Source organism: Melozone crissalis, unplaced genomic scaffold (assembly GCF_028551555.1).
Source record: "Melozone crissalis strain CALT ecotype California unplaced genomic scaffold, PUWL_Pcris_2 ptg000081l_1, whole genome shotgun sequence".
Lineage (NCBI taxonomy): Eukaryota > Metazoa > Chordata > Aves > Passeriformes > Passerellidae > Melozone > Melozone crissalis.
This window is the reverse complement of record NW_026535858.1, coordinates 18153240-18441597: the sequence shown is the minus strand read 5'-3', so window position 1 is coordinate 18441597 and position 288358 is coordinate 18153240. Positions and strand designations below refer to the sequence as shown.

The following is a 288358-nucleotide window of genomic DNA, read 5'->3' as shown; positions in this document are numbered from 1 at the left end:
TGTGATGTATTGGGAACTTGGTTGGTGAGAGGAGGAATGTTTAGAAGGTTTTCATCCTGAGTTTTGTGTGTTTCTTTTATATATTGTAAGTTAATCAAGTTTTTTTCTTTCTATTCCTAAGCTGGAGCCTATTTTGCTCTATTCCCAATCCCATCTCACAGTAGACACGAGGGAAAAGGTATTTTCATGGGGGCGCTGGCATGGTGCCAGCCTCAAACTGTGACACCTACTGACAAAACAATTTGTGTAACTGATGTGCCTGGTACCTATAGGGCTGAAAAAAAACCAAATCAAGACCCACATGTAGCATTGCATGTTTTTAATTGTAATACATTTCCAGCAGTCAGTTTTGTAATCTTTTTTATTTTGTGCTGTTATAGCATATTTTATTATTGATTGATTGTTCCTTTCCCCTCTGTGTTGTTTTGCCCCAGCTGTCCATCTCTCCAAAGATCGGCTCCTCTGTTCCCTCTTCCTCCTCCTATTGAATGTCAATCCCTCCCCAAGCCTGCCTCTTTCTCTAGAAACTTCCCTATCAATCTTGTGTCCTTTGAAACCCCATTGGTTTGTTCAAATTATTCTCCTCCCCTGCACTCCTCTATTGGTTTAAACATTGTATTCCCCGCCTTGTGTTCCACCCCCAATTTCTCCCAATCGGTCAAAGACTATCCTTCCCTGGGACCTCCTCTCCCTTATGATCTGATGTATGCGCCTGAATTTGCCCTTTCTGTCACTGAACCTCTGGGAATAAACTTCTTTGGAAACCATACAGAGGGTTTGGTTTCTCCCTGATCCTTTTCCCTACCCTCGGCACAGTCTGCAGTCCACCTGAGCCGTAGAGCTGCCTACCCTACAGCTGCACCCCAGATTGGACATCTTTCTGGGGGCAGCCCACCTGCGCTCTCGGTGTCGGGGGCTGGCTGGGCGGACAAAATCCGGCACTGTGGCACCCACACACATATACCAACTCCCTAAAAAACACATACACACCCACTCACACATGCACCCTCCTCCACTCTCACTCCCCCCCAAAAAACCCACAAAACCCAAAACTCAAAAATCCTGACAAAGGAAATAACTCGCATGGATGACCAGCTGAAAATTTTCCTTCAGATACAAAGATGTTTTGTGTGCTCAGTATCCCCGATATCTTCAAAAGAGTGAAATCTTCCCATGTAGGAAAGAAAAGATCAAGAGCATTGATTTAATACAGAATAACAGAAGTGGTCTTTAACCTTGTGCTGGTACTAAAGTAGCTTTTAAGGATTTTGGGTGTCAGGAAACTATGGAAGTTCTTGCTTTTAATCTTCCCCTGTTTCGGCCTCACACTGAGGAGATTAGGCTGAAACACTGGACACTGAGGACAAAAGTTTCTAACATAGTTTTCATATTGTCCTGGGAACAGCTGGCTTCCTGAGCTAGCAAGACAGGGAAGCAGAATTACTCCTCTGTTATTCCTTTATCTGGGAGTAATCAATTAGTGACCTGCCGAGGTACTTAGATGCAAGTCTATGGGACCAGAGGGAATCCATCCTAGGATGTTGAAGGAGCTGGTGGAAGAGCTTGATGAGCCACTGTCCTTCATTTATCATGAGTCCTCACTAGCTGGGGAGCTCCCAGATGACTGAAGAGGCCAAAGAAGGATCTGGGAAACTCCAGGCTTGTCCGCCTGACCTAGTGCCCAGCAAGGTTATGGAATAGATCATATTGAGTGTGGTCACATGGCACCTAAAGGACAGATGAGGAATTGGACCCAGCCAGCATGGATTTGGGAGGGGCAGGTCCTGCCTGGCCAGCCTGATCTCCTTTTATGACCAGGGGATGACCATACTTGTAGATGTTGTCTACCTGAATTTCAGCAAAGTCTTTGACACCATCTCCCATGTCACAGTCCTGGAAAAGGTGGCAGCCCACGGCTTGGACAGATGCAAACTCTTGGTTTGAGAACTGCCTGTATGGCCACGTCCAGAGAGTGGTGGTGAATGGTGTTGCATCAAGTTGGTGACCAATCACCAGTGGTGTCTCCCAGAAATCTGTGTTGAGCTCAGTCCTGCTTAATTATCCTTATTTATGATCTGGATGAGGTGATTGAGTCTACCAGATAACACCGAGTTGGGGGCCAGTGTCAATCTGCTGGAGGCTAGGAGGGCTCTGTAGAGCAACCTGGACAGGGTGGATAGATGGGCTGAATCCAACAATATGATGTTTAACAAGACCAGGCACTGGGTCCTGCACTTTGGCCACCACAGTCCCCTATAGCACTACAGGTTGTGGGTAGAATGGCTGAACAGCAGCCAGGCAGAATGGAACCTGGGGGTACAGATTGACGGCAGAATGAACATTAGCTAGCAGTGTCCTCATGTGGCCAAAAAAGCCAATGGCATCCTGGCCTGTATCAAGAATAGTGTGGTCAGCAGGACCAGGGAAGTCAATATTCTTAACTTGGCACTGGTTGGGCCACAACTTAACTACTGTGCCCAGTCCTGGACACCCCAATTTGGGAAGGATGTTGAGATGCTGCAGCATGTCCAGAGAAGGGTCAAGAAAGCTGATGAAGGGTCTAGAACACAAGAGTCTAGAACATGAAGAGAGGTCATGTTCCTGTGAGGAGCAGCTAAGGGAGCTAGAGAAAAGGAGGCTTATGTAGAACTCATCACTCACTACAATTCCTTGAAAGGAGGGTCTAGCCAGGTGGGGGTTGATCTTTTCCCCCGGGCAACCAGCGACAGGACAAGAGGACCCAGTCTTAGTCTGTGCCAGGGGTGATTTAGGACATTAGGAAGATGTTCTTCACAGGAAGAGTGACTGGTCACTGGAATGGGTTGCTCAGGGGGGTGGTGGAGTCCCCATGCCTAGAGGTGCTTAAGAAAAGACTGGATGTGATTTTTAGTGCCATGATCTTCTTGACAAGGTGGTGTTAGGTTACAGGTTGGACTTGATGATCTCAAAGTTTTTTTTCCAGCCTAGTTGATTCTCTGATTCTGGGATTTGAGATGAGTATTTTTAGATACTTTGTGAAGCAAAAGGGCCTTCCTGTGAACAAACCAGAAGGGACAGGAAACTGGAGAGCAAATATTTTCAATGAAATTCACTTAGTCTTATATTTGCCTTCATACTAGAACATGGACAGCTGATAGTGCTTTTTGTGGTCTTGTGCAGATTCTCTATCATGTCATGTCCTACCATGAAGCTGGGGTATGAATCCTAATTTTCCATAAGGTTTTGGGTGGTAGCTTGGGAGATCTCAGACTAAACAAAGGCGTTGAAATTCTGAAGCATAATTACCATGTAGCAGAAATTTTCATTGTCTGTTTTCTGTAAATTAAAAGGACTATAAATTGACAGTATTGTACCCTTAAAGAATAGATGAATTAGAATTACATTATTTCTTAAAGACCAGGGAAATGCTGGGCATTTCTCTGATGTACATTCATGATGCTTCTTATAGAAGTAAAAAAATTAATTATCCTCAAAAGCTGTACAGATGCTTCTTAAATGGGAGTTCTGGTATGTTTAAAGAGCAGTTTTTCAGCATTCTGAAGATTTGAAGAACTGTAAAAATATCAGTGTCGTAGCCTGTGTTTGTTGTAACTTTAAACCTAAGAGTGTCTGCCTTGCTAAAACTTCATTACACTGTCTGCATAGGTTAGGAAGTCCAAGAGAAACCCATCCATTTATTTCAGCCAAAGTGCCACCTTGGTGCTTTGTTTAGCACTCTGAATATACTCTGGTCAAAGGATTGGATTGATGTTCCTGGGGAGTTTGACTGACCAAGTAAACTGGTGATGTTTCTCAAGAGTGAGTATTTTACAGAGTTAATCTTACTTTTAAACACTGTGTTTACAGATTCAGTCTTGTTTTGGATTTTTGAAGCCATTAATAGTGTATAGCTCTGGCTGGGGGAAAAACCAATTCAGTGTTGCTGCTTTAGTCTTTCAATGCTTTAAATTTCTTTCTCTGATTATATTTTTACTTTCAAAAAAACTGTCTCCTCCTTGAAGATTTTATCTTGTGCTTTCCTTTTTCACTGCAACTTCATTGAGACAAATGGGCACAAGGCAAAGATATCTTTTGGATGTTATCAAATTATCCTTTGGGGAGATGAGTCTAAATCCATAACGCTGGAATTCTGTAGATGTAGATTTTCTCACACAAGCTTGAAGGTAGGCTGAAATTCAAAGGTTTATTGAGAGTGCTTTGTTCTCGTCTTATTGAATTTTTGGCAACGTGAGCTTTTAACAAGAGCTAGAAGGCCTTGTCTTTACTACTCTGAGTGATGCCATCCTTGGTAAAACTGCTTTTAAGTTTAACCTTGAACGGGTGTTATGAAAAAATTTCCCTGAAACCTTAATTTCTGTAAAAGTAGTTAACCAGAAGCGTGTATTTTTTTTTCAGGCGCAGATTGTTGTGTGCACAGTAGTAAACTGCAGAAATAATAAAAATATTATTTAGTCATGATTACAGGGACACTTTGAAAAAGTTATCATGATATTTAGTGCATTGGACTGGAAAGTCTGATCTTAAGTTTCAGTACCAGCAGTTTCTGGCTTGCTGCCATGAGCAGCAGGCTCTGAGGAGGGTGCAGCCAGCTTTTAAGGAGCTTATTTTTGTTTTCTTGGCAACAAATTTTGTATTTTAACAGTACTAGGAATTATTCAAATTGAGATCTCAGATGTGGACTATATAAGAAGAAATGATGAGTGAGAATCTGGTTAAATATCAAATCAGTATCATAGAGAGCTGAGAATAAAAGAAAAAATTAACCCCATGCGTGTTTCTACACATGGCCACCTGTAAAAGGGTTCTGGAACAGGAAAAGAAGAGGAAGTTCCGTAGAACATTGTGTCATTGTTGTGTCAAACTGCATTAACTGTAGTTCCCTGGAGGAGTATGGGGACATGTAGGTTAATACAGCAATGAAGAAATAGCAGGATGTTTCATGGCAGCTTTTCTTAATTTAGATTAATTTTTAGTAGATGGAGGTGTTCCTGACTTTTCTCCCATATACTGTGTAAGTCAACATTGTATTTAGGTATTGCAAACGGTTAAAATCTTTTTCTAGTGTCCTGGCTTTTACATCTTCTTTTACCTAGTGCATGTAGTCTGAGCTGGTCTGAGCTGGATATTATATTTAGTTGTCTGGAGTTCTGCTAAACCTCACTTGATGCCCCAAGTGCTCTGAATAGGGAGGCAGTGCTACAGGGAATTGGAAATCTCAGTGAACATTTTAAGAGTTGGAGGTTTTTTTCTGTAAGTGGAGAGCGCTCCTCTGCACCACTTCGGTAATTGTACTGTGATTAAAAGTATCAAGAAGGAGAAATTGGTAAGGAAATGAAGCTTAAAAACAAAACAAAACAAAACAAACACCCCCCCTCCAAAAAACCCCCCTATAGGGTTTCCCTAGTAACAGTGATTGTCTTGTAGACCAAGACTGCTTTTTGAGAATTTGCCCAAACCTCAGAATCAATGCACTGCTTTCCTCTTGAGGACATGGGGAAAATAAGTAAAAGATTATGCTAACCGTGGGTATGATGAGAAATGAAAGGCCCAAATAAATGCTGTCTAGGGATCATTTACTTCAGACTTCAAATTTTGAATCTTCAAGCAACCCTCTAGAAAGTGTAAGAATTCATTTTGTTTTCCATGCTGAAAATGAGAAGAAAATATGTAAGTTGTATATAACTTTGTTTCTGTGTGTTAATTTTGATTTCCAATTTCCAACAACCTATTCCGTTATTTTAGGATATTTCACTTTTATCATCTTTCATGGCTAAGGGTTCTCTAGTTTGTGGCTGTCTCCATTGAGTAATGTTTTTCCTTGATCTTCCTTCAATGGTGCAGTGAACAATCTATAAACAGTAGGTAACTGGAAATACTGAACTCGAACAAATGCCTTCTCAGTGCTGTAGTTAGTTGTAGGCACTGAGCTCATCTTTTCACACAGCTCCTGTTACAACAGTCTTGAAAATATATGACAGCTGAAGTCATCTTACAGAAGTGGCAGATAAATAAAATATTCCTTAGTATTTGCAGGATTTGGATTTCTGGTTCCCAGGATAGTTTTATACTTCTGAGATTAATTTTTACGGCATAATCTACAAATATAGTTGGATCTCCAGCCTAAAAATCATCTGCTTTCCTTGAGGAGTAGAATAAGACATCTAGGTTTTCAGGAGCATAATTTGACAGTTTGCATTTGGTTGTTTCTTTAGGTGCCTAGAGAAGGTTCTGTGCTCTTCCAGTTGTACATCCATGGAAGTCCTTGGCATCCCTATGAGGCTCATCCATATCCTTCCATTACAAATGGCAGCATGATTACAAGAGTTAAGGGGAAAAAAGTAATAAAGAGTTTAAATTGGGAGGTATAATTAGAGTTTTTCCATCCCTGTGGCATTGCAAAACCACCACCATTACATAAGTTGTCTTGGTACATAGTGTGCACATCTCCCTGTGCTCTAGACATGAGAGGCAGTTGGTGACTGCACTTTGTTAGCTGGTAGCTCTGAATACTGACCTAAATTAAAACTTCATATGCATGCGGACAGTGCCATGCTCAGCTTTGGTTTGTGTGATGATGTAGGATAACAAGTTGCTATGGTAAAAACTGTGGTGACGACAAGCTGCATGATGGCAAGCTAATATATGGTGCTTTTAGTAAAATGAAGAAAATACACAGAGAGAAATATTAGGCAGATATTTTGGTGAATAATGCTCTTTATAGTTAATGAAAAGAAATACTATTCTACCTGCATTCCCTTTGGATACTGAATCCAAACCAGATGGGGCTCATTTAAATCTCTGGCCATTCATTCTGATCAGTGTGCTCAGCAAACAGAATCTAATTGATGGAGGAGCAACATAATTTCATTTTGTGCAGGCAGTTTATACATTTCCTAGGATTAAGCTGAAACACAGATGCTTCTGTGAGTGGAAGAATGCTGTATTTAGAGAAAAACACAAGTATGTCCAGGGAGATATCCCCATTTTTGTTATTCAACTTTCCTAAATTGCTCCTCTTTTGAGGAGTATGCAGTAGAATGTCTCACAGTTCCCAAGATTTATAGAAGTATAGTGATGTCTAGTGGATTCAAACTAGGTATTAATCTATAAAGGAGAGGCATACAGAGCCTATATCTGTTGTTCAAATGAGCTAAGATAAGCCTTATATTTCTTGGTGCCTGATTGTTCATGTAGTAGAATTTTTTTTAACGTGTCCTAGTCTAAATAAGTAATCTTCCCACTCCTTGCTTCATCATGTTTACAAGTTAAGGTTTTCTGACTATTTTTTGGCCACTTTGTCTTTTTCAATACAGTTGTAAATAAATGGTGAGAGAGTGCAGGATATGAAAGTAATTATTATTTTAGTTCTGAGGAACAAATATACTGGAAGATGTTGTCATCAAATAATCAAGTCACAACAAAAAACTGCTTAGAAATACACTGAGTAATTAGTAAAGCTGAGAGGACACCATGACACTTGCATGAGGTTTTTGTATTTGAGTTTGACTTTAGGTTTTGCTTGCAATTATAAAGCCATTTTCTATAAAGGGGATGCTAAGTTGTTCATGCTCTAGCAATGGTAAATTTACAAAAGAATACCAGCCAAGAAATGGATGTCAGGGCTGCAAAGTGGGAGCACTACTAGTTGTCCAAAGTTCTCAGTAGAAAATGTGTGCAAAACCTGCTAGATTCTGTTAGAATAGGAGAAGCTTATTGGTGTGGATAAAATGGTGAAAGGGCAATGTAACATTTAAAGGGCAATATAACATTTAAACATAATAGTTGTTCACCTGTTAACCCCTTTTTTTTCTGAAGATAGCTACATATAAGCTCAAAGCATGATGTCCTTTTTAAGAATTTTCTTTCTAAAAGGATGAAAAAACATTACACTTTACAGTTTTTTTACTGTATCAGTAAAAAAAAATCAGTCTAAGCTGATTTTTTCTCTTGTGAACTCTTAGGTGGGTTGAAAGAAATTGCTGCAGGTTTTCTTTAACATTTGACTTTTTGTCCTTTCACACATCGCATTTAATTGTTGATGTAATTTTGATCCAGAAAAAGTTATTTCCAAAGCTTCCTTTCAGATGTTTTTCCATCTGGTTTCTGAAGTTTTTTTTTCCAAATGGATTTTTCCCAGCTCTGCTGCATGCTGGTTGAGGAACAAAGCTTTAAAATCCATAACAAGTAGATGGCTGCTGTATTGTCTCGTCTCAAAACAATACTGAAGCTGGTGAAACAGAGATTTAATGACTGCTGGGAACATTTCGTTAAGGTGTCCCTGTGCTTACTCTTTCTCTGGTGTGATATTTGCCCTCCTCTGGGTCTCTGGATCCTAAGGTTGGCTCAGGCAGGGGTGAAGATTTTACACTGGGTTGTGAGTCTCAAATCATCATCACCGGGAAGAACATTTTGAAACATTTTCTAAGAAGTGTTCTTACCTTGCTTTTTCTTGTCTGCCTTGCATTTTCACATTACATCTAAATTAGTTACATATATGATGAGTATTTAATTTATTGGTTAACTATTTGTTTATTGCCTCTAAAATGGTTAATACCTATTTTACCCAGTTCTTGGCTTTTTTTATTTTATATCTGCCTCTTGTTGAGTTCTTTGTATCCTCGGGCTCTCCAGTGTTATCCATATCACTTTGTGCCTGTATGCCTTTCACCAGGGGATGTTCAAATGGGTAGTTTTGTTTAGTTGGTTTTTCTTCATTTTTGGTTTGGTTTTTAAAGGAAGAGCAGTTTGTTCTGAGATATTTAATATGTCTTCAGCTGAAGGTGATGTGTAGCCTTTGCAGAGAAGCTGCTGGGATGAACCAGCCTAACTTCTAGTGCTTGAACTTCCCAACCCTGACCCCAAATGTTCCCAGTAGATACCTGGAGACCCTTCTGGGTCATTCCATGCAGGAGAGATCCTATATCCCTTGAGGAAATCCTGTGGCAACTACTCGCACAATGGAGATAGTGAAGATCAGCTAGTATCATTGAAGGAGGCCATAGTTAAAAAGTCTCTTTGGTGACTACCAAACCCTTTATGGATTATAACAGACCAGAGCCCTGCATTTTTACTATCTTGATGGGAGGAACAAAGAAATCTGAGTAGCTTACTAGGAAAACTGTGGAGCAGTGCAGGCTAAGGCAAAAAATGTACTAATCTACTAATGCTACAGTGATTTAAAAAAGGTTATATATGACTTCTTCCCATGGCTGAAAAAAATCTATCCTCCCTCTCCCTGCAAAACCATCCCTCTCTCTACCAGCTGCAATACCAAAAATACCATCAGTAAAATTTTAAGACAGAAGTTAACAGGATTGAATTAAGGGAGAATTAGGCTATCAAACAAACTGACAGATGGCTTTTCTTCCACAAAAACAAACAAACAAACAAACAAAACCAACCAAAAAAAAAAAAAAAAAAAAACAAAGGCAAAAAAGCAGATATTGTGCCAGTCAATTACTATTGAAATATCAAGGATGGGATTTCTCTCACTTTTCTTTCTCTGCTTTCTGTTTTTCCACCCAGGCTGCCGGGTTAATTTCCTGGATGCTGCATACATCTTGGGTTGCTGCCTTTGAAGCCTAACAAGCTACTTGGTGCCAGCCATGGTTCTCTGCCCAGACGTGTGGGAATGAGGCTGGGTTTTTTGGTGCATGGCCTGGTGGAAGTTTCGGAACTGCTTTAGTAGCTTGGGCTGTGGGAATTTCTCCCTCTGCCAGCTCTCTACTGCACAGTCCTAGGCAGTGTTTAAAACAGGCCAGCACTCAGTGCACCTCCCTGTTCTTTTCCATGGGTTTTCTGCTGTCAGTCTCCCCCTGCTCAACCTTCCTTGTTCGCCACTTTCTGCTATCAGCTGCTCTTTTCCTGTGTCTTGTATTCACTTTCTTATTCTCAGCTTACTCCAGTCGAGTGATATTGCTTATAATACTGAGAAGAGATGAGAATGAGGGCCCAATGTTGTCATCTTGCAAGGTATTTTGATGGCTAATTGGAAACTGGAGAAATCGAGTGAATTACCTGTATTATGCATGCTTTCCATACCATCCACCTTGCTCCACTGTGCTGAGATGAGCCAGTGGGAAAAAACACAGGCTCTTTCTGTGTTCTAAAACCTCTCAGTGATGAACAGTTTCTCTTAAGGAAGCTTGGAAGTCAAGGTTCTTTTTGGTCTACCTATTTATTTCTAATCTTCTTGATGCCTATGTGGAACAGAGATGTAGACTTTTGAAATGGTGGGTGCTTTATCAAATAAAAACAACCAAAATTCAGTCTCTTTTGGAGGAGGAAAATAAATGGATTTCTCTATTTAACCAGCATCATGTTGCATTTTGAGATTTTAATAAACAGCATTGTCTGCCAAGTTTCATGTCTTAAAATTGTCAAAAACTTGAGTAGTGCTCTTAGGAGTCAAATATGTGGTTTACACATGTGCATCACCCAAGTGTTTTATGGGCAGCTGTACATTCTTGTTTGTAGGCTGTGATGTTCTAAATTTTGTTTCCCAATTTTATTTGAAAGTTATTTAAGCATTTAGTCAAGTCCAAAAGCATTTCCTTATCACTGCTGTGCTTCATGTAAGCTTCCAAGACAGAATACATCCTTAGCTTTTCTAGTAAGAAATGTGACATGTTGTTCACATTTTCCGAGACGGAAACCCCTGGTTTTTAGCACCTTCCCTTAGAATCCAATCAAATGGGCCCCTTCAGCAGCAGTATGAAGGTAATTTCAGGCAAGTGGCTGTAATGGCAAGTATGAGCTCATGTCTGTCTTTACTATTAAAAGAAAACAAAGGAGAGAAAATGAGAGCTGCCAAGGTGTGACCTTTTGTTTACAGAACCCCTGGTAATCACAGTATTTCAAAGCACATTGTCACAGCCAGACCATTCTTGTTGCTTCGAAGAAAAGACATGAAGGAGACACCCTGCAAAGAACACAGTTTTATTTGCTGGGTTGAGGAAAGAGGTAAATGGCCCAGGGATCTTATGAGTCAGTACCTTAGATGTAGAGAATAGCTGGTTTAAGAGGCTATTTGTTTTCTGTACCAAAGTCTTCTTTCCCCCATAACCTGACATGAAACTGGATGTCAGCAGTCAAAATGCTATGAACAATTATGTATCTCATCTAAATACAAAGATACCATACATTTCTTTTTCCTCTGCCCAGGGCCAAAAATCTAGTTCTAGATTCTACTTATTTTAGTAAGACTTCTTCAATATTTTTTTCTTCTCTGATGTAAAAATAAACTATTTTCAGTAAAGGAAACAAACTATGGAAAACTTAGATGATTTGGTAATTTATCAAGTGTTGGCTACCAGGAGATGGGACTTAAGAAATTTTTTTCAGGTGCTTTGAAAAATTTGAGTTTGCATTCATAATAGAACTGGAGTGTAGGTAAGTGCATAAGGTAGGGATGTAGCTCTCTCTTTACATTAAAAACATTCCTAAGAAAACATGCTGATACGCACACAATCATAATTAGTAATTGTGGCAATTTCTGAAAGAGGTGAAGATCAAATTTATCTGAAAGGAGTGTGCAGTTCCTCCCACCTCTCTGGAGAAAGACATAAGCCAGTAAGAAAGCTTGAGAGAGAACTACAGGCAAAAGATTTTGTTCAACATCCAAAGTTGCTTCCAGTTTTAGCTTTAAAAGTGTTAGACCTTGGTCCATTCCTAATAAAATCAGTTCACCTTCTGTCCTGACCTTCTCTATGAACCGTGTCAAATTTTTACCACAGAAGAATCTAACATAATATAAAAAGCTTCTGTTATAATTGCATTAGGAGCTCTTGTACCAGTCATCAAATTTAATTTAGCAAAATGCAATGCAAATTTGTGACACAGAGGTGATTGAGGACCCTGTAAATTTGTTATTCAAGCTATTGCAGAACATAAAGTTATTTTCTAAAAATGCAAGTTCTCTGACTGAAAGTTGACTTGTGATGGTATGTTCAGCTCTGGGAAGGTTTGTGCTGGGTATTGGTAGAACAGTCCTCAAGTATAAAATGAAGAGGTTTACACAATGTACTCTTTTTGAGCCTATCCGGATTATTATTGCTGTTCTTGCTGCTGTTTCTCCCCTGTAATTCATATCCTACCATATGTGAAGCTTTTATCCTGCAAACAGTAGTTTATGGTTAAACCCTATATAAAGTATCTCTCTTTTATGCTGCAGAGAAGACATTGAAGGCAGACAAGTGTCTTTGAGTCTTTCCTCAATGTAGCATTTTAAGATTTTGCTCTCTTCCCTACATACTTGCTGTCATGCCAGGAGAAGTTTTGCAGTGAGGAGCATACTCTCCCTCCATTCCTGTGCAATTCAGTTGATGCTCCTTTATGAAGTGTATTCCTCAGTGCCAAAAAGCAGCTCTTTTTCTACAAACTACTCCAAGCTTGCATGTTTATGGGATATACAGGGTTTTGGGTTTTTGGCTGGGAAACTTGTTTGTGAATGGGAGAGGATACTGTAGATTTTGTTGCAGCATAGATGTTGCTTAGAAAAATTTCTTCCTGTTAAATAAAACCATTTAATTTCTCTAGTAGATATCTTCAGAGGAATTTTAAATCTCAAAATGTAGTAATAAGGATAGATGGTGTTATATATGAAAACTGGGTTTTGGTCCATTTTTCATTTCTGTTTTCATGTGGAGAGCAAAACCTTTGAAAAGCAAAAGGTTGGTCTCAGGTGTCAAAAATATTTAAAGCTTTTCAGCAAAAGTTTGCTTCTGCTTCCTTTTACTTTTTTAGTTCAGCATGGATATTGATCATGCATTCTGTTCCTCTAGTCCTTAATTGAGGCCTCTTAGACTTAGTAATGGAGCAAATATTCCTTTTACTTGAAAGCAAATTATTGTCAAGGTTCATATTTTTGAGCATTTAAATTGCTATTTTTGGTTGTTATTTTGCAAGTTTTAATGTCAGGTCACTATGGCACAATATGCAAATACTGTATTATCCTTATTAAAGTGGAGGAGAAATGAAATGTTTTTGACATTTTCCAGAATAACTGCAGTTTTGCTGTCTGAAAGAACAAATCTGTATGGAAGCTGCAGTGCCATAAGATGAGTAGGAAGAAGTAAAATTGGAGAGATTTTAGATTGTGGGGTTTTAATTATTTATAGGATCTGACATCTTATGTGCTGTTTTGGGAGTAGATACCTGTTTTTTCAGTTCCAATCACCACTGTTATAGCTGATTGTGAAGTGACTCAGCATTATCTCTTGGTATCGATTATTATAAACCAAAATCTGGCACCCTAGCTTTATGCCACCCCAGGTACAACTTGCGCTTGCAAAATGTGTTGCTTTTATTTTGGAAGACAAGTTCTTGAGACAAAGGAATCCTTCAGTAACCTTTCTAGAGGTTTCAACATCCACTAGAGTAAATATTCTGTGCTGTGGGAAGTGAGGTTTCCCTTTTGTTTTTATTCATTTTCTCTGCGCTGAATTCATAAAAGGAACCAGCTAACTGATTTGCTATCTTAATAACTAGTATATTAACATTTGCTTACAGCTGTGATTTACTGTTGGTTATTTTGTTAGATTACTGTTTTCTGTCTCAAGAAAATATTCTGTCTCAAGAAATTTATTACCACGTGTTTGTTCATGCACACTGGATGGTCCTTTCCCCTTCTTTCTCACACACAACAGCATCAGTATTCAGAGCTTGACGCTGCAAGGCTAGAAATTCAGAGCTGAAAGTGCATTCTGTGAACATGCCCCTTTCATGGATGTTCCTGCATAATGAGTGAGCTTTGAGGTGGCTTCACCACCTGGTTGGAACTGTTGGCATCCCCAGCAGAGCAGTGAGTGGTGTCAGTGGCAGATGCCTCTGTATGGTGCTGCTGATTTAGATCAGATCTGGATGCTGTGAGATATGGCCCTGTGCTGTGTAAAGAGTCACTGAAACAGATTACTGGAGTATTATTGCATTTTCAGTCTGCAGTCCAGCATCCACACACCAAAGCACTTTGCTTTCTTTAAAAATACTGTAGAAATGTCCCAGGTATTCATCACGTAACTAGAAATAAAAGGCAAGAGATCTAAGAGCTGGAGAGGGAACAGACCAAGAGATATTTCTAATAGAAGAAAGGCGAGGCATTACATAAGGAGAGCTACAGGAGGAAAGGGGTCTCTGACATGAACTTCACTTGCCTGGAAATAGGTAGCAGCAAAAAAAAAAAGGACCTTAAAGTTTTCTTTAAAAGAGACTACAGATTCAGCAAAATGTGATAGGTTTGGATACCATGAATAAGACATTAATTCCTAGTTAGGGTTCACATATTCGTTATGTGAAAGGGAATAAATGCTTCAGGTTGCAGACATGTGGAAGATATGAACTTTATATCATGTAGAAAGATTTTCTTCTGTAAGTCTCCATGTACTTTACAGAGGAGAGATAGACCATAATTTTTCATACATACACATCTGGTGTTTGTAAACAGTCATGGTAGTGTATCAGTAACTTGCAAAAAGTGTAATGACAGGAGCTGCACTGTGCATGTTGGAATCCCAGAGCAGGATTCTGTCTTGTTCCTGTCTGCACAGATCTACATGTAGAAATATGCACTATGTATGACAGCTTCAGATAACCAGGCACTGGAGGGTTTTTCTATTTTTCTTTCATGTGGCTAGAACTGTCTGCTAATGCAGGAAAAGAGGAATGAGAATATGGGCACTAGTATGAGTGAAGAAATGGCATGTGGAACTCCACCTTCAGGTTTTAAAAGCATCTTGTTTTATCTTGCTTTGAGTTTGTTGCATCTTGCTTTGAGTTTGTTGTATCAGTAGAATCTTAGCCTGGGTATTAAAATTATTATGTTTTTGTATCCTAATATGGAACCCAAAGATGGAACTGCTCACAGTTAAAATATACCTATACTCTCAAGCCTACAGTGGCTTTCATCTAATTGTTCATTGTGCGTGAAAACATCACGCATGTCCCCAAGGGCTTCTCTGCCCTCCCAGGGACCCATGGGAACCCTGCAAGCAGAAGATCCATCATGTTGATGCACTCCATTTGTGAGCTTGCTGATAAGCTCAGGGAGAGTTGTATTTCTGGGATACAGGGCAAGAGGGGAGCAGGATGGATGAACTGAGAGCTCTATTTAGATGAACATTACCATAGAAACCACTGCCGTTCCTCTGTGTTTGCAGATAACGTTGGACACTTACCTCTTGTGAAGTCAAGCTCATATATCAAATTTGTGAAGCAGAAGTGCCTCGGAGATCCCTGGGCTGTGCCCGAAGGAAGTAAGCACTACTTAAATAGGGCTGATCAACCTCCACAGTTTGGTGGGCTAATTAATGTCTGCCTCAGTTCTTCAAGGTTTGTGGTGAGAGGGAACAAGTGTGGTGCCTTGTCAAGCCTGCTGTGAATTTATAAACTGCTGTGATCCCTGGTGAGGAAGAAATCCTGGCCAAGCTATATGGGACAGGCAATCTGTGCCTTGTTCTCAGCTCTGGATTTGAGTTCTGTTTTGTGCCTTCATCTGTCCAGCTATAAAATAGCATGGATATTTTGTTGGGTTTTTTTTTTTCACAAGTGAAAAACATTTTGTCACCAACAGTTATGGTAAGATCCCCTCCAGAAAGCTCTCTACATTAATGGAAGAATGAGCACAACACTTGAAGTTGTTACATATGCTGAAGAAGAGGCATTGAGCCCCTCTGTCCCTGCAATCAATGAGGGTTTGGATGACAGTATTTTCACTCGTAATCCACTTGCTAGCTTATTTGCCAAAGAAATCTTAAAATTTCCACCCATTCTATGCAATTTTTTGTTGTTCTTGTTGTCCTTCATCTCTGGGACATAAGACAGAAGACGTGTTTGTGTAATAAGATACTGGAAGCCTCCGGGTGGATTGCCAGTCGCAGACATCCCTCTTCTGGCCTTGCAGCAGAGCAAGTCAGTGTGGCAAAGAGCTGCACAGAGAGAACCTGTCCTCAGAGGGACAGGGAAGACACAGACTATCACTCTTTGGTCAGATTTTCTGCTCTTGTTTTGTTCATTTTGTAGATGCTAGGAGGAGATTTGAATTTATAAGCTGAAATCTGTTGGGTTCAGGCTTGTAAATGTACCTGAGAAATCTCAGTTATTCTGGGATTTGTTATATAGTGTTATATAGTATCTTTTTATTTTGTTTTCCTGAATCTGCCTGTGGATCTTTATAAATAATTGATAATTTTTTTCATGTTGAGGTTTAAGCCTGTTCTTCTTATGTTAAAGAAAATGACAAAGAGACCAAATTGATGTTCCTGTTTCCAAAGCTGGAATAGCACTTCTAGTTTTCTACTGTTGTGTCATGTACCTCCTTGATGCAGGTTGAAAAACATTAGACTGAAAATATGATTTAACATTGTGACTATATTTTACTTTCTATATTTACTGAGATTTGTATTCCCTGTCTTAAATATTTTTATTCTATAGAGAAAATGAAAGCTGAGATTCTGAGTGAAGGATTGGATTCCACAAGCTGGAATTCCAGGATAAACTTTTCTTCTTGGTACCAGCTCTACAAATCTTCAAAATTTTTACAGAGAATCACTTCTTTTGGCATGTATTTCTTGGTCTCTGCTCCCCGTGTTTACAAAATGGAGCTATTCTCTTTGCTTTCATCACGTTAGAGGCAGTCAGCCTCTTGGCAGAGTAAGGAAAAGTTGTTTCCAATTACAAGTTTTTTTCAGGCTAATGCTGCTTTCAAATATTGCTAATGATCCTGTGATTATTTAGAACCATTCTTTTAGTTCCCTGTGACCTTGTGTGCTCCCTTATTTCTTGTTGCAGTTAGTTTTTTGCATTTGAAGATATAGGGAAAACAAGAGACCAGGATCCATTGATTTTGAAAGACTTGCACAGCTCTGGAAGCAAAGCTGAGCAGTTTAGTGACTGACATTTACAATAAGCCCTAATATACACATCTTGAATTCTGCCAGATGAGAGTAGGTGTGAATTAAGGAGGTGTGACTATTGTGAGATGATTTAGTCTGTTGACACCTTTTTGTGACCTACACCAAATCTTCTAGTTGGATTCATGTTAAAAAGTGGGGACATGGAGGTAAATCTGGAGAGTCCCTGTGCAAAAGTTTAGCACCTATTGTATTCCTTAAGTAAGAATTGTATTATTTATGGGCTGCCCTCGGGAAGACTCTGGAAGAGAGTAGTAACTGTTCACTGTTTCTCTGTAATAAGGGATGGTTAACTTCCCTTACACACTGTAGAATATTTTGTAGAATATTTTTCAGAAAGCCAGTATTTTAGATGGAGTCATGAGGGTACAAAACCATAATAAGGATGCATGACTTAATTGTTCTGGATTTTGATGGGGTTCTGTTGGGAACTTCAGTCACTGCTGCATGAAACAAGGGTGGAAAATTGCTCTGGAAAAACATAAATCTTGCAAGATTGGGTATTTAACAGCAAGAGTTTCTATGTCTGGGGATATATACAATTATTACATAAAAATGAGTCTGCCAAAGAGAATAAAGCACCTAGTGTGCAGCCTTTGTGAAGTGCAGTGATAATTTTAAGCACAAAACTAGTTTTTATCAGGTTGGAGGATGCTGAGAGCTGTGGACAATGGCAGAGAGAGTTTTATTGTGTTTCAGCTTAATGATGCAGTTCAGGAAAGTCAGTGTTGAATCAGAGCTGCTCTGAAATCATTTATCAGGGTCAGGAGAAGGGTGTTCTCTACGGATGGAACAGGCTGTTCCTGAGATCCAGGGGCGATGTTGCTGGCCAGTATACGCATGTTCTTCCAGGATAATGTTGCATAAGAAACAGGAACAAGGGATAAACAATTTGCTGTCCTTAGACTTGGATTCCTGCTGAAGAGAATTTGAATGAGACCTTTCCATCGCACAAATGTCTATCTTTCAAGTACAATTTGTTTACTTTAGCATATTGGCAAATACATGCATGGCAAATTCCAAGGAATCCCAGACAGTGCGAAGGAAGCACCTCGGTGCTCAATAAACTTTCAATTAGAAAAGTATTGGAATTCTAGACAGACAAAACCACTTAGGATCTGGTGGTTTTTACACCTATCCTACCACAGGCCCTTGGTGATATTTGACATCACTAAGAAAAAAAAAAGGAATAAAAGTTCTGTAAGTTCAAGTGCTGTAGCAGTAACTAAGAAAACTGTACTGGGATAAATTTTACATGGAAGGAAAACAGAAGGCAAAAAATTAGTGTACTTTTAGAAGTGACAAAGAGAAACACTGAAGCTGGGACTTCAATATGCTTGGAGAAGGAGAAGCCATGCTGGTTATATAATAGCAAGAGCAATTACTATAGCAACACACAGTTCTGGGACCTTGAGTGAGTCTCAGTGAGCACAAAAAAATTGCAATGACAGTTGGATCATTCAGATTTTCAAAGAGATAGGATGGTTATACCTACCCTTAGAAATTCTTAGTGATCTCTCACTAAGGGAAGAAGAGGATTTAGTACTCCTGTATTTTGAGGAAATGTAACTAGTAAAATAATGCTAAAGCATAATGGAGAGTGACTAGATTCACCTAGTAAATGACATGGGAAATTAAGAAGTTAATGATTTGCTGCCATTTATAGGAGAAAACATTCAGGAATTGTTTTCGCTTTGGTAAAATTTCTTTCAAGTGGGGCAAGTGGTTTTTTATTTTCTTAAATTTTTCTTCTTTTTCTCTGTGGAGCAAAGTACTTGGACCTATTATCGAACTGAAGGCTATGATCTGAAGGTTTTTGCTCAGGGTGAGCTGAATACAGTGAAGGACCATGGTGTTCTGTGGCATTGCCCTTGCTTGTTGTGCAGAGAGAAAGATTCCTTGAATTATCTGTTCCTGTAAATGAACCTGTGTACCACGATTTTGGTACTGCTGTACTCATTGTCTGTTACTCAAGCTGTAGGTCTGGCCATTTGATCTTGAGACCCGAACTGGTATGAACTGGTATTCTAGGGGAGGAAAGGTGGTCACAGAGAATATTTCTTTGAAGTGAGGGACCACAATATAAACCCTCCTAGAAAAGGTCCTGTGGTCCCCCCTCTACCCGTAAAACCTTGTAGAGTGACACATTGGCAAAGAGATGGGAGACATGGGGTCAAAACTCCCGAGGAGCAGGAATTTAACTCTGCACATGGCTCTGATGGGAAGAAGGAACGTGAACAGAAAAGCATCTGAGGACTACGTGTCATGGCACTCACCAATACTTCTCTCTACTGGCATCTGTAAAGAAGTCAAACAGTAGTGTTATAGGTAAAAAGGCACCATTAACCACAGATTTTGCTAGTTGACAGTGTCCTATTCCCCATCTGTGCTTGCAACAGAAATGTTTGATGGAGTTTCCTTAAACACTCTCTGGGAGCTGGTTTCATGACCACAAGACAGATGTGCAGAAAATAAAACTTCTATGGTCATTAAGAATATTCAACAGAAGCCTAGTGAATAACTTGCTAAAATCCTTGTGACATCCTAAGTATATTTGAGGGAAGAAGACTGATAAAAGTCATAGCTAAAAATCAGCCTTCCATGCAACATGTAAAACTTTATAAATCAATTCTAGAGACTTTATTAGAATTTATCCTATATCAGAAACCTGCTAGGAAGCAAGTTAAAGGGCTCTCAGTCAGATGTGCCCAAGGAATAATAACAGCATTTAGGAACTCCAGGGAAATAAAGAACTGTGGTAACTCAGCCCTTAGAGGAATACTCTAAAGGGAGGGAAAGGAAGGAAAGAAAAACTGCATTAGCTAGTAGCTTGGCAGTTTTTGGCCTGAGGGGTAATTCTTCCACGCAGCGTCATGCAGATGATAAATTTGTTTTATTGTTTTAGAGACCATTTTTCCTTTAAAGAGAGATACCATTCCAGACATTTTCTTCTCTGTAAGTACAGTTTGTGCAAGTGAGGAAAGCTCTGTTTTAAACAGGAACCTGGGGAGCCTGTTTTGTAATTGGAACAAACAGTGGAGGAATCCCTAATGTTCACTACACCAGTTATTCTGCACAGAGCTTTCTCTGTTACCAAAATATCCATGTCTCACCTTTTTCTGAAAGGTGAGGAAGAGGTTGAGCATCTGTTAAGCACTGGTGGAAAGACAAATCAGAAGGTGAGGTAACACATGGGTATGTCAGTCAGGAATACAATCCTGATTCTGTGGAGGGCTTCTAATATGATCTGAGGCAGTTTAATTTGAGGCACTGCTCTCTGACTTACCCTAATGGGAAGCAGCAGTGTTAAAGCCCTTGCCTCACAAGGTACTATAATGGCTAACATTTTCTGAAATATTTAGATGTAAAAGGTGATGGTAGCAAAGAAAAATAGATATTTTGGGCTTTGAAGTTTACTGCATAAAATCTGTGCTTACTTACCTGTGATAAATGAGCTCTAGCATGTAATGAGGAGATCTGAAACAAGATATTTTTAGTTATTAAAGTTACGTGTTTCTGGCCCTTGCCCCCATCCTTCTGATATACTGTTGTTATAGAAACAGTGATTCTGTCAATAGATTCATAGGAACTATTAAACCTTCCTTGCACTTTTACCTGTTTTGTCGCAGTCAATCTTATGTTTACATTTTTTTAACCGGAACAAGTGTAATCATAATTTTGAGCAGTACTTCACTTGCTCAAAGAGGGCTGTGACAAAATTATCCTATTGCCTTGAACATACCAATTCCTTTCTGTAAAAATGTCTAGAAAGCTTCTCTTGACCAAATATGACAAGAAAAACATGGTTAAAACTTGACACATCATCAGAATGCTCCATATTGAGTTGTGTCTTTAACTTTCTTTTGTTTGTTTGGGAAATATCCCTCAAGACAGATTTAATCTGAAATGTTTCAATCAGAAGGCTGTGACTTGGAACCCCAAATCTATTAAATAATTGTTGACTATTCACAGGTCTTGGGCAGTTCCCCCTTTTATAATATGAAAAACGTAAACTATAGCCTGATGTTCAAGAAATAGATTTAATTTTATTATATTAGTCTTAGAATAAATCTTAGTGAAAGAATGATCTTGGGACTTAGTAATTTTGCATTTAGTGATTATTTGTTATTTTTTTCCTGTTAATAAACTGGGGGTTTTTTTTCACTTTGCTCATACTAATTTTCTCCTTATTGTTGGAAAGGGATTGGCTGAAAATAAGGGAAGGTAACTCATTTTAGAATGAGTTAGATTGTTCTTAAAGAAAGACAGCAGCCATCATTGCACATTACTTGGAACACAGTTTGCAGTTGAAGTGTTCTAGTTGTGCTGAAATACTCGTGTGTTTTGGGGTTTGGAGAGCAAGTGAGGCCACATTGAGAGTTGAGTTAATTTAAAATTAAAAAAAAAAAAAAGTGCTACTGTTGTGAACAAATGCATCTGAAGATATTTACCTGCTCATCGTTTCATGAACTATATAACTTTTGGTCTCTACATGAGCTTTAGCAGTTAGTGAGTTCTTACTAGTACTGGTCTCAATAACCAGCTTTTAAGACTTTTATGTATAATTTCAACATACAAGAAGCAGTTTGAGGACTTACTTTGTTTGCCTTTTGCTTTTAGGCTATATCTATGTATACTAGTAATTTGGTGCACTAGCAGTGAACCAAACAGTAGATCAAAAACTTGCTGATGAGGCATCTCCATTGAGTGTTGCCTGTCAGGTTTCTGTGGGACTAGATTTAGACTGGCCTTCTGAACTGAGTGCTGGCATCAAATGGGCTTGGAAGCTGCTGAGAGGTTCAGTCATTGATTGAATCTTCTGTGTCATTGAGGCTTGGGTATGCAGTCACTGAATATTTCTAGAGGTGATGTTTTAATTTCCTCCATGCCCTGTAGGTAGAAACAAGCTGCAACAAAGTGTATTGTGTTTTTCCCAGCCTCTACATGCTTTTCACTACATTTCCCAAGTTCCTTTCTTTGATGGTTAAGCTAATCCTTGTGTATATGAGGAAATGGAAAGATCAAAACCTACTCTGATGGATTTGTGCACTGGATGCTTTATCAGTAGCACAGTGACTTTAGAAAATCTTTATAATGTACAATTACCACTTACTGAAAAAAATTAATAATTCTTTTAAAATCAATTAATTAGAGTTCTGTCATTAGTGGTATTCATCATTCATTGGCATTCACTAGCTGCCCCAGATGGTTTGCATTGCAAATTAATCTATTTTTTCATGGATGGCTATAAATGTGTATGAGCTATGTTATTCATATGTAAATATCCTTTTGATTAAATCCATCTTCACTTGCTAATGCCCTAAAATGCTTTGATGTTCAATATTCTTCAGGCTTGTAGGCCAGGATTTTAGCCATGCTGCATTTTTCAGTAGTTTATGTCTGCTCCCACAAAGTCTTTCATTTCTCCTCAACGGAAGGGAGAAGGCCCTATAGCAACACTTCCTTGTATCTAATATATGTATCTATATATCTAACATTGGTTTCCTACATATTAGATTTTATTGTATGCTTGATTCAAAATGCTGTTTTGATGGATTTCTTTTAATTACTTGGAACGCTTTCAAAAACAGGGGTTTTTTTCTAGGTTAAAATTGAGATGATGATGATGATGATAACTTCTGAATTCTGGCAAGAGAGCTTTTCCACATTCTTACATGCTGTTCTCAAGCCACTTGCAGGCCAGGCCCGGCCCAGTGGGCCACAGATGCAGCTGCTGGTGCTCCCCTGGGTGTTCAGAGCAGGTTTCAAGAGGTCCAAAGGGAAAAAAACCAAAAGTCCAGGGAACTTCTCTGCCTCAGCTAGCTAAACTAACTAAAAGCAAAGGAGAGCTCTGTCCCGCTGTCTGCCCATCCGCAGACAACACAGTCAGGAGCAGGAATGTGGAGGAGTGAGTGCAGTGTCTGAAAACAAACTGCTGCTTCTTCTTCCTCCCCTTCACTCTCTGGAACGCTCTTAAAGGTGCAAAACTTATTATTCAACATAAACAGAATGAGACAATTGGGGATAAAAGCATCATATAGTCAACCCAGGACACACCTCAAACATGGATAAACATCAGATCCTGTGAAACAGGCCTCTCCTGCTAAGTGTTTGTAACTTTAGTTGACACAAATTTACATGAGGAATTTGAATGCCTGCTAATATTATCTGTCTTGCCTATATTAACATGTTGTCAGATGTGTATCAATAAATCTTTCATTGCAGATGAAAAAGGAAAAATGTTATTATGACTGATGTGGAAGTTTTCATTACTAGGACTGTTAATTTCTTAGATTATTAACTGAGTTTCTTAGTTATAGCCTGAGCCATAGGATTTCAGGGCAAATACATAATTTTAAGAGCAATTGATGGTGTGTCATCTTACAAGTACCAAAAAGGAACTTATCTCAGGATGACAGGGAATCCTTCAAATTCAATATCTTTTTCAAAGATGCAATCCACTGAGCATGCAGGAAGATGGTCTTTGTCATTCCTTTCCCATCTTTCAGAAGTATGTATTTCAAACAACATCAGAGAAAGCCCACCCTGGCAGGTCTGTAAGTGTGGTAGAGTCCATGCATGGTATCTCAAGGATGTATGAATGATGCCTGAGTCTCCCTTCCAGGAGCTTAGCCAGACAGAGCTGGTTTCCCTGTGTTATACCAGTGACAGTGATTCTGCTTCTGGATTATGTTCTGAGCCAGACCCATTGTATCAGGGGCAATGGCATCTCCAATCCCAGCTCTGGCACTCTGTCACCATAGTGATTGTTATGGTTCCTTTTTATGTCCTTCACTGTTGGAGGAATAGCTACATGACAAAAGCCACATAAACATACTCTAAATGACTAACCAAGAATTGAAAAAGTACTGGACCCAGCTATCAGCTGCAAGGACACTGTGTCCTTGAGCATAGCTGTGGTCCAATAACTAGATGCTGTAATTGAGAGAGAAAGACGTGAGAAAAGGGAGATATAAGTCCTAAGGAATGAGGAAGAGCTGATATTGTAGTATAACCAATAGACTGCTTGGCTTACAGAATATGTATGAGCTTATTACTTGTTGTGCATAAATGTCTGATGCTCTAATCAATAAACGAAGCTTGCTGATTCTCATATTGAGCTTCTCTCACCTCGACACTTCACATCACAGGGGGTTCTTTTTGTTCCACTTGCGGTTTGTCCACATTTTAACTACTTGAAATTCTTACACTGTTTCCCATCTCAAGAAGCTTGATCTTGAAATTGAGCAGCAAGTATTGCAAGATATCCCCAGTGGACCCTTCAGAACCTGCAGTGGCAAGTGAGCAGCTTTTTATATGTACTTTCATATTTAGATCAGCTTTATGTCGATTACAACTACCATAACCCCTAATTGACATAATAATTTTTTTCCTTCCATTTTAACACAAGCTCAAAGTTCACACAGAACCAGTTTTCTATGCTTAAACTCTATTCAATACTGGAGCTAGACATAGATTCATACATTTTAGTAAGTAGGGCTTTCCAGCTTCATTAACTGATGTACCATGACAAGTCTGGCCCCCATGATGAGTTTCTCCAGTGTTGCTAAATTCAGATCTGATCAGCTAATGGGTAGTGTCATACACTCAGTGATGCAGAAGATTTTTTATTATTGAAGTCAAGCCAAACTAGAGTTGAATGCATTATTCAACAGATTTTGCTAGTTAATCAGTCTTCAAATGGATGGCCTGGAGTCACTTCACTGTCCCAGGAGACAGATCATCTAAGAGCTTTTCTTCTCTCTTATACTCTATCTCAAGTAATAACTGATGGTTGCAAGCTCTGCCCATATGTGCTGTTCTCACACTCCTACCGCAGAAGCCATGGATGTGTGAAGTGCCCAAAACTCGTTAACACACTATTGCTCGTCATTCTTTTCCTGCCACTAGGAGGCTGCCTTGTGAAGATGATGTATAGCTCCTGTGAGATGCACTGCTCAAAACCTTCCCCTTCTCACTGAGCAGCCAGGCCAGAAAAGGCTTTTGATCACTATCACTTTGACTTTGTTTAAAATTTGAAAGGCTCTGTTCTCTCTTGATTGATTTGTATAATAGCAGCAGGGATGAAATAAGGACTAGCTTTTCAATTTTCCTTTCTCACAGCTTCTTGCACCTCAGCAGGGCTTCATGGGCTTCATACCTGCTCTCCATCCAGGTCCTCCCTGGAGTAGTATTGTAGGGAATGCTCTTTGCAGAGTGTCCAAGCTGCTGCCATCCCTGATGGCAGCAAGTCCCAGACATACTCTGCAAATGATGATTTTATACAGTCAAAGCTGATCTAAAGAGCTGTTGAGGAAAACATTTTCTTGGTCCAGCAAACCCATAGGACTCCGTCTCTGAAAGCCACTTCCTACTGGTTGCTTACTCACTTGCTCCTGCTGACACAGCACTCCCCCCAAACATTTTCAAAGGCAATGAACAGTCCCTGCAACAACTCAAGTAGACAGCAGTAGCATTTTTCTCCTCTAACACCTAAAAAATCAACACATGGAAAAAAAGCTACTAATCCAGCTACTAATCTGCCAGAATCGGAGGTCAAACATAGATTTCTTCTTTTTTTGAGATCAGGCAAATGTCTAGTAATGGATTGCATGAACTTGTTCATATTCTTTCTAGCTTGCATTATTGAGACGTAATGAATTAATAGGAATATTCCTACAAAGCAGTTTGTTTTTCTTGAGATTTTAAATAGAGATATTGCTGTCAGTAAAATATTTTTTTTAATTATTTTTTTTTTAACTTGATTTCAAGTGGCTTCACCAGTCCCCACAATTTTGAGACAACCTGCACTTGGCTGTTGCAGAACAGGACTTCCATCTGAGATCTAATATGATGCTCATGCTTTGCTTACAAGCTAATTAGAACTGCAGCAGACAATGCTTAAAATGACATTTTGTGTTGGTTTTGATGAGGACCAAAGAAGCCAGCCACAAAAGTGATTTTCTGTGAGGAGCTGCTAAAAGCTTCCTTTGTGCCTGGCAAAACCAATCGCTGTCTGGCTCTGAGAATAGGCACACTGCTAAGCCAATTAGAAAAGCTGGTATCATTATCACTCTAGAGATGGACACACAACATACACATACACTTGTCCAGTGACAACAATGGCTTCTTCTTTATTACAAGTTGTTCTCAGGTACCCCTAACAAAGTGTGATCTTAAGTCATTTGTTTCATCAAAACAGCTCATTATATTCACTGGATAAAGAAACAGCTTATTGTATTTTATTGGTACAAGGCAATTAACGTCAATAATTAATTGGCAAGAGTTTAGAACAAATTATTTTTAAGGCATGTATGCTGCTCACTAAGGCACGTATCCTCTAACTGCAAGTATCCCTTATGTGTCTATTTTATCGGTTTCCATGCTAACGGTCTTGCTTTTCTTCCTTGCTATGGATAAACTTGTATTTTATCAATTTCTTCTGCTAACTCAGTTGTTTGGCCTGCAGGCCAGCTGCGAAGCCCGTCCATGTAATGTCTCTATGATAACATGTTTAAGAAAGGAAAAAAACACGGGAATCCTCTTTCTTCCTGCCCTCCAAAGGGTGGTGAGGAGGCTCCTTCCCAGCGTGTCCAGGGGGCCTTTCTAGCTCAGCCACTGGGGCCATGCCGTGGCTCGCATGGTGCCAGCAGGGACCACATACTCAGCAGTGAGAGGCATGGTGAACAATTCTGCAATGTGGAGCACAGACAGGATCAACCTTTCAGCCTTCCAGAACTCTACAAAAACTTTTTAATTGATAGAACTTGTAAACAAACAAACTTAGAGACACCAATTCTCTCTTGAATCAGAGAAGAGGGAAAGGTGAAGACACATGAAAAGAACAACATGGCAACAACTAAGGTCAGTGCAATAGAGGGAGGGGGAGGAGGAGGTGCTCCATGCATCTGAGTTGAGGTACTTCTGCAAGTCATGGTGGGGACTATAATTTAACAAACTATTTCCCTATAATTCATGAAGTGAATGGGGAGGGGACACAAAATTCAACTGCAGCCCGTGAGAAAAAGGTGGTTGTGTTGGAATGTGTGGATGCTGAAAAGCTGTGATCTGGTGAGAGACTTGAACAGACAGAGAACCCTTGCTTCTAGAGACAGACGAAGAGGATCCTTGCGTTCATACTAAACCAGCTAATCCTTAAAAACTACCCTCCATGAACCAAATGGCCCACAAAAAAGAGTTGTGGGAAGACTGCTTCGCCCGTGGGAGGGACTCACATTGCAGCAGGTTGGGTGGAACTGCTACTCATGAAAATTTAACCACATTAAAAAAGTTCACAGAGAACTGTCTCCCGTGAGAAAGACCCCATGGCATAGCAAAAGAGACTTCTCTCCCTAAGCAAACCAAAGAAAAATTTTTGGAAGTGACAAACTGACTAAAACCTCCATGTTTTATCTCCCTGTGCTGTCCAGTGAGAAGGAAAGAACAGCTGCGGGGGGAGGGGGGGGGTGGTATTCTAAAGGTTTATTTTAGTTCTCAAAATGCTTCTTCTTTAAATTCTGTCTATAAATTTTTCTTTATATCTTTTAAGTTTTGATCCTGTTTTGCCTTTGGAGTTTTTTCTCCTAATAATTATCTCACCCCACAAGCCTTTTAATTGTTTTAATTGTTCTTTCCCCCTCCTCTGTCCAACTATAGCAAAGGAGAATGAGTGAATAATTTTTCTCATGGGTACCTGGTTTCTAGCCAGTGTCGACCCCCTGACACATTTATCATGACGTTTTGCTAAACAGCAGGTTTTCACTTGGGCATGTAAATGTCAAGAAGTAGAGCTCCTAGCAACCAGTTTGCAAAGATATTTTCAACCTGAAAAGAAGGTTCATGGTGTGTTGGCAGATATATGTTTATTAGTGATCAGTATCTGACCCAGTAGCAGCCTTGGGTAGGTAAAATCTTCCTTACCTCTTCTTTTAGTTATTACCTTACGAAAATAATACTTGGCATGATAGGCATGCTCCAATCAGATGTTTTCTAGTTAGCTCAGATCTCTCAAACCAATCCAGAGACCTTTTATGCAGGAAGGATGGTGGACAGACAACCTTTCAAGATTAAATCCTTGTATCATAAGATGAGAGGAGCCCTGATAGTCATCCAGTCTGTTTTTCTCTGTAAAGGCAGCATTTGTGACATGTCCTGACAGGAGGGGTTTTTTTGAAAAAATTTCCTTAGATAGAAATCCTGCCTTTCCTTAGAACATTCAGTTAGAAGAATAATTGTCCTTTTTGATAGAGAGACCTTTGGTTCTGCTTTTCTTTAGAGGTAACCTGATTTTTCATTGGTGTAGATTTAAGCCTCACCATTTTGTCTTTGCTCACTATGGGTGTGGAGAACATATAGGATTGCGAGAAATGTTCTTGTTGTCTAACTCTGCAGCCTACCTCCAGCACAAACACAGCCAGAGGCCTGAGGAAGAGTTACTAAGTTCTCAATTTGATTCTTCCTCTCCTTGTGGCAATTTTGTTTTGTTTTGTTTTGAATGCTTTCCCATCCCATTTTTTTTTTCAGACAATTCCTCTTTAGACTGCACAATCATTGTATACTCTCCCAGTCTTGTCTTCTAGACTTCTGACCATTGCCCTGTTCTGTGCCTTTCTGTTCTGGTTTGAAGGCAAATCATTGGGAGGATTTAACTCCACACAAATATCTTCTGAAACATTCCAAATGGGAACTACAATTTAATAGGAAAATTACAGTAAAGTCAATAGCACAGAAACACCGGTTTAAACTGACAAAGTCACAATACGACCTGACACCCTGTTGGTCAGGTTGATGGCAGCAGTCCGATTAAATGGTAGCTACAGTCTCGTTGGTATGATGAGTGTTGTTCTGTCCAAGTGGTGATCCTGTAAAAAAAGGTATGGTCCTTCTCTGGAGATCCAGTAGTGGTTATCGAAATTTTGTGCTCTGGGAATCCAATGGTAGGGCTGCTCTGGTGTCCTAAACTTCACATTATACACAGGTAGGGATGTCTGGTTCCTCCCCCAGGATGGGGCACCTCACAATGGGATGATGTAATTCTGTGAATCCCTCTAACAGACCTTGATGGCCTTTTAGTGGATCTGGGCCCCTCAGGGTGGCTGCTGCTTCCCTGGAGGGAGCTATCAGGGCTGAGTTGTGGAGAAGATAAAGAACACTGCCCCACCATTTTTAACAGCTCATGTAGATGGTAGTAGAATACTTTTGGTTACACCTTCCATTGTAACCTAAGACACTTTCTTAAACCATACTTACTATACTGATCATATTACATCAGTCCAACCTTCAGCCATGCTGATTATGTATGATTATGTACCTTCTTTATGTCCCATTTATATCTCATTGATCTCCTTAATGCTCTGTGTTTTCTGGGAAGTGTGTTCTGTTACAGATAGCATAAACAGGATTTTTGGCTAAAATACATGATATAAAGAAGATCTGTGACTTGCTTTTGAAGATGCTTCCATTCTGTTTGAACTAAATGGGGACAAAGTCACTTCTTCTTCAGATGACTATATTTGAAACTTGTAACAATGGAGAATATTTATACATCTCCCTCTGCATCTGAGACCGGCTCTTTCATTGTTACTGAGGCTATTGCTATTGAGTCCTGAAAAAGCTTGTAGTTGTCTTAACTTGTGCTGAAAATGGCCTATTCCTTTGGACCAGGCAAAAGGATTTCTTTAGCAACAAATTGCAGTCCATCTCTGCAAATTTGGAAGCGGTACTCTTCTTGCATGTAAAAAAAAGAGCTCGTGCTTCTCCATCCTGTTATCAATTAAGTGGGTGTGTTCCCCCACACAAGTGTCTCTATATGACAGTGCAGAGCAATGCATTTAATATGGTAGCAAAAATAGGAGAAGGTAATCTATAAAAAGCCCACATTCTCTCGACATTTTCATATACTTTGTTGTGGGAAACAATGCAGTATCGTGAGTCCCTAGATGAGAAAATGATAGACTGGATATATCTCTATATCTATCTGTCTGTCTATCTATCTATCTATCTATCTATCTATCTATCCTTAAATGCTCAACCCTTGAATTTCCACAGTTTCATTGAGTATGTACTTGCTAGACTTCTGTGTCATAATAAATCATAATAAATAGAACCTTGAAAGTGTGTTTTAGATACACTACAAGCAATTGAGGGCTATTGCTGAAAGTTACACTTGCTTGTAGACACTGACCAAATAGATGTTTGAAGGTGATATTCAAATGACTTCAAGATTCAAAGGAATATAAGTCTTGCTGAGTCTAAGGGAGTTTAAGTACATGTGTGGAACATTTCCCTTTTCTCCAGAGGAGCTCTGCTGGTCTTCGCAGGCATACTGAGAGGCAACACAAGAAGTGTGTGCCCCCAATGGTGCAGTGATGGAAGGATCAAGAGAGGTAGATAACAGACAAAAATGGGCTCAGCTGTGGATGTAGTGCTGTGCTCTGTCTTCATCATTGAGACTATGACATGTGAATGAGTCACTGAATGTTATTCAGGATTGGGACAGTGTTTGGCATCTCAAAGGACTGGTATCTCCCTGAATATCTGTGTGACTGAGAAAGCTTTGCCTCAGAGAGGACTCTAATGATGTGAAATAAGTTTTTAGTGGTTTGCTGTGCATGTGCTGATTTAAAGTGGTATTTTTGTTTAGAGCAATGTACAGGTTGTCCAGTCATATATTATCTTGGAGTGTTTTTAAGAGACTACATTTATGGAAAACCAAAACCAAACAAAACCCACAAATGTTGCTTGTTTTTCCATCTCCTCTCCCCTCTTGCCCAACTGAAATCCATGGTCAGGAAATTGCTATTTATTTGGGTCCTAGTCCTCGGCAAGTACTCTATCCTGGCTTTTAAATCTGTCCCAGTAGCTGAGAGTTTGTCCCAGACATTATAAACTCTATGAACATGCCTTTCATTTCAAATCTTATTAGCTTTTATTTGCAGAGAGGTTGCCCTAACATGGCAAAGATCATGAGCTGCTTTTCAGATGCTGTTACTGCATAGCAGCTGAGTTGGCCAATAGATCTTGAATTTCCTTTTGGCATCTAGCCCAAGGGAACATACAATGAGCAATTTCCTCAAACATAGCATCGGTGGGAAATTCATCTTTTTCTTAGCTAGCCTAGCTACTGGATATAAGCAGGGGGCAGTATGATTTTTGGCTTTGATATTCTGAAACAGACATTACAATAGAAAATCTTCCTCAGTATTGCGCTGTCTGTACTTCCACGGGGGCATTTCAAATGATACAACTGCTTTCTTATCCTATCATTTTCTTAGAAGTTTCTTTACTGTAGCTATCAGTAGGCTCTTTACTAAGTAATGTGTAGTCCACCAATCCTGTGCAAATATTTTATTCCTGGTAAGGAGAGAGAATTTAACAATCAAAATGAAACCACACAGGTAGGAATTATATTTTGAGTCTTCAGAATTAGCTTTTCTATTATTAACTCTTTAGTGTCTAATTCTGATCTTGATATAATCAAACCTCCAATGCTTATTTCACCAGTCACTAAATTTCAGTGTTTTTGATTTTCAAGAATTTGTCATTCTTTTCTTTACCTATCTTTGCAGTTGCTAGATTGTTCAAATTATCTGTCACTTCAAAACCGTTTCTCACACTTTTTTCTTTCAATTGATGATTTTTTAAGTGATGAAAAGCTGTATATGCATTACTTGTGATGCCTTGGATAGATTTTCAAAATTTCTCCTGAGCTAAAGATTTCTATATATCCTCTCACTCCATCTACATAATTGTATTTCATAGTTCCCATGGAAATTTTTGTGGTCTGTTGCCTGTTATTGTTGTGTTGCCACACTCTGTGAGTTCAAATAGACAGCTTGCTTTACTGTAAGGGCTTTGCAACAGAACTGCTACTGCTACTTAGCTGTGGTTTTCATTCATGTCCTTCATTCATTTCTTTCCCTTCAGTTTGGATCTTTGGGGCTAAGATTATTGACCAGATGAAACCTTCAACCTGTTTTGTATCAGGGACAGAAATTCAGGTCACTAGACAAAAAGTTAATTCCCACTTTGGTTTGTCTGATTTTTGTTTTCACAATTGACATGCGCTCCATACATCAGGCCTCAGTCCCTTTCAGTTGGTGTATTTTGCCTGTCCATAATGTACAGGACTTTTGGAATAAAGACACTTCAGTGTAGTCAACTGTCCTCCTCCACCTCTCATCATTCTTCTTCCCTGGTAGATTCCCCTCTCTGGGCTCAGTTGTCTAGGGTCTTTTGGCCTCTTTGCTTGATCACCCATCCAGCTCTGAGTTAGGACAAATTCCATTATCTTTGCTTGGTTTGCATAAATGCCCTTTGCTTTTCTTGACAGTCAGTTTTGATCATTAAAGTCTCCCTCCTTGATGACTGCCTTTACTCTGCTCTTGTCATATATCTTAGTCCATGTAGAACATTTTAACTTTCTGAATGGATTGTTGCTTTGCTGCCCTTTCTGCTAGATTAATTTTCGTCAACTTCAGCAAGAAGCTTCTGGGGCTTTTTTTGTTTGGTTGGATTTTAGGGGTTTTTTTTCCTTCCCCTGGCCTGGAGGCTTTTCACCAGCAAATTTTTTCAGCAAATTTTTTTTCAGCAATTTTTTCAGCAAAATTTTCTTGAAAGAGAGACTTAGGAAGCGCTTTGCTGCTTCCTTCATCTTAGCTCATAAGTGCCTGGCTTAGAGGTCTTTCTATCCTTGGAGAAAATTTAAACATTTTGATGATGTCTACTAATCTTACTTTGACAAAGCCTTAATACAGAGAAAGGTGAGCTTAGAAATTATCCCTTAGTCACCTTTAATTTGCGTTCAGTGTCATTGTCACCATGCTAGAATCAATGTCTGACAAATGTAAGGATGAACACTAACTTGTTCAGCTTCACTGTACTGTCCCCTGCCTGTACTGGATGTTTCACATGGATTTTGATGTAAAATTGCATGTTCATGTGATGCACTGACACATGACTCTTCAACTAATTAAAGTTGAAAAGAAGGGTGTTTATTGGTGTGCACTAGACACATGTGGAATAATTTCCAATACAAGTGCAAGGAGTGACAGACTCTAGAGAGAAGGTTTTACATATCCAAGCAGTTTCTAAGGACGCATAATATATAATCATTACCTGTCCACTTCATATTATAATCAGTTGAATATCCATTACGGCTGCGCAATTGTACTCCCTTAATTGGGTTGGTGTGATTTTGAAATATGGGAGTGGGTGTATGGGAGGAAGAAAACTGTCTGCCTCATGGTGAACTCTTCACCCATGGCCAGTTGACAGGACTTTTTGATCTGCTGGTCACAGTCCAAGCCTCTCCTAACTGTTTGATTATTCTTAAGGCAAGGTATTTCTATGATCTCTGCTCCTTCACAATTGCTGCATCTATCCCTGTCACTCCTAGCTTCTCATTCCTAATGTATTTGTTACTCTTTAACTAAGGTACTTGATTCTTGCCCCCTATATTACTAGCTTAGTTTCTTAACTAATTTTAAAATCTTAACTAAAATATGCAATCTTCTACTAGCTCAATTATATTCCCACCTGGCCCCTCAACTCGTCTACAGTTTTCAATGATCCTAAATATATTTGCAGCTGACCCCTTGACTCACATGTGTATATTTTTAACCTCAGGCTGCTAACAGTTGACTTGGTCTTTTTCTTCCAGAAGCTGTATATGCAAATCTTCTTGTTCATGGTAATTCCTGGTCCTCTGTTGAATTAAATAACTTTTTGAGTAATTTTATAGTGACTTGTAAAATTAGGTATCATCAAGCTTTATATCAATATACCTGTACTTGTAGCAACTCTAAATGGGTTGTCTCAACTTTTCAACAGTGTATTTCTTCTTAGGGAGGTATGGTTTTTGTTACTTTTTCCTTCTTCCTTCAGAGCAATTGACTTGATTCCTTGATATGTTTATGTTATAAATGGTGTACATTTACCAGTCCAGAGCTAAACTCACTTCTCTCTTTTATACTTCTTTGTAAATTTTTTGTGAGATTCTAGTTATTTTCATTATGGACTCTGGATGTTTTATATATTTTTTCAGAAGGGATGCCTAAGCTAACCAAGAACCAAAAGTGGGGCACACAATTGACTTGGATTCATTTCCTTCTTCCCATCATAATAGTCTGAGGTTTTATATCTTGCTTCACATGTGCCTCTGTACTTGTCAGTTTCATTCAAGTAGTTTGGTTGTCTTGCTTTGTTTTGTTCTTTTATTATTTTGGGAATGGCTCCAGCTGTTTTAGAAGTTGTTAATGAATTCATATTCTCTTTCAAAAGAGAATATGAATTCAGAAAATAAGCCCAAAAAATCAAGCCCTTGTCTTTGGGTTAGTTATCTTAGTAGCTGTGGCGTACCTTTAGGACAGGGAATACTACCTCCCAGCAGGATCCTCATCACAAAGGAATGGGGAGCAATAAGAGGTTTTGTGCTGTTTACAGTTTCCTTTAAATTCAGCTATTATTTCAGCCAAAAATATAGAGTATTTGAAGTACTCCGCTGGTACTAATTCTCTGACCACTGAAGTAATTGTCTTTTTAAGCTCTTGTAACGCAAGTTAGCAAACTTACAGAGTTTGCTTTTATCACCAAACAGGACTACCACATTGCACATAATTCTTTTACTTATGATCTACAGAATTCTCTTGTCAAGAGCAGGATGTAGGTCTTTCAAGATTTATGCTATTAATATCATGCCAAGTCGAGTCTTTTATATTTCTCTCCCAGAATTTCTGGGGTTTACTTGGTGCTAGAAGACATAAGCCACAAAAATTTTCAGGAGTAGAAAATATGAGGCTTGGGAAGCTTTCAATCATTTCTCCAATGGCCCAAACTTTGGATGCTTAGCTCAGTTTTTGCACATCTGCTTGAACTTACCCATCATCTTTGGATGTTATCACAACAAACAAAGAATACATTTACGGAAAATTTTCTAAAGGGGTATTGAAAAATTAGAGGATTCCATTAAGATACTGATCAGTATTAAATCAATGACTAATGATTAAACTTTGTTATAAAACTAGGCAACAAGCAATAATTGCTCATTATTTTGAATATGATATAGATTCTGTTAATGTGTAGCCTCCAGTGCTGGAGGGTACTGTTAACTCGAGATCAAAGCTGTCCTGAGGTAGCTGGAAATATGTCACCTTGCTAAGTATCTGTGGACAGGGTGAGCATTTTGTTTACATCCTCATATCTCTTAATTATACAAATTTTAGGTGAAATGGTTAAGAGATTAGGAGGGGAGAGTGTGTCTCTTTCAACACATCACTGAGTCAAAACCTACCCTTTCTGAGGTTTGGTGTTTTTCATTGAAAGATTTTCAAATCTTATTTGTTAGTACTATTATTTGTTAGTACTGCAAATGATTTTCATCTATTTGCTGCTTCATGCGCTTAAGGAAGAGGAGGCATATGAGAAGACGGGAAGAAGAGACAGCTTCTAAATATGGTGTTTTTTCATGGTATCCAAGAACTTTGGTCCAAGCTAGTACAAAACAGAAAGGTAGGGTAGAGGAGAAATAATAATAAGGAAACACCAATATCTCTCACTAAGGTGGGTTAGTATGTTTGATGGCAGTAATAGCTTAAGCTAAACAGTCAGGAATCTCATACGGATACTTATGAGCACAAAAAATTAGGTGAATAAATGTTTAGAGTGTATTCTTATGGTGCTAATTACTTTATTTTACACAAGCTAAATGCTCTACCTGGCACAAGATGTGTAAGTCTGTGGTAAGACTATTACTGTCTTGGTTTGGATTGCTTAATGCAATATTAAAAAATTCTTGGGCTTTGTCTTAGTTTTATCTGATATTTCAAGCAGAAGTGCCAAAATGTATTGAGCATAAATACTAGGGTTGTAAATAGGCCATATAAAGCCTAGAAAAAGTGTTTTTTAGGGAGATGCCTGTGTGATGAGCTCTTTTCTAATTCAATGTCATAAGTTACAATTGCAAGATGTAACCAAATGTATGTATCACCATCTGTTAAAACCAAGTGGGGCAGTATTCTTCATCTCTTTCATGACACATCCCTAAGTTCCCAAACTAAGGCAAGTCTAAGTTGGGTGATATTGAAGGATCTTATCTACTATATGCATGCTGTAACACTTTTTTATTGCTCATATATATGATGCAAATTTGCAAATCAAACAATCACCCTATACGATCTCTGTCTGCATGAGTTAGTTTAGTTCACCACTGCCTGCTTCGTATCTTGAGGAGTGTAATAATATTCATTATAGGAGTAAATTATGTTTCTTATGAACTTTTGTTATGGCTTTCATTACAACCTATGACCTGCAACTTTTTTTGAGTTTCTTCCTTCCTCATTGGTGTGCAATTTATTTAACACTTTTTTTTTGTACTCCTTTAATTTCACATTGTAAATATTGTTGTTCTTCACCTACTTCATTAGCTGCATTCTGTTCAGCAGAATTATTTCCAATAAGTTTTTCTTATCTTATTTCTTGCTGTTTCACGAAGAGTTGCAGATAAGCTTGAGCTCCAAGGGGTGTTCATTCTCCTCCTCCTTCCTGATGCGTGTCTCCACTTCATTAAACCCACTTAGTAGTTGCCTTGAATATCATTACTTGCATTGATGTTTTTATAGTATTTGTCTTCTCTGTTCTTGGTGTATGCCCATGAACTATTTTTAGTAATGTTTTTCATAAGTCTGTGCTCTTCCTGTTTTTCTCCTACATGTGTATCTTGTTTGCTGAATTGGAAAACCTTGCCAGAGTACAAAGATCTGTGCTTTATGCACAGCGGTAGAAAAAACAGGTAATATCTGCTAGGAAAAAATAGTGTAACAAAAGAAAGTGAGCTTTGAAAAAAAGTTCTTTTGACTTTTCAGACAAATTTCAGTTTCCTGAAATCAACTGCTGAAAAAGGCAAAGTGAGTTCTTTTTAAATGGATAGTTGTCATTCTTTTTGTCAAAAGCTTTGCTTTTCTGGGACATAAAGGAAGTATTTACCATGTAAGGTACTTATGGGCATTGGTTTCTCCCAACATGGGGCCCTGTCTATAGGTGAATGGACAGGACACTTCATACTTTCAAGAAAGATTTGAAGTTTTGTGTAGTCTACCTGGGTGAAAAGAAGAGCATGGAGCTGTATTTTATAATCTGAGGTGAAGTGTTAACAGCTGCTGTCCTATCATACACTTGATATGTCCTTTCAGGTCTCTCCTTTCTGCCTGTTTCTATTGTTTCCTAGGACAGGGATCGAAGCCAAGGTCCCATTCAAGGCTGTGGGTAAGATCCTGGACTGATGAAACTGAGTGCATGGCAATGGAGACAACATCTCTATCTGACTTGAGGACAGAGATTAGGGGATTTGTCAGTGTTTGCCATTGAAACAGAATTGTAAGATACATTAAACCCATGGTCTCTCATGTTTAACGCTGGAGATGGGTGATGATGCTGTAGTACACAGCCTAATTAAAAAGCAATTTGAGATTTTTTCCTCCTTTGCTATTTGATGACACTTTCAGAAGTTTACTATGACATTAACAAAAGGAAAGATTTTTCCTACAACCATAGCTCCTTAGTTGCAATTAAGATCCTACAATGATTAGGGTTGGAAGGGAACCTAATCAGAGATGATCAAATTCCAATTTCCGGGTCCTCAATGAGACCTGATGGACGCTGTGACAACTTAAACCGATTGTTACTGTGGAAATGCTGTACTACTGGAGGACTGTCGTTTTCAAATGAGCAATTCAAAAAATTGATGGTAAATAGGGCTTTGCAAATCTTTTGTTGGGGTGCCACCCATGCTGCTGAAGTGCCCTGCCTAGCCAGGACTTGTTTGAGCGTATGGTGGGCATGCTCGATCACAGCTTGACCTGTGAGGGAGTGGGGAGTGCCGGTCTTATGCTCCACCCCCACTGCTGGACAAACTCAACGAACTCCTTGGAGGCATACGCTGGGCCATTGTCAGTCTTAATCTCCCAAAGAATCTCCAACACTGAAAAGGCTTGAACCAGGTGTTGTTTGGCATGCACAGCCCTTTCCCCTGCATGGGCAGAAGCATAAACCGCACCTGAGTATGTGTCTATGCGGACATGCACATATTTCAGGCGACCAAAACTGGGAATGTGCGTGATGTCAGTCTGCCACACTTCGCGGCTCCCAAGGCCTCGGGGGTTAACCCCAACACTCACTGATGGCACGACCTGGAGCTGGCAATTGGGACAGGTGACCACAATGGCTTGAGCCTGACTCCGTGTTAGTTGGAACTGATGGATCAGACCTGGCACATTTTGATGGTATTGCTGATGACTTAGCTTTGCTTGTTGGAAGACATCTGGAAGGCATGCCATTTCTGCTGGGGCAGCAAGGGAGTCTGCTTTGTGATTACCTTCTGCGATCTCGCCTGGCAAATCAGTATGTGACCTCACGTGCATGACATAGAACGGATGCTCCCGCTGTGAAACTAAATAACTTAGTTTTGAGAGCAACCTGAAGAGATGCTCATTCTTGATGTCTTTGAGAACTGCCTGCTCTGCCCTGGACACTACTCCTGCCACGTAGGCTGAATTGGTAACCATATTAATTGGCTGCGAGAACTTCTCAAAGGTCTCACTACTGCAGGCTGTTCGGCAACTTGGGGCGACCCCTCTACAAACTCAACATCAACTTCCCAATGCTGAGTCTGATGATTTCTCCAAGTCATCACCGACTTGTGGGATGCCGTCAGTGAACACTGTAAGTGCCTTGTGTAACCTCAGACTTCTTTTCTCAGGAGCAATGAGGTGGAATTCCTCGTTAAACAGCTTGTGTGATGGGGCTGGACTGATACCTGTCCACTGTAGCTGTCCAGAGATAGCTGGAGACTGGCATTGCTCCGGAGCATGTGCTCTTAACGTCTCTTTGGTCAACCTCTCCAGAGAGTTCCTTCCGTCCTTAGAAAGTTTGACCAGGAGGTCAATACACTGAAAGCCACAACCAGCCAGCTCACGCAATCCTACCCTGGCCTTCTGGATCAGCTGAGCTATCAGCTCCTGTGGCTGTGTGATGGCTTTGGATCGCTGGTGGGAGAGGAAAACCCACTCTATGATTAAGAGTGAATCCTTCTGCCCTTTGATCCACTGGAATATCAACCCGTGTAAGTGTGGTAACTTTTCCAAAACAATGAATTTGAAAGGCAGCTCGGGCTGATAACGATGAGCCTGCCTCTTGGCCAAGGCCTTCTGCACTTTTTGGATGGTGGTTTTTGTGTCTGGGGTCAGTTCCCTGGGAGAAGCTAGCTCTCTCTCCCCTTTCAATAAATTGAGAAGGGGAGCTAGGTCCTTGTTGGAGAGGCCTAGCCAAGGCCTGATGACCCAGTTCAAAGACCCACACAGGGAATGGAGACCTGCTAGGGTTTTGGGGTCTCTCTTGATTTCAAATTTCTGTGGCACAACGGTCCACACAGTGATCTCCAAGTCCAGGTATTTCCAAGGTGGCATCCTCTGAACCTTGTCTTCCTGCAGTTGGAATCCAGCAGATGTTAAAACTTTAACCACTAGGTCAAGTGTGTCTTGGAGTATTATGTCATCAGGGGCACACACAAGCACATCATCCGTGTAGTGTAGGGTGATTGCCTTCTTTTTCTGGGCATGCACTAGGGAAAGCAATGAAGCCACTGGCAGATGGAAAGACAGCATTTAAGGCCTTGAGGCAATACTCTCCAGTGGTAGCACTTCACTGGGGCTTCTGATTGATGGTTGGAACTGAGAAGGTAAACAGTGGCGCATCTTCCAGGTGTAGGGGAATACGGAAGAAATGGTCCTTGATGTTCAGGGCAGCCAATTGCCAATTTTGGGGAAGCATCATTGGGGAAGGCATCCCTGGTTGAAGTGACCCCATGTCGTCAATTACCTTGTTTATTTCTCTTAAACCATGGAGGAGCCATCACTTGTCCTTCCCTGGCTTTTTTATTACAAAGACTGGGGAATTCCAAGGGCTAGTTGTCTCTTCAATGCGTCCTTTAGCCAATTTAGCTCCTTGACAAGCTCCTCAAGTGCCTTCAGCTTTTCCTTACTGAGTGGCCACTGATTTACCCAGACTGGTATATCATCCAGCCATGTTAACTTGTGAGCAGGGCACTCCACAGTGGCTGCTTCTGAAAATCCTGGGGTGTCTAAGGGATGATGAATTTGACCCCCCACTGGGACATGGGAGTTTCTCCCCCACAAGGGAGCTTTGTAATCAGTGACAAATGGACGGACACTGGCCAATTTTCCATCGGGTCCTTTAATTTGCACAACGCTTTTTGATATCTTTGCCAATGTGACTCCTCCTACACCTTGGATTTTACCAGCCATGGGTTGCAAACCCCAAAGTGACAGCCACAACCTTTCAGGTATGATTGTCACATCTGCCCCTGTGTCAAGCAACCCTTCCACATGGACATGGTCTGCTTCACACATTAGGTTGCATCCCATAATGGGTTTGTCCTCACCAACCACTTCTGCCCAGTAGACACAGGTGCCTTGTCATCTACTGAGATTTCTGATGGAACAGGAGTGGTCAATGGGCGATGATTTGCCCCTTGGCCAAAAAGAAGGGTGGCTGTGGACAGTGCGCCAGGGGAATGAAGTATGAAGGTAAATGACATAAGGACATGTGCTGGGTTTTTGGTGTTTTTTTGTAATGGCAGTTTTCCTGTGAAAATAGCAGCACACTGACACTCAGATTCATAAATGTATGCTTTATGCTATAGAATCCGCTGTAAAGAAAAAATAACAAACCAAACCAGGCAAAGATTTCCTCAAGTACATGTAATAATACCAATTTCAAATAGATGCTACTGAAAAATGCATGGTGCGTGACTAACAGCCATTTCCAAATGTCATAGAATTCTTTGTCCCGAGAGGGACAGCACAACTTATATCAGATTAGCTCTAAATTCAATATGTTCTGCTCTGGTGATATATCCAGGGTTCGAGTTGAGAGAGAGAATGTATTGTGAGTCTGTAATTCAGTTTTCTACTCACAATCTTGCAAGATTGTTAATGATCTGGATAAAGTTTTTAATGAACTTTTTCATACTTTTCAACCCATATTTTTAGTAGGTCTTATTTTTGTTTGTAGATTAATTTACTTCAATAATGTGGGCACTAAATTTCATCTAAAATGTATTGACTTACCATTTTGTGGCATGTCAAGAAATGAGCCAGATCTAAAAAAAGAAGTGTGTAGCAGTTTGTTTGGGGGATTCATGGGGAGTCCCCAGGGGGCCCCCTAAACTGTATGTTGGCTGGCAGCAGCAGGCAGGCAAGGAGACTCCACTTGGCTTCTGAGGGTGCTAATTAGATGAGGGTTTATTGGGGGGTCCCACCACTGGGAGCAGCACAGTTTCTGAGGGAGAAGGGATAAATGAGGAGGGAGGGGGAGAGAGGGAGAGCCTAGGGAGAAAAGGAGCCAAGAACTTCTCATCTCCCTTGCACAGCTTAACAGGGAGATTCAAAGTGGGTGTTAATTAAGACTTGGGCCCATGAGATTACACACACATGATACTTCAGGAGAGGATCACAGGTTTGGAATAAACTGTACATTTTTGAGGGGTGATTTTGCTGTCGGCAATTTCTTTACAACTGTGAACAGGATGGGACACCGGAACTAGTGCTGTGATCTGTTTATTTCAAACATCAGTTTCAGTAGATTGTTATGACAATGGCGACAAGAGATGTGAACATCTCGCTGATTTAAATAGAATGCTAAGGAAACGAAATGTTACAGCATAGCATAAAGCTATCTCAGTCTAAGTTTCAGCTAATCACACATAGAGCAAAAACATATTGACAACAATTCTATCTAATCATATGAAGAACACGTAACTGTAGTTAACACAATAGAGACTTATTCTTTAACACAATGGCTTGTTTATGAGAGACAAAGCACAGAGACTCATTCATATTAACCTTCTAAATGTATACTTCAAATATACTTTTTGCAACTTAGAAGGAGCAAATCACATAGGCTTATTCTATTTCTCACGTCTGCGCTACAGCTTAGAAAACTTTTTCTGCTGCCTTAGCAATGTTCTGTCTGAGGCCTGTCTTTTTTACCATTTTTTCCAAATCTTCTAATTTTATGGATCCTAACAATTTCCCCTCTCTGTTGACTCAAAAAGAAACTTTCATATTCATGTCATTTACTACTTGCGTTTCATAGTTCTACTAAAAATTTTTTGCTTACTATTTGTTGGAGGTCTATTCTTGCTGACTCTAAGCATTGCTATGTTACAGCACAGCAACTTAATGCTGTGAAGGCTTAGTCAGTGAAAGACATATGAATTACGTCTGACAATAGTTATGTCATTGTTCAAAAAACTTTTGTCGGTTTTAGGGTCTTAACTCAAAACTGTCTTTTATTTCTACATCTTTGTCTACTATTTTCTTTTTCTGCTGCCTTAACAATGTTCACAAATCTGCTATCTGAAGCCTTTTTTACCATTTTCTCAAAATCTTCTAATTTATAGATCCTAACAGGGTGAGACTTAGCATACCTTTTAAATAAAATGGAACACCACAGTTCACCCTTTTTTCATTAGAAAGAAAAGATGAAGAGAAATATGACAATTAACAATTTAAAAAATGAAGCAGTAATTACATAGTTTTGCAGCATAAAAATAAACACAACTGCAGTGAGGATTATGTTTTAAACAGTCCATTTGACCTATTTGTTTTTGTGGTAGGCAGCAAAGATAAAATGAGCATTTAATTGTAATAAACGGGTTATGTGGGTCCATATTGCAGATTTTAAACAAATTTAAAGCATGGGCGAGTGCTTAAAGGGCTTCAGCCTTTGGCATTAAGCTCATATGAGAGTTTTGGAATTGCCCTTTTCAGTGTGACTGGTCCAATGGTGTCTAACTTTTTCCAAATGGCTTTTTGGACCACAACAGCCCCCAGTTTTAGGCTGAGGTGTGTGAAATACAAGCTGTGGTTCTTGTCAGGTACATACAGGCAATGTGTGGATTTGTGATTGTGATATGTGTGGAGACTGACAACAGGACTGTTGCGAATTCTAATAAAAACTGAGCAAAGTAAAGCATGGAAGAACACCTTTGAACCTATCTTTTGTTTGCAATTAACCTTAGTTGATTTAGGAGCATTAGAATTAAAGCATTAAGGATGTTGTTTTTTGCTTGTAGTTAATCCTTAAAGAGTTTTGCAATAATAACCTTTTTAGAATATTGCTTGTATCCTTGAAACTATAGCTTTGGAATATATATAAAGGAAATATGCTTATCTCCTGCCTTAATAAAGCAGAGAAAAACAGCTTAAGAAAGGAAGATGAGCATCAACTCAAGGATTTATAGTTTCAACCAAGGGAAGCTGGACATCACTGTTATGAGATTTATAGTCTTTGCAATTAAAAGGTGAACCCACATCTGGGGAGCTGGACTTCACCAGATGGGATTTGTCTTTCTTCTTTCGGAAACCGGACCACCACCATCTGGGGATATTCCTTTTGGGATACATCCTGAGAAAAACTAAATCACAATAGTGTATAGAATTGTGACGTAAAAATTTGGAATAGAAACTGCTGATGAGTAAAAATTCTAATAGAAACTGCCAAGAAAGCTTATGAGTACCCCTATAAATACCTGTAACCCTCAACTATCGTTGTGCAGTTGGAGGGAAAACTTCCCCCACTGTACCCAGCGCTGTATTGCTCATACTTTGCCATATTAATTAATAAATTAGGCTTGAATATTGGCCTAGTCAAGCTTCTTATTTATAACAGGTGTGAACTTCTGCTCCCCCTCTCAGGGACAGGAAACCACCTGGAGCCCCCTGGACTCCAGGTAGGTTTGTGGCCTCAGATTCTCACCCTTGGATCTGAGTTTTACCGCTGCTTTCACCTTCCAACCGGTTTAACCCAGAAGACCCCCAGTTTTAGGTCATTAAAAGAAAAACAAAAAGATGAAAAGGAAATTTGGCTTCAGCTACTACCTAAACTCCGGGAGCATTCACCACAAAAACCATCAAAATACTTTCCCAGACACCATTTTAGGTTATCAGTCACCCTCAGAAGCTACTGAGGACAGCATAAATCCAACAGCGATTATGATTCAGCAGTCTGATGCTATCTGAACACTCGCTATTAAAGAAACAATTGAAAACTGCTTCTCATTGGATCTACCCTTGATACCAGACAGATCCCTGCTTTCTAAAAACTGAAAACAGGACAATCTGTGATACAAACACACATTTAAACTAGAAAAGCATAATTGGAAAAACTACTTCATGGGGATGGGAGGGAAATGGAGAGAGGACAGGATAAGAATGATAAAAAAGTTAGAGGGTTTCAGGATAAAAGTTCTAGCTGACAAGCTCTTTTCAGCTAGAACAAGTGGGTAGGGATTGGGAATTGGGGAGGTTTAGAGGGAGCCAGGGACTCTGTGAAAGAAAAACCTTTTCAGGATACCCTGTGCCTTCGAGTGGCTTGTTCCTGGTGGATTAACCAAAATAAGGAAAAAAGGGGTATGGATTGCAGAGAAGGATATTATCCTGCTCTTGGAATAACAGGAGAAGCAGATCATAAAGTAGAATTTTCAATTCAACGAAATATACAAGGCTGTTAAAACTGGTATTACAAAATTACTTCAGCTTTGGGTTTTTGTTTCTTAGATTCTTCTCTGATTCTAGCTCTACCTTGTGTGATTTGGAAGGCGGAAGGTGGGACCTAGGAGTTGGAGGGGGGATTGGTTCATGAGACAGGGAAGGGGCGGAGCATGGGGGCGAAAAAGTGGGAAGAAAGGGATTTTGGGGACGAGAAGTAGAAGATGGTGCCGTGTTATGTGGCTGGAGTAATCTTGGCTGACACGTGGTGGCGGCTATGTTGGATCTCTAGGCTGTCATAAACGAATTTACCAAATTTAAGAATTGTATAATTATCTTTATTATTATGCAAGCAAGAATAAGCAAGGTTCAGTGCTGGGCAGCCAGGAGTCCCCGCTCCTCTTAGGCGCGCGCCTTTCCCCCTTTAAAGTTTGCTTTTTATTGTCTCTTTCTTCCAGATTCCTGGATGACGTGGTCTGTCTTCTGCGCTTGCTCCTCCGGTTGCTAGGGGGTCTTTCTCTGCCTTCTGGTGGTCGTGGGATGAAGGCCCCAAGTCTTCCTCTTTGGCCGCTTTCCTTATAAGGCATATCTCTAAGTCTAAATTCTACAAGCTAAGCAATTCTTGCAAGGTTAATAATTGTTACCAGATGTGGCGGTATTTAGTTACAGAGGGTCTACTATACCTATGGGGTGGCGTTTGCAATACAAGCAATTCTAGCGAAGTTAATAATTGTTACCAGATGTAGCTGTATCTAGTTACAGAGGGTCTCCTATACCTATGAGGGGGTTTGTAAACAAAGCAATTCCTACGAAGTTAAAGGTTTTACCATATGTGACTGCACATAGGTATACATTATATCCTGCTAGACAAGAGCTGTTTAGCTATTGTTTTATAATTTAAATTATCTAGCTATTAATGAACAAACGTATTGCTACTTATTACATAGGCTATGTAGCCACAGCACACACAGCGGTACCCATGTTCAGCCTTAGCCGTGTGGCTGCTGTGCCGGGCTCAGCAGGACGGAGTGGACTCCCGGCGGTTTGATAAGAGGAAGGCGGGACAGGGACGGAGTTAGGGAGAAGGAGCAGCGAGGGGCGGAGAGAGAAAGACCGAGGAAGGAGGCCACAGAACTGACGAAAGCAGTTTTGGGGAAGTGCAGGGCTCGGGCAAAGCTGAAAACTGCTTCTTGCTCGTCTGGTGGCTCCCCCGCAGAAACTGGTGGGCCTTGGTTCCTTCTTTCGCCACTGCTGTGCCCCAGGGCATCGGCTGCTCGGGCTCTGCGACCCGCACTGCCCGCCTGCTCGGAGGGGCCCCCCCCCCGCCGCCTCCGGGCAGGGTGGGGCGAGCTTTGCTCTGCCGCCACTTGCCAGGAGCCGCTGCCGCGACCGGCAGACCGACGAGCCGGCGGGCGGCTCCGAGTAGCCATGTGGGAGCCACGTGGCATGGGGGAGCCGGCAGCTGCGGGCGGAGATCTTAAAAGCCCCGTCGGGCTGGCGGTGGCGGGCTGGCGGTGGCGGGCTGGGTCTCGCCGGGCCTCTGCGCGGTGGTGCCAGGAATGGCTTTTATTGTGAAGCATGGCATGAATGACTTCTCTGACCCAATGTGAAGTGGCCTCCCAAAACAAATATAATTTTGATAATATGCTTATTTATAGCATGCTGCATTTTCTAGACTTATTCATGAACAGGGTGCCAATTTGCAAGCACACAAAGCATTTTTGTTTAAGTGGATAGAGCAGACAAGAGAGAAATAAGGAAACAGGAAAATGTCTTTTTTTTTTTCTCCATGGACCAGGATAGGAATAAAATCCCATTGCCATTGTGAAAAACGCCAATCGCTTGTTTTTAAAATTTTAAAAGTTTAATAGTAATAAAATGGTTATAAAACTAGTAATACAATTAGAGTAATAATAATTTGGACAATTTGAATAAGGACAGTATGAGACAATAGAGACAAAGAGTTACGGACGTCCAGGTACCTTTTTTTGGGCAGCACGAGCCCGAAAAAGGACCCCTGTTAACAAAGGATTAACCCTTAAAAACAATAGCCTGTTGCATATTCATACACTTCATACATGATGCATAAATTCCATTCAAACACAGGATTCTGTCTGGTCATTGTCAACTTCTTCCTCTGAATCCTAACAGCGCCTTCAAGGCAGGAAAAAGTTAGTTTCTTTTTATAAGAGGGCAATAAGTTCTTTTTCTCTGAAAGATTTAGGTGTCCTGTGGCTGCTATTTCGCTGCAAGTCCTTTCTTTAAAAAAAGTATCTTACATAGCAGAGTTTCTATTTTAACATTTTTTAATAACCAAAGCTATATTTAACACACTACTTAAGAGAATTAATACAGCATTACTTTCTAACACAACACATATAATATTAATTTTAACATTTGCAAACAGCCAATCATAAAATCCGCATTTTTCACAGTCATGATTCTCAGCCTTGTGTTTTGCCTCAAAACTTGCTCTGCTCAAATTGGCTCCCTTGACAAACCTCAGATGCCATAAATTTTAGGTATGATAAACTTTCTGCTTATCTCTTCCTTCTTTTCTTGAGCTGGCCAAGGCACAGAGGCTGCAGGTTAATTGCTTTATATCCCTTACTGAAAAAGACACAAGAGTCCCAAGTGGAAGCAGTCTAAGCTGCTCCCCAGATGTCTTTCTGCACAACATCAATGTCATGGACTCTAGGGCTTTTTTTGCTCAATCTCTCTTTCTCTTAAATCATATGAGGCAGTGTGAGCTGGCATTGAGCTTTTTGATCTTTTGTTAGCCTTTCTTGCTTGGCTTCAATATTTTCATGTTGTTCAGAGACATCAAATATTTTGATGACTCAGAGTAAGACACGCAATTAAGTGTAATAAACCCATTCCTGTGATTAAGGACCTTTTCGTTTAGAGGCCCAGCCAGAAGCTATAACTGAAGCAGCAGAACAAATTAATATTTCATTGATGGCTTCTCTGGTCTGGGGGTATATTAACTAAAAGTTGTGCACAACAGGAAAACAAATGCATTTTCATCAAACAGCAGAGAGCATGCAGAGTTGATGACAGAGGTCAATAACTGAAACATAAACACTGAAGTACAGTCATGCATTCCTGGGAGAAGTGTATGGGAAAAGGGAAACTCAAGAAACTTTAATGTAAGGACATTTTAGATGAGATTGGGAAACGACAGTAGAGTGCTGCAGGAAGGATGTGGAAATCATACTGCTCAGCACCCTCCCTGTGGCAGGAACAGGGCACAAGAAAAATATTGGTATTATATTGTTCCCAAGTAAGGGGAGACATACACCTATATTTGACAAGATTTGGTAAATATACAACTGACAAGTGTTGACATGTGTGAATTCTCCATCTTGGGATGGCTCAGTAACTGCAGTGCTGTGGGGTTAAAAGAGGATGTTCAGATGCTTTCCAGTTATTCAAGACAGAATAGCTCTTTCAGCCTCTCCTATTTCAGGAAAAAAACCTGACAGTTCTGGAAGATATTTGTGCCCAGTTTGTGGTTCAAAATGTTTGGATGGTTTCTGGTTGTGGAAAATTCAGTGGTGTCAGTATTGATAACTGGCTATTAGAGAGTGAGGACTCAAGGAGCAGAACTTTTTGGGATCCTTCTTGGTGTTTCCTGTAGTTCCTCAGTATGCTTTCCAGTTTTCCTTTCTGTTTCATAGAACGTTGCCATGTAGAAGTGGAACATTTCCACCTCCTAACCCCAAACTTCTTTCATCTTTCAATTTTGTGAGGAATTTTTAAAATTTAAATATTTCTGGCCAGTTTTAATCAAAACTAGTTCAATTTCTCCCTTATTAGACTCTCTGTTTTCATGACTTGAGGATTTTGATTTTCAATCCAAAGTAAATGCTTCTCTCAAGCAAGTAAAAACATTTAGTTGATCACAGGTTCCAGGCAACTGTTTTGTGAGCGGGCAAGGCAAAAGCAAGGATGACTTCTAACATACTGTCAGTCACTAAGGGCTGACAATTTTGCTACCATTTGGCCCTTGAAAAAGCGTTGCCTTCTGTCTCTTAATACTGTTTGACCAAAAATGTAAGAAATCAGGAGTGCAAGCACATTGACATTCTACCCCACTGGATTAAGTCTATAGGTCTGGCTGGTTTGCTATCTTCGGCTATTTTCAAAGTCCAATCTAGTATTTTAAAATCTGGCCTAACTAACAGTACAGCCCTGTACAATGAACCAAAAATATGGGTGTTTTTTTTTTTTTGTGATGTTTTTTGTTCTGCTTTTTTTTTTTGTTTATCCTCTTCCAGAAGCATTTGGTTTTCTTTGGGCACAAATAGTCTTAATTTTTTACTTTGATAATTGAGTTATGCTTTATTTAATGTTAATAATGTTTATTGAGTTCTCTCTGAGATGGTTATGTATCCCTGCTTAAAAATAGATGTTTATAAAAGAGCTAAAATTATTTTCTGGCTGGCTGATTGGATCATTGCAATTTTGTTAGACCCACTGTGTACAGAGAGGTAAGTCTCATGTTTGCTGGATGCTCTTTTAAATGCATCAGCCATGAGCATCCCTGACAACATTTATTATTACCAGGATAGCTTCAGAGAGCTATAGCTGACAGTTGAGTTACTTAGCCGATTTCCTGTACTGCCATCCATTAGCCCAGCCTTAGCAGTGAATGACAATAGTATTAATATTCCTAAGATAAGACTTTGGTAACATTTTGAATATAGATTGAGAAGCAGAGAAATGAGAAAAGCAGTCAGGGTCAGATCTTCAGACATCATAAATTTGTCCCAGTGGGCAATGGGGGTGTGCTGCATTTTGACATTGTTCTTTTGAGTACTTCCCACTGGAGAAAACTTCTTTAATTTTCTCCAACTATAGACTATAGAAAAAATGTTAAAACCACCATAGAGCAGTGTTCCCTCTCCTTACTTTTAGGCCAGAGGCCTGGGAAGTTGTGCTGGATTTGACTGGGGTAGAGTTAGCTTTTGTCGCAGTGGTTGGTGTACGGCTGAGTCTTGGATTTTTGCTGAACATGGGGCTGAAAATATAGAAATAGTTTAGATATTGCTGAGTAGGGCTTACACAGAGCCAAAAGAGATTTTCCATGCTGAATGGCATCATGCTCAGTATATAAAGTGGAGGAAAGAAGGAATAAGAGTGGGATGTTTGGAGAGATGATGTTTGTCTGCCCAAGAACTGTTACATGTGATGAACACCTGCCTGTCCATAAGAAACACTGAATTAATGCCTTGTTTTGCTTTGCTTGCATATGCAGCAAATTTTGCTTTCCCTATTAAACTATGTCTTCATCTCAACCCACAAGTTTCCAGCTTTTACCTTTCGCTTCTCTCCCTCATCTTGCTTGTGGGGCAGAGAGTTGCTTAACTGCTGGCTGAGGTGAAACCATGACAGAAGTTAAGCTGGTTGCTGCTGCTCCAATGTGCAAAACTGCTGTTTGGGGTAGAAGACAGGTGTGACTGTGCCTCACCTTTGTGATTCCCTTTGAAGCAGCCCACTAAGGCTCCAGGGCTCTGTCCCAGTCCTTCCTCTTTTCTCTTGCTCTTCAATTTCTGTGACAAAAATAGCCCAGAATAGCATGGCCTCTGTGGCAATTCACCAAAGAATGAGAGGAAATCTAGCTCCAAAGTTGGCTGCTTACAGGAGGAATAGCTTTGGAGACACTGCAGAAATGCAGCAGGCCCAGCTGAGACCGGTCTCTACACCCATCATGATCCCCCATACACCATGACAGCTCCCCCACATTCTTGGCTCCATTGCTTTCCTTTTACAACAGATGAATTTTCAATTATCTCTGTATCAATAACATGAACTCAAAAGATAGTATGAATGAGAGACAGCTGCTTCAAAATATTTTTTCCTTAACTAGGCAGTTGTGAAATTTTCTTTGGTTGTGGACAGAGCAGAAGAGATATCAAAGGTTTTTAGCATTCAGGCCATCAATTATGCCTCATAGGGATTAGCACTGTCCTAATAAGGCAGAAAGTGAACAAAACCTGCTCTGCTTGTTGCCTGAACCTAACCTCAACAGAAACTGCTCTATGCTCTATGGCGCCATTGATATAAGGCTATGCCAAGATTAAACTTTATAAAGAAAAATATAATTCTTGTAAATATTAATCCATTTTATTCAGTGGCAAGAACCTTTGGTGTTGCAGACAACTTTTATGAAATATCCTTTCCTTAGGATTTTTACTCCTGAGAAGCTGAGAGGCCTCAGGAACAAAACGCAAACATTGATTATCTGCTGCTGTGGAATGCAACAGGTGGGTCTGTGATTGGTCCATGTTGGATGTTTGTAATTAATGGCCAATCACAGCCCAGCTGGCTCAGACACAGAGCCCAAGCCACAAACCTTTGTTATCATTCCTTCTTATTCTATTCTTAGCTAGCCTTCTGATGAAACCTTTTCTTCTATTCTTTTAGTATAGTTTTAATGTAATATATATCATAAAATAATAAATCAAGCCTTCTGAAACATGGAGTCAGATCTTCATCTCTTCCCCAATCCAAGAACCCCTGTGAACACCATCACACCTTTGGTGCTTTCTAATAATAATTTAATTAATTTCTAATAATAATTTAAAATCTTATGGTGCAGGCTAAACAGGTAACCAATTTCCAAGCAGACCTGAGCAGTGAATGAGGCACCTATTTTCCTGCTTTTAATTTAGGGGTTGAGTAACTAGAAGAAAGGCAAAAAACTTGATATATTTTCCCTTCAATTTTTATTCTTTGTTATTAAAATACACCTGGCTCTAGCAAATGTTTCCACTACTGCCAAGTAGCCAAAATTAGGATTTTCAGAACTGATTAGATGGACAGGGCATGTTGAAAGGCACCTGTGAAAATTTTACTGAGAGAAAAGTATTTGCTGAACTCTTTCTGAAAATCAAAAGGAGCAAGGCTTTTTTTTCTATTTTGCAAAAGAAAATCCTTCTTAATAATGTATTCAGTCCTCAGGTTGTTGACACAGATCTGTGTGGGGTTTCTCCTTATATATTGTGGTTTTAAATCTAATTTTTTTTTTTCTAAAGGAAGACTCATGGATTAAAAAAGGGATACACATTACTTGAGACTGTGTTCAGCAAGGGACTTGGGTATGAGAAGTTTTCCTGGTAGCCTTCTGACAGGCTAAGACAGACCCCATGTCCTTTAAAGGGTGTGGGGAGAACTTTGTGCTTGAGAAGGAACTTTGATCCAAACCAGATAATAAGATTTAAGATGAGTATGAATTATGAATCTACTCCAGGTTAAAAAGAAAAGATAAAAGCTCTCTGATGGTACCCTTTCTCAGTGGCTACTTGTATTCAAAATATGGCTGAATGCTTTTTTCCTGCTACCTCACTTAGTTGTGAACATTTTGCTTTTATTGACAAACCTGCAATTTAGGATGAAAACAGTTTGCAGCTGATTAAGGATGGTGTGCCTGGCAATTTCTTGCTAATCTCTCTTATTATGCCTTCATAAAAATGGTAGTCATGGTATAAATCCTAGTTTAAATCAATAACTGGAAGTGCTAATCTCTGAAGAGAAAAATGTCAAATACCTCCTGCTGTGTGCAAAGTCTCAAATTCTATGGCATAAACATTAAAGGCTACTGAAATGATTCGGCTTTTTTTTCCTTTACACAAAGTTTTGCACTTCCTTTTCTAGCATTTCAGATGTCATTAGCCTTTCTTATATAAACTTCACCTTGGTGGTGGGTGCATGATATGTCTGACAGTGACACATGGTCACTGTTCACCCTGTGGAGGAGTGACTACTGGTCCCAGCTCTCCCCCAGGTATTATCTTTGACTGTGCCTTGAGTTATGGAGTCAACTTCCTTCCTTAGTCATGGGATCTCTTCTGAGAAAAGTTTCTGAAAGCCCTAGGTGTTAGTTGCACATGTAAGTGCAATGTAGCACTTAAATGATCAGTTAAGAATCCTGCAGCCAAAATAAGTGGTAAATTCAATCTGTTTTGGGACCTTAAACTCAGATTTGAATACTTACTGTCAGTATCCTATCCCATCCCCATGATGCTTTCCTTGCTATTAACATTGGGACACACAGTGTTTTTAAAACCCTGCTCTTGGCTCTGCAGTGCCAGAGGGGAAAAGGCAAGTAGGTGAACTGTAAGACTGGAAGATGACTTAGAAATGAGGTCATAGTGTGTTTCAAGGTAAAACGACTTTACCTGCCCACTGTTTCTGCTCCATCTCTGCAGAAGTATGTGCTCTGGTTTCTAAATTAAAATTGTTCTCATAAAAATATTTCAGAACTTAGAGAGTATTTTTGCTGCCACTGATATCCTTGGTTCTCTGCAAAGACAAACTGCTTGAGCACCATAGTGCATTAGGGAACCTAATTCTGTAAAGCACTTTTTGTAGATTTTTCATGATTGAGATTAACAAACCGAGAAGGACAGAAATGATCTATATAAGTTTTTAAATTTTAGAAATTTTATTTTTATAAATTTTTTATAAGCTACATATATGTACCTTATAAGGTACATATATGTTTGTTTTTATAAGGTACATGTATGAATTTTGTTATTAATTGTATTAGTTTTGTTGCAAAAATAGAAGCCAAAATTCAAAAAATCTTTAATTTCCTTTCATTATGCCCATGGATAAAGACATCACTGATTCCATCTCAGCCCCAGGAAGAGCCAAGGAATACTGTGCCATTAGTATCTGCAGATATGTCTTAATGCTCTCTTTGTTTTAGACAGCTGTTTCTGAAATATGTTTTAGTAGCCCTTCAAATACAAGCAGCAGAGCGTGTATCAGGCAGAGATAGTTGGGACTGGGGGGTCCCTGTAACCCTTAGTAACAAATTAACAAAGCATTAACAGATTAGTGGCTAAAGCTGCACTAGATTAAAGGTTTTCAAGGAAGAGACACCTGAGTTTGGGTGGTGTTCTCATAGCGATGGAATAGCATGAGAGAGGGATGACTGCTAGAAGAGAATCACAGTGTGTGCAAATGGGTGGTTGCAGATACCCCAAGAATGATTTGGTCTCAATGGACCTTTAAGAAGTGTTTTTTGAGATAGGGACAGCTTCTCTTATAAAAGAAGCTCTCTTCTCCTAAGGATTTTTGTGTGTTTCAAAAAAAACCCAGCCTGTTTTCAGCTACCATCTTTAACGAAGTGACCTTGAATTACACATACTCACAGTGATTTTCTCCTGTAAAAATACTGTCAGAAAGAATATGTCTAACACAATTCTCTTTTTACAGCTCTGCAGCTGGAAGGACCGCTACTATTCTCCATTTCACAAAAGAAGGTATAGTTTCTCTCTGGTTTTTGGCAACTTTTGGAAGCCAGAAACAAATAAGTGTTGAAAGCTTATGAGTAGAAAATTTGCAGATTTATACCTAAGACAGCTGCTGACAGATTCTGTTCACATAAGCAGTCCTGCTGTAGAATCAGCAGGACTGTGTACAAGCAGACTTGGGCACAGTCTGCTTGTCTGAGATGACTACTACAGTGCAGAATTGCACTGTTCTGCCTCCATTGTTTCAGACAATTCTGTTGACATCACCAGAAGTTGTATTATCTGATGGAGTTGAAGCAGCACCTTTCCTTTTCCGGGAATGAAGTAATTTAGTTTTATTGTAAGGGATGGAGGCATTTCACACCTCAACATTTCCATATTCCAGCAACGACTAAATGCAATTCAAGTGACCTCTCACGAATTTGTGTGGTGAATCTAGTAAGCTGATTAAATCTTACTGTGGCTCTAGGGAAATGTGTGATAAATTAATAACTATTCACCAGCTGGATTTGTTTGCAGAGTCTTAAGGGCATACTGTGATGATGCTGTGCTGAAAAGGTGCTGCATTCCAGCCCTTACTGATGTACAGAGACTGCATTAGCTGATTATTTAGAGCTGGTGTTAGTTGCTTTGCAAGATACGATGTCAGATATTAAAATCAATACCTATGGAGATGAACACTGGGCAGCTGTACCAGAAATGGAAACTGTTGCAGGGAAGCTGCCTGGAAGGAGGCAAACAGGAGGCTTCTTCTTTTCTGTGACAGAAATATGCATCTTGTTCACATATTTGATCAGTTTTTAAATCTCCCATAGCAATTTCTCACAGTGGCTTTCTCACATGGGCTTTGCACGTCTTTTGTCCCTATCGCTTCCCTATGTGTCTCTTTCCAAACATTTTTCTTTTCTCAATTTTCATTGATTTATCAATCTTTCACTTTTTTGCCTCCTTGATTTGTTTCTGCATTCCCATTGCCTTCTCTCCTTGCTTTTCCTTTCCCTCAGTCTCATACATTCTTTCTTCAAGCATCTTGCCACTTTTTCCTCATTAATTCCATTTCCTACATTTTCCTGGGCAGTATGCAGGGGCCAACTGGTAGGGTGTAATTACCCTTGCCACACCTAAATGGGAGCAGGCCTGAAGCTTCTTGAGCTCTTAAAACCATTGCATCTTCCAGACACCCCTGGGCTTTGAAAAAGGAGAAGACCAGCACATGGATCCTGACTGATCACAGGCAGTTCAAAAGGGGAGCTGCAGCTCAGTTTCTTCTTTAGGGAGGCTCTGAGACTTCCACCCTTTCCAAAGAGACCCCCAAGGTACAACTAGAACCTGAGTTGTTATGTTGGATCAAGGTATCCTCTGCTGTTTTGTAGAGAACGTCAGGTCAAGATATTCTTGCCATATATTTTTGGATTTTTGCCCTCAGTTGTCCTTGGTTTAATGTAGTCACAACTGGTAGAGTTAAGTACAAAAGGTACAGGTGGTATCCTGCCAGAAGTATATGTTTTTACGACAATAATGTGCCTGGTCTTAAATCCCCCTTCTTTGTCAGTGCTTTCCTTTAGATGTGTGATTCTGTGATCATGTTTTTAAGAGCAGCCCTATCCCTTCTCTTCTGTTTTGGTTGATTGAAAAAACCCAGCTGGACTTTGCAATGTTTGGGCTGACTCTTGGTTTCCATGACTGTCTTAAGTGGGTTTTTTTTAATACCTGCAGCAATCTCAGTCTTTCTTGAATCTGAGTGTCCAGAATTATTTATGTTATTCCAAATATTCCCAGCATAAGTAATTAAATTCTTGACTACAGAGAAAGCCTGCTTTTGTCAGAAATATTAGGTAACTAACAATTACCAATGACTATCAGCAGAAAAATACCTAATAAGTCCTTCAATTTCAGATGCTATTTAACCTTGCAACAAACACTGATTTTAAGATAAAATTTCCTTTAGACATGTGTGAGTAGTTTGTATGATTTTTAGTAGTTTGTAGTTTGTATCACTTTTCCTGAAGTCAATCTCAGTCCTAGCATTTGTTTGACTTCTCTTCATACATTCAATAAAATAAATTCAGATCTGACATCTTAGCCAAATCCTTGGAGGTCAAGAAAGCTGCCATAAGCCTATTGCAGCTTTGTGGCTTGTAGCCACAAAGATATCCTTCTGCCGCTGTTGTGAGTGCCAGCTCACAGCCCGCTCCTGCTTTGATTTGCTGATGACCTTTCCTTTCAGTGCTCAGCCCTGTTGAGACTCTCATGAGGGATGCTACAGAAACGAACAGAATCACTTCCTGAGAAGAGAAATGCCAGACAATAAACAGGCAGCTGAAGAAGAGAAGAATAAATACAAATACTCGGTTCTTGAGAAGGAAAATATTGTTTCTCTTCCAAAAAATTAGAATCCTTGTAGACTCCAGTCAGTTGCTTCTGGAGAGAACCAATGTAGCACTTGTGTTTCTTTACAACATTTAATGCAAGTGTTTCAATACTGGGTACCTGATTAAATTAGATATCACTAATTTATATATATGTTCCCATTATGTAGGTGAATGTCACACTGGAATGGAGGGAATTCAGTCTCTGAATTCTTGTGTTTAACCACTCCCCTTTAAGGGTGTGCAATCACTACATAGGTTTTATTTTTTAAATCTTTTTGTGAGGACCATCATTTATCATGGATTTGCGGGTACTTTTATTAAGATGATTAATATATTACTAGCAATCACTGTTCAGTTTTGAGATTATTAACAGACTGCTGAATTGTCCCCCAATGGCATAATGGGTACATTAACCCATGTCTGTAGAGCAGCACCAAGCTGTGATAGTCACCTCTTAAACAGGGTGATTCAAGATGTGATTTTCAAAGTATGAACAAATGAATGATACTGGTCCATCTGCACTGGGCCAGTTCAGGAAGAAATGGTACTTGCAAGGTAACAGGAGTGGAAATGGGATGTCATTTATGTGATTGGATGGAAGTGAAAATTGAAGAACAAAAGAACCATCCCCAAACAAATAAAACCCTTTACCCTTCATAAAGGAGGAGCTGTTTCCCAGCAGTACCTATCAAGGGATTTGTTTCAGTAAAGAAGGGAGAGAAGGAGGATTATTGTACCAGGACATCAGTGGTGTCTTTTAGGCAAGGAGCACACTGGCATGTGCCATGTATCTTGAGCTGAGAGCACAGCACACAATTCTTTCTGCTTCTTCTAAAGGGTTCAGAAACTGATACATTTTCATGACAGCCAGAATAACGGAAGTTCACTCATTTTTATATAACTGATTCAGTTATAGAGCTGAAACATTTATTCTTTTTTTAAATTTTCTATACGTATTCAAGGCCTTTGTAGGATAAAGACAATAATTAACATTAGTGCTAAGCTGTTTTTATCCCTAGAGCTCAAGTGCTTTGGAAGGATGAGAGTTACCAATCTGATTGAATGGTTCCATCTACCCAGTTAAAAAGACTTCAGGCAATTTTTGGAGAACCTGGTGAATGAAGCCCAGGCTGTATGGGATTGGACAGTGGGGAAAGACTCCTTGACCCCCTTCTGTGGGGCTGTATCTTGTTCCTCAGAGCTGGAGTTGTTTGTGTGCATGCTTGTTGGTGTGAGAAGGCACATAAGGTAGAATGTAAAGGAGATAAAGGTTGTTTTATATAAATTCTTTCACTTTCGGAAGTTAACTTTGTGGAGTATTGAAAGTGAAAATAGCTACTTTTTTTGACTGTCTTGTTTTCTTCTACTAAAGAGCGCTCTGTCTTTGCCCTGAAATGGTTTAAAAGAAGCTGGAATGTATTTCTGCTAAAACTCGGTGATGCTCAGTGTTACAAATCACCTCATTCCCAGGATAAAATCTGTTGAACAGAAGCTTCACTGGTCGCTGCTCTGACTTCTTGGTGTAGCTCAGGAAAATGGGAAGGGTCATTGCTGCTGATTTTATTACATGATTTGTTGAAACAGAGGCAAATACAAATCACCCTGTCAAATCAGTAAAGCAGACAGTCACCTGGGCCTCAAAGTACATTTTATTAAAGGGTTTGTCTTGAAAGGAAGAGAAAAATCTAGCAATAGATCTGAAGATGAGGCAGTTAAGATAGAAAACATGTCTGAATTTCTTATATGAGGAGCTGAATGTCCTCACTGTCCCCTTGAAAAGGTAAAACTGGACAAGTCATGATTTATCTGGTGCCTGCGGTTTTCAGCTAAGAGTGAGGAGTTCTAGGCTCTAACCACTTTTCCAAGATCTGACTTTATTTTTTATCCAGTGGCTCCTGAATGTGAAGTGCGTGAACAGTCTTTTTACCCAGTCTAAGCTTTAGGTGGTTACAGCCTGTGGGATTTCAGCATTGCGTTTCTGGACTTGGTTAAATTTTATCTCCTTAAAGCTTTAAACCCTCCTTGGTGTGGGAGGAGGGGACAGAGAGGATGGGGTTGGGACACCATGGGACGATTCAATCAATCATCTGTAACCAACTCCCTTTCTTCCAGAAAGTTCCCTGCTCCCCACTTTTTCATTGGATCCCTCCCTAAGAGCACCGTCTCTCCGTTTTTCTATTGGCGTACCCCAAATCACCTCACCCTGAGCCCTCCTCTGTACCCCTTCCCGCCTACCCTTCCTCCTTAAAAACCCTGGTCTCGCAGAGGATCGGGGCTCGAGCACCCCGGTTTCGGTCTTCTTCCGTTGGGGCTGTACCCCGCTTTTCTTCCCCGCCTGCACCCTCGGACTTCCCCATATTAAAGTCTGTTGGAACAGCACCTGAGCCCTCGAGACCTCCTTTTATTTGGCCGCTCCGTCATTTCGTCATCCGAGACTGTGTGCTAGCGGCGGAGACGCTCCCCCAGCGGGACACGCCCAGGAGGTCTGCCCGCACCCACCCAGAATCGGGGCTCCCGGCAGCAGCCAGGACCCTGAAAACCCGCACCTAGGGATATGATGCTGGCGTCCATTGGGTCATAATCCCCAAACACAGTACCTAAGACTTGGTTGGTTAAGTCAGAATGAGATTTTAGGAGTTTTCAAAATTCAATTTGGGACATTTTGCTAAGGTTGTTTGAAAATGGAAGCTTGAGGGCTTGTCTAAGTTCCATGCTCTTGAAAACTTTTTTCGTATTTAGAAATCCATCCTTTTTACTCTTCTCATGCTGCTAGACTTTTCTTTAATAACTTTCACATACAATTCAATAGTTCTCGTAAAAAAAGAAAAAACTTTAAAAAGTACTTTTCAAATTGTACAGGCCAATGAGTCAACCCAGTAGTGCAGTGAATTGATAAATAGCCCTGGTCTTACAGCTGTCATGTAATGCATGAAGATGAGCTGTAATCCACTGTATTGTCCCTGGCAGAAAGATTTTTGAGGGTGACTGTGAAGGGGAGGGACACCAGAGTGAACTTGCATTGTTTCATACAAGCTTTGAGTTAGGCTGAGTCTTTCAGCTGGAGAAACTGAACCTCTGGTTATTGACTTTGTCTGTTCTTACAGTGGTAAACAGCAGAGTTGAAACCAAAGTCAGAACAAAATCTCTTATTGTCTAGATTGCCTGCCGCATTGAGCACATTTTGAGCTGTGTGGCTGGTGCCACCTCAGTGAAGCCTGTGTATTTCACCAGCTGTTAAAAGTATTACTCATGTAGTGAAGAGCTCAGGAGAGAGGCAGTGAAAGATTTAGAGCAATGCCACCTAGTGCTAAAATTAAATCTCCTGAAACAAATAAATTTTAATTTTTGCAGGCTGTAGGTCATCTATTTTTTACTTTTTCAGCAGTTCCACTTGTTAGCATTAAACTTGGGTGTCAAAGAACCGCCTTGAGGCACAGTTAGAGGATTTGCTCAGCACCAGCTTGGAGTTGCAATCATGGCTCATGTCTTGCCGAGAGCAGCAGGGAGAGCTGACCAGGAGGGGTCTTCTTGCCTCACTCTCCTGTCTTATATCAGTTAGTGGCTGGCTACTGATACCACTACTTAGCAGTGGGTGTGCATCTGAATTTGACCATTTTTAGCCTTTGATGCCTGATTGTGAAGAATTTTCGCCCCGCAACACTGTTTGAATAAGGTGACCATCTGTTCCTTTAAAAAAAAAAAAAAAAAAAAAAATCCTTTTTTCAGTGTTCAGCTTATATCAGTTCAATATAAGGACGTATTTTTTCCCATATTTTGGCACTGATCACACAGAGGAGTCTATACAATAATTTCATAAGATCCATGACTGTTCCATTGGAAATAGAACATTGCAGGCTTTCTTTTACCAGTGCTCATTTTTCTGGTTGTTTCCTTTTTTTTTTTTTTTCCAAATTTCTTTTCATTTTTGTATTTTCTGGTCATACAAACAGATATTCAATATCTGCAATGCATTACTGTGATCCCTTAACAATGAAAAATTAGTAGGACTGCACATTATGCACTTCCATAAGAAAACAGAATATCTTTCCCACTGAGACTATTTTTTCTCATGATGCCCTTCATTATGTTGGTGATCCTTCTGCCTAATTTCTTCATGGAGGCTGTCACCATTTTTCAAAGAGATGGCTCCTGAGAGTGACCTGAACTAAAAGAACTTGGCAAAACAAGCCTTTGGGCAAAACAGCAACACATATTTGGAGAGCCAGATGCTTTCTTTCATTTTTTAAAGATAGTGACCCACCCCCTTTTTAAAGCACCCCCCCCCCCCCCCCCTTGAAACCACCATGGTAATGGAAAATAGGGTTTCACTTTCTGAAATCTGTGGTGATGGAAAATAGGTTGTCACTTTTTGAAATTTGATCATGTAGCAAAGTAAAAACAAAACCAAAATGACATCCAAACCAAATGACACAATAAAATAAATTTCAGTTTTCCCTTACTAAGGTGTATATTGAAGACTTGCATTCTCATCAGCTCCTTGAGATTTCTTTATTTTCTACAAGTGAAATAAGGATTTAACCAAACACCAGGTTCTGACAGTAGTTTTGAAATGAACTCTTGAGCACAGCCTGCACATGCTTTTGTTGTGTTCATTATAGTTCTCTCGCAGAAGAAGTAGTAACAGGTAATACATTTCTTTGTGAACAGAATGATGATGAAACACCTCAGGAGAGGTGTTTGGGGCCCAAGTCATGTTTTTTTCCTAGTGATTTACTTGTTGGGGGTTTTTTTTGGTTGTTTTTTTCTTACTGAAAATTTGCTTTTTAAATTCTGAACATGTAGTAGCTATTTGGTGAATTGTCTAGTAAGCCATGATACTGCTTAGCGTGACAATACGCATACACTTAATGATTTGGAAAAGGACAATACTACAGAAACAAAGGTAGAGAAATAGAGATGTTTGTTTGCATACTAAAAATCCAGACAAAATTATTTCTGCCAGAGGAGGATTTCAAAAAATAGACAGCTTTATTATTCATCTCCCACTGAATTTCAGTGAACTTTGTATGGCCTGGCTTTTAGAAAATCCTCCATTTTTCTTTTCAGAAGGTTGTTTATTGCTGTTGTCTACAGCACAAGCACTTTGGAACCTCTGAGTAGAATTACGTTTCTTTGTCCAAACAGTCTCAGTAATCATTACACCAGATATGAGTTGAAGGGGAAAAGCAGAGTTTTCATTTCTCCCTTTGCCTTTCCCATTGCTAACCTCTAGCAAACAGCTTTTTGTAGCACAGCTGGTGACAGAGGGGCTAGGGTGTTGGCTGGTGGCAGCCTAACCTCAGTCTTACCATGTTGGGACATGGCACACTGACTCTCCTAATTCCCAAGTCAGTATCTCTATTAGTCTGTCTGCAGCATCCTCTGCACTTCTTTTCACAATTTTTAGGTTGTGCCTGCATTCCAGCTTCAGTGCCTACCTACCAGGAGTGTAAAAACACCACTGGTTTCTAGGAAAAAGTTTTTAGGCAGAGGCTAGGAATGAGGCTCCCAAACATGACAAAACGAGAGTAGCTATGCAGAGATCCTGAAGGAAATGAATTTCAACAGGGTAAACATCTCTTAACTTAAAACTGGTATTTTGGTGTGATGCTTTAAGCCATTTTGTGGATTTTCTTTTAATTCCTGCTGACATGAGAGGAAAGCTGCTGCTCTGTAGGCTTTTCCAGGGTGGGAGGTGAACTGCGGGTGTGTGAAATTGGTACAAGGAAGATCACAGACTAATTCACCTCAGTCATCAACCAAGCACCTTAACTCTGGTAGTACTTGGCAGCTGAATTGTGAGAAAGTTGATCAAAGCTGCCCAGCACAGAGGATGGCAATCATTTACTTGTATTTGTCTGTACTTTTTGATGCCCTGCAAGGCTTTAATTTACAATAGAAAATGCAGATACTTTGTAAGTTCCAGCAAAAGGATATTTATACAAAGAAGTTGTGATATGTTTATTTTCATATGAACAAGTAGAACAAAGTTATTAGTGGAAGAGTTTAGTTTGCCTTTTAGAAAGTTAAAATTTCAAAGACAAACTTGAAAGAAACCTATATTCATCTGGATATATGGTGCCACATCTCTGATTTATGAATGCAAAATTAAGTCTGTTCATAGAGAGCTTTTAGCTCAGATGAAGACAGCTTCTTGTTTTATTTTCATTCTTGCCTGTATAAGTTACTTTTTTGTGATCATTTCTCTTGGTTTTTCTTTAAAATCAAATGCTAAGAAATGGATTATGGATTTTCTTCTGAGTTGTTATTTTTGGTTGGAAGCAAAGCCTGAGATTTTAATGCATGGAATAAAAAAAATTCTGTAAACATATCATGTTTCATATAGGTGATTGTTAACTGCTAAGATAAAAATTATCAAACCTTCTGTGGGAAGCATAACATGTTTGAATGAATGAAGTCTAAAATACAAGATTTTTCAATTTTTTTTTATTAGTAATCAAACACCCCCAAAAATTGTCATGGAACTGTCAACACCACATGTGAGTTATGATTGCAATAAATTGTATTTTGAGCAAATGTTCACTATTAATGTTCTACCAAAGCTGAAGAGCTCCACCTGTATGTTGTCACCCATTCCTCTCTGTCAAGGGCTCAGAAAGTTGAACAAACTGTAATTATTGCATTCTATTTCTCAGCCTTTCTGTAATGAATTTGAGACACAGTTGGGAATTTCCCAAAGCAAAGTTAGATTAGTTAGTAATTGAAGAAACTTTCATCACCTCTGTGGGTGGACTTCTTGGAGACCAACTTTCTGGATCTTTTGATGTTTTGTTTTGAATTCCACTATCAATGTATTTTTTATGAAGCATGATCTCTGTCCCTAACTCCACATATCCAGTCATTTTCCTTCACCCACTCATTCATATGGTCAACAGACATCTTTTTACCTCATATTTGTTGTACCCTTTCCCCTAAGTCTGTTGTTGGCTTTTAGTTTGTTTTGGCTTTTTAAAATGCTAATATTTCCAGGTCTTGCTTAGAAGCTTTCTCTCACCCATTGTTGTCTTCTGAAATGTCACTGAGACCATCTGCTCCAAACTGACTCTGCTGAGCAATTCTAGTTCTCTAAGATCATTTGCACAGACATTATTTTTCCAGACAGATTGTCTTCAGAAAAGACTCAGTAGCAGACAAAGCATACAAGTCTGGCAAAGGTAGCAGTCATATCCTCTTAAAATAAATGAAGCACATATTTTCATGAATTTTAGTACCTCTTTGCCATAGCTGCCTAAGCTGAACATTTGTCTACGTGGATATTAAGCAGTGGCGAAGAGTTGGATTCAAGGAACAACTTCTGTTCATGGATAATCATATTCCTATTTAGAAAACAGACGTACATGCCATAGTCTCTTGACACTTTCAGAACAGGCCTAGCCTCAAACCCTTTTTTAAAGGGCTTAATTTTTCTTTTTTGTAGATGTGTATTTTACCTGTAAGCTATTTCTCTCTGTTGGTTTTGGATTGTGCCCTCATTAAGGAAGTGTCGGAGATTATGCTCAGTGGTTATCTCAATAGTTTTCACTTCCCTGTCACGTACCATGTTGCTTAATAGCCCCTCTGGTCCTTATGTCTGGGAACATAAATAAAAAAAACCCAAATTGCTTGAAGAGGTAATTATACCTTCCCTTTCCCATGCTCATTGCCTGCAGCCCTGCTGGCCTGCAGGCAATGGATGCTGAAAACTACACTCTTTACTATCTGCATTATCATGTCACTAAATTAGTATATGTTCACTCTGACACTTGCATAGATAAAAGTGTATTGGAAAGATTCTGATTGCAACTTAAAGTTTATATAACTAGAAGCTGTGGAATAGGCTCTCTGATTCCAAGTGTCTTTTAACTTTAAAAGGCCCATGCAGTTTCACATGGTGATGGCACAAAATATTTTATCCTTGGTCATAATTCCTGTGCCTGGTAACTGCTAAGCTTCCTGGGCCCACATATCTTAGATATAGATGGAGTCCCTGCTGTAGCCATCTCTCTCCAGTAACATCATTCAACATAACATGCAACAGATCATGTGCCTATAAATAATTCTTCCATTGTTAATATATTTGTAACAGTAATAATATTTTGATAGTATAAAACAATGAAAATGGTCAGAGAAGTATTTTTAAGTAGGGAAAATTATTTTGAAGTCATCTAAGATAGATGTATGCCAAGCTCTTTAATCTAGAACCCCCACACAGAAATACTGCTGTTGCTTGGCTTCATCATGCTTGGCTTCGGTGTGGTAACTCATCCATCCATCATTGTACTAAAATGGCCTAGATATGTTTTATGAAAATCCTCTTTGAGATAGTCATGGCTGATTACCAAATCAGCCTAAAGTGTATGGTAGCTGTACTCTCTGAACTCATTTACTGTGGTTTCTGCTTTGCTCATACCTATGCTGCTCATTATCAAAACAAACCCATTAAATTTTGCTTTTATACACTGTCATAAGATGATCCACAGCAATGATAGTGGAGAGACACACTGTTAGAGAGCTTCTAGAATCCTGAAGTGACTGAGCCTGTAGCTGTAGTGGGCCAACTCAGCATGGGATTTTTCAGCTCAACTTCTATGGCATTTCCTCATAGCATTTCACTCTATTATTTTCATTCTGTACATTCAGTTACGCATGTTGTCCTGTGTTCTGGATACACAGACAATATACGCTTTATATTCCTCTATATTCTCTAGTTCTTGCTTTTATTCATATAGGTCTGTCCTAAACAAAATTGTCAAATGATACTGTTTCCCTTTCTTTCAATTGTGGCCTTTTAAACTAGGCATCCAATTCCTTTCCTTGGAAATCTCAAGCCTTTTTAATCCTATTTCTGTTCCTCTAAATGTAGGTATTAGCCTGCTTCAGAGTCCACTTAAAGCATATATGCTTACTTCACAGCTTCAGAAAGATAGGCTTAAGGAAGACTCAGAGTTGTGCCAAAAGATGCTTATGTGTTTTGTTCTCTGATAATGTGCAATTCAATTATTGCAATGCTCTGTTTCCAGCTCTTCAGAACACTACTGCTCATGCATTTGCTAGGATGAATTATTAAAAGCAATGTACATCTTATACTTAGGATTCTGTTACTTCCACAGCAAGGAAATGAGTTCTTGCAACTTCCTCTGACATACTGGTCTCTTGGCATGTGTGAGAGTCAGTCCGAAATACCCCTCATCTGCCTCACGATCGTCATTAGGGAGACCACCGAAGAAACAAGACCCCTCCTGTATGCTGATCTTGTAGGGGAAAGTCATATGCCTGAGACCTGAGTGTTAGTTAGTTACTGTTTTCGCAGGTGTTGTTTGCCATATGCTATGTTGACCCCAAAGAAGGGGGCACCATGCCCTTTTTGCAACAATAGCCTTGGAAGCTGTCCCACCTCTCAGCCTGGGTGGACTTCTCCTGAGTTTCAGGAGGTCTTCCACAGAAGACCCTCACCTGTTTTACAACCACTGTATCAGACAAACTGAGATGTAAGAAGCCTCTCCATCAAATACTGAGTCATGAAACCCCTATGTGAAAAGGCCTCTCTCCTCCTTCCAAGGACAGGGACTGAAACCCCTAACCCGGGGGAGGTGTGTGGGGGAGGCAGGCTGACCAAAGTGAGATGTTTGCCTGCAGGTGTGACCCCTGCAGGTGGGACCAAGAAGACAATGGCTCTTGCTTACTGCTGAGAACATGGACTACCTGTTACATCTATTCTTTATTGTATCTGTTTCCTCCCCCCCACCCCCCCGCAATTTTCAATAGCATTATCATAATAAAAACCTCTGAGTTAGCTAGAGATTTTGAGATCTCCCCAGTGTAACAGGCAGATCCTCAACTGGACTGGACCAAAGGACTTAATCTTCACATATGGTAGCTATATCCCCCTCTCTCTCTTTCTTTTCTCTCTCTTTCACTATCTTTTTCTCTCCCTTAATCCCTCTATCGCATTTTGCTGTGGTCATTTAATAAAAGAATATTTGTTTTGATTATTACTGTAAATCCCCGTGTCGGTTTTTTTCACCCTGAGATCAATCCACGAACCATCATGAAACCCGTTCGTAAGGACTGATCGTGACATTTGAATTGGCGTCACGGACAAGATTCTGGTAGGCAGAGGGGTTTTGCAGGTGTTAAAGGCAATACCCCATACTCAACTGAGGGTTCTGTATCCGGAATTTCACAAAAAGATCTCTTGGTGCAAAAGGGGGAATCTGTTCTGTTGTGTTTGTGTATATCTGCACTGCCTGGGAAGGAAGGGGCAACTTGACGCAACTAAGCAGGGCTTCCAGGCAGATTAGTCCCTTCACCTACCCAGGGAAGTAAGGGAAAACAGAGCAAGAGCTGTGTGGTTGTTTAACTTAAATCAGTATTTCCCTGTTGTAGTTTTTTGTTCCCTCACAAAATAACTGTTTTGTGTGTGTGAGTGTGTATCTGGACTGTCTGGGAAGGAAGAGACACTCCTGAAGTAACCAAATAGGGCCTCCCAGGCAGATTCTGTCTCTTCAACTACCCAGGGAAGCAAAGGGGGACACAGGAAAGGCTGTGTGATTGTGTAACTTAAGTTTACAATTAACTCCCTGGTGTAGCTTTAGTCCTTTCACAAAATGACTAAAAACTTCAGTGCAAAAGGTAAAGCTGAATTTTATGCTCTGCTTGCTAAATACAATGCCACACCTTCTTCAGGAGGAGAAGAATGGGCAAACTGCAATTGGTTTTACCTTAGAAAATGGTATTGATAGAATATGTTCTTTGCAACATGAAACAAAATTCAAACTGGTCAACAATAAAACCGTCCTCTGCTCAGTCTTGGGAGCTTGCCTCACAGCAGCTATAGAAACTCGCTTTAAGTGAAAAAGTGAGGAAAATGCTATAACAGACTCCCTCCAAAACCTAGTTGAAGTTTTGCAAAAACAATTAGATGAAGAAAGAAATGCAAATAACTTATTATGAGCTGCCTTGAGAGAGGAACATGTTAAAAATTCACATAACACTGATTCCTCAAAAGAGGTAGAGGAGAAGGAAACTCCTCACATCAATCAAAATTGCCCTCAAAAAGAATTAGCCCTGATGAAAAATTGTGGGGAACACTGCTGTAATAGCATAAAACCTCTAATTAAAACAGAATGAACTATATCAATAATGAAGATCTTGACCCGCATATAACCACTAAAGAAATCCCATACACTGCTACTGAATTAACAAAACTTGCAAAGCAGTATGGACTTCTCCCCTACAAATCTGAATCACATATGTCAAGTGTCTCTCACCAGGGGAGATCAGATTCATTTCTCAGAACAAGAAGCCGGTGGGTGCTGGGGACATGGGGTGTTCTTAACAATGGGAGACAGATGCATCCCATGGTCCCTAACTCAGGACACAGATAATTGGGCAGAGGGGCTGAACCCCTTGGAAAGGAGAGACCCTTTGGCTGGTACCCCCGACCAACTCCAGGAAAACATTCACAAAGCCAGCTGCCTGCAAATGATTAATGAAAAGAAATTAATTCCTGGTTTTGAGTCACCAATGCAATCACTTGTAAAGCCTGAAATTACGACCTCTAATTCAAGGGCTTCCAGGAACACTTAAAAGCTACAGCAATTCTCCTTCAGAAAACCATAGTAGCTATATCCCCGCCCCCTTTTCTCTATCTTTTTCTCTCCCTTAATCCCTCATCACATTTTGCTGTGGTCATTCAATAAAGGTATATTTGTTTTGATTATTACTGCAAATCCCCTGTGCCATGTTGGTTTGTTGCACCCTGAGATCAATCCACGAATCATCATGAAACCCGTTCCTAAGGATGGATTGTGACAGCATGGCACCATGCCATGCAGCCCTCAGGGAAAGAAACATCTCCTTTAAAGTTAGTACTTCATTGAGCTCATAGTGAAAGCCAATTACAAGTTGGCTTTCACTATGTAGTAATTGTAGTAATTTAATGGTTGTTTAAAAATTGTAGTAATTTAATGGTTGTTTAAAAATGTAGTCAGAAATCCATTTGGAATTGGGATTTTTAAACTAATTTTATATCAATATTTTTAAGCACTGTTGTAGTTTTCACTGGTAAAGCTAGTATTGTTGTTTATTTGCCTTGTGTTAGACAAGCCAGAATTTATGGGGGAATCTTAGTCTCTTTTATTGGACTACCTGATGAAATTGAAAAATTGTAGTTTTTTTGATCCATTGTATCTATGACATTGCTTGTGTCTGGGAGACACTTAATACTGTGTGACATATCAGTAAATAAATAATTAAATAAATTAAATAAATAAATAAAAAAATTAAAACAGCCTTTCTGACACAGACTAAAAACTGATTAAATGCTAGGTTCTTAAGTATAATTACAAACTGGGAATCATTGCTAGAGTTGATTTGATTCTGCAGAGGTTCCAAAGGACTGGGGCCAAGAAATTATCTCTGTAAAATCTTGCTAATCCAGTACATCAATATAAACTCATTACTAATAAAGTGAGTAGGTTAAAGAAGAAAGCCATAAAGTATAAAAGAGATTAGTGCCAAGTGATTGATTGGAAAGCTCCATGCACGTAAATTATGTGTATTTTGACCAAGTAGAGTCATAAATATCTAGGTACAAAGATTGTTGGCCATGCAGGATACAATGACCTGTCCTGAAGAGCGCTCAGGGAAGGATGAGAGATCTGAGAGTCAGCATCAGCATTGCTGCACATCAGGAAGACTCGGCAGCATGTAGGCTGAATGAAATCCTCAGCTGGTGAAAGACTGGGTACCCAGTAAGAACAGAATTGTGATGTAACATCCATTTAACACTGGCCTGACCTCTGCTGAAAAAATATCTGATGCAGCTGCAGTTCACAATTCAAGAAGTAAAAAGATTTATGTGAATGGTTGAAGGGATGGAAAATATGCCTTACAGGAAGATATTCAACATAGTGTTAACTCTATGTCTTTATCATCACAATCTTAAAAGTCATCTGGAGAAAATAACAGTTCAGCAGTTCCATGAAAAAATTCATATTAAGAGCAAAACCTAGAAGTCAGTGTAGGATTGATCAGCATTTTAAAGAAAGGCACAGATATAACTTTTTACAAATGACTGTAAGCAGTCATTGGAACATTTCCCCAATGGCTGTAATAAATCAGTCTTGATTGTTAATTCAACGTTTGTATGTTAAGGAAAAAAAGGACTACAGGCCAGATGCAAGAATTAATGCCAATAAGCCCTACAGTTAATATAAAGTACTACATTAGAAATCCCAGTGGTCCTGTCTAGTCTTAAACTTTTGTAGTCATCAACATAATGACTTTTTATTTAAATTGCTGCTTTTGCTGGAGTTTTCTCGTCTTGGTGTTTAGATTTTACTTTTTAAATCGGCCTTTCCTAAACTAATCCTTCAAAAAAAAGCCTTATTTTTTAACATCACACAGACAAAGCCATCAAAGCTTGTCATTATAAGGTTTACAAGCTATAGACAGTGGGTGCTCGCTTGTTGACAATGTCCCTTTAATGGCACCAGCTTGCAGAGCAGTACTGACAGGTGGCAGTTGGGGCTGTCAGAATATGCACAGAGAATGATTCAGTCACACCCCTCACCCAGACCTGTGCTATGATCTTCATTTCTGAATGTATGCAGGATCTTGCCTTGCTGGTAAGAGGGAGCGAGGAGGGCTGCTCCATTGCCTTTGTTATTGGTGTTCCTCTTTCTATGAACTGGCACCAAAATAAAAAGAGGTGTGTCAACCCAGGGAAGACCTCTGGGAAAAGAAAAACCTATATACAGGAATTCAAATCAGACAAAATGCCTTTCTCCTACTTTTATTTTCCTTTTGTTTCTGATACCAAGGAACAGCTGTGGATGGAAACCAGCAGGGCCTCCGCTAGCTGTCAAGTGAGCACCAATAGGTATAACTGATCCAGGAGCTTAAAGGCCCCAAGTTACCTGGAAATGCTTTAATACTGTTATGAATAAGAAGCTTGACTAGGCCAATATTCAAGCAGCAATCAATTTCTTATTTGATATGGTAAAGTATGAGCAATACAGCGCTGCGTACAGTGGGGGAAGTTTTCCCTCCAACTGCACACCGATAATTGATGGTTACAGGTATTTATAGGGGTACTCATCAGTTTTTTTTTCAGCAGTTTCTATTTCCAATCTTTTACTCATCAGCAATTTTTATTCCAAATTATTACATCACAATTCTATACACTATTGTGATTTTAATTTCTCAGGATGTATCTCAAAGGAGTATCCCCAGATGGTGACGATCCAGTTTCCGAAAGAAGAAAGACGACTCTCATCTGGTGGGGTCCAGCTCCCCAGATGTGTGTCCACCTTTTAATTGCAGAGACTATAAATCTCATAACAGTGATGTCCAGCTTCCCTTTGGTCAAAACCATAAACCCTTGAGGTGATGTTCATCTTCCTTTCTCAAGCTGTTTTTCTCTGCTTCAATAAGGCGTGAGATAAGCATATTTCCTTTATATATATTCCAAAGCAATAGTTTCAAGGATACAAGTAATATTCTAAAATTATTCTTCAAAAGGTTATTATTGCAGAACTCTTTAAGGATTAAATGCAGGCAAAAAGCAACATCTTTAACACTTTAATTCCAATGCTCCTAAATCAACTAGGGTTAATTTGCACACAACAGATAGGTTCAAAGGCCTTTTTCCATGCTTTATTCTCCTCAGTTATTATTAGAATTCACAGCTCTCCCATTGTTGGTATCCACACATTTCGCATTCACAACTACACACATCGCCTGTTTGTACCTGACACGAAACACAACTTTGTATTTCACAATACTGGAAACATATTGTAAGGAGAGGCATTGCTGACTATTAAGGAAAACAAACAACTTGGTTTAAAGAAATAATATATAAAGTTGTTCTTAGTAACTGCCTCTTCTTTGATCAAGCATCTAAAAGATGAATTCTACCAACACTAATACTAATCTCTTTATGAGACTGCAAAGTTGTTTTCCTTCTCGACTGTGCCATTTCTCATGGTTTACCTTTCCTTCATGTTTGATTTTTTTTCAACATCAGTCATTCATTTACAACACTTCTGTTTATGTAACTGGGCTTTGGATTAGGCTTCAAGTTGTCATTTCCTTTCTGTTTGAATAGGGATTTCTTTTATCCAGAGGAAGGAAATCAGTAATTTGTCATGACAAACCAATTCTCATTTGGATTCACAATGATGCAGTCAGCTCTTCTGTTGTTTTGTAAAGCATTTTAGGATAATGGAAGAAGAGCGTTGTTTCTGATTTTTGATGTTTTCCTTTGTTTTCCTTGATTTATTTAACATCTGTACTCCAATTGACCATTTGCAGGACAGATTACAGTAAAGCTATAATTTTGTTTGTTTTAAAGAAGATTGTGCTTTCTGTGTCCCAAGTATTTCCCAGGGGATCATTCAGGGACCCATCCATCAAAGGATTGACCTTTGGTATGACAAATTAACAGATGTATCTGCGGGAAAAAGCTAAACTATACTTTGCCATAAACTTGCATAATCTGTACTTTTCCTTTCCAATCATAGCAGATGGCAGATTACTTACAGAACTGAGCTCCCATTCTTTTTAGGTGCTGCTACCTCTGCAATCCCACCCGTGCACGGAACATTCTCAATGCTTGTCTGTCTCAGCACAGGAAAGGTCCAGGTACTTTCCTGCCAGTCATCGCCTGAAAAATGTTTGGGGATTGCTCAGGGAGCCTGGACACCTTTGTGTTCTTGAGCATCCTGGCAGTATAGACTGGGAGTCAGTGAGAAGTCCTCAGCCTGGGCCTAAGGTTTTCCCCTGGCATTGCACTATCACTGCTTAACTACCTCCCTGTCCCTTTGCTTTTGTAAAAAAAGGGCTACAGGACAGGTTGCAGAGGGCCCTGTGAGCAGCTGGTGCAGGGTTCTGGCTAGAATGGTAGGTCTGGGGTAACTCCAGATATTTTGTGTTCCTGGGTCGAAGAGAGAAGCTGGGCGCCAGTCCCGGCGGGTGAGGGTCTTGCCAAAGTCTTTCGTTCTCCAGTCCCTACAGCCACGCGCGTATAGGCTCCAGGTTCGGAGCCTCCCCTCGGCGACCTTCCCGCTCAGCAGGAACAGCTGGTGAAGTCCAGGCTCGGCTGGAGCTAGGAGGGGGCTAGCGTGCGCCGCGCGGGTGCAGTCGAGGGGCGCGGCTTTGCAGGGGCAGGACTGTGGAAGGTGGGAGTGAAGCGTGGGTGGGGTGCTGGGAAGGCGTGCCGAGCGTTCCGGGAGCCGTGAGCTGGGAGGGAAGGGGGGCCGAGGCGATCCTCCCCTCCATGATTGGCAGCGCGGCTGATGCTGCCCCTCGGCCGCCGTGGATCACGCATCCACACCACCCGACCGGCTCTCTTCGGGCTGCTCTCCTCTTGCCTCTGCTGCGCTCATTTGTTTTAATTTTTTTTTCGTCCTCCTCCCCTCCCATCTTTTGGGCGCTTCCTCTCTCGCCCGCCCGCCCGGCGGGCTACCTCCGCGGGCGCGCAGCGCGGGGCCATGCCTCCGGGGCCGCCGCTGCTTCGGGGCTCCCTCCTCCTCCTCTTTCTCCTGCACTTCCTCGGCCCTCCGGCCAGTGGTGCCGTCTACAGCAACCATTTCTTGGTGGAGCTGCACGACGGGGGCCAGGCGGAGGCCGAGCGGGTAGCGGCGGAGCACGGCTTCGGTGGGGTGCGGAAGGTAAGCCCCCTGCGCAGGGTCGGAGCTCTTGTGGTGCCCTTCACGTTGGGCTCAGGGCATGCAGTGTCGTGCCGTGGGCATGCCGGCTGCGCAGGGGTGGCCCTGGCGCGGTTCTGGCCGCCCCTCACCTGCGGGAAGGGATTCCTGCTTATCGAGAGGCTTTGAGGAATAGCGGTGCCAAGAGCAATTGCAAGTGCTCTTCGACATTGGCCCAGCAGGGTGATTATCTTGGAGGGAGAGCGGAGTTTCCCACATGGTGACTCCGTGCCTTTTGACTTACTTCGTAAGCATCCTGCCATGGAGAAGCTCCCATCCTGCGGGGCTGGGGCTGCCACCTGGGGCTTCCCGAGCGCCCCTGGAAGGGCTCGGAGCACCTACGGGAAAAGGAAAGACTCATCTCCATGGAGAAGCCTGCACACAATTTGAATAGAAGATTTCATAGGGGTTTTGACGCTCAGTTTTTGATGCTGGTGGGCTTCTTTATACTACTGTTATTCTCCTAGAGAAATAGGATGACCCCATGATAAGTGTGAATGTTTTTCACTAAAAATGTAAGTTGGGAAACTTCAGTTGCCATTGGACGTTGTTTTTGCTCATGAGGTTCTAGGAAATCAAGTGTAGCCAGAATGACAGGCCCCCTTCTTGCTCCTAGAGCATCCACCTCTGCTAGAAATCTCTTCCATTCAAGTAATAATTAGACCTCTAAATATTTTAGGGTACAGTAAGACCTTGTGTGAAAACAGGGAGAGGCTGGTAGAGTGCCCTGGTCGTTATAATTCTTGGCACACTTGCTTAGAGGGATGCGAAAGGAAAGCGTGCTGTGAGTATTGCTGCTGCTTGTTTGGTTTTTTTATTTTCCTGGCAGTTACACAATGACAGACTGGTCCTACGTCCAAGGAAATGAATGATAATACCACCCTGAACTTGAATGAGTGAAATAGCTTTAAGCCTTGATTTAAAAATTAAAATTAAAAAAACATACCAAGTGAGACTCCCTCCCTCAGGTTGCCTCGTTTCAATTCCAGTGGGAGCTTGTTAGAGAAATGAGGACAAGATTATTGTTGCTGTGACCACAGCTAATTCCTGCTCTGAAAAGATGCTTTTGTTTTAGGCACACAGACTTGTGATAGTGACAGCTGCTGATCCATTTGGGAAAGGATTCATTGTGTGCATTAGGTTTTGTTATGTGAGATTAAGATAGCTTTTTGGTTAACAGTTTTCCTTTTCTAGTCTCTTCTTGATTATGCTCCCTTCATCCTCTCCTGGGGTTATCTGACTGATAAGGCCCTATGAGGGTATTTATTAGCCCATAGAAGGGTATGTTCCTGCCTAGATCAATTTGTTATGACTTTTGCTCGATGTTTTCAAATGATCCTGTGGTCCAAGTGGGGAAGAGACAGGAAGAGAAAGAGGATTTTGTAGGATGGAGAAATGCAGCTTCTGGACTGTTCGAATCCTCTCCCCTCTACCATGCTTGTCCCCAGGATACCTCAGCCCCATTAGGAGACATACAGCTTCTACATGGAATTGAGCCTTGTAGCTCACGTGAGCTGGAGGGAAGTCCCTTGAGTGTGCAAGAGGAGAGAGAGAGTACCTGTTTTCCAGGACTCACTATGGGGACGCTGTGGACACGGGTGTCTCTAGGAATGAAGCCCAGCAAAGCCATAGTGTGGTGTGTGTGTGTGCTCATGGCGTGGGGCAGCAGGTGATTGCAGTGGGTCCTGTACTCAGCACATACTATCTGAAGTTTTCTGGTTATACTATGCCAATCCCTGAAAAACCAGTGAGCTTACCACCCCTCCTCCCCAGCTGTAAGAGGAAATAGCACTCTGCTTTATGCAAGGCAGTAATTTTAGGGAGGGGGAAAAGTTGGTAGGGTTTGGGTGTGTTGGAGGATAATCCGTGAGAGGTTGATAGCAATCTCTATTCTTAACAGGGTTTGGGTGGTGATAATTGGCTGCCAGTAGAAGCATGTATCATTTATGCCAGTGGCTCTTCAGTTCTCTTCAGCTGAGGAATCTCCTCTCTGCTTTGCTATTGTCAGGCTTGTCTAGCAGTCTACAGTCTGCAGACAGCTTTCATGGTGATATTGACAGTGCAGGAAGTTGAACGTGGCCACGTAGAGAAGTGCAGAGCTGTTAGTGGGAAGCTCTCGAGGGAAACTACTATGTGTAGATATGCTGTCTAATGAAATTTTCAAAAAATACCAGCACACCCCCCCACTCCCAAATTACATCACAAAGAAAAGTGGTCTTTTAGCCACTTCAATGACACATGCTGTTAGGATGATATATTGAGTTACTTACTTAAAACAAATCCAGTTAACTTTGCCCATATTGGAGAGGAGCCATGGTCTGAAAATAATCACCTTTGTTTCAGTGCAGTGTAGGAACACAAGAGCAGATTCTTCTTTTTTAATGTATGTGAATTTAAGTTGCATGTGAGAAAGATTCCTTTTGTGCCTTTAGGGTATCACAGATCTCTTTTAACATGATTTTATGGGAGCTGGTTTTTAAATTATGTATTTTTAGTGCATTTTTTCCCCCAATAACAAGGAATCTCTGAGCAAGTGCATACTACGTTTACTTAACAGCAGATTTCTGTAGAAATACATGAGAAAGCATTGCCTTTACGATTAATATTATGGACTGCATGATGCGCTTTCTAATTGATTCTTTGGCCATGCTCCCTACCATCATTTTGAAACCCCTACAAGATGTCAGGTAGGCTAAATGTGCTTTAAATTCATGCTTGGTAAGTTGATTGAGAAGGGCTTGGTACTTAGATAAACAGGTGCTTTTGTTTAGGTCTAGGGTCCTAACGTGTTAAAAAGAGTAGTCAGTTTTTCTTTAATCTTCCCTGAATTAATCCTGAATACAGATGTCTTTCTAATGCTGGTTGCGCTCTTTGATTCTTATTTTAATATTGGCAATTTTTCAGTCCATTTTTACCTGCTAAAATTGATTCTGTGTATTTCTGGTGAAACAGATACTGTGATAAAACATACTCTTTCTTAAAATGGTTAGTCTTACCATCTCTGAGCATTCAGGAATTGTGAGAATGCCCCCCTAATATTGTAAGAACTGCAAAAAGAACAAGTTTTTGGTTTTGATTGATTCCCCCCCATTTGATATATTTGCCTGTTGGCGTGGTTGTCACCAGAATACGTTTCTTAATGCAGGCTGAAAAAAGCTGCTTTCTGATCTTGGCTTGCAATTTTCAATTAATTTCTAGCAAGGAGAGGTGGAAGATGCATTTAGAAAGGTCTTCTCTTTGGAGATCAGAGTTTAGGCATCTCTTTCCATTTCATCAACAACAGCGAGACTGAGAGAGTCCACAAAATGCCAACATAACTAAAAGGCTAAATATTTTACATTGGCGTTTTAACAGGGTTTTAAACAGCTAGTGGCCCCAGATTTTAAAATAAGAACCAAACATGGATTTGAAAACGTGGAGAATTTTATGTTTATGTTGCCTAAAGCTGTTCTATTTTTACCTTGTATCACCTGATTCCTTATCCCTCTAAATCTTGCAAAACTCAGTCTTACCTGTCACAGCTGTGACTGCTTTGCTTGCTGTTTTTTGCTTAGGAGGCTGCTGGTTGAGGACCAGGCTTTGTGGAACCAACCAGTAATTTCTTGATTAAACGCTGCGAGCGTTCAGGTTTTCTTGTTTTGCTTTTTTTTCTCTTTTTTCTTTACCTTGCATAAATACAGACTTATCAAAAGCAAAACTTAACAGATAAAGAAGCTCTATTTCTTACTGCAGCACAACCCACTTCCCTGCATTTAGGCAGGGAGCCTGTGAGGTGGGAGTTGATGTGGTGTAGAAGGCAGACCAAGAGGCAGAATAATGAGTTAACAGCCTTGAGAGCACTTTGCTGGGATTTCTGTCCGAGATCCTGAACATTTCATCCTGGGATGCACATACTAAAACCTTAAAATGTCCTCCTGTGCAGATCAACCTCTAAATGTGGAAAATAGATATTTGCTTCTTATTTTTTTTTTTTAATACTTTAATATTTTGTGTTTTGCCTTCAATGCGTAACCAGCTCCAGGAGCAACCACTAGCTAACCTGGAACAAACAAAAAAAAATTCCTGTTACTTAAATGTAATCAATTATGCGCATGAAAGCTGTAAATTATCACGAAGATCTGTAAATCACAGACTCAAGCACATCCCTAACCCAGTTTCTGTAAAGCTCCTTCTCTACCAGAGACTCAGACTGTTTGCTGGTGGTGAGTGTTCTCTTTGAACTATGAAATAACTATCTTGTCAGATTTTACACTTGTTTGAGTGTAAAACAATAGGGTTAGTCTCCCCTACTGTAGATCCCCACTGTAACTGCTTCATTACTGTTTTGAATATGTGCTGTAGTTTTTTCTTAGCAAAACGTGCAGATTAAACCTTACCTTTACAGATTTTTGGGTTTTTTTTCCTGAACTACAGCTCAATAAACAGAGTTATGGAATTCTCTCAGTTTATAAAGCTGCCTGCATTTTTAATTTTATTTATTCCATATTGTTTGGACCCATTTGCAAAACAGAACATGTGGTAGAGACCCAGGAACTGCATCACAAGTGCAGTTCTTTTTACACTTTTTTTTGATGCTGCAGCCCAGTGGGGCAATGTGCAATTATTGGTTTTCATTTACAATATATTTAGTTTTGCCAGTGTCAAGGAAAAAACCTGTAGGAAGTGGACAGCATTCCCTGAATGCTGTGATCCCAGCATACCGGAACATGTTGTGTACTAATCGATCTCCTGCCATCTAGCCCAGAGTGCTGGGCATGCTTGGCATTTGTTTATTAGCAGGCAAATGGTCCCAGAGACTGGGTCTGCTGCTTGTCTCCTTCAGAAAAGGACAGAGGTGTTTGAATTTTTGTTATCTTTTTGGAAATCCAACTGTTGTGTGAAGGTGAAAGATAGCCTTCTATCTTCTTCACATAACATGCCAGATGACAAGATATAAGTGTTGGGGAGGATGAAACAAGAAAGCCTTTTAAATATGACTGCCTGGCAAAAGATTTTGAGAATATAGAAACTATAAGCGAGATTGAAATGAAAGCAACCTTTGAGATACCTTAGTTGTGACCAGTTGAATGTAATCCCCCCTGGAGGAAACAATTCCCTTTGCAAGCAGGCAGGCCTAAGAGTCAGAGCAGGCCTTGCAGCTTGGCAGATGGGGCCCAAAGAATAAGATTTAGGGTTTAACACGTAAACATAGTATGGTAATGTAGTGATTCTTATAAGTTGTGTGGAAATGTTATAAGATATGCATGCTGTAGTAGATTGGTTAATGAGAATCTGCATATTCAGCACTAAAGATGATTTATTGTGTTGTAACAGGAGCTTCGCTCTTTTTTCGCTCTTTTTTGGTGCTTTCTTATCTCTCTTCTCCCTTATCTCTTTGCTCGATCTCGCGCTCCTCTTCGCGCCCTTTTCTTTCTTTGTCTCTTTGTCTTCCCTCTGCACTTCTTCACCCCCTCCTTTCTACAAGCTCTCCGCTCTTAAACCTTTGCCGTTGACTCTCTTACACTTTAAGCCTCTCTTCTCTCGGCCCTGCTCCGGCCCTGCACCCACGCTCTTTGTAAGTTATACGACTTAGCTTCAAAGAGATCTCATCTCCGTCCGTCCCTACCGTGCGTGCCCCCCGTCACACCTACAATAAGACCCTGCCAACTTCTACTGCTGTAACTATACTGATGTGGTTAAAGTGGGGAAACAAAGCCAATTGCACTGCTGTTGCTATCAGTGTAGGAGAACAATATTAGCAGAAATTTAATTTCCACTGGAGCTTTTAACAAGAAAACCGTGTTGATTTCAAACAAACAAACAAACAAAGAAAACTAAGCAAAAGCAACATCAACAGAAGAGCTTCTTGACTCCCTGGAATATCTATGCTGGTAATAGTTACTACTTAGTGCAGCTAAATAGAAGTTTGCATATGACCCTTAACCTCATCCATCAATGGAGTTGTTAAATTAAAATTGAGTTTTAAAATTGAAACTCAAGTTTCAAAGGCTTGTAATCAAGCAGTTGCAAAGTAGTTGCCAAAGCCAAAGTAGGTAGAGTTTATCTGGTAGATAGTTTCCATTAGTAAGTTCTGAGAAATGTCCATGCTCACAGAATATTCTGTGAACTGGAAATCAAGCCAAATTGTTAAAATTAATGATAAATTATGCCAGTTCTTACTAAAATATTATAGCTGAGAAACCCTTTTGTGCAGGTCCAGTCCACAGAATGGGTGGGTAGTTTCTGTGTGAGCGGTAGTAGCAAATTCAGTGCTGTTAATAGATGTAAAATTTACCTTTGTCCTGCAATGTTATTCCAGTCATCAGAAACCCTGTTCTTCTTTTTTTTTCTTTCAACTTTTTCAGATAATTAAATGGGTCAGGTCTCTACAGGATGCTGCTGCATGGCGGCTATAAATATTGCAGTGAGCAGCTCAACACTTCCATCCATCCATAGCCTCTGGTGGGAGGAAGCTGAACTGCTAGAGTATTTGTCAAAGTCTAGTGTATTGCTCTTGTAAACCAAGGCAAACTCTGCATTTAACTCTCAGGAGTTCATTGAAAAGGCAAACCCTGTGCTACTGAAATGGAGATTTAATTTCAGCTCAGCAGGCTCAGGCCGTGTTTTGTGACAGAAAGCAGCATCCCAGAGAGAGCTGCATTTGGTGTGTACTGCATGAAGTTCTGAGTGGCCATGATGCAGAGTTTATCAAGCAGTGTGAAATACAATTTGGTCATAGATTTATGACAGTAGCTCAGCAGTGTAACTCAGCTGCGCTGGCTCTGTTCGGCAAGTAGCAGGAGCTTGGACTTAAAAAAGAAATTACGAGCTTGGCCACTCTCTCCATTTATACACTGTGATATAAATAAATAAATTGGGTAGTAATAGCTCTTTCACAAGGAGTGAACTGGGACATTGTCCTATATTACCTACCTTCTTAAACAAGACTTCTGTGGAAATGTTACATTCTTAACTACTTTGTCCACAGAAAGCAAATGGTAATATTGACCTCAGTGTTTACATCAAACCAGTTGGCACATGTATCCCAGATACTCATGACTGAACTACATTATTTGCTTACGAGATGAATAAGATGGCAATATGTCAGAGCAGTTTTATCCAAAGAATCAACCTATGAAAACCTGAAACACAGCAAATATATATTTAAATATTATTATTATTATTATGTAGAGAAATTTGCTGTTTCAGATGATTGTTGGATACAAAACTAGAGCCAAAGAGGTAAGTCTTCCTTGTATGCATAGTAAAAGAGGTGGAATACAGCCTTCCCTTTCCTGATGACAAAGGATCCTTCTTTCTACCTACTCATTTTTTATGAAAAGCCAGTGAAAGGGAGGAGTGTGATTCTGAAATTTGCTCTGTGGGTGAGTACTGCCTCTGTCACCTACTGTGCAACACCAAGGGCAGCAAAAGCTTCTTTTTAAGGCTTTTAGCTGCAGCCAAATATGGTGAATTAGCTATAACCATGACAGTTGGATTCCCATCAGTCCCATAGGGACTTTATGCTTCCCTGTATCAATTAATTTTAGAACGGTATTTCAGTTGAACTTAGCTGTTTAGATGTTACTTAGAGCCATTTGTAAAGTGGAACTGGCAGTTCAGAATTTGAGTGAAGTATTCAAAATCAGAACTGGAACACATTTACACATTTGGAAGAATTGGCTGCTAACATTGATGGAATGGTGGTTGTAGATGATGACATCATCATCTTGACAGCATTTCCACCTTTTAATTTTTATATTGCCATTTAAACCCCTAAACTTCACAGGCAAATGTACTTTTCATCTCTTAACTGTAAAACCATTCAATTTCTCCTACAATTAAGATATAGTTCAGAATAGAACCATGTCACGAAAGCTAGTGGATATTTTCCTTTCTTTTGATGAAGATTAAAATAGTGTGATTCTGTAAAATCCCTTTCCCCCCTTCTATCTGAACGGTTATTATTCATGTAAAATATATTATACCTTGCTAGAGAAACCAGTTTTTCAAGCTCTAAGGATGAAAAATTTTCCTTTCCTACATTTTTCTTGCTTGACTAATGTCATAGGAGCAAGATAACATACAAGCACATACTGGACTGAAAACAATTTCTGCCAGCAATAGACTTCCATCATTTATTAATTGGCAGTAAAAGATTTAATTCACAGATGCTTGAAAGGTCAGTGAGGGAGGCCCTGGGAGGAAGGGTAAGGGGTGGTGTTGAGTGTTGCTGTTTGCTTTCCTTTCTCATCATTATTGCTAGGTATAAGTCATCCTTTTTTTCTTCTGTCTACCACAGAGCTCTTGATCCCATTCAGAGCAGCTGCTCCTTGTTGTGAAGTGACCATTATGCTTTTTTGTCAAGAGTCAACAGGAACTCTCTCCAGGTTGTGGTGGTGTGAGTAAAGGATTTGCCTCTGACCTGATCTTGTAGTAGTGAGGCTAGTGTCTATGACTTCCTCGTAGCAGAATCAAGAAACTTTACAAAAATAAGGAAAACAGCAGTGTTCCAAAATGTTTTCTTTTCTTGGCTCTGCTGAAAATGTTTTTCTTGAGGCTTCCTTCCCCTGCTTTTCTCAAGCATACTACCTTATGTTAAAAAAAAAAAAAGAGAAACAGTGTGACCCTCCTGTCCTTCTGTCCTTTAATGTTGCAGTTTTGTTTCTAACCCGTGGACTTCTCTCCCATGAAGCATATATTTTTGTGAAGGATCTGACTGCTTCTCTGGCAACTGGAAGACTTTTTCAGTGTGGTGTAATAACAGAAACCTCTTTGTGAAGCACTTGCTGTCTATTGGCTCTTCCTTGGCAGCCTAGCATTAAACAGACACGAAGTAGAAAGGAAAGAGTAAAAGTTTTGAATTGCAAGAGTGGTCAGATCTTGTTAAAGTGTCAGTAAGAGCTAGCATCTTTGCATTAACGTAATTCACAGAATCCATGCCTTCTTGAATAACTCTTATCAGTAACCAACTAATTTTGCTCTGAGTTCTTCTTATCCGTCTACTTCATTCAAGCTTAAGTTCCTAACTCTGCTTTTAGATGCTGCATGAGCTAAGCACTTGCACAAATGTTTATGTAGCCACTTGGTTACATGAATGTAGACTTAAAAATAATGCTCAAATGCCTTACTGGAAATCAGGATCTTAGTGTTTAGCAACGTCTTTCCCCTTCTTCATCGGTGAAGTTTAAGTACTGGCATTTTGTATCTGGGGCATGCTGCATCTGAATGTTGTTTTTTAAATAGCAAACTTTAGCTCATGGCTTTTATCTCTGTGTTTCTGAAGCTGATGTGACACCAGGCTCCTGTGTGACAATAGTAGTCAGCCTGCTTGGTTGCATGCTTAAAAGGAGAGATGGGTTGGCTGTAAATCAGGAGTGAGGCAAAGTGGCCTTTTATAAGCAGTGCTAATTGCTTCAGCAATATTGATCTATCTCAGAGGCATACCATAGCCATTTAAATTTGCAGACTCTAACTGAATCAAAATGTTTTTTATGAATTTTTTCTAAGGAAGATCTACTGATAGGAAGAAGAGATTTCTGCTCAATATTGCTTAAATATATTACAACCTTTAACAAATATTTGTTGTTAAAGAGGTGCCTGATTTCTCACAGATATATTACATGTGTAGATATACCCATTAATATATGTTTGCAATGGCACTTGGCATTTTACATTTAAGAGTTCCATATCACAGTCTGAAATGCTGTGCAAACATTAATTAAGTGAATCTTATCAATAAATAAAATAACTAAACTAGTACTTATAGGCATATGCCATTTTACATAGGAGGCAACTGAAACAAGAATGTTACTGCTCTAATTGCCTAAGATTCTCCTAATATAAGAAGATACTGAAACTCGTGTCATTGGAAATTTAGTTCTGCTTCTGCCCTAGAGCAGAGTTGCTACCATGTTAAGCAAGAGCAGAGAGGGAAATAGCAAAGGAAATGGTCATGGATTGAATGATCTTGGAGAGAAGGTCGTTTGAGGTGTGTAAACTTACACACAATATTAGCCTCTTGAGAGATGCTTTGAAAACACAGCAGAACATCAAAAAAGTGACAGGATACCTTGAGGTATGGCTCCAAGCAGGAGACAGGTACTTAGAGCCAAAATTTTATTCATCTTTGTTAATAAAATATAGAACTGGCAAAGCCACTTCTGGATTACCATCCTTTTTCCTCCCTTTATTCTTACAGCATGACTGCCTCAGACTAAATGAGTTATGGCTAATTAACTGGGTCAAGTACTGACTAATTGTCTCTAAAGAATGTCTGGAGTCTGATTTCTGTTTGTCTTCTCATTTTTGTTTGTTTAGGTTTGGGGCGTTGTGTGTTTGTTTATTCTATTTTGTTGTGTTCCTTTGTTATTGTTTTGTTTTGTTTTTATTGGGTGGAAGTGTTTTTGTTTTGTTTTAATGGGGTGGTAAAATTCTCCCAGTTTGTGTAAAAAAAATTATGTGTAACACATACTTGCTTTAAGAAAATTTGATTGATTCACCTTCTCATGAATCTTATTTACTTAATTATTCTAAATTATGTGTGTGTTTAGCTGATCTTTGTGTGGTTGTAATGGAATTGTGTAGCTGAATGATTGGAGAGGTTTCCTCCTTTTCCCAGTGGTCGTTTGTTGCTGCTAAAAATGACAACACAGTTGGTAGATGCTCCCAGTGACTTTTTTGGTGCTGAACTCCAGAATTTTTTCTGGTTCCCAGGGCTTGACTGAGGTGCTCTTCTTGCTCACACACCCACAGCCACCCCATTTATGCACGAGGATATAATGATGATTGTTCAGCCTTTATTTCAGCCTGTCAGCCAAACAAAAATAATCACCTACTCCTGGTAATGACAATCTGGATTAACTCAGACAGTCCAATTTGAAGTCTAGTGTATAAGCAACATTCTCCTCAAAATCTGGGAGGTATCCTGCTTTCCACAGGGCATGTGGTAGACTTGATAATGGTGTTTACAGTCACTGGGGAGTAACAGATAAAACTCTATAAACTGCACAGATCCATTCCTATACATTAGAATAGCCATTTTTAAAGTGTCAAATGACTTCTTCAGTTCACTGATAAAACTATCAGCAAATCCAGAGTATTGTCACTGATGACTTGATGTGCTTGCAGGACGGAGCTCTTCAGTGACAAACCTAACAATGATACAGATCAGTAAAACCGTACACCTGTGTGATTCATTCAATTGCAGATCAAATTCCTAGTATCACAAACTGTAACCAAACCTATGGAGCAGTGTTTTGTAAGTGCTTGGAAGCACTGGGTGGGGTAATCGAACAACAAAAGTGATGAGAAAATGACAGTAGCCATTGAACATCAGAGTTGATCTACCTGAACAGCAGTGCTTCTCTTACAGACTTCAGAGTGGAAGAGCTCCTGGGGTTCAGCTCTGCTTGTATTCTAACATGGCCACCTCAGAGAAGTGAGATGGATCATGCTTTGAAAGGGCCTCTTTTTTTTTTTTTTTTTTTTTTGCCATTAATTGTGCGGGGCATTCAGATGAATTCCATGCGGACAGATTTGACATGTAATTGTAAACGCAGTCCACAACCGGTTAAGTTTCTTCCATTTACTTGTATTTTATTAAACACCTTATGTCCAGCTATTGAGGAGACTGTTTAACCTTGTTCTTGCTGCATGCAAGAGGGATTAGACAAAAGGTTTTGTTTTATCCTTTTGAATAAAATAAAATCATAATGTACATATTCTACAAATTCTTTGGACATCACTTTTGACTTTACACTGTTTCTAGAGGAGAAAATATTTTGCTGTGGAGATGAGGAAACCTTTGAGAAACCATTGGAAATGACTTCTGCTGGCTTGAGAGGATGTAATAGAACTTTCTAAACAGTGTTGCTGTGTTCTTACAGAATACCCACTATTCTAAATAACACTAGCAGGTGGCCTTGTTATCATGTGTGTTAAAATATTACCATTGAATTTTGTATCTGTCTAGTTAGTCTTGGTCCCTTCTTACTCCCACCACCAGTTGCTGATTCCTTTAAAAGATGGTTGGATATTTATATGAAACAGAGCTGAAAACACATGAAAATGTCTAAGACAAGCATTTATGAATTAATTTGTAAGAGAAATTTTCACTTTGTGTTACTAAATTGATTTCACAAGGATGATCTTATGATGTTTTCATATGAAATGTACCTTCTGGGAGTGCTGAAGCTATGGCTATAACACCTCCACCTGCCAGATTTGCCAAGAGAAGCAGATTAGACTTTGGTGGAGGCAGCTGGCTAGGACACAGGTACAAGGAGAACTGAGGTGGAAGATTGAATCATAGCACTCGCACCTGGGCCTGACTGTGCCAGTCCTTGGGGCTCTTTGGAGCTTGTGCAGAACTCTGGTTACAATGGAAATCCTTATTTTGTGCCTTCAGCACAATTATAGCACACAAATGAGCAAGTGTGAATCCTTGCCTGGGGCCATGGGGACGCAGTAGACTGGATTTTATGTTGGGTGATCTCTGGTGCAGCTTTAGTCCTCTGTGCTATTTCACATTTCTCTACCAATGTTTGAATTAATCCTTTCATGTCTGTGCTTTGTTCGGTGTCATTTCGGTGCCTGAGGCCGCCTGTGTTTCTAGCTGGCTCTTCTCTTACATGGCCCTTATCCTTAAGGTGAGTGAGTGTTTTTGACTTCAGACTTAGCTCCCATTTAAAGGTAAAATGATTTCTAATGCTAATTGGGGCGAGCGAAAATTAGAGCAAGAGAGTTTAAAAATGATTATTGAATATTTATAAGCATCCTCAGTGCTTGGTGAAACTGGGATGAAAAGGTTTCAAAAAGATTTCTAATTTCTGCTATGAGGTACTTTGTTGTGCTTCACTTACAATGGTAACTGAAGGTGTGAGGCCTGTGGGGCCCGCTAAGGCTCCAAATACATTTATTTGTACTGGGTTTAGGTCATATTTTCTGTTGGTGTAATTACTGAGCAGTAAGGGGATGAAGGAGCTCACCTATGCCAGTTTATGGTTCCTTTCAAAGTCAGGAGGGATAAGCTTGGGCTGTGCTTGGACTCTATGGGGAGAAATGTTTTGTGTAATACTTCTTTAAAAAAAGAAAAATATTAAATTATTATTTGGGGGATGGGTATATATTTTTTTCCTTTAGCACCACTGTTTGAACTCTCACATCCATGGCCACATATTCATACTAAGGCAGGCAAGGAGCTCTGAGGAGGGTCTGTGTCAGCCTGGCTGAGTGAGTGCTTTCTGTGAATGGCATTCACTGACAGATCCATTTATGCTGATTTCAGTGACCAAAGAAGGTGATAACTTGCTATAAATTGCCCTTCTTGTATTTATAAATGATTTTGCTCAAAAGAAAGTTGTTGCAGACTATTGTCCCCACTAGTAATTTGGGAGAGGAACCTTAACAAAAGATTAAAGGAAACTGATTTTAGAATATTACAGTATTGGGGAGAAATCATTGGAAATTATGCACATAAGTTAGCAGAGTGCTGCTGGTATTCTGCATTAGTGTGAAAGGCAGTATGGGAAGGCTGGGCAGAGGTAGTTCCCATTAAAATAAGAGGGGGCAATCCAGGTTGTTCCTAAGCTTTTTGTGGGCACCGTAATGTATGTAGAGCTCTGTAGTGAGCCAGTAGAATGCAATATTAAAGACAAGGAGCCAGTAAAATTTTGTATTAAAGATAAGCCTTGGAACCAATGTTCATCTTTTTTTGTATTCTATATGACCTCTTAAAACTAGTGACAGACAGTGAATGCTGGACCTATCCCTGAGAGCCAGATAAAATATTGATGCCACTGGCAGCTTAATTCGACTTGAGAATTTTCTTAAAAATTTATTGCTGCTTCATAATACCTTTGCTAGCTGGGCTTTTCTGGTCAGGAGATGCTGATGCTTGTTTTCTGTGTTAGCTCTGCTCAAGGTGGTCTCACTTGCTGCAGTTTTAGAATGAGGAACAGTATCTGATTTTTGTGGCTTTTCTGTGGCTTTTCTTTAAACTTCTCCACTGCTTTGCAGCTGATACTGATTTTCTTTGCTTTGTGGCAGGGAAAACTGCAACTGGTGTCACTGTGCATATTGTTCAAGGCAAGACTAAGAAAGAAGAGCAGTTTGATTTTGTCAGGTAGACAAGATGGGATGGGAGCCATCAGCTCTGGGGTACTGTCTCTATGTGCTGCCCCAACCTAGATCATCCTAGGTGTCTCTGAGATACAGGCTACTTTATACCTGATTTTTCCTTCTGAGAGCAGTTGAGGGCTCAGCAGTGGGCTGTCTTTTTCTCCCTTTTAGTACCAGGGAATGGCATCTCTCAGGAGCAATGCTTGGGCCTGGCAGGGAAGAATTGTAGCTGCATGTTTACAGCACATCTTCCCAGCAGTGGCATCTAGGGCAGCACAGAGTCACTCCCTTTTCTTTCTGGGGAAAGACTTGTAAGGAGAAGAGTGCAAAATGGCTGAGAACCATGAATTTAACTTACTCATTTTTATTTCAGTAATAATTACACCTCAACCTCTGTGATTCAGCAGTAGCCTGAGGACAGCTAAGAAACCTCAGATGTATTAGTGCTAAAACTGTGGACAGTTTGAAACTTGTCCTTCTTCTTTCTGTACCAAATGGTGTATCTTGGAAGTCTTCATAGAATCATGGATTGTTAAGGATGGAAAAGACTCTAAGATCATCAAGTCTATTTTGATTTCAGTTAAGCCTCTTCCACTGAAAGAGTTTTTCTTTGCTGCATTTAGTTGATCACTGAATTTTTAAAAGTTATTTTCTGGTCCACATCCTTCAGGAAGAGGGTTAAAGACATTTCATTTTTGCTCCAGAAAGTGTTATTAATAACCACAAGGAGGCTGCAAATATAAAGAAAAGAAGGAGACAGGTGGATATAAAATGTTTTGCTCTGTTTGTTGTTTTGTATTTGTGATTCTGGTTTTGCTCATATGCATTTTCCACCAGTACTGTTATACAAATATTGCAAGTAATGAAGTGCTTGTAATTCCTGAGATTCTGGCAGTTGTGCCTTGTAATGGACAATATTTATACATCAAGGCAATAACTAGGCCTATTTCTAAATAATCCTCCTCACTTGAATGTTAAAGTACTTTCCAGTAATTAGTTATCTTACTTAATTGCTAATTTTTTTTGAGGGCAGGAAGCATTGCTTTTGTCTTACAAAAAGGACCTGAACCACGAGGCTGAGTGCATTATTGTTCCATGGTACATGCTGAGCCTGCTGCTGCCAGAATAGCAATTTTACTCCATAACAATTCCAGCTTTACAGCTACAACATTACAGAGCAGATACTGTTGATGACACTTCAAAGTCTTTATGTACAGGAGATCTGTTTTAATTTCATTTCAGTATTTGCACTGTTTATTTGTGTTATATAGCACTATTTGCTCTTTGGCAAATCAAAAGACATTTACTGGAGTAGATGATAATGGGAATGTAAATCCTCCTGTGAGCTGCCTGTGTCCTCCATTTGGTTGGGACCAATAAGTTACTGGCCTGGTAGTAGGAGTCCCTCAGAATTGGAAGTTTCAATCATTCCTTGTATTCACAGATCTTAGTGGAAAATCCTCTTCAAAGATTGACATTTTAGGCCCTTTCCCTGGTGTCTGATTTCTCCCAAATGTATGTTCATTGATTTCAAGGATTTACTGCAGGGTTTAGATTCTTCCTGAAAATTGCTTGGTTTCTGCTATTAATTATTCACAATCACCAGTGCTGGATCACAATCCTTCAGGTATTGCCTTACTGAGCTGCCTTCCTAGGTGTCTCCCTCTGGGTTTAATTGATCTGGTGTGAAAAACCATGTGAATTGTAAAATATCCAAGTACCTCAAAGATTACTGGAATAACTGTGGAAAGAGTGGAATAATCTTAGTCAATCTTATTACTTTGTCCATAAATCTAGTCATTGTTGTACTAATTGTAGTTGCTTATGGTCAAACTTGAATACACCAGCTTTAAAAGGTTACTATATGCAATATTACTTCGTGCTAAGAAGTATTAGAGACTAACCTTATACGGAAAATAAACAGCAAATATCTGTTATCAGAATTGCTTAGTCTAATCCTTAAAGGAAGAACATCAAGATCAATATTTGACTGGATTTGATTTTAATGGTAGATACTAAAATGAAAGGAAGAAAAGTAGCTTGATTTAATGGAGAGAATTAGAAGACTAATTGGGCCACAGACAGCAAAGGATGGTATTCAAGCTGTAACTTGTAATCTGCCTATTTTGATTGTTTTTGCCCTACATGTTTTTGAGGCATTGAGTAATGTATTAAGTGTGGGGGAAGGGGCCTTTTCCTGGAGAGCCAGAACTATTACCAAACTTTGGATTATGTAAATGCCTGATCAACCAGTTGGTAAAAATGTCAGATACAAGTTTAAGTGTAAATCTGCTTTTTAAAACAGTTACCTAAACCCAGACAGAATTTGAACTTTCATAGCTGTCATGGTTTAGGCCTGACACAGAGCCAGTGTCCCCATGAGAATACCCTCTCCCAGGTGAAATGTGACCAGGAATAAGCAAAGTAGGCTCCAGCTTAGAAATAAAGAAAACTTAATTAACTAAACTACAAGAAAAGAAAAAAAAACACAAGGAAAATGAAAACCTTACAAAAGCACTTTCCTCCTCCTCCCCACCAAATTTCCTAACGCAATACATTCTCCCAAATCACCAACTCTCAGTCTGGCACCACTCTTTAGAATACTCAATCTTCAGTTCATCAAGAGGAGAGGAGTCCTTCTTGCACCATAGGCTTCCCCTGGAAACACTGTTGAAACCTCAGGTGTTTCCATGTCACTCATAGCACCGCCCGGAAAGTCCTTTTGCCATCGTGACATCTTCCTTGCATGCCCAGTGCTCTCATCACTGTGCATGGACCAGAGCTGCTTTTAGGGTTGTCTTTTAAGGATGCCTTGTCTCACTCCAAAAAAAAGGCACAGTCTCTCCTTCGGGACATCTGTCCCTCCCAAATTTTTGCACCCCCTGGGGCCGAGGGGTACCAAACTGAACCCTCCTGGTTCTGAGGCACTGCCTCCCCCTAAATGCAGTCTCTGTGTCACAGGAAAAAAAGAAATGGTTCCGTCTATGGCCACACAAGAAAAGTCCAGCCAAAAGGCCACTCCATCATCTCTCCCCCCACTCAAGAGTCTCTGCACTTCCCTCGTGGCCCATCCCCTCTTATCTCTTATCTCTCTTCTCATTCAGCTTCAGGAGGATCAGCATTTTTGCAAGGTCCCAATCATGTAAGGAAAGGGTTAAAAATTTCAGTCTTTGCCTGTCCCAGAGCTCCGGCACTCCCACGCTGCTCTGGCCGGGCACCTTCTCCTCCTGGGCCGGCTGCTATCACATTCTGTCGCCGGCTCTCCCTCTCTCTCTCCTGGCGTGGCGGGGTGGCTGCCCGATGTCTCTTGGTGCTCTTCCACCCTTCCATCCTCAAGGGCCTCCTCATCCCCCACCTCTGTCAAGGCCCAGGCCTACTGCAGGGCTGCCCCTCCCCTGCCCAGCAGCAGCAGCTGAACGGGGAAGGGAGATCCGACCTCTTTGCCTTGAAGTCCCAAGAGAAACTCCCAGGGACGAAGCTCTGGTGTTAACCCCTGTGAGGTCTCAGAGGTGTGTCCAAACCCCACTGGCCATATCAGGTGCCAATATCAAAATCTGAGCACCCATTGGTTTGACCACAGCATCCCAGAATTCCACTTCCTGGTCAAACCAGCACAATAGCTCTGACTCTGAGGATGTGTACAAAGTGCAGGAGACTTTGGTGGCCTTTACTGTGAGCTTTCATAGTCTTCTTTCTCCTTTTATCTCATCTGTTGTATTTTTCACAAGTGTGTGGAGCTGAAGCTAAATACTCTGATTATTCACCTAGAAAAGCTTTCCAGTCAGCCATGCAGATCAGCTCCAGGGAACCATAATGATTTTGATGAAATCTCCTTAACTTTTCATAAACACTTTAAAAGAGGTCTTTTTTATCAGAACAGAATGCTTTGATTTTTTAAAAAAGTTACTTCATGCTTATATATCATACAGAATGGAATTTTAACATGAAAATTAAATGCTTTCATTTCACTGACAGTAAAGGTTTCAATTAACACAAAGAAGTACTTTGAAGAAAAAGAAAATCCAAACTTGCCTACTCATTTTTGGAATTACCAGATTTTAGACTTTTAGAATTCACCATCTTCTATTTCCACACTGCTTTCCATGTATAGTAAATTATGTTTGTGGAAGTGTACCAGATATAGTGATAGATTGACTGAAACAGAAGGTAATTTCATAGAAGGTAATTTATATTTATGCACTGTATATATGTGTATACAGGAACAGAATCTGTTTTATGGCAGCATGATGCCGCTACCTGTATTCAGCCCAGGTTTTCTCAACATTTTTTCTATCTAGACGTCATCCTTGGTATTTCAGTAAAGAACTTTGATCTCCTGCTAAGATGTTTATGTTATCATGAAGTACAGATAATAAAAAGGAAAGGAACAGGCTGTCATAGCTGTTCTAGAATATCTCTTTTAGAAAGGTATTTTACAGGCAGGGTAGTCAAACCTTTGAAGTTGAAGTATTCATAGCATTAATGTGTAACTTCCTAACCATTTTTTTCCAGCTTTTACAAGGACTAGCTTAGTTTAAAAATGTGCAGTTAGTTGCTTAGATTTAAATGTTCAACTAGAATGTACCTAATAAGTTCAAATGGGGAAAGAACTCATCACTTGAGATTCAAGTGGAGCTTCCTAATTAACTGCTGGAAATGCAATGTGTTCTCCTAACACTATGTCTTTTAGCCTTCTAAAAGCTAAATGTCTGTGAGCCTTCCAGTCGCTCTCTGCCAGTCCTGAGAAGAGAAGTGCATTTAATGATGGGAAACCCTCCAGAGGTGTTTGCTTGCTCCTTAAATGTCTTGGACATTAAAGGTGCAGAACACTGTTCCCCCCTGAGCACTGAGCTGTCTGTTTTCCTAATATGCTTTGTGTGTTCCATTTCAGGGTGCTCAGAAGAAACTCCAAGTATCATATTTTTCTGAAAGTGAAAAACTCTTTGCTTTCTGCCTTCCATCTTATGGTGTCAATTTGAGTATGTTACAGCAGCTCAGCAAAGCATTTATATAAGGCTCTCTTGGTGAGAGATGCTCTCTGGAGTTTCAAATCTTTTGCAATTAATTTTGTTCTTTTATTCTGGCTTTTTCAGGAAATAAGAAATGCTTCCTCTTGTGATCTGGGGTGTCTATCAGAAATATTGACACTGTTGACCTTAATGTAAGGTGGAAAGAGTACCAAGTGCATCCAAATGAAGTTATGCACTGCAAACCTGTAGCAAACAACTTTAATGCTGCTGGGTGCACTTCTCAAAAATAACTTAAAAGTGGCATTCTGAAGAGTGATTTGGGCTCTTTGGTATTACTCTTCACAAGTCTTGTAGATTCCTGAATCACTTCACAGGTAAAAGTTTTCTTGTCATTCTTATTAACAGCCAATAGCTCCATTATTTTTTTTTCCTCTCTTCTTCCTCAGCTCCCTTTTTTAGAATCTGGATACTTTTTTTATCACAATGGTCTTGCTAAAGCCAAGAGAAGACGCAGCCTTCAACACAAAATTCGTCTGGAAAAGGACTCCAGGGTAAGTGTTTTTTCTTTGTTACACAGACCATTTTTTTATGTGATCAGGGTGATGATCAGATCTATGGCTATGATTATGGGTTTTTTTCCCCAATGCTTGTTTTAAGCTTGCTGGCTTCTGTATGCAAACACTTCCCAAATAGCCTCAGCTTTTTTTTTTATTTCACTATTAGAAGTAGTCATACGTTCTCTGAGATGTGTCCTCTCTCCAGTAAGACTCAGTGATGGCCATAGTCTCCAGGACATCCCTGTGCACTCTGTAATGTGGGGAGAAGACATCTGAGGTACATCTCCTGGTTGTCCTCTCCACGAATTCTGCTACCCGTGGGTTATTCAGCTCTGAATACCTTGTGGTATGGTATGAATGGTGGCACTTTCATAGCAACTGCCTTAGATTCCTTGCTTCTCAGGGAATAGTATAATACCAGTTACTAGGAGAGTGTAAGCTGTCAAACTTGAGTAGTTCTTTTAGAGGCTCTTGCTTGCAGTCTGTGAACAGTCTGCTTAGTTTTCAGAAGCATAAACCTCTCAGACAGGAAAAGGCGGTCCCTTTTGCAGAAAGCTATGAGCTGGCACTGACAAATTCTTTTTCCTTATATGCACTGGTTTGATACTGGGCTGAAGTTGGACCAGGTAGCACAAAAACTATATTTACTGCCCAAAGAAAGTAGGTCGGCCTAAGGAATGATATCATGACAGCAAACAGATTATTTTTTAATCCTTCATTAAGATGTCAATTCACTGCACTGTGAAGAGTGGTGAAGAGTGTGAAACAATTTTATTCCAGACAGAATGTGATTGCCAGATTTGTGTTACTGGAACACCTGTGACAATGAAACACTTGAGAAGAAGAGGAAAATAGGTAAAATAAGATCATAATTGTTGTGATGCTACAGCAAGAAAGATCTGATGAATTCCCAGCTTAACTTACCTGCTTCTACAGAAATTTCAAGTGATTCCAGGTCCAATTAGGTTGCCCATGGCTGGTCACTTCTGTAGTTGAGAGCCATGTGAGGGAACCAGACAGGTTCCAGGTGCTGCCTGCTCCATTGCTCTATCCCAGGATGCTGATAGTTGGGTGCTCTAGGGTACCTCTTCCTGGTCCCCTTCTCTAAAGAGAAAGATACAGATGAGGGATTACAAGGCAGAGACGTGTCAAACCTGCCTTGAACAGAAATTCACAGGCTTCCATTGTTTGGTTTACTAAGTAGAGATCAGAAAGTAAATCACTGTGGAAAATCTACAATACTAAAGCAAATGTCCTGAGATGTTTGCTGTCCCTGAACCACCCAATATTGTAAAGTCACTTATGAGAAAATGCATGAGAAAATTTAAGAGAAAAAGCACACAAGTCAGAGCATTGGCAAGTAGTGGCTGGGTACAGTCACTGTGCAGAGTCATTCCATATGCTCTTTGGAAATAAATATTTCTGTAAGTCTCTGAAAATTTTACAAATACCTATGATATTTGTAGGAAACCACCAGTTCTCACTGCAGCCTAATGTCTGAGCACTCCTGTACTAATTCCAGACTGGCTCTTGCATTGAAACCTCTAGACTAAGTGTCCGCACTTCTGTTAAGAGCAGCTTAAGTGAATCAGCCTTCTCGTTCAGAGATGGTCCCTTTTGTAGTTATCTGATACTTGCAATTTCTATACTTGCAGTTGGCTTCTGTCACATGCTGTGAAATCTCATTTCTCCTGATAATCTCCACCTCATTGTGCTACTGCATGTCAGTGGCTCCCTCCTTTGATTTCAGGGAATAAAGCTGTGTTTAAATAACTGAGAATATCTGCAATATGAGGAAAAGGATGAGCCTGGGTGAATTCTGACTTCGTGGTTTGCACTGGAAAATGGAAGGGGGATGAAGCAATGTTTCATCTCCATGTGTAAAATGACATTTTCTCATCTAGCCTGTCCTGTTGAATAGTCCTTGAGCTCTTATGATACCATATAGGTCAGTTACTTTATGTAATACAGTTTGAGAGCAATTAAAAAAATTAGTCTTGTCTTCCTCCTTCTTTTCTATGTGAAGCCATAAAAATTCCTGTCAAATTTGTCTATAAATGGAAACATGAGTTGTGTTGACAGTATTTAATTTCAAACTCTAAAAGCAATTTCTAAATGTAATGGCAGCTTTCTAGACCGTTTACAATCAATTTTACTTAGCAACAAATGTCAGCACTGTCATGGTCAATATGTTAATGTGTGAAGCCAAGAATAAAATGTTCCTGTTTTCAGGCTAGCCAGGAAGAAACTACCACCAAAGGCTAGAAAAATCATTCAGGAACCGTTATGGTAAATGCTGCTGCAAAAAGTTGCTTGGCCCTACCCAAATGTGAGAAAGTGGACTGCACTTATTCTGTATACTTCTCACTTTTAAGGAGGTTACAATGCCCAGCTAATTTTAGTTACTAGCTGGAAAACAGCACAGATGTTTACTCAATTAATTAATGTTTTTTTAATCAGGGAAGTCCCTTGAGGATCCATGTCAGCTTTTCAGGAGTCTAAGACAGATGTCGCAGCACTATGCAGACAGGTTACTGCATCATTTCCATGATCTGCATGTCTTTCAAAATGCTCAAAAATGCTTTGTTGTGTAAAATTTACTGTATGTTTGAACCAAAATCTTTTGGAGCTATGCTACAAACATTACAGCAGTTGTGTGATAAACATCACTGCAGTCAAGGAGGTGGAAATGGAATGTTACTGAATTTCTAGAAGTCCAGCAAGAACTATTCTTTGCTTTGGAGAACCCTCTCAAATACAATGGTTTTAACATTATTTAATAGATTCATATTGCTGAAGCCTGGAGCAGTACTGGCAGTGGATGAAGGTACATGTAGTGTTGTCACATAGTGTGTTGTCCTATTGAACTGTTCAAGAAAAAAGTGCAGGTGCATGAGGCTTTTTGCTGTCAGTACTGTCCTTTCAGGGATCCTTACCGTCAAGGTGGCAAATTCCACAGTGAACTGAACTGAACTGCTTCAAATGGAAGCTCTTTTGTTTAAATTACATTATTTGAGGTATGGAGAACCTTCCAGGAGAGCTTTGCTTTGACTTTTTTGCATCATTTGTAAATTTCTGTGGTTTCCAGGTGCACTTCTATTTTGTTATTTTAGCTTACATACCTTTGGTGCCAAATGAATTCCAGGGAGGGGAGGGATTCCCTTTACTATTTTTAGATCTTTAAACTGGAATTCTAAATGAGCTAAGGCATTGCAGCAACATCTCCAGCATTCTTCATGTGAAATTGCAATTTCATGTGCATTTATTTGTTTATTCCTTTAGCAGAAGTGTCTCAGACCAAAAGGTCAGCTATTAGGCTTTTTTGTCCTTGGAAGACTTCATTTAAGGGGCTGCTCTACTTTTCCCTGGAGCTGCAGACAGGAAAGTAGCCCTTGCCGTGATCCATGGACACAGACAGCTGGGAGGAGGTGACAGCAAGGATAAAGGCCCTCGGTGGAAAACCTGTGAGGAGCCAGAGTAGTATGGGACCAGGCATCAGTGTGAATGTGAAGAGAGAATAAATGGGAGAGGCTGGAACAAAAGCCCAGAGTCAGTGAGATGGTTGAGTGATCTGGGAGTGGAGGAGTCCATGAGCTGAGTGGGACATGGAGGAGCATGTACTGGCTGGAGAGACTGGAAACAAGGTATCCACACTGACGTCAAAATCTGTAGCTTCGTAAGTTCAGGTCACAACACAGCCTCAGAGCAAGGGGACCTTTAGAGAGTCTTCCCTGTGAGTAAGGGGAAATACCAGCTTCTGTAAGACCAAACTTTGCTTTTAATAGTGAGGGCTAGGGGTATGTTTATCAATGTGATTGCCCTGGAAAGGTGAGTCAGAAATATGGAGATACTTCATATTGCCTTGTTTGTTAGTACAGTAGAGACAGGGTGGGAAATTGAGTCTTCTCTTGCTCCACCACAGTTAAAGGAAAACACAGCCATGGGATTTGATTCTGTAGCGGCTGATGATGCCATGTGCATGCCGGTTCACTCTGTCATTCCCCTTCCCAGCGGGACAAGGAATAGAAAACATAATGAAGGGCTTATGTATTGGGATATGGATTGGGAGAGATCATTCATCAAACATCATGGGCAATACAGGCTGTAGATAGAGATATGAGTTGAATTTATTACACTAACCAAATCAGAGCAGGATTATGAACCCTTAAGAACACCTTCCCCTCACCCCTCCCTTCTTCCCAGCTCTACCTCCTCCTCCAGCAGTGTAAAGAGACAGGGAAAGGGGTTATGATCAATTTCATTGACCATAACCCGATTCCTTTGAATCACCTGTGGTTTCTTTGGTTGCTCAGGGGGGAATTGTTTCTCCATGCCACTTTAGGAGCCTTCCCACAGGAGACAGTTCTCCACAAACTTCCAGCCTGAGTCCATCTCATAAGCAGCTGCTGAAAACTGCTGCAGTGTGAGTCCATCCCATGGGCAGCAGTCCTCCCAAATCACTGCAGAGTAGGGTCACTCTTGCATGGGGTGCAGTCCCTCAAGGACAGGCTGCTCTAGCGTGGTCTCCTCTCTCCATGGGCCTACTCACTAGGTCACAGCCTCTTCTCAGGTACCCTCAGCTCCTCCACGGGCTGCAGGTGGATCTCTGCATCCCCGTGGATCTCCATGGGCTGCAGGGCACAGCTGCCTCACCATGGACTGAACCACAGGCTGCAGAGGAATCCCCCCAGCTCTGGTGCCTGGGGTACCTCCTGCCCTGCCTTCTCCACTGACCTTGGTGTTTGCAGAGGTTTTCCTCCCATGTGTTCTCACCCCACTCTTCTCTGGCAATTGCAACTGCACAGTAACTTTTTTTTCTTTCTTCTTAATTGTGTTATCACAGAGGCATTACCACAGTTTCTGATTGTCCTAGGCTTGCCAGTGGCAAGTCTGTCTTTGGAGCTGCCAGGGCTTGTCTCTGCCAGACGTGGTGGAAGCTTCTAGCAGCTTCTCACAGAAGCCAGCCCTGCAGCCGCACTGCTGCTAAAACCTGGCCATTCAAACCCTGTACAGTTTAATTGTTACTTTCAAAGCTGACTTACATTCTGGTCTCCTGTATTATAAATACAGCTGTGGTCTCAGCTCTATTATTATGTAAACATTTTAAAAAGTGGTCACATAAATAAAAGGAAAGAAAAAATTCATGGTAATTTTGTTACCTTTTTGATTAATAGTTCTGTATTTTTTGCTGTTGGTGATTATTTTCTGTTAAGAAATAGTCTTCCACGGAAGAGAATGGTTGAAACATAGTTTTTTCTCTCAAAGATTATTTTGGTTTTTCCAAGTTTTAGATAAAACCATTTTCCTCCCACACAGTTGCTTTTGCCACACAGCTGCCAAGATAAATCCTGCTCAGGAAAGAAGCTATAAAATTGTCACAGTTTCACATTGACAGGAAGTATTTTTTTTTTTTTTGGATATGCTATGGTTACCAGTAGGTGCTCAGATTTTAATATTGGCACCTGGTGTAGCCACTGAAGTTCGGACACACCTCTGAGAACACACAGGGATTGAAAACCAGAGCTGCACCCCTGGCAAGCTCTTTTGGGACTTCTGTGGGAAAGAGGTCGGATCTTGAGGATGGAAGGGTGGAGAAGCGCCAAGAGACATCGGGCAGTCACTCCCCCCCCCCCCGCCCCCGCCAGGAGAGAGAGCCGGGGGTCTGAATTTGATAGCGGCCGGCCCAGGAGGAGAAGGGGGGAGTGCATTGAGAAGGTGCCCGGCAGGGCAGGGTGGGAGTGCCGGAGCTCTGGGACAGGCAAAGACTGAAATTTTTAACCCTTTCCTTACATGATTGGGACCTTGCAAAAATGCTGATCCTCCTGAAGCTGAATGAGAAGAGAGATAAGAGATAAGAGGGGATGGGCCACGAGGGAAGTGCAGAGACTCTTGAGTGGGGGGAGAGATGATGGAGTGGCCTTTTGGCTGGACTTTTCTTGTGTGGCCATAGACGGAACCATTTCTTTTTTTCCTGTGACACAGAGACTGCATTTAGGGGGAGGCAGTGCCTCAGAACCAGGAGGGTTCAGTTTGGTACCCCTCGGCCCCAGGGGGTGCAAAAATTTGGGAGGGACAGATGTCCCGAAGGAGAGACTGTGCCTTTTTTTTGGAGTGAGACAAGGCATCCTTAAAAGACAACCCTAAAAGCAGCTCTGGTCCATGCACAGTGATGAGAGCACTGGGCATGCAAGGAAGATGTCACGATGGCAAAAGGACTTTCCGGGCGGTGCTATGAGTGACATGGAAACACCTGAAGTTTCAACAGTGTTTCCAGGGGAAGCCTATGGTGCAAGAAGGACTCCTCTCCTCTTGATGAACTGAAGATTGAGTATTCTAAAGAGTGGTGCCAAACTGAGAGTTGGTGATTTGGGAGAATGTATTGCGTTAGGAAATTTGGTGGGGAGGAGGAGGAAAGTGCTTTTGTAAGGTTTTCATTTTCCTTGTGTTTTTTTTTCTTTTCTTGTAGTTTAGTTAATTAAGTTTTCTTTATTTCTAAGCTGGAGCCTACTTTGCTTATTCCTGATCACATTTCACAGCAGACACCAGGGAGAGAGTATTCTCATGGGGGCACTGGCATTGTGCCAATGTCAAACATTTGCCATGACAAATATATAGGGAAGAGCTGAGTCCCATTACTGATATCTCTGTGCTAGTGGATCTATGTTGCTATGGGGAGAATAAATATGTGTGTATTGAGGGAGGAAAGGTTAAATGACAATCTTCCACTGAGAGTGAGTTTGGCACTTAGATTATGATTTCTTTGGAAAGAAACATCCCAGTGATGTAAGTTGTTACATTTCAGAAAGGGATTAGAAAGTGAGACTTGGCTGTGCTGATCCAGGAATCCGAGGAGGGTGGATACGGAGCTTCTTCCAGGACTAGTTAACCAGGTGCCCATGGTTAGCAGTACTCCCAAACTGCTTGTCTCATGGGACAAGGAGAAGAAAGGGGTTGTAAATGCAGAGGGTTTAAGCTTTTAATTGAATAAATCAAAATCTTTCATCTCCTTCCTTGCCTGAGATCCTTAATGTGCCCCCTTAATGTGACTGGCTTTTTGTTGTTGATCCTTTATGTGCCCCCTTAATGTGGCTGACTTGCACTGGGTTTAGTGTTTTGCACTGAATAGTATGTTTGTATCACATAGTTTGTTCTGTTTTTCCCCAAAGCCCCTGTGGTGGTGGTATCTCCTCAGGTTACTCCTCCCCTTGCCCTTCCCGTCACTTGTATCCCATTGGCTGTGGCTCCTCTCCTCCACCCCCCTTTGTCTGGGTTTAAAATCTCCCACCATCACACAGTCAACCTCTTTTTACCTCTCCCTGACCCTCTTAGAGGAGTTCCACAATAAATCATGGGATGGTCATCCCGAGGAGAAAGAGCGCCTCCCGTCTTTTACTTTAGTCCTTGTGAGATTGAGTGGGGCCAGGGATCCAGAGCTAGCCAGATTGGACCCCAAAGGCCCCAGGATGAAATCTCAGAGCTTATTTGTGATTGGACCCTTGCAACCTGTGAATGTAGAAGTGCCCTCTGCCCCACTCCCAGGCAGGGGTTGTCCAGTGCTGCCAGAGCTTAATATTTCATCCATGGCTCCTCTTTAACAGGGAGAAAGGGGGATGGATGACAGCTTGGGAAGAAGCAGCACAGCAGCCCTTAGCAATGGCAGCACAATGTATGTCAATCGTCAGGGCCTTTTCCAGGGCATTAGTGACAGGTCTGAGCTGGGCTAAAGGTGGAGCCTTTTGTCTTGCTCTCTTAGGTGTCAGCACAAATCTTCCCCTTTGCAGAAATTAAAATCTTCCTGCTAAGATCAGGAAAACCCAATTTTCTTCAGTTCTCTGTAGTTCTCCAGCCAGTGTGGAATGCAGTGTTCTGGGGACACAAGGACTAGGAGCCATTGGAGCTTTCCCTTGTTCAGACCTTTGTATTTGCTGTGGAGGTGTAACTTGTTTCTCCAGCCTTGTGTTAATGAAGGCAAATAACATTCTGTCCCTGGAGTAAAGCAATAAGAGCAATTAACAATTAGGTTTTTTTAAATGGCAATTCTTGGCATTTTTCCTCCTGCTCCATGCCCCACATCTTGATTTCTCAGATTCCTGACCAATTTGATTTCCTGGTTAAAAAAAAAAAAGTTTGTAAGGTATCCCAAGATGCTTCTTCCATCTTAGAAGAAAGCTTGTTTGTTCCTGAAAGCAGAAGGGCAGCAGGAGAAGAAGGGGCCATCACTTGACCAGTTCCCTGTTGTAATCCTGTTGTTGATACTGTGGGTGAAGGGGAAAAACTGCACTGTTTTTACAGTTCACCACAGCAGTGATCCCAGAATCATACAAAACTTTAGACTTCTGTGGAGCTAAGCATGATATAAATTAATGTAATGCCCAAGACTTGCCATCCTCTCTCAAATCTTAGATGGAGGCTTCAGGTTCATCATCCAGTTCTCTGCCATGCAGGGAGGTTTGTGTGTGTTATGACAGAGAGATGGCAGAATGGCGGGACAAAAAGCCCTTCATGTTTTTGTCTCTTTTATGTAAATACATGCTGCAGATGGTAGAGGTTGACAGACTTCCCAGTAAAATCTATTTAGCATTTTGCTGTGATATCTGTTGTCATGGTGCTGGTATTCTGGTAGGATTATGTTCAGGAGAAATTTGGAGCTGCCATAATTTTATGAGTCTACAGGGCAGCATTACACTTGCATCAGTGTTACCTTTTGATATGAAACAGAACATTAGGTAATCTAAAAGCTCTGCTTGAGTATCTGTATTAAATATTGAACAGCCAAGGAAAACTCATGGGAGGAAATGTCTTCTTTCCAATACTGAAAAAAACCCCAAACTACCCTCAAACCTACACACTATTCATTGAAGCTACACTGCACACAAGTACTGAAGAAAGTTTTGTCTCAGCTGTCCTGAATGAAATGAAGCATGTTGTGCAGAAAACAGGCAGTGACTTCCACGAATGGATCCCTGGGTTATCATTTCTGATGTAAGTTGTCTTATGCTTTATCCAGTGTGTTTGAGGAAGAGTTTCCAAGAGTTTGTACCTATTCACAGTGGGGGGCCTCTTCTGGTACTGTTACCAGCTACTGTTACTATTTTTCAGGTTGATACCATCTTGTACTGTATTTATATTGCTTTCCCACACAGCTCAGGGCAGTTTTTGAAAATTCTGTGTTTCTAATTCATAATTAAGCCAGATCACGAGCATTGCAAGAAAAAACGACAAATTTTTTGAGGGGACTTGAGTCATCTGTATGTCATCTGGTAATTGATCTTGTGTGTGTCTTATTGCTGAGAAAATTTAATGCTTAAATGGGCATTTTTCTTCTATGATCATTGGACCCTTTGCAGATATTGGTGGGTCGTTATTGAAATATATGGGCTTATTATCTGAGAACACAAGAAGAAGGAAGGAGCAGAGATCACAGCACAGTGTTTAAAAAAAAAACAACAACAAGATAACTCAGACACAGAGTCCGTTTCTGGGAAGGTAGAATTCAACCTCACTTCAGACATGGAAAGAGAAAGGGTCATACAGGCAGCAGGGCACAGATAAATAATTGTAGGAAATATGCTACATATGGTGTATGAACTGTGTAATTCCAAACGAGAAATCATCAGGGCTACAAAGAGGAGATTTAAGTGTCTGCTAGGTGAGGAAAAAGGTTTTCCTACTACTCTGCCCTTCTTTCAATGCTTATATAAGTAAGGAGGTACTCCTCTGCCTCCAGAATGCAGAGGATAAGCTAGTCTTTAGGTCATTAAATTGCTTTTGTGATAATGTCAAAAGAAATGTATCAGAAATTCAGTGAGGCATCAAGTTTGGTTTGTGACTACTATGTACATAGCATGGTTGTTGTCACTGCAGACAGTGATTGCTGCATTCCCTGTGATTGCCTGTTGAAAACTGAATCTGAGGGAGTCCTATTTCTGTTGTCCCTGGCCTTTGTAGACTCTGTTCTTGCCCAGAGAGGGTTGCTGGATTTAACTGCTCATGGAAAGCCCCGTCCAGCTCTGTTTTATGTAGTTGACCAGTGGGAGTTCCAGCTGTAAAGCACCTAGCTGCTCTTTAATTCAGGTATCACAATTATTATATGATCAGTTTCTGTCTTCAGAAAAAGGACTCTCTGAAAATAAAAAATGTTGCAGCCTAGAGTTATTCAGATACTTAAGCTGTCACTTAGAATGATTGGGAAGTCTTCTTAACTGCAGTGTGAGGGTGTTGAGCATGTGCTTAAGAATTTCACTGTTGCTAAGTTTAAATTCCTCAGATCTTGTGTGGCATCACTGGCTCATCTTTGGACTGCATATATATATTGCATTTGTGATGTGCAATACAATTCTAAAGTAAAATATCACAACACCATTGAGTATTTCAAACAGTTTCAACTCGAGAAAATTATGTCCCGCACGTAGTAAAAGCGAATCTTAACTGATCTATATATCGATTTGTAACTAGAAAGATGGAGAAAAGAACCCAATTGATCAACATCAGCATTAAAGAATGTGGAAAGTCTTTTATATCTGTTATATGAAAAAGCACCATTAGGTGCACACAATGAAATAATAGACTATCAAAATGACATCAAACTCAAACATAGAATGTCTTTTATGAAAATACTGGATAACTGAGATTACAGGGTAAGCTAGAAGTATTTCTATTAGAAAAAAATACAAATGAATGTACTGTAGGGTGATAGACTGCTGGGCAAAGGCATCACTGTGGAGATTATTGTAGAATTTTCCAAAAATAAAAGCAGTGATGTACTGTAGTCTTGGTGCCACCAGGATCTGGGGAGTCTGCATGGTTGGTGGTTTTAAGACAAGGTTAGACAGTGACCATGGCTGAGCTGGATGTGGCTAATTCCTCTCTGTGGCTCTGGGACGGTTTAGGTGACCCCTTGAAGCTGCTTCGTGCCATGTATTGCATCATTTTCGTGTTGCTGAACAGGATACTTAGGGTGAGGCAATAGAATGAGCTTTATTTCTCAAAACGGCTTGTAACCATGAGGAAGTTCAGTACTTTTACAAGCTGGACACATTCAGCCTCTGTTCTGCTGCCTGTAATTTGCTGAATTTGCATTAGTTAAGTTTCCGCTTTATTGTTGATGTCTTTTCTCCTGACTGCAGTGTCGCTCCCTTGTCTCCCTCTGCCTTTTCCTGTTTTCCTCTTGTTTCCTGCCTGATGCAGAATCTCTGTTTCATAGTGCAGGCCTTGCTTTTGTCATTTTTCTGTGCAATTTCCAGCCTAGGATTTTCAGAGGAGTCCGTTAAATATTACAATACATGCAGTGGCAGTGATGAGGCTGTATGATTTAGGGTCTTTTTAGTACAATATAGAGAAGAATGGACAGAGTGAGCCAGTGGCTTTGCATTAACATGAAACCTACTGTGATGCAGAATTTTGCTTTGGTTTAGGACAAGTTTGGTTTGGTTTTGAAAAAGGAATGCAGTGCATTGGTATGCTGAGTTGTTATGACTCATTTAATTACTTTAATTAGTTTAATGTTTGTATGTTATGTTATGGCTGTTAGTCACTGAAGGTTGTGAATATCTCAGCATTCACTGGATCCAGGAATCCATAGGCATACTGTTGGTGCTTGATGAGTGCAAAATACGTGAGGGTTCAAAAATGACCAAGTTACCAACATTAGAGCTGTGATAGAATTCAGACTGCCATGTGCAGCTCTGTCTTCAAGGTTGGCTTCACTTCCAGGTTAGGAAGTGTGTCTTACTTCCTTTTCTCCTGTACAAGTAAATAATATGCTAAGAAATCTTCCTCAGGAACAATGCAACTGAACATTTTGGGCTCTGTTTTCTTTTGGGCAAATCTCTAAGCCTATTAGAAAATACAGAGGCTGGAAAACTACCTTTCAAAAGATTTTAAATATACTGTTTAACATACAACTTGGGAAGATTATAAAATTAGTAAAATATTGTATCTGTTATATATGGTACCCAGACTGTGAGATGATAGGTCTAGAATGGAGCAAAACTACAGGTTTATTTCCATTCTTTATTGATGTCAGAAAATCAATGTTAAAATCAAATGTTAAAACAGTTGATGGAGTTTCTTGTGTGTACACTTATATGACCAGAACCATTTAATGTATATGACACTGGCAGTAAATAAAAGGTGGTGCGACTGAGGGTGTGCAGTTAAATCAATAACAATGTAAGACTGGAATACTTTTTGGTGTTGTGTTTTGGGGTGTCTAAGCATGGTGTACCAGGGCTTGTGTCACAGGGCTGTGGCTTTGAAAATCCCACCCCCTTTCTCCTAAGAGACTTAAGTTAAAAGAATGTCTTTAATGGCATATGCTACTGTATCAGACAATAAATGTATTATGTAATTCATCCACTCATGGCATTTAACCTACTTTACTGTTTGTATGCACGATGTGCTCCATGGATACAAAAAGGGGTTTTACTGAGGTCACTGAAAGTTGATTGCAGGATTTGGAGATACAATGGAAATAAATGAAAGGTTTAGTTCTAAATTATTTTAGTAGTAGTTTGCTGCAGTAGTTATTTGATGCTGCATTGGACTTCTGCTTTTTCAGCCTCCAAAAGCTCAAAATAACCAATAATAATTAAAATGCTAATATGTATGTCATGGGTTAGTGAAGTTGAATAAATGCTTCTTGGCCTTGGGAACTTCCATACTGAGGGAGAGAACAGGTCTAGGTAGAAAAAAACACCATGGAAAGACTAAGAAATATTAAACATCTGTATGGTACATATTTTCTCTAATTATTTGTAAAGTATCAATTCCATACTATTATAAATGGGACTCTGTTAAATATTGCAATTTTGCTTATAAGGAATGATACCTGAATGACCGCATTTCTGTGAAAATACAGCATTGTGTTTTATGTTGCAAGCTTCCTACTCTCTGAGTGCTAAAAAAGAAGTACATCCTTATTGTAGGTACAGATTTAATATGTCATCAGTGTAAATTGTCTGTCTTCATGGTCTTTATCTTACTTGATTCTGAGCATTATACTTCCATACAGAGGAATATATGGTAAGGGATCCATGAGCTTTGCAGACATGAAGTCTTCACAGAAGAACCAGAATCGTCAGATCTAATTATTATTATGTTCCTGGTCTCACAGCAATGTCACTGAGCTGATTACTGTCAGGCTTTAGGTTATGTAACACTGCAGTGCTACAGTTAGCCTTAATATCTGATTCTCTTCTTCCTTGCCAGCTCTTCACACTCCTATTCCTTTTCTTTGGAGGAGGCACAGATGTGTCTGCATCAAGAACCTGAAAAATAAAATAAGTCACTGGGGTGAGGAGGTGCCCTGTGTTTTGTCTTGGAGTCTGAGGGATTGATTACATTTGTTCCTATCTAACTTGACTTTGTCATCCAGCAAATGTGATAAACTCAGCGCAGAGCCCATAATCTGTTGCTTTCTCTGGTGCTCACCCAGCCTTGCCCTGCAGAGCTTTTGGATTGCTTTCGTCCTCCCTGCGGTTCCATCAAAGTCAGAGCTATTATGTCTGGAGGCATTTTCTCCCACCAAAAGGAGGAGTTTGAGGAGCTATTGGCTGTAGCTACTTCATGCTTTGGAAAAACCAAATGTAGTCAGTGACTGCACTGTGACTTAAAAAAAGAGATACCTTCTATAAACCTTATAAGCACCATTTTAGCTGTTCTTTTTTCCAACTCAAAACAAGCTGAACTTGTGTTCAAAACTTCAGTTATCTCCTGGACCTGCTCCCTTGGACCAGCAAGTATCACTGGCAGAATTTGGACAAAAATGCTGGATATCTTAGGCCAGGATATACTAATGTAATTATGCAGTGCTTTCTCTATTTTCACTTCTCAACTGGAATGCTTTCCTGGAAAAATATTCATTGGAATATGTTCCAGTTTGTTTGGGGATCCCTGGGGAGTCTGTAACACTGCAGGAATATGTTTTGCTTCTTTTGGAACTTGAGCTTTTCTTGGAATGATTCCCTTCATTGCTATTGGTCTGTTTATTTTCTGAAAGCAGGAAGGGAAATATCCATGTTAAACTTATTTCCCTGTTTCCATCTCTAACCATGTACATATCTTATAATTTTAAAGGGCCTTTCCCCAAGTTGTGCAGGGCATGTTATAAGAAAAACTTACGAAATTTTTTCCATTGGACAGTCAACTAACTATAATTACTGTTTTCCCAAGGAAAAAAATATCTTTAAGACTTCAACTCCTATTGTTGATAGTGAGTCACAAGGAAGTAGAATCTACATTTTCATGTTTGAAATACTTTATCAGGAGAAAAAAATGTAACACCAAATTATTTTATTTAGCAAAAAAGAAAAAAGTTTCATTTTGTTTCAGAGTTTCTGGTTGGAACCTTCCAGATTTTTTTCATGGTCATTTTTGACTGTTTTCTTCATTTTCATTATTTTTTCCAAATGAACATCCTAATCCCAGACTTCTGTTGGTCTGAGTCCAGTTTCTAGATTGTGAAAAGTATGTTTCATGCATGTTTCAAGGAAGAATAGCTAGTGGAAGACAACCTCCAAAAGAAGCATCTGATGATCAGCCAGGATTCCTCCAGCCAGCCTTCTCCTGGGTAGCTTGCTGCTTACTTCACTTGTCTTCTTAATTGGTTCTGGATGGCTAAGAACAAACTTGGAGGCAGCTGTGCCACTGTGAGGGACTAGAGCTTCTCACAAACAAATCCAGGGGCACTCAGCTCACTCTGCCTTTTCTGAAAACATCTAAGGAGGCTGAGATTTCATTCAGTCAGAGCAGACTTTCCTGTTCTGAGGAGATGATGCAAGCTGAGTGGTGCCGTCCCTCAAAGAAGAATGAGTTTTACTCATAGTCTATAATTCACTGCAAACTAAAAAGCCCACCATTTGACTTGAGAAGATGATGAAAAACCTGGAAAAGGGGATATAAATGATTGGGTTTGGGTTGTTATCCCTAAGGATGAAGACTTTGTATGGAGCGAGCAACTTCCCATAGGGACAATTTTTTTTTGTTTCATGTCAGAGTTGCCATATGCTGTCTCAATGAATTTGGATTTTAATGATAAAGTGTTTTTGCTTTCATGTGCCAGCAAGATTTGGAAGAAAGTTTAAATGTATAAAAGAAATGCAAGTTTCAGATTGAAATGGAAAGGTATAAAAAAGAACATTGCCTTTAGTAGTCTGAATCAATCTAACATTTATTGATGTCCTGCTATTCACTGTAGAATGTTGAACACTTTTACATAGAGAGAGGATGTGTTTCTTTAAGGACAGCTGGTTACATGAAATGTTGTTTGTCAGAAAAATCAACTCAGTGTGATTTTTTTATTAGCACTGCACTTGAGAAGTGTGTGCAAGGTGAATTACCTACTTGACTTGCGAACAATGAATAATTCAGTGGGAGCCAGAAAGTCAAATGAATCTTCCCAAATACTTTCTGTCTTCCTACAGAATAGACAAAAGTGAGAAAAGGACTGCTTCAGTGATTTAACACTTGCCGCTGAAATGATCTGTCCATCTGAAATAATTTGTAGTCTTTTATAGTATTTAATGAAACAATATTTAAGTGCAGGTTTCAAAGCACATTACAAATATGGATTATGTGTATTTCACAAATGCTGGAAATAAATGCAGGAAGAAGAGGACCTTAAGTTTTCCAAAAGGTCATATAGCAAAGCAGAGGTAAGTAGGAGTAGATCTGAGATGCCCAATCTGCTGTCTGGAAGAAAAAAACCCCAACGACAATAACAACAAAGTAGAAGTTGGATTACAGCCATTTGTAGTGTTTACAACACCTGGGCACTAAGAAAACTGAGATGAGAACAGTGGGAGCAAAATGAAACCCGAGATTAGAGCAGATTCTCTGAAGCCCAAAAGACTTACGCAAAGGACAGTAACCTTAAACTGTAATTAGTTGACTAGTGCTTCTACATGCATGATCTGGAGGTGCAGGAGAAAATACTGTGCTAGAGGCTATGTAAGCATAAAAAAACAACACAGTTGTATGGAGTCATTTGTCCCTAGGTATATGCCAGTATTAGTGTTCCTGCCTCTGTTCCTGTTCTTGCTTCGCATGGCTCATTCCAGCTTTTCCCAGGTATTTCTTTATCCTGGGTAAAAGCAGCAGCAAATGGAGAAAACTTCTCCAGCGTTAATAGAGATTAGAGCCAACTTGGTGCTCAGGACACTTTAACCTAAATGACACTTTTTCACTTACTATTTTTATTCTTTGCTGTCCAGCGAACAACTTGCTTTTTGCATAAAATATGCACAAATTGACTGAATGTGTTTTACTTCATATATCTGAAATATACACGTGCAATGTTTCCCAGAAGGTAAAATCCAGCAGCACCTTGCCTTTGTATTTTCGGGTGAAAAGTAGCAGAAATTTGGGGAACTGCGTGTCTTTTTGCTACTTTAGACCTGCATTAGACTATACTACTGACCCCAGACTTGTAATGCTTGGCTGGGGAGGAGATGGTTGTTAGATAGATGTATCAGTGATTTCTCAGCAATTCGAGTTATGTAGGTGTTAGAGATTTTTATAATATTTGCTTATGGAAGTTGGAGGTCTCCTGGATCTCAGCAGGTAGGAATCTGTTATTTAGCTTCCTGCCGTCTTCCTGCCTGAGCTGCCAGAGGAGCATCATCAGGACTGGGAGTCTTCTTAAGTCTGATCCCACACTGCAGCACTGCCTCCATGCTCAGCTTCTGTCGTTTGTGAGTGCATTGCACTCTGATGGAGATGGAGATGAAATGATAAATAGTTTTTGTCCCCTTTGTGAAGTTATTTGAAACCTTTTTTAATATATTTTTCTTGATTAAAAAAGCAGCTGCCTGCCCACACTGACTAGGGGAGCTAATGATTTTGATGAAAGACATGATGAATAATTTGCTCGAGGTTTGTATGGGGTTTTTTTGCCAACTCCTGAGTTAAACTGAGAGGAAACATATGAGGGGAGAATAGGAGAGAACTTTTTTCAGTTCTGCCTTTATTTTTTTTCTTGTGAAGGTTGACAACAGATAAGGTGTCTTTTTCCTTTTCAGCCCTATTTTATATAAAGAACTCAGATAAGATTTCTGAGCAATAAAGTAGCTTTCAAGGACTGTGTTTTCATGAGATCTCAACGAAAAAAACAAACATAATAACTGTATTCTTCCTTCATTCTTGGCCAAGCCATGACCTCAGTTACACATTCATGTAAGGTATGAGCTTGTGCTCTCAGCCTCTATAAATGTTGCCTGCTGTGGGAATTAATATAAAGGGAAAAAAAATTGCCCTAGACAGTTTTCATCACCTGTTGGGACCTGTGAAGTTTGAGTTCAACTGGATGGAGGCTTTGAATAGTTTTTCCCTAGAGGGATGGTGTTAAAAACAAGAGACAGACGTTTCTCCAGTTTGCAGCAGTGAAAATATCTGAAGTAATCTCACAGAAATGAATAGAGTTGACCCTTGGACAAGAGAAGATGGAACCTGGGTCTTTGCACTTCTGGAGAACTGAATCTTTTCCAGGAAGCTAATACCAGATGTACACTGTTGTTCCACTGTAGAGGTTCACCTGATTGTTTTTTGCTGTGGTGTTCCTGAGATTAAGAGTTTAAGTATTCATGCCTCTTCAATCATGACTGTTTGTTCCTGACACCATTCTCTGTTCTTGTTGTTGTTGTTGTTGCAGGGGCAGCTGGTGTTGGGATAGGGAATATGATTGCATTTTAACAAGTTCTTTCTAAGCTAGGACATTATCCAGATCTCATTTGCAATTTGGTCCATGGTGAAATGGAGTGAGATGAAACAGGAGAGACTAACAATAATAACTGGGTTGACCTTCCCTGAAACAAAAGTGAGGATGATGAGGGGCCATACCCAGAAAAGAGAAATGAAATTTTCAGACCTTTTCATGAACCCCAGAGGTTTTTTCTGGTCTTTTGTTCAGGTTTCCCTGTTTTGCAGGGAACTCTGGGTCTTTTTGCTACCTTAGACACTCCTATTACCCTCAATCTCATAAAATGCTATTTTGAACCAAGACTTCAGCAGTTTCATCTCTTATATAATTCTGCTGTATTGTTTGCATCACTTTGTTGTTTCTAATTTTTCTTTGGTGATGGTCATTTGTAGGTACAGCTCACCTTGCCCTGAAAGAAAAGGCCCAGAAGAAAAGACATCATCTCTGATGTCATTGCGTTGGTGACAACTTGCCATGTCTATGATTCTGCCATTTAGCACTGAATGTTTTACACTTCTTCAGGCCCAAGACACGTAGGACTTTCTATCCTGGTGCCAGTCTGGGCATCTCTTAAAGTTGCCATGAAGTGAATCCTTCTGCTGTAGTAGGTTATTTTCCTAAATCTCCTTTTTGTTGCTCTGGGAAGATACATCTTGAGTGCTTGGCATAACACAAATTAATTCTGGCTTTTTGGAAATATGAAGAGCCCCTAAATGCGTGTGCAGCAGGCACTGTTAGTTTTAATCAGAGATTCATCACTTCTCATATGAAAGAAGTACAATTTCATGCGGGAAGCTTTTCTGTTAAATTTTTATTCTGTGGAAACCATAACATGAATTTGGTCTCAAAGTCTGAACTGAGTAATTTCCATAGAATTTGCATGCCCATTTTTGATTGCCTGCAGTGAGAATCCTGAGCAAATTATTTTCTTCTATGATCTGCTAAAAATTTGTCTCATTGGAAATAAACTAGGAAGAGAAAGAAGTATACAATGAAGACAGCAGTTTATGGGAGTCTGTGGCAATCTTTGGTGATAGACTAAATCCTAAATATGTTTTTGCTATTCTCAGTCCTTTGAGGTATGGGCTGCTTTCAATGAGCGTGAATAGAGAAGGCCCCATTAATATTAATGCAAGTTATGTATGTGCACTGGGAGCAAAATATACCCTAAAGTCTAATTATTTTATGCTAGTAATTGAACTGAAAAGATACTTCCTCATTCCTGGCAAAAAAAAAGCAACAATCATTCATAGAATTTTCAGCAGGATGAAAATTTTATCACTTCATTTAAACCAGCCTCTGCTCTGACCCAGTGGGAACCAGGAAAAATTCTGGTACCAAAATCCCTGCTGTTGCACATGCAACTGCAATTAATAATGAGTTTTGGGTTCTTCAGGAACCATTTTTCATTGCTCTAGGCAGTGAATAAATAGAGGGGCTTGTGACAACTTCAGACCACTTGGATGACCTGATCCCTTGAAATCAAGGCAGAAACCCCTTTCTCTCTAAGATTTCTGAAAAAAAAATTAATTCTGCAGATGTGCTTTAGAGAGAGGCTTGGCCAGCAGTCTGTGGGACAGGCTGCTGGAAAACATGGGCAAGGATGTAAAATGCCTCTCTGCTGAAGTGGGTTTTGAGAAAACCCATTAAGAATATTCATACCACATTTCTGTGTCTTAGTATCAAAGAGTGGTTTGGGTTGGAAGGGACCTTAAAGACTATCTAGTTCCAACCCCCTGCTGGGCAGTAACACCTTCCAGAAGACTAGGTTGCTCAAAACCCCATCCAGCCTGGCCTTGAACACTTCCAGGGATGAGATGCCTTGTGCTGCCCTGTCTCTGTGTTGTCACTGAGGAGAATTTCCTCTGTGATGAACTCAGCATATTAATGCTTGTCTCAGTTTCACGGGTTTTTTCTTTCCCTGTGGGCTCTGTTATGCTTGGGCCAGCTGCGTGTGTCCTCACCACTTCACTGTGTTGGCTCTCCTGCCTACAGTTTCATATGGGATGTGATCCCTTTGCCAAGTCATTCATCATCTGCTGTCTCTCTTGTCAAGAAAAGGACTGTAGGCTTTTGCTGGGGGCTTATGGGTTCAATATGCTGCTCAGGCTGAGCGCTGGACAGCTCAGGAGTTCAGGTGCAGAATGGTACTGTTGTGCCAATTAATGCCAATCCTCATCCCGGATTCTGGGATGAGGTGGGAAAAGTGCACTGATGTGGATATCCCTGGGCACCAGCAAGCCCTGCAACTGCACTCTGCAGGCTCCAAGGCTGTGATGCCTTATGAAGGCTGACCTAGAACACAGACTAGATGGAGCTAAAGAATAAAGTAGGTATTTATTAAAGGCCTCAATGGATACATTTTGGGCAGCACAAGAGCCTGACCAGGGCTACACCCAAGATGAACCTAAAAATGGTCACAAAATGGATGACTGGTCACGAGGTCTCACACTTTTATAAGTTTTGGTCCATTAGCATATTGGAACTAATTGTCTAATTGCAGCTTTAGTCCATGAAGTCCCATCCTTGTTTTTCTCTCTTCAGTCTGTGTTCTTTATGCTCTTGGACCTGAAATCCGGATCAGTTGTCCTTGGTTCCCAGTTAGAGAAGGAATTGTTTTATCTACCTACTCTGTGAAGAGAGCTTACCATCCCCTAATACAAAGCCCAGACCCACACGCTAAAGCAGTACAGAATCGGAACAATATAAAAGCTTAATCTGAGGCATCAGCTGGAACTGAAAAAGAACATTTGACAGTTAAAAGACAGGATTCTGATGTAGATGTCTTGATAAGGATCAAGTACGATCCTCTGAAAGTATCAAAACAAAAACTAGTTTGGATAAAGGCCAGAACAGTAGGACTCTGGCTGTTTCTTTCCTTTTTGTAAGCCAATCCCTTACTTGTCATTTCCCCCCACCTTTCCTCTTATTACAGAAAGTGTTCTCTAGAAATGATTCTGTTTTGATGTGTGGCAGATGGCCTGTCCCTGGCAGGTATACTTTACTAACCCAGTGCTGTACAGCAGTGATACATAAACCTCTGCTGATGTTATTAATGTGGTTGGTGATGGGGATCCATAAACCTCTGAATCCAGGCACTGAAATAGTGCAATTGCAACCTGCACAGCTCAATCATCCGTAGCTTCCTACTTGGCTGGGAAAGGCAGGGATGGGAGCAAGTTCCCATGTCTTTTCTGTCATGTGTATTATGGTAATTAAGTAGCTGTGAGCAACTGCTCTGCTTTTGGTTGCATGAGCAGATGTGTGAATGTCAGCTGCAGCATAATTGCCATTTTCCCTCTGTCAAAAGACTGACTGGCTTCTGTTTTGTATCTGGCTTCTAATTATGAAATTTCCTCAGAGAAGACATTGTGCAGCCCATGTACTGTCTACTAGACAGCTCTTTAGGAAAATCATTGGTTTGCAGTTTTTTATCTTGTTTCTGCTGCAATAGCAGCAGACCTCTGAAGATGTTATGGATGGTCAAGAAAGGCTCACTAATATATCACTACCACTCATGTGAACATTGAAGTTTAAGTATTACAGGTTTTAAATACTAGAATAAGCTGAGACTTCTTTGGCAATTGTTGCTGTATCACTCCAGGCAGGCAGCTTTGTAAAAAATAGCCTTTGTTCTTTATTAAAGCTAAATGGATCTTCTGCAGTTGTCATTACCACCTGGTTGGAAAGTGTTGACAGCAGTGGGCTGTAATCCCTCCTAGCAACCTGTCAGCATGATACAGTGAGGACCCAAATCAGGGCAGGGACCCCAGGAGCTGCTGGAGGAGGGGTGTGTGGTGTCCTGTCTGTGCAGAGGTGCTCCCTTTCATGGTAGCCAAAACAGCTTTTCTCAGCTTTAAGCTGCATCATTTGATCGCAGAGCAGGAAAAGCAGGGAAAAGAAAAATTGTATTGAGCAGTGACAGTGCAGAAGAGGTTATGAAAGAAAATAATTACATTCTGCTGGGCACTCTGAGTGTTGTAGTCAGGAAAACACAATCAGAAGGCACTTGGTGTGCTTTTTGAAACCAGTTTTGAGAAAGCCTGGATTCTGCATGGTGGAGCCGACTTTTACTTCACTGTCACCTCCTGTCTCCAGGTTTGAGGACTGACAGCTAGTTTTAAATAATTATTTTAATTCAGACTTTCTTAAATTAATTTAGATCAGATTGATTTTCAGCTGAGTTCATGCACTGCATGTAGGACAGCATCACTGACTCTAGTCTGCCTGCCTTCTCTCCCAGGGCTGTGATCCCATTTTAAGTCTGGAAGCTGCTCTTCAGCTGAGATCCTGGTAACAATTTTGCTACCTCTGGATCCAGTGAGGACAAGCTGCTCAGAAGGAGCAGATGAAGCTGAAGTAAACCTTTATTCTAAGCTCCAGGCGCAAGGGAAGTCCCATACAGGTCCTGCTATGGTAACCATGACTGAATGCTGTCATTTGATTTAGGGGTCAGCTATTTAAAAGTGTCTGGGTTTTTGACTCAGAAGTGGTTTAGAAATGGAGTACAGATGAAGAGCAAAACAAATAACATAAAGGACAGGGCAACAGGCAGCTCTTCAATGAGACATTAGGGAGGATTTGCTGTAACATAGAAACAAGGGTAATGTGTGCCAGTAGTTGTGTGAGAGAAAATGCATATTATAATTTTCCAAGCCGATGGTCCAAGTTGAGTGATGAGCTATTTAGATAAAATTTGAGTGGGAAGGAAGCTCCCACTTGGACAATGAAGTGAAAGTATGATGAGTTATAGCAAAGGTCAGAAGCTGGCTTTTAATTGGAGAATCACTTTGGTGACCAAGGGGTGTTTTTTCAGCATATGCTGCAGGCTTAGTTTTAAGACTTCATCCTGCTAAGTATACTGCTAGGCTTGACATAGCTAATAGGAAGAGTAAGCCTAGGTTGGGATCTGCTAAGGAAAATAGAAGGGGCAGTGGTAGTTTCCCTTAACTACCTCCACAGGTGTATTGCAAAGCCTTTCTAATCTGTCCATATGGAATATATTGAAACAAAGTCTATAAAGCAAACTTGCATCTTTACAATGGAAATACATGAAGTTAGAGGTGAAGCTGCTTCAAGTCGTGCTTTATGACTCCAAATGTGTCTGGGCATTAGCACAAATATTCACACATTTACAAGAAGTCTCTTCTGTGTTAGGGTGAGTCAAGGGGACATTTCTACAAAAAGAATAACTTCACCTTTTATTTGAGTTTTCCCAGAAAAACCAAATTCAGCTGATTTTTCTCCAAGTGGTATTTTCTCACAGTCCTACATATCTGAAGACTTACTTTGTGAAATAAATTAAAATCAGCAGTTAGAGAAATCTTTAGCCTATGAGCACTCCTGTTTTCTTGAGATATATCAGATATTCATTGCTTGTGGTTATATAAAGGTGGATTGTGTAGTATATATCTCCTTATAGGACCAGTGAGTTGTGGAGTAGGAGGGAAGTCCATTGCTAGATGACTACCCTGGGGTATAAGAAATGGTCCAAAGTTACAAGTGATGACAGAGTGAATAATTAAATTAGAAGATTCAGCATCATATGAGCATCTCTCTTCTTTGCACAGACACAGCCTAAAGGTTTGCAATCTCAAATGAGATCTGGGCCTGATTTCCATTTAAACTAAAACCCTTCTTATACTGCAGAGAGGGTGCAAATATAACTTAGACCTACTCTGGTTATCACCTCAAAGATTGGTGGTGCTCTTTGTAATAAGTAAAAATCACTCTAAAAAAGACTTTTGCTGTTGAGGGAGAAGAAGAAGGCAAGTTTGGTTTTTTCCAATCCTAATGTTTTAGGAAAGTCATATCTGCAGTACTTGGCAAAGGAATATAAGATAAAGTTTCTGCAAGTTGCAGTTCTCCTAATTTTGCAGCTAAGTAGGATCTGCAGTTGATAATGACCTAAATACAAAAGGCCCAATTTTATTTTCTGCAACCGGGCATGCTGTTTATACCCACATAAGGGGTGATTACTCTGATTGATTTGGAAAGGCTGATCATTTCTTTGACCCATATAGCTGGTGGGACAGCAAAGTGCAAAATTTACCCATAAGCTGCCGATGAAGTGTCCCTGTGGTTTGCAGTCTCTGCATATCTACTGGAAAGACTAATGTATAGTTATAGCCCAACTCCAGGGAATTTCTTTGTTACAGAGATCTTTGATTTTGTAACTGAAGTGACTATCATGGCTATCTTGGAAGAAGATGTGGAAGAAAATATAATTTACTTTGTCTTTTTTTTGATATTATGTAGAATAAGAAGAAGTTTTACATTCCTCTGGAAACTTCTTAAGATTTCAGAAATGCTCTCATGCTGGCTTGTCTAAGAAGTGGGGAAAAAATTTGAAACAGATTGCTGAGAATAGCCAGCACCTGTGATAGTGTAGATCCTGCTATGTTTCTCCTGTCCAACTGAAGAGAAAGTAGAGGTATGAACCCGTTTGCTTGTTCTTGAGGCAGTGCACAGAATATCAAGATATGCAGGGCTTTTTCCACTGTCTCAGTGTTTCCACTTAATAAATTGTACCCTAGGCAGAAAAAAACTGGCAAAGAGGGCATGATGCTATGAAAATTTGTTTTACCAAATTGGCATTTTCTATTGTAGACCATCCATACTCAGCATTGATTTTACCTTGCAGCTTGACCAGCTCACTTGCATTTCAAAGTAGAAGCTGGAGGAGCTATTGATTGCATAGCTGAACAGGTTGAATATGATCTGCAGTCTCCTTTTATGCATTGATTCCTTGTCTCTTTACTCTCTGTATCCTGAATGTCTCTGAACTGTGAGAGGGCTGCTAAATGGACAAAAATATTGATTTCCTTTCCTCTTCTTTTATTTTCAAAAGCTCCTTATTTACCAAGAACAGAACTAATATCAGGAAAACAAAAGATAAAAAAAGGCAGAAGGATGGAAGTTTTTGTGTATTTTTTAAAAAACAAATGAAGTTGGTTGAAACTGGAGTCCTGTAAGTTGTGTTTTCATCAAGAAAAGTTATTTGCCTGTATGAAACCTTTGAACTCAGGCTGTTCAGCTTCATATTTTACTATTGTCTGATCGATAATGAACTTTTGGGGTGGTTTCCTAAACAGCTGTACCTCTAATATTAGGGTTATCCATGATTTTTGCAGAGAAGTTAATAAGCAGTCCCACCTATGCCAGGTTTTAATGCAGAATGAATCAGTAAGTCTTTTGTTAGAGGTTTTTGTACAGTGTTTTGTTCCTATTTTGTTCACCCACAAGTGTGACACATTGTAATACCAAGTTTAGAGGGACAGAGGAAAAATTCGGGGAACATAAGCTGGAGTCAAATAAAAATTAGGAGACGTGCCAAGAGGGATCACTGGAGGGATAGCATTAGTGGACACACATTTACATATCTGCTGATGATCTGTGTAAGCTTAAAACATGTTTGGGATGGCAAATGGGGCTGGTTACGGAAAGGGTAAAACTAGAACTAGTCCAGAACATCCAAGTGTGATGATAAAAATACCCAGGAGGTCCTTGATATCTAGTGACATTGTTTCAACTAGTAACAAAAAAGTAAAAGCAAGGTAGAGGGATGCCTAAAAATAATGAAAAAGAGCTATTTTACAGGAGTGTTACTTCTGTAAATCAAAGCAATTCTCATGTTGTCTGTGCTCATCATTGTGAAAATAACCATGTAAAAATAAAGAGTGATACAAGCATTTTATGGAAGGAGATGCACTTTTCCTTTAATGAAATATTTGAAATGAAGAAAAAAAAAGGTTCATGTGTGTGGTGGTGTTCACAGGGGTCCCAGGATGAGGGAACAGACGAGAATCTGACTCCATGTTTCAGAAGGCTGAATTATTATTTTATGATATATATTATGTTAAAACTATACTAAAAGACTAGAAGAAAGGATTTCATCAGAAGAAAAGGAAAAGAATGATAATAAAAGCTTGTGATTCTCAGAGAGTCTGATACCGCTGGACTGTGATTGGCCATTAATTAAAAACAACCACATGAGACTTGTTGCATTCCACAGCAGCAGATAATTATTGTTTACATTTTGTTCCTGAGGCCTCTCAGCTTCTCAGGAGAAAAATTCCTAATGAAAGGATTTTTCATAAAACGTGTCTGTGACACATGTGTCCTTTGCTTAGATGTGGTAGGGAAAGTTCTGTTGATAAACTTCCAAATTTCTAAGGATTTTTCTCTAACACAGGATTTATGCTGTAGTAGCTGCTACATCTTTGCTATAGGGTAAGTCCCTGTACAAAACACTTGCCAGGATGCAGCTGGGGAGAAACTTGGAGAAATTGTTATGAATAATCCTCCAGAAACATCTATGTTTAGCAACAGTGTCTTGTTGCTAGGTATGGAGAGATCTATGAGAGCCTTTGAAGTCATTAGTTTGCTTGAGAGGAGCAGTTCTCATTTTATTAGTAAGGATTGTATGGTCAGTGACACTCACAAGCCCTCTAATATCCCTGCTTGTGCTTTCTGGCCCACGAAACAGGCTCAAAAACTTTGAAACTGAGCAGATGGATCTAACTCTGTCACAACAAATGGCATCAATTTTCTGCATTGTTGTATGTGATGGGTTGACCCTGGTCACATGCCAGGTGTGTGCCGAAGCCTCTCACTCCTCTCCAGAGCTGGAAAGGAGAGAGAAAATATAACATAGGAAGGTTCATGTATTGAGATATGGATTGGGAGAGATCATTCATCAAACATCATGGGCAATACAGGCTGTAGATAGAGATATGAGTTGAATTTATTACACTAACCAAATCAGAGCAGGATTATGAACCCTTAAGAACACCTTCCCCTCACCCCTCCCTTCTTCCCAGCTCTACCTCCTCCTCCAGCAGTGTAAAGAGACAGGGAAAGGGGTTATGATCAGTTTCATTGACCATAACCCGATTCCTTTGAATCACCTGTGGTTTCTTTGGTTGCTCAGGGGGGAATTGTTTCTCCATGCCACTTTAGGAGCCTTCCCACAGGAGACAGTTCTCCACAAACTTCCAGCCTGAGTCCATCTCATAAGCAGCTGCTGAAAACTGCTGCAGTGTGAGTCCATCCCATGGGCAGCAGTCCTCCCAAATCACTGCAGAGTAGGGTCACTCTTGCATGGGGTGCAGTCCCTCAAGGACAGGCTGCTCTAGCGTGGTCTCCTCTCTCCATGGGCCTCTCACTAGGTCACAGCCTCTTCTCAGGTACCCTCAGCTCCTCCACGGGCTGCAGGTGGATCTCTGCATCCCCGTGGATCTCCATGGGCTGCAGGGCACAGCTGCCTCACCATGGACTGAACCACAGGCTGCAGAGGAATCCCCCCAGCTCTGGTGCCTGGGGTACCTCCTGCCCTGCCTTCTCCACTGACCTTGGTGTTTGCAGAGGTTTTCCTCCCATGTGTTCTCACCCCACTCTTCTCTGGCAATTGCAACTGCACAGTAACTTTTTTTTCTTTCTTCTTAATTGTGTTATCACAGAGGCATTACCACAGTTTCTGATTGTCCTAGGCTTGCCAGTGGCAAGTCTGTCTTTGGAGCTGCCAGGGCTTGTCTCTGCCAGACGTGGTGGAAGCTTCTAGCAGCTTCTCACAGAAGCCAGCCCTGCAGCCGCACTGCTGCTAAAACCTGGCCCTTCAAACCCAGTACACTGTCTGAATAGTGTTTAGCAGCCTCTTCATCCCTGGTTATCATTTCATTTATAGAAATGAGCTGTCCCCATCGCCATTTGAAAGTGATTCAGTTTTGCTTTGTTCATCTGACTTGCTGCAGTTCAAGTAGACCTTTTATTTTTGCTAGTGAGGAGCTTCAGTGTTACTACTTTTATTTTGTAGTGGAGAGTCACACAAAAATGGATTACTTAGCAGCTTTAACAGAAATGTAGAATGTGGGATGGGTGATCCTCTCTGACATTGTATTTCTCTAATATATACACCTCTCATGATGCAGATGGAATGGATAGTAAAATTAAACATATTTGTCTAAGAATTTAGAAATCAGAGGTGAAAATATGCACTCAGTAACTTATTATTGGCTTTAGCCACAAAGGGATGTCATTTATGAATAACACCCCTAAGAGCTTGTGAATGCTGAATGGGACATGCTGTCCCATTCTCATAGCTTTCTAAAGGGTTTGTCACTGAAATTGCGGGAAAAACAAAAACCGTCTAACAACATTTTAAATGTTAGAGAGTCAAGGTGTTACTTTATTATTTGGCCAAGATGTATCACAGAAATCATCCATGCATAGCCTGATTCTGCAGAGAGAATCATTCCATGACACATGATAAATACTACATTTTTCAGATTTTTTATACAGTCAAAACTCATAGAAATAAATTGGGTCAGTGTTCATTGGTTTAAAGTTGTGTAGTTCTTAGCACTTGGTGTCCTATTGTATCTATATTTCTTTGCTTCTGATGTTAATTACATCTTCATTATTTGATTTTCATACCAATCTTTTCTGGAGGAGATGTCTCCAACTCTGCCAGAGGTAGAGTCTGGGGTAGATGTTAATATATGGCCACTGGTGGCTCTGTATCTTTTGGGCTATTCCCAGTCTGTTGAGATGTTAAATTCATCAGACCTTATCTAGAGGCACAATGCCCTGGAAAGAAACTTAAAATTCTTTTTCCCCAGGGAAAGGCAAACAAAATCCCTTGACTAAAGTTATACAAAAATTTTTAAACTGGTATGTTTTCCAACAGGCTGGATGTGCTGATCACTGTCTCAATTGAACTTTTCTGCTTCTCTCTTTTGTTGCCACCATGTTTCTTTGGATACGAGAAATTAATGCTGCCAACAGTCAGTACAGCGTTCCACTATCTGAAGGTGATTTGTTTGGTGATGCCTTTGTGCATCTGGACACACTGTCCCAAACCACCTTCAAGGGATGTTGATCTTTAGTACAGTTTATAGGGCCTGACTCCAGCCACCAGCCTGACTTCTTGAAAAAATACAGGCTATTGGTTTCCTTACTTCACCTTCAGGAACAGACCTGTATTAACCCTGAGGCTTTAGAGAAAAAAGAACCATTACTTCCTTTGATTCATCAACTCACTGCTATGTGCTTGTTGGTTTTTAAATCCCCCAACATGCCTATTTGATGTCATCAGTTGGGACCACCTTCTTCCTCTGGAATTTGATTCAAATTCTCCTGTTTTGAAGTTCTTGGTATTAGAGGTTCAAGCTGTAGGTACTGTTCCACTTTTGTACGCCCACTGGTATGAATGATTTAGCAAATCTGTCATTTATGCTCAATATAACAGAGTCATTTTACTGCAGGATCTCATTGGTGCAATTAACCCTGTTCCTTTAAAATGAGGAGCTGATTGTCTTGGCATTCATGGGAGCGGAGAGCATAGTACAGTGGTGCAGTTCCTTGCCCTTCCAGAGCAGTACTGCAGTCAATTGATTATTTTGTGAATTGGTTTTGCATGCAGTATCCTGCTGGTTTATCATCATCCAAGTGACTGTATGCACCATGCAGAAGTATAATGAAAATCAATACTAGAAACCTTTTTTCCCTTGTAAATAAAGCCATCCATGGGCTACCTTTGATACATGACCTTCATTCTGGTTACAACACAGCTAATAAATTTTTCATAATTTAATTTTATGATAATAAAGTAGATGCTCAGGTTCTGATCTGTACTTAAACTTGTATCCTAATGAAAAAGGAAGAAATTACTTAGGAATGAAATAAACAAAAGGCTGTTATTGTGGATAAATAAGCCTAATTTTGAGATGGTAAAATTCATGCTATTTTTGTAAGAAAATCTTTTTGTTTCACTAGGTTCTAATAAATATCATACTTCACAGGCCTGAATCATTTAGTGACTGTTATCAAAAGCCTGAGTCCTATAAATGCTGCTTTATCTGCTTCAGTTAGAGAAATAAGGATTTAAAAGCTGGTTTGAGGTTGCATTGTGCGTGGGAATGAGGGCTGGGTTCCAAGTCTGAATGTCACACAAGCCAATGGGATTGTGCATGTTACAAGATGAGAATGTTTTCCAGTACTTTTCTACTGTTAGACATGCAGACATGTTCTTTCGTGCATGTGTTTATGAAACCTTGATATGGTACTTAATGCCTTTGTATTACTGGGGACGCCTACTCTCCTTTCAGAAGTAGAGTCAGATGCAGTCCCTCTCCTGATCTAGACTACATATGAAAGCAGAAATTTCCTTCTTGGGAAAAAAAAGTGCATTTTTCTAACACAGGTACCCAGTTAGCACGAAGACAAAGATTTTACTGAGTCAGCTGTGTGCAGCCCTAAATGGGAAGTTTTCCACACAGATCACTGGATTTGCATGATCATTTTCCAAATTTGTTCTTTAGGGATCTTTTTTTCTGTAATATATGGATGTTACCTGTTCTTGGGCTCATTGCTTTCTAAACATATTTTTGTGAGGAAAAAGGCTAATTCTTACCTTGTGCTGGTTAAAATCATGCTGCGAGGCAGCTGACTAAGGCAATTTTGTAGCTCATGGAAAAAGCTACCGAGACCTTTTCCAAAAATTTCAACTCTTTTTTTTTTTTGTTCCACAAAAATGCCTGATCTTTTCCAGATTTAATTGTATGACTTACTGTTATTTGCAAATATGAGGAAGCCCCCTTTGTTTTTGTGGTGAAAAGGAGGTCCCAGAATTTCTGAGAGTGTTCTGTCTGTGGATGGTGGCATCCTGTTGCCCCTTCTCCAAGTGAAACATTTAGAAAACAGCCTGCAGAGTGGTTTCAGTTCAGTGAAAATTATGCCTCTTTGAGGGGTGTATTTCCCTTGTCTCAGAAAATTATAATGTTATACAAAAAATACACCATGTTGTATTGTGAAGATGGAACAAATCAGACAAAAAAGATGATACTGAAGAGGGAAAACAGCCTGTGCTATTTCTGCAAATTGCTCTCTCTCTTCCTCTCCATTGTCTTAGAAGACAAGCCAGGGCTCCCCAGCATTGCTTTTTAATTGGTAGGAATCCTTTTGTACTTAATCCTAATTCAGTGCCTTAATGCAGGCAGGTCCTGCAGAACCAGCAAGCTTACATGGGAGTACAAACGACTGAAATCTTTTTCTCTGGCATCCCTCTGCATGAGGCTTGTCATCTGTTCCTAATTATGTTCTCTGGTGACAGCTTGGGGTTTGCAGTGGCAAGCAGAGAGGCAGAGGAGAGGCTGGGAGCGGGGAGGCAGAGCGACATGTGTTGCTCTGTCTCCATAGCATCACTGAGCTTTGTCTTAGAGCTGTCAAACACTGTGCTTATAGCTTTCTTTACTGTGTACAGTGACCTGGTGCCATGAAGTACACCTTGTATGGGTCCTGCTTAGTCACTGTCCTCTTACCAGGTTATTTCATATTAGATTTTTTCTTTACTTTCAATCCATTCCACTTTTAATGAACCTGCACAAGTATTGGGAGCACACATATAAGTGAAAGAACTGATTCAGTATATTACCACTTGATGCTGTGATAAATAGGTATGATTCATGCTGATAAAAATTGAAACAGTAATCAATATTGATACAGTAATTAATATTTGGGAATAATAAAATAGTTAAAAGTTGTAATGCCAAAGAAGAGAGGGAGAGGAGGGGCTCCACCCCCCCCCCCCCCCCCCCCCTTCCCAGCAGATGTTCTCGAGGACCACAGGAAAGAAGCCAAAGGTGCAGTTGCTAAAAATGAGCAAAAACATAGTTGGGTCCCAGAAAATGCTCATTATAAGGGATTTATTGCCTTGATATGTAGATGTAGTGATACGTTAGTCTTGGCTTACATTGTACTGGCTTGGTGCGCATGTGTAACCCAAAGGTGAATTAAAGGACACAGATGAAGACTATGAAATGAAGATCAGACGACCTCCAAAGACTGGTGCGACCACCAAACCGAGTGGTGGCATATGCGCAGTAAAGGTGGTGATGAGGACGGAGATAGAGATATGACGAACCAAAAATGGGAGGAGATGGTATTTACACATGGTATAAAAGGGGGGAATCTTTACTTGGCAAGCTTGTACGTGATGTGGCAAGGGTCCCAGAACCCTGCCCTCCGTACCCCGCGGTTATCTTTTGCTTATGCACTATTATTGGAACCAAATTATCCCTTATCTTAATCAAATTGTATTGTATCCAATTTTATATTTTTTATTTTAACTATTCAATTAAAATTGCTACTACTGTTACTATTGTTTGGGTTTTTTTATGATGGGATAATTGGGCAAACATAACAATGCCTTTAGTTAAGGATGTAAAATTCATACAAGTATATTGGTAGAAACCTTTGACACTGCCTTTTCACTAGGGCCATGCTGTGCCCTATCCTACTCTCTGTGAATTAGTATTAGGTTTCTGGGGTTATGGTGAAACAATAGAGATGTGAGGAAAATAGCTTTTAGCCCCCATCAGTTAGATCCAAGTTTCACCTCTGTCACAGATACCTCACTGATCATTGTCTCTTATGCTCATGCTTTAATTAACTGAGACAGAAAGATGCCTCCAAGAATGATTCAACTGTCCTAAGATCTGATTGAACCTTTGGATGAATTTCTCCTGTGTTGATTTTGACTGACACTATATATATAAGGTTGCTATGACACAGTAGTGTAACTCATATGTATGTATTTTTAATCTGAAATGCCAAAGTCACACATGTAAAAGTTGTTCTCTGAGTTATTAGATTTGTTAGGGGGTCTTACTGCCTTCTTGTATTTAATGATTTTAATGGTTTTAATAATTTTTTATTTTAATTCCTCTTAGATCAGATTTTTTCTTTTTCTCTCTCTCTTTTTTTTTTTTTCAATTAAATGTTAGTATTCTTCATGCTGTGTTGTTGTCAGGTGTTAGGCTAAAGAGTGCAAAATAAGTATGCCAAAGTTGACAGCACCTTTTGCAAGGTCTGTGAATATGTTACTAATATTACAACTCCAGTTACAGCCACTGAGTGGTCTCCTTTAGGAAGGCTCTTTTACTTGGGTACAAATAAGATGGTAATGGTCTGACATTTGAAGTTCCTGCCTCCAAAGATATTTGCATGTTTAACTTTTCTTATTTTCAACAGTGCTTCCTTAAATGTCTTGTGGATTTATGGTGCATAAAGAAAAGGACTTCTGAAAATCTGTGATGACTTGTGTTTTATAACCTGTGTTTTCATATCCTATACTTCAGCCAGTGTGGTCAGTTTAGTGGCTTTTTTGCCATATAGTTTTCCTTACCAGTATATTTATTTATCACTTGTTTAGTGTAAGGATAATCCTTGAAAGTGGATCATTTTACAAGACATTTTTGAGAGCCTCAGAAGTATGATGAAAGCTCACAAGACCAGATTTTTTTCTCCCAGAAAATTTCTTTGGCAGTGTCCAGTCCTGCTATAAAAAGGCGAGTCGGGAGGATTCTTTTTGATAGATTTATTGGATGAAAATAAAATGACAAGGCTGCTAGCACGTGTATAGCCTCTATAGGAGTCCTTCACCTCCTGTATAATGTTGTGGCATAAATAATCAGATTGTTCCTCCCTATCAACCAGGAAGGGTTATCTAATGATCTTATAATGCCCTGGAGAAAAATCTGGAAAAGTAGAAGTGTGATTGAGACCTGCTTCCTCACTCTGACAAATGTCTACAGCTTGGAGCTGTGACATATTTGGAATTTGTTAAATAATTTTAGCTTCTATTTTGGTGGCAGTGGAAAATACAACTGTGACAAGAGGACTCATGATAATAATGATGCCTGGAGAGGGGCTCACTCTTATGCTGATTGGTTGGTGTCTAAAACATGTTCAAGCTGAGTTTTTCTCCAGATAGGTCACTCTGGGGGAGTCTCTTCCCCTCTGCAGGGGTTGTTGCAGTAGTCCTGGAGCTTTCTACCTCTTTGTAAATTCTGAGTGGAATCAGTCCCTGGTTTAGAAGTTGCAAATGAATGACATAAATAGTGTCTTTTCATAACCCTTATCACTCATGAAAACAAGTCAAAAATAAGCTTTTTACATGTGTCAAGAATGCTGAGGTAAAGATGTAAAAATTAACCCTTCCAGGTGAGGAAAGCTGTGCAACAGGAGGGATTCATTCGAAGGAAGCGAGGATATAGAGACATCAATGACATTGACATCAACATGAATGATCCTTTATTTACAAAGCAGTGGTACCTGGTAAGTTCTGAGAGAAAATCACAGTAATCATAACAAAATAATCACAGTAATCATAACTAAATCATTCAAGTCGTTCTATGCAGTTGCATTGTTTTCCAACAGTTCTTTCCAAATGCAGGACTTGGGAATGGATCCAAGGCTCTGTTGTGTTGGTTTTAATTGTACCCCTTTTATATTGGGAAGATCCAGCACATTTCAAGAGATAAATTTCTTTTCAGTCAATGGAAAGATCCTTAGAAGGCTTGAAAGAGAACTGTATTGATGTCCTGTGGGCATTGCTGGTCTGCTGATGTGACCCCTAGAACTGCATATGAATCATGTCTTTGAGCTGTTGCCAGGTAAAATATTGTTATGGAATTATAACAAAAAATTAAAATGTATTTGCTAGCAAAAGTTAAAGCTTTTCTTTTCTTATGTAAATTTGAATATAATTTGGCAAAAAAAGAAGAGCTGAAAATGGGTGAATTTTGGCTTAAGCTAATGTCAAAGGAAATTTGTATTTTGCTTAATTGTTTTAGTTTTTTTGTGTCAGTTTTTTTAGAGTGAGAAGTCTTTAGTCATGAAAGATAAGTTCTAGTTTTACTTGGAATTGAAATGATTTTTTTAATTTAAAAAGTTGATAAAGTAATTCTGGTCAGTTTTATTGTTGCAACATATTTATGATTTAATACTCAGTAAATACAGTACTGCCTTGTTAACTTAAGAAGTGTATTTTTGCTTAAGAGTAATGTTTCTTCCTCTTAATCCATTTCTTATGTTTCATTAATCCACCCAATATGGCTGCAGGTTTTTTTTTTCCTGAAGCAAAAGTTTTCAAATGAATTGGAGGCACATTAGCATGGATGGGATTTTATCCTTGATGAGTCGATAAACTGAAGTGAGGATTAAATCACTTATCTTCTGGTAGTTAATCAAAATGTTGCAGTGATAAAAATAACAAAAATTTAGGAAGCTATACAGTAGATCCCTGCTTTCAAGAAAAAGTATGTCCTGCTCATAAAAAAGTCCTCTGTAAAATCAGTTGTTCTAACTTTTTTCTTAGATTGATCCACTGGCTGACATGTTAAATGGAAAACTCATTTTTTGGGGTCCAAAAGATTCCGTGTTTAACCACATCATATAAACCACAAAAAATTGAATTTTGCCAGTGTTGGATTTTGTCAGGTATTTTTTGTTGTTTGGGGGTTTTTTGTTTGTTTTTTTGTTTGGTTTGGGGTTTTTTGTTTTGTTTTGTTGTTGTTGTTTTTGTTTGCTTGGTTGTTTTTTTTACAGCTGCATTATTGCAGTAGATATGGTTATGGACAGATGCATACTCCAAAAACATATGGAATATGTTTTCTGTACCAAAGATGCATGCAAAGGCATAAAGGAAGAACCAATGACTGTGGAAATATGTCAGTCCAGTAAAAAAAGCTTTTTTTTTTTTTTTCACTGATGTATTAGATTAACACTGGTCAAGCAGATGGGACTCCTGGACTTGACCTTAATGTAGCTGAAGCATGGGAGCTGGGATACACAGGGAAGGGAGTAACCATAGGAATTATGGATGATGGTAAGTGAAGACTGAGTACTAATTTAATCCTTTAGGTAGACTTTTTTAATTTAATTGAAGTTAAAAAAAAAAGATTAAAAAGTAATAATCAATTACTTGTAGTGGTGAGACTTCCAGCCTCTGTAAATACTTTGAGATCTTCAGGGAAAATATGATACAAAGATAGGGGTACTGAGGAATGGATATCCAAGCATTAGAAATAGTTTGCAATTATCATTCAGATATCTTCCAGGTCACGCTGTAATGACTATTAAACCTAAGGACAAACTCCCCTTGATTTCTGTAGGCACTGACTGGAGGAAGAAATTGCTGTACAAAAAATACCAAAGAAAAAGTTTTTTGGATTACATTATTTTCAGTCATCGTTGATAGTGGAAATAATTAAACACTTTCATACTGAATATCAGGGAAGATCTGCATATTAGATATATTGCTAGTTTCAGACTAAGTTCAGGAAAGATGAAGATAAAAGGTACAGTTGAAGTTACAGCTCTCTTACTTATGGGTTCTTGCTGAAGTAAAGGAATTCCATGCAGTCTCTCAACACTCTTTGGAATAAACTTTGAATGTTTTCCTTTAATGGGGCTGAATAAAATTAAAAATAAATAAAATGTCTGTATCAACATATGCTTTCTAGAGTCAGCTGAGATCTGTCCTTACTTATTTCTGTTCCTCACTTGCTTACTCCTGTGGCAAGGTTTTTGTGAAAGTAAGAAAGTAGACTCAGACATCTGGATATTAGGAAGAAATTCTTTGCTATGAGGGTGGTGAGATACTGTAACAGGTTGCCAGGGAGGTTGTAGGGGTGTTCAAGGCCAGGTTGGATTAAGTCTTGAGCAACTTGATTTATGTATTGGTGAAAGATCAATCTCATCCAAGAGATGACCTCTTGTGTCATGATTTCACTGATCTCACAGAGGTGGGACCTGGCTTTCAGATTAGCAAGGTATGACTGTCATGGGAATGATGGCAAACTATTTGAACTTTGCGTCAATAAAACCGATGGTCCATCAGATACAGCTTTCACAGAAGGGAGTAATTTGCCTTATAATTTGTTTCTAGGAACTCTAAAAATGATGGCCTGGATAACAGGATTCTTCATAGAGATTTTTATTGTCCATCTGCCATTTTGGATCAAGGGTCTCTTAAGGCAAATCTAATGCTAAGGACCTTACAGAATGAGAAGTAATCTTTCCATCAGAAAAACTGTGATGATGTGGCATTCTCCTTGCAAATGAAATAGATCATGTAATGGGGAAGTGATTAGAAAAACAGTATTGAGTGGTGCTGATGAAAATGTAGCATGAGATTGGTGGCTTTTGCTTTATAGGTTTTAACTGGCTAGGTAATAGGTCATCGTATCCCAGCTGAGTGTAGATCTGCTGCCTTTGTTACACCATCCACTGGGATTTTTACATTTGCCATGTATAGAAAGATGCCATGCAATAGAATGAGTATTCTATTATTCTATTGCCATTCTATCATTCTATTGCAATAGAATGAGTATTACACACTTAGAATCTTTAGCACGCTACCAAAATGTGGAGCCTATACACAAATATTTGCTAAAATTATTTAATCCAATATTTATCCTTTCATGCATATAATCTGAAATGTTTGCCTTAGTGATCACCCCAAGTCTACTCTAGGTAATTTTCTACTTAATTTACATTGGTTAAAAATACTCATTTTTCTATCCTGTACTGATCCAGTGCTCACTAATCTTGTTCATTTTGGTATGTCTTGAGATGACAAAACTCATACAAAGATAAATTGTGATTTAAACCTTATAAATAAATAAGATCTAGTCTACAAAACAGTAAAGTTTGTCATTCAGCTCACTTTTTCAAATGGCATCTGGATTTTGACATAAATTATTGAAAAGTCCACATTTAAAAACTGGAATCTCACTTCAATCAGTTGCATTGCATGATTATTTTCCTATGGTTGTAAAGGAATCTTATTCTGTGATCATTAGAAAATCTTTTTTGAATCTCTTAACCTTTGGTTTCTGTTCTGTCATTGTCTTGTTGCAGGAATTGATTATCTGCATCCAGATCTTGCATCAAACTACGTAAGTTCATGCTCATGTTTCCTGGAAGATGTGGATTTTCTTATTAGTATAGTCGCTGCTACAAAATTTTAAATAGGGAGTAGAACAGCAGTACAGGTGGACTCCTGATCTTAGTGATCATACATTTCCCATTGAAAGAAGCAGACCAAAAATGGGGCTACCTATGCAAGGAGTGGAAATGTGACAAGGCTCTTTGTGGAGAAATGACAGTCTTGTGTCAAATTAAATAAGCTGCAGCTTGCAATATTGGATTTAGGACAGAAATGAGTAACCTGTGAATTAGAGTTCTCTAAGTCCTGCTATTAAGATGCAGAATTCCCCTATCACTTGGAGAGCCATGGAGCTGTGGGCTGTGGCAAGGCATGTATTAGCCTTTGAAACCTCCAGGAGCAGTTTAATTCCTTTATACCAGGTGTTTTGATCCAGTGCTTCAGAGCATGTGCAGGGCAGATTGTGTATTCTCAGCACATGCTATGCAAATTGATTGTTCCTCAAATCTACCTCAGGATTCAGACCTTTGGACTAGAGTGTTCCTGCATTTCTTAACTCTTTGTCTCCCTCCAACACTCCATTGGCACTAGCACTCCTATCTTCAGGTCCCTTCCTGAGGGAAGGCCAGGCTGCTTCAGCTGCACAATGTGGTTTAGTTTGCAATTGCAATTAAATGAAAAGAGAAACAAGGTGAGATGGAAATTTTGGAAAAAAATGTCAGCCACTTGGATAGAACAGCTCCAAAATGAGGAAGACAGTTATTTTTGCATACGGGCAGTTTGGAACATAGTAACACACAGAGGATGAAAATCTATTTGTGTTGCAAGTAGCAAAGCACATTTCGTAGATAATAAGTGGATATAGAATGCTTTGGAGAAGGCATTTGGGAAACAGCTGACCACAGAATGCAGATTAGCCAGTTTCACTGCTTATGAACTGGCTTTAATAGCAGCTAATTAAACCCTGTGCTCTGACTGCAGAATTCTCTCCCAAGAGAAGTAACTCAGTAGGATGTTCCCATAAATTGATAGAAATAAATAATTTCTTAAAAAGCAGGCGTTTTTTTTTTCAGAAATTGTGCTCTGTGTGTCTTCTAGTATGTGATGTGGGCAAAGCACATGCTTTACATTCTCTTTTCAGCAGCAAGTGTAGACAACGTATGCGGGGATATTCTGTTTCTAAAAATCATGTTGTAAATACACAAGCAAAAAGTCTGCACAATGTACCTGATACAAGAGTTCTGTTGTAAACAGTGAAATCAGGATCATGCCCAAAACAAACAAAAACTAGATTCCGCTGTAATACAGTACTTTCTCTTTAAATTCCAAAATATTTTGTGTTTAATGATAAATATAGTCAAAAATATTTTGTGTTTAATTATAAATATTTGTCAGGTTTAGCAGAAATATATTGGTTTTAGAGTGGCAATAGTGAATATTGTGAAAATTAGTGGAAAATGACACAGAGAAGGGCAGTGCGCAGACATGATGGTGGAAATCCTGAAGTAATGGAGCTGGAGAGAAATCTGAGTGTTAAGAGATACTGGGATGAAAATTGTAAAGAAAAGCTGTCTGGACATGGGGGTCATCATACCTTTAGTGGCAGTCATGGAAGACTTGTGAGAAAACTGACTTGAAACAAGGATCTGAAAAGATTTGTGCAGGTGTGATTTTGTCCTAGTGAGAACACTGCTGATAAAACCTGCCATCATCTCCCTTGCCCAACCACAGCAGAGCAAGTGCAGGGCTTGGTTCGCCTGTACTTTGCCTCTTCCTGCAAGGCTGCACGGTACTCCTTGAGTCCCAGGAGTTCCTGCTCTGGCAGCCTCTGCTGTCTCTCAGAGGCCATGGGGGTCTTTTTCCCAGTAGGTAGTAATTTGGGCATGAACTAAAGATGAGGACTTAAATTCCACTGAAGAAAATATCAGTTTAGATGTAAAAATGCAATGAAACAAGTCGCTTAAGCTGACATAGCAATTATAGTCATCTTTGTAAAACTCCTGTATCACATTCTTGGTGTTTCACTATATCTGCACTTTGGGGCAGCTTTCTCTGAATTACTGTTGTTTATTTTTAGCAAATAAAAAGCTTCTCAATTGTATTAAAGCCTGCTGCATACCCTGGCAGTGTCTGTACATCTTGCTTGGAAAATTGGGAGCAATTAGAAAGTCTCTCAAAGGTGGTAGGTTTGGCCGTTGAGCATTTTCAAGTGTAAAACCTTTTCTTGGCTCCTCATTTTAATTTGGCTTTTATGATTTTGACTTTCTGGGTTTTTTTGCTTGAATAGTTTAATGGAGATTAGCACTTAGATGAAATGCAGGGTCAGGGAAGAAAAAGATCTTTCTGAAGAAGAAAACTTTGTACTTTCTCTTAAGATGTTGAACTTCTACCTAGCACATGGAGTGCACTTCCATCCATATTTTCTTTGTAGTTTTTTAAGATTTACTGCTTAAATCATCCATTTCTGGTTTTAATGCTCTTTATATACATGGAAAGACATGTGCCTGCTCATTGTGTGGGTGGACTGCTCTCCCACCATTGCCTCCTGGCTTGCTGCAGTATATCTACTTGCTTTTCTGGGATCAGGGAGTTATGGCAAAGCTGGAATTTTCCATTCTACACTGTGAATGCAGAGGCACTCATTGTTGAATGATCTGTATTTTCTTCCAAGCCTTGGAAACCCTGCAGGGAACCTTGGAAACCTTCAGGAAACTATTTTTTTCACCACAAAGAGAGCCCTTCATTATGAACTGATAATTAAAAAGCTGGGGCCTAATCTACACCATGGTTTGCTCTCAAATGATAATGTACATATAAACCCAGCAATTTTCAGGACTGATTTCTCCAAGATACAGCATCTGAGTGAGAAAGAAATGTCAAGTTACAGGGGCTGCATCTGAGATATGTCTAATAAAAGGGAAAAAAAGCAGCTTTTGGGGATGGGCATAGCAAACTATTTTAAAGAAAGAACTAAGCAAATGGAGATGTCTTGTGCCGCAAACAGAAACATAAGCTAAGCTCTCTCTGATACCAGGTTTTCATTGCAGTATTTTATCCTTGGCCGCTGCCTGCTGGTGAAGGTCAGTGTAGCAGCATTTTCCCACTTAGAGTAGTGGGGAGCTGATAATCTCCTATAAGTGGGTTTGTCCCTGATTAGCAGAACTTAGAAAAATCAGGATCCCACCAAGAGACTCGGGCTAGGAGTGAAAAATTGCTGGTTTCAGTGTCTGAACTCTGCCTGAAGCTGAAAGCTTGGTTTAACAAACCTAGGGAGAGAGAGAGAACAAGAAAAACACTGTAGGAAAACTGGAGGTGACTATGTGAATAGGTAACATTTTCACCAAGTATTGATAAATGTGCAATGAGAATCAAGCAGCAATTCTTAGTAATAGATAGGAATTGAAAAGATTTTGAATTCTGTAGAATTGCACAGATGTAACATGTACAAACAAGCATCAACCTGAGAAGTGGTTCATTGCTGGCCTTGCCCAAACCTCCTCTCTTTTCTTGTCTGTCCTTATGGTGCAGCCTTATCTTCTAAGGTCCTTGTCACTGTCACTCAAACTGTACACAGGAAAGGCCATATGTAAGGAATGAGGGAAGACTTTTGGATTTACCTCAGGGTTAGTCAAAGTTTTCCGTCATCTATAATTTCTCATTTAGATGTGAACAGCAGATTGCCTTGCCTGTCTTCTCTTCCTGCTTTGTCAGCATCTCCAAACAGAAAGCAGTCTTTCTGTCATCACTTTTGATAACTTATCTCCAGCCAATACTGTAACAGCTCCCCTTGCCTTGCTGACAGTGGGAGCATATTTTTGGAATAATTATCTTATCACATAAGCAGTGAAGCAGGGAAATGTTCCACTTCTGTTCTGAGCTGCATTTGCCATTTTTTGCTAGAGGAACAAAAACACCATTGGATAGTCTTTACAGCCACAAAACGAATAAGAAATAATACAGGCAATAAATTTTGCACTGCAATATGTACAGCAAAGCATAGCAACAGCACAAAGCATCTTCTTACTTTTAGAAAGTCTGTTTTTCCTTCATTACCAGGAATTTCTGCGTATGATTTGGCCTCCCTGCACAACACAAAAAGAACGAGCAAACTGTTCTGGTAGCCATGAGCCTGAGCGCAATGATTTACCAGTACAAACCATTAGTATCTCCAGTAAAAATCTGTAGGGCATAGTTGTGGGATTTTGTAGAGCTGACAAAGCTGCACTAACATTTATTGATCCACACTGCTTTGGCCTTGGTGACCCACCGACCCCCCACCTCTAAATCCCAGCTGATTTTTTTCCTGAGTCCAGTAAACTGGTGGGGAGAAAAATGTTGTCCCTTCTCAGGACAAAATTCGTTGGAAATACTCTGAAAAGCTCCCAGTGTCTCTGCACTTAATATGAACCCAGGGAATCCTCAGGAATCGTAAACATGGGAGAGTCAGGTTCCTACTGGCCTAGTGTATGGTATCGGGCAGCTTTATGAAGTCTGATTCCTGTGGCATGATTTTCAAAAGCCTCTGAGACAGACTGCATTTCCTGCTGCATTTCAAAGGGCTATGCAGCACATGCACTAGACACTTCATTTCAATAAACATTTACTTCTGATTCATTAAAGGTATTTTATGGGAAAACTCTATGTGCTGACTGTAATTGCTAGCATCTATTTTTAATTTTAATGTTAAAAAAGCATTTATTATAAAAAATATAATAACTTGTTTCAGCACATCACTAATTAGATTTGGGCTTGGTTGGTTTCTTTTGGGTTTTCTGGTGTTGCTTTGGAGTTGGGGTCTTGCTGATAGGTTTTCTAAAATAAACACTAGCATAAAACCTAAAAATGATCAAACAAATCCTGGGATAAATTCACAATACATCCTTCTGCTAGCACTGAAAATTCAGTTAGAACACTGATGGATGAAGGCTGTTAATGAAATTTCTGCCACAATCTGCTTCAAGAAATTGCTGAGACAGAATGAAGCCTCTCTTGCCAGGATGGAAGGATGGATCAAGTGTTAAAATGCGAGGCTGACTGATGCCTTAGCAGTCAAAACTGGTAGCCTTCTGTTGGGCTGTCTATGCTGCTCAGGTGGCGTCTGGCAGCTCAGGGACTTATTTTAGAATTTAGATATGATTACTCAGGACATGCATGACAATAAAGTTTTGCTGGAAAAAATTAGAAGTTACTGGGAAAATAATTAAATTCTCTTTCAGACGTAGCTAATTTTTTTTCTGTTATTCTGTGCAGGATCAACTTCTGGGCTCATTTCTATACTCTGTGCAATCTGTTTTGGTTTTTTTCCTCAGAACATAATAAAGGCTAAAAAAGAGATGATGCCCTCTCTGATCATATCAGCCAGGCATATAAGGTTCTCAGTGTACCTGGAGGGGTGTCCTGAATTAGTCACATACAGAAAATGCTTCAAATCTTGGAAAACATAATGGGCTTCTACAAACAGTCCTTGCCTGCTCCCAACAGTAACTGCTATTAAAGGGACATGTCATTGGTGCTTGTATATTGAAGTCTAAATAAGATGACTGTACAGTTCCTCTGCTCTGTACCTTATTGCTGCTTAACATGAGCACTGCCAATGGGGGAGAGAAGCCTGTGTAAAGGAGATGTCAGTGTCTTCCTATTTAATGAAAGGTAAAAAGTTTCTGTAATAGTAATCTCTAGCTTTCCACTTAATCAAAAAGATGGAACAGCAGAAAGAATGTAAAGGCTTGTAGCAGAACTATGGAGCTGGTGAGAGCTCCATGGAGGATTGAGACTTAACAGTAGGAACTGCTCAGTCATAATGAGACAGCAAAATAAGCTCCCGTCTTTGACCCCTCGCCCCATAGCTTATCTATGTAACCTCATAGGCCACTTCTCCCTGACCCCTACTATTGGACAAGTTTGGATCCCCCTATACCCTATAAAAAGGGGCTGTTTTAGCCCATTTGACAGAAGAAGAACTGTCGCTGGAACCCTTCACAGACTCCCCAGTAAACCATCGCTGTGGAACCACCAGGACTTCTCCTTCTCCTCTCTCGCATCTGCTTCGGCCTCAGCCAAGACGCCCTAGTGATCAAGCAAAGAGTTGAAATCCTAAGAAAGCTGGTAATCACTAAAGAGGTGACAATCACTGAGCTTGCTAAGGGTAGCCTGCGGTGGCTGCGAGCTCACTGGGTATTCCGACACTGTCTCCCAGAGGGACTGAGTTCCCGGACCGTCTTGCATCACTCGGTTGATAGGGCCAAGATCGGGGCTTTATCATAAAGGCTGTTTCTCCACTGGATTATTTCATGTGGCCAGAGGGCACAGAAAGAGGCTTTTTCTGCAAAAGAGGCTGTGACTTGTGAGGGAGATGTGATTGCCCTCAGGGGAGATGATTTGTGTCACAGAGCTGTGTTTGCAGCTGAAAGCTGGATTTCTTCCACTGAAAGTTGTTATGTGAATGGCTTTGCTGAAGCCCATTTTTAGAGATCTGGACCCTGAATGCTTGACAAGACCTGGGGCTTTGTGATTAGTACCATCCATGCAGCTGGTGTCGGCACCATGCCACTGATGTTGGTCTCTCCAGGGGGATGCACTGATTTATGCTGGCTATAAAATAGCCTCAAAACACTGTTCTTTGGAATCAAAAAGTACTCACGTATTGTAGTTGCATTTGACCATTATTATTTTCCGATCAATGTATGCTGCAAAAAGTTTCCTGCTTTATTCTATATTAGAACCACCTGAAAGGGATAATTTTCAAGTTAAATACATGCCTGGTGTGCAAGCAATGTGAGATGGTGCCAAAGATACATACTGTGCAAGCTAACAAGCACTCATTGTCTGCAGCGTTTATTTTTCTCTATAACCAATGCACTTATTCAGTTGCACACTGAGAAAGTATAAGGTGGCTAATCGCTTTAATCATAAAGCACTAGTATTAATTTTCACTTAAAGCATCATCTAGGGAAAGTAAATGAAGATTGTTGAAATGAGAAATGCACAAGGATGAAAGAGCAGATGACATTTCTGCATCAGTTCTAGCTGATGTTTTTGGAATTGGCTTGTGTCTCTCTCTAGGGTTTCTCCAAGTAAGCCTTTTTATAAAATTTAAGTGTCCATGGGAAACTGAAAGTGAAATATTTTTATTTTGAATCAGTTCAACCTAATTTTAAATATTTGACAGAATGTGCTGAATTAAAAGAGCAGCAATCAAATCCCACTCTGGTGCTTGGTGCACTTGGGAGAAGAGGGTCAGTCACATGGTCCCTGGAGGCAGTGAACACCACGTAATTTTAAAGTCAAGTTCAACAAATTGAAAAAAAGAGGTTTCCTTTCCCCAAAATGAAAGTAGTACATTTTGCATTGAAAATGGCCCAGTTTTTAAAGATTTTTCCATTTGAAAGCCTTTATTTTCTGTTTCTCAAAGAATAGTTATTTAGCTGCTGATATTTTTTAAGACCCTAACCGGTGTGGAAATCCCTGAATATCCACCAATATTTAGATGCAACTTAATTAAAATTCATGCTGTAGTTATTTTTGGTTACCAAGGTATCACCAGGGAAGTCTGAATTAGATGGTGCATGTGGAGCACTGTTCCCTCACAAAGCTTCATCAAAATTTGATGGGGTTAGGGAGAGTTTTTTGGGCCCAGTGGTGATTTTGACAAGGAAAGTCACAACCCCACTTTAATTACTGGACTTTCAACTTTTAAAAGGAGAGCTTTGGCCAAGTCCTCTTGTAAGAGCATCGGGGGGTAGGACGGTTGGGACGGATGGAGAGGAGAGATCTCTGAAGCCAGATCGTGGAACTTGTGGTTTATTGCAAAGGGCCTGGGTGCAGGGCCCTGCTGGGAGCTGCCAGCTGCTGCTCGGAGCAGGCCTGAAAGAAGAGAGGGGTAGAGAGTGTGAGGGGGTAAGAGCGTAAAAGGGCAAGAAAGCAAAAGCGTAAAAGAGCAAAAGGGTAAGAGAGAGAGGTTCCCATTACAATACAATAAATCTTCTTCTGTGTTGAATATTCTAATTCTCACTAACCAATCTAGTACAATATACAAATCCTATAGTATTTACATACAGCCTATAAGAATCACTACATTATCATACTGTGTTTCATTTTAAACCCTAAAAACTACTCTTTGGACCCCTTCTGCTAAGCTACTAGGGTCTGCTCTGACCCTTGGACCTGTCTGCAGGCAGAGGGTATTATATCATCAAAAGGGGATTACTTTCAGCCGGCCACACCATTGTTTCCAGTTGTTCCATAACTAAGGTATCTCAAAGCTTGCTTTCATTTCAGTCTCGCTTATAGTTTCTATATTCTCAAAATCTTTTGCCAGGCAATCATATTTATGATGCTTTCCTGTTTCATCTTCCCCAATACCATCTGGATAAGCCAGTCTTGCAAAGTAAAAGAGTGCAGGAGACCTGGAATTTACAAGTAGTGCCCCTTTTTTGACATCAAAATGGCCTAGATACAGTAAATAAAGCTACAGATATTCACCAATACTTTAAACACCTCTCCTTCACTGTACCTGTAAATTAATTTGGTTAATTTGAAATGAATTCAGTCTTTTCCATTCTGGCACTTGTGGTAGTGTTCGTGGCGGTCTTAGGATGAGGGAAGAGATGAGAATGTTGACTCCATGTTTCAGAAGGCTTGATTTATTATTTTATGATATATATTATATTAAAACTATACTAAAAGAATAGAAGAAAATATTTCATCATAAGGCTAGCTAAGAATAGAAAAAGAAGAATTATAACAAAGAATTATAACCGAGACAGTCTGGACAGATGGACTGTGATTGGCCATTAATTAGAAACAACCACATGAGATCCACCTGTTGCATTCCACAGCAGCATATAATCATTGTTTACATTTTGTTCCTGAGGCCTCTCAGCTTCTCAGGAGAAAAAATCCTAAGGAAAGGATTTTTCAGCAAATATCATGGCTACAGGCACTTCACCTTGGCACGGTTATTTGCTTTGCATTGTTTGATTTTATTTATTTACATTTATGTTCTTCATGTTAATATTTTATTTCTTGGCAGCTATGTAGGTAGTTAAGACATTTTTAAACCCCTGCCTTATTTCAGATTGCTTTGATTTAAGTATAATGTTCACAATTTCTGTTTCTTTCCAGAAAGCAATATGCCTAATGAACATCTCTTACCAGAGAACAGAATAGCAGTGCACAGTGTCTTATAAAATGCTGGCCATATTGAAGTCAATGGTAGTTTTTGTGTTAAAATCAGCAATTTGACAGATCATGTAAATTGCAGTTTGTTCTACTGTGCATTGCCTTTATTTTTTAAGCATAGCAGTGAGAGGCATAGACTTCAGCAGAGCAAATAAAGACACCACGAGCTGTGGAAACATAACTGCCTGGGATAGCATGTTTTCCTGTGGAATGGGAGCTTTTATTTGATGAAACTTTGGCTACTTCCAGTACTGTATAGCTGTTTTTTTGGGGAAACTTAAATGTGTATGGTAGTGGATACCTCAGTTACACGTTCCCTGTGCTGTCCTTACTTGAAAACATTGATGCAGATTGGGAATGTTTGGAAATGTTTTTCAGACAAATCATTTTCTGATTTTTGTTAAATGAGGTGAATCTTTGAATATGTACAAAGATGAGGATGAAGACTGTGCTGTGTTAAAGGACTTCATCATTTCAATGCTAGCAGATGATTTTTAGAATTCCTTCGTATGAGAAACGAAATCACTTTAATTCAGTGGCACTTAACTCATTTGCAGGATTAGTCAACCATGATACTGTGTCTGACAGATGTAGTTGAGGATCTTTCTGTCAGTCATCTAATGATGTCTAGGACACTTTTTAAATTTTAACATCGAGCAAATTGCTGTGAATACATTAGCTATGATCAAATATACTAATCTTTAACAGAAAAACCTGGAATGATCATGTACTATTTAGAATCTTAAATACTTGAAAAACTTAGTATGTGTGGATTTACATGAGCACATTCTGAAGATTCCACCTTTTCTCTCTGTATTGGATTTAAGTGGTTCCACATGGAATGAGCAATGCAAACTTTAATGCCAGAAAATGTAAATTGGTGCATTAAAATTCCTGAGAGCCCAGTATGTCTTGACAGGTGTTAAGTCACATTATAATTCTTCCCTGGGATACTAAGGAGGTCAGCTTAAAACCGAAATAACGCACAATAGGTCTTCAAGACCTTTTAACTCTAAGGATTGTACATCAACCTGTGTTTGCTTTTTGTGACAAAAGAAATGCAGCTAATCATTTGCATTGTGTTTTTTGAGTCTCTTCTTTGAAATTTTCACCTCCTTTTGCTTCATCTACAATGTCACTTTTATGTCTTCATTCATCTTCCATATTGTCCTGGTTTAGGGCAAATTTGGGAGGAAACCTCCAAAAGGGGGCCCCTCCAGAAAGCCCACCCACATGGCACCTCCCCTCAACCGATTCGGGAAAGATTCCTTGGAGAGAAGTGGAAAGAACCTGTTTATTTAACAGGCACAGCACCCCCCAACACACAAAATGAACAATATCAGATGACAAAACTTTTTCATTACTCTGAAAAAGATGACAAATTCAGAAAGTCTCTCTTGGGGGTGGTTGCTCTGTTATCAGTCCACCCGGTGCTGGGGGCAGCTGCTGCAGGCCACAAGGTGCAAACTCTTGATGTTTCCCATGTCACAGTCCAGAGCAGGCTCGAGTGGTTCCAAGAAAGCAAAAGAAAAACAGTCCAGGGAAAATTCAGACTGCTTAGCTAAACTAACTAATGAGCAGAAACAAAAAGCAAGAGCAAAGCCGGAGCGAAGCAGAAGCAAGAGCAAAGCCAGAGCGAAGCAGAAGCAAGAGCAAAGCGAAGAGCAAAGCAAAAAGCAAAAGAGGCACTATGTACTGCTCCTCTCTGTGTCCCGCCAAGCATGGGGGAGCAGGCTGATAAGAAACCAAAACAAAACTTTCACTCTCCAGAGCCAGTCTTGAAGGCACAGAACATACTATCCAGCATAAACAGAGCACACAAATGGGGATACAAGCATCATAACGTCACCCTAAGACACATATTCATGCAATTTAGGTGAAACACCAGCTATGTGGTTTTTAACAGTTCTCTTGTCAACTGAGAGGCCTTTCATGAGAAGGAAAATATCCAACCAGTTTTCTGTCCTGTCTGCTTTCACTTTCAGTTCCTCTGCATCACCAGACTAGCTTTCCCTGTCCTCCCCTCTCCATAACCCACACGGACCAGGTCTCTCTGTTGTAAGTCATCCCCCCAAACCACCTAAGCCGCTTTGATTTCCCTCTTTGCAAAGCTCCAGTTTGGTCATTCTGTAACAATAGGTTGGTAGCCTCTATAAGTGGTCATCTTTAACAACCTGCCATATTTGTTTTCTGAGTGCCATTGCAACCACAAGTCCAGTAATGCTGCATTTTGCAGTGAGCATTGCTGATAATTGTCATCTTTTTTGGACTCTGCAATGTCGCTGCCAGTGCCTGCTGATCACACACTGCAGCAGGGAAAGGTTGGCTCTCCCAGCATAAGTGACCACTTCTTGCCAGACCATGTCATGCGTGACTTGAAGGACTGCTGAGTTTGTATTGCAGCCTCTGAGCTATAGGTTTTCTTACAGTGACAAAAAAAAAAAATCTCCCTAATCCCCCACATGCCGCTTAAGAGACCTTGCTGCTGGGTGTGATCTGGATCTTGCTATGTTTGATGAGAAGAATCCATGGCAGATTTTGCTAGATGTTGGGCTCATGGGCAGGAGCAAGATGGTTAAGCTCCCTGTCCCTTCCTGCTTATCCTTCCAAGAGGTTCTAAGTGCTGGCTGCCATCAAAACATTGCAAACACAACCTTTACTGCAGCTCAGTGCCCAGCAAGCACATGTTTGATGTAGCGATGGGCTTGTCAGCTATTACTTACAGGGACACAACTAAGAATAATTGAGTTGGACCTCATTTTTCTGCTGCCAGCTTTATACCTCTATTACTTTTTCAACTTCAGTAGGTCAAACTAATGCATAATCAAAGTATCTGAAGAGGAAAATTATCCATTGGAAGAGGAATGTGGGCCAGGTTTTTAATAAAATGGAATGCTAAAACTAGACGAAAAGTGTGTTCAGAGTATTTTTCTGTAGAAGTCATTGCACAATTTGTATTTCCTGTTATAATAAAATAATCCAAAGACTCATGTCTCTAACAACTTATTTGCCCTTTTCCCCATCTTATTATTTCCCCCTGAATTCAAGAAACCAAGGAGTTCACTCTATAACCCAAGGCTTTAAATTTGCTACTTGCCCTGAAAATCTTTAACAGCAACTAGTTGCCTAATTTATTTTTATTTTACTAATTTTATTGCCTTGGCCTTATGACTCCCTATGAACATACCTCCTTTGTGTGTTGTAGGTACAGCTTAAAGGTTCTTGTGTACCCCCTCTGAAAATTAAGGAATGTTTGGCTGAGCAGAAATAGGTTTCAGTTCTGTAGGTTAACTTGCTTTTACCTTCAGAGCTCTGGCTCTGAGCAATTAACAGCTGGTGATGTGCTTCAGGTTTTTTCCCCATCAGCCTGAAAATTGTGGAGCAGGCTAAGAATGCCAAGAGGTGAATAATGAAGCAGTGTTTTTATTATAAACAGAAATTAATTTAGCTGCTTCTTTTTAGTATAGTCTCATGTCTGCCTCAATTTCTTTTTTTTTTTCCCCTCTGTCAGGTAAAGATGCAGGGGAAAGTAATGGAGGGTATTTCAATAAGCTGGTTTTATTTTTAAAAATTGATTGCAAAAATTCTTAACCTCTTAAAAATTCTGCCCAACGTAACATTTTCTCTGAGTCTTTGTGATTCCCATTTTTTTGGTCCTGTTTGATTATACATGTCTGAGCTAAGCATTAGCGAACAGCCACAGGGTTAGATGGCAATTAGCTGGATACATTTGGACTTTCATTTTGTTGATTGGGAAAACACCTGACAGTCTTGGTACCTAAGAATTAATTTCTGATTTATTTCCAGTTCTTCAGAGCCGGGAAATAGCTGTGCTTAGATCTTCCTGGGTGGTAGATCTGTAGCACTGCTGTACTGCCTGTTTGCTTTACCCTGTGTGAAATAAAAAGTGTGTTTACTCCACTCCTTTTTTTAAAGATGCTCACATGCTGGGTAGCATCAGCCAGTAGTGGAACTAATGCTGGTTTTCTCATTTTGTCGGCAGGGGAAATAGGAAGGCCATTATTTTGGTAAAAGTAAAATAAGTGATTGTGTGACATTATAGTGCTAAGTGATATGTAGAGAGGATCATCAGTTACTTGACAAAGAAATCTGTTTAATATAGAATAAGAATACAATGTGATATGACCTCAGCAAAGCTATTTGTCTTCATAACTGTAACTTTAAAAATAATGCTACCTTAATGAAGATAAATGCAAATGTTAAAGTGAGACTCCATGTTTTTTTTCAACTGCCTTTTTGTTTGTTTGCTCTTAAATCTAAGAACTGAAAAACTTTCAGCTTTGCAAAGTAAGTTGTTAGATAAGAAGTGGGGCACAGCCAACTTGTCTTCCTATAAACTCTGAAGCTGGATTATTAGAATTCTTACATTTTATAAGCTCAACAATTTTAACTGTTGTAAATGAAGCAGTAGAAACTTGTTTGCAGTCAGTTTATCTTCTTTTGACTATAACTGCCCTAGTTTTTCCTTTGGCCTAACCCAGATGCTTGGTGATTGCTGAGGAAATTGAAGGTTTTTTCAGAAATAACTACAAAATGAAATCACTGTTGTAGTGAGCTCTTTACTTGCTCATGCTGTGGCCAAGTAGAGCCTGTACTGAATAACTGGAACTGGAATACCAGGAGCACTTACAGGCACCTCAGATACTATTCTGGACCCAGGACACAACTCCCATCAATTTCAAATGATGTTCTGATTTATTATTCTGTGGCTGTTTTGAAAAGAACAGCAGGGAAGTGTGTTGCTGTCTTATTCAATATCTGGCTTGTGTTGTCTGGCTCAGTATTTTTACTTACGTGATGTACCTATAAGAAGTGGGTAAAAGGCTGCAGTTCCTGGGGAGACATGGCAAATGTCACCAGTTTTGAATTTGCTCTTCAAGATTAATATCTTTGAACAAAACCCATTACTTTGTGGATATATTCTTGGTGTTTACATGGTCTTCAAAACAGCACTGAATTTGCTGGATAGAAATATAGGACATGTACATTAGTTCATAAGAGGCAGAGGCATTTAAAAAGTTACAGAGCTTTTTTCATTTCCATTTTAAAATCCCCACAAACCAAACCAAAATAAAAGTGTGCTTCCCATGGCAGAGAGGAGAGGGCTTATTGTACAATGGCTGACTCAGCAGCAGTGTCTCTGGTTTTTTCTTAATGATCTTTTAGCCTTGCAGCATCTCTCCTAGGTTAAATATGTTGTCTCCTCTTTCACCTTTTGGTGAGCATATTCCATTTATTTAAGCCTGTGTGTACAAAACTGAATTTCATTTTGCCACCACATGATCTTCAGACTTATTTTAGTACAGTTTCCCTGAGATGTTTTATGTTGTAATTGGACTTCATGACTTTGCTTTCTCTTTGGATCAGTAAAGAAATCAAACAAAAAAAAAGGTATCTTGCTGCCTCAGATCTAGTACAGGACTTTAATGTCATTAATAGAATCAGCCTGTGACCAGTGGGATGTGGCTTTGTCTCCTGCACTAGCATGTGAGCATAGGCATATTTCTTGACTTACAGAGAAAAAGGAAAGTGTATGTGAATTACGCTGCAGAAGCTTTTGAAGTAAGACAAAAATTTATGAGCTTACTGCATTATTCAAGGTACATAATTTTATTACAGTGCTGAACAACTCATGGGACAACTGATTTATTGTTAGTGTCATATTTTGCATTATGAATTTTTTGCACAGATGATTTTACTGTATGTGTTTGAAAAGGTACAAGACAATTCTTTGGGAAATTTTAGTCTAAGGTTATTTTTAAGGAAAGCAGAATTTTATACAGAGGCAAAAGTAATCTATTTCTGTCATGGTATACATGCCATTACTTAATAAATTATTGAAAGGGTCTCATCCTTAGATCTGATACTCTTCTGTTAGTATTTTGTTTAGTGTAGAGGCTAGAAGGCAAAAATAGAGATATTCCTTCAAGAGCAATACCATTCCTCTCTGTAATAGCTTTTTTATTATATAATAGATAATATTTGAATGTAGTTGTGTATAGATAGTGACTGATAAACATGAAATCACTCTGCAGCAATGAACTGATTTTGATTGAACATGAGGGATTAGATTCACCTCATTGTAACACCCAGTGCCATTGACTGGTCTAAGGCCAGACCAGTGCTTGAGGTTGGAGGCTCAAGTTCTCCCCAAGGTTGAAAACCAAGCAACTACCTTAGATATTGAAAATCAAGTGTTAAACACTTCAAGTCTAAGAGAAGGAACTGCCAGTAGACTAGTTTGGCAAGAAAACAGGGCACTGAATCACCAGAGTGGAAAAGCAAAGTGTTCCCATTTCAGCATGCTATTGTGGATCCTCATCTGCACTGGTTTTGATTGCAACCTCACGGATTCCTATGCTAATTAATTCTCCATGTTAGCAATAAAATCCCTCTTGCTGCCTAGTGGGGACTCCAGCCTATGGAGAACAACGGCAAAACACAGATTTTAATATTCACTTCGCAAAACACAAAATGAAATATTTAAGCTGTCCACTCAGGCAGTTCCCTTTGTGGTACAATTCCAAAATTGTTTAATTTCTTAGTTTTGCTTAAAAATAATTAACAAAAGCTAAGGCTTAGGTATTTGTGGATTTAATCTTTAAATTAGGAACTTGAAGCAGTCCATTTGTACTTCTCTCTGCTGTTTCATTATCCATTTCACTGCTTCCATAGTGTGTGAAATACTCCTTCACAATGCTGAAACTCACTGTCTTTCCTCAAAGATCCTAATGAAGATAAATTGCTCAGTTAGCAGTTGTTTTCTTTCCAAGACTTCTTAATTTTTCCCTTTGTTGATGGTTCCCCCTCCATTAGTTATCTTTTTCCTATGAGTGCTGTGATCCAAAATGAAGCAAATGAGAGCTCAATGATCTGGCTAAACAACTTGGTTGATAGCCTGCCTAAAGGTATCTTTCCATAAGCTGCCTTACCTGGGGTCTGCAGTAGGGCTGCAGTTTGCTGTAGGGTGTCTGAATCGTTCAGGCTGGAATCCCTTTGTCTGTCACTGCTATGAACATGAGTGGTACACCAGCACAGCTAGAAGGGCTTTTCAGCCTTAATTTATGCACAGGGGAATTCTAGAGTCAAGAGTGGTTGCTACAAGGTGCTTGCATATTTGATGATGTCCTGAAAAGTCAGCCTTACCAGACTCCCTTTGAGCTTAGGGTATGTAAGTGGGACTGCATTTCTACTAAATGGGAAAATAAAACACAGTTGACACATGACTGAGTGTAGATCTTCATTTGTACAATATTTTTAGAGCGGAAGCAGAAGTTCTGAGTGAATATGAAGTTGGCAGTATGTCTGTGTGGTATCTGTGACAGTGAATTTTGTAATTCATTAAGTGTTCTGTGGAAAAGTACTTGTTTTCTGATGTTTTTAAATCTCCCCCTCAGTAATGTAAATTTCTTAAATTATGAGAAGTAGTAAAAAATAACTGCTTGTCCATCTTCTCAGTACTAGTCATGAATTATAGACAAATGTCAAATTCCCCTTTTTTCCCTGGCTGAAAAGTGATGTTCTGTTTACTCTTAGCTCATGCAAACCTCTGCCATTGAAAGTGCTGTATAAGCAGTTGGGGTAATTAAAATAAACAAATTACCCAGACACTTGGGCACAAAGACTTAGAAGCACTGAGAATTTGTAGCTATAGCTGACATGACTGGAAGGCATCTTCGGACTGAAAATCAGGGCCTTAGCGTGGAGATATGGAGAGATCTGTAAGGATCTCAAGAAGAAATTAATCTCTGAGCTGGAAGACAGCATTAAGTCATTTGAGAGCCACTCTGAAAATCTCTGCTACATTCAAATGCTGAAAAATATTTACTGTCTGTGCTGTATATAAGCAACCAGGCTTTGAAGTGACCACCCAAAAAACCCCACTGTACAATAACTTGAAAGACACTTAGTTTTGCCCTCTCAGTATCAGGGGCAATGTTATCCTCATTTCATCCTGGAACAAGTTTTTGGGAGTTTAAGGGTTTGAATCCAAAACTTGGGTGCTACCAATGGGCTGTCTATTCCTGTATATCGGGAACTGAAATTCAGATGAAAGGGAATGTTTTTAGGAGCAAAGCTATTCATGCAAAAATCTCAAATTATCTTCAATAGCATGCTCAGCCAAATCTTAAATGGAATACAAGTACACATTAATTGAGAATTAACATAATTCAGTTTCTTGAGTATGATGATTATTAAAACATAAACTCAATGAACATACACTTGAGAGGAAACTGCTAAATATTTTTAAAAGCCTAATTTTCAGACACCCTTTATTTTTTCATTAAGAGGGAAAAAAGGAGATGGCACTTGACTTTCTGAAACTTTCTATTTGCTTCATATGAAAAAGTTGCTGAATGTCCTTAACTGCTGATAGGACAAGTCAGGAATAAATTAGATTTATATAGAAAGCAGAGACATGGGATGACATTTTGAGAAGTGCCTGAAAGCCACATTTGTGAAGCTGTTCAGACAAAGGAATGAGAAAATATGCAAAGAGATTTTCGGGTATATGTGCTGGCCATTAATGCAGTTTTCACAGTTGAATTTTGAGAAATGTACATTCTTAGGCATTGAAATGCTTTTAGAAATCTTACTGTTGTAGTGTCACAAAGGAGGTTTTCAAGAATACTTCTTTTCTGGAAGACCCAGGTGTCTTGTCACTTCCTCCACCATTTGGAAAATGGGATTTAACCTTTGCTTTGCCACAGCAAGTAGTTTAATACCTGAATACTCTTGTAAGTGTTGATGTTGATGCCCAGTAGTAACTTGATCTCTCACACCATCTCACAATTGACCATGCTTGTCTACAGGAGGCTTTGCATGCCAGAAAGCATTGCTCCCTATGCTTGCTGGTGTGCAAAATGGGAAATGCCACAGCACTGTAGGGACTGGTTTCTGTCCAGATACATCTCCCAGAATGAAGTTTGCTATTGATTCTCAGCTTTTCATTCAATTTGTGTTTCACTTCATGTCTGTTCTTCCGCTGATTTTCTGTGTTCCTTGTGTTTTGTAGAATGCCAAAGCCAGCTATGACTTCAGCAGCAATGATCCCTACCCCTATCCCCGCTATACAGATGACTGGTTTAACAGGTAAATGGATTGTGGGCAGCCTGCTCTTCACTTTGGATTGTGTAAGAAATTCTGTGTTTTTGTGAAATGTCTGTTTTCTGCTAAATTCAATCATCACAGAACAGACACTGCAGTCTCACTGCTGCTTGAAAATTAGAGGTTATTTACAACGTCATTTTTTTACGTTTATAGTTTATAAATGATGTTGCTGCTCCAGAAAAGTATATTTTTGGATTGTCTGGATAAGTGATGGCTAAATAACTTTTTGTTGAAAACTTTCTAAAGATTTCAGGGCTCAGAGTGAGTGCTTATCAAAAAATATTTCAGGCCTATTTGATGTGGTTTTCATCTCTGACTTAGGGTGACTGGATGGTCTCCTAGTTTTGGATGGGGGTTTTTGTTTTTATTTCTAAAGAAATCAATTGTAGTTCTGTCAGAGTGACACAACAAAGAAGCAGCTGTGCTTCTACCTCAGATACGGGCCTCCTGGAATGGATTAAAAAGAGTTAGGAGCTGTGATATCCTTCTTTGTAGTCCTGCAATTTTTCGGCCAAAGCAAGATCTCAGTGAGACTTCTGCTTCATTTTGTGAAAGGACCTCTGACACCTTTAAAGCAGTATTAATCCAGTTAGTGAATGGAAAGTCACAGAAAGACTAGGGCTCTAATTTGTGAAGGTCTGCTGACTTTCTTGCTTTATTTATGTGAAGGTTCTTTTTAGGAGAAAGATACCACTTTGCTCTGGAGAGGAAGAAAATTAAAATTAGCTTTAGTGTGTAATGGTAGCTTTTGTTGTTTTCAGTGTGGAACTTCATAAAATTGGGTATGTTCTGCCAAGTCCCATTAACATTGATTCTGCTGCTATCAAGTATTTTATAGTGGGGCCCATTTTGCTGTCCTTACCTGTTCGCCAAAGTAAACTCTCCCTGGAGGGAGAGTTATATGCCAAAGTCTCTTTGAATAGACCTCAAACATTCCAGATGTGGCAGGGGTTACTGTTTCTGGTCCCAGGTGCCCCTGACTAACTTCAAGCGCTTCAGTGAAGCATTGAGGGTGAGCAGCACTATTGTTTGTGACCCAGTCTGTGATAATTGAGAACAACATGATTCAGGTTGTCATAGAACTGCATCAGTTTCCTCTGTTTCTTGGGTGAATGGAGAGTTCAGGTCAGCAATAGGAGGGGGAAAACCACAGAGATATCCTTTACTGTTCTTTCTGTTCAGAAAAAAATAAAATTGATACTTAGGAAGTATAACATTGTTTGTCAATAAACGTTAGTCATATTGGGATGCTCCATCCCTGGAAGTGTTCAGGACCAGGCTGGATGTGGCCCTGAGCAGCCTTATCTCATGGGTGGCATCCCTGCCCATAGCAGGGAGATTGGAGCTAAATGATCTTTAAGGTCCCTTCCAACCCAAACCACTCTATGATACGATGAACCTTCAGATTTCTTTTGCAAGACAGGGAATTTTCTGTCTTGCAAGGTAAATCATGGGAGCAACACATTCAGTGGAGCATCCCTTTCCTGCCTTCATAGTATAAGGAAGGATTTAAGATGCAAGATTCTTAGTTTTCTGCAGGTTAAAATGCAAACAAGCATACCATATCCAGCTGTGCAGGAGTAGCTGTGACTGTTTTCTCTGCGTATTTCTTTGCTATTCTGTTAATTGAGCTGACATACTCCTCTATAAGCTCTTGCCATGGCTTCTGACTCCTGAATTAGTGTCACTGGTAGGTAACAGCTGTCTGCCTCTGACAGTCTGTCCCTACGTGTAGCTACACTGGTGCATCTGGATAGGCCATCATTACATGGAATATCTATTGAGAGAAACCTGAAATAAAGGCTCCATTTTGCACAGCCAGTGATGCATCTCCCATCGAATTTTATGCATGCAAAAGTATCAGACTTGAAATAGGATAAAGAACATATAAAAAATACATTTCTATGTGAGCAATTCAAGTGTTTTGTGGAACAAGAAGCAGAGGAGTGATCACTAAGGGGCTTTTGTGAGCTGCCAGCTGCATGTGGAATGTGTTCATTAGACTTTAAGAATAAATAGGAGAGGTTTTTGCATGGAGTATTCCATTATTCACAGCTGCTCTGCTGGTAAGCACAAATTCCCCTTCCATTTGGGGCCTTGCAAGACTGCTGGAATCACTTTGGCCTTTCCATCTAACAGCCACTGGCCTATGAAACCATGCAGGGTGGTTTTTGGAAGGGAAGGATGGTGCCTCAGGCAGGAAATTGCTATCACGCAGTTCAGCTGCTGCTGTGGGCAGAGGCCCAATAGATGGCTTGGCAGCCAAGGGGTTTATTCTCATGTTTGCTGTATTCACTGTTTGACTGTGTTTAGATCCACAGCTTGGGGACCCAGCAGGAGAGTGTATGCTTGGTTCAACGTGGAACAGAGTTGTGCTTGAGCCTGAGGAGCAGTGGGAGCAGTGCAGGAACTTGAATCAAGCCCTGTTCCCAAAACGAGAGGCAGCCCCACAGAACTCAGTGTTTTCTAAGAACCACTTTGGGAACTGACTGATTTTGATCACCCTCTCCTTCTGAACCACATTCAGTACCTTGGCATGTACCACATTTTGCAGTGAAGCGGTAGCTATAGGAATTGGCCTCATACTACTGTCTGATTTCATGTTGTGAGCATGCAGAAGGCATAACTTGGGCTTTCCAACTCAGAGCAATGAGATTACAAATTTCTGCCCTGATCTAAATTACCAGTAATTATCTCTGCTCCTATGACTTTTGTATTCTCTATATTCTCTCACTCAGCTATTGAGTTAGCAGGGAAAAATTTATTTGCTATTTTGGAAACCTATATTCTTCAGATGTCAGAATCTTTTGCTAACTGTGGATCCAAACCAAAGTAGGGGAATGCTTTCCCTTCTGAAAATAATGCTTAGAGGCTGACAACATCATGTGAGTAAAAAGGGGATTGCATTTGCCCCACAAAGTGTCCATCTGAGCTCTGCATGTTTAATTGCTGCCCAATGCACGCAGCTAAACTGGTCAAGAAAGGCAGATGGTCCCAGCTATTGAGACTGCAGCTCTGCATAGCCCTCCCCTGCAAACAGCTGAAGATAGGATGGATGGGTCCTATCCTTTGCTGTCTGCAGAAGCATTTCAAAGCAGATGACAAGGTACCTCAAGAAAAATCTGTGCCACCTCTGACACTTTCAAAAAGACATCAGTAAGGAGGTACGCACAGGACCATTGGCAATGGATTTTAAAACAGAATTATTTTCAAAGACAAAGGAGAGTGAAATTTTTGTAGCTAATATAGAGGTATTTTTTAAAATACAGTATGCAAAACTGTTTTTCAACTAAATCCACTTTTCCCCTTACTTTTTCTATGCATGTTCACATAAAATGTGTTCACTTACATAAAGTTTATGCAAGACTTGCTCTACTTGCTAATATATGGTTTACCTTTGAAGTAGCTTGTTCACAGATGAAAATATTTTATGTTTTATTCCCCTTTGTTAAATAACAAAATAGAGAAGAGGTGAACACTGTAGAGAAAGGCTGTGATTTGTTCTTCTGACATGAGTCACTTCATAGAAACCACAAAGGTTTATCAATGATACATGAACAGCAAATAGGTCTGAGTTGGAAAAGTCTGCTATTTGCCATTAATAATTCAACCAAATGCATTTCCATGAACTCGTAAGTGATTTTTTTTTCTCTCTAGTCAGCAGCACAATATTGAAACTCTGAGCTGCTGGAATAGGCCTGTTTAGTCTCCAATATGTGGGCCACTGCTCTGGAGAGGACCTTCTGGTAAAACTTTTTTGTCAGGAAGGTCCTAATACAGTTTTTCTCACTGTAATCTGGCAGCATCAGTGATGTTTTGCACCCCAGCATTAGTCAAACCAATTTTGAACAAAGCTATTTATTCTTCTCTGTGCCTTGTAGGTGGCCCATAGGTGACTAGATACTGAATGCCTAGCATTGCTAGCACCTACCAATGAATGTTGTACTTCTGTCACACTTCCTTGAGCAAGATCATGAGGGAAAATCTTGTTGTTTGATTGTTGATAGAAATTTCTGTAGCAGCTGAATAACAAATCTGTATTTCTGTCTTCTCTGCCCCCTTTGGTAAAAGGAAGCGGATGAGATCTTCTGTCATCTCTCTTTATGGAACTGCCTCTAAAAATATATTCTCCTAAGTAGAGCAGGAAAAAGTATGTCTTGCTTCTTATCTTTTTATTAATGTTACGCTATCTTTGCCAGACACCCATAAAGGGAAAGAGAGGGAAAAAAGCTGATTAAAACAGTTTTGCTGCCTCCCAGGATGGTCCATCTGTACTCAGTATAACCTTTATAATACAGCATTTTGAATTGCATGAATCCTTAGTATGCTGTAGAATCAGTGCCAGTTTCAATGCTCAGAGTGGATTGATGTGAGCAGTAGGATGGAGTCATATATTGGTTCAACATCTTAGACTAAAAAAAACCCTGACAGCAGCGCAGGTTTCAGTAATTTCCCTGCTGCTATGCTTTTTTTAAAAAACTAGGTTATATTGTCTGCATTTCTTTTCTCTTGAGTTTAATTTCTAGGATGAATTAGGAGAAAGGAAAATGCAATTTCCCTTCCTGCAGGCGCCACTGCCAGTGGTGCCAGTAAATGCCACTACAGCTAAAGAGTCTCTATTAAGAGCTGTAAAGCACTTCATAGACACCAGGTATTATTGAAATACCATGTGTCAGCCCAAACCTGGACCTCTGTATCAAAGCAGACTTTTCCCACTTGAGCAGAAAGCAATTGCTCTGTGAGCTGGAGCACCTTGTCAGCTCTTTTGGGAATCAGGCACTGGATGAGAGGGATGCATGTGCCTTAGGTCCCACAGCTTTGCACCTGGCCAGCCATGTGCAGCTCTGCTGCTGAGGAGTGCAGTGACCATTGTGGCTCACTTCTCCTACTCCAGCTTGGTATTGCACCCACCTCTTCCTGTAGCATTTATTTTGTGGGCAGGGATATGCTCTTTGTACATGTTCAGACAGCAAAAAGGCAGCCAGACTGTTCCATAAGGTTCAAAGTAATGGGTGTCATGGTATCAAGATGCAAAAATAAAGGAACTAATACTGATTTTATATTTATGGTGTTCTGTCAGCCTAAGATTTGTTAATGAGGCAGAACCTGTCTCACAAGCTAAAATGAAAAGGCCTGAATAACTTTACAGTTAAATGCAGTGTAGAGATACATGTTAACCTCAGAGCAAGCCTCACTCGTCCTGCAGAGGGGAAACTGGATATTGCCTGCTTCAGCAAGGAATGAACACGTGCCAGTATTCAGCACTCAACAGTTTTGCATTGAATGGTTTTCCTCTGCAGCACTGGGAGCTGACTGAGGCAAAACAAGTTCACAGTGATCCAGCTCAGCTCAGCACGTGCATTAGCTGGGGTTCATCTGGTCTCTCTGCCTTCCTTTTCACAGCCACGGGACAAGGTGTGCAGGAGAGGTGTCTGCTGCTGCCAACAACAACATCTGCGGTGTGGGAGTTGCATACAATTCCAAAGTGGCAGGTATGGTAGCAATCCAGGGTGTAAATAGCCCACTGTGCTTCAGGCAGAGCTCCTCCTGCAGAGACAGAGGGTGTTGCTCACGAAAGGGCTGCAGATTGGTGCTGGACCATGTATTTATTACTTTTCACAGTAGCTGGAGAGAGAAATTTCTCCCTGGCTTTGCCTTTTCAATCAAGGGCCTTATAAATAAAGGCTTTTTAATAACAGTGCTAAAGAGCAGCTCTGCTCCTTCATATGCCAGCTCCTGTTTGTATGCTGATTTTCAGTGCTTCTTCCCTGCGTAGCTATAGAATTATTTGTGCCAAATCTCATTTTGCAGGAGGTAAAGTATCAATTTCTGCTGCACTTAAAAACCATTTGAAAAGGCCAATGTTATGCTGCTCCTACTCTTTAGGCTCTCACAGGGCAGGACCTGCAGAGCTGTATATCTCTGTGGTTGTAGTTTTCCTCTGTTTTAACAGTGATGCAGTGTGATAGAAGCAGATGCAGAGAATGAAACAGGTGGTACTTAGCACTCAGCATCCACACCTTGAGTATTTTTACTTCTAACAAGCTCTTCTCTGCACATATATACCGAATACAGTGCTTGGAGTGAGTTAGGCTCTCCACACCATGTGTCAGTTTAGTTGAATCTGAAGAAATCCTGTTTTCCCACTCTTAAGACAGTTCCATGATGAGAACTGAGGTACAGCAGGCAGAGATAGATGCTTATGAATTTCACTTTACTTTCCCTAATCCACACCAGAGCATCACCCATTGCTTCTCGGCGATGGTCCACAGTGTGTGTACATGGACAGTGCTGCTCTGCTTGGCCAGTTCCTGTTTTGCTGTAGTGTCAGGAGAATCTGAGGAAGGCCACATTTCACCTGTCACCTACATGACTGAAAGCTGAATCTCCACCAGAGAAGAGCACCAAGCAATGTTTGCTAAGCTCTTACTCAAGAAGTATCAGTGAGAGTTAGTAACTGACTGGGCAGGTCTAATAAATATCTCCTTTCTTCAGGAAGGGTAACATCTCCTTCAGGGATGGGACATTCCACAAAATTTACATTCTTTCAAGAGTTACTCTTTGAGGAATCTGAATTGAGACATGGGATTTTGTCTGGACCATGTCCGTATTATTCATATAACCCTAAAACTGCAAGCTGGTTGCTTAAAAATCAAGAGGCTTGACAGTATTTCTGGTGACCAACAGCCAACAAATAATCTTCTGTGTTTGTCCACTTTGCATTAAAATCCCCTCAAGTTTTTGGAAGTGCCAGCCAGCCTTCCCTGCCTGAGGACAATATGCATTGGCAACACCACTGTGTGGTCCATGGCGCTGGAAGTCCATGAAAACTGAGGGTCTGCTTCTGTCATGGTTTGGAGTCATGTTTGCAGAATGAATGGGTTGTTGATTGCAGATCTGCATTTTATAAGTATGGGAAGCAATTTCTCACCAATTGAGTTTGACTTCATGTTAGCTTGAGTTAGCCCATCAAGAACATCTGGCTTTGGTCTGATTTCTATTTGAAATTTATACCACCTTTTTTCCAGCCTTATATTTGAAACACAATGTTTTTTTATTGAACATAGTAAAGTCACTGGCTTCTAAATCAGGATCCTTATTGCCATTCACACTGTTTGGCACTGATTTCTGCCCAGTCTCTATCCTAAACCATTGGGAAAAGCTGAACTTCAACTCGGGGATATAAATAACGCTTGGAATGAATCCCTGGTTACTCAGGTCTCATCCAGAGACCAAGTGACAGGTTGGCTGTCACTGGAATTGTCCTATGTGTGAGGTACGATGGGTGTAAGGGCTTGCATTGCTGTCTGTTGCACTCTGGCTCACTTAGAGTCAACACTTTAAGGTTTTATGAAGTTGACATGTCCTAAGATTGTATCATTTAAACTCTTAAACTTCTGCTGCAATATGGGTTAAAGGAAGTGGGTTTTACTTTGCTTTTTTCCTCCACATGCTGGCCGTATTTTGCTATTGCATCTGCATGTTGACAGAATGATATTTTTCCAGGAAATTGCTGGGTAGCATGTTTCCCTCCTCTGATTAAATTCTGGAGATGCACCCAAATAAACAGAAAAATTACTTGAAAAACTAATGACATGTGAACACAAAACTGAATGTTAGATGAGGGAGGGGACCTCTTTTTTGCTAGCTTACAGAATCTTATATTAAATGCCATTGATATTATTTAAGCACTGAATTTCTAAGACTGCTGAATTCTGTTATTTTTATAGTGTTCTCAGAGATTAGATGGAACATACGGTGTAATTAGAAAGCTAACAATAAAGTTCTTTTTCTGTCTGGGCTGTGCTGCCTTGGTGGCTGAGTGTTTAATACTGGCATCCTGCTGGGTAAGCACACCCTGGTGACATGGGAATGTCAAGTGTAGCATTATTGAATGGGTAAAACTGCCAGTGACTTAAAATATCTGTAACTGGTGGCCTTCTGCAGGTGCTGAGATTACATTTTGTGCTGGGTAGTGCATATTTCATGCTTATGTTGATTAAAACTACAGGTATTCGAATGCTCGACCAGCCGTTTATGACAGACATTATTGAGGCTTCCTCCATCAGTCATATGCCTCAAATCATAGATATATATAGTGCCAGCTGGGGACCAACTGATAATGGGAAGACTGTGGATGGACCTAGAGAGTTAACGCTGCAAGCAATGGCAGATGGTGTGAATAAGGTAACAGTTTTAATTATCTGGGTTCTGGGGCAGAATGGGGTGTACATGCTTGTGCAGAAAACAGTGACTTGGGAACACAATGCATTTGCACAAATTATCAAACTTTCACCATATTTCAAGGTTCCTTTGATGCTCACTCTGCAATATTTTGGTATTGATTTTATTGTGTAGTCTCAGCATACTGTGTTTATCTCTAGCCTGCTAACTGATGCTCAGCTGAGCTACTGACACTGCATTTTCTGTTTTGGCATGTTACCAGTTTAATTATTTTTTGGATTTGGAGTGTCTCTTGGGTTACTCATTATATGGTCATTATTATAGCTGTGATTGAGCTGCAACAATTCAGATGTCCCTGGACTAATATCATCCAGGAGACTCCTTGTTTATTCCCACATTCCCAGCTCCTTCTAGGAGCAGTCTGTGGTCTTTGTAAAAGACACTCAATATCAGCCTGTCATCTGTTTAACCAGTACACTATAAGATGGTTGGAGGAAATGTGTGTGCCACAGCTCAAAAATAAAATAAATTAGCCCAGACAAACCAACCTTGCATGGCTTTATCTCTACCTCTTTAGTGTCATGCAGCCAAGACAACCATGGGTGCCCCCTGGTGGCTGTAGGGAATGAGCCTCCTCCCCTTGGCTGGTTGTAGATTGGTTTCTGTATTGACAAGACCTGAAATTACCCAGAACATCTGCGATGGTTTTCTGTGGGAGCTCCACAATTACTTTTCTATCCAAATTATTTCTTCCTTTTGCTTGTGCCAGATTCTCCCACTCTTCATCACCAGCTCACTGTAAGCAGCATGTTCTGTTTACCATGTTTTGTGACATGATAATTCAATCTACCGCTGTGACAAGTAGTGAAGCATCTAAAGCTTTCTCAAATGCTGACCCTCAGATGTTTTGCCTGTAACAGAGGGATTACAGTTGTCTTCATGCTTCCACCCATAAAATTGGCAATGTACTGCAAGAACACTGGAAGACTTGTCAAAAATTCCTTCTGTCTACTCAGTTTTTTAGTATAAACTGTACAAACCTCTGATGAGTTGAGTCCTTCTGAAGTCACCTTACACAGGCTGTGTTTCTTCTTGTGATTTTCATTTATCTAGTGTTTCCATAAAGATCCCCTTAAACACTTTGGTCTTGAGGAGAATCTTTCTTAGGTGTATGACAATTCTAGCAGCAACTTGATGTGTTATTGTTGCTTGATCTCTCTTCCACTTATGTTGGTTGTAGCAGATATAAACGTTGAACACAGAAAAGTTTCCATGTAATTTCTGTGCTGTCCTCATCCAATGGAGAACTTGTGTAAAAGTAGCAAAAAAAGGGGAAGATTGAAAACTGAACTAGAGTTATTTTACCCTTCAAGAGAAGCAGATTTTAAATCATAATCATGGGGATTTTTTGTAATTTGGTATAAAAAATGCCTTTGAATTAACTTGCTGTCATATTGCCCTATGCTTTAATTTGTGCAGTTACACTGGAATTAACCTTCTCTTTCAATGTTAAATATCAGAGTAGGGATTTTTCTTTTCTGTTTCGTTGCTTGGTTGGAGTCCTATACTCAGAGGGTTGGGCATATTACCTTTTTAATACCTTGCCTTCAGGAGTGTTTGTGATTCTCTTCAAGAAATAATTTGCAGTATTAAGATAAAAAGGAGCCCTGAGATCACTTACGTTGAAGTCTCAGGAAAGAGAGAGCACAGTGACAGTGATCTGTGCTCTGGCAAGGATTGCTTTTGTGAGGAGACATATGTCTCTTTTATCAGGAGACATAAAATTAAGAGGAGAGCCTGCAGTAGTAAACCAGTTCTCTCGGCCATTGGAGAATTAGGAGGAACTATACTGGATTCTACAAAAAAAAAATATTGCTGTCTTGGGACAATTACACTTAACCTTGTAGTGGCAGTATCCCAGCTATCTCCTGGCAGTATGTGCACAGAAGATGGGACAGTTCTGCCCCAAATAACTCCCTTTGTGTTATGATCTTAGCTTTATCTACCCTTCTTTTGCTCATTACATTTCCTAATAGAGCAGTTTTTTTGGGTATAGTTTGTTCTGATTTGGTTTTTTTGAAGAGCCAGATTTTCTAGAGGTATTTCAAGCTGTCAGTTGATGCTGGGTATTCTCCATGATGCTCTGAAAAACCCACTGCAGAGCTGGCTGCATGTAAAGGAAGACTAACAAGCCTTTGATATAATACCCTTTTACCTAGTTTAGGTCTATAATATATGCATCACATTCTCTATTGATTAAAAATGTAAATCTAGTTTATTATTATTTCTCAGTGTAACTCTCCTATCTTATTAAAAAGTATCTTTTGTAAACTGAGAGATAAAAAAATGTAGGAATTCTTTTTATCAGCCTAGAGCTGATTCTCACCAGTTATGGCTCATGACTTAATGATGAAGCTGAAATATTGGTGGGGAGAAAGCAACATGCTGAGAATAAAAATGTATTCTTAAACTAAAAGCAATACTTCCAAATGTCCTAGAAGGCAAAATAAGAGCTCTTGCATGGAGCAAGATTAATATCCTTGCTTCTAATGCAATAAAATAAAAATCAGTAAGTAAGAGCGATACAGAATTCTTACACAGAATGTGCATTTAATTGAGTTGACAAACACAGGTTATCTTTGCCTTGCTGCCACTACACTTGGGAGCCCAGTTCAAAGAGGACTCTGCCAAGTATTTCATCCTTCCCGCAATCTCCATTCTCACTTTCATATCCTTCAGAATTTCTCCTTCCAGAGCTACTGAGATTTGGAGATAACTAGTCACCTGACAATGACAATATGATAAAAACTGCAGAAACTGTGAAACTTCAAGTTTATATGTCTATTTTTATGTCTTGAAGCCACCCAGCTATAACCAGCTGGACTAAGGCCAACATGTCTTCTATTTCTGATACTTATTCTTCTAGCTGAAGATGTCCTGGCTCATTGCAGAGTGGAGTTGGACTGGATGGCCTTTAAAAGGTCCCTTCCAACCCAAACTATTCTCTGATTCTATTTTCCTACCTTTCCTCTTCCATTATCCATTCTTGGCATGTGTTAAACTCCTTCTTGCCTTTGCCTTAATCATACCTTCATTTTGGTGGGCTGTTCGCTGAGAAGGTAAATAGCATTAATAGAGGCAGCACTGAATTAAGGACAACACAATCTGTCATCACACTGGGAACTCCTTTATGGGCTCTCTTACTAATTATATCCAAGGCTAAGCACAAAATTATTAGTGTGTGCGTGAACTGGGTGTCAGCATAACCCATGGAATCAGAAGTTATTGGGAAAGGTACTCAAGCTGCTTTTTGTTACTAAGATATTTTTTAATGTGATCTGGCTTCACCTGTGTTATCTCATGGCTTTAGTTCAAGGACAGTGGTCACCAGCATGGCTGGGTCACTGAACATTGGGGGTTGCACTGCAAGGATATGTGACCTCACAGTTGAATTAGCAAGAATTTGGGAATAGGGATTGAAAGGAGTTTCATACACACAAAGGTCCACAAGTATTTGGCAATTACCAGCACTGGCCTGACACAGGTGAACGCTCTTACCTGATGCAACTTTCAGCTGCTAGAAAATACTTATTTGGGATGTAACTGGAAAGGACTTTTAAAAACTTTTAGGTTTTAAAGATTAGACTGAAAGTTGTATGTTTACAGTACTTGTCTAATTAGGGGGCCTTGCATTCATTGTATGCATTGTATGACTGGACAAAGCAATCCTGTGTGATTTACATATCCCTTGTCTGAGCTGTGCTTACCCACTTTGGGGGTTAGAAGGCTTGGAGAAGGAGGTAGAGATGATGGAAATCCTGTGACAACACATCTCTCTTAAATAGAGACTTTCTGTTCTTTAGTATCTTGCATCCAGAATTGTATCACCTGTCATCTTAAACAGGAAAAGGCTGTTGCAGACATCTTTTGTGAAAATTCTTTTCTTAGGATTTTTCCTGCTGAGAAGCTGAGAAGCTACAGCAACAAAATGTAAACAATGGTTATCTGCTGCTCTGGAATGCATCAGGTGTGTCTGTGATTGGGCCATCTTGAATGTTTACAATTAATGGCCGACCACAGACCAGATAGCTTGGACTCTCTGTCTGAGCCACAGACCTTTGTTATTCATTCCATTCTATTCTTAGCTAGCCTTCTGAGAGGAAAACCTTTCCTTCTATTCTTTAATGTAGTCTTAATGTAATGTATATCATAAAATAATAAATCAAGCCTTCTGAACATGGAGTCAACATTATCGTCTCTCCCCTCACCCAAGAACCCCTGTGACGACGGTCACAAAAGGCAGCCTAGGTTAAGGACTAATTCCACTTACATTTTATGGTATAACCTGGTTGTAGTGTAGTGTCCAGTAAACACTTCTTATTTGCCATTTCATGAGTCTAGTTCTTTCCAGCTTCAGTTACTGCAATTTAAGGCAACAAAAAGAAGTAATCAAATCAAGTGGTCTCTTATCTATTGCATTTTTATGATGTAGACTTTTATATTAGGAGGTTGTGAGTGGTTGCTCATGGACTGAATGAATTCCTTGAAATTTCACCTTCTCAGCCAGAATATATAAGACATGAGCCATTTGTGCTTGTGCTGGTGAAAACATCACTGCTAACCCTAGTGTAGTTCTACCTAAGAAAACAATGCCCAAGTACAAATTACCTAGGGAGCAGTATTAAGAATTCATAGTCACATCATGGCTTTGTAACTGGGCTCACCAATGAAGGAAGAATTGACAGTGTAAAAAACAAAAGGAAATATTTTTCATTTACCTCTCTCCAAGTGCACAGAAATTCTGTTATTGTTCTTTGAAAATATCATGTTAATGAAGTATATACAGTTAGATGCCACATGCCTCTAACATAATTTTATTGTTCAACAGCTAAGTGAGGACAGGAAAATTTATTATATGACAACCATCTGATTACTCACTTTTTGAGGAAGCCCAGCAAGCTCCTTTATAACTTGGGAGCCCTTTACTATCGTATTGCCATTGTGTCTGAAATATGCATTATAATTCCATGCCTTGTCTTTTTCATCTAAGATAAAATCAAACCTTATTAAACCCCCACACATGTTGTATCTGCTTGCAATTCTGAACCCTGGTCATCTGACAGGGATGTTTTCTAAGGAGGCAAGACAATAATGTAGCCTGAAAATGCTGATTTTGTTGTATCACTCTGCCCCCAGGAGTGCTTTTTTGCCTAATCTCTGTGCCACAGCTCAGCAGATAACATGGTTTAGCTTCCCAGCAAGGCTGATACTGCAAGCTGGCAACCTTTGCACAATGCTTCCAGGAGCACAGATGGACCTATGAGGCTAGAGTTCATCACACCACTTGGGAATGCTGGCAAGGGAAACCAGCATTGTCACTGCTAAAGAGTAAATTGGGTGTGTAGAGTCTTTCTGAGTGATAATCTAGTTCAGAAATAATGAGAAGAGAATGAGATTGATTTTTTTGCAAATATTATCAATACTAGAATTAGGCCTGTAGAATTGTTGTATTTTCACTTGTGGTGCGCAGCCCAGCATCCAGCAAAAAAGAAATGGCTAATTAAAAGGTTTTGCCTTAGCATTTTCCAAGTTCCCTTCTTGTTGCCCTGCTAGGCTGAACCCTCCCTGAAACCTAATGCTGCCTCTCTTCACCAAAAACATAATTTTACATATATTTCTCTTGGCTAAGAGAAGCCCATCCAATTTCAACAGCAATTTAGATGTAGAAAATGGCTCAAGCATTATTTTTAGCCAAAGGAGGTATTAACAATTAAGCAATTAATTATGGGTTGGCATATGTGAGTTCAGTACTCTTCTGTGACCAATTCTAAAATAAGTTACAGAAAGCCTTTTATTAGAGTTTATAAATTATATGTCTTAGATTTTTTGAGCCTTGTATACAGCAGTCTTGGAGTTTGGTGGTTATTACTTGACCCAAATAGTTTCAGAAATCTGCTAGGACAAACTGGACAGACAGTTACTAAAGGCAGCAAAATGTGAAAGGGACACAAAGAGAAGTATGTTGGAAGTGTGGTTCCAATTGATAGTTATCCTCTGCACAGTAGCCAAGTGTTGAACTGAGTTCTTGCTCCTGCTAAAACAGCCTTTCCTCTTCCACTGTTGAATACCAGAAGATTAGGCCAGCAGGGAAGGGACAGGGCCTTCATCAGTGATGAATTTGAGAGGATAACCCTGTTGCTGTTTCTTCCCAGCTGAACTGCATGGCTTGTGGCTGTGCTGGGCTTTTCCAGGGTTACAGTTCAGCATCTCCAGGCTTTTGGAAGGAACTGGAGAAGTGCAAAGGCATTCAGCTCAAACAGGGTAGCTGTGCGCCTAAACCTGTGTGGTGGCAAACTTTGGCAATCCAAGTATGTTTCTTGCTGTGTTTTCTCTGAGGTATCTCTGAGGTTAAATCAAGGTTGCTTGGCTGGCTGTCAGAAATTGTTTCTGCCTAAATTTTGCTTTAGGTTTTTAAAAGTGTCCAAGTCATCAGTGTAGGAGAGGAGCAAAGGGATCCAAGAAGTCACAGGCTACCAGATTGCTCTAGGCAAATCATCCTGGCATCTGGAGGAGCCAGGGGAGTGAGAGATGTTAGGGATGCAGGAACATGCAGGCAGGCTCCAGAAAACCCTGGCAATACAAAAAATGGGCAGCAGTTCAGGGATGCCAAGGAGTCGCTGCCTCCAGCTGACTTGTACTGCATAGCAACCTCTGCAGTAGGTCGTTGCAGCCTGAATAGCTGCTAGTAAAGTCCAGGGTAAGGAAGCAAAAAGGGCCTTTGTATAATATCAACAGATGTTTAATTCAGCTGGCCAGTGAGATGTTCAGAGTCCCAGCGCACACACATGTGGAGGGTCCAGGTTCCCCTCTCTCAAGGAGCCCCCAGAGTGACCCTGGTCTCTGGGCAGTACTAAGATAAGGGCCAATCGGGGGATAGGGAGGGAGTGGCTCAGGGACACAGGAACAGACATAGGAGGAGCAGGGGAAGGAGCCAGTGGGGTCTTACAGGCTTTTGAGAGAAGCTTCTTGTGTTTCCCCAAGCCAGGGGATGCCCTCCAGGGTCTCCACAACTCCCCATTTTGAAATTATTAAGAAAGCTTCTCTGAAGGATCAACACAAAATCAACACAAAATGAAAAAAACTCATAAAAACCCTCCACATGTGTGTGCTTTGGGACTCTGTTAAACATCTCACCACATGGCTGAATTAAACCTCTGTGGATATTATGCAAAGACCCTTTTTGCTTCCTTACCCTGGACTTTACTAGCAGCTATTTAGACTGCACAAATGGCACACTGAACAGGTCTCTAGGAGAGACCTCTTCTCCTAGAAAACATCTGCACTAGACCACCCTGAGAATTTGGGCTTTTTTTACCCCAGTGTGGTGAGTTTGAAATTTTGGTTCCTTCCTCCTTTTACTCTCCGGTGTTGGGGAGAGACTGGGTTAAGATGGAAACAGCACTCACCCATGCAGAACAAGAAGTTTACCTTGTTATAAATGAGGTCCCATATCTCTAATTTAATAATTCACAGACTTAAAATTTAGCAGCAGTTTTTAATTGAGCAGCCATTTTATAATACAATCAAATATAATCCAGTAGTTACAAAAAGAAATTTGGCAGTGGCTCAGATAAAACATAAGCAAAAATTGATCCGTCGGGATATGGGGAGGGCATCCCACCCTGCTCATGTACAAAAGGCAAAAGGATCCAAACACAACTTATATACTGTATGCTAATGCATATTCATCAATGTTTTCCCATAAGTCTCCTCCTATTTTAGATTCTCAAAATCTACTTCACTCTACTGTGCAGCGCATGCTCCTGTTGTTGCAAGTCCTCTGAATAACCTGGCAGGTGGTGTGTGCACATTAAGCTTTATGTTATGTAAGTAAGCACTATGTTCCAATTAAGTCTTATTTTATAGATAAGACCACTATTTTGGACTCCCTGTCTGGAATTGTCCCAATTTTTTTCTCTTTATTGTCCCAACTTCTCAAGGTCGGTCCAAACCAATAAATTTTTGGAAGTAATTTGGGAAATTTAAAAACTAAGACAGAATTCTGTTCTTTATTTAATATGATGATGAAATGCATTCTGAATCTTGAGGACCATTTAAAAAACAGCTGAAAACACCTCCTCCATGTTCCCCTCTTTGTGCCCCTGCACCTCCTCCCCTGTCACAAGGATAGACTTCTCCGGGTTCTCCCGTGTTTACTCCTGCTGCCCAGGTTGGCTCTCACCACATGGCCGCAGCCGCATGATCACATTCACGTGCTCAGGATGGCAGAGACCCCATGGTTGGAGCTGCGGGGTCCCCCCTTCTGCCCTCTGGTACTTACGCTTCCTCCCACAGACGTGTTTACCTTGGTTGCTATAGCACTGCGAGACGGAGCAGGTGGTGATAGTCATCCCCCCTCGCACTGAACAGCTGCTCCTGCAGAAAACCCATGGCCTCCCCACTGCTGCTCCACATGGCCAGAGTGAGCTGGCTGATACTCGCTGCCCAGCCTGCCCCGTGGCAGCCCGCTGCATGGGGGCCAAGGGCAGGCGGGCAAGACCAGTGGGCCCAGGGTGCTGCTGTCTCCGGGCAGGCGGACAGCCCCACCGGAGGATGGCTTAGAGCCGCAGTCCTGGCAGCGAAACTGCTGCCCCCATGCCAGCAGCGCAGGCACCAACCAAGACAGACCCAGCGGAGAAGGAGAAGAGGCTGAATCTCAGCGTGGCCACCAGCGCCGGGAGTGTGATGAACTTTGCACGGCAACACACCAGCACCAGCAACGCGTCTAGCACCACCAACACAAACACAAACCCACTGACAAAGGTAAAAAAGTCCTTGCTGTGAACATTTTGGGGACAGTGAAATGGTTCAATGTCAAATACAGATACAGTTTCATAACCTGGAATGATAACAAAGATGTGTTTGTTCATAAGACTGCTATAAAAAAAATAACCCCAGGAAATATCTCCACAGTCTAGGAGATGGAGAAATTGTGGAATTTAATATAATACAAGGAAGAAATGGCCCCCAAGCAGCCGATGTGGCAAGACCTGGTAGAGTTCCAGTGCAAGGTAGTAAACATGCACCAGACTGCAAACCTGCAAAATATTATCCACATCATAGAAGTCTTCCACACACCTACCAAGGAAATAGAACCCAAAAAATTCCTTTGGCATCTGTACCTCCCTCCCACTTTCCCCTTTTCCTTTCCATTGTCCTGTTACTCTTTTTTTATGTTCCCACAAATTCCCACCTCCCTTTCCCTTCACCTATGGTCTCCCTCCACTAATCTTTTTTCCCAGAGTTCCTTTGTAATACCAGAGGGAGTGTGATTGGGAGGGAAAGAAAGGAAAGTTTCCCTAAAGTAACCATCTTTTTCTTAAAAGTTAATGATTTCTATTTATAGTTTCCAACAGGCACACCACCACCTACACTACCTTATACAGGGTCTGTAACAGCCAACAACACTGCCATAGGTGACAGAGAACCAATCCCTGCTGAAGAAACCTTCTCCTCACTCAGTTTCCTGATAAACCGTACTAAGCGAACACTGCATCCCTCCTGCCAGCTCTAAGAAATCTGTTTGGTCATTGGGGAGTCAGAGTTTTTTGCATTTTGAAAACTGTCTTATGACTGCTTTTATGAGTTTTTGTCATTTTGTGTTGATTTTGTGTTGATCCTTCAGAGAAGCTTTCTTAATAATTTCAAAATGGGGAGTTGTGGAGACCCTGGAGGGCATCCCCTGGCTTGGGGAAACACAAGAAGCTTCTCTCAAAAGCCTGTAAGACCCCACTGGCTCCTTCCCCTGCTCCTCCTATGTCTGTTCCTGTGTCCCTGAGCCACTCCCTCCCTATCCCCCGATTGGCCCTTATCTTAGTACTGCCCAGAGACCAGGGTCACTCTGGGGGCTCCTTGAGAGAGGGGAACCTGGACCCTCCACATGTGTGTGCGCTGGGACTCTGAACATCTCACTGGCCAGCTGAATTAAACATCTGTTGATATTATACAAAGGCCCTTTTTGCTTCCTTACCCTGGACTTTACTAGCAGCTATTCAGGCTGCAACAATAGGTGGCTATGCAACAATCAAACAATCAAAGCTTCAGGAAACACTGGCTCAGGTACTAGCCCAGCAGGCATAATGAATGAAGAAAACAACAAAGGGGAAAAACATAGTTTAAGTAATGCCTCAAGTTACATAAAGTGAGAAAGGATGAAGTCTTCTGCCAGCTCACTTTTGCAAGGTAGCTTACAAAAGATATTTATCTAGGATTATGCACTTATGGAAGATCAGAAAAAGGGGTAAGAATGTTTCTCAGGGAACATTTCCTCATGGTGCAGCTTCCCACTAAAGACACCAGAAATAGAAAATCTGCTCTTTTCTTAAAGAGAGCTTCACAGGAACTGTCTGTGAATTACTAAACATATAGCCTTGCCAAACACTTAAAACTGGTTCAACTTGAATTGAGAACTGGGCCTCTCTTGGGCTGGTATTAAATCCACCATGATCCATTTTCAGCTCTGAGTGAGATATATCTTCAGATGGCTCAGAAAGGTGAGTGCCAAGCCATGCATCACTTTTGGAGGAAATGAGCCGATTTCTACAAGATTGTGGAGGAAAGATAGTCCTTTAAAATGTATCTTAAAACCTTCCTGGTGTTTTGTTCTTCCTGACTCTTCCTTCAGGCTCCCTCTGGTGGTTACAGTGTATGTTACTGTTGCCTTCTTCCATCCCGTTTTTGGTCCACATGTACAGCAGCTTGAGTCACACCAGTAATATGTTTTAGGTTCACATAAGGTTGAGATGCAAATAAGAGCTTTCAGTTCACTTTAAATATGATGTTTAGTTAATACAACTGGATTTTATTTTTCTTGCTTATCATAGAATCATAGAGTGCTTTGAGTAGGAACGGACCTTAAAGGCCATCTAATTCTTGAACGCCTGTTGTGCCACGAGCAAGGATGCGGCCCACTAGATGAAGACTAGATCAGTTTTATTACTACTACTATCCAGAGAACTGAAAATTTACTTCTCCTGAAGCTGTATATTTTTACCTGGTAAACTACACAATTCCTGAGAACTGCCACGAAACAGCTAGCCTGTGCAGGCAGTTTTTCTGTGGGATCTGACTGTGGGACATGTGAACAACAAGTCCTAAGCCTCATTACAAATAATGCAGTTGGACTGCTGTCAGTTTATTCCAGCCGTGTTTGCTTGTCTTTCCAGGGCTGGATAGGAAGGAAAGGCAATTGAAATTAGAGTATTAAGAGATGAGTTGTAGGTTTTAACACTAAGATCACTTATGGATATGACTCCTGTGAAAGCAATATCGTGAAGCCATTCTCAAAGTTACAGTAATTGCATGCATAAAACCCATCCCAGAGTTTCAGTTCCTCTGTGACTTCCTCTTGCTTCACACCAACAATATGTTACATGCATTTTCTGCCATTCAGCTACAAATCTCATTCATGGGGTAAAATTCTTGGCAGCACAAAACAGTCCTGCTGAGCATGGCTAAGTTTTTTCTGTGTGCTGGACACTGCTGAGGTTAAATTCATGTTAGCACTTTAGTGAATTTCTCACATGAAATTGGAGTGTTTCCCTTTCAAATGACAAGAAATGAGATTGTTTAAGAACGGGTCCATACATGATGAGCATCCTATTCCTGCCACCTGCTTTCTGTGTTGGACAGCCACCTGGTTTTTTGGGACTGAGGCTGTCCAAAGCAGGTACAGAGTTGCAAAGTGGTGTGGTGATGTAGGTGGGAATGATGGCAGCAAGATTGGGATGTAGCCTCTGAAAGCAGTTCAAAGACAAGGTTTAGGCCCGTAAACTAATGGCACTCAGAGCAAAAGGTGGCATATGGAAAAAGTCCAAGAGAAAAAAGGCACTACTGGTCTTGTTCTACTGAATTTTATTTTTAAAATAAATTGCTAGCATGATTTTGTTCTTCAAAGTACATGTTTTTGCAACAATATCCTCCTCCCTTAAAATGCAACTGATAGCAGGCCTTTGTGGAAGTTCTTAGATGGATTTCAGAGAGCTTTTTCATAGTCATTATCTTTATTATGAAAATCTGTGTCCTGAGATGTTACATATCCCAGTGTCAGCAATCCTGCTGTGCAATTCAGTGGATTATAATGCAACTCACTAACGTGCTTGAAATAATGAAGTTGCTCTGTTCAGTGGGGTGCAATGAAAAATAGAAGCTACTGCTGGGAGCTCAGATTTGATGTAAAATCCTGACTGAAAAGGTTCCCTATTAAAATGCTACTGCAGGTGACTACGTTTTTATATTCATTAACTTCCATTTCATGCTGTGCAGTGAGAAGACCAGAAGAAATTTTTTAGTCTTTTGCTCAGTGCGTCTAAACAGTGTGTTAAATTCTAGCCTTGCAGACTTCTGGTGATCTTGGAAGTAAATGTTGGACTACTTGAACTAAACATAGAGAGAAATGGTGGCTGTGCTGGAATCATTTGGAGATCTGAGCTTTGAGTTCCTTACCACAGATCTTTCCCTGAGAGTTGAAGTTGTCACATCTGACTCTCTTTCAGACAGCTCCTACCTCTTTCTGATTATGGAATTAAAAGGAGCTGAGTTGATCCTTTCCCACTACCTGCCTATCTAGAAGCTGGGGAGAGGGTATGGATTTCTTTTGTTTAATTAATGGCAAGCCTTTATAGTAGCCCTTCAACTTCAGTCAGTCCTGTCCGTCTCAGAATAATTGCGGGACTGTTTTTCTGTAGATTTTTTGAAAGGCCTTGTAGCTTTATTTTCTCCTTAAAAGTAGAATCTGGTTTGTCAGAAAAACAACTCTGAGCCAATCATACCTTTGGAAAAAGAAATGTATTGAGAGAAAATAGTGCTGGTAGAGCTTTTTAGCCATTGTCTGAACCAAACTGGATCTTACAAACCCAGCCTGTGAGATGACCTATATCCCTTTTAAAACACTTTTCCTCATAGCACTTAGACCATGGCATAAATGCTAATGAATCCATAAAATGTCTTGGCATGTGCCACAGGAGCCTTCAGGGTGTGAAGCAAACCAGGTGATAAATGGAAGTGCTTTGTGTACACAAGATCGCTGAACTGGCTTTGGCTGCCATTTACCTGGATTTAGTAACCTGCAGAGATCTGTGTATCACAGCTGAAGTTGCATATATGTTTTATTTGTGCCATATTTCTCCTTTAGAGATGCTCAGGTTTACAATTAGATGTGCAGTTGTTTTGCCAATTGATGGGGATGATTTAAAGGACATGGACACAATAAAGAATGGCCTTATTTTACTACTAATACTGAGGCAACACAGAGGTGAAACAATACATTTAATAAAACAATAAGCTTACTATGCATTTGGCTTCAGCAACAAACAAAACAAGCAAGATAATGCAACTAATAATTACTGTATGAGAGACAGAGAATAGTGATTGAGAAAGATACATCACCAATTGCCTAAATACTTTGCCATCATCCAGAACCCACAGCCATTGGTCTGTTGCAGTGGCTATTTGGAGAACTTTCCAGGGAACTGGGAGGTCCTAGAAGTGCGTTCACTCCTAAGTGAGGTCTCCAAAGTCACTGCAAATCAAGTGTTCCAGCTTTTATAACACGCTTCTCAACCAACAGGGACCAGGGCTTGGCAGAGCGCGGGCCATGGTGGGAATAGAGCTTCTTGCAAATAAACATCTGGTGATGTCAGTTTGGAAGGTTTCTTTAAATGATACATTTATTAACATATCTTGCAGATAGTTACATAAGGTCATGTGAAAGTTTTTAAAGCAGCCAGTTTCATGTTAAAGCAGCTTGGTCAGTCTGTATGCAAGATTCTTTTGTTAAATGGCTAACCATAGACAGTATCTAGTTCATGATTTTCAGGATTCATCTTAAGTCAACTTTGGCTTGGGCCTGTTGTTCAGGCCTGAGCACTTCAGAAGTTTAAAGTTGCTGCTATCTCCTATTTGCTGTTTAACTCCAGAGGGTTGATTTTCTCCTCTCACAGGGCCGGGGTGGAAAAGGCAGCATCTATGTGTGGGCCTCTGGAGATGGAGGCAGCTATGATGACTGTAACTGTGATGGTTATGCATCGAGCATGTGGACAATCTCCATCAATTCTGCCATAAATGATGGACGGACAGCTCTGTATGATGAAAGCTGCTCTTCAACGTTAGCCTCCACCTTTAGTAATGGGAGGAAGAGAAATCCAGAGGCTGGTGTGGTGAGTCTTTGTTGCGAGGAATATTTTCTCATTTGCAGTATCTGATGGTGCCAAAACTGTCAGCTGAGAAGATGTGGGATTTTTACTGAGAACAGAATGATCTTCCATCTTTTAGAGCTTCAAAGGAAAGGCGGTGCTTTCCTTTATCAGAAACCAGATTACGAAGTTCAGTTGCCCTCTTTGTGAAGGACAGTGTGACAGAAGGTTTCTGTAAAAATCTAAGTTAACGTCTGAGATAATATTTTCTTGTACTGGCAGACTTCTGCTGTACAAGCAGCACAGAGCAGAATGACATTTAATCACCCACAGAGGACATATAGGGGTTCAGATTACCAGAGCCTGCTGTTGCTGCAGGGCTATACCTACAGCTGGAAAACAGGCAAGTTCTGTTTAATTGTATTTGGGATTTTCTTCCACTGTAATGATCATCGCTCTTTAGCACCTTCAGATTAGTTCAGTTTACAGAGTGGAAAATGCACGCATGCTGACTCAAAGTTATTTTTTGCAAAAAGTTGTTGTACATTTTCCATGGCCCTGTTTCAAATCCCCAAGACACACTGTGCAATCCTAAATGCCCACATGCAGTAGCAGACAGAGCACTATTTTCTGTCTTCAGTCAGCTCTGTGATGATACCAGCCAAAATGATCTGTGGCATCTTTGTAATTATTGCCATAAATGCATTTCTGAGGGTTTTTTTCTGGTCTCTGCTAGTGACTAATCTGCACAGAAGACAGCAGCCTGGTGGTGCTGCTGGTCTCAGAGTTGGACAAATGTTAATAAATTCAATAGTGTTACCAATTCTAGTTTCAAGTCTTTTTGATAATCAGAAACGAATTTAAGGCCTTTGGTTAAGCCATGTTTGTTAGAAGTAGATGGGTTCTAAGTGATAATGACCACTGGTTTACTACCTGATGACTTGCTCTTTCATTTATGCTCTAAATGTGTCTCACTGTGGTTTTAAATTGATACACTTTTCCAGAAAAGAGAACAGAGCATGGGCATAAATACAATGAAAGAGCAAGGGCACTAACTCCACTTTCTGTATTTTTCTGAGTCTGTAGCTGCAGTGAAAATAGGATATCTAGTTTTATTAATTACATCTAATGTCATTGCAGGCTACAACAGATTTGTATGGCAACTGCACCCTGCGTCATTCAGGCACATCTGCAGCTGCCCCTGAAGCAGCCGGAGTGTTCGCCCTGGCCCTGGAGGCTAAGTATGCTGTTAAGAAATTCCTCATGGGCTCTAGAGAGGAGAGGGGCTGTGGTTTATTTAATGGTGTTCATCATTTCAGTTTGCTGGCTGTGGCATGAGGCTGCAGTAACCAGCTCAAAAACCACCTTGTACAGTAGTGACGTGCATGGTGACTTGCAGATGGAGCAACAGCCTTGCCAAAGTTGCATGGCAGATGTATTTTGGCTGTCTGGCTCTCTCTGTGTCCTCCCCATCCTCTGCATCTGGGAATTAGACTTCTCTAGCACTGTTTGGAGGAAGAGATTATTTAATTTCTCCACATGTCCTCTGTGAAATGCCCAGCCTATAAAAATATAAGAATGACCCAGTAATATGAGACAGGAGTTCATCTTGTGCCAGGATACTGTCTGCAATGACAGATGCTTAGGAAGAGGACAAGAAGTGAGGATTAAAAGTGATCTTAAAACAAGGCCTTTGTTGATCCATGATTTGTAGAGACAGCAGTGGGTCTCTTCTGTTTAATAGCCACAGGCAGATTGATCTTCCTTGGAGTTGTCTAACTCTTTTTCAGATTGTCTGTATTTGGCACCTAGGTCATACAGTAACAACCAGTTCCTCAATATTTTTTTTTGCAATGGTGGTGTGGAATGTTTTCTTTGTTTCCTTAACCCATTGCTGGTAGCTTGCTTCTGTGCTGTGTAATTGCTCTATTACATGAAGGAATAAATATCCATTGTTTGTTTACTATGTCCATGGTATTCCTGACACTGGAACCATTTTTATATCTTGAAATCATTACCTTCTTCTCTACTGATTAGGAAAAGTTTTCCTTTCAATATGGTAATTTTTTTCATGAACTGAGGCAACATTTGCTTAGTTACAGAGCTTCAGTTGCTGTAACCACAGCATGAAGTGAGTACTATGTGCACAGTTTCCTTCAACAGTGCAGAATAATGAAGATTTGTGAGTTATTTTACAATAACAGAGCAATGGCTATCGTGCTCAGAACATGACTTGGTCCAAGTCTCATTTTTCAGGTTTTATACATGTAAAACGCATGCCAAATGTTAAGCTTTGGATGATCATTCCTTCTACTATCAAATTCATTTAGTGGGACAGCCACTATATAAAATATTAATATGGCCATAAAAATGTAAAGGTTTAATGAATTTTCTGACCACTAAATGTTTAAACTGGACTGGATCCTAAATATCTCAGTAATAATTATTCTTTTTCATTTGAGCTACCCATAAAGACTGGAATTACTCTGCCATTATAATGAATAGGAATTAGACTTAATACCCCTGGCTTGCGCTAGAATTTCTAGGCTTTGCTGAGAAGGCAGCAGGAGAGAGAAGGAACTGTCAGTGTCTCCCATATCCTTCTGGCTGTATTGAATTGTATTGTGCATCCTGGATGAGCCTTGCCAGGAGTCACTGACAATCTCCCATGAAGCGTGTTCTTGCCTGCATTATGTCTGTCAGCTCATACACAATATAGGACTGACATGTCTCTCAAACCAGACCAATCTATGAAATAGAAAGTACAGCTTTAAGATATGGAGCAAGCTTTTAAAAGATCTCAATAAGAATGATGCAAGCCATATCTTCTTTTCAGCTGTCTTGTGTCACCTTGGCGAATGACGGTAATTGGCTGTTCTGGTGTACATTCAGCACATACACATGCCTATTACTTGGGGCACTGAAAGCTGAAAAGCACGTCCTTTTAGGCTGATGGTTTGAATCAGAAGTGGTTTTGCAATTTTGGAGAACATATTCTTATTCCCACTGAGCTCAATAGAAGGACCAATAGAAGCTTTGTTACTGAATATTTGTGTAGTTACAATTTCAGTGTTATTCATGGAAGCAAACTTTACCCAAAGCCTTACTCAAGCACAGTTTTTCTTTAATATCTGCTTGGAAATACTGTAACGTTCGTTTCTCATGTTGCTCTTCCACAGCTTGCATCTGACATGGAGAGACATGCAGCATCTGACAGTGCTCACCTCCAAGAGGAACCAGCTTCATGATGAGGTTCACAGGTGGCGTAGGAATGGTGTTGGACTGGAGTTCAACCATTTGTTTGGCTATGGTGTCCTAGATGCAGGAGCCATGGTTAAGATGGCAAAAGACTGGAAGACTGTTCCTGAGAGATTCCATTGTGTTGGAGGGTCAATACAGGAACCTGAGTAAGTGAATAGTCTGGTGGATATGTTTGGCTTCTTCCAGGCATCTGGGAAACCGCAAGCATTAAATTATATTGACAAAGACAGGTAAAGAAATTTAATGAGGTTTTTTTGTTTCCTAAGAAACCGTAACATTACCAGTAATGAGTTGATAAAACATTTTTTATTAACAATGCTTGATGAAACTATATGATTTTTCAGTTCCTGGCTTGTTGGAGCAGTACATTCTATAGCCCATCCTATATGCTAGTGCCAGTAGTGTAAATAGCAACATCCATTTCTCCTGGGCACTCGCAGGTATATTTGTGCTAAAGTTTCTATGAATAAAGAGCGGATCCCCAAATGAAAACTGGGGAGACTGGCACTGTAAATTACATAAACTGCTGCCACATGAAATATCTATCAGCCAGGTCATATCTCATTCTGAGATTCTTCAGCAGACAGTTTTATCTCCAGAAGACTGAAGCAATCATCTACAAGTACCAGCACTGAGCACTATAGCATTTAATTGTGCTTGCTTTAAGCTCTTAAATTCTCTAATTTCAGGGTAGGTAGTCAGGTTATTTTCTGATTTACCTTTATGTGCTAAAGTGAATGAGTCAACGAATGAATGAATGCTAATTGACTACAACAGATTTAATTACTTTAATTTAAGTAATTGAATTTACTTAAATTTAAGTAATTACTTAAATTAGTAATTACTTAAATTAGTAATTACTTTAAGTAATTGAAATACTAACTTAATAATGGCCTGAATTATATCTATACCATTTGAAATTTGACTTTTCAGTGCCATTTTTGAAGCGAACATTATTCTATTGGAAAAAGAAAACAAACCAGGATGCCACCCTAGCACATAGCTCAGCCAGGGAAAGAGTGGGTTTTCCCCCAACTTTGCAAATTGAATTTGCATGATTCAAGGTTCTGCAGCTGAGCTCTGAATTTTAATTTATCTGTCCTATGCATACTCACAGGTAAAAAACAAATGAGAATACCAAAGCTAGTTTTAGGATATCTCTAGTTTATTAATAATTAAATGCACAATAATCTCATTATCTTAAGGTAGCTCCATTTACTGAAATGGGGATCATCTTAGAGGAGGAAAGAACATTTATTTCCGCAGGCTGTAAGGGTGTCTCGCTGTCAATTGCCTGACACATCTATATATTAACAGTACTGTTGTAATATTTGTGTTCCCCAATGAAAATGTCACTGACAGGAGATGAGAAGCATTATGAAGTGCAACATGTACATTTTTTTAATTGCACTGTAAAAAAAATAGCTAGCTAAGTCCCAGCATCCCCAGAGATTCTTTGGAAATTAAAACTCTGCATTTTTGCTGTAGATAAGTGGGTTGTTCTTTTGGTTTGGCTTGCTGAAGCAACATTTTCTATGTATTTTCTCTATATTTTTATTTAAGTATAGATGTTTTTATATATAATGTATGTATTTGGTATAGATTTATGAAGGTGAGTAGTTAAAACAGAGGTGTGTTTTAGAGCAGCATTGTCAATTAAGCAAAAGGCCAGGAAATAATTAACAGACATAATATACCGTATACTGAACACAACCAGTATTTAAAACAGAAACATTTGTTAGCAATAGGAACTTTTCCTGACAGGGGTTCTGACTGGTTTAGGGAAATAAAAAATTTTAAGAAAACATAGTCCATTAACTGAGGAACAGGAGCACACAGGAGCTCCCTCTGCTCATCTCCCACTAGGTACTACACCTGCAAAAGTGAATATACTATATATAATCTCCCACTGGCTCCTATGCCATGGACATACTATATGTATATGTATATGTATATGTATATGTATATGTATATACACAAGTTGGGTAGTGGCACATGGTAAGGCTGTGGAAAATCCACTTTCTCTTCTTCACCTTTGTGTCAGGTTTTTCCATTAACCCTGGTTCTTTTTGTTTCTTTAGAAAAAATCACCTAGACTACAATAATTAGTCTAGTGAAGCAGAGACTATTTGATCCTAGTTAATAGGAAAGGGGGAAACAGAGGAAGCGTATTCTCGTATTTTTAGAGAGCTGAGAGAATGTTTGCACTGCAGTATTTGAGAATGTGGAGAGAAAAGCTTTTTGCAGCTGTCAAACATTCTGCAGAGCAGATGTAGTGGGAACATACTGCTCTTGCTTCTTTGGGCTTTAGTCTGGACAGGAAGACTCATACTGTGATGTCCCTCCTCATTAACTGAAGGAGATAAAACAATTGTCACATCTCTGGAAATGAAGCAGTGTTTGACAAAGCTTTGTCCACCATGTGAAAAGGCTGTGAGACAGCATGAATTCAGATTGAGTTGAGATTGAGGCTTCCCATGCAGAGAAACTCCAAGCATGTGGCAACTGTGAAATTACAACCCTTCACATCTGTCTGCATGTAGTGCATTTTTCTTGTGCTTTGACATGTCAAATAAGTATCTCAAGGGTATTATATTAGATGCTCAAATGTTTTAGCTATACAATATTTATGTTATGCCAACTTCTGCTCCATAATACTCAGAACAACACAGGTTTTTCAGTTTAAGGTAAGTGTTTAAATGCCTTGAGGATCTTGATCTAAATGATGTTTTGCTCTGCAAGTACTTTCAAGAAGGTAATACTCTATGGAAGGGGGACAGAGATTGGCCTGAGCCACATAGTAAGTGTAATATCTGGAGCTCATTTCAAGAAGAAAAGAATTCCTGGAAGCTAGGCTTGAATGAAATGCTTTCACTGGTCTCTAAAGAATGTGGTATTTCATTAGCAGAGGGAAAAAGCTGGTGCTGATTTCTTTTGAAAAAAAGGTATTCATTACCACAGGGTAGTCAATGCCCTTCAAAAGATTCTCAATTTGCACAACTAAGGTCGGGGAGAAGCCACTGGAAGACAAGATAATGACAAGGTGACTGGACTCTTTTGTGACTTGGTCACTTTCATAATGATTGCTGTAATTCTTGTCTTTCGATTATATCTTTTAGACAGAGAAAAATGTCACACTGCTCAAAGAACACTGATCATGAAGATGTAGAGCATTTTTACACTTTCAGTGTATTTTGCCAGCCAGTTTCTGAGGCAGTGGGTAATTGAAGTTGCATCCTGACCCCAACAAGTTTAGAAGGCACTTTACAGGCTCGTCTCCCCACCCCCGGGCCAGACAGCACTTTGGTAACTCAGTAAACATGTGCAGCTTCTTTCCTTGGTGTAGGTACTCATGTACAGGAGCTGTTCAAGGATGGAAATCTTTGTGGAAAACTATTTTTCAAATAAGCCAACTCCAGCACCCCACACTTATGCTGGTTTCCAAAGAAGAACAAGGACATAGGCTTTAATATGACTGCACTGAAATTTTGTTTTCTCTTCAACACCAGAGAGCCATTTGCTGCTGTCGTTTAAGGAAACTGACATGACTGACTACTCGTGGTTCTTTTACTGAGTATGCACATTATTATGCAATTGCCCAATATAGGAGTGATAGGTAAAGACAACCATTAACATTAGTCCTTAAAATGCAGTATGTGATTCTAAAATTTTATTACTTCTCTCTTTCTGTAGGTGTACCTTTCATAATTATTTTCAAATTAAGATTTTGGTGTAATTTTCTAAAAGGGGAACATTTGCTTTCTGACTAGGTTTGCAACTATATTATTTCCTTACTTCTTCATTTATTAATAAGGAAAATCATACAGTGTTTTTCTGTGAGGCACTAAAACCCAGTACTTTTAGCATAAGCCATATTGTACTGTTTTAATTTGCTTAATTATCTTTTGACGCACAGAAAGATACCACCAAGTGGCAAACTGTTCCTCACACTGACAACTGATGCTTGTGAGGGGAAGGAGAACTTTGTCCGGTACCTTGAACATGTGCAGGCAGTTATAACTGTGAATTCCACTCGGCGAGGAGACCTCAACATCAACATGACCTCACCAATGGGAACAAAGTCCATTTTGCTGAGCCGGCGCCCCAGGGATGATGACTCCAAGGTGGGTTTTGACAAATGGCCTTTCATGACGACTCACACTTGGGGAGAAGACCCCCGAGGCACCTGGGCTCTGGAGATTGGGTTTGTTGGCAGCCAGCCCCAGCGGGGTGTGCTGAAGGAGTGGACACTGATGCTGCATGGGACTCAGAGTGCACCGTATATAGACCAAATCGTAAAAGATTATCAGTCCAAGCTGGCCATGTCCAAGAAGGAAGAGCTGGAAGAAGAGTTAGATGAAGCAGTGGAGAGAAGCCTGAAGAGTATACTGAGCAAGAAGTAATGCTGTGTTGCATGACGGTGTCTTTCCTTCCCCAGACCCCTCTACTCACTGTTCTGCTATCCTAACCTCTGTGTTAGATGTATTACAATGATTGTCTCTCTAGACAAATTATCATCCTTTCATGATTTTAAAGTCATATATCTCGTCAATAATTATTTTACTTGCCACTGAAGCAGTCCATGTTTTATCTCTAGGCCAAAAAACGTACTCCCACCAAATAGTATGTATAGTTTGTGACTGTAAATGATGATTTTTCTTTTGTGTCATACAAATAGGTAATAACCTGCAAAGAAATTAATGGCTTTTCCCTTCATATTTCTGTGATATATGTTTGTATTTTAAAAAAAGTTAATTTTTACACTGGAAGTTGGTGATAATTGAGCACATTTTAAAAAAATGACAGAGAGACGGAATCACAAAGAGATTATCTGGAGAGGTCTTTGAACATGCTCCTTCTGCATCACTGACTTGAGTGGGACTTCCTCCATTGGGTTTAACCAAAGTACCACTAGACCCCACAAAAAGAAATAATCCAGAGATAAGGAACATTCACCAATCTGACTGGCAGAAATCCAATTCTTTTGAGAATTTTATTTCATACTACAGTTACACTGCATACACACTTCAGGTACGAGATGGATCAACAGATATGCAATAAGGAACGCAAAGCAATGCCAAAGCTGGGTGGCAGGGAGAAGTGATTTGCAAACCGGGTCAGGGCCTCCTAGAAGCACAAATCCCAGTTTTGCTAGAGTTTTTTTTTAGTTTGGTTGTTTTGGGGATTCTTTTTCTGTGTTGTTGTTGTTGTTTTTTGTTTTGTTTTGTAGTTTTAGCAGTTTAAATCAATTTACCATCTTACAGCAGAGCAAGCTGTTGGATTTCTGGCAGCTTGTGTGCATCTTCTGGTCTCTCTACTGAGATGTTCTCCAGCACTGTAAAATGAGGCTGTGTCAGCATTACCAACCACAGACACCTGTTTTCTGGGGTTTGCAACCCAGCTGCCAATAAACTGCTGTGGGGAAAATTTGAAGCACACAGTTTCAGTCCCAAAGCAATTTTTAATTTAAATTTCATTTTAAAGCTATATATTTGCTGGTATTATGTTATACAAATATATTTAAGGAGAAAAATATGCTGAAGTTATTAAAGTGTAATGCAATGTTGGCCTTCTTGAGAAATAAAATGTAGTACATTTGGGAAGATTTGCTGGCAGTCATTGTTTTTTCTGTTTAAAGTCAGTCCCACCTTGACTTTTTGGACATGAGTTAAAGTCCATTTCTCTCACCCTCAAAAGTATGCTCTGGCTATTGCTGCAAAACATAACATTCTCCCTGGTTGGGAGATGAAGCAACCACTACATGTTCTCAGGTGTGACATCCCAAATTTAACCTTAGAAAAATAAAGGGTCTTGATTCTGCAAATATTTAGGCACTTGCACTAAAGCCCATCAGTGGACCTACTTAAATGGTAATTTTAAGCAGATATTTCAGATCTTTGCAGGATCCAAGATCTACATTTTAGCAGTGACTAGTTTCAGATTTTTTTAAGTTATTTTTAATATGCAGAGTATGAATCTAAGATGCTTTAATAAGAGTTGTTCTGGTTGATCCGGTGCATAGTAGTAGAAACACATTTAGTAGGTAAATATTTATCTAACAAATTAAAAACATAACCCAAAGATTCTATGGTGAATGTGTTTCACTTAATAATGTATGAGAATAATGTTAATAGAATGTTAATTCAAGAGACTAATAATCTTTTATTTTTCCGTAAGAGGTTTGTTCTTTCCTTTTCCAAATGAAAAATAAACAGCTCAACCTACTCAATGTCTATGTGAATTATACTCTAAAGCCAAACCAAGCAGCCTCACACTACTCACAGGTTTCTCATTGCATGTAGCAGTCCCATCAGAAAAATTTACCATATATATATATATTTATGTACACACCTGTATGACTAAATACATACACACCTTCGGTATCACTCTCTGTGTGTTTTAAATATATATATAAATCATACAATATATATATTCAGAGTACGTTACATATATTTGCATATAAATATGTCTAGAATTACATATGGTATGTATGATATAATACACATACATCGTAACTTTTGTGTGTATGTGATCAAAGAGGTTACTGAAAGTTTTTACTGGACTTCTAAAATCTGGAAAAGTTTTGGAATAAGAAAAGTCCATGTGGAATTCATAAATGAACATGTACATGATTTTCCATTGCATTCATGTAATTTTTCAGTTGTCTGGTAAATTATTAAATATAAAGCAGCAAAATAACTAGATGGCTGTCCATATTTTCATAATGCTGACATAATTTAGTAATTGAAAAATCACAATAATGAGTGAAAGTGGTGAATTTTGATATAATTATATATATAAAATTACATTTATATACAATATAGAGATCTACTTCAAATTCTTGGGGATTTTTGGTTCAAGGGATCACTCAAAAATATGTCCAGGTAGACTGAGTTTTTATGGTATTGCTGATGTAAAAGAAAGTTAATTTTTTAGTATTTATAATAAAAGGGAAAATTAAGCTCATGATGCAAAATAGGTGAGCCCTGTGATGATGTTTTATAATATCAGTAAAATAAAAAGCTGTTATAAACTGGCAGGTCCTATCATCATTGCTTATCTGAAGGTACACAGGAAGTAAAATGCTGCTCTCAGTGTGATGACTTCCTACTTCTCGGCTTTTTGCACTGTAAAGAAATTTGTATCCTGCATAGTGGATACAGAGAAGATAAAGATTTGATAGCAGCAGATTACGAATAAAGTATTTTATGTTAACTGTGAAACTCTGTCACATACAAGATTCATGCCACAGGCTGGGAGGAGCTTTTTTTAAATTTACTTGGCATTATTTTCATGGTTCAAACCCATTGGCTCCAAGGTCAGCACTGCAAAGGCAGTAGCAGTGCAGGTGCTGAGCTTCATTGGGAGGAGGATGATCAAGAACAGAGGCTGTTAGTTTTGCACTTTAGCACATAAGCAGCTCTGGTCCTAAGGAAATGCTACAGCAGATTTTTTTCCTCTGCTGTTTGGAGCACTTTGATTCACATTAAGTCTCCTGTTTCCCTTTTCATCTCTACTCCCCCCCCCCCCCCCCCCCCATAACTTTTGGGTACTTTTTAGCTCCTGTGTTTCCATGGCAGAAAGTACATTTCATTTTATAATACTCTGTCATGTCTGCAGCAGTACAATCTGGCAGGGAACCTCCTGATCTAGTTCTGGTTGCCTCAGAAGTGAGAATGTGCCTGTAGAAACCTGATTCTCATTCCAGTCTCTTGTTGAATAGATGTTTGCAACTATTTTACCATTAAACTTTAGCATTTAAACACTTCATTGAGAATCTGCATTTAATGTAGAGGTTATCCCCTAAAATTACGAGATTTACTATACACTTCAGTAAGGTCACTATTAACCAGATACTACTAGTGGTTTTCTATGTAAATTTCATGCAAATATACAGAAAGTTTACAGATTGTAGCAGAATCTGGCCCTCACCTCTTCTTAGTCCTTGAGTTCTGCTGGTTGCTACCCAGGCAATGCAGTATGTAATTTCCTTCAGCAGTAAGTGCCATCAAACCAGCTTTAGGAGCAGTTCTTACACCACACTGAAATGCTGAGCAAGGGTTACAGCCATCATAAACCAGGTCTGGGTCAGCAGCCAGTGGTGACACCACTGCACAAAAAGGATTAAGGTGGTGGAGGTATTCACACACTGGACACCTCACCCAGGCTGTCCTGACATTGCCTCCTTGCTATTGAATGAGGCTTTTTGTATTTTGAACATTGAGTCCACTGTATTGCAGTGAAATCAGATGGACTGGAAGAGGGGGAAGAATATCCAGTTCCAACCAGGTACTGCCTGAACCTGTTTATACTCTGCTTTGTGACAGAATTATTAAACAGACTGTCTATTGCTGCAATGAGGGTAGGTTTTTGGGTTTTTTTGTTTTGTTTTGTTTAGCTTGCAGCGGTCAAATTCTTTCAGCAGCAATTATTCTGGGCAGTTGCTACCAGGTGACCAGAGTCCAGCCTGCATAGGCATTGATAAATTCCTTCTCTGCAGTTATTTACACTGCTAATATATTAAACTGAAAAGGAACATGCTCTAGTAAGCCATGTCTGGAATAAACTCCCACAGCATTCCAATAAACCAGCATCAACAAAAAGTCCTGACTAAATTTGTGACTGTTAAGAGTCACCTGTCCCTGTTTCAAAGAATAAGGTGCCACTTTACCAGACATAACAATCACAGGAGATGAGATGCTACACCTGTGCTGGACCTCATGAATGAAATAACAAAACCCAACATATTATTGCAGGAAAGCCTTGGGCGCTGTGAGGAGTTCCTCAAGCTCAGACTTGTCAGCTCAAATGGCTTTTAACCTTACTTTCCTGCAGCTGACAGGAGTTAAAAGGCAGAAAGGCACAACAATGCTGGAAGCTGAAATGAAAACTTAGAGAACTGGCATTGGATTGAAGAAGAAATTTGTAGAGACTAATCTAGTACCACCCTTCAGTAAGTCTTGGGCTTTAGTGTGATCGTTCGTGTGCCTGGAGTAAAGCTGAGGCCTAAATGGTGTATGAGCACTTTAGGTAGAGCTCATTATTTACACACATACAAGCTCATTATTTACATTAGAGAGCTCATTATTTACACACATACACACACATTTACACACATTTCTCTGATTTTTAATTTGTGGGTTTTTGTTTATTTTCTTGAGCTGAAGGTTTCTGGGAGTTGTAAGACTGTTGTTGCTGCAAGTGTTTCTTTTTGCTTCCCCAGGCATGGGAAGGTGGAAAGGCACTGCTTATTCCAACAATCCTGTGGAGCTCCATGTGACTGCAAGTGACAGGAGTGAGACAGGATCCTGTGGCAGTATGAAACTCTATAGTCCAAGGAAATACTTAAAAAGAAAATACCTAAATACTCAGTATTTGGCTGCAGTCTGCTCAAAAGCTTGTTGGCATTCATAAGTACATCAGTTGTGTTGGTGAAGGACAAATAATAGCTTTTGTAAGGGAGATCTCCCTTCAGGGAGATTTATTCTGAGAAGATCTGCAGTAAGAGCTTATCTTGAATACAGGAAGTTTGCCTTTATTGCCAAAAAGAAAGGTCTGCCAAGCTCGTTGCTATTTAAAGACTTTGAAAGGGAGATTTTTGGAACAGGTTATTTAAGAGGTATCCAGCTCTTTCCCTGGACAAACTGCTGCACACCAGTCAGGTGATGTTTACAAGTAGGATCTGTTTACAAGTAGGGTCTGTGAGTCAATGTTACAGGCAAAGTAAACCCACAGTGAGTATCTTTGGTAGAAGGCAAAACTTTTATTAAATGAACCAGATGTCACAAGTTAACATTTGCAGCTATCTCAAAGATGGGGGGATCATACGGCAGTTGAAGGAGCAGTAGAGGAATATGCAAATTTGTCCTGGATACTGTGGAAAGCCAGGCAGCTCTGTCATAGTAATTTCTTCCCATGTGTTCTAATTATGAAAATGAGTTGCATAGGATGTGCCCTGGAGAGCGCTAATGGTTGTTGCACCAAAGGTGAGCCTACATCAGACAGAATTGCCATCAAGGTTTCAATCTGTTCCATACCAAACAGCAAAAATCTCACTACTGTATCATTCGGTCAGGAAAAAAACACAGTCATTTAATAACTATGCCAGACAAATTGACTATCAGAGGGTATGTGTCACTTAAGAGCCTTTGTCACCTAGTTTCTTCTTGCTTGTCTTCTCTATCATTGTCTCAACAATCATTGCTGTCTCTTCATATGTCTGAATTTTGTCATCTGAAAACTTCTCAATGGACTCCACCACCTCCACCTTCTCATAGCTCATAGAGCCAGGTAAGGCTGCTTCCCTGAACAAAAGGCCCTGTTTATCTTCTCGTTCATATTCTGTCTCTCGAAGAAGTCCTGGCTCAGTTGGGCTTATCAGACCAGAGGAAGTAACTGTCTCAGGCTCAGAGATGTCTGGGTACTTTGTGATTTGCTCAATTTTTCCTCTTGCTTTTTTCCCCCATTCAAGCATATTTTCTTTCCCCTCCTCTCTCTGTTTATCTGGGAGTTCAAACTCTTCTCTCCTTTCACAGATTTCCCCTTTCTCTTTTTCTGGTGGTTCGGCAGGTTCTGGGAGCTCTGGTATGGACTCCACATCACCCCCATTCATCACCTTCCCATTGCCAGTGGAAACTGTGATCCCCCCGCCAGCAGGGATAGAGGGGGCCAAGATGCATGGTTCTTCATAGCCTTCCTCCCCTGTCACCAGCACATAACGCCCTTTGGGATGGGCATCAGACTTAGCCTCTGGTCTCTTGTAGACTCTTATCTTCTCCCTCATAATATTACACAATTTATCAAAGGCTTTACTTATCTGGGCTCCATCAGGTACGTCCTCTGGGCCCATTTCTTTTTCATCAAATCCTGATCCTTCTTGCTCAGGTTCACACCTGACTGAGCCTTCATGCCTAAACTCCATCTGATCTTGGTCAAAACCTTCCAGAGTTCTTTCGTACATTCTTTCAGGCGAGTGACTGTCGGTTATGTCTTTTGACATCAGCTCCTTTTTCCTGGCAATTTTCTTTGTCAGGCCTTTTTGTCTGGGCTTTATACTGGCAATGTCCTGCATGGCCTGGGTGATATCTAAAAAAATTCAAAGCAAAGGGAACAACAAACAGTGCTTGAATACAGTCACTGCAAATGCTAGAGCTGCCTCTTGCCCTCACCACTGCAGGTGGAAAGCCTTTGTATCCCAGGGGCCTAAAAGAGAGCCAGACACCTTGACTCCTGACAATTTGGAGTATGGACAGATACTGAAAGTCATGTCAGGAGGGAGCAGCAGTGGCTGGTGGTCACAGAGCTGAGAAGCTACCCATCTACAATGGTATCACTCAGACACTGTCACTGAGCTCTTAGAACCCCCTGATTCCGATCTCCTGGGCAATCAATAGGCACAGATCCCATGAGAGCTTAGCAGCAGCAGGAGCATAGGCAAGGTATGATTTCCATGGCATGAGCAGCTAGAGCAGAGGAGACAGGGGTTGATACTGGTAATTACAAGAACAAGAGGACAGACAGATATTAACATACTTTGCCCAAGGCAGCTGTTTTGTCCCCTGCCACAATACAGTAACACACATGAAATATGATGCTCGTCATGCAGGAGAAATCAGTGGTGTGTCTAGAACCAGGCCAAATCCTCAGCATGTATAAAATACCACTTCGCATGACAGTAATTATTTACAGCTGCTGAGGGTCTGGCCTCAGGCATTTTGGACCCATTTAATATAAAACTGCTACAGTTCACACAGCAGTTAGAAAAATTACAGCTGCATTACAAAAACATCCCTCATACGATGGTTTGTCTCTGTTCTCAAGGCAGTTTGTCATTATTGAAACCGCAGTGAGCCTTGGATTTAAGTCATCCCATATGTTAGAACCTATCACATCAATTCCTTTGTTAAGAGCGATCTTTCTCATTTAAGCCTGGCCATTTCTTTGTCAGCAGGTTTACAAGCATCCTAATTCTAACAAGCCAACAAACAACATAGAGAAAACATAATTCATAGGAAAACAGGCCTCAAAAATGGCCTGTGGCACTCAACACACCTTGGTGCTCTTTGCACATCACTAAAGTGCAAACAAACTCAGAATGAGTCAACACAAAACCTGCAGCTCTTTCCACCATTTCAGATGCCTTTTGATTTTACTCTTGATTGGCCTAAGTAGTAAACTGTAGAAATTAGCAAAGAAATGCTTTTGCTTGTGGTTTTGGCCTTTGACAGCTTGTCTCAGGGACAGTTGAGGTAAGCTGAAATGGTTGCATTTTCAAGTCTGTAGTCAGGCTGTCGTGACTGGTGGCCATATTAAAGAGAGATGGACAAACAGCTTAAAATGCAATGATGCCTCTCCTGACACACACAGAAAGACACATCACAGGTTTACCTCTTCCTCTCGAAGCCTGAGGCTGGGCAGGTCGATAAATCTGTGTGAAGAGTGTGACTGGGGTTCCTGCTATAGCAGAGTTTAACCTGTGGAGAATATGTGCATCCATGAGTTCTCTCATCACCATTTTGGTGAAAGCAAGTGAAATTGTGCAAAATAAAGCACAGAGGTTAAAGAAATGTACTTCTCTGTGGTGAGGAGTCAAAAAGAATGATGGGAATCTGTTTCTTGTCTGGGGAAAATCAAGACAGCCACAGCACCTTCACAGGAGTGAGGTTGGTTTTTGCCAGCAGGAGATATGGGATACTCCAGTAGGTAAAGTACACCAGTAATTACAACATGTAGCTACAGCTTTGCATTTAGCATGGCACTTTGAAGAGATGGTAGGTTTTTAGATGGGCAAACAGTCAATCCAAGCCTACCAGAGGTCAGCAAGAAATATAAATCCACTTTTACCATGCTGGCTGGCAAAATAGGAAATTTGGAGCAGTCTTCCTTGGAAAACATTGAAGGAGTCAGTAGTATCAAGGGTTAAAAATTAAAATTGAGAGGCAGGCCTATTGCAAAACAGTTACTGTATCTTTGGCCTCCCCAGTCTGCTCTGTTGGAATTTGAGATATTTTGTCCTGTCAGAGACCCTGTGTAAATATGATTTTTGGCATTGAGAATTACTCTGTTAAGGCACTTCTAACTAGAACTCAGTGTCCAAAATTAGACCCTGAAAATTAATTAAATTTCCATTCCCCACACATAGGATGGACTATTAAGTGAATGTTCTTCCCCTGGATCTTCTGCACAGCCCAGAGCAGTAGTTTGGGTGCTTAGGGGTCTGGCTCTGCTGCTGTAAAAGATCCTTTTGTCCACTGTGGCTGATGGTGGACATTAGAGGGAGACAGTGGTCCTCTGTAGGTTTAAGCGCAACCCAAATCCCTGCCAGTTTCTTGTATTTTTCGTCTTTCTCCCCATGCCCAAGGAATGGCTTTGCTGGGAAGAATGCTTTGCTTTACAAGGCATTTGCTTTGTTTGCACCCTCCAAAAATCAACTTGCCGGTAGTGTTGAACAAGTGTCACCAACACCCAGTCTGAGGAGAGGATGTTCAGATTGATTTGTGTGCTCCTGACCTCTGTACACTGATGCCAGGACAGCATATGGAAAGGAGACTGCAAGGACAAGAAAGCCCAAAATGGCACTGATCCTTTCCCTGGCAGAAGTTTCACCAGATTTTGCATCTATTTCGATTTCTATCCCTAGATATCTACACCAGTGAAAGGTGTGAAAATGCTATAGCTTTGGGTGAATCAAATGTCCTTAAACATACATTTTTTAAATGAGATAAAAGAGATCCCTGGTCCCTTTGTGATTGCCCAGAAATCCAGGCTTACCGGCTGTCCTCATTCTCGATGATCCGTTTGTACCGTTCCAGCTCATTCTCCAGGGACTGCTGGTAGATCATCAGCTGGCGGCAGTCAGTGGTGTACTTCTCCAAGATTCTCTCAGCCTCCTCTATCCCCTTCCTAAGGTTTTCAATCTGCTCATTGTAAAGCTGAATTTCATCGTCATAACTCTCCTGGGTGTTTTTAATTGCTTGCTCCAGCATGGTTGTCTGGTAAATAAAATAAAATCGGTGGTGAAAGAAGCAGCTTTGAAAAATTCACCATCCCCATATTTTAAGCATAATGAAAGGCAAGTCATGCTTTATTACAATGTGATGCTGCACTGCTAAAACACAGGAGCAATTTCACTACCTTTGTTCAGTTATTCAAAAAGCAGTAACTTATCAGATTGGGCAGGGCCTAACATGGACAGTAAAAGTTCTTAACTGGGAAGATGAGCTCAAGAAATACCCACTCCTCCTTCTCTGTGCTCTGCAGACAGGGAAAATAAGACCAAAAGTCACATTTTAAACAAAGAACTCTTTTTAGAATTCAATTCCTCAGGCTTTTTACTTCAGCAATAAAACCAATGAGCATATCAACCAGGAGGTGGCAAAAGTCGCCTTCCAAAAATAAAGGCTGAGTTTCAGGTGGGATATTTCACCCTGTAAATCTCCTCTCACTTTCTTCTGCTATTTTTAGCTATTTATTATAGTTATTTTGTCACTTTTTTCCCCTGCTTTTCAAAGAGATGAACTCACAAAAAGTTAATGGAGGAATAAGTGACTAATGAATTCTTCAATAATTGATTTATTTCTATATGCTTCAGGCAAGATTAAAAAAAATACTTTTAAGAGGCTAAATACTAAATATAGAAGTGATGTCCCTTGTCATTAGTTTGGTTATGTTGCAGTGTACGAATAGACAGAGACTCTTCTGTTCAGTGCTCATAGAGGGGGCCCCTGACCTCTTGGGCACATGGCTGTCAGGTCCAGAAACAGGAAAGCAAAGATACTTGATGACACCTCAGTCATCAGATCCAGCCTTCACCATCACAGGCTACTGTGTTACTGACCTGCACTCATCAAGGTATTTCACTCTTGTAATCTCAAGGCACAAGAATTAATGAATGAATAATCTATTTCTAAATGGGATGGGAAGATTTGATTGTGAAAGCAGCATGATTAATTCCTCAAAGATTGCCTCTCTCCACCTGCCAGCAGAAGGCTGATTTCCTCCCCTTTTTCTCGATATTGATTCACTATCTCATCCCCATATTGATTCCTGTCCATCCCAGAGTGCATGTGTCCTTTCCACCAGAGCATCGGATGTGAGAAAGAGAGACCAAGGAAAATACACTGTCCTGACCCTAATAAAAGAAGTTATACCCAGGAAGTTATGAGCTGCTGCTATGGCTGTCCGAAATCCCACCAAATGATGTTTTTGTCAATATTTCATTCCTCTCACCTGGATGGACAACTTGAGGCACAAAGGAAGCTGTACTTGGGGTCATTCTCCACCCCATCTGCTAAAAAATATTCAACTGCATGGAGGTAGAGATGCCATTGGCAACTATTAAGATCTGGTTTCTATCCACTGCAGCCTTCAGCTGCTTCTCCACCTCCTGCCACCCTCAGCCCTGCACTGCACTCATGTTTGCAGGCACTGGCTGGAGACAGAAGGTTGATTTAGGGCATGTTTGGCTGGGAGATGGGCAAGGACAACTAGTCAAAGTCTTTTTGCAACTCAAAGCTTGGCAAAAAGCACATGGTTTTTCCTGCTGGTCCAAGCACAGGAGAGATGGTGGCTTAATGCTTAGTAGTGACATGGATGAAGGCAGAAAGGCAAATGTAGCTCAATAGCCCTCTCAGTTTTGCTCCCCAAACCTGTCCAGTTCTTCCCACAGCAAGCTTAGCATTGGATGTGGCAGTGATAGAAAGGATTGGCCAGAGCCCTGAGGGTTCCCCATCAGTTTTCTTGAAGCCAATTTCCAGCCAGAACTCAGCAAATAAGAAAGTCATAGGAGCCCTGTGGAACTTTTCCATTCATAATGTCCTGCTGATTCTGTCCTGCAGGAATCCAGTTGCATTGTGGAAATGTTCCCTCATCAGTCCCTCTGATAAGCAAAGATAGCTTCATTGCACCTACAATACCTACAGCCCTCCCTGGCCAACTAAACCTGACAATTTGTTTCATTGAGAGAATGGGAATGAAACAGCTGAAGAAAAAGATGGAAATCTAAAAGGAAAACACACCTCCAAGTCCACCAAGTTAACATAACCATGTTAAAGCCGTGTTAGAGGTTTTACCAAGTGACCATAAAAAAAGCAGTTCATGAGCAACATGGTTGTGTTTATGGCTAGTGATTCCAATACCTCTGTCTGGAGCTTGTATTTCTGTGCCTGTAGCTGGCAGAGGATGCTCTTATATTCCTCCAGCTGGCTCTGCAGAACAGGGATCCTCCTCTCTGCTATCAGTTTTTCCTGGTTGGAAGAAAACAATGTGTGTACAGGAAATTATGTTTCACTCCTAAAAAGAGCCAAAAGAAATTGCACTACTGGAAATAAACTGTGAAGACAAATAGAAAATGGCAAAAGACAGATAAAAGATGGGGATTGAACCTCAAGCCAAATTCTGTTGAATGGTAGCACGGCTTTAAGAATAAAGATATCAGATAGCAGGTCTGTAACAGTACAGCTTAGACCCTGTAAACCTGTTCACATCTTCTTCCAAATAATGAACATTCCTGCCATAGCCACTCATATTGGTGGAAATCATCAAGTTTTCATCTAGTCTGTATCAATTAATTTCATTAAAATTTTCACCACATCTCACCCCTTCAGGATAAGATTTCCTTTCTCTTAAAATATTCATATATCCTGCCAGCTCCTCCTCAGAGAAGAAGCACAACTACTTCAAATATCTTTGTACCACACATTTTTGGGACTAATATATATGCTGGAGTGCACCTGACAAACCTAATCTCTCTTTCCTCATTGATACAGTTTTTCAAAACTACAGTAAATTTTTTTCTCCCATGTTCACTACTCAGTACTTACACATTGTTTTGACAGTTTTTGCCTAACCTTGGAGCAGAAGTTAAAGGATCTGGGACACTTTAAGTGTAAACATTATCTCTTTCTTACTTAGAGCTGCATATACTTCCCAACAGCAATACTTGCCTCACATATGCCAGTGGTTATTGGGGACACACGAGGAGTTGTCTGGATGATTTGCTGCAAGACATTGACATATGTCTGGATTTCCATGAGGTTCTGTAATAAGGTAAAAATATTTTCATTAGAAAATGCCATAGTAAGGTAGACATTTCCATGAACTCCTGGGGCTTATTTTTAGATACGTAATTCTTTTAGCCCATAAAAGTCCAATTCAAAAGTCCAATTCCAGTCAAGTTCAGGCTTGGGTTTGGAATGCAACTTACAACTGCTTTTGAGTGCAGGAGTGCTAGCAGTTTCATCATACTGAGGGTATATCACAGACTTTTGGATAAGGACTATACAGTTCATAGTTTTAATTGAAGATTCCATTCCATTTCCAATTTCATAAGAGATTTTCAAAATAAGAATCACAAATATCTTTTCATGTGGCACGAAAAAAATAGTAACTTTTTTCAAAAGCAGCAAAGATGGGACAGTGGCCTGATTCTAAGACCCACAGTTCTCCCAGGAAAAAGGCAAAAAATGTTAAAGTCAGCTGCAGTGGAATCATACATTCACAGGCATATGCCTGCTGATTAACTGGAGTGTCCTCTCCCAAAAAATTGGATGATGAAAGCAACAGCTTCCTTAGCATGAAATATAAGACAGCTTGACCAGCACTTTGGGGTGAACCATGACACCGGGTTGACAAATTCAAGACTCTGCTACAGCTGTAGTTACTGGACCCTGAGAAGTATGTTTGGGTGCTGGAAACCATCTGGGTTGTTGTGCCACTGAAAATAAATAGTGCTATATGCACCTACCAAAACATAAATGCAATTTGCTTAAATTTGCCACCATTTGATCATCGTGAAGGGCCAAGTTCCACATCTATCTCTAAAAGGAAAACAGCAATTTTATCCAGTTACCTTCTTGTATCTGTCCTTTGTAGCATTGATGTCATCCTGCAGGAACTGGGACTCAATTTGCAGCTCCAGGTTGCACAGCAAGGCTTCATCAGCTTCCTGCAATGCAGAGACACGTGGCATGGCGGTATGTACGGCTGGAGTGCCAAACCCACAGCAGGCCCACAGGCACTGCATGAGTCACTGTGCACATGGAGCAGTCTGCCTGAAGTGTAAGAGCCTACTGTAACATACAACAGTATCATGAAAACAACAAACAGGAGCCATGTTATTCACCATGCCCTGCACAAACGTAATTTACAATAGAGTTTGGCACTGGCACTGTCAAAATAATGCTGGGTGCCAAGTAGTAGATGTTTGAAATACCAGATTTTAATATAAAAATCTTGAAATGGTGGATGAATCTTAAACAAATTACATCAGCATTGATTTCTCTAGTCTCATGACAAGATCTGAGGTATCCTGATGCCTTTTTAAGATACCTAGTAAAGAAGTCCTTCTATAAACCCAGGATGATCTGCAGTATTTGCACTCTCTTTGGTATGTTCTCAAATACTACAAATATTTGCCAGTTTGGAGCCATTTCTGGCAATAAAAATGACATTTGACCAAGTTTAGAAAAAATCACTTTGCTGCGTAAGTTTATAATACTTTGGAATTTGCAAAGACAAAAGTTCCTAACATCCAATTAGTTCAAAGAACAAACTATATGACTAGTAACCATGATCTCAGAATATACAGGTATGAGTGACACTGATCTTTAAATCTAATGAAATTTCCATTTCTGTTCAAAGGCTTAATTTAGATTTTTCTGATGTTCTGTTATTTAACAAAAAACATGGAATTTAGGGTAATTTCTCTGGAACTTGGCAATGTATTTTACAAATATGTGAGAGTAGTCATACGTTTTATTTTTATATTTAATGCATTATTTCTTTAATTTTTGAGAAAGCATCTTAAAACGTTTTTACTGTATCTTCCTTGCAACTCTATAAAATGTGCCAGTTCCTCCACCAGTTTGCAATTTGCCTCAAGAAAGTCCTGCTTTGTGCATTTAGCTTAAAGAATAAAAAAATAAGTATTTGAAGGCACCTCTTTCAAAATACCCATGTGCCATTATCAGCTGTAAAAATACCTCTGTGAGTGAATCACAGGTTGCAAAAAAACCATTGAGATCTGTGGGTGCAGCACATGACTGGTAGAAGAGGATTTTTCCTTTTGCATGCATACAGCACGCACTGTTCAAAAAATGTGTAGATGTTGGCTGTCTTATTGTGCTGCTAAACCTCCCAGGCACAGAACTCTCCAGCAGGCTCTGCTTTGTGATCCAGGGGCTGATTCAGACACATCCAACCCAGCACATTCAGAGCCAACCATCAGGAATGCCTGCTGCTTTTCTGCACTCCTCTCTCGTCCTATTGAGAGGAAGATCAGCAGGACAATGGCCATGTTGGGAGGTTTGGGAGGGAGCCAAAAAAGCCCCCAGGCCCTTAGATAATAACTATAAGCAAATTTTTTTGCATGTGATAAAAAAAGCGGTTTTTGGCTTTCAAAATGTTCCCTCAAAGGGGAAAAATACTTCTGCTTTTATTCCATGCTTTCAAAGAGTCCAGCTTCCTCAATGGAGTTGTGTATCAGAACAGTGCAGTGTCTACACATTTTCTTTTGAACTTTGCAATATTTGCTAATCACTCAACTTCTGAAAAGGCATTCTGCTTTATGTTATGATTCCAGAACACTGGTCCATGTGCAGATGCAATAGTTTCATTACCATGGAAGAGAAATTCTTTAGATCTCTCCAGAACTAGTATTTTCCCAGCTGTCAGATAAAGAATGAGTTTGCACCTGCACATGCAGGTTTTCGGGCCACATCTTGGGTCCTCTACAGAAAACCATCTGTATTCCCTCCAGCACTTGGTGCTCCCAGTGCCAGGAGCTGCTGCAACAGGGGTGTCCAGGGACATCCTGGGATAAAAAACATCCTTGTGCCTCAAGATTTTGTGAACTGTGCCTAGGGTTGGTGAATCATTTCAATTTTCTTTAGCTGCAGATTCATTGAGAGGAACTGTGAAGACAGACTTACCTGCTCCAACAACCCCTTACAAAAGAGTTACCTTCACAAATTTTTTTAAGGGTTTGCAAGTCGTTCAGGAACATAGTGTTCTGGAAAATAGAACTGATGTGGGATGTCAAGAACTCACTGGAGACAGAAATGCTAAAATGCACTTTCTGCTTTTTCTTAATATAAAACATGTTCTTAATATAAAACATTGATATGACAATGCTCCAGCAGATCAGGTCCAGCCAATCGTAGCAAGGAAATAAAAAAATAATCTCTATTTAATCCATCTTTAATTGTTTTCCAATACAGAAGATGAATGATAGCCTGTGCAAAGTAGAACTGGGGAAAGATATTATGTTCTTCACCCAGATGAAGGCTAGCAGCGAGAGAGGATGAATCAAGATTTTTCAGTTTCACAGACCTGGTTTGGAAACTTTCAAAATACTTCAGCCAACTTTTGTCTTTCTCTGGGCTTTGTATTATATTAAATGTTGTTATTTTTATTATTGCTTTTCCCATGGTATTAGTTTAAGAACTATATTGATGTAAAAGGAACAAACCAAGGGGAGTGGCAGTGTCTCTCTTGTTTGGAAACCTAATGGGAAGCTGAGGGTCTGTCCTGGGAAGGGCTGACCATATCCTGCAAGGGACTAAGGAGCTTTGAGACATTCCAGGCTTCAAAACATGGACTTAACCAGCAATTTTTCATGACATGGTTATCATTAGTGACTGTATTTTAATACAGTAGCTATGTTTAAAAAGTGTGGGGAAAAGGTACGCACATGCCAAGGCTCAGACACTTACATAGGGAGGGGGAGGATGGAGAAGGGCATAATGACAAGAAACGCCTTGCTCTGACATTTTATCTTCCCACTGCTTCTTCAAAGTAGCTCGCTGTAGTAAATGAAACCAAAGGAAAAAATTGTATACCTTTCCCCTGGCATTTTCCCAGACTCACTTTATTAAGGTGCTCCAGGGTTTCTTTTAGCCTCTGCTGATACTCACGTTCATTTCTATACCTACAAGTAGAGAAAAGGAGATAGAGTTCAGTGGTTCATCACTCTGCAAACTGCATTTTTATCTGCACTGTCATGCACAATATATGCTTCACGTTAAAGGAGAATATGAATCTTTAAAGGGCCCAAAAGATTTATTAATGCATTAACATTAATCCTTTTTTGGTCCCAGATGCTGAGGGTAATTTCAGAATTGCCTAAATTCTTGTCTTCAGCTTATGTAACAGAATACAATGATATGCCATATATTTGCTATCACTTTTTACAGAATGCTCAAGAATAGATTATCTACAATAAAAGCATATGCCATTGGTGTTGAACTATAGTGACAGCCATTCAACAGTGATTACTCTGTGAGGATTTGCTACAATGGCACATGAACATTTAATTACATTGTTCTTGGTTTTCTATTATACCTGTTGTTGTTCAATAAGCACTTTAATGACAGACACATTAAACATAATGATTGCAATTTTACATATTGACCATGTAGGAAAGATGTTGGATTAGGATGCTTAGATGGATCAAGCTTTGTGTCCCCTTTAATGGTAATTTGTATATTAGCTTGGTCAAAACAACAAGTGAGCCTTAGTAAGGACTGCATTTAACCAGCTATTCTTATGCTTTTATAAAACATGCATGAAGTGCGTGTTCCTGGTGCTGGATGTATAATGTATTTATGTTAGGCTTGAGGAAACAGCACATTTTCTTTAAGAATTAGGGCTCCACATTTGTATGTAAATAGAATTATCTTCTAGAAATTCTTTTTAGCCACAGAGTACAAAATTAAATTGTTGATTATTGTAATTTATTCCCTTCCTTAAGTAAACCTCATATGAAATGTTCAACAGTAGATGTGGCTTAATGGGACTCCATTAAACACAAACAAACAAAAAAACAAACAAAAAAGCCCCTCAAAAACCACCAGTCAGAAGCAACTTTGGCAATGAGACTTTGCCATTGGTACTGAACAAGTGACTTATCAAACTCCAACAGCAGCAGAAATACAATCCTAACCCTTTAAGTTTAACACTTTACTTTTCCTAAAATAATAGATGTAGAGAGATATAAAAAAGCTATCATTATCTTACTTTCTACAAGAAACACTCTGGTAGGTGACAAGTCAGTTCTGGTGATTAGGATCCTTCATTTGCAATAAAAGCAATGGACACCAGTACAAGCCAAAATTCAGAACTGAACGTAAGTTCCTGTCTGTCTTCTGAAATCATTGCTCCAGCCCATATGTGCTGGTGATTTCAAAGGGATTTGCTTCAGTCAACAGGGAACTTGACAGCTCCTGGACTGAGCACATCAAGGATCAAGATAGATATAATGATAATGTCAACCTCAGTTCTTCCTTTTCATCTCCTGAATGACGAACAATCAACATTATTCTCATCTCTTTCAACACATACTGGAAAACTGAGTGGATGATGTCACTCACAAACTAACCAGGACCACAAAGGAAGAACTTGACAGAACAAGTAAATGGATTTAACCTGGTGCTCTGGTTTACAAAGTTCTTCTGAAATCCCATAATATTAGCAGGGTTGGTCACTGGTCTGTTTTCAATTCTTACATGAACAGCAAAGAATCAAGTGAAAATGATGAGGTTTTATTTCATTATCACTCTAACAAATTGCTGAAAAAACAATGTCCTTTTTTGCCAATAAGTACTAACATCAGTTTCACGTCCAAGGCTAGAATATTTTTCAGCTTCAGAAGTGAAACTGCCTTTGTTTCAGGTGTTTACCAAGTAGCTCAATTCCAGCCAGTTTTCTATTTATTTTTAAAAATTTTTGTATGCACTTGACAGTAAACAGTTTTCTAACTTTGATATTTTCTGATAGCTGAACAAGGATGAAGCATATTGTGGCATCTTGTGAAAATCAAATACATAGTTACAATAAAAGGCTGGTTTTCCACTCACAGTAATGTACAACCATCTGATGGATTCAGTGTATAAACCCCAGCCCCAATATAATTCAGATGTCCCTCATTGCTAGATCCTCACTCAAAAGATTTTTCAGTTACTAAAATATTCAGCTACATTTTCCTTTACTCTCAAATAACCCAAATATATGCTGTGCCACACAGCTGTAAAGCCACCTGGCAGCTTGAGAGAGTTAGTATTGCATGATTATCCTTTGAAGAAGAATTTCTTTCAAGTGATGTTAAATATTTTCCAGAAGATCAGTGCAAAAGTGCTATGGACCTCTTTGAAATGCTTCAGAGACCTCAGCATGCCTCTGTGCCTGCTGAAATGTATTTGTAAGTGCAATGGCTGACAAGTCACGACCCTGTTTTGCTTCAAAGTTGATTTTGATGTTTAGTAATTAGCTAGTCATGTCCAAAATTTTTTTTATTAGATGGTTGCTGGTCAGACATTCCTGGAGCTTAAGAGCTTTTAAGTTATTTTGCTTCATTAAAAAAAAAAAAAACAAAAAAAGAAAAAAAAAAACCACCCAAAACCCAACAAAACATGAACCTCCTCACCTAGTCAGGTAGCTTTAGGTTGGCAACAAATGTTTTTGGACTGCTGAAAGAAAAGGGATGTTAACTGGCTTGGGGTTTTTTTTGTTTTTTTGGTTTTTTTGCATACGGGGAAAGAACGGAGGGGAGGAAGCTGCCAGGCTCAAAGAAAACAGATCTGAGGATTAAAGATTTCAATCACCTCTTTTTTTTGGGTTCTGCCTCCATTGCAGTGCAAGGGCTCGCTCCCCTCCAAAGAGGAAACAAGAACAGTCCATCCCAGCAATGCACAATGGCCATATACTCAATTTGGCATCAAAGCTGAGCCTTTCATCTGAAGGAAAACGTTGAATCTGTTGAATCCTACTGAAAGGTAATAGCACCTCTGGGTGACTACCTTTGTCATTTTCTCTTTCCCTGATGCACTTCACTAACCTTCTCTCAACAGACAGCAGCAATTCGGGTGCCAAGGACAGCACAGACTACGAAAGAGAGGTCCTACAAGGATGATAGACAGGCCGGTAATATTTGTCATCAAGAGTCATAACCTGAATGCTCAGATGAGCCCAGGAGGGTTGTGTTTTGCTGATTTATGAACAGATTCTACCTGTGTTATCAAGAAGCCACTGCTGAGCAGCTGACAGCCACAGGACAATATTCTTGCAGATTGTGGAGAGTGTGGAGGGCAGGCAAATGATCCTCATCTTAGCTGTAGCAGGACAAAGTCCTTCCTATCACTAGAGAAGCAGCATCAGTGCCAAGAAAATCCCTCCAGACCGGGCTGGAAGGCAGCTTTGCCAGTGGAGTCTCCATATCCTAGCTATTGCGTTTACCACTTCTTTTCATTTTCTCCCACGTGTTGGGTCTCTACTGTAGCCCCAAAGGGTGTTGCTCATCAGAGTATCACCACACAGCAATCTTCTTCTGGAGAACACTGTGCCAATTACTGTGTCCAGGGAACCATATTGCATGTTCAAAACTCACTGCATTTGCAGTGCACAAAATTTTTAAATAAACAATTGCTTAGCAAGACTTTTAATTTCTGAAGTCCATTAATCCTGTTCAGTCAAGGCCACTAAAATCTGGATTCCAGCATCTTTCCCAACATCATGGAGAGAGAAATACCATCCTGTCCCACAGCCAGATGCAATGTTGCTATAATGGTGGTGGTCAATAAAGGTAGCATAATTAGTCTTTTTATGAGATGCATCCAGACTATTCCCAGCATTGATTTTTTTTTTTTTTTTTTTTTTGACCAACTTAAAGAGAAAGAATTCTTCCCTGGTACAGAATCTGAACTATTAATTAATGAGAAAAGCTATGAATGTGACCATAGAGAATTTTAAAATAAATTTTAATATAAGTTCTACTTTTTAATGGTTCATGAACATTTAATTGCACAGACCCAGTAGTCCTAGACCCTACTCTGTCTAAATGCAACTTTAAAAGGCCTATTTCTATAAATGTAACTTAAAACGTTTACTTAGATATAAATCTATTTCCCCAATAGTGAAGGTGAGTGAAAGAATGGGTTGTAAGAGTCAAAATTCTTTGCATTAGTGAAGGACACAGACATTTGTCAATTAATTGATTCAAAAGCTCCCTCTAAGAGATTTTGTTAATCCCAGTGCACCAAAAGCTTTATGGTTCAAGTTGCAGCAGGAAACCTACAGTGCCTGTTGCCAATGGAATGCAGACTCAGGGCGGAGAGCAGGTCTTCAGCGCAGGAATGTTTCTGGTTTCAGCAGCCCCTAATAGGGCACAGAAGATTATTCCTCCCATACTTTGTTTAGGGAGCTTTGTTTATAACTTTCAGGAACTGAAATCAGAACTATGAGATGGCAGAGCACATGTTACCAGAGCAGTGGTATTGTTTTAAAACCTGCAACTCAAAACCATCCCAAGTTTTTCAGACACTGAAGAAATGTTCATGTCTCTCTTCTAGACAAATTCAGCAGCTCCCAATGAGAAAAAACCTCACCAAACTTCACTTGTTGATGTAAACCAATTGGTGAAATTTGGTTAAAAAGCAGCCACTGTCTTTCCATTGTCATGGCCCTGTGTATCTTTAATTTTTAAATTGTAATTTTTGGCTTGAATTTAGCCAAAGTTTCCTTCTTACTTTTGTTTACAGCTGCTGAGTGAGCATCCCAGGATTGTACAACAAAGCACCACCCATTTTTTTCTAGGAAGTCACTAACTACCCCTTTAGCAGGTCCTAGATCTTGCTTTCTGAAAGTACTGCCCTTTTTCTGGGTGTTGTCTCCTCCTCTGGATTTTCAATGCCCTGTATTATTCCCCGCCTATTTACAGTTTGGTTAGAGCAGCTTTAATAAAAGTAAATTACTTTGTGTCACATTACTAATCCTGTACTATTCACATAGATATTTTTAAGTAATATGCAGCTAGAAAATTAAGTACTGAGTGTAGTCAAATACTCATGGGCAGTGTGTAATAAAAACACATGAGCAAGTACCAGAGTCAACACCTAAATTACAGCATTGACTCATAGTTGAATTTCCTGCTCATAATTATTGGAATACAGTTCTGCCTAATCAGGTGCTTATTACCCACTGGCACAGAATCAGGACATTATGGAAATCTGACCACTGGCAGCAATAAGCCTCAGTGCACCTGGATGGGCTATTCTCTCCTGTTACATGAAAGAGAGATCAGGGCTTGGCATTTCTATAGGTATGCTGTAGCTCACAGTCTCCATGCAGATGTTCATTTGGCAGCCTGCCAAATTTTCATGGGTGAAGTAGTCAGATAGATATTTTTGGGGGTAAAAAATCCCTAAGTAACAGGAGGATTAAACTCTTTTGTCCTATGAGCAATGCTCACCAACTCTTGTGTCATTAAGCCATGTAACCAAAATTGCCTGTTGCTGGAGGGAAGGCACTCATCTCCATCAGCATGTGAGGCTCCTGCCCTTTGATTTATGGTGGCACAGAAGTTAAAGAGGTGAAATTAGGGGAAGCCTATTCTTATTCTTTCAGTGGCATGGGATGGAAATACAAAATGCAAAGAAGAATAGGAAGGCAAATTTTACACACCAGGAAAAAATATATCTCCTTTCTTTTCATGACACATCACAGATGTGGTTGGCACAGACTGGCTCAGGTGCTTCATAGTGGCTGTAAATAAGAGTTTCTCAGAGACATCCTGCATATTTCAGGAGATTTTTGGCATTGTGTAGCTCTGGGCTGCTCAGACACAAGACTTGCTTTGAGGCACCTGGTAGTCAAATAGGGTTATTTCATCTTTGCAGCTCAGAGCACAGTTCTCCTAAGGCTAATGAACAACAGCAGCTGATATGTGCCAGGGCTGCTGCTGTGGAATGGAGAGGGCATTTTCCCATCTAGGAGCAGTGAGACCATAAAAGGCAGAGCTGCAGCTCCCGAAGTCCTGATACCTTACTTTTAACCTTACATGGGCTTACATGCTGTCCTTCTTGACAAGTCTGATACACACGGAGAGGCATCACCCACGCACAAGAAGTAGCTGGTGACACCGAACCCATCCTTATTACAAAGATTAACTATGGAAATGACACCACTCATCTTCCATGGATTGTAAGCCTTACTTGTTGCAGTATTCATCAAGCATGCGCTGGGCATCCTTCTCCTCCCGCTCCAGCTTGGCTCGGTCAGAAGCCAGCTCCCTCATTCGTTGCCGGTTGAACTCAATCTGCCCAGCAAAAGCTTCATCCAAGCCCACCAGCTCATCCATGCGCTGGAAGGTCTCCAGTTGCTTGCGCAGGATGGTATTGCGCTGTTCCAGCACACGCGCCCGGTTGATGTAGCTTGCAAAGCGCTCGTTGAGCTCCTGCAGGTTCTCCAAGCCCCGGGCTTGGGCCAAACTGTCAAATTCTGGGGAGCCTCGTAGCTCATCATAGGCATCTGACCGCTCGTACTTCTCCTTGCGTACCTCACGGAGGAAGCTGCTCCTGTACATGGCTTCAGAGGGGCTGTGCAGTGCCGGGGTCCCCTCTTGTGTGCCTGCCTGTCTCTCCAGTTTGGATCTGAATTACATCTGGGGGGTTTGGGGAAGAAGAACTGAACATAATCCCCCCCCTCCCAGATGATCAGGACTTGTCTCCAGGGTGGTTTGTGGCACTAAAGGCATCATCTGCGGGAGTGAACTAAATAAATCCCAATGGCCCCGCCTTGGAGCTGCCCATCCAGGCATCAGCAGTTCGGAGGAGGGGCGGGTACAGAAGGGCTAGGGGCTTTTCTTTTCAAGCATTGCAATCGTGTACAGCCAGGATAAAAGAGAGCAACGTCCAGCTTTCACCCGGTGGATTAAAGCATTATCCATGGAAAACAAAACAACTGCTTTGCAGTTTTAAAGGCTGAGCTCAAAGCCTTTCATGACTGTGCTGGGGGGAGAGCTTTGTCCCATGTGGGTGTCCCTAGGGCTGTGCACAGAGGCCTTCTGCTGAGAGAGGATTTTGGTGTGACTAGATGGCAGCCCTTGATTTTTGTTATTTGACAGTTTTGTGATCATTTAGAATGATGGGATAGTATTTAAAAATTAATATGACTCCACCTCCATGGGCAGGATTTGGTCATTTGGTTCTCACTTCAGGCTTCATGTCAGGCTTTTCTGAAGGTTAATTCTACCTGGCATGAGAAGCACCCAAGCAGCAGTGGTACTAAAACCTCTGGCTTAACAAAGCCTCTTTGGGAAGCCACTTTCTTTGGGTATAGCCAAAAGCCACGTCACCTCATGACTTGGTGGACTTTCCATATTATCCCAGGGGGAGCCACCATTCTTCCTTCACTTCCACCATAATGGAGTCTTGTGTGCTGCCAATCCCTAAGAGGCTTTAATTTCCCCTCGATGCATCCCCTCTAGTATTTTTTTCCTGTCTTTCATTTTGAAAAATCCTATTTCTTGGATGTGATCTTCCTTGATCTACTTGCCCAGACAGAAAGCCCAACACCAAGCCACTCCAATTTTGAGAGCTCTGTTAATAATTTATATAAAAGTCAATTTCACTTCTTAATGGTCATATCTTAAATGAATACTTAAATCTCATGTATTTTGAAGCACAACAGATCTCAAGGCACTGATGGCAAGTACCGAGGTGAAGAAAGAAGTTGGTGCTCAGGTGACTCAAAAAGTTCAACTTCAAAAAGAAAGTTTGGTTTCTCTGCTACTAAATCTGAATCAAAAGGGGCAAATGTTCATTAGACATTTCCTATATATTTCTTATTTCGCTTCAGATTATTTGGAAGTGCCATGGGGAAAGATCAATGGTGTTTCAGAAAATTTAATTAGGCTGTGCACACAGACTGTGCAGCTCCATAGTCTGCTTCCAAAATACATAAATAGCAAAACAGAGATAGATCTTTCAGAAATGTCTGGGATCTTTATGAACCAGTGAACATGAAACCACTGATCTCCATGCTGCACAAACATATTGGCATTTGCAGCTCTTTGGCAGGAGCAGCCTGCTTACCCCAACAATGTAGCTGAGCTTTTAACAAAGTTAGTCTTTCAGAAGAGATCAGAAAGTAGATTCTGCTGGATTGTGGGTGGTGTCTTTTCATGGCAAGAGTTTTTATGGTTTTAGACAGCCTTTCAATAAAGTAATAGCCCATGTAAGTGCTATTCCACCTCTCTCTCAGTGGCTGGAAGAAGCACTGACTCTGTGCTGACCTTAACTCCTTGGTAAATGGACAGGCCTTTAAGTGACTCACCATGTCCCTAACCGCAGTGGTCTGGCTGCAGGGGAACACTTGCAGTCCCAGTTTTTGTTATTGAAATTTATCCCACGCTTTCTGCTGGGCAAATCTGAGTTTGGTATAGCATACTTTGCTATTACATGCATGTCTCTAAGGTGAGATCCCTGATTCCAAGACCTCATCTTGGGCAGTTTCTGTTGTTGACTTGCTATAGACGCAGCTTTACCAGGGCCAAGGCAAGCTTACATGACTCAGGCTCTGTGTTATTGACTTTTTGAGATGGAGTTGCCTTAAGGAGTCACCCTGGCCTCCAGACAGCTTGTGAACATGCAAATCATAGAAATTATAAAATGGTTAAGTCTGAAAAAGGCCTCTAAGAACCCAGCACTGCCATGTTCAATACTAAACCATGTCCCCACCTGTCCCATCCACAAGTTTTTTAACATTTCCAGGTATGGTGATTCCACCACTTCCCCGGGCAGCCTATTCCAATTCTTGATAACAATTCAAGCAAAAATTTTTTCCTAATATCCAATCTAACCCTTCCCTACCACAACTTAAGGCCATTTCCTCTCATCCTGTTACTTGTTACTTGGGAGAAAAGACAAACCCCACCTCACTACAACCTCCTTCATATAGTTGTAGAGAGAGATAAGGTCTTCCCCAGACCTCCTTTTCTCCAGACGAAACACACCCAGCTCTCTCAGCTCCACATCATCAGACTTGTGCTGAAGACCCTGCAGCACCTCCATGTCCTTCTTGTAGCGAGAAGCCCAAAACTGAACACAAATACAGCAAATCAGAATAAGATAGCCTAAAAGGAAAACCAATTTGGAACAAACTGCAGTTGTTAAAAAATCAAAAAAACCTCAGAAAAATCAATCTCCTTCTGTTATGCACTGAATTATTTATTTGGCTCATCTAATGGACCATGAAGGTGAATTACACAAGGATTTGTCCACTGTTTCCTATTTAGAGATGGCTCAAAGACTGAAAGGTTATCTGTATACACATCAATTAAATGCCTGACAAACTGCTTGAAATATTTTTAGATTTAAATCAATAAGTATGTATTGAAGAACACATATAAAGGACACTTTTCTTCCTAACACCTACAATGTAAACAAAAAGGAGCATACAGAAACACTTTGCACTTTCCCTCTTCATCCCCAGATTATGTGTGACTTCTTCCAATAACAAAATCTGAAGGCTGGTTCTTTGCTGTTGAAATGCACTATATGATATACCACCATCAACCCAGAATGGGTGTTTACTTACACAGCTCAATAAATCTCTGGTACAAGCAGGTGGCTTTTTTCTTCTTTAATTGTTTGTATTGCTATAAATCACCTTGCAATCTAACTTGGCTAAATCCCTAATGCACAACATGAGTATATTTTGGCAGTGCCAAAAACCTGCTTGTACTCCTTACTGCTTGGCTAAGTCAACACAAGTTTCTCAAACTAAATAAAAATGCATAAAATACATTTAAAAATGTCACAATCCAAAGGAACTCTATCTTTCTGATAAGAACTAGTCCAGTCCCAGTGTGCTTGGCCACATTTTGCTGGCCATTCCTGTGGGGCAACCTTGGAGCTCCTGTACTCTCTCCCTGTCCTGGGAACACCCAGCTCTGATTCTTTTCTCATAGAAAAAACCTTTTCTACATTGGGTTAAGACAGGGTAAGAGTCATATAGATCCCCCAAGGCAGTGGGCTCAGAGTTTTCAAATTAATCCTACAAGTTGAGTGTTTTCTCAATAATAATATGAGTTTGTTGGTAAAACTGTTGTTATAAAATGGTCCTATCTACTGGTACGGCCCAGCTGAGGCACTCAATTCACCCTTGCTGTCTTTTCAAGTTATTTGGCTTTATTCAGAGCCTGATGCTATAGCCCAGGGTTTCCTGTTCCTGTAGTCCAGAACAAAACTTCAGAGAAGGTGTGATAATGAAATGTGTCACAAGTGTTTCATGCTGAGATGTCATAGAAGGAAATTGAGGTTGTTCTTCATTTTGAAAACTGATGCTCAAGAGCCATGTCCAAATACATAACGTTAACTATCTGAAAAAACTGCTGTGAAGATATTCAAAGCAGAACCTTTTTGTGAATATGATTGATCAGAAAGATTAAATGAATTTGCACTGATTAGCTTTAAGGAAGAATTGAAGAACTTATATTCAAACATGAAAGAGACCAGCACACTGGAAAAAAAAAAAGTCTTGTGTGTTTCTTCCTTTTCCATGACCATAGTAAATAGATCAAGAAATAATGACTTTAAGTTGTGCAATATAAGCTATGAATGAAATATAAGACAAGTAGGCTAATCGTTCCTCTAATGAAGCACAGGGAGTAAAATATTGCAAGATCTCAGTGATTTAAGCACTTCAAAGATCAAGCTAAACAAACTCTATCCAGGAGTAAGGGATGCTTGTTTCATCCTCCTTTAGGAGAGAGAAGAGTTTATTGCTGATTGTCAAAACACTATTGAGAGGTCCTTGCCTCTTCCCATGGCAAGTAATTTTTTCAGGACAAAGATTTCTAAGGTCTCTCCTAGTCCTGTGAGGTAAATACCCTCCCACTTCTTAAGTACCCTTGCATTCAGTTGCTGAATTTTCTTTAGATGTTTTTATCTGGTGGGTCATGTCCATGCAGTGCATCACAGATGGATGCTGACTTGCACCCTGCTTCTTGGACTCTTCCCCCAGAGATATTTTTACCCCTCCAGGCAACATCAGGTTACTGGTCAGAGCCCAAAGGTGAGTTTTCCCCTATTATGTTATGCAGCTCTTGACAAAATAAGTGATTTGCTGCCACCAGAGGGCTGCAGTTCTACAGCAGGAGCAGGCTGTGGGTTGGAGATTCAGCACCATGTCAGTCTCTGAGATAAACAACCCCAGAGATTCCTGCAGAGAATTTGCTTTGCAGTGAGAAGGAAGCTGGGTTTTGTCATCATTGCAATAGTAGATGTGCTGCAACAAGCTGTTGCTTCTGCTCAGGGGGACCAAATCCTGCTGGGATAAGGATGAGTCCCCTAGCAGAGGTGGATGTGCTGACATCAAGGTACATATCTGCTGCATTGCTCAGGACACATCTCCCGCCACACCTTTGGAGATCCAATGGCCTGGCCTGGCCAGCAAGCCAGTCACAGCTGGGATCAATTCAAGGCCATGGAAAGCTACACCCTAAGTTCAGGGACACTGTTTCAAGTTAGGGAGAGTTAAAGTTTGTTTGAATGGGATCATGGGAGTTATGATGTTAATATAGATTACGTTGCCTGTTATGATTAGTTAGGATGTTTCTAGAATGTTCCATGTTGTTGTATATAAGTTGGGATCACCCCTTGTTAGAAGTCTTAGTGTTTGGCTGTATTCAGGAGAGCTATTGTTACTGTGGCAAGAAGAATAAAGGACCCTTGGATTTCCCACCTAAGACCCATTGCCCACTGGCACAGACATCTTTTGTGAAAAATCCTTTCCTTAGAATTTTTCCCTTTTCTGGGAAGCTGAGGCTCCAGAGAAAGAATGTAAACAATGGTTATCTGCTGCTGTGGAATGCAACAGGTGCACCTGTGATTGGCCCATGTTGCATGTTTACAATTAAGGACCAATCAGAGACCAAGCTCTCTCTGGGACAGAATCAGAGAGAGCTCCTTTGTTTTTCATTCTTTTTCTATTCTTAGCATAGCAGCTTCTGAACTTTTCTCTCTATTCCTATTAGCATAGTCATAATGTAACATATATATCATAAATTAATAAATCCAGCCTTCTGATCATGGAGTCAAGATTCTTGTCTAGCTCTTCACTCCTGCAACCCTTGCAAGCCCGGTAACAGCCCACTTTTTCTTCTGCGCTGACCCGTCACAACATGACACAGATCAGGCCAAATAAATACTCCAAAGTAACAGCAGCACTGGGACAGATCCCTTTCTAAGATTTTTTGAAATCAGGCCAGAAGAAAGTCTGCTGCACACATCTAGTGCTCAGTTGTGCTCTTCAGAGAGATGGGCATGGAATTTGAGTAAAGGAAATGACATTGTTAATTTTTGTAGTGATCATAAACAAAATTAAAATGGCAGGAAATTTTTGTCTGTTTTGTTCTGGCAAGTCTGTGATAGTAAGTAAGTGATTTTCCCAATTGCAGTGGTAGGCAGACAAGTTTTACCCAGTTAAGCTGAGATGTTTTTCCCTTAATTTTGGCTATTCAAGAAGAGCCAAAGAAGAAATGCCACTCTGATAGATGCCTTTTCAGTCAAAGGATCAGATGTGAAAATTGGGTAAATACTCAGGATTATATTTTTAATTTTCTGTTTTCTTTTTATTCTATCCACTTGGATTATTTTTCACATTCTGAATAATGCAGAAAGCAGCAAAGGACAACATATCAAAAATAAATGAGATCTCTGACGAGGGATTCAGACTAACTCAGACCTCCTGGGAAAAAGAAGTAGAACTCAAGAAAGTAAGAAGACAGTTTGAGCTAACTGGAGATAATATTCCTTTCAGCACTTAATATTCCCTGACTTGGGGCACAGGATGGCACCTATCCATACACCTCATTATTTAATAATATTGCTAATTTGTAAGGACAGAACATTTGGAGATACTCTGATATGTCTGTATCTTGTCACTCTGAAAATGCTTAAGATTGAAATATCTATTTAGTCTTTGTAGAAATAACATTTCTTGAAAATTAATTCAGAAGCTTCAAGCACTGTATCTATTTCCTTGGCACTTCAAACCACAAAAAATTCACTTGAACAATTCTTGTTTTCTCAGAATGTCTTCAATGAATGAAATATTTCAGACCAAATTTTTCCATGCAACCTTAAGGTTTTTCCCATTTCTTTTTGAGTGAAAAACACAGTAATTGAGATATATATACTTTTGATGGGACCAATAATATACTTTACAGTATAGAAGAGAGAAAATAAATCCAGTTTTCTCACTGAAGAGTTCATAATATGAGGAAAGAAAAGACATAGCATGTCTCATAAACCAAATGGTCTTTCCTTACATATAGGAAAAAAAGAGTAGGAAGCTTTTTCTGTGGAGCTGTTTAATTTTCTGGGGGCAGAAAGAAAGTGGAAAGGCAGCTGAACTGAATATGAGTTTCATCTGAGCCCAGTAGGCAATAGTCCGAATTCCTGTGACAGAACAAGGAAAATAAGAGCCAGAGAAAATGTGCAATTGCTGCTGGAATAAATACCTCAATTGAATGAAGCAATAGAATCAGGGAAGGGAAACAAGAAAAGGCTAAAAAGAAGGCAAAAGGATAAACTTATATTTCTGGCTGATATTCAAAAGCTGTCGGCATATGCCAAGCTGGCTGCTTGGGGAGCACTACCAATGGTAATTCAGAGGAAGAGCTAATGGCAACTAAGCACTGACAGTAATGGGAGGTCCAGCATGGAAAACAGGACAAGGAGCCTCCAGCAGACTGGGGAGAGAATGGGGATGGCTCAGATACCCACTCCTCTCCTGCCTCTTCCCCATGAGTGGCTCAGTGCCAGCGTCTTGTTAAGGACAGCCTTCACAGAGGAGAATGAGTGAGACCACAAACCACACATGTCCCAGCACCTGCAAATCTGAAAAGCTGACCCTGATCCTCACAGCTACCAAAGGCACCTGCCACTCAGGTTAAACTGGCATTCAGAGCTAATTGGCTCTTCCTGGCCAAATAAAGGAACAAGAAGAGAGCCAAAAATGTGTATCTTTCCTCCCCAGCAGCACCCAAGTGCACACAGCATCTCCTCCCTGTCTCTGATGCCAGCAGCAGTTGCTGTTTTTTCCTCCCCAGGAAATAACAATTAAAAACCACACATGTGGCAAATGATGATGTCTTTTCTAATAGCATCCACATGGGTGTGTGCTCATTTTGAGGAGCTGCTCTCAGACACATTTGAGCAACATTTCATCACAATACTGGGGTGAATAGCCTCAAAATGAAATGAGCCATTATACACACTGTGCACAGAGAAGACTGCAAATTCTAAACACTCACCATTTATTTCTCTTTCCCTCCTCTCTGCCCTGGACATTTAGCAAAGAACTGCTAAAATCCTGCCTTAAATTTTCAGAATGTAATAAAACTAGGCAAGATGCTTGAATTCTCTCCAGCAGCAGATATATAAAGAAAGGTACTCAGTAGGGCTGATTTTTACTGGATCACATCTCCAGTGCAATGTCACAGAAATGAAGCAGACATGTTCTAATTCAAAAGGCAATTTTTAACCTGCCCTGTTTTTCTGGAAAATCATTCTGTGCTCAGAGCTGCCAAAGGCATTCTAGCAACAAACATACCTACAGAGAGACAAGTAAACAACAGGGACATTTGTGCCTTGAGAGCAGGAAACAGAATTCACCAATTGCAACAAAACTGACCAGAGAATTTTTTTGAAAGAAATTTCACCAGGGTAGTGTTTTCTTCTCCTCTTTCCCTAATTTCACCATAGATGAAAGTGGAAATGTTAAAGAATGTAAGACATTTAATAGGATAAATTAAGTAATTTTGAATAAATGAGAGGTGAAAACAGAATTCTCTCCCTTTTTGTATTGCTTGTCAGCTCTGCTTGCCATTGTGGAAGAATGGCTGGAAGAACAGGGTCATGGGTCCCTGGACATGCTGTACAAGCAAACCTCATGTTAGTTTAGCATAAGTAGGAGCATAAGTAGGCTGCACTGCTTGTTAGCTTGACATGAGTAGGCTTCACTTGACATAACTAGGCCTTACACCATGATAAGGAGTTTGCAAAGTATGCTGCATTATGCTGACAAGGTTGAAAGGGCAAGGACAGCAGCAAAAATAAGGAAGAAAAGACGTTTTGCAATATAGAAATAGAGAAGTAAAAGTGACAAGAATGAGGAAGAACCCTGTGTTAGAAACCACAAAGTAGGAGGAGTATGTAAAAATAACCTTTTGCTTTAAACCAATGAACTAACGACGAGTATGAATAATTACTGACGAGTATGAATAATTACTGAAAACATATAAAAGTACCACTGTACTAGAAATAAATTGAAGCTTGCTTTACCAATCAGATTGATTGATTGATTGCATGTTTTCCCTCGCTGCCGTCATGCCATGAATCCTGTTAAAGAGAAAACATGATAAAGCCCTTTGTTAGTTTTCCTTCAGTAAAAGTTCAGGAAACAAAAAGATGATGTCTGTGACTTGAGGAAAAGATCTAAATAGTATTCATTAGAAATTAAACACTTCCTATGATTGAAGCAACAGTCCATCTGTTCACTGCCATTGACATTGGTTTGCATCAGTCCAGCAGTCATCTTGTTGTTGTCATGGTGTAAGCCTGGTTAGAGGACATGAAGGCTACAAAAAAATAAAAGGAATTAGTGAGGTTAATGCATATAAGGGGAAAGACCAGCTGTCATCATAAATACAAGATTTTCCATGTTATAAAGGCATTTGAGGAGTCTCTTGTTCATCTCTCTGATGTCAGCGGGGGGAAAAGCTGGCTATGGGTGCAGTATCAATCACTGACATTCACAGATATTTAAGTAAAAAATGAGAGTCCTGTTTATTTCCAAACTGTTTCTGAATGGCTTGTGGGAAGAGCAGACCACCATGAAGAGCTTAGGTGGCAATTTCAAGTTTTGAGGTTTTGGGGGAATAATGACAATCCCTGTTCAACTGGTCTCTGGGTGTTTAAAGAGCAAGCTCCTAGACACCTAGTGTTTCTTAAGCTCTCCAGCCACTCTTTCCTCCAAATAGGTTATGAGGTCTTGCTGACAGCTGAATCACTGATGTAGAGCTTTTCTGGAATCCCCAAGCATCTACAGGGAGACATGAAAACAAAACAACCACCCTGTTTACACATCTTCACAAAGGCAGCACAGCAGAAGTAGACCCAAAAGGTAGCGTTTCACCCTTGCATCCCCCACCCTCAGCTGCTCTGTGCTGCTCTGCAGAGTTGTAATCACTCTTCTTCAATGCAGAGAAGGGCTCACTTCTTGAGTTTATCAGTGCACTCACTTCTGAGCTACATAGGTGTTTGGAAGCAAGATGGTAAAAGAGCTGCTAATCCAAAGATTACTTAATTACTCTGCCTAGTGATTGTTACCTGCTCATCACACAAATAAATGGCCATTTCTTTTTAAATTTGAGTTTTAGTATCGGCTGTTATGAATCATCTAAACAACTCACTGTCTCTTTCACTAAAATGCACTTTAGAGCTCCTTTATTTTACAAAGCAATTGTTGGAAAATTTGGGAGTGGTACCTGTGAAGTGTTTACCTATGTGTCTCTAGCTTCAGAAAAGTATTGGAAAATGCCTCTTCAAGGTCATGGTCCTAATTAGCCTTTTAATTGGTCTGCTTTTTATCCACTCTCTTATACCTGTGCTACCATGGCCTGAGTCTCTGAGTCTCTTGTTAGTACCCTTAGCTGTCATCATGCCTCCAGCCTTGATTGCATCTAAAAACAGCCAGCAACAAGCAAGGAAGTACCCTGAGAAGGCTATCAGTAGGATAAGGTTTCTGAAATTAACTTACAAACAGAAAAAAAGCTTCTCAGCAGTGAGAAACACCTCCCTCTGTCTGAGGGAGTTGCAAAAAGTTTCCTTTCCTTTTTGCAACTCCCTCAGACAGATTCTTCTGGTTTAAAAGACAGATGTCTGCCGAGGAATGGCAGGAATCTCCCCAGAATGGAAAATATGAACCCCTCCCTTGAAATTATAATAGCCTTGAAACATTATGGGGCTTTCAGGATATGGGCTTTTCAAAGATATGGGCAAAGAAATAACAGGTCTTTACTAGGAGATATATATATAACAAATTGGACAAACAACAGCAATGACAGCAACAGCAACAACAAAATAAACCCCCAGGAACCCCAGCGGCAGCCTTTCCTTGCACACCCTGCTGTTTCCCCTTTGGTGTGGCTATGACCACAGCCCACAGGGGGTGCTGTTACAACAAAGGTGCTGCGCTGTCAGGGGGTGCTGCTGGCTCCCAGCAAAGCCTGGGCACTGCTATGGCTCCCCCGTGGCCTCAGGGGCAGGCAGGTGCAGGGGGTCGTGATGATGCCTTGAAGAGGCTGATCTAGAATAGAGGCTAGACAGAGTTAAAGAATAAAGTAGGCATTTATTAGAAGACCTCAATGGATACACCTTGGGCAGTACAAGAGCCTGGCCAGGGCTATACCCAAAATGAACCCCAAATGGTCACAAAATGGATGACTGGTCATGAGGTCTCCCACTTTTATAAGTTTTTGTCTATTTGCATATTGGGGTAATTGACCAATTATAGTGTAAGGCTATGAAGTCCTGTGAAAAACACATTTACTCTCCTGTGAAAATTGAAAAAGTTTAATAAAGGGCAATAGGAGACAAGGACCATAGAGCAAAGGTTATTATGGCCAGGTGCATCTTGGCACTCAGCCAAGATCACACTGTAATCTTCGGCGATACCCCTTAAAATACCTTTTCCCTTACATCAGCCTATTGCATATTCATAGACCCTTATGTATAGTAAACTTTTCCCCAAACTAGTTTACATGTTCCAAGAACTGTTTTGCATATCTTCTTGGATCTGTCATTTTAGAGCATGCGTATTTCTTGGGTGTGGTTTTAGTCCATTTTTAACACCTCTAGTTTTTGCGCCTTGGTCCACACCATCTTCAGATGGTGGGTGCTGATAGTTGGCAGGTGCTGATATCTGTAGCAGGTGCCTTCTTCATATGTTCATTGGGTGTTATCCCATGTAAGCAGGCATTTGAAAACAAGCATACTTGTATCAGCTATTTCACTACTATGTCTAAGATTAATTAACAACAGAAATAAAAGCTATATCTTTATAACAAAGTTACTTTAACATCACACATATAAAATCCATCTTAATATTTGTGAAAAGCCAATATTATCATATGTATCTATTACAAGTCCCATCCTTCTTGTTTTTCTCTCTTCAGTCTATCATTGTTTATGCTCTTGGGCCTGAAACTTGTAACGGTTGTCCTTTGTCCCAAGCTAGAAAAGAAATTGTTTTCTCTACCTACTCTGTGAAGACAGTTCAGCAACGTTTAATATGAATCTCAGAACTATACACCTAGGCAGCACAGAATCTGAAAAATATGAAAGCTAAAACTTAAAGCATCAGTGGGAGCTCAGGTGAAGGGGAGGATGGGACATTGGTCCTTTGAGCAGCTCACAGGCAGCTCATCATGATGGTGGGCTACTGTGATGGCAGGGGCAGCCCCAGCTGCAGCAGCATCCCACACGTGGGCTGTGGACCCCAAACAACCAGGAAACAGGGAGAAAGCAAGCAGGCTTGCAATGTGGAAACCACTGCCAGCTGGAGTCTCGGAGCCTCACACACAGGAGCAGCCACAGATTCAGTGGCCCAGTGGAAGGCAGTGCCAGTTCTGGTCCCAGGTTTCAGCATTACATATGCTGGTTCTGAGCTCCCAAGTGACAGGGAAGCAAACCAGCAGGCCCTGGTCATAGTGCCAAAGGAAAACAAACAAACAAACAAACCAACCAGAAAAAATTCAAACCCACCAAGTACAGGGCAACAGGATGCAACATTATAGGCTGGACAGTGCCTAGGCAGAAAAGGACCTGGGAGTACGGTCAACAGCTGGCTGAACATGAGCCAGCAGTATACCATGGTGGCCAAGAAGGCCAATGGCATCCTGGCCTGTATCAGGAATAGCGTGGCCAGCAGGAGCAGGGAGATTATTCTCCTGTACTCTGCACTGGTGAGGTCACATCTTGAGTGCTGTGTCCAGTTCTGGCCCCCTCAGTTTGGGAAGGACATTGAGATGCTCAAGCGCTTCCAGAGGAAGGCAATGAAGCTGGTGAGGGGCTTGGAACACAAGCCCTGTGAGGAATGACTGAGGGAACTGGGGTTGTTTAGCCTGGAGAAAGGGAGACTCAGAGTGACCTTATCACTCTCTACAACTTCCTGAAAAGGGGTTGTATTCAGGTGGTGTTGGTGTCTTTCTCCAGGCAGTAACTGATAGAATGAGAGGACACAGTTTCAAGCTGCATCGAGGAAAATATAGGTTGGATATTAGGAAAAAGTTTTTCACAGAAAGAGTGATAAAGTTTTGGAACGGCCTGCCTGGGGAGGTGGTGGAGTCTCCATCCCTGAATGTATTTAAAAAAAGACTGGATATGGCACTTGCTGCCATGGTTTAGTTGAGGTATTAGGGCATGGGTTGGACTCGATGATCTTTATGGTCTCTTCCAACCTAGTCATTCTGTGAATTCTGTGAATTCTGTGATCTCAGTTCAGATCCACTCACAGGGCCAGCCACATGGATGCTGCCTCCATGCCCCCCCAGAAGGAAAGGCCTGCCCTGGTCTCAACCCCCACAGGATCCTGAGCCAAGCCTTCACCCATCTAATATTCCATGGGAGGGGGAAAGGGGAGTGGGAGCAGAGGGTGCAGGGGGAACAAAAGTGACAATTCTGGGCATTAGATGACTATGGAATAACCCCATCAACATCAGTGCCCCCGAGACAGATGAAAAGAAAAAGGCTATTTCTTTATGAAAACAATAATTTATAAAGGGCAGCCTTCTCTTCAGATATTAAAGCAAAAAATAGATTATTAGAATACAAGTATTTCTCCAATTGGGTTATCAAGGTACCTGTCACATTATGAAAACACTCAAATCACTGTTCCACTATTGAGAAAAATAATGACTCATTTCCCCAGTTAGATTGCTCTGCGAACAGGTGCTAATCACAAATCTTCTAGACCACAAAAATTGCCCAATTTTGTTACAAAATTAACTACTTGTGTCATGAGAAACCAATTGAGTTTGAGGTTGCAGACACAGAACATCACCTGCTGCCTGCCTTTAAAAAGTTAATAAAATGCACAGACAGGCTCACACAGACCATTATAATCCAAAAAGACTATCAACTTTTCAGTACAAAACAGATCAGATCATTATGCAAATAAATCCTAAACTCAATTTATGGTGGCTTGCAGTTGGTGAGGGACCAGTTGTCTCTCGGACTAATACAAGAGGCATTGGCACTGATTTTAAGCAAGACAATGAGTCTCAACTTCAGTCCTCTGGGTGGCAGTGATAAAAAAGCCAAAATGTCAGGATCCTACAGATTAAATATGTGATATAGACAACAATGGAGGAACAGGGACAGAATGCTTCAGAAGACCCTGTCTGTCCCTCTCCTGTCTGGCCCTGCCAGTAGTGACCCTTGAAGCAAAAAAGACATAAAGACATGCAAAGCAGACATCCAAAGCTGAACTTTGAGGTGCCATCATATCAGGAAACTCTCCTAAGGCCATGGTCGTTGCTTTCCATATGTCACTGAAATTGTGGGAAAAACAGAAATTCTCCAGCGCCATCTTCTAATTGTTAGAGAATCAGGCATTACTTTAGCCAGGATGTTATTCTGTACAGGATGTGCAGCATGAATCATTCCATACACACACACGCAGTGCAGTAGAAATCATTCCATCACACTTCTTTTTATCAGACTTTTCACATGTTTATACATAAACTAAAGAAAAACCTAAAGAAACTCTTGTTCATTGATTGCGTATTACACAATTCTTAGTATTTGGTCTCCTATTGGTTATTGATCCCTTTGTCTTTGATGCTAGTTTGGCCCTCATTCTTTGGTTCCCTCATAAACCTTTTCCCAGAGCAGGTGTCTCTGACTGCTCCAGGAAGTAATGTTTGTTAATGTCTGTTTATCTCGTCTGCATCTTCTGTCTACTCCCAATCTGTAGATGTTAAACTCTCTGAGTCTAGGAATTTTCTTTTTGTTGATTGAAGTCCCATCAGGCCTCACCTGTTGAAATTCAAACCTTCAGTGAACAGAGTCTTTTAAAGAGAAACCTTAATTTCATCCCCCTTGGCAAAAGTGAATAAACCCATGATTAAAGTTACTCAAAAAAGCAAAAAGTTGTATCATTTCCAAAACAAACATGAAAAATGTCCCTTGGCATTCATTGCAGAATTACCCAATATTTGCCTGTACTGATTCTGCCTGAACACCAAGTATTTTTTATTGAGCAAAATTTTGGGTCTCAGGTTACTGCTGGCAGCAGTCTGACCTCTTGAAGCACGTGAAATAACTGCACGCTGGAATCACTGAGGGTCTATTACCTGACAAAAGGAAACCACTTATCATTAACTCTCAATTCACTGCATCAGCCTTTAGGGAAATTCTCCTAAACACTCAAGGCAAATTCTCCAACTCTGGTTGTACAGAATTGCTCTGGGGTCGCTGCCTGATCCTCCAGGCATGTTATTATTTTGTGACTCTCTAACAGAAATATAGAAAGCTGATTGTTACGATGCAGTCAACCATGTGATTTAAAGAGGGTGTATTAGGGAGAGAGGGATCCCCAGTGACAGCCGGGAACAAAAAGAAACCAAGCACCCTGTGATGAGATGCATTGCAGGTTAAATTCCCCTTTTCTCCACGATGCCACAAATTCCCTCTGATGCTTGGCAGGTTGAGTCAAGGAATTAGAAAGTATCTGACAGGGAATTATTAATTCTCATTTGTGGAGAGGAAATAGAATTGAGGGAGATAATGAAGAAAAGCAGCCTTTAAATCTCCTTGTAACTCTCAGGAACATGGTATAGCTCTTGCCCTCTTGCCACTCCTTGGCCATGGCCGCAACTGGTTCCAGATCCCTGGGAAAGGATCTTGCCCAGCGGTGCTGATGATTGCAGATGTCCATGCTTCTCTCACTGACTCCTGATCCCAGCTGCCACTACTGTATCATGCTGTCCTTGGGAGCATGGGAGTGGAAAACTTCATGTCACTTATCTGCATTTCTTCCAGCTTATCTGCTTTATCTTCCAGCTCTTGCCTTACATTAGAACAGACTGAGTCCAAGTAACATGCTCCCAGTTGTCTTGAGGTGTCTGCACCAATTTGTCCTTTTGACATTTCTTATTTTTATCATCTCTCCACCTCATTCTTATGCTCTTCACTTTCAGACCACAATTTCTGGTTTGACCCTCTCTATATTCCCTAAAACTCAACCTTACTCTAGTACTAGGGCTGGACTTGCTGGTTTGGTTTGCAACCTTACGTGTGTGTTCTTGCGGCAATGACTTCAGTCAGCTTTGCTGTTTCCACATCCACTGTAATACTGGAACTTTACAACTTGACAAACCCAACTCACAAACTGTAACTCCATTTTTTTGAATTCTGCTCTTTTTTAAATCTCAAGATTACTTACCAGTTTTTAGGTACAAACAATTTAATGTAAAAAATTATGTCTCGCTGTAATTTTCTTAAAAGGATGACTACCATCCTCAAAAATGACATCATTTATTAGCATTGATCATGTTTTAGAGTAAGTGTCACAAATCATTAGTAATCAAATGCTGATGTACAATTTTCCTTCCAGTGTCTCAAGCAATTTATTTAATGGATTCACTGAAAGTTCCAAAACTAACAGAGATCAGATTGAACTGAACTGCTCAACTTCATTATCTTTTTCCTCCTATCACTGCAAAGCTTATTTTCCTCCTACTCTGTCTGGAAACTAGAAAAATGGGAAAACTTAAGACCAATTTTCCATAATACACACACAAAAATGACAGAGTAAATGTTATTGGGAGTACCATTGGACTTTTCTATGACCTATTTCCCATGTTGCTAGCACTATTAAGAGATTTTGCAAAACCAAAAAGAAAAGGGAGAAAAAAGGAGTAATAAGTTTCCCTTAGCTTCATATATATATGAGCTTGTAATAATTACTAAAGATTAGTAGCTGAAATGTTCTTCACTTACCTAAAGTTGCAGTTCTGAGAGCGGATTTCAGACTTCCAAAGACAAAATGAAAAGTAAAACCAAACCCTATAAGAAAAAAATGTCCCTCTGTACAGCACAGCCAGATACTCTCTCACATGTCACTGTTTTTCTATTATAATTTACAGTTCATGTTTTTTTCCCTTAAATGACTTCTTTTAGTTCAGAACCCAGTGCTTTAAGAAAAATTATGCCATGGTTGGAGGCTGTGTGCTCACCAAAAGGAATTTGAAGTAAGTAATTTTTATATTGCTTCCTACAGTCATTTAGTGTTGGTCTTCACTGCGGCCATTTCCTGTTTCAGTAAAATGTTATTTACCCCCTCCCTGTGAAAGGTTTGTGCAGAGCTCATTCTAAAGGGCATGTTGAGGCATGTTTGTAATAAACTCCCCTTGATTTGTCCTTTCATTATAAATGGCTCACAAATGTAAAATACTTGACAAGAAAATATCAAAGAAATAAATCTAAATTATTACTGCAATTGTGCACAAAAAAGCTAGTTACCCACAGCTATGTCTAATTCTGTATTTATGTCCAGTTTGCTACAAGGTTATGTCAGATAAGGTAAATCAACCCAGCATTAGCATAAAAAATGTGTGCTAAACAATGAGATTACATATGTGTTGCCTCCGTTTGATCTTTTGGCAGAATGTGCTTAAATTTCACACTCAGTAAACGCCAGAAGCCAAACTAGGGTTAGGGTTAGGATTACCCCTAGGGCGAGGGATTTATAACCAGGAAGCTCTGAGATCCACGCACACTGCAGCTGCAAATGGCATCCCAAGAGGAGCGCAAAAGTGCCACACCGCTGTTTCCTTGGGACTATCTCTAACCCTAGGCACATTTACCAGCCTAGGGTTAGAGATAGTGTTACCTAGGGTAAGGGTTACGCCTAGGGTTAAGGTTTTCTAAACCACAAAGCCCTAAACTTCAGCCACACTACAGCTGCGAAAGGCACCCCAAAGGGAGTGCAAAAGTGGCACAACATGGCTGCTTTCTCAGCTTTTTCCTTGGGACCATCCCTAAAAATTGATTGATTTACCTGCCAAGGGTTAGGGTTGGGTTTTCTTAAAGCAGGAAGCCCTGAGCTCAAGGAACATTGCAGCTGCGAAAGGAATCCCAAGGGGAGTGCGAAAGTGCCACAACATGGCTGCTTTCACACCTTTTTCCTTGGCACCATCCCAAACCCCAGGCTGATTTACCTGTCTAGGGTTAGGGTTAAGCCTAGGGTTAGGGTTTTTGAAACCAGGAAGCCCTGAGCTCCAGACACACTGCAGCTGCGAAAGGATCCCAAGGAGAGCGCAAAAGTGCCACAACATGGCTGCTTTCTCAGCTTTTTCCTTCTGACAATCCCGAAGCCTATGCTGCTTTACCTGCCTAGGGTTGGGGATACAGCTAGGGTTGAGCCTACGGTTAGAGTTTTTTAAACCAGGAAGCCCTGATTTATAGGCAAACTTCAGCTGCAAAAGGTATCCCAAGGGGAACACAAACTTGCCACAACATGTCTGCCTCCACCTCTTTTTCCTTGGCACGATCCCTAACCCCAGGCTGACTTACCTGCCAAGTGTTAGGGTTAGGGTTTTTTAAACCAGGAAGCCCTGAGCTCCAGGCACACTGCAGCTGCGAGAGGATCCCAAGAGGAGCGCATAAGTGCCACAACATGGTTGCCTCCAAAGCTTTTTCCTTGGGACCATCCCTAACCCTAGGCTAATTCACCTGCTTCGGGGTTAGGGTTAGGATTAGTGTTAAGCCTAGGGTTAGAGTTTATTAAACCAGGATGCCCTGAACTCCAGGCACACTTCAGCTGTGAACAGCATCACAAGGGAATTGCAAAAGTGCCACAACATGTGTGCCTCCACCGCATTTTCCTTGTCACCATGCCTAACCTTAGGCTGATTTACCTGATTCGGGTTCGGGTTAGTGTTAAGCCTAGGGTTAGGGTATTTTAAACCACGAAGCCCTTATCTGCAGGCACAAAACAGCTGCAAAAGGCATAGCAAGGGGAGCACAAAAGTGCCATAACATGCCTGCCTCCACAGCTTTTTCTTTGGGACTATCCCTTACCCTAGTCAGATTTACATGACAAGGGTTAGGGTTAGGGTTAAACCGAGGGTTAGGGTTTGTTAAACCAGGAAAATCTCACCTCAAGGAACTCTTCAGCTGCAAAAGTCAGCCAAGGGGGGGAGCACAAAAGTACCCCAACAAGGCTGCCTCCACCTCTTTTAATTGGAGACCATCCCTAACCCTAGCCTGATTTACCTGCCCCCATTGAGGGTTAGGGTAAGGGTTACCCCTAGGGTTAGGGTTTTAAAACCAGGAAACCCTGAGCTCCAGGCACATAGCAGCTGCCAAAGGATCCCAAGGGGAGCGCAAAAGTGCCACAACATGGCTGCTTTCACAGCTTTTTCCTTGACACCATCCCAAACCGTAGGCTGATTTACATGCCTAGGCTGAAGGTTAGGGTTAGGGTTTTTAAACCAGGAAGTCCTGAGCTGAAGGAATACTGCAGCTGCAAAAGGCATCCCAAGGGGAGGGCAAAAGTGCCACAACATGGCGGCCTTCACCGCTTTTTCCTTGGGACGATCCCTAAGCCTTGGCTGGCTTTCGTGCCTAGGGTTAGGGTTAGGGTTAAGCCTAGGGTTAGGGTTTTTTAAACCAGGGAACCCTGAGGTCAAGGAACACTGCACTGGCGACAGGCATCGCAAGGGGAGCGCATAAGTGCCAGAACATGGCTGCTTTCACAGCTTTTTCCTTGGCACCATCCCGACCCCTAGGCTGATTTACCTGTCTAGGGTTAGAGTTAGCGTTTTTTTAACTAGGAAGTCCTGAGCTGAAGAAATACTGCTGCTGCAAAAGGCATCCCAAGGCGAGCGCAAAAGTGCCACAACATGGCGGCCTTCACCGCTTTTTCCTTGGGACCATCCCTAACCCCACTCTGACTAACCTGCCTTCGGTTAGGGTTAGGGTTAGGGTTAGGGTTAGGGTTAGGGTTAGGGTTAGGGTTACGGTTTCTTAAACAAGGAAAATCGCACCATAAGGAACACTTCAGTTGCAAATGTCATCCCAAGCCGAGCGCAAAATTACCACAGCAAGGCTGCCTCTACCTCTTTTTCCTGGGGATCATCCCTAACCCTAGACTGATTTACCTGCCTCCAGTAACGGTTAGGGTAAGGGTTACGCCTAGGGTTAGGGTTTTTAAACCAGGAGACCTGGAGCTCCAGGCACACTGCAGCTGCTGAAGGATTCCAAGGGGAGCGCAAAAGTGCCACGACATAGCTGCTTTCCCAGCTTTTTCCTTGGCCCCATCCCTAACTCTTGGCTGATTTACCTGCCTCCAGTTAGGGTTTGGGCTAGGGTTAAACCTAGGGTTAGGTTTTGTTTAACCAGGAAAATCTCACCTCAAGGAACTTTTCAGCTGCAAAAGTCATCCCAAGGGGGAGCGCAAAAGTACCACAACATGGCTTCCTCCATGTCCTTTTCTTGGGGACCATCCCTAACCCTATGCTGATTTACATGCCTAGGGTTAGCGTTTGGGTTAGGGTAAGGGTTAGGGTTCAGGGTTAGGGTTAGGGTTAGGTTTAGGGCTAGGTTTAGGTTTAGGGTGAGGGTTATGGGGAGACTTAGGGTTAGTGTTAAGGTTAGGGCTAGCCTTTCTTAAACGAGGAAAATCTCACCTCAAGGAGCACTTCAGCTACAAAAGTTATACCAAGAGGAGCGCAAAAATGCCACAACATGGCTACTTTCACTGATTTTCCTTGGCACCATCCCAAACAATTGGCTTATTTACCTGTCTAGGATTAGGGTTACGGTTAGGTTTTTAAATCAGGAATCACTGAGCTGACGGAATACTGCTCCTGCAAAAGGGATTCCAAGTGGAGCGCGAAAGTGCCAAAACATGGCTGCTTTCATAGCTTTTTCCTTGGCACCATCCCAAACCTTAGGCTGATTTACCTGTCTAGGGTTAGGGTTACGGTTAGGGTTACAGTTAGGGTTAGGGTTAGGGTTAGGGCTAGGGTTAGGTTTAGGGTTTAGGGTTAGATTTAGGGTTATAGTTAGGTCTAGGTTTAGGATTAGGTTTAGGGTTAGGGTTAGGTTTAGGCTTAGGCTTAGGGTTTGAGCTAAGGTTATGGTTTGGGTTAGGGCTAGGGCTAGGGTTAGGTTTAGGGTTTAGGGTTAGGGTTAGGGTTAGGATTAGGATTAGGGTTAGGGTTAGGTCTAGGTTTAGGTTTAGGCTTAGGTTTAGGGTTAGGCTTAGGCTTAGGTTTAGGTTTAGGGTTAGGCTTAGCATTTCTTAAACCAGGAAAATCTCACCCCAAGGAACACTTCAGCTGCAAAAGCCATTCCAAGTGAATCGCAAATACCACAACAAGGCTGCCTCCACCTCTTTTTCCTTGGCATGTTCCATAACCCCAGGCTGACTTACGTGCCTAGTGTTATGGTTAGGGTTAAGCCTAGGGTGAGTGCTTTTTAAACCAGGAAGCCCTGAGCTTTAGGCACACTGCAGCTGAGAAAGAATTCCAACAAGGGCGCAAAAGTGCCACAACACGGCTGCTATGACAGCTTTTGCTTGGCACCATCCTGATCCCTAAGCTTATTTACCTGTCTAGGGTTAGGATTAGGGGTAGGTTTAGGGTTTATTAAACAAGGAATCCCTGAGCTGAGGGAAAACTGCAGCTGAAAACGGCATCACAAGAGGAGCGCAAAAGTGCCACAACATGGCCACCTTCACCACTTTTTCCTTGGGACTATCTCTAAACCTAGGCACATTTACCAGCCTTGCTTAGGGTAAGGGTTACGCCTAGGGTTAGGGTTTTCTAAACCACAAAGCCCTACACTTCAGGCACACTACAGCTGCGAAAGGCATCCCAAAGGGAGCGCAAAGGTGGCACAACATGGCTACTTTCTCAGCTTTTTCCTTGGGACCAACACTAAAAATAGATTGATTTACCTGCCAAGGGTTAGGGTTAGGTGTTCTTAAAGCAGGAAGCCCTGAGCTCCAGGCACACTGCAGCTGCCAAAGGATCCCAAGTGGAGCGCAAAAGTGCCACAACATGGCGGCCTCCACCATTTTTCCTTGCTACCATCCCTAACCCTTGGCTGATTAACCTGTCTAGGGTTAGGGTTGGGGGTAAGCCTAGGGGTAGGGTTTGTTAAACCAGGGAACCCTGAGCTCAAGGAATACTGCACCGGCAAAATGCATCGAAAGGGGAGCGCATAAGTGCCAGAACATGGCTGCTTTCACAGCTTTTTCCTTGGCACCATCCCAACCCCTAGGTTGATTTACCTGTCTAGGGTTAGGGTTAGGGTTGGGGTTCTTATAACTAGGAATCCCTGACTGGAAGGAATACTGCCGCTGCAAAAGGCATCCCAAGGCAAGTGCAAAAGTGCCACAACATGGCGGCCTCCTCCGCTTTTTCCTTGGGACCATCCCTAACCCCAGCCTGATTAACCTGCCTAGTGTTATGGTTAGGGTTAGGGTTAGGGTTAGGGTTAGGGTTAGGTTAAGGGTTAGGGTTATGGTTTAGCGTTGGGGTTGCGGTTAGGGCTAGCGTTAGAGTTAGGGTTAGGGTTACAGTTAGGGTTTCTTAAACCATGAAAATCTACCATAAAGGAACACTTCAGCAGCCGAAGGATCCCAAGGGGAGCGCGAAAGTGCCATAACATGGCTGCTTTCACAGCTTTTTCCTGGGCACCATCCCAAACCCTAGGCTGATTTACCTGTCTAGGTTAAGGGTTATGGTTAGGGTAAGGGTTAGGGTTAGGGTTAGGGTTAGGGTTAGGGTTACAGTTAGGGTTAGGGTTAGGGTTAGGGTTAGGGTTAGGGTTAGGGTTAGGTCTAGGTTTTGGGTTAGGGTTTCTTAAACCTGTAAAATCTCACCTCAAAGAACACTTTACCTGGAAAAGTCATCCCAAGTGGAGCACAAAATTACCAGAATAAGGCTGCCTCCACCTCTTTTTCCTATGGACCGTCCCTAACCCTAGGCAGATGGACCTCCCTCAAGTTAGGGTCAGGGTAATGGTTATACCTTGGGTTAGGATTTTTAAACTAGGAAACCCAGAGCTCCATGGACACTGCAGCTGCCAAAGGATGCCAAGGGCAGCGCAAATGTGCCATAATATGGCTTCTTTCACAGCTTTTTCCTTGGCACCATCCCCAACCCTAGGCTGATTTACTTGACTAGCATTAGGGTTAGCTTTAAGAATAGGGTTAGGGTAATCTAAACCAGGAAGCCCTGAAATCCAGGTGCACTGCAGCTGCGAAAGTCATCCCAAGGGGAATGTAAAGTGCCACAATATGTCGGCCTCCACTACTTTTCCTTGGGAGCATGCCTTACCCTGGGCTGATTTACCTGCTTCGGGTTCAGGTTAGAGTAAAACCTAGGGTTAGGGTTCCTTACACCAGGAAGCCCCGAGCTTAAGGAACACTGCAGATGCAAGAGCCATCCCAAGGGGAACTCAAAAGTACCACAACAAGGCTGCCTCCACCTCCCCTAGGCTGATTTACCTGACTAGGGTTAGGGTTAGGATTAAGCCTAGGTTTAGGTGTTAAACTAGGGAACCCTGAGCTCCAGGCACACTGCAGCTACGAAAGGGTCGCAAGAAGAGCACAAAAGTTCCATAACATGGTTGCGTCCACTGCATTTTCCTTGGCACCATCCCTAACCTTAGGCTGACTTACCAGCTTAGGGTTAGGGATAGGGTTAGGGTTCCTTAAACCAGGTAAATTTTACCTCAAGGAACACTTCAGCTCCAAAAGCCATCCTAAGTGGAACGCAAAACTTCCACAACAAGGCTGCCTCCACCTCTTTTTCCTGGGGACCATCCCTAACCCTAGGCTGATTTTCCTGCCTCCAATTAGGGTTAGGGTAAGAGGTATGCCTAGGGTTATGGCTTTTAAACCAGGAAACCCTTAGCTGCAGGCACACTGCAGCTGCCAAAGGATCCCAAGGGGAGCGCAAAATGCCATAACATGGCTGCCTCCACTGCATGTTCCTTGGCACCATCCCTAACCCTAGGCTGACTTACTTTCGTAGGGTTAGGGTTAGGGATATGTTTAGGGTTTCTTAAACGAGGAAAATCTCACCTCAAGGAACACTTCAGCTGCAAAAGTCATCCCAAGTGGAGCGCAAAACTTCCACAACAATGCTGCCTCTACCTTGTTTTCCTGGCGCCTATCTCTAACCCTAGGGTGATTTACTTGCCTCCAGTTAGGGCTAGGGTAAGGGTTAGCCTAGGGTTAGGGTTTTTTAAACCAGAAAACCCTGAGCTCAAGGAGCACTGCAGCTGCGAAAGGCATTGCAAGGGGAGCGCATAAGTGCCAGAACATGGCTTCTTTCACAACTTTTTCCTTGGCACCATCCCTCACCCCAAGTTGATTTACCTGCCTAGGGTTAGGGTTCCGCCTAGGTTTAGGGTTTTTCAAACCAGGAAACCCTGAGCTCCAGGCAACCCATCTGCGAAAGGCATCTCAAGAGGAGCGCAAAAATGCCACTACATGGCGGCCTCCACCTTTTTTTCCTTGGGACCATCCCTAACCCTAGGCTGATTTATCTGCCTAGGGTTTGGGTTAGGTTTAGGATTTTTTTAATCAGGAAGCCCTAAACTCCAGGCACACTTCCGCTGTGAAAGGCATCCCAAGGGGAGCGCAGAAGACGTACAACATTGCTGCTTTCACAGCTTTTTCCTTGGGACCATCTAGAACCCTAGGCTTGTTTACCTACTTCCTAAGTACCTGTTATGGTTTAGGCCTGGCAAAGCCAGGGCCCCCATAAATATACCTTTTACCTGATATCTGCTGTGAGATGTGGCCAGGAAATAAGCAAAGCAGGCTCCAACTTAAACATAAAGAGAAGTTTATTAACTAAACTACACACACAATTACTAAACTACACACACACAGGGGAAAAAAACAAGGAGAATGAAAACTACACAGAAACACTTCCTTATCCTCCTCCCACCAAATTCCCAAACACATTTACATTTCCCAAAAATTATCCACACTCGGTCTGGCACCACCCTTTGGAAAAAAAATCAAATCTTCAGCTCATAAGGGATAGACGGAGTCCTTCCTTGTGCCACGGACTTCTTGTCACAATCAGCAATCCGCCCGGTATCTTGCTATCTCGTGACATCTCCTTTCCATGCCGAGGTGCTCTCACCACCTGGCATGGGATGGGGCAGGGGCCTGCCTTCAGGGCCTTTTAAGAATGCCTCGTCTCGTTCCAAGCAGAGCACAGTCACATCCCTGGGACCTCTGTCCCCCCCCCCCATGTCTTCTATACCCCCTGGGGCCGAGGGGTCTCAAAACCAAACTCTCTTGACGCCGAGCCTCCGCTTCCCCCTGCAATACAGCCTCTGCATCACCAGGAAACAGTCCATGGAAATACAACAAAAAAGAGTCCAGCAAAAACTGCCACTCCATCTTCCTCCATTCCTTCAACATCTCTCTTCTCCCTTTGCCAGACCCTCCCTTACTGGCCTGATTTTCTTCCTTCATCTTCCACTCCTGTACCTTTCCCAGGAAAGGCAATGTTCTGCGAAGCCTTCATTCCCCAAAGGGTTAAAAGCTCTCCCAGGTGGCCGGACTGCCCGCTGCCCCCCCCTTTCTCCTCCCAGCCGTGCTGCCTACCGGCACATGATATCAAGTTTCAAGATATAGAGTTCGAGCACGGGCTGCATTCTCTGGGGGGGGAATAAACAGGTCGCTCAAGGGTCTGCCACCCTTCCTCCGAACCCGGGCCTACCGTAGATGGGCCACGTGGCTTTCCCCTCCCCCAGCCCAGCCAGCAACTGGGCCGGGGGAGAGACTTCTTCACGCCGGAAATCCCAAGAGAACTCCGAAGGCCAAGAGCCCTGCTTTTAACCCCTTGGGTTCGTAGTCTCAAGAGGCGGATCCAAATGTCCCACTGGTCAAACTAAGTGCCCATCTTAAATTCCAATTACCCATTGGTAACCACAGCAAAACAACATATCCCAGATGTCCCATTTCCGGTCAAACCACGACAGTACCAAAGCCACTCCCTCACTCCTCTCCATAGCTATAAAGGGGAGAGAAAATTTAATGAAATGTTCATGGGTTACATGAGAGGAGATTGTCAAATACCATCATGGACAAAATAGGCATTATTACAATTACGAATTAAATATATTGCTAACAAAATCAGAGCAGAATAATGCGAAGTGAAATAAAGACTTAGAAACACTTTTCCCCCAACCCTCCCTCCTTCCCAGCTCTGCCTCCTACTCCAGCAGCATAAAGCAAGAAGAAAATGAGGGTTATGATCAGTTCATCATGTTTTCTATCTCTTACTGCCCAGGAGAGGAGTTGCTCCCTTGCTCCACCCTGGGTTCCCTCCTTTGGAGGGAACTCTGTGAACTTCTCCAATGTGTGAGTCCATCCCATGGGTAGCAGTTTTCCCCAAATCACTGCAGAGTGGGGTCACTCTTGCATGGGGTGCAGTCCCTGAAGGACAGGCTGCTCTAGCGTGGTCTCCTCTCTCCATGGGCCTCTCACTGGGTCACAGCCTCTTCTCAGGCACTCCCAGCTCCTCCACAGGCAGGTGGATCTCTGCATCCCCGTGGATCTCCGTGGGCTGCAGGGCACAGCTGCCTCACCATGGACTGAACCACAGGCTGCAGAGGAATCTCCCCAGCTCTGGTGCCTGGGGTACCTCCTGCCCTGCCTTCTCCATTGATTTTGGTGTCTACAGAGTTGTTCCTATCACATATTCTCACCCTGCTCTGGCCACAACTACAACAGTGCAGTAACTTCTTTTTCTTTCTTCTTAAATGGGTTATCCCATTTAAGGGATACTTCTTTCTTCTTAAATGGGTTATCCCTTAAATGGGTAACACCCCCTCTAATTGGCCCAGCCCTGATGAGCAGCACATCCAACTTTGGAGTGGCCAGGAATTGGTCTGCCAGACACATGTTTGTCCTTCAAACAAAAGAACTGAGAAAAGGGAAAAAACTGTAAGAAATAAAGTACAACATATGCAAAACCTACCAGTGTCTTTACAAGGTTTCTTGTTCTCCACCATAAAGCAAGGCAATCACAAGGCGTGCTGAAGTTTAGCTGGTGTTTTTCTGTAAAGACAAAGAGAAACAATAATCTTTTGCACAAAAAAAAAATTTTTACACATTAATATGAGGAATCTTTCATGTCTTACAGCTGTTTTCCTATGCTCTATGGAAGAGCTTGTGCCCTTTCTGTTAGCCTGTAGCCTAAAATGGCCTGTGAATGCCATGAGACATTATTTTTAATGTTTTTCTTGTTCAAAGTATCCAGTACATGTCCTTGTATGCGTTTGGCGGCTGCACTGACACCCACCTCCAGTGGTGTATTTTACAACACAAGACCAAGCTGTATTTTGGACTCCCTGGGGCCCAAAGCACAGTGGTATTGTGTTGGAGGTCTGTGTAAGGCAGGAGGATGTAAAGCTGGGGCAGCCGTATCATGCTGTTACTTGGGTGTCCTTCCAACCATCCCCAGTCCTCATTAGAAGCAAAACTGTTCAGTATTCCATCCCCTACAGCCACCACTGGTTTTCACTGTTCCCTTTGCCTTACCCTTTCCATCAGGCACAAACCAGCACAATTTCAGGCCATTGTGAGGTTTTGTGCTCCTCCCCTGCAGAAGCCACAGCCTGACACTTGAAATGAGAAACTCACCCACACCAGCAGACATTATTTCTAACTATTCCCTTTCTTTTGATTAATCAGCTGCATCTCAAGCAGAGGTCAATCAAAAAACTGGGTCATAGTCCCTCTGGCTGCAAATATGTAGTATTTCCTATAATGTTAATGGTGGCATAAGCATCTATATCTTGATCACATATATAAGTTGGGGAGATTTCCTTAAAAGTTTTTGCATAGTCCTACAGTACCCCCTTGAGTATCCCATAATGTTCCCAGTAATCTCTAGTAATCTTCTTTCCCTCTTATCAGCTGAGAAGTCTAGGATGAATCCCTTTGAGAAAGTCTGCAATTTCAGAGGTCCAACAAGTAGTGGCTGAAGAGTTTTAGTCTTGGATACTGTGCCTTCTATCCCTAGTCTGCTCAGCTGATGTTGTTGTGCTTCTTTATCAATTTGCCTATTGATTGCTCCCAATTAACTGATAATGTCCAGCATCATATGGTCTAAATGGAGCAAGTAAATTCACATCTTTCCACATAACCTTGAAAAGAGGAGAAAAATCATCTCTGAGAAGTTATTAGGAAAGGCTGCTCTTCAAATGTCAGAGGGACTTGTAGTGCTAAACATGCATCTCCAACATCATGCATCTCTTCTGCTTTTCAGTTTCTCAGTTGTCTCAGGACAATAAGCACTTGAGACCACTTGGTCCTAGTGGTAAACAGCCCTTGAATCTACCAGATTTTGTTTTCGGTTGATCAGTTTTAGGCTGCTGCTACGTTGCCGTCAAGGCTTTAGGCAGAAGTTACTTGACCTTATTTTTCTGTTTCCTCACTGGTGAGGAAATACTTCTTGTAGCTTTCATTGAAAAGAAATTATACCTGTATTTAAGCTTCCCCTCTTTTGGCAGCACCTCTCTGATATCACAAGTGCCTCTTATCTGACATCTCTGTTTGGCATCAGAGAACTCATTTTCTCATTTTCAGGTAACATCACTTTGGTGAGGCCTTGCTGCTTCAGGTGAAATGAAGGTAAGGATTTTTTTTTTCTGGATCTGTGTTTTCCACAGAAGGAAGGGGAAGGTACCCATAACAGGAGCAGGACATTTGAGCACTCACATAAAATGCAAGCAGCATGTTGTCTAGCCTAACATGCATCTCATATGTAATTGACATCTGCATTTTTATGAATAAACAGCCAGATGGATGTGCCACTACATTAGGGCATACTTCACACGACTGTTTGATCTTTAGTTTCCTTGTTTTCTAGGCAGTAGAAGGAATTAGCAGAATATTCTGCTTTCTTTTGATGCAGAAATTGGGACTTGAAATGCAGTAATCAGTTCTATTTCATCCTTTTAGTCACGTAAAATTGAAAGATAAATTAAAGAACAGGTTATCTGGAAAAATACACATGTATCTCAATGATAATAGAAAGAGAATCACAAAATCAAGGTTCTAGAATGGGCGAACACCAGAATTAGGCAGGAGCTAGTTAATATAGGTATTGGTTTTGCATGGCTAGGTTTTGGTAGCTGGGGAGGCTCAATCTTCTTTGAGAAGTTGCTAGAAGCTTCTCTCATGTCTGGCAGAGCCAATGCCAGCTGCCTCCAAGAGGGACATGCTCCTGGCAACGATTGAGCCCATCAAGAATTACAGTAATACCTGTGTGATAGCATATTTAAGAAGGATAAAAAGAGTTGTTGCACAGATGCAATTGCGACCAGAGAAGAGTAGGGTGAGAACATGTGAGAGGATGTCTTGGTTTGAATCTGCCAAGGAAGGCAGAAACCTCCCTCGGAATGAAAAATGTTACTCACTTCCCTCCAAATTATTATTATAATGATAAAAGTAAGGGTCTTTCAGGTGAAGGTATGGGAAAAGGAATAACAGTTCTTCACTAGTATGCATATGGATAACAAGACAAACAAACAATGACAGCAGCAACACTAAATGGAACCTCAAACCCAGTCCCACGGGCACTTTCCCTTTTGGTGCAGTTCTGGTCACAGCCGGCAGGGGCACTGGTGGCTCCTGGCCGGGCAGAGTGGGTGCAATTATTTCCCCGCGCCTGCAGGGGGCGCTGCAGCGTCACCTCAGCCGCCTTTCCATGTGGCAATGGAGAGTCAGGTGACACAGAAAAGGGGAGGTGACTGCCTTGGCCACTTTTGTCACTTAAGTACCTGTCGTTATCATCTCTTAGGCAACAAATGGGACAAAATTCTCTGAAGGAAAGAAGAAAAAGAAAATAAATTCCTAACATCCAACAGAGTATTAGCTCTGCAGACAGGTCAGTGGAGAAGGAGGGGCAGGAGGTACTCCAGGCTCCCGAGCTGGGATTCCTCTGCAGCCTGTGGTTCAGACCGTGGTGAGGCAGCTGTGCCCTGCAGCCTATGGGGATCCATGGGCATGCACAGATCCATCTGCAACCCATGGAGGAGCCCACACTGATGTAGGTGGGTGCTTGAGAGGAAGGAAGCCTGTGCTGGAGCAGGCTTCTGGCATGGATCTGCAGGCCCATAGGAGAGCAGCCCATGCTGGAGCAGATTTTGTGACCCTGGAGCAGGCTAGCAGGCTGTGCCTAAAGGGCACACACGGGAGCATTTTATGGAAAACTGTTGCCCATGGGATGGACTCACAGTGGAGAAATTATTGAAAAACTGTCTTCTGAGGGAGGAACTCCATGCTGGAGCAGGAGAAGGACTCCTCTCCCTGAGCAGCAGGAGAAACCACAGGTGATGAACTGACCATAACCCCCATTCCCATCTGCCTGCACTGCTGGGGGAGGAGGTAGAGCTGGGAAGGAGGAAACGTGTTTTTAAGATTTAATTTACTTCTTATTATCTCTCTCTGATTTTGTTATTAATAAATTCAGTTAATATCTCCAAGCTGCATCTGTTTTGCCCATGACAGTATTCAATGAGTGATGTCTCCCTGTCCCTTAGCTCATGAACCTTTAATTATATTTTCTTTTTTCTATCTCCTTATGGAAGGGAGTGAGAGAGTAGCTTTGGTGGGTGCTAGGCATCCAGCCAGGGTCAATCTACTACAGTCTTTTTGGTGGAATGATTGTGATCATGAGGATTTCGTGATAGGGATAACAACTGGGAGAGGTAACAGGCAAAACAACTGTACTGGACAATGTTAGAGAGTGGAATGATCATGCGGAATTTTTCTTGCAATTGTGGTGACCAGACAAGGGGTAGATTATGTGTAAATTATCCACTTTTGTTCAATATTTGGATGATGCTATCTTGATTTTTGTGGGGGTAATTTTTGTTTTGTTTTGTTTGGTTTGGCTTGTTGATGTAAGTGAAGGCTTGTGATGAATGTGGATTTTAATGATAATTCTTTAATATGTGTTTCATAAAGGTGATGGGAGGAACGGTGGAGTAGTCCTGTAGCTCCTCCACTACCAAAACTTGGCCACACAAACCAAATACAATAACTAAACCTCTGAAAAGAAAAATGAAAAAGAGTAGTTTAAATTGCTCAGTATATACAAAAATAAAGACATTTAAAAGTTGTCATCTTCCTCCTGTCAGTGAACATATTGAAAAAGAAAGATGAGTTGCTGGAGGAAAACTCTAGAAATTCCTCCTGGAAATAACTTCACCTTCAAGACACTTTCAAACAGTTGCAGCAATGACAGAAAAGCAAATAGGAAGGGTACTGAAAGCTGTAAGTAATTTGAAATTAACATCTAGGGAAGAAAATGTTGACTGCATCTAAAAAGGATGTTCATCTAGAACTGATCTTGAACTGGTGACCTGATCTGGGTTGGGGCATTCTCCCTCACTTCCCTCCTCCACAGCCTTCAGCTTTGGCCAATTTTCCCCTCAACATTCCAAAAAACATTCTCTTGCTTGTTAGTTCATCTTTTCTTGTAGCTGAGTTTTGTTATATTTCTTTTCATTTGCAAGTTTGCTTCTTACGCCAAGATCTGTTGACACATTGAAGTTTTGATTTATCAAGAAGTCCAAATAACTCAAGTACAATTCACTTGAAATTGAATGTGTTCCATAATGCCATGTAAAAATTAATTGCTTTCCTTGCCTGTGGAGAGAGATAAGATGGAATTGAGCTACAGGCTATGGGACGTGCCTGCAGAATGCCCTGGCAGAACAGAGAGGCTTCTTTCTGCCTGACCTTGGGGGAGGAGATGTGACATGGCAGATGCCCTACGGAGAATAGCCTGCTGGAGTGTGCTGGATGAACATGCACGTGATGAACAGCACGTGATTGCCATCATATAATATAAGGACATTAAAGGGTGTTGCTGATGTGGTAATGTGTGATAGGTCGCTTTGTGAAAAATACCATGTAAGGAAATACTGTGCCTTGAAGAAGTGTATAAAACCAGCTCATTTCTCTCGATAAATGTCTCAGTATCCCTGCTGATCTGAGTCCCTGCATCAGCCATTCGCACCTGTCTTTAATCATCTTTATACAAAACCAATGAGATCCTACAGTGCCTAGGCTAGAGCAACAAAATTGGGAAAGGAATTCCAGTTTTAGCATGCAAAGCATCAGTAACTGCATCACACTGAAAAACCTTAATAGAATCTCTGAAGGGCTGCAAGCAACAACAAGCAACAAATTTATTTCACTGATCAAACTGAGGAAACAATGCCAAGAAGATATTAGGGAATACTTGAGAATTTAGATATAAATGTGCCATTTCAAATCTTGTCATCGTTTTGTTTCAGAAATTTTGAGTTGACTTTAAGAATTCCATTCATCATTGTGCATTAGAGGTGACACAACCACCAGAGACACCAGAAGAATAACTGTTTCAATCCCTGCCTTGCAAAACAAATTGCAAATTGCCCTTGCTTGCAGCTGAGTGCTGTGCATCTCCAGTTTGATTAACAGTGCCACAGGCCAGGTAGCCAAGAGCCATTCATAATTGCATTACAATTCTTTATAGATTTAATTCTATACAAGAAAAGCTAAGCTGGACAGACACCTTGTCAGACTGTCCCAGTAGTACCCTATTCTTTTTCATCAGTAGATCTTGAAGTGCTCAAGGACTCCATGACCTTTCAACTCAGCTATCTCAACAGAAAGTTGTGGCTTTCCAACAAGACAAAGCCTGTAAACTTCCAAGGCTTTTAATTTTATATCAGGTAGGAGAAAAAAATTTAAAGCCCAGTAAAAATATTGGCTTCAAACAACCGAGATTTTTGATTTGCTCACATTTTAGAGCTCCAGACTGCAAATTTCCTCCCAAATTCTAATAATTTTCAACTAAATTAAGTAAATACAACAAGAGTGTTATACTAGGAAATACTTAGCAGCTTTTATAGTGTCATAAAATATCCTGTGTTGGAAGGGACCCACAGGCATCACTGAGTCCAGGTCCTGGTCCTGCTTTGACATGTGGATCTTACTAGTCAAAATACAGTAAGTATATTCTGTGGGAAATTATCAAGCTCTGTTTTTCCTTTTAGTGCCTTCCCTGTTGCATTTAGATATTCACCATATTTGAGTTTTCTTTCTGGAATACAAAACGACCAATAAAGGATGAAAAGCTGACAAACAAGCCCCTGGCTCCTCTTTGTCTTCTGCCAAAGCGTTGCTGAGTATCTTCGACAACAACCTTTCCTCAAAAACAGTCTCTCTCAAAAATATATCAGAAATTGACAACAGCTAATTCTTTCTTTTTAATAAATTCCCTGGGCATTGTCCTCTCTGCCTACTAACTTTATAGTTCATCTGTTTCTCTCTGCACTGGAGGAGCCAGAGGTGGAGCACAAAGCTGAAAGCATTTTGTGAGAAGCAGGTAATAAAGAGCATTAGTTAAAGCCCTTTGGAACAGCCTTGAATGACATGTGGCATAGCAGCATGAGAAGTCCTCATAAGAAAACACATTTCTGTGCAGGTATCCACATATCTCAGCATATCTTCCCTACCTCCAGCTTTTACAGCAATACTGTATTTTTGGCCTCAGCCCACAAGTTATGCAAGTCAGGGAGTCTTTAGAAGGTAATGCCAATGCTTAGATTTCTAAATGCAGGGCTAAATAAAAAATATTTCCAAGGCATTGAATTTGAACATTGCACTCCTAATATATACAATAGAAGTCAGCTGGACCTGTCAGACATTTAACACTTCTGAAAATTTGGCTTGCCAATTACTGAGTCAGGAGCCTAACAGTAGATGTACATCCACTGCTGACCATCCAAGCTGCTGCTTCACAGATTTCCACACCACCAGCCTCTACAACTGCTCAACAGAAATGCCACACTCACAACGTGCAATTACTATGCCCATTCCTGTGTCAAGAATTATTTATGCATTTAATTCAAAATGCCTTTGAGGTCTTCCCCATCCCCCATTTTTTGTTTCATTAATTATTTGATGGGGAAAACAGTTGTGGAGAGCATTTGTTTTCACTGTTCTCTAGCATCCTTTGAAAAAACAGTCCAATTTCTGCTTCATATTTATTATGGCAATATTTGGATTACGATTTGAATAAACAGCCAGGGGGAGTTTTGCTTATTTGTAGTTAAGTGTTTCTCAAGAACAGGGGTAGAAACTTCAGGTCAGTGCTGCTGCAACAGGAAGTACAAACTAATATTTTCCAAAGCTCACTAATTTTAATTACCTTGTGTACAAACTGTCAGGAAATCAGTAGGAAGCCTTGCAGTGATTTTCTCCTTAGAAGGAGCATAGTGGAGAGTGAACTAACACACAGAGTCACACATCACATGGATGAGCACATTTATAGTAAAAGACAGTATCTGGGCAAATGTGTGGTGACTGACCACACTGAAGCAAAGCTTAGGTGCAGCTGCTCAGAGGAAAACCCATGCAAGTCCCTAGGTCCAACAGGCTCCTGCTCATCATGCCTTCCTGGAGGCTGCAGGCAAAAAATAACACGTTCCTGCTGTTGGATATGGGGCTACTTAGAGTCTTGAGACCAGTGATGTTCATTAATGTGTGTTCATTAATGTCATTGCTCTGACTCTGACTTACCTAATACTGTGCATGGTTCACTGATGCACAAAAGCCAAGACAGTGTGGTAGACAAAACATAGGCTAATGTGCCCTGTGCTTGGTATTCCTCTCTACACTATACAACCCTTTTGCCTCAGCAGTGGCACTGGAAACCAAAAATATTCCTTAATTAGGTATTTGTAGGTTTGTGCTGGACCAGCACAACCTTATTTATGTTCCATCATGACTTCACTGATGTTTTCTGACTGGATTGGTTAATGCTTCTGGACATGAGTCCCATTGCTGCAGCAAATCACAGCAGCTGGAAGAGGCAGTTCTCCAGTTGCACAGCTGGCTAGCACCAAAAGAGGGTCTGGCTCCTCACTTAACATATGTCACTTGGTATTAGGTGATTGCCAGAGATCAAATTTTTTTCCTTCCCCTTTCAACACTGCCCCTATTACAGTTTGTGTAACATTTGTAGAGGGGTGTTGTTTGCATTAGTTTCTGCATTAACCATTTGTAAGTAAAGTCACATTTAGCTCTGATTTTAGCTGAACCCAATTTTCATATAATTCAATAATGTTGCTACAGTACCATCTCGAACCATTCAGACTTCACTCAAATGTTGTCCACTACATATAGTGTGGCTGCAAGATCGTTTGTAAAGATAAGCAAAAAAAACCAGTTCAATCCCTTTGACTAAACTTTGCTTAACTTTTTTTTTCTGTTTGTTTGTTTTAAAGGGCTTGAGGGGTTTTGTGATTTATTTATTTTTAAATTCTGCACTAGGGTCCATAACTGAGGGTCTCAGAGAGAAGGTCACCTTCCTTCCCCATGTTTCCTTGCTCAGATGCCACCTACCAGGTCCTAACTTTATTTTGGGGTGCTGTTTATTTGTGTTTATTTGTGTGCTGCTCCTGCTAGGACAGGAGCCACTCAGCCTGTGCCTCATTGTCACAAGGGAAAAACATATCTCCACTGGTAAATTCTTCGTTTCTCTAAAAACAATTCGGGGAGTGCTTTTGCATTGGCCTCTGTACCTACTTTTTGTTGACATAACCAGACTACTTCATTTGAGTCTTCATACTGATATGAAAATGCAGCTCAGGGAACACAGAAGCTGTTTTAAAACCCAGCATTAAGAAGCACGCTGGAAAGTCATTGTTGCATTGATAGCTTCATCTTTAAATCAGCTCTGGGACAGAGTGAGAGAAGGGAGAGCAGTGAAAATATGTGATACTTATATTCTCCCCCTCATCAGAATAGCATTCCCAATAAACCAGCCAAGACAAACACCTTCTCATTAGTTTTCTTGAATTTAGCCATTGCTTTAGAATCTTGTAACAACAGAGTTGCAGTGTGGTTAATGCACAGGGAATACCTACAGCATTTCAACCCCACTCTACATGTGATCAGCTCAGTGTGGTCAACCATTGTCCTCTCATGTTCAGAGATCAAGGCCCCTGCCAGACAGAGAAAGAAGGAACAGTTACAGGTCAAAACAGGGTAGGTTACTCTGTAATTACAGACACAAATCAAGAAGAAGAATGGGAATGTTTGTATTGAGGAATAATTTGCACACAAGAGTCCCAATGAACAAACTGGACTTTTCCTTCTTGAAGGACAGAACTTATTTCTTCTTTTTGTTACTCATGCCCTGTCTTTTTAAGGTTGTTAGAAAGCGCTGCAGATGAGCGCTTTCAGATCCACAGATTCTGAATATTTCAGTTGACAGAACATACATTTATTTACTACTTTAGAAGAATAAAGCATGCTTGGCTCAAATATAATTATATGCTATACATGTACCTTATATTATAAAAGTGATTAGCAAATGACCTAAGCTTCGCTTTAAGTGTGCATTGGGACCAGGATCTCTGTGTTGCAGATGGATACACTCAGCATAGAAAAAGATCTGCTTTGCCACATGCAGTTAAAATAAGTCTCATCAACATCCCCACACATATCCCCCTTACAGAAAAAAAGATCTCTGGAAATCATACTGTCCAATCAGGCTGTCCAATTTCCCTTAATTAAAGTTGATGCAGATTCCTTTAATGAAATAAGATTAAACATGGTTTATCAATGAACCAGTATTAAATCCCGTGCTGTGTGTCAACATGCTGGATCACAAGGCAGATATCTAGGTAATTACAAATCATCAACATTACCATGGGATTCTAGATATGTCACCAAAACATAGCAGCTTGCAATTCACAAGCCACATTGTGCAACTTGCTTTAATGCACCTTATTAAACACTTAAGAAACAATTTATCAAAAAAAAAAAAAATCCCACTTTTTCCCACACTGCTAACTAAGCTCAAGCTCAATGCTTTACAAAGATTTATTGCTATCACAAGTGCTTTACTACCAAAGAGTGTGATCAGCTGGCGATGGGCAGATGTGGGCAGGAGGTTTTGGAGCTGAGGGAACACTCACAAACATCCTCCCTGTAACTGAGGCTGCTGAAAGAGGAGGCATTAATCCTGCAGCAAAGCCAAACCAGCTCCTACAATCCCTGTTCCTCAAATCCCAGTTTATGCCTTCCATCCTCTTTACTGGGCTTGGTTCCTGTATGATTTTGCTCTGTTTGCCTTACAGGAAATCGAGCCCAGGGTCCTCTTCCCTAAGAACAGGACCTTGCCTTCATCTTGCTGTGTGACTGCAGATGAACCAGTTGCAGTGGTAGTCTGACAACACACATTGCCATTACCAAAACTTGCCATGGATACAGCACAGCACCATTTTCCCCACAAGCATTCTTACTTTACCTGTTCATAAACAGGACTGGAAGTTTTTCAAAATACTTTGAGAAGTTATGAACAAGGCCTCATTCTTCTTTGACTGAAATTAAAGAGAAAGGAGCTCTGTTATTTTAACAGGTAAGTTTGATTCTACTGATCAGCTTACAATTTGTAATGCTACATAAGATAAAGTTAAACCTGGATAATTTCAGCATAATTTTGAAAGATCTCCCCCCAAAATGCTGGTTTAGAAAGCAAAGTTCCAGTACTCACAATCTATATTTTATCTGTTTTACCAAAGGATAAACAATTTCCCCATACATGTCTCTTCAGATTTTTTTTTTTCTTTTAGCCCAGGACTGAAGATAATGTTTTCCTACTAAATTCAGTATTATAGCTCCAGAGTGAATTTCACATAATTGCAGCCTGAAGGATATCTTTTGTGAAAATGAAAAATGAACACACTATTTACCTAACAATACTGTAGCATATACATTCATGTTAGACATGAGCAGTTTGCTTCCCCACTTGCAGCATTCTAAGATGCACCTTGCACTGCTGAGGCTCTGCTGGGAGGTTATCTGTTATAAAGAGCTTTCAGCTGCTGGGCAGAGAAAATGTCTCACTGCAAGCTAACTGTTAACTACCATAATTTGAGTCTAATTCACTCCTCCCTTCCCTTCCACACAGAGTAGTTTCCTGCTTTTTTGCCGTTTATAATGGTGCTAATTGTACTGACTTCCCATTAAGTGCTGTCACCCCATGCTGTTATTGGGTTCAACCAGGTGTTCCTAGAGGATGGGCCACGCTTGCAGTCCTGTCTTGAGCATTTTCATTCCAGCTGATTCACAACGTGCAGAATAACATGCTTTAGGGGTTGTTTTCTCTGAGCTGCTTCCTGGCAGAAGTCCAGCTACACAGCACCGCCAGGCTGGGCTGTGCCTCTGGGTCTGGGGTGCTGCTATCTGAGCCTCCCTCACAGAGCCATGTTGGGACCCAGAAGGCTCTTCAAACTACGTGTTCATGATCTGTCAAAGGTGCAGGTTTGATGTCTGGGTGTCTGTTCATTAACCTGAATGTTAAATGCACCCTGACCACATCAAATGTGTGGGCCTTAATAGGGTACCACATGTTCCTTGCAGTAAAAATAACTTTAGAGTATGACAGGTAAAGTATATTGTTAGTCAGAAGCTGAAAGGCTTTTTCAGAAATATAGCAATACTGACAGAAGGAAGAAGCAGCAGAAGAGTTCCTACTCATTCTCATCTCATCCTTATTCAGAAGCTGATCCACAAACTTTAATCTGTGTTATGAATAACCTTGCTTTTGGAGGAAGGGTATTTTGAGGAGCACTTTAGAGAGGAAACATGTTATAATGAACCCCTGTAGGATCTTGCTGGCAGACTAAAATCCTCCAGATTAAATGGGTGGGTTAGAAGGTCTTGTCTTGCATGGCCCTGTGCTCTGCACATGTCACTCTACTTTCACCTGACTGCCTTGACTGTTAATTTTTCAGCCTTCAAAGTTTCTTTCACTCTCTCTGAAAGTCATATCTCCAATCAACTACATATGTTTCTGAAAACTAGAGTTTTTGAGGAAATTTACTCAAAGTTCTGATTTTTAAAAGTGGGATGAGATAACCAAATGTTATGAAGATAAAAAGTTTTTGACAGCAACCTAGGTTTTTTGGAGTTTCTTAAATAGTTTGAAATGTCAGTCCTTTGCAATGAGCACACACAGTCTCTCAATACCAAAGCTGGGCAGTAGAAAGCTGTACTGAATGTATCATTGTGCAACAGACTGCAGTTGAAATCTTCAGTACAGGTCCTGCCTGGAGTAGGGGAAATCAGCGGAAATTTTGGCATTGATTTTAATAGAGATGGGCTGTCAAATTTAACATTTCTGCCTTGTGTCCTCTGTGAAAAACACCAATCACCTGTTTTAAATTTTTAAAAGGTTAATAGTAATAAAAATGGTTATAAAAATAGTAATACAAATTAGAGCAATAAGAATTTGGACAATTAAGTTAGGACAATAAAGGACAATAAAAGCAAAGAATTGTGAACGCTCGGATGTTTTCCTCTTAAAAGCATGGTTTGCAAACAAAGGATTAACTCTTAAAAGAAATAGCCTGCTTCATATTCAATATCTCATACATGATTCAAAAATTATTTTCAAACAAAGGGTGTTTTCTGGTTGTTGTCAACTTCTTCCCTCATCTTGTAAATCAATCATCTTGGTACATCGAAGTCTGGTCCCCAATAAAGAGGCAATAATTCTTCTCTTGTGGTCTTGATGTCTTGTTGCTGTTATCTCTGTGCGAAGAATTTCTTGAGCTAGTTAGAAAAAGTATTTTACATCACATAGTTTTTATTTTAATATTATGTTATAGCCCAAAACTATATTTAACATGCTACTGTAAAGGATTATTACAGTATAACTTTCTAACATAACACATATAATATTCATTTTTATATTTGCAAAAAGCCAATCATACAATATGCATTTTTCACACCTCTGAGATGCTTTTTGTAGGAGCAGAAAGAACTTGGAAAATTGTAGAAATAAGCTGAGCTCCTGTAGGTACTTGCTTGGCTATTGGCATTTGAATTCATGTCTCTTCCCAGGAAGCAGGATCATGTCTGGAAAGTTAAGCCCTGCAGCAGAGCTGCTCCCCAGTAAGGCGCTACCAAAATCTAGAGCAACAGTCCCATCCTCTTCTGTCTGAAAGGATGAACTAACCAAGCAGACACTAGTTTGATGGAAACAATTTCAATTTCAGGGCTGGAACTCCCTGATGAGATACAAGGGGCAGCATTCTGCTGCCCTCAGCTGGGGTTTGATTCCCAGCAGCAGTGCAGACAGGGAGCAATTACCTACTGCTAGGGAAAAAGCCAGAGAAAACCTGCAAAGAGGGGCCAAACTTTGCAGGGAAGCTAGTCAGGAGGTAAAATCCAATAATAGATTGCTGACTTGCTGGCTTGCTTAACATGAAATTAATTTTCATAGACTTTTTGTTTTATAGTAGGATATGAACAGCTCAGTGCTTGCATGCAGGTCAGCTCCTGGTAGGATTGATATTAAGTGGAATAAGAACTATGAGCAGAAGGAACAGTTTCTGAGTACACATTCTCCATCATATATGGAACAAAAGTATTCCCTGCCCACATTTATGAGCAGTAGAAATGGGAAAGAGTGAGAAATAGGGCTTCCAGTTAATTTTATCCATTTCCTTTCCCATATCCCCATAATGTTTGTTTCTTTTCCCAAACATCAGATTTTTTATGGCTTTAGAAAGTCAGCAGATACTTCCCAAGCTATGGAGATCACTGAATCCCTTCTATACATCATATACATAAAACATCTCACGCACCTAAATCTTGTAATCTTCGGCACTATGAACAACTACCCTAAGTTAAACCTGTTGCACAAAAGCTGTAAAATGAATCATTTTTATAAGTGGCAAAGAGAGGTCAGGATGCATTTGCAGAGAAATAAAAGCCATTCATTATGAAGGATGGTCATATTGCTCTTACCTATAAAATTCCATCAAATTTAATCCCCTTCAGTGTCTTTTTGGACATGTAATCCTTGAGAACTAGAGAGAAATTAGCACAATCAGTAATCTGGCAGGTGATGATGGCAAGCACCCACCCAAAGCTGCTGGGTGTCTCAGAGCTGTGCCTGCAATCATTCTGCTCCCTTATAGTGAAATTGATATGGCAGGACATGGAGACAAATGGAAGAGATGCCAGGAGATGGCCAGGATTGGCATTATATGTTCCCACTGGAAGATCATGTGACATTGATTACACATATACACCTTGCCAGGCATCAAAGAAAGCTGCAGAGAAAGATGATATTTTTTTTTTACCTGGTGTGTGAAGTGTGCTGAAAAGAGGCCTCAGGTACCAGGAGGAGAATTGCCTGATGCATCCATTCTTTCCTGTGCTTGTCTTCTTGTGCAAGCATGTATTTTATGTGGGTGACTGTCACTAAGTGACTGGCTGCCTGTGTGCAGGAAAATACCACTCCATTTAGGAAATGTAGAATCTGCCTGAAAACAGAAGAAAAGCAAAACATTGGAAAGGTTTAGAAGTCAAAGAAACTAAATGCCAAGGCAATTATCTTCTGAGAAATAAATCAAGGTATCATTTTCATACACTGTCAAATTATGACAGATAAACAGACCATCTAAAGAGAAAATCCTTTTAATTAAAAAAAAAAAAAAAAAAAAAAAGTTTGCCTTCTGGGAGGGCCAGCCAGCTGATATTATGTATTTCTAAGGCATTTGTCACTAATGCTTTACTTCGAAGCTTTCACTTCAGTGTTGTCAACAAAATTACTGTCCCCATTCAGTACATGTAACCAATTTCTTATAGATCCATCCTGCTCAGACAAAACTGACTGTCATGGCTCAATGTCTGCCCCTTCAAAAGGGGTTCCACTGGAAAATTGTAACACTTCAGACAATCTGCATACAGTTTGTTTGTCATGAGGTACACTGTTAGTTTTTGAAGAGCTTACATGAACGAGCCTTTCATATTTTAATTAGCAGGTGCAAAAAGAAAGAACTAAAATGTCCCATTTTTTTGGGACACATTAAACTGGGTGTTTCAGAGGATGCATGAAGCAGTCATAAGGCTTGAAAAACAGCTATGGGAATTAATTTCCAAGGCAGTTGAAAAAGGAACTTAATATATCTGGTATTGGGTGTTGGAAGTCATATGCCCTTTTTTCTCATCATTATCCCAATACTTCCTAGAGCTCTGTACTAGCCTTTTCTATACTCCGAGAAACTCCTGTGAAGAGGACTGTCATCATATTCAGGTCCTGACAGAGACAGGACACAGACATAGACAGAGATATGAAGCATTTTGGTAATGTATGTGTTGAATAACAATAAAGACTGATGTTTCTTTAATACCTGGGAATCTGAAAGACAGAGGATAATGTAATACTCTTGCTTTCTCTTTCACTTTCTCTGTGAATTGGCCTTATTTTAGTAAACACAGGACCAATTTTCATCCACTTCAAATCCCTCTTCTGTTGTTTGTAGAAGGTGGTAGCTGTCAGCAGTAGCATTTTCACATCTGCTCTTGGCTAAACATCGTAAATTATGCTAAAATGGCTTCTGTAAAGATGCACAGCATGGGAAGATTGAATTTGCTGTTTTAGAAAGACAGTGGAAAAATATCAGATGTCAGTTGAAACACCAGGTAATGAGAAATGCGTAGGAGTAATTTTCTGTTCTTTTGTTTTTATAGGAGGTAGAGAGAAGTACAGAGTGGAAATCAGGAGAAGCCATTAGGACAGGCTCTGTCAGTGCCTTTTAAGTCAAAATGCTTATTGATTTCAACAAAATATTAATCATGTTAAAGGGATTTGTCTGCTAAATGAACAGGACTAATGTCAGGGTCAAGTTGTGTTGTTTCATATATAAGTCCACAGCTGCATTGGCTGATTCATGATCAAAATCTGTGGCAAATGGTATCAAAGACAGACCTGAAGGCTCAGGATCTTGCCATGCTAGTGGCGCAGTTAAGCTCTCTTATCTATATCCAGGGCTCTTTTTTGCTAATTGCTTGGCAATATCTGCTGGCAGATGTTATTTCTAAGGCAGAACATTTCCAGCTTTTGCAGCCATCCAAGGAGAGAGAGAAAGGAAATCCAAGTTGCTATAAATGATCAAATTGAGAGCCAAATTTATAAGAAAATTTAGTGATGATTTATTAGATTGTCAGCAAAACAGAATTTCGATTGGCAAAAAAACCCCGGGATCAACGCTGGGTGTACACACGGACCTGACCCCCCAATGTCAGAGTTCACGCATGCCGTTTTGCACAGCAAGTTTTTATACAGCTTATTCTGCCTGAGGCAGAGATGGCCGAATGTTCCTTTGCATCCCTTCACATGGAGAACCGGGGCTATACATCTGCAGAGTTAAACATAAGTCCAGTCCAGGTGTCTAGACGTTGTCAGAGCACTCCGGAGAAGTCGGCATTCACATGGAACAGGGTGGCACCGGTGATCACCGGTAGTAGTAGAGGCAATCTTCGAGGTGTGAAATCACTCTTGAGTGGTCCTGGCATTTCAGGGGAGTCAGTGATCATCGCTCAGGAAGGTGTTAAAGCACTTGATACTATCTTAACGTCATCCGGGAACTGGATGAAAAAGAATAAGACTCTGGTCCCGGCTGGGGTAGTCAAAAGACATAGCTCGGATCTTATAATATTTTATACATTAATAGCATGAATTATCTCTACCATATGCTACAAAGTGAAATTCAAATTTTCACAATGAGGAAGGAAATAAAGTTGCAATTTCTTATTTCCAGGTGAGTTTCCTACCATAAATTGTGAGGCTGCAGGCTGAATGCAATTAGAACTGGTCAGACAAACTGGAGCCCTCCCATTGGTCCTTTTGGAGAACAAACCCTGAGGTGAGAGCAGCTGCATCATCCAGTGAGGCAGATCAGATTTATAAAGACATGCAGTGTAAAACAAACACACTCATCCTAAAGCTGAAGCTTGAATGTGGCCACCAGCTTCCCATGGGAGACATTCTCTGGGTTTCACAGACCAAATTAAGCCGCCTATTAAGCCATCGGTCTGTCTTGAGCTGTAATGAACATGCTTCATATTTTGTTCTGCTCCTGTCCTCAGCTGCTGTCAACAGAAAAAGCATTTTAGATCTTCTTGAGAGAGGTGGTGTGTGAGTGCTTTGACTATGACAGCAAATTAGGTTAAAAAAGGGTTCCCTGAGCAATTGTTTCCTATTCTGTCTACCACAAAGCCCAAGAGCTGACAGAAAACAATGAAAACAGGTATCTTGTGAGACTTGTCTCATCCTCCAGTAAAGTCTCGTCTGAATCACAGTTTGGCTGTATCATGTTACCAATTAAAAGTGTTGAAAATGTTAAAAGTGTTGAAAATGTTAAAAGAAGTATTAGTAATTGTTGAAGGCTTGGACATTTTTCCAGATAATTTGAATTAATGTAGTCAGACTTCCCTAAAAAAGGAAATGTGGCCACTCTCCTACCTTGGAGAATGTCATTAACTGTTCATTTAATTTGGGAGCAATGGATCTTACATGTTTTGTGGCTGAGTATTCAGTTCTGGTTTATTTGTTTTCATATAATATAGGTGAAAGGAGTAAAGAATGCCCTTGCCAGAGCTTCAATGTGTAACACTTATGGCCATTCCTGAGAAAGTAATTACAATCTTGAACTTTTAAAATGGCTTTACATCTTCTTCAGTACATATGTACACATAGTTTTAAACTTGGGCTTCAAGAGAAATATACTCAGATGCATGTCTTCCCTTCAAGCTCTTGATATTGTTAGATGTAGAAACTTTTCCCTAGAAGTGAGATTGCATGTCAGCATGATGCTGAGCTTAAAATGACCAAGCCATACTTCTTAGAATTGCTTTTGTGAGGTTAGGTCAGGGGATAGAGATACAGAGGTGAAACCCAGCGTGAGAGAGACATGGGGACTGCATGGCTTAGTGAAAGATTGTGCCAGTGAGGCAGGGAGATTTAGAGGCTATGGATGACTTCCTTTCATCATTTTACCCTCATATTCTGCCCCTGAAACTCTGTTTCATGAAAAGACAAACATTTCTCCAAAATACATCCTTCTGCAAGGATGTCCCTTTTGATGGACACAGGCATAGGCTTTTTATGTAAGCGACATGATTAATGGCTCTCTTGTCAGCCATTCAGGGAAGACAGGAGTAATCTCTGGGCCATTTGCAGTGGATTTAAAAAGGCTCTAGGGAGTTCAAGCGATCTGGAGCAGTGAACAGGGCATAGCAAGCAGTGAGTGTGTGGCACTGCAGCTTGCAAAGGCAGTATGAGCAGGAAAGGGAGCAGCCACCTTTGTGGTGGTGGGTTGTGTGTTGAGTGGCTGTGGTCTTTTGGCTGGCTGTGGGATGTTGTGTGTTTTGTTTTGTTTTGTTTTGTTTTGTTTTTCCCACAGTAATGGTTTACAAACAATCAAAAACCATTGCTGCTGCTGCCAGCAAGAGTGTGCTAAGCTAAACAAAATCCCCCAAGAAGCTGTGCAGGCCCCTGGCTGCAGACAGTGTGTAAGCCTGGTGTTAGTTCCAGAGGACAGTGCACGAGACATCTGCATGCAGTGTGAGTGTTCAGCTCTGTCTGGTGGCAGACCTTAAGGAAGAAATGGACAGTCTAAGGAGTATTAGGGAGAGCCAAAGAGAAACAAACCAGTGGAGTTACACCCGTCCAACCCTGAGAGAAACTCAGCACTAATCACAGGCACTCTGCCCCTCTTGCCATCAGGCAGCAGAAGACCAGTAGATGGGGGGGATGGAACTGGTCCTTGCTTAGGGAGGTAATTAAATTCCCTGCCAACCCCCATCACCTTTTCATGTGCCCTTACAGAATAGATATGAGGCTCTTCTTCCAGAAAGTCAGGCAGGTTACACTAAAAAATAAAATCTGTCTGGAGGTCCCCCATTTGCACTTTGTCTGTCAGAAGGATCACAACTTCAAGTACTAAGAAGAAAAGAAGGGTAGTTGTAGTAGGTGACTCCCTATTGAGGGGAACAGAGGGCCCTGTATATGGACCAGAACTATCCCATAGGGAAGTCTGCTGCCTCCCTGGGGCAGGGATATTGTCAGGAGACACCCTCAACTAATTCAGCCCTCTGATTATTACCAGTTGCTGGTTGTCCAGGTTGGCAGTGATGAGGCTGACAAGAAGGGTACCAGGGTAACTAAAAGAATTTCAAGGATCTGGGTTGATTGGTTGATGGGACAGGAGGACAGGTGGTGTTCTGTTCAGTCCCTTCAGTAGCAGGAATGAATGATGAAAGGAACAGGAAAACCAACGTTATCAATGAATTTAATAATTAAGGGTTGGTGCCATCAGTGGAATTTTGGATTTTTTGATCATGGGGCTACTTTTACAGCATCAGGCCTGCTTGAGTGAGATAGGGTCCATCTATCTAACAAGGACAAAATAATTCTAGCCCATGAGTTGGCAGGGCTGATTAAGAGGCCTTTAAACCAGGTTTGAAGGGGGAAGGAGATAAAACCAGGCTCTCCAGTGAGGACCCTCAGGGTGATAAGCCAGAGCTGGGTGAAATCAGCAGTCCTGCTGAGGTTCATGTACACTAATGAATGGGTAACAAACAGGAGGAGCTGGAAGCCATGGTACAGCAGGAAAGCCCTGGCGTTGTCACCATTATAGAAACATGGTAGGAGGACTTGCACAACTGAGTACTGCAATGGATGGCTACCAGCTCTTCAGAAGAGACAGATGAGGGAGGAGAGGTGGTGGGGTGGCTCTGTGTATTAGGGAGGCTCTAGAACTTGAGATTAATGACAATGAGGTTGAATGCCCATGAGTAGGAATCACAGGGAAGACCAACAAGGCAAATATCCTGGTGGGAGTCTCTTACAGACCACGCAACCAGGATAAAGAGGTGGATTAATTATTCCGTAAGCAGCTGGAGGATGTTTCAAGATCTTCAGCTCTTGTTCTTGTAGGAGACTTTAACTTGCCAGATATCTGCTGGGAACTCAATCCTCAGAGAAGAGGCAATCTAGGAGGTTCTTAGAGTATGGAGAAGATCTTGTTCTAGCTGGTTAGTTAGCCAACCAGGAATGGGGCTCCACTAGACTTGCTGCTTACAGACAAAGAAGGGCTGGTGGGAGATATGGAGCTCAGAGGCTGTCTGGGGAACTGTGACCATGAAATGTGAGTGAAACAGAGTTCTCAATATTCTGTGAAACAAGGAGGGGCACCAACAAAAGTTCCAGACTGGACTTCTGGCAGGCAGACTTCAGCCTATACAAGAGATTGATTTGAGGAGTATCTTGGGAAGAGACCCTTAAAAATAAAGGGGTCCAGGAAGGATGGACATACTCAAAGAAAGAAGTTTTAAAGGCACCAGAGCAGCCTGTTCCTATGTGCTGAAAGAGGAGCTGACAGGGAAGATGACTGGCCTGTATGAGCAGGGAGGTTTGGAAAGAACTACAGGAAAAAAAAGAGGGTGTATCTGTGGTAGATTGTTTTTCTGCTGTAATTTTAAGGCGCTCCTTATTGCGAGTTTATAGTGGTTTGTTCCATGTACCCCGTTCAGTTTCCTCAATGGTTTTGCCCTGAAGTTGTTTATACTATTTTCCCACCTACTCTTCCGTCAGTCCCCATGTCAATCTCCCTTGCACCTCCCTGATTTCCAGACTCTTTTCTGCCAATCCTGGAAGTACTGCCCTCTTCCCTTGTTCATCAAATGTAACCCCACCCCTTTCTCTAGAACCTTCCTTGTCTATCACCCTTCCCTTGAAGTTCCATTGGTATACCAAGCCTGATTCCCTCCCATGTTATCCCCTATTGGTTACCTAGAATTTGATCCTGCCTATGTTCCTCCCCTGCTTCCTACTATTGGTTATCCTCCCCTAGTACCCTCCCCTGTTCTTAAGTTGCTGTTACCCTGTTGGAGCTTGGTCACCTGTTATTTGTGTGTGGACTCTGTGGAAGATCAAAGCCTCTTGAGAACTTATACAAGTGGTCCCTCTCGTCTTGTTTGTTCTGGCTTCCTCAACTCGGGATTCCTATCAGCAGCTGCACAGAGCAGCTTTGCTGCCTCTGGGAGTTGGGCAGCCCTGCTCTACTGCCACCCAGACCAACCCGAGGGGCCGAGAGGGGGCAGCCACTCTTTGCACGGGCCAGGAGGTGGGAGCTAGCTGGAGAATCACCAAGAGACTGCCTGTGTCATGTATCACTTTTGGAAAGAGGGGCAGGCATCTCAGGAAATGTTTAAGGATGTTGCTAGGTCCTGTAGGAAGAAAATTAGAGAGGCGAAAGCCCAATTAGAATTTAATCTAGCCACGTTTGTAAAAAACACTAAAATCTGATTTCATAAATACATTAATGGCAAAAGGAGAGTCAAGGAAACTGTCTATTCTTTATTTGACATGGGGGGAAAATACAGTTACCAAAGGCGAGGAAAAGACTGAGGTGCTTTAAGACCTTCTTTGTCTCAGTTTTCAACAATAAGACAGGTTGTCCTGAGGACAACTGACCTCCTGAGCTGGTTGATGGAGTCAGGGAGCAGAACAGTTCCCTTTAATCCAGAAAGAAGCAGTTAGTGATTTGCTGAGCTACTTAGATGCTCACAGGTGTATGGGACCAGAGGGGATCCATCCTAGGGTGATGGGAGAGCTGCCGAAAAACTTGCTGAGCCACATGTCATGATTTACCATCAGTCCTGGCTCACCAGAGAGATTCCCAATGACTGGAGAGGCCAATGGGACCCCACTCCAAAGAAGGGCCAAAAGAAGGATCCGGGAAACTCCAGGCCTGTCAGCCTGACCTAGTGCCCAGCAAGGTTATGGAATAGATCATATTGAGTGTGGTTACATGGCATTTAAAGGACAGATGAGGGATGAGACCCAGCCAGCATGGATTTGGGAGGGGCAGGTCCTGTCTGACCAGCCTGATCTCCTTTTGTGATCAGGTGACCCTCCTGGTGGATGAGGGGAAACTGTGGATGTTGTCTCTGCCTGAACTTTAGCAAAGTCTTTGACACCATCTCCCATGGCACAGTCCTGGAAAAGGTGGCAGCCCACAGCTTGGACAGATGCAAACTCTGGTTTAAGAACTGGCTGGACAACTGGGCCAGAGAGTGGTGGTGAATGGTGTTGCATCCGGTTGGTGGCCAATCATCAGTGGTGTCTCCCAGAAATCTGTGTCGGGCTCAATCCTGTTTAGTATCTTCATTGGTAATCTGGGTGAGGGGATTGAGTCTACCAGATGACACCAAGTTGGGTGCCAGTGTCAATCTACTGGAGGCTAGGAGGGCTCTGCAGAGGAACCTGGACAGACTGGATAGATGGGCCAAATCCAATGATATGATGTTTAACAAGTGTCAGGTTCTGCACTTTGGCCACCACAGCTCCCTGCAGTGCTACAGACTGTGGAGAGAGTGACTAGACAGTGGCCAGGAAGAAAGGGACCTGGGGAAGTGTCCTGCTTTAAAAGACAGGTGTCTGCCAAGGAAGGCGAGAACCTTCCTGGAAGGCAAAATATGATTCCCATCCTTCCAAATTATTATAATTTTGAAATCACAGGGCTTTCAGGCAAAGGTATGGGAAAAGGAAAACCAGTTTTCTACTAGAATATATATAATGAGACAAACAAACAAACAACAACAGCAGCAACACCAAACAAAACCACAAACCTAGTCGGAGCCTCTCTCGGCTGTTGGGCACTTTCCCCTTTGGTGCAGTTCCGGTCACAGCCGGCAGGGGCGCTGGTGGCTCCCGGCTGGGCCGGGTGGGTGTGATGATTCCCCCACTCCTGCAGGGGACGCTGCGGCACAAGCTCGGCCGAGTCTCCCTCATGTGGCAATGGCGACTCAGGTGACAGAGAAAAGGGCAGGTGGCTTCCTTTGCAAAACCCACAGGGAACAGCCGGTCTCAGCGCTGCTCTGTGTGGCAAGCTGGACTGTAGCAGTAACTTCTGAGCACAGGGCTGGAACAGCAGAGCTAAACAGACCAAACAAAGTGTAGCAATAACCCTAAAGAGGTGGCAAGAACGGCATGGGGCCGGGTGGACCTGGGGTGTCAAGCTTAAGTGTAGAAAAAACCCCTGGAGCAATGTCAGAAAGAGTGAGGGCTGGGTGGTCCCGGGGAGAGAGAAAAGGTGAAGGGGGGTGTTTTGGGTTTCTCCTGGCTCTTACGTGTCCCATGTGATGTCCTGGTGACAGCAGCAGCATCCAGGCTCTGGCAAGCTGAGGGGAGGTGGGAAGCATCCAGGCTCTGGCAAGCTTCCTCCAGAGGGAAGGAGGAGGTGGGATATTGGGTTTCCCCTGAGGCACCCAAGCAGATGGTGAGGGTCTCTCCCAGTGAGTTTGGGTGTTGAAAAGTCCCAGTTCAGTGGCCACTCTTGACCCACAACAAGGAGAAGCACTGAAGGAAGAAACTGCAGTAGGAGTGAATCCTCTCTGCAGCAGCAGTCCAACACCAAAACCACAACCATCTGTCCTCTGAGATGGACAAGGACTCCCTCTCTCCAGCTAAGAGACTGCTGAAACCACACTACCTCCCCACTACTCCCCAGGACCCAAGAGGACACACCCTTAAGCTCCTCCAAGGGAAATTTTAGCTGGATATTTGGAAGTTCTTCACAGAAGGAGTGACTAGGCACTGGAATAGGCTGTCCAGGGAGCTGGTAAATTCACCATGTCTTGAGGTGTTTAAGAAAAAATTGGATGTGGCACTCAATGCCAGGGTAGAGTTGAATGGGGGGTGTTAGGTCATAGGTTGGACTCAATCATTTCAGAGATCTCTTCCAACCTAGTCAGTTCTCTAATTCTCTGAATATAGGAGTTGAAAGCTCTTTCTTTGCCTTTTCCCACAGTAAAAATGCATCAGTACATCACTACAGTGACCTGGACAGGTAACATCTCAGGGCAGTATACCTATGTAAGCTCTAATCAGACTTAGTCTTGCCCCTTGTGCTGAGATTGCAGACAAAGTGGTATATTCCTCATTGGGAATACCTGTTCAAGGAGGTAAGGCAAGACCACCCTCAAGTCCTGCAAACTGCACAAAAAGAATCATGCATTCCTTGGTCCAAAAAGCTCTTCCATCACTGTGAAATACCTCAATTCCCACTGTTCTTTCTAAAAAATTGCTGAAATGCAATACTGTCACGTTGCATGTGCATTGCTCCTCTCAAAGCTGAGGCAAGGGAAAAGGTAAGAGCTAACTCTTTGCTTTCACAGCAGCCAGGGGTCATTTACAGGTGATTTCCTGCCTCTTGGCTGGAGAACTGTAACTTCCTAAATTTTAAGAAGTGAGCATACCTTGCATGAGAAGTCCTTAAATTTATGGGTAGGTGTAATATCTTTGTTTGGGTGGTAAACTGAGGCACAATCTTAAGAGTTCTTTTCTGTCCCTTCTTTTGCAGGGTGTGGCATGACATCTATCACCCGCTCTGCCACCACAGATAGTTGATGCATAAACAGATAACCTAAGGGCTGAAAGGTCCAGCAAACACCAAAAGTGCAGCAGACATATGCAGTTTGGCATGATGATATGTGGCTGTTGATGACTGAAAAAGAGAAAGTTAGGTATATTTGGACAGATTGTTCCAAAGCTGTTCCTGAACTAGACTGCAAGAGATGCGGATCACTTGCAGCTCTCGCTGGCCTTCTTCTTGCTAATGTAACCATGCTTCTGTAACCATGGTACTGTGCTTCTGTGTTACTCACAGTTTCACTGAAAACCTTTATGATGTCTGGTTATTTCCAGTCTACTGAAATCTGCTACTGGTAACATCTGAGTAAGAGTGCTCGCTCTGTAGTGCTCTCTGCCCTCTTCATTAGCAGTTTTTCAAAAATGAGGCAGAAATAAATGGCCTTTGAGTAATACATTATGGGTCACTTCAGTGCACTCCCAATATCAGCAGTGTTCCAGAGCATCACCTATCGAATGTGCCTGATTTCTTTCAGCTAATTCATATGCTACTCTAAATTTGACTTAATGAGTACAGAACATTATACAGATCAAGAACATTCAGGGCCTTCAGGTGGTATAAAGCAGCTGCAAAATCCTGAAGGGTCAAAATGTACCCATGAACTGCTGTTTTCTGGGAAAGATACCCTGTCTCTCTAACATTACTCCCTTAGTAAGGTTCAACCTAGGCCAACTTCTGCCATCATGACATATGGCAGGATTTTAACATTCCAAGGACGTGGTACCTGGTGTCTCGTCTGCGACTCTTCAGGCAACCTTTGTGCTACAGCAGCTTTTGGAATTTGCCTGCCCTTTCCTATCAGGGCAGCTGGCACTCACCAACAGGTGCATTTGCCATGTGTTTCCCTGATGAAAAAGAGACTGCAATATTTTCTGCATGATTCTCTCCTTATTTATTTATTTTGCACAGATGTCTCCTGCCATCTGATCAAAGAGACTGAAATCCTTATCTTAAAGGTACTTGCTGGCTAAGTTCTGTTCTACTCCGGCGCTCATTTCTCATTTTCCTCTTGGATCTTAAATGTTTCTCCCTGCATTCTTTCTGTTTCACTACTCCACCTTCCTTCTGCAAATGTCAGTCAGCCTTTACTCTTACATGTCTGTCCTCCCAAATAACCGACCTTTGATTTGTAGAAAAGAACTGTAAGTTTTATCTGGGAGTTGTGTGGAAAGAGTTGCTTTTGGAAACCTCTCACATTCACTTGTTTCCCCAGGCTTTTTATTTTTGTCAATCAGCATAAATTCAAACAGTCAGGGTGCAAGTGGAGTCACCCATTACTGGGAATTTATCAGAGGCACTGCAGAAGATTTTGGTCGTTACAAACTGCTTTAAAGGGTTTTTTTCAGCCTTAGAAGTTTTAGCAAAACAGCAGAACACATTTCTAGACATATATAGCAAAACCAGAATACATTTTGAATGTGTTTGATTTTTATATAGTGATTTCCAACACTTCCAAAAAGATTTATCATGGAAAGCTCAATTTTCTCTGGTTCTGTAAACAGTTATCAACATGTTCATAAAACATCAGATAGAAAACTCCTGACACCCTTTCATTCTTCCAGTGAAAAATTAAAGCATTAGAAGGTACAGTAGTATCTTGAAGAATGTGGATCTTGATCCTATGACTTAATTGCCATGTCACACTTTTCTGCTCTTAACTGCTTATGCTTAGTCTGTGTGCTGAATAACCCTCGATGTAGCTGAAGCCAATAGACAATGCCCAATCAATCAATCATTTGACAGTTGACAGTCAACAACAGTTAACAGAACAGTTAACCACCAAGAGAAGAAAGGTCTTTTAGAGATTGAAAGTTATTTCTCACTTTATGAAGATAATGAACCTTATGGACTACCCCAGAAATGGCACAGAGACAGGAGAAAGAATAAAAATACTACACCCAGAATGACCCTTAAGCAGTATGAAACCAGCAATGCATGAACCTAAGCACTACCTCTGATTTAAACTTTGCACAGGATGTAGTTTGGGGTATACATTTCAATTGTTGCTTTTGATAAATATGTATTTTTTGAAAATACAACTGACTTATCTGAACAGAGTCAGAACATGATAGCTGATGCTTCTTAAGTAATTTTGGCCCTGCTGCTTGGTCTACACAGCTCTTGTGGATTCAAAGTGAGCAGCTCACATAAATCTGCCAGGGGCCTCTGCCAGTGAGCTGCAAGAGTTTGAACATGTGAACAAAATCACTCTCCTAAGTAAGTAATAGGTCTTGAGCCATTACAAACAAATAATTACACTCAGGATCCTTGCCTTTCTCTTTTCAGCACATGGTGCCAATTGGTTGTTCTGTGGGAAAGATTTAAGATTGGCTCTGTAATGACATTGAAAGTAAACATTAACAATTAATGTAATGCATTATCACAGTATTTTTAAATGGGTGCAAATTGATTTTTGAAGAGTATCCAAACCAGTCTGTTTTAGAGTAACTGCTAACAGTAACTTACCTCTTTGTGGTGCTTAGCATTTACTGAAATAAAAATGCACTATTCTAAAATTTATGAGAATTTATATAGATATTCTAATGAACTTATCAGAAAGTGCAAAAGTCTTCAGTGAGCTGCTTAGGATGGGCTTCTGACACCATAACTGGTATTCAAGAGACAAATTGTATTCCAAGATAGTTATTAAAGTCCAACAAGGCCATTTAGTGGGCCTAAACAATGATGTGTAATTCAGTATGAAAAGACATATAAAAATCTGATACTATGAAATGTTTCTCAGCTACCAGGAGCCTTGCTGTTCCTGTATTGAATCAAAAGCACTCAGAAGTTATGTCTGCTATTTACAACTTCAAAATCAATTAGTGCATTATTACTGGTTAATGTGAGAGTTACAGGAAAGCTGTGATAAGGAAAAACAAATGGAAGAAGGAAATACACAATTATTGAAAGTCCCAGTCTTGGTAATGGCTATTTCTTATTAAATATAAATGGATGAGAAATGTCTGTCTCTAATACTCTTGTCAGATCACCACAGGGTAACAAAATGATAAATCATCTCCCACAGGCAAACAGTTTTTTGTGTAGGAAAGAAGCCAGATGTTCAATTGACTTATTTGGATTCTGCTGAAGGAGAGGTATCTAAGTGAGTTTGAGAGACAAGAGAAATGAACCTGAACCCCAGTAACAGTTTACAGGAACTGTAATGCAAATGAATGAAAGAATGCAAAGAGCCAGGTCAGAAAATCATAATTTTATCATCCTGCTAAGAAGGTGAATGCTCTCCCTCTATTAAGTCATCAATATAATGGATTATATTGTAGGTTAACCTAATGGATTATACTGTTTGGAACTCGACATTTTGGTAGATTTGGATTTGAAAACACATAAATGGACTTTTTGTTCCTGATAGTCAATGAGTTATCTATAGGGTGCAGAAGTTTGCCATGTGGAGTTGGAACTTACTTAAAACATGTATTGGTCAGCAGGGACTGAGCTCCATCCAGAACAGTGTGTAGCAAAAGATAATTGGGTAACACAGATCAACTAATAATGACAAGGTGAGCACAAATATTTTTCCACAATACATCACATTTGAATAAGTAAACTTGTTATCTCACGGAAACAGACTCTGGATGAATGTTTGTAGTTCTCTGCTCTTGCTAAGGAAAGCAATAATAAAGCCCCCCAAATGTAAAGATTTTATAAAATCTAATAAAAGACAGTTGTTACAAGTCTGGTCAGTGTCAGTCTGGTCACATTAATTCTTACTCAACATAAAAGCTTTAGCCATTCTATGTCTTCTCTTGTTTCCACATATTTATCTATTTTTAAAAAAGTAAATTATCCTCATGCACATTTTAGATTTATGCCTTTCATTCCAGCTTTATTATTTTCATCTGGTCCCAATTGCCTTATTACATTTTTGTGTTGCTCTTGCCATCGAGCTGTTGGTGGTGATTACCACTTCAAAAGTTAATATTCATCCTGGAAGAGATGGATATTAAGCTTCAGTTTTGGTGAAGTCCCCAGTACCAACTTCCGAAGAAAATGCCATCACCATGAACAGGAATTTGACAGTGAAGGCACACTTCAAACATTATCTTTAATATCTGGAGGCCAGGACTGGAAAAAAAAGTCCTTAACTGTCTACATCTGACTCCAGCACTTGCTCTAAGGTGAGTACTGCATGCCCTGACTCCTCGCATTTCCCAAAGGTGTTCTTTTTAAATTCTCTTGAATGTCTGCGATGCTGCAGGCACATCTGGACAGACCAGTGTGGGAGTTACAGGCAGGATAAGCCTTTCCATATGGTCAGGTCTTTGTGTGGTTAAGAAGCTACTGAGCTGCAGTAAGTGGCACTATGAGGACTTATAATCTTCTTTGGGGCCAAGATATGATAAAGCCTCCCTAGATTGCATTGAAACAGGCTCTGGGTGCGTATTTACATCATGAAAGCTGGAGGATGGTGGCGGGTGAGGCAGGTGTGGAAAGTGCACAGTCACTCCAGCTACAGTGGAAGAAGCCACTCACCTCCAAACTGAGCACAACCACTTCCAAAACACTCTTGTACCCTTTGAATCAGGCCCTTTGTGAAATAAGTCACCTTTTACTCAAAGATATGTTTTTACATGCTCTGTGAGTCCATCCTTTTACCCATTCCCAGCACAAGGAGAATCTATTGTTTCTTCCTTGGCCTATAGGTTTTGCAGGCATTAAAGTGTCCATGAGCACAGGGTAAAAGCAATTAAGCATTTATACCTGGTAAATGAGATTCAAATGCTGGAACTTCAAATCAGTCACTAGTAGTCACTGATGCTTCTGTCACTCCCAGTTAGCTAAACCATTAATTTTTCTGGTATGATAAAAATCAAAATCCTGCTCCTAAACTGTAACTTGCTCCCAGGACCTGTGTGACAGAGAAAGAGAACTCAGCTGAAATCTGAGTGAATTCACACATGTGAATCTGAAAAACGTTACAGTCATCTTTCTAGAGTTAGCACATGCAAGCTAATTACAGTCCCTGAGCAGAAAAACACTTAGTATGGGTTTTAAATTAGTGTGACTACAAGTAAGAGATCAAAGTTATAGAAGCAGGCTGCAGTTTTCACAGCATATCTATGGAGTTAACACCTAAACTCCTGTTTTCTGCAGCAAAATATCAGTGTCATGTTTCTCCTTAGCAGCACATGACAGATCATGGCTGCTTCTGACTCTTTCTGGAAACCAAAAGGACCAAAGTTCTTCCTAAAGAGCACTCTACAGAGCTCTACAGAGCGTCACATGTGAGAGATTTTCATGTTTCCTACAGGCCCCTTGCACATTGGCTATGTTGTTTCCCCCTCTCTCTTGAAGTAATAAATCCTTTGGGGCTGAAGCTGCCTCTCACTGTGGTATAGCACACAATTTTGCTTCAGGTCTCAGTGGAGGCTTTTAGCTGTTACTGTAAGATAAATTATAGCAGGTAACTACAATATAGATGCTCTGTAGTCTTCAGAAGGATCACCTGTCCACAAAACTAGTGTTTCACATGTCTCAGCTAAAGTTTATTTGTTTCTTGTTTATTTATTAATTGAAAATACCTTGTGCCTAAAGGTAAAGCAATTAAAAATTATTAGCTTTCATCTGGAGGAACAGATATCATTTTAACCACAGCTTTTTTTTGTTGGCTACAGTTGGCAGACCCTCACGCAGAGGCAGAGCTTTTTGATTTGGTCAAGTAACAGATCATTAAGCACAGCACCAGGCAAACCCAGAGAACTAGGAAAATTTATAGAGAATGCCTCCAAAATACTTCAGCTTCAAGGTAGGCAGAACATACCTTTCACTTGTTCACTCTGGCCCACTGACTCAAACAGTAAATACACTGGGCAATTTAATAGGTTGATGCCAGCACCTGTGGCTGCAGATAGGAAGTGTACTTGATGCTATAAAGAGCAAAGTTGGTAAATTTGCTGTAGGATCACAGAAAGGATGTTTCTCTTTAATGATTTCTAACTGACAAACCTCTTGCAAACAAGACATTAGTCGATTTCAAACTGACAAACCTCTTACACTTTGGAAAGCCTTTCTCATTAATTCAGCATTCACAAGTGGTAACAAGATTGTCATCCCTACAACACGGATGTACAAAACACACTCCTGAAAAACTGAAACTTGAGAAAACCTCCTATTTCCCAGCAGCTCTTCCTCTCCCATCACCTTCACAAAACATTAACCTTAAGGCTCACCCAGATTTTCATTTCTCAAACTGTGAATAAAGGAGAAGCCTCAGAATCTGAGATAACAACAAGCAGAATGTAAAGGGGCAGTGCTGCGACAAGATGGGAGGTCCTGTCCTCATTAGCATCCCTCCAAAAGAGAGGTTAGGGATACCCCTCAGCCTGGAAAGTGCTTCCTAGGGAGACAGTTCTGAGTGCTACTCAGACCTACAGTAAATCTGGCTGCATTTGCACCGAAATTTGATTAGCCATTTCAAACAAAGAGAAGCATTTAGCTTGTTCTAATGTTTTATGAAACTTGCAAACCTGCAGGAGTTTTCCTGTGTGAACTGTCTCTAATTACTGCTGTTTTCTTTTAGCTTTGATCAGAACATGGAACACCTGCTTTGACGTTCATCTCAAGGTAAAATGCTGACACTATGAATGGCAACATTATCAAAATGCTCTGATATGTTTCATCATAGTTACTTTTTTATTGTCTTCTTTAAAAATATAAAGGAAAAATAAAACCACTTTAATATTTCATTTTGAAAAAATTAGGAGTTGTTCTCATGAAATAAAATTCTGACAAAAACTTTGAGGAGTCGTGTTATGCCATGATGTCCTGCAGCAATGAAGCCCATACAACTGCAGTTTATGTGCAACAAGTCCTAGTACTTATTTCTCTCTTCCAGCAAAACTCACATCCCAAAATCAGCCAAATTTGGGTAGAGGTTTTGCACACCTCTTAAGCTTGTAGATAGGCAGTGGGGTAGAAAATCCACTTCTTTTGCAGAGTGTGTTACATTTTAATGTTTTGTTGATGACATTAGTTTATTTAGGGTGAGAACATCCTGCTGTGAACTACTTTAATATGAGAAAAAAATAACTTTGTCACTGGACAATGGATGTATTTTCCAAGTTTCTTTCCACAGGTTGTTTTCCACAAACTTGTTTGTTTTTTGTCAGAGGGATGAAGTACACCAAACATCATAATAACCCAGACAGAAGAGGGATCCTGGGTTTGGAGGAGTAGAGAGCAGTCTCAGTAGTAGAGAAAAAGTTCCATATGAAGAGAGCATGATATTGCTCTACACCCCTCTGCAGATTGACAGACAGCAGTGCATTTTGGTCATAATAATCCATCACAACACAACTTCCCATCCCCTAAAATGATAAACCAAATTAAAGTTGGGTGCAAAGAAAGTGCAATTAAAACTGATTTTTTCCAAATTTCATGAGAGGTGGCCTAAGGCAGAGATCTGCACAAGAAAAAAATCTGCTCCACAGAATACAGCACTTGGCTTTGATATTTTTCTCATTAAAGGAAAAGCCCTAGGATGGGTTAAACAAGTGACAGTGCAGGAATGAGAAGCAGCAATGTCTCCCTGCAGTAAAGGGGAGCTGTACTCCCTCCTTCCATGCTGAAAAGCAAGGGAACAGACTTCATTTACCTCCTCTTCTGTTTATTTCACGCACTCTTAAAATACACATTCCTTTTGTCAATATTCACAAAAGAGGGAGCAATCAGTGAAGTAATGCATTTTGCTTAGGGAGAAATGTAAATTCTCTCACTTTGAAGCATAACCTAATTCTCACCTCCAGAAGTCAGTAGAATGTAGCCATGATATTTTCTGAAAAATCCTTTCCTTAGGATTTTTTCTCCTGAGAATCTGAGAGGCCTCAGGAACAAAATGTAAACAATGATTATCTGCTGCTGTGGAATGCAACAGGTGGATCTGTGATTGGTCTCATGTGGTTGTTTCTAATTAATGGCCAATCACAGTCCAGCTGTCTGGATTGTCTTGGTCACAAGCCTTTGTTATCATTCTTTTTCTGTTCTTAGCTAGCCATCTGATGAAATCCTTTCTTCTTCTTTTAGTATAGTTTTAATATAATATATATCATAAAATAATAAATCAAGCCTTCTGAAACATGAAGTCAACATTCTTGTCTCTTCCCTCATGCTAGGACTCCTGCAAACACCATCACAGTAGAAGACCTTTCTTAGAAAGCAAATTTTTGCACAAATGTACAGTTTCATTCTGGCTATTTCCAGATCTGAGGATAATAACTTGAAAGTAGGTAAAATATGTCAAACTGAAGGTCTGCAGAGGTCAGTATTCTCCCTCTAATTGTGAATATGGAGGCAGGCTGTTCTGTATCCTGTGAATTGTTGTTATTTTGTTATTTGTTGTCCCCTGGTATCAGCTGTTTTCCCTGTTGTTATTTTCATTTTCTCTTTTTGCACTTTCATGCCCTATAAGACCTCATTGTTTACTTAGGTTCACACCTGGCCATATGAGGAGGCTCCAGTATGAAATGGATAGAAGAGCATGGGAACAGAGCAGAGAGTCAGACTTTTCCACATGGGATGGAATCCTAGCCTTCTTCTTCCACTGTGTTTGTGGCATCTGGCTTTATTCTCTTAAGCTGCAAACCATAGGTTTTTGCTGGTCTGCATCAAAACAAGTATGAATATAGACTACAAACCGTGTCCTGAATCTATAATGGATGACTGCTTAAACTGTTCAGAGGTGCTCCATGAATATTTTAGTTAGATAGGTCAGCCTACGAGTAAAAAGTACAGTTGCCTCTTACATGGCAAATGAACAGGTGTAGAATGGTAAATCAACAGCATTTACCTCCATTTTTCCAAAGAATGCCTAAACCTTCTTTGAAACTTTTGAATACATGGAAGAATTAAGTGTCTATACTCTGATAGGGCAGCTGTCAGAGTATATACCCCACTAATTTCAGTGGGGTTGAGAGATCTTCAGGAAATCAAATGTTGCATGGGGTCTAATATTTGAAATTTTTCCTTGATGTGTGTAAACAAAAAAGCTTCATCTTAATCTACAGAAAATATATTTTCTTTTTTTTTATGGATATCATCAAAAACAAGGCTTGATTTATCAATATAAAGCAAAATTTACAAACTATATACATTGTTTCTAAAACTTAGAACAGGTGTAATATTTATTTCCTACATAGCATACATACATACTACATAGTATCACTAGTAGAGGTATCAGTGTTTGTGACTTCAGTTATTGAAAACTACAGGTAAAAAAATTTCTTCAGTACTTGAATTTTCAGTACTTCACTAGAAATTAGTGTCTGAGTGTGACAGTGGTCACAGGGGTTTTCGGGTGAGGAAAGAGATGAGAATGGTGACTCCATGTTCAGAAGGCTTGATTTATAATTTTATGATATACATATTACATTATAACTATACTAAAAAGAATAGAAGGCAAAGTCTCATCTCAGAAAGCTAGCTAAGAATAGAATGGAAAGGAATGAAAAACAAAGGTCTGTGGCTCGGACAGAGAGAGAGACCCAGCTCTGCCATGACTGGTCACTAATTCCAAACATTCACACGAGATCAGTCACGAATCCACCTGTTGCATTCCACAGCAGCAGATAACCATTGTTTACATTTTGTTTCTGAGGCCTCTTAGCTTCTCAGAAGGAAAAATCCTAAAGAAAAGGATTTTCACAAAAGATGTCTGTGACATCTGAGGAACAAAGTCGAATGTGCATCTTATGCTTGCATTCAGGAAATATTGTATATATTACTTTGAACACACTGGGGAAAAGTCTACTCTAGAGCTAAGGAACTGATGACTGAAAGAAGTTATGAATACAAACTCTTCAACTATGAATATAACAGATAAATCATATTCATAATACAGAAGAACCTCTAAAAATTAAATGGGATGAACCTCTGACTTTTATCCTTTCCCTTTTGTAGATTCGGATGTTCCCCAACGTCTTACAGAAAATATTTTTATATGGCACTATAAACCTAGGAGCAATCTTCCAGTCTATAAACTCCACATTTAATTTCTGTTGGCTTTCATTTGTCTCATCAAAATTTACTCTCTAAATTACACTCCCCAGAGTATTTTCACTGAAGATAGCAGGACAATCCCAGTAAGGACCTAGGTTATAACAGGATGTTCTTGTCAGTTGGCCCAGAGGAGTCAGGAAAGGTGGGTGAGACACAAATCTAACCTTCTGAACTGAAATCTTGCTCAAAGATTTGAGCCAGAAAGCATTCTCCAATTTTTTCTATTTGACCTTGTTATGGGTCAAATGGGAGCTTCAGACAAGCCCTGCCTTAGGCTAAGACTTTTGGCAGCAGCTTGAATTTAGGCAGTTTGCCCCTAAATCACTTCAGCCCACAAGTTGTCCAGAATGGTAGATGGGGTCATTATAAAATGCATTACTTATTGAATAGATAGAAGATTAAGAGTCAAAAGACCTTAAACAGAGTTACTTACTACACAGTATAAAAGAACCACTAGTAGATTACATGAAACTGTGCACAAGATTAGGGTACCTATATTAAAGCTAGCAAAGAAACAGTTTAGATTAGAAGTCAATGTAATTTATCACTGAAATGACAATAGTGTACATAGAGTCCATTCACTCAATCCCCAGCAGAGTAAGCACAAAGAATTGGTGTCATGACTTTGGGGAGAAAGCTCCACATGTTTCCAGGGAATGTGCAGAAGATTTCTGCTTTGTGAAAGTTTGATGTAGCTTTTAGAGTTGTAAAGTGAAGCGTCTGTCAGTCAGAAATTCCAGCTTATCTTTCTACATGTGCTTCCACAGCACGATGTCCATTGTCACCTAAAACCATCAATTCCATGGTGCTGAATTAACTCCATCAAGGCAAATTGTCTTGACTGAGTCATTGCACCAAGGCTTAGGTGAGCATATGTGAGATGCCCTGAGTTATTTCATCAGCTAATGAGCAACAGATATGCTCTCGTGTGATGGGGGAAGATGCCCTGCTACAGACCTTGCTGTGGACCTCACAAACTGAAAAAGCTAAGACAAGTAAGTGAGTTGATGATCACAGGGATGGCTTCTGTTTACTCTAAAAATGTCATGGCCAAACAATGCTACTGGTCAAATGCCAGTTTTGCATGCATTAGCAGAGGTAAAGAGATGTTTTTACATTCTGGAAATCTCAGCTGGAGGAAAAAGAGTTTAGTACCTTAACAAGAACAAACACAGTAAAGATGAGGCATTTACTTGTATAAATAAGTAAAAAATCTGCATCTTAAAGTCCATATCCCAAATGTTTCACTCAAGTCTTACTTCCATTTTCATATTCAGGAAAGCTGAAAGGACACAAGGAATAGAGGCAACCAAATGTTCAGAATTAAATAGAATCATACAATATATATCAAGTGCTAAAGCTCAGAAAAAAAATCAGGACATGCCAATGTAATTGATATTCCTGTGCATTAAGACATAGCCTTTTAAAACATGATATTACGCTGTTTTATTTAAGAACTTTTAACTCATCATTACTAGATACTTTTCTCACTAAACACCTATAAACTCCAGACTAAATTTCTTGTCTAAGGTGAATACAACACTAAAATTTCCCTGTTGGCACTCCATGCATTACTATAGAACTGCTTGGGGGAAGCCATCAAGTTCAGAAGTGGAAGGTCCAACACGAAAAATTCAGGTCTGTTTGTGAGAACATGGTGTGAGTGACTATCTGTAGGGATAACTGGCATCTCCAACATTACACTGAGATACTTTGAACGAGCAGGATAGGTCTGAGTCTGCCAGGAGAGGAACTGGTAGTGTCTGTCACTGGAAATGTTGGGGAAGGTCCAAGCAGAGGTTCTGACTGTGAGCCCATTTTGCCCCAAAGTACATGACAGACCATGCAGCAGTGGTGGCCCTCAGACAAAAACCAGCAATCCAGAAGAACTTAAATAATATCCATTTGCCATCTGACTTCCAGGAGCCAGACAACTGCCTCCATGATGGCATCTTTGAAAATCTCTACAAAGCAATCTCTCAGAAGTCTGCAGTTCCCGAGCTCCAGTGCCCCTCTTCACAATGCTAAGATGATGAAGTGCATTATTTATGGATTCAAATGGTACATTCTTCTCCCAAAATAATTGTTGTATAATTGGGATAATGTCCTTCATTGTCTGCCTAAGTGAAACTTGGGTAGGAAATAACTCCTGGCTTTCAGCCATTTGATCAGTAGTCAGAGCTGACTGAAAACTTACCATCACGGCATTCAAGAATAATTAATCTTTTCAAATAAACAAAATATGTCACAGTAGCACTCCTCTTCCTTACAATATTTTATAGTATTTTAGATTGAAATAATTTTAAAATGTCTTTTCCCCCTTCTAAAAACTCTTGCAATAATGTACAAAGCAATTATGACAATATTTTCCACCTTTTCTCCTCCTCAACCTCTTCCCATCATCAATCCTCTTGTGTAAGCAGATGACTGTCAAGATTGTGATAGGGAGTTATTACCTCCGTATAGACAATAGGTCTAGTGATCATGCCACTGCAGCCTTGGGAAGGTTTTCAGAAGGAAGTTAAGAAAAGGTCTCCAGATTCCTGAGAGCTTTACAATGTGAAACAGGGGAAACTGAATCAATTTGGCATCTAAAAGAGAGGGTAAAGACTCTGATAAATTTCCTGGATGTGTCCACAGTGCTGTAGTGGAAGTAAATATACTCAAGTACCATAGTGGGACCTCTGTAGCTGTACAGCCACAGTAACCTGTTTGGCATGTTAATTAACTCTGAGTTAATTATCCCTGAGCTAGTTAACTCAGGAGTTAACACAACTTTCAGAGCAAATTTTGCAGAGAGCACTGAGTCCTAGTTTTGCTGAACTGAAGGAGCAGAGAACTTATCTTGAGAAGTTTGAAGCCATTTGTGGCACTGGAAAGGATTTTATCCTCTTGACTTCCATGTCTAATTTGGAGAGGTTGCACTTTTGATAAATGTATGAAAACTATCCTTCTGCCTTGCACTGAAAAATAAAATTTCAAATCCTTAAAGCATCTTGCAGAACCAGGCCCAAGGGCAGGAACTGCACCTTGGAAATATCATCAATTACGATATATGGAATACGTGTGAAACAACAGGTCAGCATCAACACATCAACAATCCACACCAGCACTAAACACCTGTGTGAGGGCAAAGATTCAGACACCTGTGAATGCATACAGATATACTTCTTCAGGCTCACCATCTCAGGCACCCTTGGAATATAACAAATCACTGCCTCTCACTGCAGGATTTACTTAATAGCGAGCTCTCACCTCTTGGCAAATCCTGCACAGTTTCTCATTAGCAGAATTACAAAGATATTTTCCCTTAAGTATCCAGCATTTCTACTGGCAGGGCTGAGCTCCAAACAAGAGCAGAAGCATCTCCTATGAAGTTTTCAGTAACTCAAGGTCTTTAACACCTTCTGTTTTAGTACTCTTGAGCAGAGTCTGAATCTGTTGCTATTTGTCTGTGTGGGCTGTATTTCCACATTTTTAAAACATTATTACAGCAATTATTTACATCACAATGATGTGACCTGACTAGATTTCAACAGAGTGAGCAGCTTTATGTTTCAACATTTTAGGAGAGATTCTCCCAGACAAAATGGTGATTTAAGTATAGAAAGATTCAATTACCCTCAAACTTAGTTCCATATGTGACATTCAGGGGAGGCTAGAAGCTCCCTTTCTCCTCTCTTTAATATCTGAAGATGTTAAATGAGGAAGACTCAATAGGAAGTAGCTAGCAAAAGTGAAGAGAGAATTATACAAGAATCAAAATATGTGAATGGAGAGTAATTTTCTGAATCTAAACATCCACACACAGAAAATAAAATTATTCCTTGAGAAATAAATCAAGATTGGAGATAAAGTAATTTGGTGAAGAAGAAGTAGTAACAGATATCTATCTAGGTTAAGAACCTAGCTGTAGTATTATGTATCAAATGACTGATATTTTTCAGCTCAATCTTCTGATCAAACTAGGAAGATAAACAAAAGAAATAAAAAGAAAGTAAATACAATTATCTGTAGCAAAGTATTTTTGTTAGATTAGAAACTATTAGTAAGGAAGTAGAGAGAGGGAGAGGAGCTACTAATCAATGAAGTGTTGCTTTTTGCCTTACTGGTCTGCCAAGAAAAAAATCTACCTCATATGTCAGATTTAATTATTCATATACATTGAGAGTAATGATGCTGAAAATTACCATAAATCTTCCTTACTCTGATTTTTTAAAATCCATGACAAACATTTAATACATTCAAATGGCAACAATAAAGTTGTTCTAGCACGGCTGGGAGCTTGGTGATGAGCACCCTTACTCCTGGTCCCCTCCACCTCATGTAGCAAAGCTGAGAACTCCTAAGTTAATGTAATGATTGATACACAATCCTTCCTGAGCTGGGTAAAGATGGTGGAAACACTTCACTTTCTTGCATTGCATTAGACTGAGTAAAGACAGAAGAAACCTAGCCTACCAAGCAGAGGACTGGGCTCCAAGACGCTACAAGAAACATACAACAAGCAGCTCATATTCCTGCCTTTTCTCCTCACATTTTCTCTTCTCCTCCATGCTTCCTCTGCAGCAATACATCTACTCCTTAATTTTTGAGCTTATACTGATGCCTTAGAATTTTAGCTTTTATATTTTTAATTTATTTGTAATCCTGCAATGCTTTAATGTATAACTCCAAACTCCATATAAAGTGTTAGCTACTGCTTTCCCATTTTGGTCAGACACAACAATTCTTCTCTAGGCCTGGGAATCAAGGACAAGCTACTGTCTTAGGACCAGAGAAATGTAAACAAAAGTGAGTTGGAGGAAGAGCAAACTTAGGGTAAATGTCTTCATTACCCAAAGCTATAATTAGCAGATTGACCCCCAGTCTGCAAATGGACCAAACTTTTAAAAGTATCAAACCCATCACCCTTTGTCCATTTTTGGGTGTAGCCCCTGAAGGGGCATCATCAGCCCTGAATTATTTTTAAATGAGGCCTTGGCTCTAGTTACTCTTCCCTTAGTGAGATAGTTTGGTTGAGCTGCTCTTCCACAGTTAATGGAGAGCTAAATTAGCCATGTGGAGTATCAAGAGAGTGCAAATGCTCACTGCAAAAGCATCACCTGACAGCAGCCAAGAAGCCTCTCAAGCTGAGCACCTGAGTACAGCATGATGCCTGCAGGCACGGTCACAAACATAGAATTACTGATGTAAGATGTTGGAGACTTATTTCATAGTGGGGCATGTCCTGGCCTTGTCTGAAAGAGCACAGCTGTGACTAACAAAAGTGCCTCCATGTGGTTTTATATGGACTTGGAGTGTGTTCCAATCCAGTTAAATGGGATTCCACGAGCTAAGATGTCTGTCCAGCTGCTCTGACCTGGGCAGACTGAAGAAATTTGGAAAATCCCCGGAGGCTAATACCTCCAGGGTCTGACACACAGTGGAGTTACATTCCTGCATGCCCCCTGAGCTCTGGAGTCCATCCTATTTGTGCTCTTCAGCCTCAGTAAATGTCATCTGAGTCATGTCCCCTAGGAATGAAAAGCTGAGCAGTATTTGCAACCACTGTATTGCTGCCTCAAGAACCAAATGATGGCCCTCTGACTTGCTTCCCTGCTTCCAACTGCAGCAAAAATTGGATGTCTTGGGAGAAGAAGGTGGTCAGAGCAAGGAAATATGAATTATCATCTCCCAAGGGATGGTATGCAACAGTCTGCACAGACACTGATTACAGCAGTGGGCTTGGGACCCTGAACAGATGTAGAGATCCTCTCCTTCACTGATACATCTAACCAGTTTTCAGGTGTTTCCTCAAATATTAGTTCTGCTCAGGTAAGGAAACATTTCCTACTAAGAGTGACATTACCTTCACAGGCCTAGGGCTTGGTTGGCTACAGTTCCTGCATTCCATGCAGTGCTGCCATGGCTCTGCAGGCTTCTCACTGAACTCACTCAGAAACTACCAATCCTCCTGCCTTGTCACCTGACAGGCCAAAACTTAAAAGCCTCATCTACATGAAGCCAGGACAAAGTATGTCATTCACTGATAAAGTATGCTATTCACATTCAAAAAACCCCAAACAATTCAGCTTCATTGCTTTTTGTGGATCTGGGCCCCTGCTAGAGACAGTGACCATGAATTATTTCAGTGTTCTGGGGGTAAAATAACCAACTGTTCTGTTTTCTGGGCCTTTCTCATATTTGTTTTCCAAGAAAAGACATGGTCTTCTGTAGCTTAGATTTGCTCCAAGCTACAACAACCTACAGTTGATGTGCCAACTTCAACAACGTTTCAAGGCAGTCAGACTTCTTCAACTCCTCACACTTCTACTCTGGAACACTGCTGGGGATAGCTGTGAAATTTCAACTGATTTGCACTGGCACAGGATATTGCCTTGGACTTCCTCATTAATACAGAGATAAATAGGACTTACTGCAGAAAATGCAATAGATATCTAATTAAGTGGATATTTGTATTGTTCATAGCAGAATTTGGATGAAGACTGATTTGTCTCTGAGTGGTCAATATTGAGACATATCCCCAGATGGTGAAAATGCAATGAGAAAGGGGGTATGCACAAAGCAAATGTATGGAATCAGACTGTGTACTATTTCCACAGCCATGTGATATTTCACTGTCAGAAAGTCTGATGTTTACTCTTGGCCTGTTGCTATGCCTAATTGCTAAGTATTTATTGGAACAAATTATTAGAAAAATAAGCCAAACAGGAAAAGAATAAAGACTCATTTATGTGGAGGAAAAAAAAAAAAAGCTTCTCCCCACATCTGATAAATAGCCAGGCAGGCATAGCTGAAGGATCTCCATGTCAAATGAATATTTGAGGTACTGAAAAATAAATTTCAGTGAATTACAGGAAGTTTACCTAAAAGGATGCTAAATGTAGCTTCATTTTTTATTCCTACTGGGCATGAAAAAAGTTTATACACAATGAAATCACTTGGTGAAACTACAACATGTATGTGACTTCAGCTTATTAACTTGCCTTTCTGTTGGTTTTCCCAATTTTGATAAAACAGATTAATCACTGTAGAGTTCCTCCTTATTTGGAATAAAAGGGCTCGATATCCAGTCATTTTTATGTCCTGATTTCTCATATTTGTCTTGTTAAACGAGCTCAGTTGTTTGTAACCTTACCCCACTGATGTCATGGCAAATATCTATCAGGCAATCACTTTTCCACAGAACTGCTCAGCCCGCAAGATTAATAAAGGCAGACCACACAGATATCCAACACCCATTTCCTGGCACTCTAAAAAACCTCCTGCCACAAGACACCCTCCAGTTACTTCCTTTGTCTTCCTCCACTATTACTTTTTCTCCATTTCTGAGCATCATCTTAGCTCACACATGTTGGTTTTCCCCTATGACTTTCCTGTGACTTCTTATGGTGGGATCATTCTCCTCCTTTTATAGGTGGGAGCACTGCAGCGTAATATGGTATCAAGATGAGGAAAAGTATAGGCAGCTGTGGCCTCTTCCATAGTACAGGAGGAAGAGGATGACAAACATTAAGATACAACAGAAATTAGGAAATAAACCAAAACAAAACAAAAACCAAAACAAACAAAACCCAAAACAAAGAAAAAACCATCTAATTTGGCTAGGGCATTTGAGGAATCTAATGCTTTGAATACTTTCAGGGCATAAAAACCATAAACTGTATAGTCATTATTAATAGCTTTTCTGACATCTTAGTCCTTCATGTTGAAGCTGTGTTTTAATTCACTAAATAGTCACCACAGAAACCTGAAATCAAACAAAAAAGAGGTGTCAGTGATAGAAGCATGGTGATATGGCACAGAGTGATACTCTCTGCCTTTGTTATCTGTGACCTCCAGAAATACAGACAGGAAGAGAGAGAACACAAGGGTTGCTTTAAGATGTGTATTAACTCTCAGGCTGTCAAAGCACAACACCAGAAATATATCTGCAGCAAACTCCTGAAACAAAGAATTACCTTATGCAACAGCTTCAGAGGATGAAACTGCATTTTTGTCTCCATAAATATAGCTTCATAATTTAGTCTCTCCTAAATGCTGTCAGTAGAGAGAAGGCTCTAGAAAATAAGTAGCTTTATGTGGTGAGTAGTCTGCAAGCTGCATGTACTTCTTGTGACAGTGCCTAGCATATACACAAGAGTCACCCAAAACAAGCCCTCCTGATGCCACAGCTAGCTGGAAAATACAGAAGAGCCATGTGTTTAGTGTATTCCTGAACCTCTACTCACACAAATACAAACTTTTTTGTCCACTCATACATCAAACCTTTAGAGATAAAACCACCCAGATTTTTGCTGCTTTCTGGAGACAAGAAACACAACCAGTGTAAGGGTTGCACGATAATTTTGTTTAGAGAAATCTTGATCCTTTTGCACATCTCTAATTTGGAATAGGACAGTCACCAACATGAGCTATACTAAATAGCCACAAAGAAGTGTTTGTAACCTGGTTAACTTTCCATGCAGAGAGATTTACTTCTGTAACAGAGAGATTTCTCTTGCAGAGAGAAATCTTCTTAAATAGACAGATAATTCAGAGAAGCACTTTGAACTCATGATTTCATGGCTCCTGCACTCTCTCTTAGTGACACCTAAATTTCCCTGTATGTGCAGCACGGGAGGTGGTATCTATTCACACACTTTTGAAGTAAACAACTCAAATATTATAAAGTCTAGAGTACCCTTAAAAAGCCACCCTTGGTCAAGAGCCATCACACAGTTGTTACATTTATTCTAGTTTGGTCAGTTTTGGTTGGGTTTGGTTTTGTTGCTTTTTTTAAATATAAATTTATTTTCAGCATAAAATGTCTCCACTTTAATAAATTTTATCCATTTTCAATTTACCTAATTTTGCATTTCACTCCTGCCTTGCAGCACTCCATCTCATTTCAGGGATAATCTTACCCGATTTCTTTATCCCTTCTCTCCAGACACAGTAATTATCAGCTCTGAGAAATCAAGAGGGCAGCTTCTCACAGAAACCTTAATAATAAGTGTTTTAAAAATTGTTTAACAAACTATTCTAGATATAATAATTAAATTTCCCCCTGAAATATAAGGTTTTGGAGCTGAACATTTCTTTTATACTGTTGAATAAAAATGAGTTTCTTCTAAAGAAAGTGCTCTGACAGATATGCTACAGATTTCTGCTGAAGTGATTTCAGCTGGCAGTGCATCTCATTGCTTCTTATTTTCTTTTCTCATTTCATACCCAGCCAAGATGACCAAAGTATAAAATCTTAAAGTAAGTTTTCTCCAACACATGGCCTTAACATGTGGTTCAGATAGACACAGAATGTTTTTGGAAAACCCCTTTTTCCTGATGCAAGATGAAATGTCACATTAATGGGGATCGCTGCAACTTAATGGGAATAAACACTACATCTGTGATAACCAATAACTTAACCAATGAATGGCTAAAATGCGTTTTAGCTTCTAATCTTTGACCTACTGTTTAGGCTCCCATCAATCTCAGGGATTTTTTTTCCCTACAGCTGAATAGAAAAAAATATTTTTCTATTGAAAAATCTAATTTTACATAGGTAAAAAATTTGCTCTGTTCTTTTTTTCCTCTTTGGGAGTTTTCAAATGATGAAATCTTTCCTCTGTATCCCTCAGCCAAGGGAACAGAAGTGACATGACGCTGATACATATTAGAACAAGGCATTTGGAAGGGTGGGTGCTGATATCAGCTGCCAAAATTGCCTCCCATGGAAAAGTCAAATCACTGGAAGGGTTGGAAGCACAGGGCAGGAAGACAGTGCACTGCTGGAGAAGCTCAAGCTGATTTCACCCTGATTCAGGGTGTTTTTCAGTTCAAAGGCAAAGCAGTTGGAAGGAAGCAACTTGGTTTTGAGAAGCTCATCACAGACTCCAAGAAAAGATGGATGTTTTGAGAATAAATTGCATCATCAATAAGCAAAAGGATTTGTTTTCTAATTTTACACTTAGTTTTACAGAACTTTCAGACAAGCTGCTCAGTACTTATATATCAGTATTTCAAATTACATGGACATTGACTTTCCAGAAAGTCCATGAAACTCACTGATGTGTTCAGCAGCAGGGCTGCTGAGCATCCCTGCAGTGAAGACTTGTTCAACCACTGGCCTCAGCCTCTTGAGAGCCTATAGACAACCAGATACTGAAATCTGCTAAAATAAAGCAACTTTAGGCAAAAATAATTGCTTTAGTTGCAAAGTTTGAGATGTCACCTGCAATTCAGTTTCAAAAGAGTAGAAATCTTTTTAAAACCCTGTTCTGGCTTGGCCCTGACAGATTGAAAGGGAAGCCAAGAGTGGGGTTACCCTTTGCACAGTGCATGACATCACTGACTACAACAGTAAGTCACAGGAAAGGAAGCAAACCCACCCAGTCAGGTTTCATGTAACTTTTTATTAAAATATAACTTACAAATAACACATCTTATGAAATTAAAGAGTCCAATTGTAATTCCTGAATTTTACAGCTCAGCATGAATATTGCCATATATTTACAAATGCTGTAAAACAAGTACATTGGGATCTTTAACACAAAATAAACTTGTTTGATGGAAAAAACTATTTTATATATCTATACAGAAAGGAACTTTTTCCAAACAAGAGCTACAATTAAAACTAGCCACTACCTTAAACTAACTACTAACTAAAGCTTCAAAACATAGGAATGGCTTCACATTAAACTAATCCATGAGAAATAGACCTAACATATGTTACTATATATTGCTACTATATTTTGTAATATTATTTATGTTAGTTATATTATATTATATTATATTATATTATATTATATTATATTGTATTGTATTGCATTATATTGTATTATAAACATATATTACCACTGCATTGCATTAATATTGTATAATAACATCTATTAGAAGAAAGGTCTATTAGGTGGATTGCAGCTGGTTCCGTGTTTTAACATTAAACAGTTGCAGCACTGGAAAACCCATAATAAAAGTTCATATTTAAAATTTTCAGTTTCCTTTAGGAATCCAGATGAGCTCTTTTCTTTGGCGGTGTCTCATCATCTTCATCATCAGGATAACCAAATACTTCAAATAGACCTCTCTGCTAATTAGAAAAAGATAAAAAAATTAAATTCCCACATTGAAAAAATACATGCTGCATATCTGTTTTGCCCCCAAGTCTTAGGAGTGAGCAATAAAATTCTTGCCACAGTTTTCTGTAGCTGCTCAGAAGCTAAGATTCAAATAATTCTCAGCTGTAAAAGGCACAAAAGAGGTATCACTTCCTGCATTTTGTCTGCTTAACAACACTTATAAATTCCCTGATGGGCAATAGATTCCAAAAAAGGCAATCTTATCGGTGTATCACACACACAGGGCACCAGCTGGGCAGGGAAGAAAGCCAAGGAATAAGTTCAATCATGCAGAAGAGGCAAAATTAACCTGTGCCCACCAAATGAACAACAGACTCCAGTCCCACCTTATCCTCCTTGAACCTTACCCCAGACTAATCAGGGTTTCACTCTTAGTGAAACTAGTCCGAGATTTGGGTGAATTTGTCCCTAACTAAGGCACCCTGTACAAGGCTTTTGCTGACTGTTCCACATTATACCCAGTAAAGTTCCACGATGCTGCTCTACTGTCCTATGTAAGGACAGAAGCTTTCATAAAAGTTCTCTCCCACCTTGGGGGCTGTCACCACTGTTGTCAGGGTTGTATATGTTGGATAGGAGCCATTGGAGCTTGCTGGTGATGTTGGAGCTGCCTTCTCTTCACCTTCACTGAACTGCACATCTTCATCCACCTGTGAGACTGCTGCTTTGACAAATGTCTCACCAGGCAACATGGAGGAGACACTGCAAGAGACATAGGACAAGTGATTGAAGCTTTGCCTGATGTTTCATACTCAGACAGGTCATAAATGGCTTCCAAAGCTTTAGAATTAATTGACTTGGAAAAGGTAATCCAGCTCCAGCCCTGCTTCCACCTGCACCAGAAGCTTCACAAATACCCAGGCAGACTGATAATGAGGCAGACTGAATCCTAACTCAGAAGAACAAAGCAAGATTATGCTTTTCATAAACTGAGAGTTTTCTGAACAGAACATTTAATCTACTGAGCACATCAGCTCTGCTCAAAGAAAGGTAGATGGGGGTTTACTCTAACTCAAGGAGTTTTCAGCAAGAATGAAATCCAACCCCAATCCCAGCCACCTGCTTCTGCTGCTCTTTGGGAAATTAAAAACTAACCAGCAGGCCTGCAGAATGGCAGTCACTGGCAGTCTCCTAAGACAGAAACTGGGCCATACCTGTTCAGTTTCTCATTTTGCTGGTATTTTTCTTGCTCATATTTTGTCTTCAGTCCCTGGAATGTGTGAATGTTTTTGACAGATTCCAGTGCATCAGAGAAGTTCTCAACTATATGTGCAATAAGGAAGTGAATACCCTCCTGAGTAAAAACATATACAGGGTTTCAGTCTCAAATGTTCACATACAGAAAGTCAGAAAGCTTTTAACTTTTTATTTTGGAAAGTAACTGCTTCCTTGTCCAGAACCAAAATATTGTTGTCAAGAGCAAGCAGGAAGCAATCAGATTTATTCTTTGGAAAAAAGCTGAGATCTAGAAAGAATTATTAAACTTCCCTTAGAAATAGACGATAGACTCAGCAATGTCCCAGTTCCATTTATGACTCTTCCAGCAAAACAAGATGTTTGCTATCTTGGAAAAGTCTGCCTCTTGCCCTGCGAGGTCATGGATGTGTTGGTGCTAAGGCTGCTGCTGAACTCACCTTTCGGATGAATTCAAACAGCTCCATTGAAGCAGACTTGAGCAAGTTGCACTTATTCCGGTTGTCCAACACAGCATTTACAACTGGTTCAAACAGGTTTCCCAGAGTGATGTAATGGTTATAAAGTTCATCTTTCAGGCCAATTATCTTCCTCATAAAGCGAAGAGCACCTGTGTGAAGAAAGATATTCAAGCATTCAAAAACCACATGCCAGGCTCTCATCTTCTTGTGGAAGAATTTAAAAACCTGGTGTTACCCCAAGAGGAAGATGCACCCCAAAGTGCAGAAGCAGATTTGTTGACTGGTCACCTTTTCAGGAACCATGGATTTCTTTCTCAAGTCCAGCAGCAATGCATTCCAGCATGCATAAAGTTCATATATTAACTCCCCACTGTGCTTTTGTCCTTGTTCCCCTCCCAGAACAAGCCCTAAGTCTTTAAAGATCCTGGTTCACAGAATTTCACTCACTCTCCACAAGGAGAACCAGATTTAGGACATTATTAAGAAAGGACACCATTTCCACTGAAATGAGGTAGGAAATCTGATTACAAAGGATCCTGCCATGAAGATTTGAAAGAATCTCTGTAGAGATTTGAAGATTTGAAAGGAGACAACAATCCTCTTCCCACAAGAAACTGCATTGGTCTGTACTTACAGACAGCTTCTACCTCATTTTTTCCAAATTACTTAATTGTAGCCTGTAAAACCCAGCAAATGAACTGGAATTCTGAATTCAAGTGTACATTGGTACTGGTACACCTTCCACACAGGACACACAAAGCCTTGAAAAAGGAAATCATGACAGTTCCATACTCACACAAGGCCAGAAATTTGTGTTTGGATTTCATCAAGACCAGTGTTCTTCTTAGGAGATCTTTCTTGATAATGAAAATCTTCATGTGATACTTGTGCCGTTCCACACAAAAAGACAACAGCTGCAAAACTGAGGCAAGTATTTCTGCTGTTTGATAATTATCTACAAGAAAAAGTAATGCCATAAGTTGTACAAAGAAAAAAAAAATGTACTGTCAAAATACACTGAGCTCAGTTGCTATTGGAGTTCCTGACATATTTTTAGTGGGCTTTTTATTTTACTGGATTGCTTTAGGAAGCAGGACATTGGGTCAGAGCAAAACAACAAACACAACTGTGGCTTTTTTGCCTTTACAGTAAATATTCTTTAAAATTAGACTAGTAAAACTATGGCATTATTCTCAATATACATGAAGGAAGCACATCTTTACAAAGTAGACCATCAAGCTATGTCAGCATTCACAGCTTCAGGAAAGGGCTATGAAACATCCTGCCCCAAGAATCCCTGTCCCTGGAGGAACAGCAGCTTGCTGGCACGCATAACAGGTCTATTGCTGTTATCAGGACTGTAAGGCCCTTCAAAGGGAAAAAAATTTAAATTGTCATTACCTATTTCATACCATTCTTCTGATGTATCAGCCAGAAGCGGCGCTGTAAGAACATGAATGTAACGGTCGTAGAAGATATCGAGAAATTCAAATATTTCTAAATTCTAAAACAACAATAACTTCATTAAACACTCGCATTCACATACAACCTTTTAAATGAAAGAGTAGTAACAGAAGAAACATCCTACAAAGAATTCTACTGAGTTCTTTGAATCTGCAGCACTGTCTTCACACGAGATCAATTTCTTCATTTTGGGACAAACTTTTGTTTCTTGTGTCTCCAAACAACCTAGCTATCACTAAAAGAATTCCCAGCATGGATGCAAATATATACTGGGAAGAACATCAGTGACTCAAAGTGCTTGACAAAGTGTACTCAAACCATTCTGAAGTGCACATAGTTTTGCTCAGAAGAACCTGTAAACCATTTTTACAGTTTTACAGGTATTCTGGTACATAACAATGTATTAAAATCTTTCAGGCTTTATCATCCAGATGAGAGAGCTATGGTCAGACAGTACTACGGCACTGACACATGCGATTGTGTGGTTTAATACTGGCGCGATGACCCAGACACATACCTTTCATCAGAAAATTAGCTTATCTTTTGCTTATTTAAAGTCACTATCAGACCACAGTACACTCAATTAAAGAAATTTTTTATATATAATTTTTTTATCCTCTGCCCACAATAATAGCAATAGAGAATATCAGGCTTTTAAGTTTACCAAGACAGTATCATATTTTCTGCTATTCACGTTCTCTTACACTAGCTATGGCCAGCATTTTTTCTGGATCAATCAGAGCACACAAAATCTCCATCAACTGATTATCTCCTCCAAACTCAGGGTTTGGACTACAGATTATCTGCTCAATGACCTCAGTGATGAGTTGGGTATCCTGCAAAAAAAATCCAAAGAAAGAAATGACAAAATAATTACTCACAAGAATAGAATGAGTTCCCCACTTTCTGCAATTTTTTTAAAATTAAGAATTAAAACAAAACGCAGAAATTTAGGTTTTATTTTTCTGCTTATTTTCCTGTTTGCCCTAGAACTGGTATATTCAACAAACTCCAAACCACTTTTACTTACATTCTCACTCCGCTGGGCTTCTTGCATTACAAATTGTTGGATGGTGGCTGGACTAAATTCTACTAGATAAGACAATATATCCGTAGCAGCAGCTCTAACTTGCAGATTACCCATTCCCTAACAAAGAAAAAAAAAAGTTTAATTTGTTAGAGTAAATAAAGTTTGGTACTTATTATCATGTGAAGCTGCAAAGAGGAGGCAGTTTAAAAACTGGAGAATATTTTGTTACAAAAATTTTCATGACAAACACAGTAATATGGTTACAGAAAAACAGTAAGGAACCAGGCAAATCCTTTTCCTACTATTTTCCTCCTTTAGAAAGGGCACAAGGCTTTCTGTGTATTTGAGAGCCCTAACTTAGGCTAGAAACATTACAACATGCTTCAATATCTAACTTTATTGATATTCTATGCCTGCTATCCACAATTTATTAATTTTATACTAAAGGACCAACTGTACAAATCAAGGTGTACCACAGTTTCTGTGCCTATTTACAGGCAACAAGAATCCAAAACTTTCTTTGAAGGATGCGATTTTCTCTGATTAAAAAAAACAACAATCAAGCTTCGACATGAAAAAGTCTTTTTCACCTTTTGACTACCTTGTCACAGGGGCTTCACAGCCCTCAGACTTTTTCATCATGAAGTCTGAAAAGTAAAAATAGTAAGAGCAGTGAAGCCAGGCTGCTCCAGAGCAGAACTGTGGGCAGCTTCTGGATTCTGGACATTACCAGAAAACTCCACTCTCAGCAGAGCAATACTCTCCAATCAGACTTATGAAAAAGTGCTCAGCAGATAAAAAAAAAGAAAAAAAAAAAAAAGAAAAAAAAGAAGGAGAAAGGCTACATGGCTGTGGGCTTTTCTCATTTTTCTCGTTTTATTAAAACCCATTCTAAGTTTTCACTTACCATTAACCTTTCAAGAGTTGGAAGAAATCCCAACTTTGCCAAAGTTTGAAGAAATTCATCTCTTTTCTCAGGTAATGTGAAAGAAAAGGCACAGAATTCCTTGAAAAACTTCATCTGGTGCATGGGAAAAAAGAAAAGGTCTTATGTATTTGAGTCAGAAAACTCTCTGAAAGGAGGAAACAGTTACAATTTGCACTGGAGGCGTACTGCCTCTTAGAAATACTTCTAAGACTGCAGAACTCTAAGGACAGTTTCACTTTCTACTTCATCCCTCTCATTTAAAGTCTTTGAGGAGCCACTGAGACTGCTGACTTACCAATTCACATTGTTGCTCGCCAGCAGTAGCTTCATTTGTTAATTGTGCAAAAACTTCAGGCAAAAATTCCTCATCTTTCTGTAAAGCATGCAAAAAGAACACAAATTACACAGGGCCTTTTGGAAAGTGAAAATATGATCTTTCTAGGATCACACACATCTCCAGGACACCAGAGCCACAGGTAAAGCTGGGCACAGGGGATGATCCCTAAAGCTGATCCCTAAATTTGTCTCTACAGTGTGGCATTTCCTTTCTTTCTCTGCTGTGCCACCCCTATGCTTTGCAGTTCTGCCAAAGCCCACAGACTCCCTGTGGGATTTGCTACACCCACACACACATCAAAAAGACAGAGACGGACAGTCCTAATTTGTTTCAGACTCCCTCAGAGCACTTTGCATATCAACTTCTAGGGAAGCAACTGGAACACTTCTAACGTAAAAAGTGTTAACCAAGAGAAAACTTTGGCCCTACTGTACCTGCACCATTCATACTACACTGTGAACATCCCAAGGGGATCAGTTTCCCTCTTTTGGATCCACAACATTGCAAAGCACCTTTTCAGTCCATCTCTGTGAGGACTCCATTAACAGATTGCAATTTGGCTGCAGCCACATTCTCCTGAATCTTACTAGCAGTAAAACCAGCTCTCCCACATGCAAGCACTCTGCTTTGCCAAGATGGGAAACTTTTGTGACTATTATGTGCTTTTCAGATTCACATCCTCTACCGGTATAAGATATTTAAGGATATATAGGACAACACTACACTTCGTGTTAAGCATTTCATTCTTTACACTCCAAGAAACCCAGGAACGTCATAATCTCTCAAGTGTTTTGGCACTTTCTGCCATATCTGTCCACCCATTTCTCTGAACCCTTTTACATGGAAAACAGTATAATAAATGTCCCTGGAATGAAATACTGGAAGTTGCATGTTCTTTAAATACTTATATAAAACCAGTTTCAAAGGTTTTTTGGCAATCAAAGAGAAGGACTTTATTTTGTTACAGCCAATAAAAAGTATTAAGATATTAACCTGAAATTTATCATTTTGAAAATACAAAAAATCCAAGGTATCAGAAAGAAGGGAACGCATTCAAAACATTGTGCCTGTGATTAACTTACACAGTGTTCACCAGCTTTAAACCATTTCCAAACTACAGCCAGAGGGATCTCTACAGATCCCATCTAAGCCACATTAAAAAACACTTACCTGCAATGCCTGTAAAATCTCCTCTTTGCTGCAGCTGATGAAGGAATTGAGGGTAGAAAGAAAACCCGCTTCAAAATCTGATGGATTAGGCATGATGATGGCGTGAATGTACTGTGCCCTAGATGTCTGGCGGATTTTTTGCCTGAGTTCAGGGTCTCTGATAGGAATAACCTCCTGAAGCTTTGCTGTTTTGGTTAAGAATTCCCTGTGCCATGCTGGCTGAGCCAAACAAGGATCATATTCAAGGCATCCGACGACACCCAGAATACACTCATCAGAAAACATCACCTCAAACAGAATGGCTTTGTCCAGGTACAAAATTCCTCTCACAATGTCAAACAGAAGATGCAATCCTTCAGTGTTCTTTACACTCTCACAGACTTGGAAAAGCTGTAGCAGCTTTGGAATATAGCCTTCATTCTTCAAGGCCAGTGCTAGCTTTTGCTTACGGATGCGTGAGAGGCGAACAGAAGTCACTAGGTCTGCAATCTCTCCAAGTTTGTGGAGTTCACAGGTGGGAAGGTCTATCAAATGACTAATTCTACTCATTTCTTTAGGCATTCCTCTTCTGACTCAAGAAGGTCCTGGGTAACTTCCAGAGAATGACACCAATACCCAAAGGAGACAAGAGGGAAGCAAGACAGGAGCCCACTCTGCACTGTCCTCCTGATGCTCTGCCCCTCCAACTGCCTCAGGTGTTCTTCAGTCATTGTGATGTCACTTGGATCGGAGCCTGCTGATTGGTCCATTCCTCTAACTCCCAGACTCCAGAATGTTGGGCTCATGACTGTCCAGGGTCACGGTAAGTGACCAGTGGCTGTTGTCTGTTGGTGACCTTTTAGAACTTCTAGAGCCCCTTCCAGTACCTGCTGGGGGCCTATAAGAAGGCTGGAGGGCAGCCTTCTTACAGGCTTTTAGAGCCTCTTTCCAAGGGCACGCAGGGAAGAGGGGGAATAGCCTTAAGCTGTTTCTATTGGATATTAGGAAGAAATGCTGGACAATAAAAGTGGTGAGGCATTGCCAAAGGTTGCCCAGAGAGGTTGTGGCTGCCCCATCCCTGGAAGTGTTGAAGGCCAGGCTTGATGGGGCTTTGAGCTACATGGTCTAGTAGATGTCCCTGCCTATTGCAGGGGCGTTGGAACCAGATGAGCTTTTAGGTCCCTTCCAAACCTAGCTATGATCAAATCGTCATCATGGAAGCAAGCTGGGACACTTCCCCAACTGCACTACAGCTGAGGGCTATGGGCTTTTCAGAAGAAAGAGGCTAGGAAGTGTTAAAGAAACTTCCCTGTCCAGCTACCCAAGAGCCACTCTGGAGTCACTCTCACATCACCTCATGTGGGACCAAAGGCTTTCACAGCTGTATCCTCCACTCTCATGCAGTCAGACTAGGTTTCCTTACCTGCTTAACTCTGGGTTTCCCATAGCAGAGCCTCAGATGTCCAGATCCTCAAAATAGTTTAATCATGATTCAGTAACTAAATAACAAAATAACAACTCAAGCTGGCACCTCAGAGGAGTAACCTTAAATAAAGAAACTCCTGTGCTTTTATCCCCTCACTGTACAAGGTCATGAATGTCTGGGCTCATCAACTCCTACTGTGTCTCTGAGTCCCCTGCTGCCCCACAGGTCCCTGTGCCGTTTGTAATGCAAAGGGCAGTTCATGGCCTCTTGCCTTGGGCTTGGGCTCCTGCCCCCCCCCGCCCAGAGCTCAACCTGCATCTTGTACTGCAGCTGCATCCTGAGTTACCTGCACTGAATGTATTCTTTAACACCTACCTCACCAACATCTACTGAAAAAGGAATACAGCTGGCTGCAAGCAACCAAGGGCACTGGAACGTGCAGAGGACAACTTCCTTATCCAGGCATTAGATGATCCACCCCTGGAAGTGTTGAAGGCCAGGCTGGATGGGGCTCTGAGCAATTATGTCCAGTGAGAAGCATCCCTGCTCCTGGCAGAGGGGTTGGAACAGGATAATCTCTAAGGTGCCTTCCCACGAAAGCCATTCTATGATCCTATGATTTGGAAGAGACTTAAAATCAGTAATAACTGTACCTCTTACCCCATGTTGGCTTCTTAATAGCAGCTGCTTTTGTCTTTTCAGTAAGTGCAAAGAATAATTCATGTTTGTGCAACATCTTGGAAATGTTCTCTTCCTGTCAATTACTTTAAAGCTGCTACATGTTCCTTCATACCACATTCACTAAGGGTGTCACTGGCCCTTCCAGAAACAGGACAGATGCTGCAATATAGGGAGACATCAGTGACAATGAACAATTCCACTAGCCTATGAGAGCTGGAAAGCCTTTTGAAAGCAGATGACAATGAACAGGTCCAGTGTTTCACAATTAAGGGCTTGTCCCAGCTTTTTCTACCCATGGTGATTCCTTGAAAAACCTATAAATTAAACAACACACACTTTCAAGATAATATTAGCATAGAAGGTAATATAAAGGCTGGTGTTTATTGGAGGTGTCCAGGGGCAGATATGGAAAATGGCCACAAAATGCACCTCTCCCCCCCCCCCCACCCACCAGGGTAAATGCAGTTTTGTAAGTTTAGCAAATTAGCATAATCACCAATTAGAGACATAACTGGTGAGGCAATTTTCCCCAGTTAAACCCTTCCCTGATTCCCACTTCCCCTTTTTAGGGACTAAACCGTTCTTGATGAAAATGCATAAATGTATCTCAAAGAGCTGGTTTTGACCTTGGCTCTGAGGGAGAACCAGGATAGGATAGGGGCCTTGTAACCCCTGGGACTTGGAGCTCTGGAATATATTTTGTCTTTCTGTCCAGGCAAAAAGGTAAGGAAAAGCACTGGTAGAATGAATACACTAATGTTATGAACAGGCAAAATGAAGCCAAGATCTTCTAAAAGGCTCGGACCTGTTTACTGAAAGTCAAGACAACCAAAGAGGAGACCCCAGGGTAAGCCTGGGGCCTATGCAGCAAGTCAGAGTTACAAACTAACAAAACTGTGTGCTACACAGAGTGTTTCCTTGGACACCGGCTCTGCAGAAAGACCCAGGTGCTCAGCACCCAGGGGTTTTAAAGTCTCTTAAAGTGTCAGGGTTGGTGCACTCTCAATCGGTTGGTCCATAACATGGTGCATTTCTGGCCAATCATTCTAGAGTTCTGAGGCTTCCTTGGCTGGTTAGTCTTCCAATCATATTTCATATTAACGTCATCATCTCATGAGGTAGTTTTCTAGAAAATTCCCTCGCCCAGATCTCACCACCCCCCCCTCTAGTGGGCACACATTCCTATTACAGCACATTTAACTCCATAACTTATTACTCCATAACTTATTACATAAATTAAGCACAAGAATTTATTATATTAATGGACAATTCATAACCTTACCTACAAAAGCTAACTTTATTTATAGCACTAATAGGCTACAAATACATCTGTAAAGAATACAGAGAACATGTAAGAAAAAAAGGCAAAAATCAATTCAGCATCAATGGAAAAATGCATCTGAAATAGGCATGGAATGAGTCCCATGGAAAACAACACACAATTTTCAGGAGGTCTTTAGAAAACAGTAGACTATATGCAGGAAAAAATTGTGATACTTTTTCTAGTCAGAATCACTTTAATATAAAGTTTTTACTGGAAGATGTTGATTTATTTTCAGTAAAATAATGATGGTAGAAGTCAGTTTTGAGGAATTTCTTGTTTGAGCTTTATGCTATGTATCTTCTTTTCATAGTTCTGATGTTCTGATAGTTCTGATACTCTGCTTCCTTTTGTCTTTGAAAATACTTTTCTAAAAAAAGAGAAAGCAAGTGTAATAAATGAGAGAGATTAGAATTAAAATGCTTCAAGCCTAGTCACATATTTTTAATTTTCATTTTATGAAAATGCTGAGCTCTGGATTTTCACTTCAATTAAAATGTCATAAACCAAGAAAAATATTTCTACCTACTCCATCAAAACACGCAAAAGTACTTTGTGAAATATGAATTGAAGGATATTTGGTCTCCAATGAACCAGAGATCTGTCTTCCCATTTGTGGAGATGGTGGGGAGGAGGAAGTGATGAAAGCATTTCATAAAAAACATCAATTTGAAATGGAAAATAAAGGACTTTTTAAAAGACTGGCTAAAGTTTACAGATATTAGCTATGAAGTGACAATTTTAAAACCAAGTATTTAGTCAGCTAGGAATAATTCCCACTTTTTAAAATTCTGGTTTTATAAAGATCAGCTCAGCTCCATTCACAGAGGCGGTGGTGTGCAGGCAGCTTCTCTCACAAGACTGTGGATGATTTTTTTTATTTTTAAGTGAGCCACAGAGGAACAAGATTTGCAAGTGTGACAAACACTTTTCCCACTAGGCTGTTAATCTGACTGGGTAACTCCTCCATGCAGCACTGCAGACCTGAGGAGATTCCCAGGTTGGTGCATCCATGCAGACTGTGTCTTAGTTCTCCATACATCGCAGGGGCAGAAATAATCACGCTGCAACACTACAGCATCTTCTTTAGCCTCAAAATGCTGGTGCCTGCTGAAGACCAGCACCAGCTCTGAAAGCCAGAGGCAGGACTTGGGGCACAGAAAGTTCCCAGCTTGTGCTGTGACAGATGCTTTGTTCACCAATGCCTTTAGTAGTTAAAGATGGATTCATCTGGGACTGTTGGGGCATAGGGTGTGTGGTACAATTTTTGTTTGTTGGTTTAGAATGGGTTTACTTATTTCTTGAGTTTTCATTAAAAACCTAGGTATGTTTCACATTATCAGAGTTGGCTCTTGAGAGTGTCTTAGTCCTGCCCTGCCTAGATATCCAGGGTATCGTTCAGTGACAACCTAATCAATATGTCATTAAGATACACTTGGCAATTAAGGACCTCAGATGTCCTTGTCAGAACCAGAGGCACACCCTGGATCCCACTGATTGTCAGTGCATTCTGGGAGTTCTTAATGGCTTTGCTGTTTTTTTAAATCAATTAAGAGCCTGAAGAACAGATATGCTTTGGAAACAATAAATAAATATGAAGACTAGAGGCATGCCCAGATGCCCAAGCATTGGCAAAGACAGTTCCCAACAAGGAACAGCCTGGTCATTATCTGCTCCATGCTGTCTTGGGGTGATTTTATGATGATACTGTTTTCCCTAATCATCTGCTCTATGCCCAGAAATTGTTGATGTAGTTTTAAGGCAGTTCTGGGGGCGGAGGTTGAGCCTTGGGGTTCAGGTTGAGCCTGGGGGCTCTTGTGCAGGCTTTTATCAAAGCCTCACTCCTGGGCATCCATGGTTCCCTGCAGACAGGCAGACTTTGTTGCTTAGCTAGCTTGGTTTTTGGTTAGCTTAGGCACTAAGTTTCTTTTCCTTTCCCTGTCCTTGGAGGCTTGGACAGCAAACCTTCCACAGTTTTTTAGGTTTTTTTTCCTGAACTGTTCAGTTTGGTTTTGGTCTGAGATCAGTGCGGTGATGGGAGAAGCAGAGGACTAGCAGGGAGCCAAGGAGCTGCTCCATCCTGGCACCAGACCTCAGAAAAGCTGAACTCACAAGAGAAACTACATCAAATACACCAGCCTAATCTGTGAGGAGGAGATCAACATTAGAGATTCACCAGGTTCCTATGTGTTTGGTTTTTCTTCCATGAGTTATTGTGTGAACCTTTTGGGTTTTTTCTTCCCTGAGAAGCCAGGTGCCATTTTGTTCCTCCCCACCATGGTCAGATGTTGTTTTTCTCTTTCCCTAGCATTTTGAGGTTTTCTTTTGTTAGAGTATGAGAGTGTGTATGGGGAGGTGTTGTTGTTTATCTTGGTTTTTAGTTAAAAAAAAAAAAAAAATCCATCAGTTACAAAAGTGATTCCCTGCAAGGACCTTAGCAGCTTCCTTTGGATCTGACAAAAATAATCAGTGGCTAGTTTCGAATATTGACACATTATTAATCCACTGAAAAAGCCAGATGTGCATCGTGAATACACATGTAAAGGCGAACAAAGCCCGGGAGGTTCTTTTCTTCTTCCGGCCTTGAACAGGTGACGAGATGCAGCCAGGGCCGGGCCCGCTTGGCTGCAGCCTGCACGGATCGGCAGGGAGGGGCCAGGCCGCGCCGGGCCGGGCCTCAGCGGCTGCTCGGCAGGGGAAGGGGAGGGCATCGGCTGCTGAGATCCTGACTGCCACCCCTCTCTTCCCCAGCACGGCTGCCAGAAAAAACCCCTCCACTATGAACAACTCCAGCACCAGATGCCGAGTCATCTGGCCGAGGGGCTGTCCCAGCGCCGCAGGAAATCATGCAGCTGAAATCAGAGGCGGCTCTGCAGCCTGTGCAACCCAGCGAGGGCCAGGCCCCTTCCCGGGGAGCCTGTCAGGCTCTGTCCTGGCAGGGCCAGGCCATGCTCTGATGTAGCGCTTGCCAAGCCGGGTCTCTTCCCCCTCTAGCACGGCAAGACCGGCCTGTGGCTTGGCTGAAATTCTGCCACTACTGAGTTTCACCAGGAGCTGCCGGAAATAGGGAGAAGCCATCAGCCCACAGCTGAAATTGAGCACAACAGAAAACAAAAGAAAACACAGAAAACAGAAAACAAAAGACCAGCCCGAGCAGCCGTTGCCCTTCTGGCCCAGGCCTCCTGAGATTCTGACACAGGCGCCGCCTTCCCCCCCCCCCTCCGCTCTTCCCAGTGCGGCCTGAAATCTATCATCGTAAATGCTCTGGCCATCACCCGTCAGGGGTGACATGATCATCTGTGCAGGCTCTGGGCAAGATATTAACTCTTTAAATGAGACCTGTAGACCTCAATTCTCTTTCAAATGAGAGAAAAGGTCAGAGAGAAGACACGTAGAGAAACAACAAGAAGACATCAAGGTCTGTAAAGAAGGAGTCAAGTCCCATATGGAAGGAGAATGAGGAGATGCCTTAGTTTTAGACTGAAATTCTTTTGGTAAGGCCATGCGGATGGACGGTGATACACTAGAATATCTCTTTAATTCATAAAAAAACCCATGGGGGATGGAGTATTCAAACTGTAGACATGAACAATGGCATCTGTACTGAAGCAAGCAATCTCATGCAGCTTTGATCCCCTGAGAAGTTTGAACAGAGAAATAAGAGTGAAGACCCTTTGACCCCAGGGAAAGAAGAAAATCTCTCTTCCCAGAGATGAAGATGATCTCAGACACCGATGAAGAGAACCTTTGCTTTTGAACAGCTCATCCTTAAAATAGTACTCCATAAGTTTGACATGGTCTGTCAATGCAGCTCTGGTAAGGCTGCATGAGATGGGAAGGGACTTGACAATTGCAGATTTCCAGGTGGCTGCTATTTGTGGAAAGCTGCAAAAAGAACTTTTTCTTGTGGAGAAGTCACAAAAGAACTTTTTCTTGTGAAGAAGTCTTTATGGCATGGCAAAAGAGACTCCTCTCCCTAAGAAACTGAACAAAGACTATTTTAGAGGTGGTAAACTGACTGAAAGTCACAGTAGGAAAGAAGTTGTCAGTAGGAAAGAAAAGAAGGTGTGGGGGGGGAGGAGAAGTCTTTGACAGGTTTATGCTGATTTCTTACCATTTTTCTTTTCATTCTGTTAAAAAATTTTCTTTATACCCTTCAAAGTTTGAGCCTGCTTTGCCTTCCTCCTAATCCTTTCTCACAGCAGGAAATGAGTAAATAATTCTAGTGGGTGCACTTATGATTTGGCCAGCACTGAACCCACCACAGGAGGGCAAGGTATGACAATTCAATATCCAGCATTTTTTCCCAATTTTTTTCCCATGCCATGTTGGCACTCTGTCAATAAACAGTTGGGTTTTTTTCACTTTCATCTGCTAGTGTTGATCTGCTTAGTACAATGGTGACATTAGTTTTGCAAACTGCAACCCCCCCCTTTTTTTTTTTTGTTTTTTTGCCAGCATTTAACCCTTAAAACACTGTTTAAATCCCCATCACCACAACCCAGAGTGGAGATGAGAGAGATAAGCATTCCTGGGCTATGTAGGTTTTATATACCTCCAGGAATTTGGAGTCTCTGTCTGAAGTTCACACGAAGTGGAGGAGCTACAGGCTTAGCAGCAGTTCATAGGAAATGCTAACTGTGGAGATGCATTAGAAAACACCTCTCCTCAGGAAGGAGAGCTTTGGTGCCTGACCTCAGTGCCCTGATCTCTGGAGGATGTAAGACCCCAAACCTTACCCTGAGAGAGAAACAAGAACTGGAGTTAGGATTTTCAGCAGCCCTGGCATTTTCCACTCTGGCAAAGAACTTTCAGTTCTGCTTATGGGAAAATATATACTTCACTCAAGCACGGGTTGCAATTTAAAAGGTACTTCAGCACCCAGCAGTCCAACTGCAAGACATAGTCTGATCATTCCATTCCCAGGTACCTGTTTAATGTCACAGTCTGTTCTGTCCAAAATCATGGTGCTATTGTCTTCTGGGACATCAGGGCCTATTCCATCCACCAGACTTTAATGTGTAATTAGAGAATTAAACAAGTAAGTGACTTCTCCAGAGTCCATTCCCCAGTTCTTGCATGTACTAATAGTCATGGAACTCTTCATTGGTGGAAACCAAGAGTACTGTAGAGAATACATTGTTAAAGGAGTTGATAAGAAGGTCATTGTTAAAAGAGTTAATATAAAGTTCCAATGTTGGTTGAATGTTCCA

At 40.6% G+C, this 288358-nt stretch overlaps 3 protein-coding genes across 4 annotated transcripts; 1 reads left to right on the top strand and 2 right to left on the bottom strand.

Moving 5' to 3' along the window:
* Positions 1-72403: 72403 nt before the first annotated feature.
* On the top strand, positions 72404-179088 carry PCSK2 (proprotein convertase subtilisin/kexin type 2). Of its 2 annotated transcripts, XM_054290605.1 has the most exons (12): positions 72404-72781; positions 92334-92438; positions 126142-126255; positions 127699-127807; positions 129844-129881; positions 148089-148165; positions 153587-153675; positions 156195-156370; positions 170368-170583; positions 171700-171800; positions 173739-173966; positions 177737-179088. In XM_054290605.1, exons 1-12 carry the CDS (start codon positions 72602-72604, stop codon positions 178221-178223), a joined length of 1920 nt encoding a protein of 639 aa, XP_054146580.1. In that variant the 5' UTR covers positions 72404-72601; the 3' UTR covers positions 178224-179088. The 2 variants fall into 2 exon arrangements, with proteins under 2 accessions (XP_054146580.1, XP_054146581.1); XM_054290606.1 differs by lacking the exons at positions 148089-148165; positions 153587-153675; positions 156195-156370.
* Positions 179089-183608: 4520 nt separating this feature from the next.
* BFSP1 (beaded filament structural protein 1) lies at positions 183609-201218 on the bottom strand. Its single transcript, XM_054290604.1, has 8 exons — positions 200802-201218; positions 194686-194746; positions 191669-191764; positions 190764-190856; positions 189957-190064; positions 187591-187811; positions 186208-186293; positions 183609-184905 (listed from the first exon to the last, which is right to left on the bottom strand). The coding sequence occupies exons 1-8, from the start codon at positions 201170-201172 to the stop codon at positions 183959-183961; spliced, it is 1983 nt and encodes a 660-aa protein (XP_054146579.1). The 5' UTR covers positions 201173-201218; the 3' UTR covers positions 183609-183958.
* A 71800-nt stretch (positions 201219-273018) lies between these two features.
* Positions 273019-280487, bottom strand: LOC128946405 (serine/threonine-protein phosphatase 4 regulatory subunit 3B-like). Its single transcript, XM_054290145.1, is given in 12 exon segments — positions 273019-273105; positions 273685-273856; positions 274309-274448; positions 274789-274958; positions 275606-275764; positions 276211-276313; positions 276978-277109; positions 277304-277420; positions 278211-278324; positions 278527-278604; positions 279739-280295; positions 280298-280487. Coding segments are annotated over 12 exon segments (2019 nt in total).
* Between the last annotated feature and the right edge of the window lie 7871 nt (positions 280488-288358).

Coding starts and splice junctions, on each gene's coding strand:
- PCSK2 (XM_054290605.1), top strand. CDS start 72,602: ATGCCTCCGGGGCCGCCGCTGCTTCGGGGCTCCCTCCTCCTCCTCTTT. Junction 148,166..153,586: donor ACAGATGACTGGTTTAACAG/GTAAATGGATTG, acceptor TCCTTTTCACAG/CCACGGGACAAGGTGTGCAG. Junction 173,967..177,736: donor GGGTCAATACAGGAACCTGA/GTAAGTGAATAG, acceptor TTTGACGCACAG/AAAGATACCACCAAGTGGCA.
- BFSP1 (XM_054290604.1), bottom strand. CDS start 201,172: ATGTACAGGAGCAGCTTCCTCCGTGAGGTACGCAAGGAGAAGTACGAG. Junction 194,747..200,801: donor CTTGATGAATACTGCAACAA/GTAAGGCTTACA, acceptor CTCTACTTGTAG/GTATAGAAATGAACGTGAGT. Junction 187,812..189,956: donor AATACAAGCTCCAGACAGAG/GTATTGGAATCA, acceptor TTTATTTACCAG/ACAACCATGCTGGAGCAAGC.